The following is a 223,933-nucleotide window of genomic DNA, read 5'->3' on the forward strand; positions in this document are numbered from 1 at the left end:
GGCTCCTGTACAGCACAGTGTTCAAGTGCTTCCTAACTCTTGGTAAATTTATTCTCAGTTGCAAAGTTGCTTCCACCATTTTAGAGAAGAAGCTAAGCTTCTCAGACACTCTGAGATCAGATGTTAAGTCTGTGACAGAGGCAGGTGAATGAACTGCATTATTTGAGTTGAATTCCCTTGCATTCAGCAAAAACAATCACCTTTTTCCTCCAATACACTTCCTCTTTGCTTTCTCTAATTCATTCAACTTTTGCAGCGTGTGACGTAGGGGATTATTGGTACCAGTCACTCCTGACACACCACAGAACTGATACAATTAATATGACAGGGGCACTCTGCTCCTCAGGTAAACTCCCTACTTTTAACTCATTTGTTTTTAATATCTCAAGGGACACCTTGATCCTGTAGTAAGCCAAACAATTCCTAAAAGAGACGAATACTATCAAGTCCTGTAGACTGATAGGCATCCCAGCCTCACCTTCGCATGTTAGATGGAAAGTGGGGACGGAGAGGGAAGAGGAGTGTAACTTGAGCTGAAAATTCAAAGGTACGCTGTGACTGGCTTTAGACACTAAAGGTAATCTGGAATAGGAATATAACTTGTTCTTTTGCAGAGCTGAATTACTGTATGCTGTATTGCTGATACTCAGTTATTAGGTGAGAGCACTAATCTTCCATAGAACACATTAATTTAAACAACAGATGAGTTAATGCAGCATAAAAGGAAGAGCGGAACTTTGATTTTTACTTTAGTAACTTTGATGACAGAGAATCCTATTGACAGGCTGTTGAAGTACTGCTGATTCAAGCTTAAATAATCACCCTGCTGGGAACATTTTCCTTTTTCAGCCATATGAGAGTATATCCTGTTTTGTCTTGGCAGGAAGAGCAATGTGATATCTTTACTGAGCCTAAGGTCATTTAAATAAGTTTTTCCCCTCCTCACTTTGTTAATTTTGTATCATAAAAACTTAGGTTTATTTAATTCCCTAAGACAAACAATATTTAATATCTGTCTGACTTAATGGAAGTTTTATCTTGATGTAACAGCAAAATTGGGATCAAAACATGTGGTGCCAAAGTCATGCTTCCAAAATGTGTGTGAACATGGGCATGTATGTGTACTCCATGTATGACCCATTCTGAAAATCAGATACTATTGAGTATTCTGTATACTTACACCCCATGATCCAGTAGAAGTGCTGTCTCAAAAGCTGGCCCTAAAGGCAAAAATTTGGAGAAGCAAGAGTGTGAACATGTAAAGCTTATAAAACGTGGTGGAAAATCAATGCCAAACCAATTGATGGAATAAATCTAATTTTAAAAGGACCCAACAAGATTTTCATTGATGCTTTTAATTCTGTGGTGGTGCTTTTGATATTTAAATGGTATCTCTGCATTATTTGATTACTCCAACTATTCTTTTTCAAATGAAAATTGCATGTAGAAATCATTGCTCATTTTTATTTTTTGCAATGTGAATAAATAGATGTGATAAGTTAGAGGGAAGGTATTTCAAGAACAGGCAGAGCAGACTTGCATGCAGTTATATTCTGTAAAATTAGTTAGAAGTGAAAAAAGAGTAGATGTTTGCAATTGGTAGGAATTCTTTCTTGAACAGTGTGAAGTTTGTCTGTCTGCAGAATGCCAGATCAGAGCCTGTTGTTAATGCAGAAATACTGAACTGAATTCTCAGCAGCAATAACTGACCGTGCCAATTCTTGATTAGTAATGACTGGAAAAGAGAGCTCCTGTCTTGTGGAAATTCCAGGAATAATCTAGGACAGGACTTCCTTGCCTGACTGGCATGCTAGATAGTTAACCTGCCTCATTTCCATTATTAATTTTGAAGGATCAGTGTGCTGCTATGGAACAGTGCGATTTTGGGAAATGGCAGTTTTAAATAAAACTCTCTTTAGCAAGCTCTTGACTCTTAAATATGGCTTTTAAAGTATTAACTTCAGAAGACCAATAATGCTTGTTCAACAAGGCTATGTTCAACCTCCTCTGGGAAACGCAGTCACCATCAGAGGGGGAGGTGCCGGTTATACCGGGTAAAATATATGTATCAGTAAGGCCCCAGGTAAGTTCTATATGCATGACAACTAAGGTGTGAAAACGTTTTCGTAGTCTTTGTTATAGACTAGTCATAGTCTTTTGTCATCAGGTCTTACTCAACACAAAATATCAGGGGATATTTTATGCCTATCCAACCATTTCTGCGGGCGACATTGAATTTTTATGACCCTTCCACTTTTGTTTATCTTTTTTGTAAGGCTGTGTCTCCCATACAAAAGCAGATGGTGTGCATTTAGAAAATTGCCCTTTTGTTTTATTACATTTTATTCTGCTAGTGGGATTGATGTTTGCTGTAAAAGCTTTTTTTAAGATCCATAAGTAAAGCAACATTGTACAATATAGATCCAACAGGTAATGATTAAAATATGGCACACTTGAAATTTTCTCTATGAAATTATGTTCTTTAGGGAAGAACCCACTATGTAACCATGTATTTTACAACTATTACAGTAAACTACAATATATATTATATATTGTACATGGTAAATACGATACTGCAGGGGCAGAGAAATATAATAGTTTTTCTTCTGTCCTCAAAAATAAGAGAAAACAAAGACTTACCAGGATAAGAGACCATTTTTTTTTCCCAGGCCAGTATAAAGCTTTCTTGTGAAAAGACTTATGAAATATTAAACTAACTTGAATTTTGCATAAAATATTAAATTAACTTTGCCGTGGCTTAAAGCCATTTCTTTGACAACAGAGAAGGATAATCAACTTAAAAGCCCTCAGGCCAATGGAAGTATAATACTGCCTGATACTATAAGGCAAATGCAGGATGTACTCCAAAATGACTGCTCAATAAATTGTACCTCTGGGTTGGAGGTACAATTCCAAAGCTACTGAGTAGGTAAAAAAATCCTCTCTCATGTAAGTAAATGACTTAAAATCTCAGTTGCAATATTTATTACTATCTTTTCCTGTCCAGGTAGTTAGGCTTTTTCCCCATGCATCCCCAGGAAAGCTAAATATGTCTGTGCAGCGGTGCTCCCTTGTTTGTGCTTCAGCCACGGGATTGGAAAAGCTTTCAGCGTTGTATCTGACAGTGTATTATTATGTGACTCTGCAGCTTCTTCTTTATTAATATGCTTCTGTTGAGCCATGTAGCTCCTTCCTTCAAAGAATTGCTATCAAGGACTGTCCCATCGCATGCAGCAAAATGCAGTGATTTCATTGCAGTTGAAGGACGGAAGATCCAGTGAGATTTGAGGCAAAAAAAAAATAGTGGCTCAGAAAGCAAGGCTGTGTGTGGCTGCGTGGGCTGTGTGGGCTGGGTGTGTGTGTGAGGGTGTGTGTGGGGGGTTTCTGGGGGGGTGTGTTGGTGTGTGTGGGGGGGTGGGGAGTGTGTGGGGGAGATGTGGGTGTGTGTGGGGTGTGTGTGTGAGAGGGTGTGTGTGGGGCGGGGTGTGTTGGGGGGGGGTGTGGGTGGGTGTATGAAGGAGAGGAAAAAGAACAAAAAATTTGCCTTGAGACAGGTAGCGTTTTGTAGGGGTTCCTGTTTGTACTAGAAGAAGTCTTCAGTATTTCTTATCTTGCAAGATCATTTCAGCTTCTGTATTAACAGAAGTAAAAAGGAAGAGACAATGTCATTTTTGACTGGGATATTGTAATTCGATGAATCACGGTAGTAATATGTCCTAGCCAAAGTTTTTGCAAACCTGATTGCCAGTATATGCAGTATGTTCGAATGAATCAGCTGTTTGATGCAGGTGAGAACAAATAAAAGGTATTTTTGACTGCGGTTGCATAAAGATACAGTTGCCATACTAATGCTTTTATGTGATTAAAGACAACAAAACTGGGCAGATAAGAGAGTTTCTTCACCGTAAGTATCAGAAGAGATCTCTTACTAGATTGCAGAAGTAGCTTAATGTTTATAAATCTCTTTTTTGAGTATGATGAGTGCATGTTGATCTGTGCAGGTCTGATCTGAATTGAGTTATCCTGACTTTGAGAATGACACATCATTTCTTTAATTCATTTTATCCCAGGCATCCAGTGTTTATGCATTTTACAACTTACCTTTAATCTAGCTAAACAAAAATCTGTCAGCACTAAGAGAGATCAGTGGTCTCTTACGTAGTTTAATTTATGAGTTCCAGTTTCATCATCAACCTTTTAAATTTTTTAATTCTTAGAGATATTGAAGGTTCATGATTCCTGTCAGGTTTAGCTCTGGTAGCTGCAGGAGTTAATCACATTTCAGTCTTATTGCATCTAAGTCTCACAGAGTTTATGGCTCTAAAGCTTCATCTTCCTGATTGTGGGCTTCTCTGCTGGGGTCCTTGCTTGGAAAGACCTGGAAGAGGAAGCCTCACATCCATGTGCCTGCTTTTCTCCTAGCAGGCCGATTAGCAAGCAGTAGACTGTGCAAACTAGTTGTATCTGAGATGATGGAAGAGGAAGCGGTCTCAGATCTACAAGATCAACAATAAGCTTGGATGGCTCTGGGAGGGCATACTTCAGGGTTGCTTTTACGGAGAGTATACCTTCTGGAAGGTTATTATTAATGAGCAGTGGTAAGACACTAAAAAGCCATTCAGGGAGCTACACATGGGGAGAGGAAATGCTGGTGGAATCATGTATCTTGGACCTGCAAGAGGGGAAGGAGAAGAGAATAAAATTGTGGTTAGCGAATAGAAGAATGGAGATTAGGAAAGGTGAAAAAAAAGGTATCACTGATCTTTAAAACAGCATGTGAGGACTGTCAGTGGAAGGTCTACCTTGTGCCTTGATCTTCTAGAAAAAAACAAGTAAGAAATCAAGTCACAACAACAGGCAGTAGCTCATTCTGGTTTCTTGTTGGTTTCTGAACCATGAGCAGCCATAGAAGCGGAGGAGACACTTCCCCCAGCCTCAGAAGTGGTGGTACCAACTTAACAGAGGAAACATTCCACATAAGTCTGTCAGAGCTGAAGATGTCACCTGAGCTAGAGAATGCCATTTCTTTTATATGCTCTTTGAAAACCATTATCTGATGTGAGAACTGAGAGGGGTAGCGTACTTTTGTTCCAAACATACAAAAAAAGCAGCATGTCGCAGGGGACGCTTGTTGTGTGCAGTGTTCTCTTTATATTATTATGGATAAGTTCAGATTTAAACCCTGGAAGATGAAAACAAAGGTTGTTTTGAGGGTTCCATTGATCTTAAAATATCATTTTAATCATTATGAATATCGTTTTTTAACAATTTATTCAGTTATTCCTTTTAACATAACTTCAGATCTGTTGGTACCCTCCTTCTTGCTAGCTTTTGATTGCTTTGAAAGTTGTAGTAAGCTGTGGTTATAGGCTACGAGACCTGGTTGTTCCTGAAGGAGTATCTCATGATTTTTATCCATGGATGGTGTTTTCTTTTTGCCAGTAATGATTATCTGAGGAAGTGATGTCATGCTGAAAGTACCTGCTTCTACAACTTCTAAGATGCTGCAAATCAGATTGAAGGTGAAAAATGTTGCTTTCATAGTCCTATGGTAGAATTAGTAGATGGCACCCTTTTGTGCTAAGATGAATGCTTGCAGTAGCATTCAATTTTTTATCACTGCAGTTTGGCAGGGTTGATCTTTTACCCAATGCACAGATCTCAAATTGTCTGTCCAGCACATGAAAACACAGTATTTAACCTGCTTTCACTTGTATAACACTGTGGTCATTGCTAAGCCTTTGATAAAGTATCTGTGTTATTGGTACAAGAAGGTTTCCTGTGTTAAACTAGAACGGGGGAGATGCTACCTAGCTGTCTTGAGTAATCTATTAAAATATAAATACATTGTCTGTGATTCTGGCATCAGATAAATACCCAGTTCAAATAATAAAGATGCTTGGAGTAGAAAATACTGTCCATGCGAATAGGTTATGCACGTGTGATATTTATGTGTCGCTGAATTATTTCAGTGGTTATCGCTGGGGACTGGGAAGGTAAATAATGCAGTATTAATGTACTGAGCTGTGTCAGGGATACATGCGCTCCCCTGTAGATGTCCTTGGCTGGTCAGTTTTGCAGATGGCAGCTCTCGCACCATAACTTCTGATCTATGGTTTGGAGTTACATCCGTGTGGTTAGGGGAGTTGCTGCTTAGCTCAATGGTTCTAATCTTCCTGTTAACTTCTCCTCTAATGGGACAGCACATACTATGTGAATGCAAATACTAGGATGGGACTTCTAACTGTGGCTGGTGCAGATTGTCTGCAAGCATGATCTATTTCTATCTATATCAAATTTATGCTGTTTTCTAGAAACTTATCATAGAATCATAGAATATCTGGAATTGGAAGGGACCCATAAGGATCATCGAATTCAACTTGTCTTTGGGAGAACAGATTAGTTACGTGGATAAGAATATTTGTTCAGAAAGTGGAGGATTTCATTTAGGAAAATAATACCAAATATCTTCTTGGGGTTTTTTTAGTAAAATTAAGAGCCACATTTTAGGTTGTTTTTGTGATATTTTGCCCCTTCATGAGTTTCCAGAATTACAGGAAGAATTAACTGTCCAAATGTACTCTACAACTTTATTGATATAAATTTATTTTATTATTAATAATTAGTTTGGTAATACATGATTTGGTAGTGGAAGGTACCTCTTCAAAAATCATGCTTTCACACTTTTTTTAATGAAAAAGATTCTTCTTTTCTGTCTCGTCACTGTGTCTTACATCATCAGAATGTAAAACACAGACTGTCTTTGCTGTTTGTTCTGGCCAATTTTGGCCTTGAAATCTGTGAAATAGAAACTTGAATTAATTTTTAAGACAGCTTACGGGTTGTCTTTGTATTTTAACATTAGTAGAATAGCTGTCATATTTTGTTAGAAAAACCCCATCACAAAAACACTTTGCTAAAAGTCACAAATGAGAGATTAGGGAGTGAAATGGGGTAGTTGTGTGCAAATGAACAGATTCTTACTCAGGGAGAGGTAGAGTCATAAAAACTACCAATTGTAGTGGATGAAATAAAAATATATCCTCTCTGGAGTGACCAGAGAAAGGCAGCGTGCACAGAAATGCCCGAACACTTTCAGAAATTTGTTTTTCATTCCCTTTCCTTTGCAAAAGAGTTGGCAGTAGCTAGTAGGTTACCTTGACTGCATGTTTGTCTTAGGCAGAAATGTTCTGGAAGAAACCAGCAGTCATTTGGAGGGGTAGTATGTTAACAGCCTGACCAAGAAATACACCCTCTCACTGTTAGTCTGCTTACTGTCATATTAAAAACCCAGCTTAATAAGCTCCATTTCGGAGTTCTTGTTAAGCTCTCGAGAACAGTCCAAGGAGGTGGCCTGTCCTTCCACAGTCTGTTCTGGCTCATATGTGTTGATGAAATTCTGGTGCACTGGAGTTAAAAAATCAGTCCTCAGATGGCTAGTTGACCTGCTTGGATTACAAAGAGATGGTCCCCAGAGCTTTCTTGCTCCTCTGTGTTCTCTTTGTATTCTGCTCTTTATAGCCGTGCTTTTTTCATGTCTTCAGAAGTCAAGTGTAGCGTTCAGAAACTTTCAGCCTTGGAATTCTTCACTTTTTGTGTAATAATTCTGTCTCCATTCCTGAAGATGTGATAAAGAAGTGGAGCATGATGGCATATACAAATGAGTGAAAGATGTTGCGTTGTTTGTTTGTTTTTTTTTTTTAAAATGTGAATTCTTCATTTCCTTTTAAACAGCTGTTAAGACAAAGAGGGTTTTCCATCTTTGGTAGTTCTCTTCCCACATGATTTTCTACAGATTTTAGAACTGCAATATGCCTGTGTAACAAGGCTAGATCTGCTAACATGGACAGATTTTAGTCCGGAGAGAATGAATTCTAAAGACAACACAAAAAACTTCTTAATTTTTCAAAAGAAAACTCATGTACCTGATGACATGAATAGGTCTGACATTCATCACTGAAACTCAGATGACTGTTGGGGATCCTTGCTAGTTCTATATGGGATAGTGTTTTGTGGAATATGAGCAACAGGAAGCAAATTGTTTTATAGGTACAGAATATGTAGATATAGAACAGCATCAGATGGCTTGATATTTTTTATATTGTTGTTTGCACCCCCCTAGAGGTGGGTGACTTTGTAGATTTAATAATCAATTTATCAGTTCATTCAGTTTCCTTCTTTTTCAGGGTTGAGTCATTTGCTATGCAGTTACGATGAACTAAAGAAAAAGGCTTCTATACACTGAATAGTACTAAAAAAGGATGAGCTCATGAACTTTATTTTCATTCTTTAGGGTGGCAGATCAATCAGAAATGTATGCTGCAGAAGAACAATATGGCAAAAAATGTATTGAAAAGAGGAAAATGGAGACAGTTTATTGCTGGTGAAGGTCTCCAGCTTAAGTTAACATATCTGTTCCAGTCACTGTACTCTACAGAAAGCTGTCCGTCTTTCCCAATACACAGCGAATGGAGAATAGGTGTCCTGGTTTTATTACCCAAAGGTGTTTTGATGGCTGTGTTCCATATAAGGCAAAGAGAACTAAGTTTCTTCCTTATATCCAGACAGAGGTAAGATTAGACACAGAGAAAAAAGGTTAGTTGAAACAAATTGCACGTTTATAATTATTGAGGATAATATACTAATTATATACTTCTGTTGAGAGATTAAAATTTTATTTTATATCCAGAATCCTAATTCAAAATAACAAAAAGTACATCAGCCTGTATACGACAACAACAACAAAAGTGTCTAATTGCATATATTTGGTTCTTAAACATCTACCTTAGTGTCAGTCAGATATGTTTCTCAAATTAAGAAGCATAGCTCATTAAAAGAAAATAAACTGGAATGTTTCTGTGCAGCTAGCTTAACATTAATGATGTGCACAAGAGAAAAACATCACCTTACATTTTGTGTGTGCAATTATGAAGAAGGTAGACACTTCCCTGCAATATTTTGCTTTCACACAGTTGGTCTGTCTTTTCTTTTCCTCATGTTTGGAAGGCTCCTAATTTTATTAAATACAGAGCAGACTCGGTTCCCTTTGCAAGTGAGAATGACTGAAAGACCTCAGTGCTTCACCGGGCACGTTCAGCTTCTGAAGAGTCAGGGTGAAAGCCACTTTATCTAGTTACTGATTTCAGTGGAGCGAAGAGAAGAGGGAAAATTAAAATGACAACTTGCTATGTATAGTTTGCTGTGTGTATTTCCATGCTATTTGGCACTGCTTTTCTTATTAGATTTGTGAGGTGTTTTCAGAAGCTTTTTCCACATGTACATGAAGCTGCTTATCTGTTACTTTGCTGCTAGAGGGACTTCTGTCAGGTTAGATCTTGTTTGGGTTCTAAACCGGGGTCTCTGATGAAACCCAGATTTCTTGCCTTTCTTGGGAGCTATGAAGCCAAGGAGACATGTCTGATCCCACAGTAAGTGCATTCCTTCAGCCAATGGCGAAAAGTGTGACAACTGAGGACAACGCCTGATACTTAACTTGTCTTTTGAAGTGTCTGGGTGACTGGGCTTTGTTTTTGCTCATCATTGTCACTCATTGCAATTGTCTTCTAATGTCTTACAGAACAGGAGCAAACGCCTGGAGAAAGTCCATGTTGTTCTTGGGAATAAATCCTGTGATTTGGATTCGCTCATTTCTACTCTGGCCTATGCCTACTTTCTAGACAAGGTAATGGAAAAAATGGACCGAGTGGTCTTAACTCATTTGTTCCAGGTTGTTACAGACATCTTATTGTTAAGTCAATTAAAACATACTGTAAAAACATTATTCTGGACAATGAATTTGTTATAATCAGAGGTGAGGTTTTTAAATAGAAAAAATCTACATGTCTTTCCATACAAAAATTAGTGAGTGGGTATTAGGTGGCTTATTCAATAGCAGCAAAATATCACCCCTGTACATCATGCTTTCTCCTTTTTCCTTCCTAGTTTTCCCGGTGATTTCTGTAGGAGGCAAACAGAGACAGAAGAACAAGAAAAAAAAGCAAAAGATGTTTTTTAAAAAATGAAGTAAAAGGGGAAAAAACAAACAGAAAATTCAGACTGTTTCTAATTGCTCACTCTATTAAAACATCTTCCTAATAAAAAACAGGTCTTACTTCATGCAACTCTGACCAATGTACACCTACATTACAGGTCAGTCCTCCTGACGTTCTTTGCTTACCCGTGTTGAACATACCAAGAAGAGATTTTAGCTTCTTCACAGAGACAAGATTTATATTGGAGGAGCTGAATATCCCGGAGTCATTCCATATCTTCCGAGATGAAATCAATTTGCACCAGCTGAATGCTGAAGGGAAATTGTCTTTAACACTTGTAAACAGCAACATGCTGACAAGGTATTGCATTGTATGTACAACAAGATGGCTTATGCGGGTTTGAGCTGTTTTAAAAATTATGTTTTACATTTTTTTTGCATTAATATTGGTATTGCTATGTTAACACAGGCAAAAAAAAAAGGAATTTAAAATATATTTTGTCTCCCATTATGTCCAATAAATGTAACAAACTAAATAGTCATTTTTCCATCACTTTTACTGGAACTCCCTTTTTTAAGGATCTTGTATTTTCACAACTTAGATTAGATATTTTAATTTGGTTTAAATAGTCTGGAAGTTTCCTGTGAGCAGTAAATAAAAGATCAGATTTTTCTCCTGCTTCTTTGTTAGCTTTCACTATAAAGGCATGAAGACTCTCACATTGATTGGGAGATGGCCAGCACGCTTGCGTATGTGCTGTTAGGATGGCTGCTAGATTATTGCAGTCCTTACAAACAACAGCATTTTTCTCAAAATGTTCTCAGTGCCAGAGGCTCAGAGTTGCTCTGTGGAAGACCGTAGCCCACATACCCATCCTTAAGAGGGAATATTTACAAGCCCATAGTGAATCTTTTACAGGGAGCCTCTTTACAGTGGTCTGCCTGTCTTGCCCAGAGTGAAGGATGCTGTTTACTTCCAACGCTCTTTAGAACTTCATTTAAGATAAGAAACATCCTGTTGTGCTATGGCCCCATCTACTCTGAGGGGTTTGTAGATTAGAGTAAAAGTAGGGAAAATCTGGAATGAGAAATACGCGTAAATCTCATAGCTATTGATTCTTTAACTGCAGTCAGCTCAGTACATGATTCACTTTTTGAAAGTAAAAATTATCCATAAGATTCGCTTTTTGTTTATTATTGTCCCTTCCTGTGTTTCTTCCTTCTAAAGAATTATAATCAGCATTTTATATCATTAAATATAGTTTGGCTTTGTTATTGCTATTTTAAGCAGAAACTTAAAGTGTCTAAATGCAAAAAAAAAAAATCTTTTGTAAGATCTTTCAAAATATTCAATGGGCAAAATCCCAAATCTCCCTTATATGAAGAGTGATGTTTTCAGTGCATGTAGAAATATTTTTTTCAAATTATTAATTTTTAACAATTTTGATAATGGAAATGTAAACATTTAAGTCTTAGTACTTAGTGATGTGTCAAGCAATAAAACCACTGTCAACACTTTATTAAAAAAATTACAGTTTTAGGACTTCATTGTGACATTCTTTGGCTTTGTAACAGACTTCAAGTAGCAATAACAATAGTGTTATAGTCCAGAGTTAAAAAAAAAATTTTTGCACTGTTTTACTGGGTTGTCTAAGCAGCTAGAAAGAAAAATATATATAATTTTTGAATTTGCTTGATAGTGAGGATAAAAGTTTGGAATCGGCTGTTGTCAAAGTCATCAATCCAGATGAGCAATGTGACGGCAGCCTGGAGTTACAAGCATCTTCTTCCTCTTTAGTAGTAAAAGAGATTCTTCAAGAGGCACCAGAGTTAATCACTCAGCAACTGGCTTATCTCCTCAGAGGTGAGAGATTACTCTTTATATTAAATACTGAAAGGTTTAATGGAGTGTTTCTGAATCTGCTCATGCAGAAAGAGTGTGATCCATTCTTTGGTTAACAATCCCTTTAAAGACCACGGGAAGCTTCATAAAAGAAGCAGGGAGTAAAGAGTTTGTTAAAGAGTAACATTATATTGAATATTAAAAATGTGCATTTAAAAATAGGCATGAGAGGTCTTTGCTGTATCACTAGACAAGAATATTAAATGGAGCTGTCGACACACCAGCTGGGTAGCTGGAAAAGCTGTGCAGTTTGTCGATTCCAGGGGCTGTGCAGTGCCGCCAGTTCGGCTCTGCCTGCCTGTGGACAACAATATGGATTGGAATCTAATATTTACACGTTAAAGCTTCTCCCGATGGCGGTACCTTTTTATAGAGTGATGCTTTAACGGCACGATGCGAAACTTTTACTGTTCAAAAATGCTGTAACCAAATCTTCATTGCGCTCTCCTTTTCTTTTGTATCGTATGCCCAGTAGAGTACGAAGGATGGGGCTTCAACTCTCCGAAGTATTTTCATTTCTGTCTTCATAGTTCATCGTTCGTATTAGTTTCCTCAGTTTATTTGCTGCAGCAGAACTGGAAATAAAACTGGGGCTGAAGAGAACTGATTGCTGCTTTTAAGTTATTTACTGAATTTTAGTAGTGTTTAATAAATTTTAAAGGTTTTAGGTTTTAATTGATGTGCAAGTGTTAAATGCCCTTTTAAGAAATTAATGCATGTTCAATGAGGATTATGAAAACTTGCCTACACTTAGATTTCAGAAGCTACTGGAGTCTTGGCTTGTCATTGTACTTATCACTGTGATAACTAATGTGATAAACATGTTATGAGAAATTACAAAAGGTCATTTTTATTTTTTTTTATGTTTCCATAGAAGAAGCTTTAACAGCAACACAGCATTCAGCCTGCTCTTTTAGTATCTTTCCATGCTAATACGCTCTAGTAAACCTGCCATGAAATATTCTTGTAAGCTCCAAATTTCTGTTGAGTAGCTATCCAGGAATCTAGGCAAATGAACAAGCATAATAATTGATTTTGGAGGCAGAACGAAAAAAGGCTTTTGGGGATCTCTCAGGATACCTGTTTGGTGGTGGAGAGAGTCGGGAGGCAGTGCACTAAATAATGAACAAGAACATGTTCAAGTGCTATCCATGGTTGTAAGTGTCTGCATGTTTTGGCTCTCTAGTCTGTATCCAAATTAAAAGAAAGTGCTTTTACTAGAGAAATATTGGAAGTGTTTGCATTAGAGATAACACTTCCAGTTTTGAGGGAGATAGTAGCTAAAATTTTTTTAAGGGTGAGTAACTTCATTTTAATTCTTGTGTTTGATAGCGCCTGTTTGAGGAACTTAGTGGATATAGGAGTCCCCGCATACCTTCTCTTGCATGGTATGAGAAGTGATTGACAAAGCCTAAACAACAAAACACAGCTGCACTTGTGACTTGATACTTTTTTGTTTCTTCCAGTTTGTACTTATAGAAGGCTAATACCATGAGTTCCTCTTGTGGATCTCTAAAATAGAAAAGGTTTTCGGTACTTAAGAACCTTCCGTTGGAAATTCAGAAAAGTCAGTGAATGCCATTACTGTTTTTGATAAGATAAAAAAAAAAATTCCTAGATATAAATATATGTAGATGGCAGATCAAACTACAAGCAGTCTGAAAATAAAAAATGAAATACAACCTACCCAAGTTTCGCTTTTGTGTTTCTCTGTATATATTGTGGCCTTTTGTCAAAGTCCTTGCCCATGAAGTATAGCTTTTAAAATTCATCTCACTTGTGAGCAGAGGAAATAAAGGGACCACACACCATGTTGTGGAAGGAGGGGTGGCTGCTTCATTGAATGCGTGTGTAGAGGCTTGCGGGGCGGCCCCCCTCTCTGGTGGCACTGCATGGGCGTAGAGCCAATGAAAAGGTCCTACTGGGTTTTTCCCACTTTGTTATGTTACTTCCAATGTAAATCTATGTATTGTTAGTGCGTATAAATTTTGGGGGAAGTTCAGAACAGAAGGCCAAAGTGGAAGTCAAAGTGCTAAGAATCAGGATTTTATTTTCATAAAACAGCTGAGAGATCCTAACATCTGAGCCTCTGAGCTGGGAACTCATCTTTCATTTTCTGGCTTTCCGGTGAGTATTTTGCTAGAAGACTTGTAAGATAATAGAAAATTATCGCATAGTGGCTGTGACAGCTTCCTTTGTTGCCTCTTTTTCAAACTTCTTTTTTCTCACAGTTTGTTAGCAATTTTTTTTTATTTTAATAACAAAGGCAGATGTTTATAACCTGCCATATTTCAACTTCGAACAAACTTCACCTTCTCTTCTGTGGTTAAAAAAAAAAAAGTCGAGAGAAAGGACTTTTCCGGTGAAACTGAGCACTATTGATTTAGGCAGTTTAATATTTAAGGACTTTTTTTCAGCTGAATGCTTTCCTGGTATCTTTGTCTCCCCGTCAGACAAGCTATAAGTTAATTCTACCCTTGGGCTTTGAATAGAGCCTGCTTGGAGAGTCAGAGCGTTGTACAGCCATATTTGCCTTAAGTTAGAGCTTGTGCTGAGCCTGGATTTGTGCCAGAAGCAAACAATTATAGAACCTGCCAGAGTCTTGGGCCTGTATTATTTTATTTCCCCAGAGATGTTTACAAGGGGACTGTTGCCAAACTCAAGATCCATTAAACTGCTGAATCATTACATTTTCTGTTGCAGCCAGCTGGCAAGGATGTGATTCCAAGCACTCACTGTCAGGTACCTTGGGTCAATGCACTCTCAAAAATGCCTCCTTATGTTTATTTGTATAAGGCCTTGAAGGATGACACAAGGTGCAGGCTGCAACATGTAAATAGAGACAGATTTACAGCAAGAGCATCAACAATTTTTTTTTAATATGAATCTGCTTTTGCTAGTTATGAGCTGCACAGCTGAGGTCTTTTCGTGCCTTGTTGGGGCAGTCTGACTTTCAGTAGAGAAGATTAGTTTGTTATTCTAGCCACCCAGACAAATGTTAAGAAATGCCCTTTTAAGGACTTTGGGAATGATGCCGATTTTTTATTTTGTTCTGTCTTGTACATCGATCGGATGATTCACATGTTCCCTAATTGGTGCATCCTTCATATATATGCCAGAAAGAAAGCAGCATTTTGAACTGCAACAAATGCTGCACTTATTTGGACTGATACTTTTGTTTTTATGTATGGAAACAGTTTTCTTCCTTTCCCCCCCTCCTCCCCCCCCAATTACATTTTATTCCAGCTTTGTGGCTTTCCTGTTAATTACAATAAAGACTGCTTGCTTGGATCCATTTTACAGTTTTGGTTTGTGGGTTTTTTTGAGGGTGGGTTGTGTTGAAGTATACTTTCCATGAGGGACTGTTGTTTTTCCTCTTTTCCCTGTCCTTTTCCCCTTTTCCAGGTCATGGAACAAAACCTCGACAGGAGAAATGCCTATATTTTCATTGTACTGTTTCTCTCAGCCATAAACTTATAATTCAGGAGATGCTTGTGCTGTTCTTAATGTTTTCCCAAAACGACTTCTGCCTTCATTAGATCATGTTTAATATTAATGCACAGCAATTGCTCTTGGCAAAACTAGTGCTCCACTTCCAAACTGCTTTGCAAAAAAGAATAAAATGCACATTTTTTTTAAGAGTCCTAGCCTATTTTCTAGTGACCTCTCCTTCAGAAAAAAATATCTGTAATGTAGTGTGATGTACACAAGAAATAATATTGAATCTTGTATTACCTATTATATATTTCTTTTTACTGTGCTTGTCAGCAGACAGAGCAGCCTCCATTATGCTTTCGGAAACCCTGGGGGAGTTGCACCAGCACTCAGTAAAATCTGCAGGAGATTTCTGAGCCCATGTATCTCTTTTACAGCAGGTACTTAGAAGAGAGCACATGACTAAATGGACTACTGACCTTTGGCCAAGCAAAATTTCCTTGAGTGAACTGTTTTTCTAAACTACCTGGAATCTTAACCCTCACAGGGATGCTGAGGATGCCGGGGAGAGAAGACGTGTGCCGTTCTTTCCTGCTGATGAGCATAGTATTGAAGAAATAAATGTTGATCTTAGGGCTTGCTGACACCCTATTAATTTGAGAAGAATCCTTTTCTTGCTTTCATCCTAGTAGAAAAGTTAGCAATTGCAAGCACTACAGTATTGCTGTGGCAAGTGGGGAAAATAGCCCTTTAAGAACCTTTCTAAGATGTCTGCCTATGATGAGGCATTTTTTCAGGCTGACTGCATTTCATTCTTGTATTGAGTGAATACCCAAAATTAAGTGAAATCCCAAAATTTCTAAGTTTGCTTTGCTCTTTGAAGATGTCACCCCTGATCAAAACACGCGAAGGGGTTGATCCTGAGTTTGAGATGAACTGAGCAGTGAAAGGCAAAGGCTTCCTGTTAGATGCTGCAGTATAATGCATGTCTAAACAGATTCTGATTTTACAACTTTACAGTAATGTCTGTGTCCTGCCAAAGGTGAGATCAAATCCAAGATGGCCTTACCGTTGAAGAAACCGAGAATTTGTCACACATGGGAAAGCAAGAGACAAATGCACACTGGTACCTGTGGAAATGCACGGTAGTCCGCCATTGTATGTCCTAGGCAATCTTTCCATCCCTTTTGATTGGGGAATGGATAAATAATGTAGAAGTTTCCTTTCACCAATCCATGTGTTCAGGAGAATTAAGCTACTTGTATCGGCATGAGCAACGCTGCTGCAACACTATAGTCTTGCTGCTGCAACACATAGCTTTGGTGTGAAAGAAATCCATGTATTATTTTAGCAAACAGATACTTATGATGATTTTTGGTGCTGCATAGCTGCAGTGGTTCATGCACTTTTAAAATCACAGCCAGATACTGACCTGGCTGCTAGAGCCTGTCTTGGCGTAACCACAACTTTCTGCTGCCATTTCTCTTAATTCCTGCAGCTGGAGAAATATGAGACTCTTCCTCTTCTTTGTTCAACTCCTTTCCTGACTTGCCTCCCAATACACTTTTGCTTGGCTCTAGAAGGGCTAGGCTACATCGCCCTGGAGCTAGTCTGTTAAATTTAGTGGTCCAGCCCTGAACTGCCTGTGCCGGATGGGAACATTACCTGCTTGAAATGCTGACATAGAAAAAAGGTTAATCAAATAATCTATTTCATTTTATTGTAGTAGTTTGGGAATTGTTTCTGTGAGAAACAGGAAAAAATACGTTTCCTTAAATTCTGAGACTCAGAAACTATCTTCATTTGGCTGTTTCTGTGTGGTTGAACTTCTACTATGTTTTAGGAAGGACATAGTTCTGCAGTTGTCTTCTAGCTTAGTTGAAGTCCAGCATTGACTGGATAAAAACTGTGGTGTAGTTATTGCTCAATTCACAATCAATCCTGTAATTAGGCTGGAATGATTTGTCGTATATAGAGCTAAAATGAATTGGAAGTTGCTGACCTGACACGGAACCCACTCGGTAGTAGTTTTTTCTGTAGGCAGACAACGAAGCTCACGTCATGTTGACTTCAGAACTGATGAGCTTGTTTGGATATACAACTCACACCTCTCGTTTTACTGCATTTTCCAGTATGTTTGTGTTAAGATTTTCTCTTCTTGGTCTTCCCCAAATACTCTCCCTGCCAAAGCACAAACAGCTGTGGTAGAAGTTTGACACATTGTGTGTCTGAGGACCTATGCAGATAGGCAGGCTTCCTAGCTCATCCTAGTGCTGCTGGGAGGCTGTACGGGATATGCTACAGCCTCCCTCCAGTAGGTAATTGTATGATGAATTTGAGCATGCACTGTAGATCCAATGTTTTCTGCTGGAGTCTCCATTTCCTTTGTGTGTGCATGAGCAATTTCCCTGTCTGCTCCTGAAGGAAGGAAAAAAGGATGCTGAAAAAGCAGACAATTGCTATTGCTAAAATAATTCATGCAACCTGGTCCCTGAGCTGCCGTTTATCCAGGTGCAGCTCTGTGCTGACTGGAAGTGTGCTCTGGGCTGTCTAACTCATTCTGGTCACCCCTCTTCCCAAGGTATGGACAACAATATGTGGCACAGGCACTGTTATCTGGTTAGAGGTGGGAACAACGAAGGGATATTGTGAGATGAATTATCCTGGAGGCTGCTGATTGAGAAACTTGCTTCATATAAAAGGGACTGAAAAATAGGCTTTGCTAATATATATAGATACCTTGTGTGCTTCGTATATCAGTTATTTACCTGTAGACATCTGAAATCTGCTTGCTGTGGAGCCATGTTCTGTGTGCCTAAATTTACAAATGTCAATCTGGGTGAGCATACGTGATTTTTATGCAGTCTGTAGTTCTTTAATATTTTTAATACTATCAAATAGGGCAGGAGCATTGTCTTAAAGTGGTGGTAAGACTGACAAAGAAAGGGATGCTGAGAATTAAAAGATTATTGGCAGTTACAATATCTGTTACAGAAACACAGAATGGAATTCCATGTATGTGAATTTCCAGAAATTAATATCTGATGGGGAACAGCTTTTGGCTTGTTAAGCATTACTTATTATTTAATCCACACAGGATTTGTCTAATAAGGAGGTGTGTACTTAACATGGCAAAATTGTTTTGTGTTGCAAGTGCTTTATGGTTTTTGAAGAAATGCTTTTCGTTATTTTATGTGATGACAGTGTAGGAGAAAAATGGATACGTACCTGATGTTTGGGTCCTAGTCAGTCTAGTGAGATTGAGGATGGCTGTGTCCAAATTTTTCTTTTTCTCTCTTAGCTCTGTGCTAAAGCCTAAACGTTTTGGCTTACAATAACTATCTTATACTATTTTGTACTGATTTGCTCATTGACCTAGCATGATGCAATGCAATCATACACTTTTTGAAATCCCTCTGCACAGTACAGTAATAAATAATTTCAGTGCTGAGGTATAAGATTTTATTATCCTTAATTTAGTGTGAATAATTGGAAGTGAAGGCTATCTTTGGGTATATTAATAAATGAGATCCCAGTCTCCAGGGAATGAAAGCATGACTTTAAACCTTGAATCATGAGGAATGTCTCACATCCAGCATGGAATATATGCACTACGTAGTTGTCTGAAAAGACATCAAACTCACCTCTGTATTGTAAAAGCATACCAATTATGGTGAAGTTTTTTATTGGATTGTGTTTCTCTTAAATTTTAAAATTGAATGCATCATTTTGTTTGGCTGAATGTGCTATGCTTTTTTGGTATGTTCATTGACGAGGAATTAGCCGGAGTCAGTTATACCAAAATGACCAATGACTTTTAAGATCATCTAGTCCAACCCCCTGCCACTTGCAGGGACATCTTTCACTAGATCAGGTTGCTTGAAGCCCCATCCAGCCTGACTTTGAGCACTTCCAGGGATGGGGACCCACAACTTCTCTGGGCAACCTGCTCCAGTGCCTCACCACTCTCATCACAAAGAATTTCTTCCTTATGTCCGTTGTAGCAGTTCATTGACACGTCTGTAGAAGGAAGGTTGGCAATGTGGATTGACTGTTTCCAAGCGTACCAAGACTTGGTCTAATGCTTAGAGAGAGGAACAAGCCCTGGTGTCCCACTGCTTGCTAGTGGCCATGCTGCAGAGCTGTGTTAGACGTACAGAAGCGTGCTGCACACCGTGGCAGCGCTGGGACCAGCCAGTTAGCTGTAGCATGGGCCCTGACAAGCCACTCAGGTCAGATTTCAGAAACTGCTTTCCTGTTAGGAGGATATTTTTGTGTGAAAAGCATTAATTCAGTGAACTCGTCAGTGGAAACAAGAAGGAAAGGGCTTGGATGGCGATACAGTAAACATTCTTGTTTCTGTAGTACCTCTTTGCTGTTTACAGGGGGCATTGATTTTTGTCTCTCAATGTTTCAGGAAGCATTCTCTTCAACTGCATGTCTTTGGAGGCTGACAGAATTACAGAGCAGCAGGAGAAAGTACTGTCAATCTTGGAGGAAAAGTTTCCAGACCTTCCCCCACGAGAGGAAATTATCTCGGTTCTCCAGGAGACTCAGTTTAACCCACAAGGTAGTGCAACTTGCTTCTATTTTTCAGACCTTTTACAAATTTAGTTATGTAACTGTATCAGAATATATCGGCTCGTTGTATGTGGTGAAAATAGTTGCAGCATGCTGTCTTCATTGAGAGTTACATGTGTTATATTTAATTTTAAATTAAGTGGCTTACATTCTGAATCATGGAATTGTGATTTTTGTTGAGGAACTACTGAACTCCTAAATAATCTCGTATTGCTTTAACAGATAAAGTAAACATCAATTTATTTCATTTATTGCTTTTACAAGTGTACACTAGTCAAGAATTTGCGTTGATGAAGTATAGGGGCATAATCAATGTGTCAGCCCACGTGCAGAAATTGTGCTGCCATTGCCTACATGGTGTGGGAGTGGATTTTATCTTCCGAACCTTCCCAGATTTATGGAGGGCTGTGTACAGGTGAAGTGAATTTGACTTCAGACCAAGATTAAGGAAGCAGTGGGAAAATTGCAATTCTTTCCTTTCCTTCTGCTAGAACTAGCTCAACACACTTGTCATTTTTTTCAGTGATCAAAAGTGGGAATGTCTGAACGCAAAATTTGGTAGCAGGCTTTTGAAGGGAGGTTCTAAAAGCCTGAAGAAAATTGTTGCAATAACTCTCACATTTTTTACTCTCTGTTAAATGGCATTTGCTACCAAGTTGTTACAAAAGAGTGAGTATTGAATTACTGAGATATTTCTTTGTTAGATATATCAGGTATGCACAGAGTCCATGCAGACTCATCGTCTTTTTTAACCGTTCTCTATCCGCCCATCTGCAGAATCCTCCCATCTGAATTCAGACTGTCAGCCTGAGACGGCTGCCCTAGCTGCTAGTTAAGGACAGAATTTGAGGTGCTGCCTCCTTTGCTCTTTCTTTCAGTGAGGTCACAAGCTAAATTAGTTCAGGGCTGTAAATCTTCACATAGTTCCCTGAAGTTCCTCCAGACATTAGTCAAGGAGTCATAGTTCAGAAATGAACTGAATGCAGCCTGGATTGGAGAGACCCAGGTGGCTTTTGTGGAGCTCAGTTCTTCGTTCTGCCAGGTGCCTGGGAAGATGGTTTAGTAACGTTTGTCATGTACTTGGCCCATGAAGTTTACTCTAATACCAAACGCAAAACTTGGACAAGTAGATATAACGGATTCAGTCTGCATGGCATTGGTTGCCGATCATTTTTATATGCCACATGAGGAGAGTAATGTCATACACACCCTTTTTTTGTCTCGTAGCCGCTCTTTGCTGTGTATTACGAGGTACATATTTAGCACTGCATATATTCATGTGGCGTTTGTATTAGTAAGGTGCTGTTGAGTTTCTGAAGTCCTTTGAAGACTCTAACCTCTGCTGAATATTTTATCTTATGTACCTGTTATTTCAGGCAGTATTAGGGCAATTCAGCAAAGAAGTTCTCAGTTTCATGCAGAAATAATGATTTATTGGCCCGAATTCATGAATTTGTTGTTTGAGGCACAGTGGGCTGTAGCCCACCAGAAAGTCTACAGGCTACTTGTAAATATTTTTAAAAGAGCAGACACATAAATATAATAAATATGTGAACATTAGCCAGTTCATCTTGTCATTGGATTGAATGCAGTAGCTGGACTCTATATGGGAACAGTAATGAGAGCATTCATTTCTTTGGCTTAAGTTGGTATTTGGCTGCCTCTTAAAAATCAGTCATGCGAACACATTTTGGATGTTATGCTGCTAAGCTTTAAAAGTCTGTGGACATTTTAGTTGCCACCCTGCACTGAAGTAAGTGGCTCGCAGCTTTCTTTATATAGACGTTTGGCTATTATATCTGTATTTTTGATTGTGTGATATGACCATGTTCCTATACATGATACATATTTATTTAGAGAATCTTCTCAGCATTTTAGACAGACATGTCCCATTAAAGAAACTTAGTCATGGATTTTCAATACATTGTACCTAAACATATCAACATGTTTGGTTGCAGTCTGAAGCAATTCCAATTTTACATTGTTGTTTCTGATGATAATATGTACTTTTGCTTCTGTGGTACATAAACATCTAGTTGGTTCATTCACCATTTGATGTACATAAGAAAAACCCATTGTGTTGGTATCAATTTGTGAGGAAGGTCAGAAAGGTTGAATGACTTTTTACAGAATATCTTAAATGCTTTGCTTCTGAATATTTTATAAATACCATAGTATTCCACATGTGCTTTTCAATATATTACTCATTCCAAAAGTGTTTCATATTAGTGATTTCATATTAGACCATAGGAATGCTCTCTCTCTACATTTATCGTCATCTGGAATTCAGTTTGCTTAAAAAATTTGAGTGTTCACACAACTTCATTGCAGGAGACTTAATTCTTCATTGTTTGCTTCCCCCCATCCCTTTAAATCTCTTCCTTGCTTAAAAAATCCCTCTCGAAACATTAAGCATTGAAATATTAAATGTTGGTTTTCATTTTTTCATAGGATGTCCTAAAATACAGAAGGCTCAGCGTTAAGGTCTAAGCTGTGTTTTTAATTTATGTTGCTGTATCTGGTCAGCTGTAGATACTTGTATGTATTGAAATTCCTTTCTGTTCTCAAACAGGTGTAAGTATTGAGGAGGTTATGCTGAAGGATATCAAGGAGATTTCAGATGGAGAAATCAAAGTAGCAATTAGCACTGTGTACATGACACTGGAGGTAAGGAAACCTAAACAACGTAGTTGGTAAACAGCCCTATTGCATAGGAGACGGTTCTTTAACAAAAATTTTGAGCCTGTTATTTTCTCAAGATTATATATGAGCAGAATTTTCAGTGATTTAATTAACTTTGAGGGAAGCAGTAGCTGTTTGTAGTCTGACTTACATTGTTATGCATCTGATTATTCCTTCCTGTTAGCCTGTACCATGGTGTGTTAAAACAATGGCATCAGCAAATCGCAGCCTTTGGGTGAATTGAAGGTGTGAGCTTTTCTGTCTATCTACTTCAGTAGGTAGTTACTAACTAGGACTTTGTCCTGCCTTTCACTTACAGTATGGCATACAACTTATAAAGCCACTCCAACTCTCTCGCAGCTTTTTTAGAGGAGGGCCTATTCTTTTATGCTTTCTATAAACCTACCTTGAAACTGTGTAATGAAGTGTGTCCATCGCCACATTGCCTAAAAGAAAATATTGGTAGAAACAAAAGGACCTCAATAGGGCAGAAGTTCCTAGAATTTTGATCTTTTGGATCAAAACTGTAGGTTTGTCTTTATGAGTATCCCTGAGACAGCCTGAAAGTGGCTGCTTGGATTTTCTTTTTTGACTAGTCCCAAACATTCTGTAATTGCTTAGGGAAAACTCTTGCGTAGTATGTTCTGTACCCTTATTTCAAATGATTTGTGTTATGCATGTCAATAGCTATTCACCTTGACCTGAAGTAGATATAAATGTTACTGGCTATTATGTAAAAATATTAATTAAAAAATATTAATATTTAGATCACTGAACAAGTATGACATGGCAGTATTACTTCTGATGGAAGTTTGCATACTGATTAAAAATAAAAATAATTAGATTGAAGAAAATCTCAACAACAAAGAGACACTTTTACATAGTATATATTTGCAATTTACCATCTCACCATTTGCCTGAAGGTCACCCATACAAAAGTATTTGACATGCTGTTGTGGTTTGACCCGGCAGGCAGCTAAACACCACACAGCTGTTCGCTTACTCCACTTCCACAGTGGGATGGGGGAAAGGTTTAAAAAAAAAAAAGGTAAAACTCATGGACTGAGATGAAGACAACTTAACAGGACAGAAAAGAAAAGGAAAATAATGATAAAAGAATATACAAAACAAGTGATGCACCATGCAATTGCTCACCACCTGCTGACCAATGCCCAGCCAGTTCCTGAGCAGCGGACCCCCGGCCAGCTTTTCCCCTAGTTTATATGCTGAGCCTGACGTCATATGGTATGGAATGTCCCTTTGGTCAGTTGGGGTCAGCTGTCCCAACTGTGTCCCCTCCCAACGTCTTGTGCACCCCCAGCCTGCTCGCTGGTGGGGTGGGGTGAGAAGCAGAAAAGGCCTTGACTCTGGGTAGCTCAGCAGTAACTAAAACATCAGTGTGTTATCAACATTATTCTCATCCTAAATCCGAAACACAGCACTATACCAGCTACTAGAAAGAAAATTAACTTTATCCCAGCCGAAACCAGGACACATGCAAAAGAAGTTGTCATCTTCTACTTTTGCATTTTACTTGAATCAAAACTTTATTTTACTTCAAATGGCACTAAAAAAAAAATGACTTGAATAGTTCTTCCCTGTGTACATCCTATGAGACTTCTTACAACATGTCTTTTGTGATGCATTTTACAAAAAATAAGGTGCTTCTGTGGTTGAAGAAGTTTGTGGTGCAATCCAGCTAATAATTATCCACAGATTTCTGCTTGTGTACTAAAATATACAAAGCAAATTGGGTAGCAAAGCTTCAAGAAATGAAGCAGAATCTGTTAGTTTCTTGGTTAGTTTCTCAGTGTCAAGCAATCTTTACCAGCCACCAAACCTGCACTGCTTCGTGAACCATAATTTTGCTCCTGAAAATTATGCCAAGGTCGGGAGAAAAGGCGATGGGGAAAGAGTATTTTAAGATAAATCCCCAAAAAAGGAAATGGGATTTTAAAAAATTCTTAATAAAATGTTCCTCTTCTTTTCATTTAAATCCTTCTCTTTTATTCTGTCAGTTTCAGTGAGTGGTGGACACACAGGGCTAGTAATTAGGAGCTAGCTTTAGCATTACATTTTCTTTTTATTTATTTTCCTTTTAATCTTGTTTAATAGACTGTGTAGAATGCAGGCCTTGCACTCCACAGATCTAAGCTCCAGCTAAATGTGGCTGAGCTCATCTTTACTACTCTACATATTCAAATTAATCATAACCTAAAACTTGTCTTCCTTTTGGCCGCAACTCACAAATTGAATTTGGCAAGAGTAGGTTTTCGTAGTCCTAAAAGCAGGCAAATTTTCAAAATTTTTTCAGTGATTGTGTAACATTTGATGCTGACATACTTTGTTAAAGGAATGTCAAGATCTGGTGGTCAAGCAATAAATGTTTCATAATTGTTTTTCTTCGGACATACCTAGTAGCCATCATGGAAGAAAAAGGAGATTCAGTTGCCTGTAAAAAGAACAAACTGATTAGTGTTTTACTGGTTTTTAATCCCAATCTGTTAAGTAATTTTATTACTAGCACTTTTGATGGTGTTTTTCTGGAAGTTACAGGTATCTCTTTCCATTTTTTGCTCTCTGTTGTTCTGCTGTGAATAGTTTCCTTCAGAAAGAGCTAATTTTTCAGGGGTGTAACTAGTTACAATGTTTACAAAGTCACACTTTTCACAGTTGGGGTGGAGATCAGTTTTGCATTTCCTGCATTTTTGCCCTTTGTTCAAACATTTTCTGAACTCCCTGATTTACAGTGCTTGACCAGCACAAGACCATTTTTACTTACTCTTATTAGAGCCAGGGATGATACGGTCTGTGTGATGGTAAGGGAGATAGCTTGTAAAAACATTCTGCACTAGTTACTTCACCCAGTATCAGAAACATAACACATATAAGGGAATTACAGACAAAACTGTCCTGACCTGTCTGTCTATTCAGTTTAGAATTCTGTTACACAAACTTTAATGACTTCAGGATTTTCTCAGCAGTAATAATGCTGAGTAATAATTTGTTATTCATCTTCAGACATTACCTGATAAAACATTAAGGGAACATGAAGAGCAGGCTTGGCTTTGCTGCAGGTGTTGAATCTCTAATGTGTTTGCTTCTTCAGAAATCTCACAAGGTCAAGATTTTTTTTTTTAAATCAACAGGTATGTAAAAGTATCTTTCATTAAAGTGCTTTCTATAGGCTTGATTATTTGCCTTGGGTCAATGGTTTACCTTGTAGGCGATACTGCTAAGAACAAAGATGATGATTATACGATTATAGTTGTGTAGAGTAAGCTGTTCACAACCATGCATTCCCTGCTGCGTGTATCATGAAGAGTGAAAGTGTTGCAGCTCAACACTCAAGTTCTGATTTCAGTCAGAGTTTCACAATAGTAAAGACAGAGATTAGGAAGTCTGATATTCTAACAAATGTCACAACTCAGTAGCACATGATTCTAAGTCATGTGATTCTAAGCCCTCCTTATTTCTGTTTTTATGGCAAGTTTTACAGATCTTTACTGCAAGCAGATTCTGAAATAATTCTCTGTTCTTGAGAGGGTGGATGCTCCTTTTAGCAAAGTCTTGATCTGGAGCTAAGTTCCTTTCCCTTCTCTACTGCTAATTTCCTATGTTAAATAAATAAATAGTTTCCTCAGTTTCCCCTCTGTAAATGAGGATATTAATCTTTTATTTCATAAATGTGCCATGAATTTAAATTAATTGAAGCTTGTGTTAGATATGTTACTATAAACCCTATTTTATTAGTATTGATACAGATTTCCTAGTATCTGTGGGAACGTTTTCTAAGTTCTGTACTTTATAAGGAATGGAATGATGGTAACTAATAAGTCATCAGTTGTAAGTTAATACTATTGCATAGCAGTACTCAGACATGTATGACACATGCAGGTACATTCCAGTTTCTCATAAAGACAGACATGAATGCAAAAATAGTAGCGCAGTGGATCTCAGTGCTTTATTTGTATGTACCTACTGATAATCAATCAACAGTGTGTGATTTACATCCCGTGTCTGCTGGCTTTCTTGTTGTCAACTGACTGAGTTTTAAGTGTCTTGATAAAAGCGAATCTTTCAGGTATTAAAGGAATAGACAGTGTTGTCATTAGTGATAAAAGCAGGGAAGGCATTTTGAGTGCCGGTGTTTAGGTTTCTGAAAGAGTCTATATGCGGCTTTGAGATAACTGCCTTTGGATCTGGGCTTCCTGGATTTAGGTGGCATTAAAGCTGTAAGTTGAAATCAGACCTGTGTCTCTAATGACTGGCTGCCAGAGCGTATGCTACTTGGATTTCACATGCAGAGCAGCATTTTTTCAAGAGAGTGACAAACGAAAAGTGACAGTGCCCACATCACAGTTATTTTTGTTGCCTTTGCCGGAAAGTTTCCCCAAGTCATAATAATGATTACTCATAGGATATTGTAGCAAAGTGGAGTGCATGCGTTACAGTTAATTTCTGTTACATTATGTTATACCCTGAGAGTATATTTTGCTTGTTCTCTGCTGGAATTCTCTTGGAAATGAGAAATATCTTCTCAATGTGACTTTCTGTGAAAGTCATTTTTTTCCTGAGAAAGGAATACTTCCTTTGTAAACTGAACTCTGTTCTCTGCTTTCTTAAGTGTAGTGCACCAGAAGAACAATCCAGGTTTCATGAGTGTCATTTAGATGAAATGGCTCATGATGTTGTAGCTTAATAACGTGTTTGTTGGACTAAGTCCTTAGTCTTTTGATTCATGAAAATGCTAACTGCTCACAGAACTTGCAGTAACTTAGGAAGATAGATAGAAAATCAAGTTTCTCCAGGGAGAAGCAGGGCAGTCAGTTGAAAACTGACTGAAAATTGTCTGCTGACTGAAAACTGAAAATTGCCTGCTGTTGGCTGCTACAGACAGGGGAACACGTGCGTTCTGAAGGCTGACCGATCTGTTGAGGTTCTTGTTCATGTTTCTGGCCATGCTATCTGAATACTTCATAAAGACAGTTTCCAGGCTGTAGAGGTTGTATAATCTTTTAGTATCGTAAGGTTGGAGCCACCTCTATGGGGGTGCCAACCAAGAGGTTTAGAGAAAACATCAGAGCCTCAGTGGAGGCTGCTGTCACCAGTGTTGTTGCCCCAGGAAAGTGACCTGCAAGTTCATGCCAGCACAGTGAGCTCAACTAACCTTAGGTAGCATCTAGTAGTCCAAATGAGTTGGGGATGGTACCAAGGGAAAGTTCTGGCTCTTGCAGCAACTTTCCTCTTTGTCCTCTGTGTGTCAGAGAAACTCACAGTGGTTGTTCCAGCAACTGTAACTTAGGAAATTTAGAAATATTTGGGTGCACAGTGGATCTGCTTCCTAATGAATAAATAGCCTGATCCTAATGAATAAATAGGTTTAATTTTCAGGCTGTTTTGTAGTAGTAGTATGACATGCAACTGTGTTACTAATTTGGACAATTTTATTTGTGTATTATGAAAAGTGATGCTTTTAATATTTCTGTAAAGCAAATCTAGAATCTCTGTCTCAGCTGGAGCTGTCAAACAAGTGCTAGGTAGACTATTGCACACGGTTAAGTGAAATTACAACATGTTAGAACTTTTGTTGTCTGTCTGTAATGATTGGACCATGGTTATGTATTTGGGAACTTTTTTCTTGCAGTATAAATATAAACATATTTTAAATGGCATCAGATTGGTCCATGAATTTGTTTTTAATGCTAAAAACAAAACAAGAAGAAAATCCCAAGTAAACATGTTAACATTTAATCTTCCAGTAATGGAATTGGAAGCAAAATTCGCAGCAACTTACAATAGCAATGCTGTTCAGAGATATTTTTCTGATGCCTGTTGTGAGAAGTTAGGGTATGTAAAATAAATGATGTATGGAGCTGTAGGAATGCGACTTTTGCAGACTACCTTATGTCTAAGGAACATTAAACATAGGGTTCTCGTTTAGCAAATAAATAACCATTCATTTCAATGGCTGCATAGTCTGGACTTTTGTGCATATTTTTGCAAAGATGAGAAGAGGCCATTAGGGATTTAATATAAAATAAATCGCCAAGGGGTCTTCTTGTAGTCCTAGTCTTTCTGCCACATGGTGTGTCACTAATGTGCATAAATGGGCTTAAATGAATTTGTTATCTGTATTACATTTGCAGTATGTATATATTTATATATTATTTTTTAATTGTGTTTAAAAATAAAACATTAAATACATCATTTCTGAGAGTTGAAAACATACCATTTGTAAATAAATCAACTTTAATTAAGGTCTTAAAATGTCAGTGTGTGAGATCTGCCTGTAGGAAAATGTATAACATATATAGTACACAAAGCTTGAACATACTTTCGTTTGCTTTTTTAGAAGTATTAGGAGGGTTAAGTCATCACCTTATAGGACTGAGTAATGCAGCCAAGCATGCATTAACGTAAATACCGTACTAATGTTTAATGTCAGACTGCTGTGTTCTGGAGGAGGGTAGCTCTTCTGTTGATGCCTCGGGTCAGCTGAAGTACCCCAGTTGTAATGAGTACGATCCAAGGTGTGGAGAGCTGAGGCAGACCTGATGAATTCTCTGTTGTGGTTAGTTACTCGTCTCTAAAGGTATGAAAAAGTGCTTCCTAATTAACGATGTGAAATCAAATGGCAGCAAAACCAACATTGATTACAGTGATTATCAGGATTCCTTATAGTTTTAAAATCAAGACCAGATCCCTTCCAGAAGATGATGCGAGGGTGATATGAGCTAAAGTTCCCCTACTCAGTGAAATGTTTCTGCGTGAAGTCATGTAGGATGTCGGGCAAGGTATTCATTACAGTCCCTTACGATGTGAGAAAAATGTAAACTTGTAAAACTGGCCAAGACCATTGTATTTATCAGTTAGTCCAATTCATCCTGTGCTTAAATCATTAAATAATGATTTATTCAACTGTCATTTTTGCAAGGTGTATTTGATTATCTTATTCCATACTGCTGTCATAAGTCGTAGTAAACCAGAAGTACTTGCAGTATCTTTTTAAGAATGCACGAGGTATACAGTGATATCCGGTCTGCAATGGTGTGTATGTAGGATTTCAGTTTATTTGAGTGTCTGAAGAAATTGAGTAGACTTCATCTGTTATTTGTGTGACATCGGGTCTAAATTTGGCCCATGCTATTGTTTATGATTTTGCCTTTACTGGTTTTGTTCAATCTTGGTTCAAAAGTTAATAAACAAAGTAAAATAACTATAGGAATTATTAAAGGAATAAGCATAAACATCAGATTAATCTACTAACATTACAGTAAAAATGTGCTTGTGTTTACAAGTACATTGTTCAAGAAGATAAACTGTATTTTCTTTTGTATCATTTATGAAATGTGTTTAAATAAATTAAGATAGTTTCTTGATGAAATATAGCTGTATAATATGCACTATCTCTCAGCTAAATAAAATGCTGTCATCTACAGTATCATTATTGGATTGCATTCCTGACTTCTACAAAGCTGACTAATTTATCATTTGTGTACTCTTCTAGTTTTTGTCAGTAGCATCTCAGCTCAGCTGCTCATGGGGCATAGACATTGACAGCGGGAGGTGCTGTTTTGAGAAATGTTCAGCATATAAAGAGTTTTTTCTATGAAATACAATACACTTTTTAAAAATTTTAGTGTAAAACTAATTTGGACATTTAATATTTTAAGATCTGGCCATAATGCATGAGATTATAGAAACTGATAATAGTTAGGGATAACAACAATATGAATATTACAGAAAAGTTACATTTTATTTGCTGCTATTATTATATATTTATTTGCTGCTATTTTTTCTTTGCTATTGTGTGGGAAACAACTTGATTAGCACATTAAACTGTCAATCCAAGATTATAATATAATTCCAGCTATAAATAAAAAGACTTCTTTTGGGTTTGCTAGTGTTAGTGTTGCATTACTACAGAAGACGGCAATACTGGCCACAGGAAGTGATAGATACAGGGTATTTCTAAGCAAATGTCTGTCTTGGTGACTGCTTTTGTGTTTTTTCATTTAGAAATTAAAAAAAACCCCACACATTTAAAATCGTGCAATATTTATTTAGAATAGTGATATTTTGATGCAGAAAACCAACAAAATATGTCTGCTGTGTCTTGAAATACTCATTTTGTTCCATCCGTTTGGCAAAGCGTGTACCTAAAACACCTTCTGAACTGGAATGTAAGTGCACGCTTAACGCTTGTAAACATTACAATAGCCTGTGTTTTTAGCATGTGCCCTTGAATTTTATACCTTCTTCTACATATCAGGAGCCTAGTCCTGAAGCTATCAGTTATTTTAAGGTGTAAGAACATTTTGGAATTTTGAATTAGTCAAATCAAGTGCTCTGTAAGATTTTTTGGCATTTATGTTCTCTGGTTAGATGATGACAGGGAAGAAGATCCTTCTTTCGACTCTGTGCAACTGGGTACACTCTCAAGCTTACTTGAAGTCAAGTGTTCTGTCTGGCTGAAAACTTCAAGTTTATTTAATTTTATGTACTTTTCAATATATTTCATTTATAATACAGGGATCAAAAAAAACCCACAAAATTACTCAAGTTGAAACCCTTCAGCCCCTATTTGAATATGCAAATTCAGAGTAGGTAAGAACATCAGCTGTAATTCTACCAAAGAATGCAGTTTTTCTTCCTCTCTTTCTAGGAGACAGATAAAAGTTTTTCTCAGAAAGATCACCGCTTCTATACTCACAATTATTCACAGCTTCTTCACCTCTCTAACAAAATGTAGTTTTCATCATAAAGCTGCTGCATGAATGTTATTCACCAAAAAATATAATTTCTTCTGCAACTCCATAGCTAGATTGCTTGTGTAAATTTTATTCTTTGTATGTAAGTGAATACAGGTTAAGTCTAACCTGCAGACTCTTTGACTCTACAGAAACCGACATTCAGAACTCCTGTGTATATTGCAAGTATTGCAACATCTTACTTTTTGACCATTTTTTCCTTCTCTGTATAGACTTGATAAATCAAGTATTGAATGAAAATTCCTTCAAGGTAATTTTGCACTGCTTTGGAGATAGAGACTTATATTATTTTTCTCCATAAGGAATGCTATGTATGAATATATTCTTTTTAGTCCTGAAATTGCCTCATTTCTGAAATAATTGCAATATCTTTAACCAAAGTTGCTAAGTACAGATTGAATTTATTGAATATGATAAAAAGAGTAGGAAGTGTTAAAGGTCTTAGATAGGTTTTTAGCATTTCTTTTTTTTTCCTATTTGCTTTTTATTTTTTTTTACATTATTCTATCTGAAGAATAAATCTCAGTAATTTGAGTTTCATAACTTTCTCCATATTTGTGATTTGTAGTTAATAACAAAATCATGCTTTGACTGAAAACTTAGCTGTGGAGAGATTTTCCTTTCTCATGCTAGCATAATTCTTGTGGTTTTATACAAAGCCACAGAGTTCTCATTACTGTTTAGATAAAAAAGTTAGCACAGGGTACTTTCTTCAGCTGTGATTATGTAACTCTCAATGCATCAGAATTTCTTATGCATATCGGACGGCTCTCTTCCAGGATTCTTATAGTCCCCTTTCCTTCTGAACATGAGATAAACACAGCACTTAACGCTGATATAAAACAGGAAGAGGTTTATTGGGGCCACTAAGTTTATGCCAAATGAAAACTATGGCAGCTGATTATTTTATCTTCCCCAAATAAGAAAAATCACAGTATTTGCATTGTAGAGATGGGGAATTCAGGCGTATATACAACCCTTTCACACTTGGGAGAATGTTATCGTCAGTTCTGCAAGAAAGAAGTAATGAATCTGAATACGGGTTGCATGGTTCTTTGGCTCAGGTGAAACAGGACTATAGAGTTAGTAGTAAAATCAAAGAGAGGACCTGGCAGAATTGTCTGTCTTCATTGCCAGATGATTTTTCTTCTTCCTTTGCATGAACAACGAAACCAGTTGAAGAAAATCTCTCCTACCCTGGATTCTACCTTTGCCAACAAAAGCTATTACTTGGTATCTATTTATTGCTAGTTCTGGTTGTTTTTACAGAAGGACAAGTCTCACTACTAGATATTCTGTAGCCTGACTGCGTTTCAGCATTTCTGTCTTGCTGTTGTTCATGCCTTTTTCTTAGTCACATTTCCAATGAATTTTCATAAAACATGTCTCTCCCTCCCTCCTCCCTCTCCTGGGGGTGGGGGGGGAAGAAAAAAAAAAAAAAGATGTAGACTTACAGAAACAGAAAGGTAAGAGTAAACAGATTCCACAGGGAATCTTCTTGCAGTCCAATTTTCTTTTTTTCCCCCACTGCAAGATTGCCAGAGAGATATAGTCAGCAATCTGTGCCTGATTCCACACGCAGAATTTGATTTTTTTTAGGCTTCATGGATGCCAGACATCTGTGTACGCTAATTCATTCTCTGAGTGTTTGTCACACACTAGAAAGGAAAAATGTTGGAATAGATTAATTTTGTACCCACAATAGGAACTGTTAGGTCAACATTTCGGTTGGTAGAAGACCCTGGATTTACACTAGCTGTGGATTCTTTTAGCTGAAGAAGGATTTGGGGATGAGTATGAATAAATGGCAATTGTACAACCAAGAACTCCTGCAATTGTTTTAAAACCAAAAATCTTAACTGAGCACTGAGTTAAGCACTGTTTTTTGTCAGATTTCATCACATACTGAATCATATTTTACTGAAAATGTATTGTTTTGGTCTAAAAAGTTTGTCATCCTTTCTTCCCTATATAAATAGGATTAGCAGGCTTGTTTCTTAGTATTTGCTCTTAAACAAGACTTTCTAAATAAAGGGACTAGAGATAATTCAGAAACAAAAAAGTGATTTTCCTTTCACATCTCTCAGTTGAGTATTTGCCATATGGGTTGCTCAGCATCACACTCTCAGCAGGTCTAATTTATGGTAAACACACAGTGAGTGAACAGAAAAAAAAAGCAATGAAAATATTAATATTCTCCCCACACCCCAGTTTTTTAAACTGAACTAAGCATATTCAGGTTCAGCCCATATAGTTGTGGCATTTAGTTGAGTATGTATCTATTTGCCACTCTGCTGGGAGTTCGTGAAGACTGAAATGCTGCGCTTTTCTTGCCAGGAGACTGATTTGCTGGAGCTTGCATGGCAGTGTGTAAATTATACCTTCCCTGCTCCGATCTGGCACGCCGCCAGGCCCCCCAGGGCTGTGCTCTCTCCATGAAGGGCAGTTGGTGAACACATTGCTGCTCTCGCTGTGGCGTGGGGAGCTTTAGCTTTTCCCTAGGCCTCCACAGGAGGATCACCGACTGAGTGAATGTGTTGATGCTCTGGTCCACTGCTAGGATTTGGAACAGGCAAAGAAAGAGATATAAAATTAATAATGGTATGGATTTTTCTCGAGGCTCACGACCATGGAAATCCACAACATCGATATTTTGAAACCCTTCCATCTCCCATGGGTTCCTGGGGCTTTCTCTTACTGTTGCATATGTGCTTTCTTTCTCTCTGTGGGTTACCTTCTCCCTCTAGAGACTTCGCTGCCACTACCGTCCTTCAAGGACTCTTTAGAACTTGGCCAACCCCACTCCTTAGCCTGCCTCTGTGGAAAATCACTGGAGAGCAACACAAAGTACTAAGCATGTATCAGCAACCCAAGTGAGCACTCTTTCATCACTGCTTCCAGCTCAAGGAATGATTTTTTTCACAGGAGGGTCTGCACCGCTATATTTAAAAAAAAAAAACAAAACAGACACCTGTTTTACAGTTAGGAGCAGGCACATTTGAGCAAAAGAAACTCCATTGCATAAACAGATGCATTGTTCTGAAAATAGAAATTGCTGCCATTACACACTTGATATTGTAATTCCAAACAGGAGATTGCTACAAAAGAAAATGCTTCAAAAAAGCCATGGTTTGAGTCCTGCCCTCTGCCTTATGGTTGTACAATAGACCTTGGTAATGCACTTTCCTTTCCGTCTGGATACTTTCTGTTCCAGCAACAAACCTGCATATCCCCATTCCAGATCTGAGGATTCAGCCAAATAATTGAGCACTGTGCATGGTTCAGATTTAGAAGAAAGTGCAATAGTCTTGCATTGAACAATCATCATAAAATTTCCTTTGGGCAACATTTTTTCTAAGTCTCTTCAAGAGGAAATACTTAATTTACAACACCTGCAGGTATTTAGTTCAAATAAATACAGAACTCTTTCTTTGGATCCTGCTAAATGTTTTTCTCAGTGTGATCTCCACAGGTTGGCAGTAAGATTCACAGGTTGCGTATTTAAATTGTATATTAGTATTTGCAGTTGTGTTTGGTTTCCCCTTGTTCAGTCTTTTGAACAGGGGTTAACTGGCAGAGCCAGTTTTGTTTTTCTGCTTATTATTGGGTATTTTATACTCTTCTAGTGTGCTGCATCTTGTTGATCTTCTCCATGAAGTAATCTGTAAATACTTGTAGATGAATAAATAGAAAATATTGGTTGTTTTATCATCTAGTATGAATTCTTCCTTCATGTATATCATTAGCCTAATTGTTTACAGTGTTCCAGTCAGTTACACTTACATAGATCCTCTGAGGTAATGGAATTGTGTTTTGTAGTATAAACCAATATTTACTCAGAAGTCAAACCTCAGCCTCACTTCCCGTGGACTTCTAGTACTATCAGTGTAGCAGTAAAATATAAAGTGAGATTTTCAAGATGCCTGTGTGGACAGATCCATGAAAGCAGTCACTTTACTAATTCCTATTTATGCATTTAAATTTCTGTGAATAACAGGCAGCTGAAGTCAGGTGCCACTGGTGAATTTTTGGACTCTGTGGATTTTATGCTTCAACCATTTTAGAAAAAAGTTAATTTACAGTGTCTTCTGTCAAGTGGAAATGGTTGGGAGGTTAAAGTAAATTAAGTGATGAGGGATCCTTTGTGTACTGTACACTCAGTCATGTGAACTCACATTCGGAACACATTTAAAGTGGCATTGAATTTGGCTATATTTTTGATCCATTATTAAAGACTCAAAAAACAAGCATATTTTCAAATGGTGTTCTGCACAGTCAGTGATGTATCTGTGCTTGATGCCACTATTCTTCCCAAAATGTGATAATAATGTTATCTGTTAACATAAAAACAAAGTTTGACTCCACAGAAACAGCTGGAAATGGATAACCACAATATGCTTAAATCTCTTAGGAACACACTGTTTGACATATACTCCTAAAAGTTCCTCATATTTAGGAATTCTTTTAAGCGAAATACTTGTCCTGAGTCTCAGCTGGTGTGCATGGAGGAATATTCATTTCCCAGTGGTACACGGAATTTGATTTTTTTACCTTTTTTATATATATTTAATGGATTGAAACACTTTGAAGAAAAAAACCCCATACCCCTAATCTAATTCAAAGGGGTTTTATGGTTCTGATTCCAGCCTTTTCTCATGTTTTATGTATAGGTAAATCAGAAGGTTATGTCTTGTCCAAGCTAGCAGGGAGCAGAAACAGTCCTTCTCTGTGACATCCAGGAAGATGATCAGTCAGGCAATGACAAATGGATGTTTACTGGGTGGATGCTGCAGGTGATTTGAAAAGGGATTGTCTACAGCTTGGCAAGAGGGTCGTGCTAACAGCAGTACGTGCTAAAACTTATTATTTTGTAGTTACAAGAGAGGGGTATGTGAACCTCGTAAGATATGCTGGGTATTTCATCCCTGCAACTCCATTATAGTTTAAAATTTTAAAGCGTGGTTATTATGTTGCAGTCTTCTGTGCATTGAGTCAGGCGAAGTTTCTGCAGTAGAATTGGGTGGTGGAAGCAACTGAAAGAAAGGAGCTTTCAGGGATTTGATGTCTGGTGAGAAAGGACATACCAAGAGTCAGAGAAGAGGTACGAAATGATGGCAGAAGAGGAAAGTGAGCTACTATGGCACAGAACATAAAGGCCTAAACCAGTATGAGGTGTGATATAAACCAACTTGAAGCTTCACCGACTTGTGGGCTTCAAGACTGTGCCATAGGATTGTTCTTAGAGATGAGGCCACTAGTTTGTGGCACTGCATGCCACATAAAAGTGTGGCATACATTTATGTGCGTATATATATATGCACTACGTATATGTGAGGAACATGTGAGTTGTCTGAAATATGTGCTACCTGCTGTGTAACATGAAATTTTTGCTACATGGAAAATGAATTAGGCTCACTCTGTTTTATCTTTAATTACCCATTTTCTTTATTTTAATGCAATTTGGTGCTCATTTCTGTCTGTGAGGGTGCATCTAGATTCCTGACTCAGATCCTGAGAAATAAATTTCTAACTTTCTGAAATTCAGACTTGTTCTGAGAGAATAGCTTGCCAAAGTTTCTTGTTTCAAAGAAATGGAGAGAGGCCAGAGTCTCTGCTGACATAACTGTTACCAACCAGGAATGTCGTTTCTCTCTTAAGTTTGACCATGCACAAGCAGTAAAACTGACTCAGTTACCCTTGGTAGTAAAATCCTTTTCCAGAACAGCTTATTCTGTGTATGATTTCGCTTAAACTTTGCTATTGACAATGCAGATTTCAGAGCTGGAAGAAGTATTTGTGGTGAAAGTCAACTGAAAGAAAGGGGCTGTCAGGTGCAGAGTGAATTAACATTGTCCAAAGGATATTCTAGAGGTAAGATACAGTCCAGTTTCCATTGAGGGAAAGTACAATTGTAAGCAGATGAGTAGCAATGCTGTTATATCATAGACATAGCCTAAGACAGCACCTTGAATGGTACCTACAATAAAATATTTTACTGTTTGGGCAAAGCAAAATGAAGATCAAGATGTTATGGTATGTGGAAATAAATGCATAATTCAAAGAAAACTAGAGACAAAAATCTCATGCAGATACAGAAGATACCTCATATTAGGTCTTAGTTAATAGTGTTTCATAATCACAGACAATAAAGGTGAAGCTCTTCACAGAAGTATAAGTGATTTAGTTACAATGGGCAAATGCAGATTTTAACAGAAAAGAGCTTATTTTGAGTCAGAAGATAGAAGCTTTGTTTTCCTGAAGAAAAAATTGCATTAGTTTTGCAGTATCTGTATAATGCTGGTTTTCTTGGTAGTTTTAAAGACACCACACTGGTAAAGCTTTAAAAAAAGGATCTCCTGACCTCGTGAAAAAGTTCGTTATTTGGAATGTTAAATGCAATTATATTGACATATGGTGATAATGTGATAAAGCGTAAGGGTTAAAGGTTGAAGGAACCATGGCTTGGCAATTAGCAATGTAAATGAAACATTCATTATCCAGCATGCTGAGAAGTTGATGAACTGTACAATAAATCTGAGCCCAAGTCACTACTGAGATAACTCATTTCAGACATAACGGTATTTATTAGGATCCTGGACATTGTTTTGCATTCTCTGATGAAATATCTTGCTATGTAGAAATATTTTATTCATTAATTTATGTGAAATAAGTCAATACTAAAAATTCATAAGGCCCTAAGCAATTCTCCAAATAATATAGAATAAAAAAGAGAGAAACATGAAAGACATTGAAACTCATCCTATCTGGAAAGATGTTTGATTAGATATATTGGTATCTCTTCAATGCATTGGTATTGGTATTTCTCCAATGTAAATTGTCTCCAGTTACTTATATTAACTCATTTGAAACCATTTTTCATCTTACGAGACACAATTGAAATCAGAATCTCATCTAGTAAGTAGAGAACCAGTTATTCAATGTTGTAAGTTCCATTTATACATAAAAGAGGGTATTTTTTGGTGAGAACACAGGATGTAGACTTGTTCGAGAGATGATGCAGAACATGTTTACTCAGTATTTATAAGTTCCATGAAGATCAGGACTGAGTGTTATCAGGCATTATTACAGTTAACTGTACTTGTGTCTTTCTCAGAATAATGCTCAGTACCAATAAAACCACAGCTAAATTTATTAACTTGATGATAGCAGTGGTAGATTACCTCCCATTCATTAGACAGTTCTATGAACAGCTTAGGAGGAGTTCCTAATAATAAAATAAATAGTGCATAACTTGTTCAGTAAGAATAACTAAAGAGAAGTTAACAGAAACCAAGAGACACAAATATGCACTAGCTTTCTTGTCAGTGAGACAAAAGAATTTTACATTCAAGTGATTGGTGGAAACAGAGTATACATTTGGTTTGTGTTAAAAAATATTGAAGTTGTTTGTTCCTTTTAAAGGCTACCAATTTATTATGATCATAGCAAATGATACATTATATTTTCTGCTCCAGCTTTGCATCCATTTGCCATTGTTAGAAATTTTGCATTACATTTTATTTTACATAGATTTCCCACTGTGGAATAGACAAATTTCTTACTATTGAGACAAAATATTTGAGTAGCTGTGTATTAATAACATCATCTTATGTAGTTTTCATGCTAGTTCTGTGAAATTTTATTCTTATGGATCATTATGAATCCTGAAAGATCACATAATGATTTATGAATTGAGCTAAAAAACCTCAGTACTCCCTTAATCTCCTCCTCTATGAGTATCTGATGTACAAAATTCTCACTTCACTCATCAGTGTCAGCGAGACATGCAGTGCTTGTTCAGTAATACAAGGAAATATAATGTACTGTTCAGAAAAAGAGTTTAATAATATGTATTCTATATGGAAGAGATAGCATTCCGGTATATATAGTATGGTATATTTGCATACCATTCTGTACTACACTGAAAGTACAAGAAACAACGCAAGGAAAACTCTAAAGAGCGTTGGCTCCCCCTTCCCCCCCCCCCCCCCATTTACTGTACAGAAAACTATTCAGAGAGTAAGTTTACATGGTACATATTGAACTGCTGAAAATTGCTTTCGAGTAGGCATCTGTCAAATACTTTGTATCTTCAGTTTCTTTTTAGAATCTCTAGTTTTGTCATTTGATTGAAAGTTCCTTGGGTCAGCGTGGTACACAAGGTGGAGGATGCAGAATATGTCGGAGATCTTATGGGAAGCCTGTAACAGCGGCAAGAATTAAATTTAGTACTCTGAGTTCTTTAAATAGCAATTTAAACTTAAAAAGTCTTCTAACCTTCTTGGAGTAGTTGAGATGGCTGAGTATTATATATGTCCCCAAAATAGGTTGCAACACAGCTTTAATTGCAGGAAATACTTGGTTTCTGCTGTGGTTGTGTCAGAGCATGGCTGTACTTTAAAACCTAAATTGTGGGAACTTAATGGTGGGTGAAGCACATCAGCCAGAATCCTTACTATAAAGACAGACATCTACATAGCTTTTACTTCTGTGGTTATTGCTATACTTTTCTATAACAGTGATATCAGGAGAGTTTGAGGCATTAAACTCTGAAGTATATAACAGGTCATCCTTTACCCAAACTTTTTAAATTAAAAATGACCACAAATAAGTTAATATGTTCTGTTGTTTATCTTTCCTTTTAGAATATTTCACTGTAACATCCCTAATCTAAATAAACTTGCTGACCCACAACTTATTTGTGCTATTTGGATAAACAGTGTTTTTCTGAATTTCAGTATTTGTAAAGTCTTAATTTCCTGACTACTTACTGATTGGCTGTACTGGATCAACTTGAACTGAAAGGCGTAAGCTGTAGTGTATATGTGTGTTTATATACTTAAAAATATATTATTTTGACAATGTATATATGCACACAGACACTGAAATGTGAAATATTCAGTATATATACAGTTTATATACAGGTTATATATATATAAAATATTCAGTACATATACAGCACAAAATACATATACATTAGATTTGTTTAAACAAGTTTATTTCCACAAGCAGCTCTAACAGTAAATAAAAGTTTAGACCTCAAGTCTGAGTGTTGCCTTTAATAATTTTTAGGTGTTTTCTTTAAGACTATGCTTTCAGTTTCTCACTGTTCTTTGAAAAGCTATTAGACCTTTAAAAGAAAGCTTCATGGAGAAGATTGGTCATCTTTCATCTCCCATCCCAGCCTTCTTTTAGATTTCTTAAGCTTTCTTTGCCATGTTTTGAGCTGAGCTTGAAATTTCCTTTTGGCCAAAGGTGGAAAATCCACCAATCATTGTGGTGTCATGACAACCCAAAAGAAGTAAGCCAGAAGACTATATAGTCTATATATAAACTTTCGTAATTCTAATGTAGAGACCACTTATGATGATATCTTAGAATATGTCTAACTTACTGCAAAGTTCTTGAACAAACCTTCTGGAGACATCATGGATGAGATGAAGGAAAAAAAAGGCATTGGGAAACTTTTTGCATACTAACATGAAGGTACCTACACATACATTGTGCACTTTCCAGACAAGTTAAGGCAAATGTTCTTTTTTATGGCATCCAACAAAATTAAATAATACTGTGACATATGGGTAAGTTCTTGAAGCTCAAATCCGAGCAGTTTCTCAGAGTTCCAAAACTAACAGATAAATAATTTTTCTTTTATATATTTGTGAATTTCTTGGTTAAAACCAATGGAAGATATTTAGTGGCATGTATATAGGCATGAGGTCCTCATGTAAGATAGGAGGGTCCACCTGTAAACAGCAAAAATATCAGCCTTGAATCAGTATTTTTTTCTTATGTTTTTCTGGATAGACTGCTCCAAAGTATCACTGCTTGTTCTCAAGCAGTATCTCCCATCAAGCTAGGCTCTTTCCAGTATGATGCTAGTGAGTTACTAGTAACCAGTAAGAGTCAAGCTTTTGTCTATTTTTTTATGCCAGCTGGTTTATAAATGTCAGTTGTGGGTTTTGCAGTCTAATCTCATAGGTGGATTTTTTTACGACTAACTCTTCTATAGCTAGTTAAAGATAGAAAGTACTTGTATTTTACTTGATCACATTTAGATTGTGCTTTCTAATTGCTTTCCTCTTATCAGCTGCAAGGCCAGAACTAGATCTGACCATAACTTTCTTGGCAAACATGGGGGCAAACAAAAGGCCCTAGACCATGTGTCTTGGGAGAAACAATATTTTTGTTAACTTTTTAGTACTTCTTCTGGCATGAAAACTTCTGCTAATAGCTTTGCTTTGCAGAATGGATGTGAAAAAGCAGGGTAAGCCAAATAGCAGTGGTAAGTGATGGTACGGTATTGAAAGGACTAGGAAGAGAAGGCGGTAGCTCTCCGTGTAAAACTCCATGAATGCCAAGGCACTCCATGAAAAAAATGTAAAGATTCTTCTGTTAGTAAGTTTCCTGCTTACTTGAGATGGCTAAGTGCTTATCAGACCACATTGATTAGCAAGCACAGAGATAGAACGTGAATATACAGAGCCTGGCTGGAGTTGACATTTACTATAAGGTAACTACCCAGGAGAACATTTATGGTGTGGGTGAAAGGTGCCTTTTGTAAGCTGGCTACCTAACACTACGCACAAACAGTACCCATTTAACAGCTTGTTTATTCATATCCTGCTTACTGCATAGCAACTCCCCTGTTCTTGCATTGTGGAACTGGCAGTCTTGGCTGAGAATTTTAGTAATAGCTTTCTTCTGTGGAAAATTGGAGCCATCTACTGTCCAAAGAGAGCATTGTTTAAAGTGGTGTGTGATTTTTCTGTCTTGTCCTATATCCTCAAAAATTCTCTAGTGTTTGATGTTAGTAGGATATTTGCTAGCCAAATCAGTTAAGTCTAGCTGTTTCTGGAAAAAACTTGTCCATTAGTACATATACTAAAAGGCATTTATCCAGACTTCAGCATTAACTGTTATTCAAAAATTTATATTACATAGGCAGCTTGAGAATCAGGAAAAAAGCTGGAGTAACAGCCATCTGCAAGTGTGCAACTTCTAAAAAACTCATTCAATAAAATTAACAATTTTTCTGCTCAGTTCATAGTTAGCTTCCATTCCTAGTTATCCTCTCAATACTTTAAAAAAAAAATCTCATTTGGTAAAGTGCATTTCAATTCCGAACATGACTCAATGGAAAAAGCATGCCAGGGTCCTGGTTTCCTATTTTTTTGTGGTTTTGAATCTAATAGATATCCAAAAGTATTTGATCATACATTAAAAAACATAAAACAAACAAACAAAAACCCTCCAAAACCCAAACAAACAAAAAAAACCCCAAACCTGGAAAAAGTCATACTTTTTTGTTTTTATCTCTGGCAGGTCTTCCAGCTCAGATCAAACTTTGGAAGCCTGTTGAGATCTTTTTCCTCTAATGCTTCTCCACCACTTCTGAAGGCCACATTGTGCCATTGTCTGTGGCCCAGTTGTCCCAGTTATGCCCTTGTGACACCTAGCACTGTGTTTCAAAGTCTTAAACAGATGCAGCTACATGGAACTAAACAAATAATCATGTCAGTTTGAGACATAAAATAGGCTATAATCCAGGCAGCTGTTTCTTAGTTGCAATGAGCTATTCAAGAGTAGGAAACGAGAAGAAACATGTAAAACACTTATTTGCTGTTAAAGTCAAAAGATACACACTAATTAGTTTAGCTTGTAAGGTTCCCCATCATTTTCATTGCTGTGGTAGTTGCTCGTGTCCTATACACATATACAAACACACCCAATGCAAATAAGACAGCATTTATGTGTAGGTTGAACCAAATGATTATAAATGAATTGAGGGATGTCTCCTGGGATTGGACATAAAGGTCTTGTCAACTGAAAATTTTATAAACAAACAGCTGTTGGGAAAATACCATTATGCTGTAATAGCTGCTATTAAAATCCATTAGCAATCTTGATGGCCTGTTTGAATTTGATGCATCATTTGCTCTGATAGCATTTCTTTCTAAAGAATTTTGTAAAATAGATGTAGATTATGAAAGACAGTAGTAATAGACTAGGAGATTAACACTGATTACATGTTTTACTTCCATGTGCCAATCAAGCTTTGAAGAATGCTGTGTATCCTCCAGTTTAAATGTCAGCAGACAAAACAGGAACACATTAACCCGAACAGCTGCAAAGCTTTCCCCGTCACCATGGGAGAAATACACAGCTCTGCAGAGATGAAGTATTTCCAGGTTAAAAACCATGTTTCAGGCAACAAAATAAATCTCCAGTGTTTTCTAAGAGTTTGTGCGTTCTCCTAATTGATGCCAAACTGTCATTCTCCTCCTGCTTACAGATCCAGATACCACAGTGGATACCAGCTGCCATAGGGGTAGGCATGGCCTGTAGATCATGCTGCTACCAAAATTAGTCAGACTTCTAATGAGATTTTGAAAAATCTGTACGCCAAGAACTATCTGAAAACTCTTCTCTTTTAGGAACAGCTCAAGTATCAGTGTTATATCTAAACCGTCCCTTCAGAAACAGGTATGAAAACGCACGGAGTGGAGTGTGTATGTGCCTGTAGACAGAGGTAGGGAAGCACTTCACTTGTTCATGGATGCTGCAAGGGCACCATCTGGTGGGTGAACAACAAAAAAGGACTAAAGCTGACGGAGCGATCAGATCTAAACGTGTTTCAATCGACTTCTCGTCTGCTCCCTTTTTTTGTAATACTCATACTCAGATAATACAATGCTTGTTATTGTATATACTTTGTTTCCTATTTCTTCCTGTACCTGGTGTTTTTCAATGTTCTATTCAATGAACTCAGCATAACAGACAATTCTTTATAACTATTATTCTGGTATAAACTCGCATGCCAATTTTATGGATACCCTCTTTCCCCCCTCTCCTTCTACCTGTTCTCAGTTTCTTTGCCATATCCTCTTTCTCCTTTCTGATATTTGCAAGCAGCTTTTTGCTAAAAGGACTGGCAAAGGATGCCATGTCTTCTACTATTTCCTCTCATCACTCCTCCTCTCCTTCCTGGTGGAAGTACAGTGGTGGAGATAAACCACACCTTGTAAGAACGTTGTTTTGCTGAAGTATACAGCAGAGACATGGTCAGTTCCTTTTGCAAGAGGAAGGAATAGAAGGGTTCATGCTTTAGTGTAAGGAGAGGTAAGTCAGTGCCTTTATGTCCTTCTCGCTCTGGACCATTCTGTCTTATTTTCTTTTGCAGATTTGGGGTTTAAAATTTTCTTTTTGTGGAGGATTATGGTGCAAGTATCTTCATCAAAAGAGCTTCCACTGTTTATTCTGGTGTTCTCTTAACAGAGTTGCAAGAGGCTAAAATTAGAGCAATATAGTAGTTGCACCATTTAACATGCAAATTGTTAAAAGAGCCTTTACTTTACTACTTCTCAGCTACTGCATGGTTGTGATAATATATTATGCATTCCACTATATACCTCTCTCTAGCACTCAGCAATAGATGGTTTTGCAATGCACAGTATAGTGGAGGTAAAGCCCTTGTTTCATTCCATATGGATTTTTTTCATGGTTTGAAAGAAGACTGGATGCTACTTAGAGCCCCAGCTTTCTCATTTACATGTTAACGTTTTTAATAATATTTTCAGAAAATAAATGAGGCCCTGAATTTAAAGACATCAGTTTCACAGAGGTTGAAGTGAAAGCATTCTAAAAATGAGCCAGCAGGATAGAAAGCCTTAATTATGGGCCTAATTAATAAGGTGCTCATGCACACATTTTTTGCTTCCATGAATTACTTCAGTTCCGTGAATTTGGTAAGATTTGAATATATTTTAAGTACATTTTATCTGTAAGTGTATTAGCAGTTTGACCACCCTACCACCCTATCTATACTTCATTTACTTCAATGTTCAGACAATACAAATTCAACATTTAAAGCCGTCTATTAAAAACCTTCGTTTTGAAACCTGAAATTATCAGCAGGCTACATGAAGTCAATGGGTAGCAAAACAAAATTTAGTAAATAAGCTGCTTGCTTTGTTAGATGAAATTTTGCTTTGACATTGCTGAGAATTTCTTTCCTTACTGTGTTAGAAAGATGCTTCAGTGACAATGCTTGACTGCATTCATGAAGCAGAGGGTAAACAAATGTTTTTAAGGCATTACAGCTATGCATGGCATGCCTGTGGCAAACTCAGATATGTGCTGTTAACTTGCTATATATTTATTTTGTTGTTAATTTTTGAGTTTGTTATTTATTGGGTTTATATTTAAATATATTTATTTACTTTATTAATAGTCTTACTATACAATTTACCTGACAGATTAGGCTTGGCTCAAGATTTAAGTGCTTGGAAGAAAGCTGTAATGGCATGAGGAGAGTCAGTTGTGCTAGCTGGAGTCACTAGTGCACAGGGTGGAATTGCCAACCATTGGTAAAGCCCATTTTAAACTTGGGTTAGGCTGCAGAGGCAGTACCGACCTAACGTGATCAGCACCAACGAAAGTTTTTGGAAACTAATTGGCCTCGCTCCTGAACATATTGCAAAATTATGATTTTGCATGCCACTCTTCCTGTACCGTTAAAACTTAGAGCAGTTTCTTGTTTACCAACCCCAACAAAATCCCTGTATTATTGTTCTTTAGCGCAAAAAAAAAAGATTTTTTTTTTCTTTTGACATATTCTTCGTCATAATTTCTTTTAAACATTGAGGATTCCATGTAAGTATCAAGTAAAATTAGAACCGTATTAAATGTATTCCAGCTGCTTTGGGCCCTGAGGGCCGATGGTTGTTAAACTAGATTTACGTGCCAGTGTCAGCAGAGCAGTGGTCCTGTGCCTCAGAGTGGTTAACTCCGAGTTGGATTCAGGGTACTGTCTTGCTTTGCATCTCATTTTTCTCTTTTACTTGCCTAGAGAGAGAGCAAAGCACAACTTTCTGAAGCATACAACCTGAATAAAGCACATATGCTGGAGAACTCAATCCTGCCTTACACACAGCTCCTATTTCGTTCTCTGAAACTCGAACCATTTCAATGGTGAAAGCCGCTTAGGTACTGTAAGTGTAAAACAGAGACAAGGGTACCACAGCTGAACTTCTGCCCGGTGTAACCAAGTGCGTGTCCCCTAACAGGCATCTGCAAAGAACTTTGTTTTAGCCTGTTTTTGCTGGTGTTGGTAATGACTCCTTCTATCTCTTCTGAAGGAACTGACTGTTTAACAAATGAGTTGCTAAAGGCATTTTGCTTGCATAACTGTAAGTGCTTATTAGAAGAATCCTTAGGAAAACTTAAGTGAATTACAAGAAACTGAATTGCTACTTTTATTTGTGAGAAGACTGGGATTTTTTTGGTGGCAAAGTTCAGCGTACGGTATTTGATCATATCTGTCCAATTTCTAGTTCCTGTTCAGAAACTGCCAGTGCAGATGAGACTAAAGCCAGTTCCACTGAAAACACGTTGATCCCTGTTTGTTTGTGTGACTTGGGGGAAGATGTGTAGCTTCTTCAGCAGAGAGATGAACTGAATAAATAGAAAATTACTTACTCTTTTGTCTCCAGTTGTATTCCAGATGAGGGTTACTCCATATCGACAAGGCAGCATGGGCGGCCAAGCAAAGTGCCAGTGATTTAGCATACAATGCAAAACTGACTTAATCTAAATAATTCAAAATGCATTTCCAAAATTTTTACATACTTAGCAGAGAACTTTTACTTCCTGGAAGGGCATTTTGCTAAACTTGAGTGCCTGAGAAACAGTGTGAATGTTGTCTGTGTAGGAGAATACTTACATGTACCTTAGTGGCATGTGCCAAATCCTTTGAAGTCAGCGAGAGACTTTCCATTAAGTTCTAGTTCATGTGATTCTGAATTGGCCTATTCGTTCAGGCTTGCAGAGAATTATTACCTAAAGGTAATAATTACTATTTGTATTTTTTAATATGCAGAGACCCCGGTTAGAGTGGGGCATTTCAAAGCCATGGATCTGTGCTGCTGAAAGGAAAACATTTATTATGAACCAAAGGAGAAAAGTATAATAAAGACTGAGGTACGATCAAAGAGCATTTTGCCTCAACAGGAAACTGTAATTGCAATTAGAGAGATTTGGGGCATTAGGAAAAAAACTATAAAAAGCTAAAACTACATTCTTTAAGTGGCATCAGTGGTTCTTGCCGAGAATTCAGTTGTAATGGGAAGGAGAATGAGAAATTGGAAATGGGAACTGAGGGTTCCCATGACATGTAATAGGGAAAATAAAAAATAATGTAAGTCAAGAATTTGCAGCACTGGAGGAAGAAAACTTGTAGGAAAAAATAGTATTTTGGACTCTAGAGAATGAATGGAAGAAATACAGTTTTTGAGAAAAATGATTTCCAATCAGAGACCAAGAGAGGAAACAAACAGCTCATTTAGAAAGGCAGAAAAAGAGGTAGCTAGATGAAACAGAAGGTTTCACTGATTACTAAAATTTGATGAAACAATCCAAAACTGACACATTAACAACTTAGAATATATTAAAAGTGATAGATCTGAATCCTGCACAAATGGTTCTTTTGATTTATAATCAGGTGATCATTGTCAAAGCAGGATTTTTAATGGGGAAAAGAGGTTTGGATCCTGCACAAATCTGGATGCCTGATGGGCCTGTATCGATAACAGTGGCCCATTTTTTTTTAATTCTAGATCAATTGTCTTGCAAAATCATTTGCCCATCTATGTAAATAGAGTGAAACAGCTTTAACAATTAAGTAACTGTGGTTTATTCCTGTAGTGAGATTGTGAGGTGCTTACTTAAATTAGCAAAGTAAATGTGATGGGGAAAAAAAAAGGTAAAAAAAAAAAGTCAGCAACTTGGGATTTAAAATTACCATTTAACCTTTAAACAACAAAGAGATTTAAGGGATTATGAATTACTAAAAATTTTGGTAACTGAAACAGGAAACGGAGAAGTGTGAGTGCATCTGCATGGCTGCATTGCTGTGTGAGGAACTCTCAGATTGAAAGACAGTATTACCTAGCAGATTTTGTTGTTTTTTTAGCTGATGAACTAATCATTTCACATTAAATACCGTTCCCTTTTAGAAGGAATTAATGCTGAGAGATAATGTTGTCCCACTAAATATTTTCAAAGTTTCTTCTCCTTCTTTTGAATGCTTTAATTGCAAGTTTTTGAGTTCCATTCAAAAGATTTTTACTGTTTTTACAGTCTACATTAGCGTTAAAAACATTGGTATTTTGTTACTAAGTAGAAGTTGCACCGGATGATTTGTTCCGAGTGCCACGCTGGAGGAAGAACTGCAGGTTTCGTTCTACTTCCTATACACAAATGAGTTTTCCCTCTCAGCATAGTGGTGTTAAGGAACAGGGACGCTGGTGGAGGCACGGCGCAGTGGAACTCTGCTAGGCCATATCCCGACAACATCAGGTGGAGATGTTCTCTGGCTGCTCTCTTTGGGCTGCAGTAGAAGTCTGGCAGCATTTTTCTCCTTTACCAAAGAGGGGACAGGGTTGGCTTCCATTGTGTCGGGGGGGGGGGGAGTGCCTTCAGGACTAACTTAGCTACATTATTTCTAAATATGCTTTTAGCTGAAGACTGATGATTTATTAGCTTGAGTGAAACTAATTTTCAAAGATTAGGAGAAAGTTATTTCCTGTTACAGACACGGGGCGTATGTGTGATACGTACAATATAGAAGGTACAAATGTATATATAATTTTTCAGACTGTCTGCCTGTGATGGTATCCATTTACAATGTTGCTAGCTTCTTACTATTGAAAGTGTTTTTAATGGTACATCTAGTCTTGCTTTCTCCAAACAAAAGAAGTGTTCCTGGAAGTGGGAGAGAAAGCACTGTTTCATCCCTCTATAGTGACAGCACTAAAGAGATACAGCACTACATGTTTATGGCAAAATGGCAATAGTATACTGTTGGATAGTATAGTATATTGTTGTGATGAAGCAAGTTTCCATTTCCAATTTAAGTGCAAGCATTAAAAGTGCACATAAGAATAGCTCACCATCCTGCCTTGGCATTTTGTTTTTTTCCTTGATTGTATCTTCAGGAAGAATTAACATTTTGATACAACATTTGTTCGTGGATTTGCAGTGGTTAAATCAATAGTTAATGAGGTTCGTCGTATAATTTGAGCTTGTAGTTTGTTTATGCTAGACCAACTTTATCCATACTCCAAACAAATTATCTCTTATAATCACCAGCCTGAAGATAAATCTCTAAATGTTTTTCTGATGATAGTGCTGTGGTTGGCAGGTGTTAGAAGTGCCTCCCAGGGACAAAGATTGAAGATGGGCTTGTTCTCACAAATCCTTCAGGCGAGGTTGTTTAGCTTTCTATCCTGTCATCTGCAGAGGAGCCTTGTATGGTGCCCTGCTAATGAAATCTAATAGGCAAAGGTCATATATCTTTATGAAGAAAAATGCAAAGCTGGTGAGTGATAAATGTGCTTCGTGGGGTTCAATGGACGATGCTTAGCAATAAAATCCATGTTTAAATAGTGTTTCAAATGGCTTGGCATATCTCTGTTTCTTGTGCCTTAACTACTTTTTATAACAATTCTCATTACTCGTGATGGGATTAGATAAATACAAAAATAGTTGAATATGCATGCAAAGTTGTCTATGTAATTAAAGAAATAGGTGGGGACTTTAAGTGGGTAATTATTTTTCAGTATTCATAGCATAATGAATAAGATGGCTCACATAAAAGTACATGGCAGTATTATGTTTAAATTTGGAAGCTCTATTGACTAGCAATAGAAGCATACTAGCTAGTGTGAAGATGTGAAGATTTAGGTAGATTCTAGCATCAGTTGTAAATCAAAAATGCCTTTGTCAAATGTCAAAATACAAAAAAAAAAAAGGGGATAAAATTGCAGATAGAACTTCTAAAGAATGCAAGTCAGTGCCTTTAAGAATTTGCTAATCTGAAGTTAGAAGGAATTAAATAAACCAGATATTGTTGAATCACTGCTGTTTTTTGAGAAGTTACCAGTTCATTTGCTATAGTTATACTGCTGAGCTAAAAGACAGTTCAATAAATCAACTCAGGCTTGATGGATTCTACAAACCATTGCAATGAGTGTGTGGAAGAGGAAAGAAATCTCTTAGTATTCCCTCTTTGACAAGAGGGTATGCAAAGAGCCTGAATGGATGAATGGTTGATTAATTTTGCCAGAAATTTTCTTGACAGCCAGAAATGTGTTTTTGCGTTACCATGTTTGCATGGGAATTATTTTGTAAGGTATGAATTATTACTTATAAACTTACACCTGAGACTTAGCTGGCTAAAATAGACAGCTCCTGGTCAGTATATGTATGGTTGTGATCTTTCTTATGTTTTAATTCATCACTCTGGCAAGTCAGCCTTTTGCTTGTTACCACTTGCTAATCAGTCAACAGTGAAATCAAATATTGTATGTGATTAAATGAACCTTGTAACTGAAGTGATAGGTTGTGTCTTTTTCAGTATTTTTTAATTGATTTACAAGTTATGGAAAAATCAGATGGAAGTCCTTAACCCAGGATCAAAAAGCAGAATAATATAAAGGAGAATAAAAAAGTGTATCATATGCTATGTCCACGTGACCTATTGATTAGTAAGACACAAAAATAGTGTCTCTTTTTCTCCTCTAAGTTTCTGAGGTAAATAATGTATTAGATTGTATATGCTATACTGTACTCTAGTATGGAGATTTTTCCTTTTCATTTTGTCCATATTTTGTGCATATTTTGTACAGGTGATATTTGCTTATAAATGTGGTGCATAAGCAGGTCACTGGATTCCTTTACTTTGAGGCTTTGGATACTCATACCTTTGGTTTCAAAATAAGAGACTTTCCTTTCCGTGCAGTTCGCTCCAGAAAAATATGTACATACTTTCTTCAGCCTTTAAAATGAGCTGGAGGGAGTACATTTTAACATAGGGCAAGTACATTTGCCTGTAGTTCCTTACTTGCAGCAAAAGTCGAACGGTTAGGATTGCAAGTTTTCTAGTTTGTCCCTTTAATTATTCTACAGAGGCAGAGTTTTAAAGACACACTTGAAAAAGGAGGTGGCATTTAAACTTGAAAATCACATCTATATGTTCTGCTGCATTTTTTATTTTTAACAACTCCAAACTACTTATCCCTCAACTGCCAAAAATGCTGAAAAATGGCTGCTTTATCTTTATCAGTCATGATTTCCTTATTACAGAAAACATCCATTAACAATGAGACAAATTACAAGCGCTTTGAATTTCTTCCCTTTAAGATGGAAATAAGTAAGTGCTTTCACCTTTATCTCACTAGACTAGGTGATGTACATCCTTTCTTTGATTCCCGTGCCACTGCGAAGCCTTTTTTCTTCTAGATTTTGTGGTCACAGCCATCTAATATTATCATGTTGTTCCAGTGCACACCACAACGGTACGCACACCATTACCTATGTTTGGTTTTGTCTGTAGGCTGTGCGCTTAATGTTTATCTCATGCAGTAGCAGCAGCGCCTTAACAGGACTTCATCTCCAGCCCTTCTGATCTATTACATTCTGTGAGTGTATGTGCACAGACCCCACTGGCACCGGAGAGCATTTTTGGCTGCTGTGTTTCAGGCGGTTAGTTGTACACCTCAGCAGTCAGGGGAGGCTGCCTTGCTTATGCGTCAGAATTTGCGTTCCTTCAGGTGGGTGGCAGTGGTGGCCGCTGAAGGCAGGTATTCCAGCCGGAGGAAGAATGTTCTCAGCTACATGGGCCATTATGATATCCTTATGTTACATGGATATCATAATGTCTCTTAAGATACACGGAGACTGTAGCCCAGCTGCTAAATTCGAAGTTGTCTCAGCTAGGTCTGAAAATGTGGAATAATGGAACTGAAGTTTGGCTGTTTACCTGAGCAACTTTTCTTTTTTTTTAGCTTTTATGAATGAATCAAGACTTTCCAGTCTTTCCTGGAAGTCGTGTGCTGTGCTAAATACATATAAAACATGGACATCTTCACAAGTTCTAGTTAAACACAGATTAAAATGGACAAGTCTGAATTTGAACACACAGAATTTGTACTCATATCAAGTGCAAGTAAAACTTGTTTAGCTGTAATCTCAATTCATAATGAATGGATCATTGTTAAGGCGCACTGTCATAAAATGTACTAGTGCTGTAGAAAAGGCACTGTTTCCAGTGTGAAGCTGGCTAAACACACTTTCATTGAACAAAGCATGATAATTTCTTTTATTATAGATGAATCCTTCTTTCTTCTTTGCTCTATTTTTTTTAGTTATTCTGTATTTAATGAAAATAATAGACTGTAAAAACACAGCCATCACCTATAGTAAGGGGAGTGAGATCAGTGCTAAACGGGCATTCATCACTTTATTCTATATGCAGTGTTTCACAATGCTATAGAATTTTCTGTTTAGATTTCCTTCTAAGTTAAGCTTGGGATGCCTAAAGTTAAACATAAGCTGTGACTGGGATCTCTATAGAGCAGAGTAGCACAATGCCCGTTCTCCTGCTCTTCAGTTTAGGGCCTAATACCTATTTCTTGTTGGAAACTTTGCAACACAAAGAAAGCAGAATTAGCTGCTATTTTTGCTCTTTTCAGAAGACTGATAACTATTGGTACAGCAGAGCTGCTATTTGGTAGATTGAAATGCACAACAGAGAAATGCAATCTTTCTTTACAGAAAAGGTGGTGAATTTTGTATACAGTGTTTTCACCAGTGGTGTGGATACAAAAAAAAGGTAAAATAGTGAATATACTTGTCTGTGTTTCTGGAGTCTTGTAAACACCGTACTGTTTATACTGGTTTTTTCCATTTTTAGTGACCTTACCTGAAAACTTTTATAAAAAATTGAGTTTTTTTCTGTGTTTTTTGCCTTTTTTTTTAAAAGGAGGGGGCTTCTAGTAATTAGCTGGATTTACGACAAATGGCACACAGACTGTTAGCTCTGCATGTGTGCCATAACATTGGTGTTTACCCTATTATATTGCAATTTAAGTATGTCATAAAGTTTTATCAGTGATCACATAGAAATAAACTGGAATGGAGAAGTACTGACCATGAAATATTAAGAGAATACTGTGTGAAGCAGTATGTATCGACTTCTGTATTGTGATAATTGCTTTGGTTTTGAAAATTTTAATGGGATACAGTGATATTCCTCATTTATATTTTGTGATGGTTGGGTATTTTTAGCAAATGAGTTGTCAGCAGAAAGGCTTCATTAGACCCATCAGGGTATCTGCCCATGAATAACGAATCCCAAACTGTACTGACAGTTTCCTTGAGCCAAAATGATGGAGCACCTCTGACAAAAGCCATATTGTGCTCTCCATGTGAGGAGTGTGAAGAACAAAAGAGACAGTTTGTTCTTAATTTGGTCAGGTTAATATTGACACAGTTAGCTTAGAAGAATCAGAAGTGTGTGTAATGTACATTTACAGTGATCACTTGGGTAATTGGCTGTTGGCTTCATGAATCAAAAAGTGTTGCTAGAGATGGAGAAGTTACAAATCCTCTTCGGATATTTCTTTGAGATTTTTATTCTTTTAAAGGATCATCCATGTTTGTAGACATGTTAATTATTCAATTAAAAAAAAGAGATTTCTATAAGAAAATCGAGTTTCAGAGAAAGAAGTTCCACAACAATATATAACCTACATAAAATGGTACTTCTCAACAGAAATGCATAATAACTGAACAGGTCACGTTCAAAAATCCTTCAAAAGTCTGTGGATTTCTTAAACTTTCTCATTCTATTTACCCAGATGATAAAAAAATATTTGTCATTTCAGAATGTGCACCATGTTGTAATGTTGTAGCATTGTATAAACTATTTATACGCATTAGGCAAAACAAATGCACAGTTTTATTACAAATGCTGAGACAGTAAATTTCTCCAGTATCCATATTGCTGTTAACTATGCATTTGCGCAGTTAACAGCATTTGCAAAATATATTTATTACTAGATTCTATTTATTTCAAGTGTATTACATTTCAAGTATACTTACAGTCCATTTTTTTTGTTATAGGTTACTTAGAGGGCATTATGACAACCAATAATATTTACATATGCTGTTTACCTGGTGTACACTTTATTAATCCATATTTAAGCCACCACATGCTAATAAAGTAAGGAAAAGTAGTGTAAGAATGAATAGCTGATTGACCTTTGTCACTTTGGCTGTATTTTCTAGTATACTGATTCATCAACAGCATATTTTACAGTACTTGTAATTAATTTGGGATGTAGCAGCTTAACTGTTGAAATGATTAGCATTTTTTCATTTCTCAAGGAAATGTTTTATTTTCTATTAGCATTTACAATACATGCAACATTCTGGTTGTTTACTTAGGTCAGCAAATTTGTGGAAGAGTCCGTATGTCTACCATGTCTTTCAATATATAGTCTTGGGAAATTTATAAGAGCTTCTTGTTTGCAACTGTCTTTATTTATTTGAATGTTTGAATGCTTGTGAAGGGAGTATCTGAATTGTGGTGTTGGTACTAGTTTAAAAGAGTAAACTTTATGGATGTTTGGGGGGAAGGATGGAATTAAACTAAGTTTTAGAAAAAATTATTCCTTAAATTAGTAATATTTATTAACATTAATAAAATTGCCTTTGCTTATTTTAAAATTAATAATTAATTTTATGTTTTGATTAATAGTCCAGTCAACCAAAAAAATTTATGAGGTAGAGTCATGATGCTGTAAGACATGTAATCTGATCTTGCTTTTATTCAATAGCTTAGTCAACAGCATTTTCCAGCAAATTTACTCTTTGACCTATTCTTTTAATGAGGTCTGTTTGCCTTGTGTTTCATTTCTGGATGCACTTAGTGAAATAACAACTTATGAGAAACATTTATTGTTGGTTATTAAAATGACTGTTTATGGGAAAATTGAGTAACTTACGTTGTCAGGAATTACTTGAATATTAATTGTTGCTTAGTAATAGTAATGCGAGAAGCTTGTATCTTACTCTTCATGCCACAGAATGAATATGGTCTTGGGTTTTATATCTTTGCTGAATAATGACTTTTTGTCAGAGAGTTTTCTCATTGACAGGCTATGGGGCAAAGTAATAAATGGGATGTGATCAGTGTCATTTTGCTTGACTTGGTCTGTGTTCTGACATGCCTTAATGACTTCCTCAGTGTTATTGTTGATTGGATGTCACTGTAAAACATCTCTTGCCCTCTTGCACTTTTAGATCCACAAATAAGTTGCATGTTTTCTTTAGAGATGTTTTCTTTCAATGTGGCGTATGGTGCTGGCACACCTAAACCCATTCCCGTGCTGCTCTGAGCAGTCTCTCAGCAGTTGATAGGGTTTTGCACCAGGCGGCGCTGGTCAATTATGATCCCAGTAAGAAAAGCATGCAAACTCAGTGAGGTGTCTTTTAAAATGCTGTTTATTAAAGCTAATATTATAAGGAGAAAACACTATAGATGATCCTACATCCCTTTAGGTGGTGGGAACCCTGAGGGGTGTAGCATTGAATGAGCCTCCAATCCATGCACAGCATGCTGGAGACACCCTGTTCATAGAAGAGATTTCCACCTTTTGGTCATTTTAGCTATTACATGATTTTCTTATAAGGAAACAACTCCATTCCTCATTTCTGCTGTCAAACAGAAAGGATGTTGATATGAGAACTTGTTGCTGCACTTTTAGATAAAGGCAAGGACGCACAGGTGACGTAATTGCTAGTACCAAGTGGATGCTGCCTGCAGTTAGCTGGCCGAGTTGATTCCGCACCCAAGGAATATGTGTAGGACAACACAGCCCAAAGGCCAAGCACAGAGAAAAAAACCTGTAGTACATAACTGATCTCCGTCTGCAGCTTGTACCCCATGGAGAGGGACAGGTAGCCTGCTCAGAGTTAATCTTTGTGTTTCTCTCAGTCATCAATATGCTGAGAACCTCAAGAAGAAAAAATACAGGCTCTGAATAATAGTAAGTTTGAAAGCATGGAAGAAATGGAGAGAACCTCAAGTAGCTGGATCAGGTAATTACGTAGGTAGTGCAGATCCATTATTGTTTATATTAATGTGGCCCAGCGTGAAGCTCTCCAGTCCAATTGCTGCACCAGGGATACATACTTGGCAACTTCCCCGCTTACAGCAGCAGGCTACTGGATCACTTGCCGCTATACCAATTCCTCAGTGTTGCTCTTAATCATATGACACAAGTTAGCAAAAAACAGGACACAAGGCAAATTCAGGTTTTAGCACCTTCAGGGGCTTTACCATGGCCATTTACATCTTTAGTTCCTGCTCTGACTGGTAGAACTGACTTTTCATTGTAAGGCATTTGGTGCCACACCCTTGCTGTGGTAACCATTCCTGCCAACAAATAGCTGCTAGCATGTGAATGTTGTATATTGTTCTATTCCATTCATAGTCTTGCTCTATGATGCTCTAGTGGTCCTTGGCCTTAAACTCTAGAAATATGCCTCCGATTGTCCTGCATGCACTTATTGACTCTCCAGTTGGCCATGGTTGTGACAGGGGAGTTCTCCCTTGCCATGTAGGCAGGTTAAGAGGTTCCTCCTTCAAAATACTGCAGAAAGCAGGACTTGTGGCACTCCCCAACCTACCACTTTGTGAGTGCCAAATGCGGGCTGAGATGACGGCAGATATTATTCAATGTCACTTCCATGAGGCTTGAAGTGATTTTAACAGAAAATTTCTAATTCCTTGCATTTTCAGCTGATATAAGCAATATAGAAGATAAAGCATCACGAGGCTTGAAGGCTGAACATTTTTTAGAATGATCATTTATTTACCTTATGTACAGTCATAAAACACCTTCCAGACCAGATCCTTGATTGGTCCATGTCCTTCCCTGTGACCTCCCGATCTTCTTGAATTGGCTGTGAGTGAGTAACTGAGATAACTTATCAGGGATTTTCAATGGTTTTGAATCTGCTCTAGTTCAAATTTTTTATTCGAATAGATTTTAGTAATTCCAACTGCAGTTAGGAATGGGATAACTGAAGTAACTTTTCCATGCTTAAGCACATTTTGGTACTTTTTCTAATATACCCAATACTTGAGTCTTCAGAAAAATGTTGCTGGTTTGGACGTTCAGACTTTACTTGCCATAATTCCTCACCATAACCCCCTATTCAGATTTTGTATCTGAATGTCCACCAGTAAACTGACAGCTGACTTTTGTTTGTGCGTTAATCTGCGTGAATTTCACATAGAAGTCATTTTTATGTGCTATGCGAACATCAAAGTGGAACTTCATCTCTAATCTTGGAAAAAAATCCACTTCCAAAGCATTTGACAAACAGATTTTTTTGTTTTAAGTTTAACTTACAGGGAGGGAGACGCATTTTGTGGACACATTTGAGTAGATTAATAAATAGTATTTGTATATATGTAACCAAAACAGTAATTTATCAGGTAGGAGACAGATGCAGGGAAATAACTTGCCAATCTGCCTATACTGTTGTGTTGTGTTGATGATGAACTGCTGTTTATTCAGGGCCAGTGTAGCTTGGCAGCATCAGAAGAACTATTAGCTAGAAGACGACAAAAAATAATCTCAAATACAAATAGCAGAAACATAAAGGAGAAAATAAAATCTCTAAGAGTTTGTTCACTGGCAGTTACCAGAACTGAGGACTGAAGAGAGACATTTATACTTTATGCATTATGTCCCCAGGTGAGAAAGAAGGATGTATGGTTTGTGTTGCAAAATCTAGATAGTTCAACATTGGGCTAGTCAAAGTACAAATGAGAATAGGAAGGACAAATGTTTACCTCCTGTGTATTTGGTGTGGGGTGTGTGTGAAAAGAAGCATTTTTTTGCCACAAAGAGATTTTGAAACTAGTTTGCCTTACTCTGTCCTTATTTTGGGGGGTTATTGTTTTGAAGAATTGCACAGAATTCAAAGAGCAGGAATAAAGGAATCTAAAGGAATAATTCATGGTAAAATTGTATACAATCATGTAACATCATAATGGATACATATAAAGGGCTGCAAAATTAGCACATACAATTTACTTCCGAGTGCCTGATTTTGCACCTCAATACTATTATTTTAACATCTATTATTTTAAATGAAATACTGACATGACAAATTTCATAAAATATTTTTATTTTTCTAACAAAAAAGTGTTTTTATTCAAGAAAAAGCAGTAGCCCAACCCAATAGCAGTAGCAAGCAACCTTTCAAAAGCAAATAGTAGGAACAAGTAAGAATTCTGTTTCAGCAGCAGTTTCAAGAAGGCAAAACCTACATTTAGTATTTTAGCGTTCTTCAGAAATAGAAGTCCGTTACTGTGTTGTGAGACCGGTTCTTGTTTTTTTTAAGCACATAGCTGTTTTGACAAATGGAATGGAATTCTGTTGCCAGTTACAGACGCTGATGCTTATTAACGTTTCTGGCTATTTTCACCACAGATTTGGACAGAAAGAGCAAGGAAAAGATGCTGATATTTCTTCTACTTTCTTACCATATTTCAGGACTGCGTGTTACACAGGAGTCTCGTTGGTGATCTGAAAGCATTCATAGATAAATATGGGTTTGATGTACTTGTCATTTTGGCCAACTGTTTGTCAGATGAGAAGCAAACAAAACGACAAATAGCAGTATACTCGGAAAACTTAGAGCTAGGCAATCAAGTAAGTACCTGGAAAAAGAATCAAATAATGTCTTTCCTGAAAAAAATGTTTTTTTAAAGTAGTATATACCAAAGTGTTGAATAATTAAGTGGGGTCAAAAGTAACAGCAGTTGGCTGGCAACTGAGTAGCTATTTGAAATGGCCCCATTATTTATATAATGCAAAATGAAAGACTGTGATATTTATGATTGTTTCAGGCCAGCCTAATACAAAAAGTGTATGGTTACAAGAAATACAGAAGGGGACAAGATTTTTTCAATTTAGCTAAAACAGAATGATCTTTTTTTTTACTAGTTTTGGCTTGGTTTTTTATTGTGATCTACACAAATGAGTCTTTGGCAGTGAGGGATAAGCAAACACGTTATAAATGGTAATGACCAGAACTCATCTATGTGTATGTTATCGCTAAAGAATTTAAGCTCTGAAATGAAGCCAAATTTCATTTCTTCATTATTGTTCATTTATCCAAAGCCAAGGGCTGTCCATTTTTTTTGAATGTATTTGTCCCCAAATGGAAGAAATCATCTCAGTGGTAACTTTTTGAACTTTCTTCTCAGTCTTAAAAACTTCTGATTTTAGGGACAGGTGGCTAAATGACTCTATTGCTTTCAAGGTCAATATAAATGTATTTATTTTATGAATCTAATTATCACATTCTAGAAATACTTTTCTCATGTACCCTTACATATTTTACCCAGATTTCTTAAGGCAACGACTAAACTTTTATTTGGATTTTCTTTTACTAATGAAAAGTGAACTTGAAAGTCAAATGGTATAATTTCAAGTAAATATTCTGGCCAATTATATAATAAGTATTTTGTACTGCTCTTCTATTTTAATACTTCGTCTATTTACGGATCATAATAAGGCTGTTCCAGCGAAATGGCCAAGAAACAGATTAATAGGAATAGATAGATATGGCTGTGTTACATGATGAAGTAGTCAATATGTGCCTTTATGCCCATGATTGCAATAGCTTTTGAAACATCCTATTTTTCAACAGATCTGCTGTGAATTAGAAGAATGTCAGAATCCTTGTTTGGAGCTGGATCCTCTAGAATGTGGATGTGACCAAATTCTCATTTATCATCAAGAAAATTCTTTGGTGACCTGTGATCAAATTTTTCTTCTAGTTAAGGAAGTTATAAATAGAAGACAACCAGAAATGGTATCAAACAGTAGAACTTCTTCTACTGAAGCTGTTGCTGGAAGTGCTCCACTTTCACAAGGATCTTCTGGTATTATGGAGTTATATGGTTCTGATGTAGAACCACAGCCCAGTTCTGCCAATTTTATAGAAAATCCTCAAGATCTAAATGGATCTATGCAAGCCCACATTGATGTTAATGTAGACCTTGTGAGTCCAGACAGCGGATTGGCTACTATTAGAAGCAGCCGGTCTTCCAAGGAGAGTTCTGTTTTCCTTAGTGATGATAGCCCTGTTGCAGAAGGTGCTGCTTCCCATCACAGTCTTCTGCCTGGCTTTGATTCCTATAGCCCTATTCCTGAAGGAGCAATAGCCGAAGAACAAAAACCTCAGTCTAGAGACAACAGCGATAACTTTGATCTTTTCAATTTTGATCTGGCACCTGTGGTTACAGCTCCATCCGAGTCATCTTCTCGTTCTGTTGATTGTTCCCCAGCAGACGACTATTTCCTTAATAGTGATTCATCAGAAGGACAACAACTCACTGTGCAGAAAGAACTTGATGAGGCAAACCTGCTAGAAAATGATACAGCAAATTATTCAACTGACTTACTTATCACAACAAATGAGGAAAACAATTTAGCTGAATTTGATGAGAATCCAGGCGAAATGTGTGAGAAAACGTCAAGTTTGATCAATTTAGTTGAAGGTGATTCTTCTTTACCAGAAATGTTGAAATCTGCTGATTCAAGAATTCCACCAACTCCTATGAACAGTCTTGTAGAAACTTCACCATTAGATAATGGGCAGCCTTTATTTTTCCCGCAAGATGTCATAAAAAAAATTAATCAAATAGATAATACAAATTATTCTCAGTCTCGTGTTAGATATGGGAGCTGGTGGGATGGCTTTGACCTAGAATCCAGAAATGCTGATACATGGAGTTCAAGTGAGCAGGGATCTGTATTTCAGAGCCCTGTCTTATGGAAAGATTGTAAAGAAAGTCCCTTGCTACGAGAACATACCGATAGAAGAGCCTCAGATTCTGTATTCCTCCAAAAACAGCCAAAGCAAGTGGAATACATGAAAGCAGGTCTGTGGGATAATCAGTTTAAACAAGATAATTGGAACCATGAGAATCAAGAGAAAAACAGTGAACATTCACGTTTGCAAACTGCTTCTTTAGAGGAGACAAAGCAAGAACCGGAGAGCTTTACTGACCCATGGAAGGTCAGTCAGCCGACACCTATGATGTCAGATGCATGGTGTAGTGGTGAAGGGAAAGGTAGTCAGCTAGCGGGAGACTCTTACAAAGTCTGGACTAAGTTTGATGCAGGAGATATTGCTAGATCCTCAGAAAATGTATGGAACATGCCCAGACTGGATAGAGAAAAAAAATCAGTGAATATTCCTGAGGAATGGGCCATATCAAAAAATAGTTTATCAGATTCTTCAGAAATCACAGTGGACAATGAGACTGAAAATCCACCTATCCAGGTATCGCCAGAAGCCTGGAATAAAGAAAGATATTATTCAGTAGAAGAATATGGAAAATCTGAAAATACAAATCCCGTTTTCAACAATATGCAAAATAACGCCAAGCTGCAAACAGAGGAAAAAACTGTATTTGGTGACCCTAAACATAGACCAAAACAATTTGAAAATATAGAGACCTGGAATATGTATGATAAAAACATCAGGAAAGAAGTAACAGGAGTAGTGGTGCCATGGGAGGATACCTTCTTGTATAAACACTCAGATCTTAGTTCATCAAACATAGGTGAAGATTTAGTTGTGTCTCCACCAGACACCAATTATTCAACATCTGATTCATATATATCACCTACGTATGTGGAAGACGAAAGAGAAAATGAGGACAAAGATTTTGACAAAGAAACAGTTATTGATAAATTGATAAACCCAAATTTGGCTGAGCCAAAAGTACTTGAGAAAGCATATAAGGAACCATTATCTCCTAGAAACATGCCTTTTTCAAGCGCCGGAAACACAGACATCTGGAACACTCCCCTAAATAATGTCACCCAGTTACAAGAAAGAAACTCTGAAATTACTGCTCTTTCTGCCTCTGCTAAACCTTTCCTTAATTCAGAACAAACAGCTAATCAATGTTTTTCAACTGAGATACATACCAGAGAGAATAACTTTTCTGTATCTGAAAACAGAAGACTAACACCGCTATACAATCAAACAGTCAATGACTTATCACCACCACGGAACGAATTAAATACTGGACAGACTGCTGTTGAAAATGTAGAAACAGGGAGCAGTGTTCCTGTAGAAGACACAGAGACATCTACGCCAACTTCAGACACTGGGAATGATTTGGATCTGAAAATAGGTGACTTACAGAGTGAGATACTGAGTGAGAAGACAGCACAAAACACTGCTGGTGTTGGTGAAAAGCTGGATAGCCAGGATTCAGCGCAGCAGCTGAACTCATGGAGTTTACGGAGTGAGCAGGGTTGTGAGGAAGGCTGGGACAATGCCATTGTCATCTCTCAGGAAGGAAAAGAGGAATATAAGAGAACAGATGAGACAAGTGGACAGCAAATGATTAGTGACATTTGTAATAAACCAGTGCAAGAGGACAGCGAATCTTCATGTAACGCAGATTCCGACGGAAACAGGTCAACAATAGAAGTTCCCAGCTCCCCAGAAAAAATGAGGAATAGTGTTAGTTTGGAAGTGTTAGTCACAGAGAATGAGTCATTTTCCAATCAAAGTAATCCACTTAGTCAGGAAGAGAGGAAAGACTTGTCACGGAATAATGTAGAATCTTCTTCAAGTGCTTCTGAGGAAGGCAGAAATTATGAATCTTTTGATGACTCCAGACCACAAAATTACAATTACAGTGAAACATCACAGCTGCTTTCTGAGAAAGCTGAAAAGGAGACTACAGTGACAGGGGACGCAACAAGTCCTGAGATGGAAAGTATCTCTGAAAGTTCTGATAAGCATAGTGATAATCCTGAAAATAATTCTTCTAAAATGCCTGGAAGCTCAGGCATCTGGAATGACTCTGGAAAGAGTGGTTGTCACCTAGCCACATCAATTCCTTTGATGAATGAGCCACAAGAAGCACTGGGGGAAGCAAAAGAGGGCTTACATGAAGTGGTTTCTAACCACCCAGGCATCTGTAATTCTGAGTTAGTATCTTTCAAAAATAGCTCAGAACTGAACAGCACTCATGAAAAGTCTTTCATAGATGAGTTTAAAAAGAGTCCTTCTTCTGGATATGTCAGTGTTCCTGACATTACAGATATGTCTGTGGTGGAAAAATCATTTTCACATGAAATAGGTTCTGGGAGAAATGAAAACTCTGAAAATTTAGAACCTGCTAATAATCTTTGCGGAGAGCCATGTGTAATGCTTAATGACAGTTTTCCCCAAACTGCTTGGAATTCACAGCCATGTGAAGATTTGCAGTCTCCTGGAACAAGTCCTGAGGCAAGTGAAGTCCTTGAAATGGCCAACACCACAAGTAGCCTTTCAAAGGATATACAGATCAAAAGTTATTTGGAAGAAGATAATGTGTGGAGTGATTCAATAAATGATTATGCACACTCAAGTGGAACAAGTCCTGATTTAAGTGATGCATCTGTGAATGTGTGGGGAGACCTTCCAGTTGCCAGTCATCACAAAAGAAGTAGGGATATGTGGGATATTAAAAATAATAAAAACCTTGAAGATGCTTGTAAAAGCAATGAATTTGGGAATGAATGTGAAGAAGGACTTGAAAAAAGCGCTGAACAGAACAAAGTTCCTAAAAGCCTAGATTTTTGGAATGCCCATGTAGATGATGATACTGTATCTTCTTTATCAAGTCCTGACATAAATGAGGATTCAGAGAATTCAGAGGTATGTCCAGAAGTGATTCATGAAGATTCCACGTATGAAAACAAACAGCACAAAGCTTCTGAAATTGGAGAGGATTATGCTCGATCCAATGCAACAAGTCCTGAAGCAAATGAAGACAATTTAGATGCAAAAACTAAGGTGGGAGAGGAGGTCCAGGTGGGCATCTTCAATGAAAATCCTGAAACAATTAAAGCTGCGAAAGTATTGCAGGAGGACTTCACTACCATGGAGCATAATGAGACTTCTGAATATTTAGGTCTCTGGGAAACACTTCAGAAAAAAGCTCAAGTGAGTATTTTCAGTGAAGAAATAGGTAGCGGAGAAGGCTCATATTTGTCTCAAATGAACGAGCGTACTACACCGACTTTTGCTGTTAGTCATAAAGAAGAGTATTCTTCAAAAGCTGTAGATATGTGGAGTATGTCATTGGAAGCTGATTTAAGAAGTGATTCAAAATCCACAGTAGGAACATTTGGTTTTCCAGATGACAACTCAGAATGGTGGAATTCACAACCTTGTGAAGAAAAGCAAGTGGAAGATCAGTATTCTGTTTCAAGTCACTCTGCAACAAACCAGTTAACAAATAGTAAGGAGGACTCCTGGGGATCACCTTCAGAAGATGAAGAAGAACTAACAGAAGCACATTTCACTAATGCAAGTAGCGATGGAAATCAGCCTCCCGCCCTGTACTGTCATGAAAAAGAAAATGAAAGGCTGGTACATCCTATGAGTATTCCTGATAGTAAAATAAACCAAGAGACTGTACAGTTCAAACAATTTGACCCTTTCGTACTGGATAAAGAAGAAAGGGGCTTGAAAGAGCAGTTGTTTCCTACAGATGAGGAAAATCAACTGACTCCACAGAATCCTTTTTCAGATGAGGAGCAAGGTGTGCCAAATACATCAGTTCAAGAAATCACTGTACTGGATCTACCAAAAGACAATGAGGGAAATGCAAGTCTCATTCCTCAAGAACAACAGCAGGACACCTGTGAAAGATTAGAAGTGCACAACTCCCTGCCAGGTGCTGCTTTCACTGTGGAAGACTTATCCTTTGAAATGACAGAGAAGTCAAGTCCAGGGTGGAGTATATTAGTTCCCCAGGCTGCACTTATCCCAGATATTTTACAGGATAACACACAAGAAAGTGATCAGCTGTTTTCAGTGGAACCTGACCTGTGCACTAATGCTGAGCAGACTGTCTCTTTGAAATCAGATGGTGAAAATCCTGATATATTAAGTCACTGTGCCCAAGACAATAGTTCAGAGGCATCAAGCAGTCCTGACGTGTGCCAGGAGTATGAAGCTAAGCATGCCTTTATCCCATCTTCTCAGATTGGGGTGGAGCCTGAAGACAGAGATAGTCAGCCGGTTCATGCATGGTCAAATATGAGTAAAGAGGCAGATTTTGATTCAAAGTGTCAGTTAGTAATGCAGAAGGTAGAGACACAGTCTGAAAGTGGTAGCCCCCAGGACTATGATCAGGGAAAGACCAATGAATCCTATCAGCTAATCTCTTCTAATACTCAGGAGCCTCCTGAGTTTGCAATTTTGGAAGAATATGGTCTAGAAAATAAACTTGTTACTGACCCAATTGAATCGGCTGAAATTACTGATGAAGTTTTAGAAGTGACGTCCTTAGATCTGAAGGACACATTCCATGAAAGTTTTATTCCTGCAAGCCACCAAGGAACACCAACTGATACAGCTCAGACAACGACCTCCCAAATGCATTTGGTTCCCGTGGATTTCACTCTACTTGATAGGGGAGAACAAAGCTTAAAAGAAATTAGTGCCTTGATTGAAGTTGGAAAATATTCTGATATTGACCATACAGCAATAACTGTTGATGAGCTAGACATGTCAGAAGAATGTGTGGATGAATCTGAGACAGGGTTAGAATATAACGTCAGGAACACAGTGGTGACTAATGTCCCGGCAAGCACATGTGGTGGAAGGAACATACTGGCAGCAGTAGGCAGTGAAGCAGCAGAAGGAGAGTCAAAAGATAAACGGATATTCTTTCCCAAATCCTTTCTGCCTGGTGGTAATGAATCTGATTCAAATGATCAACTGGTTGATGGCATAGTGAAAGAATCTGAAGATGTAATTGAAAATGATGTTCCTGTGTTTAAGGAAATGCCCAGCGACCAATCACCAGTGGTGTGTACTCCACCGTCCTATGGATCTTTTGATGGTGAACGCTCTGGCAGCAGAGAGTGTGCAAAGGATGAGCTCTGGTTACAGCAGCCATTTTGTGACAGCGTTTCTCTGAAAAAACCTTTACCACTGCCAACTCCTTCAGAAGGTGCAGAAGGCATCCTAATGACCAAAGACAGCAGCGTTAAAGATCAGTTGCCTGACACATCCACAGAGCGCCTTCAGGAAAATCACACGTCAGTACCTTCACTCTCCAAGTCTGAAGTAACTCTAGGAACTTCTGAGATTTCGACAGGAAAATCTGAAGCAGAAACAACTGATCTCGACTCACCGCCAGGTGGAGATAAAAGATCACCCGATGGTAAGAAAACCTGCTTTCCAGAGCAAGTTCATAGGGCAAGGCAAGAAGGAAATGTCTGGAGTGTTGCTGCTGAATGATGAGGCTTTGAGCGAAGTTTGAAGTTTGTGTGTCTCCCTGACGTACAAAACTCTGTACTTTGGGAAGACCTCTAGCATCACCCTTCTACACAGATCTAAAGCTTTTAAACATTGAAATAGGAACATTATTTCTGTTGTTTGTACAGGGCCTAGCATACGGGACACTGAGTCATTTCCCCCTTAGGAATGATTACAGTGTTAATGTATAATCTGTATAATGATCATGATGATGTTATAAAATTCAAGTACACATTAACAGAGCAGAGCAAACTGAGAAGAGCTTTATCTCACTATACTGATTTAAAGAAATCATGGTGACTGAAATAGTAATTAAAAAACTAAAAGGAGTTTCTCTTTGTCTGCTTTTTTAGAAGCTGGGACTGAATCCCTACTTTGTAGGGAGATTAAGCCGATAAAGTCCTCTGAGAGCCCTGAACTGGAAAGTACAGAGACTGAGGAAGATGTGAGGATGCAGGTGCACCAAGATCCAGCTTCACTGGAGATGGATTACATCCTTGTTACTGAGGAAGAAAATATACCTTCAACGAAGGATACCCTTGAAAGAAATGAAAGTGATTTTGCATTTCAAGAAGCTCACGTAGCAGAACAAACGGAATCTCATGAAGGCTTTTCACCGAGCTCCTTGGATACCTTTCAGCCGATCTCCATTACAAATGAAAGGGAAGATCACTCTGTTTGTGGGACTGAATGGGACTCTGTTCACTTAGAAGAGAAAAGTTCTTCTGTTGTGCCTCAAAAACTGGATGATGAAAGGAGATCACAGGAAAGCTGTGGGCAAGATGAGGGCTGGATTATATTGGGCCAAAATGAAGTCAGTGACATATCACCTGAAGAAATTTCTGCCAAGTCAGAGATGCCAAAACCAGGGTCTGGACATTCTGGCGAAGAACCAGCAGCTGTTGTAGCACACGAATCGGTTCTTGACACTCAGGCAGAATTTCAAGCAGAAACTCCCCTTCAGAAATCTTTTGAATATGAGGGCTGTTCTCCTTCGGACAGGCTGGCTACAGAGGATGAGAGTTCAGGCATCACAGGAACGTATGTGTTGCAGGCGGTTGGTGGTGATGGTGCACGGGAAGCAAATTCTCAACAGAGACTCAGAAATAACGTAGCAACAGAACAAGAAATGAAGGAGGAAATGGTGCTTCTCAACAGTGAAAGGGAACTGAGTCAAAAATCAGGGTAAGGCAAAACCAACCTGTTTCCTTTCAAGAGTCTTCTGTTCACTTGTTATCGATGTTATTGAAGTGTATGATGTTATGAATAGATGGCAGGACTTTCAAGTCTGAAGTACTAATTATATTCACATGATTTAAGTATCGCTATATTCCTCCCTTTGTAAAAAGAGAGTCTTGGTTCTTGGTTGCTTGAGAGAGTCAAATTAGGATTGTTTTGCAATGCAGGAAGCTTGTAAGGCCACTTCCTGCAGAAATAAGTCCGTCTTCCTTCTATGAAGTCCCACGGACTTCATATTCTACCTTTAAATCTGAAACAGATGTGGCCAGGGAACTCAGGCCAAAGCCAGGTACTGATGGTATTGCCAGTCCAGATGCAATGCCAGTGATGAGATTATGGAGAGATCGAAGTGAAGTACTGTCTCTGCCTAATGCAAAACTGCTGGGAAGGAAGATAGGAGGGAGTCGAGGCCCAGGGTCAGAAAAAGGTGCTGCTTATAGGGGAAAGAAAAGGATGATGGAAAATTATGGTCTTTGTGGTTATTTCCAAGCTGTAGTCAGGTCAGAGCAGCATTTCTGTCTGTTCAGCCTGGACTGGCAGTTGAGGCAGTTCAAGTATATTCGCACCTGCCTTTGGGTGGAAGTGCAGCCTCTGTGCTGACAGCGTCACTACTGCCTGCTGTCCCTCTGCTCTGTCACCAGATGGAGAGGGAGATGACCCTCTTGACTGCGTTTACTGTAGTGTATTGGAGAGGGTGCTTCTGTGGTTGACTCCTCATCTTTTACAACCAGGAGGTTGTAACTGCTACAGCGGACTTCCAGGGTAGCCCCAGAGATCCAAGTGTGGAAGTCTGACCTCATTTCTCCTGGGCATCTGCGACTGACATGCTGCAGTTTTACAAAGAGGAACCTGGCATTGCGGTTATTCTTGTGAAATTCTTGTGAACAGTAAAAGAAACTTCCCAGTACAAATTAAACTAGGGGGTGTAACTTCTTTGTACTTGTTATTCCTTTCGAACTGCATTTCCACAAAAGAACATACGTGGTATGAAACGTGTGGAAACATATTGTTTGTGTGAAATGCAAGACTGATTTTTTTACTTTTTTCCAAGTTTCTCCCAACCAGTTGTCAGTTCAGTGTAGAATACACCTCACATTCACAACTTCTATTATCAGGTTTTAATTGGCTTGCAATTTATTTTAGACTTTATTTTTTGAAATTTTCACTAACAATTTTGCAATTTTAGCAGTAGACTTTTTTTTCCTTAGAGGTGGCATGCCTGTGTATGACAGTATAACCCTGATAACAGCATGTACAAATAATCTGTGATAGAAAAGCACAGCTTTTTGCTAACCCCCTCCCCACCCCAAACAGTTCACATTTTATTAAGATTTCAGGAATGAATAGTTCAATAGCTGTGATTTATCTTCCCCCAGACTTGTTAAAATACCTCCCCTCTAAACATTTTCACACATTTTTCAAGGAGTGTATCATTACCACAAGATCAGACACTATTATAGCTGAGCTCTTTTTAATATACAGCAAGTGCTGGCTTCATCCTAAGCAAAAACCGCAGTCTCAGAAACTCTGAAATATAATGGTGTTACTTGCAGGCTTAAACTTAAGCACCTATATAGGACTTCAGGTTTTCTTGACAGACAAGATTCTGAGTAGTATATAGAGCATACTTTGCCCTCACACACTGCCCCTGGCTGAAATCGCTTCAGTCTAACTAGACAAACAGAACTGCGGAGAATATGAGATGAGGGGGGCTCTGTTTCTGTAGGGCAGTGACAACTTTTATTAATGCAGGTTAGCATTTACTGCCCTCAAGAAAAAGGCAAATCTTCAGAAGGGTTAGCAGAAGATGAGCACTCCCCAGTTCTGGATGGTCTGAAGTAAACCAAATGTGTGCTTGACCTTGAAACTATCAAAAGTAGAGCTGGCTGGCACAACATTTCTGTTGCACCCAATCCTCCAAGCTTCCAACTTCCATTCCAGAAGGAAAATTAGAAATTTTGAAATTTTCTGCAAAAGAGAAATCTGGAAGAAGCAAACCAAGCAAAATCCCCAAGAAGCTGTTTTGAATTCACATTAGAGTGTGGAAGGGCGGCTTGGGATTTGCGGATCTAGGCAAAATAGACGTCCTTTGACTTTGAGGTGGTTTGCTTGTTAGGATTAGTCCACACCCTGGAAGTCATCTTCCTCCATTACCTCTGCAGGGTTTCACTGGGAGTTCCTCAAAACCAACTAATTTCAATGAATAAAGCTGGTTTTTGACAAACTAGTAATTTCTAGTGAGAATCTTTAAATCAGAAAATGCTTACCACCTCTACTCACAATAAACGGTGGATGGAAAAAAGGAAGGGTTGTTTAGAGGAACTGGCTGGTTGCAGGCTTGCAAATCTGATATGAACAAATCAGCTGTCAACTCCTAAGTCTCCCATAAAGCATTTTAAATTAAAAGCAGCCAGATTAAGTCACACTGATTAATTAAATGCAGGCAGCATCCCAGGGTTTGACTTGCCATGCTTACATGCCCATGATGTTCTTAGAGAGGAAGACAAAACAGGTCTAGGTATCTGATTTTAAATGATTTTTATAAATTAGCCCAGTGGAGTTGAGATAACTTTGAAGCAGTAAGATTCTTTGTTAGACACCTCAGGAAAAGAATCTGATTTTTGAACTTACACTGGCACTAGAAAAATCATTCCTATTGCCATGGATTTATAGGGGTTTTTAACATCTTATTGCTATGAATTGTTAGATCCACTTTGAGAAGAACTCTGCTGTTCTTTAGGAATTTCTGTAAGTCTCCAAAGTAAAAACTTGAATCTTGTAACAATAGCAGTTTACATTGGTGTTTCAGATGTAGTACACTCATTATTTTTAGAGCTTAGTATATTCTCTTAGACTGATTCCCACATTAAAGTCCAAAATTGGACCATGTTAATGTAAGAGTGTTTTCAGTGAAAACTTAAATGCATGATGGAATATGGTGTATCCTGCAAGGAAAGGATACAGTAGTTCTTGGTATAGAATATATATATGGTCACCATAGCTTCCACTATAGGTTTTTTTCTTATGAGACTCAGAAGTTAATACTTGTTTAATATCAAATGCCTTTTCAGTGGATAGCAGTGGCTATTTCTGTCCTTAACACTAGTGATGCTGAAGCCCAGAGAAGTAAAGAAAAGCAAGGACGTTATTCAGCATCCGCATTAACAATTATTTATGGAAGCATGGAACCAGTAAAATCTACTTTCCTTTGGGTTTCTGTTTTGTTGTTAGACTTTTTGATGACAAGGTGTGAAATATAACGGAAGTTTTTTCCACCATTAATGTTATTTAAAATATTGCTCTTGTGTGAGGTTTTCATATCTAATAGAGATTGCTTTTACAGTGCTATTTTCCCCTCAGTTTCCCCTGTGCTTGGTAGCTGATGTTCAATAAACTTGTAATTAGCTTATGTCTTTGGTCAGTTAAATAACGACTTCGGACTTGTTAGGGGATAGCAGAGACACATGCAGATATCCGTACGCGTACCCACAGCATGATCACAGAGGTCTGGATTCCTTTGAAACCAAAGCGACACACAAAAAATACTATGGTAGAGAGGATAAAACACATAGGGGAATAATTATTTCTAGGCTATATGTTAATTTCATTAAACTTCTTACATAAACAGCTGAAGAAACAGCAACTGACATGGTAAAAGTGTGTAATTAGAAAAGCTTTGCAATGCCTTGTGTTGACAGTTTTATAAACACAAGTTCCTTCTTAAAATATATTTCAGTGTGCAGCTTGTAAGTCTGAAATTAACTGTCCTTCTTGGCCAACGAAGTTTAAACCCATGTGATGCAGCAGAACTGCCAGCCTATGGGAGGTTAGCACAGAAACACTGGTGTCATCACATAAGAGAAGAAACTAAGGCTTTTTCTCTTGTTCTTACTGCAGTAGAGTTTCTGGAAGGCCTGACGGTGCTAGTCATCAGGCTCTGAGTCTGCCAAAGATTTACATCTTTGAAGTCGTCTTTGGTAGAACTGAACTGAGTATCAGTCTAAGTAACTGATACTCAGCTCTCAGCAGTGTCCTTCTGCCTGCATTCTTGTACTTCTGAAAGGCCATAATTTTGACTCAGGAAAGTTTCTTGGATGCTTCACTAAATGTGACTCTTGCCTTGACTGAATAGTCTATTTCCTAGCTTATGCTTAATTAAGCCTGCTTGGTAGCAGAAAATTAAGCAACCTTAATCTGAAGGTCCGTCTGGATAGCTGTGTCCTGAGCACGGATTACATTCTCTGCTCATTTTTTTTGTTTTGTCAAATAACTTTGCTTTATGCAATTAAGTTTGCATTCTGGACCTGTAACGCCCGTCTCTGTGATAATGCTTTTAGAAGTGGCTCTTGAATCCGGAGCATTCTCTAGCGCAGCCTTTGCTTCCCGCAAGGGAGCTTTCCGTGTGGCCTGCTGGTTGTTGTTTCATATACAATGAAACATATATGTTTCATTGGCAGGGTATAGAAATTAGGTTCCTTATTTTCAGGTATGTACTTCACCTTCATATATTTATGTATGGCACAAACACAGTAGAGAATAAAGAAGAATAAAGAAATTCATCGTTTGTACTCAGATGATGGGGATATCCCCACTAATGGACAATTGAATTGGTAGTCCAAAGTTTATGGAGTTTACTCAGTAACTGCCTTCTAAGCCCCTTTCTGAATCTACAATTTATTCACATGTCCCTGTTTAGAAAAAACTGAAGTTAATGCTTGCATACTGTGCTGAAGTATGTTCCTTTAGTAGTGCAATAAGGGTCAGTAAAGGATGCAGTTTGCATCATTTTCTGCTCTCATCCAGAAAGTGTCTGTCACTTTGTCTAAGAAAATTGACTGCTTTGTAGAAGAGGGAATTAAAATTTTGAAACAGAAAGCATAAACAAAAATGAGAATGAAAAAGTGGATTAAAATCTTGATGTCTGCTGGTCACTGTCCCCTTCATCCCAACGTCAAGCATAATAACGCTCCAGGCTGTTCAGGTGGGTTTCAAGAAAGTCTGTTCTTTCTCTCCTGACTTCTATCCTGTCTTGTTTTTCTTCTGCAAGAAAAAGCAGCAGCAGGAAGAGAAGAAAAGTATGAGGATGCTTGCTAGCATTAACACACTGAATAAAAGATGTAAACCTGTCTCAGTAATATACAAACACCAGAAATAATAAACCCTAGAGGTTTCTTTGGCCTCATAAAAAAGTACAAGAAGATTTGATAGCATGTTATTAATGTCAGTCTTTCCAGAAAGAAAATCGCTTTTTATACAGCTTGCCATATGTGAGCAGCCAAGAGTGACTACGTTTAAAAAGAAAGAATTCGTGGAGCACTGTGTGAATGTTGGGTAGGCAGGATAACATACTTCACGGCTACTGCTGCTGTGGCTGGAGGTGTGGCAGCCGTAAAATTTATGAAGACTGGAGGTCTCTTTCTTCCTGCTAGAAGCTGTCCTACCTTACAGAGCTGTATGAAGCTCGGTGGTGACACAGTGGTTGGGAGGCAGAGGGAGAGCACTGCAGATGACTATGCTAGCTTTTACCTGCCAGCACACCCCTCAGGGTGTGTCAGTCGTTGTGTATACCAGATAATTCTTGCTCTTACCTTTGCTGTAGGGAAGGATTATCCTTTTCCCTAGTAGAAAGAGTTAGAAAGAGCTGAGAGAAATACTACATGAAGTGATGTATTGACCTGAGGAATAAGTAGTAGTGAGAGCAGTAGAGTTAAGGACACTGATGTTTGGAAAGTTTGGGGGAGAGCTTGGAAAACTGACGGCAAAACTGAGCAGAAGAAAATTTCCTTTGAACAACTGCCAAGATTTATTTAACCCACTAGAGTAAGGCTTCCACAAAAGAAAGCTTCGTTTCTCTTTCTGATAGCATGTTCTCAAAGAAGCAGGAATCAGTCTTTTCTGCTCACTTGTATAGTGACTTTTTGGAAAAGATAGTTCTTCCACTGCCTCTCTCCAAAATACCTCTCTGTGACCATTGCTGTACTGCTGGCTATTAAAATTGCCCAGTACTGTAAGCAATCCAGTAAATTTTTAATAGAGAAGCCTGTTTTCATCACATTGCCTGTGGTTGACAATGAATAAAAATAATTAAATATAATGAAAGAAAAATCTGTGACTATTTCGAGATTAATAAGAGTTCTGAGACTATGCTACTATCTCTGTGATTTAGCCAAAGGCACATCATATATCTCAAAGCCATTAATGGTTCAAGTCAAATATCAATGTCCAGTGAATACTGAACTGAAATACTGACAGAATGGAACCAGGGAAAAAACTCTCATTGACTCCAGTGGACCAAGGGTTTCACCCAGTATTTTCTCAAGAAGTCTGATCTATCCCCCCAAAGCTAGGAGAAGGCAACGAATTAGGGAGCCCAGATTTGCTTCCTGCTTTAATGAGCAAAGCAGGCTGCTACATATAGGAAGGCTAAAGGATTGAAAAATTATTGTAAGTTTAAGAGCCCACATTCTGCAAAGTAACCTTTATTTCCCTTTGGATGCCTCTGTTTCCTTTTTTTGTTGCATACCCATGGGGCTGTCATCTTTCACTCCTGTCAAGATTGTTTATTAATTGGCCAGATTTGCTGGAAAGCAATTCCAGGCACTCTGGGGACCAGGCATGCTGCTTCAGTGGTGCTTCCAGCTCCTGCTGAAATACAAGGTTATGGACTTGAAATGGGAATTGAACTCAGGTCTCCCACTTGGCAGCGCAAAGCGTGACAATTGACTAAACGCAAGAAGCATGCTTTAAAGGTTAAAAACAAACAAAGGAGGAAAGGAGCAACAGCTGAGAAGGTTGCTTGTAGGGGAGTCCATGTAAATGAAAGTTAATGCCTTGTAACAAAAGTAAAAAAGTTAATTGAAACTAAACAAAATGTTTAGATTAGCATGAGCAAGAACTCTTTAAGATTGCTGGCTCAGAACTTGACTTTCAATGTTCATCAGAGTTTAGGATGGGAAAGTATATAATTAATGTATTTTACATTATTATGTATCATACCATTATAATCATTATAGTAACATACATTATGTATTAGAAGCTTTATGTTATATATTAGCCTTTGTGAACATGTTGCTTCTGTGAAAATAGAAGAATCGCTGGGACAAATACAGAGCAGGGAACTTTCCAACAACATAAATATAAATTCATTAAAACATTTTAAAAAAAATTTTATAGTAATCTATTTCAATGTCAGTGAATCTCACTGCTAACCTTTTTTATTGATGGAAGTAACAACATATGCTGTTCATGCATGGGCTTTAGTAACACACTTTCTTTCCCTCTACTTGTCATGCCTATAAAGTCATGACAACCATTTTTTTTGTTTTCAGTTTTGGGTTGATACAGTATTTTCCATCACCATCTGGAGGTTGAAAATTAATTAAAACTAAAAACCCAGTTTTCCATTGCAGAGCCAGCTGTTAAACAATAGCAGCAGCCAATATGGTGATAATCCCATTTTTGTCAAAACAGCATTAATATTTACATGCCAAATACAAAGTACTTTATAAAAACCTTTTAACAAGAAGAGAACAATACTTCAGAGACTGAAAAACAATTTTAAAAGGAAAAAAGACCCTACTTAGTATTATTCACTTGCGGTCCTGAAATTTTACTTAAATTGTGAAATTGGGCTGATAGAGCCACTTTCTTAAAGCAAGAAGACCTGGACTATGTTAGTACAGTTTAGCGGTCTCATGAAAAACTCCCCCACTATTCAAAACCCCATGTTTTTTTAAGCTAATTCACTATATAGTTTATTCCAATCAATGTGATCAATGACATTTGATTTCAGCCTAAAGCATTAATGAGCGTTGAAACTTAACCCTGTTGACGCAGACCAGACTTTGACATTGAGCCCCAGTGGGCTTAGTGGGTCCCAGCAGAGCGTCCTAAAATCTCAGAAACGTCGTGTGTCATTCTGAGCCTGGAGGATCAAAGCCATAGCTTCTGCCACATTACTAATTTCATAGTTTCATCGTAATCGTGCTACTAATGACTTCTATTGTACATAAATACTTTAGAGCTCTGTTTCCTGGATACAGCTTCTGGGTGTCTGGACTTTTGATTTCAAATGAATTAAAGATTGTCCAGTTGAAAAAGTGCTAAAAAATACCTCCATCATTGGAAATTTTATGTAGAGCTAGCTGACAGTAGCATCGAAGATCACATGTCTGCAGCAGTGTCCTCTTTAGAAATGTATTTTCATATTGGTGATGATTTGTAAATTTTTTTAAATGCTTGGTGTTGGTCTGTTGTTCTTTAAAATAGCAGCTGGGGACTGATCTCTCAGGAGATCTGCAGCAGATGATGAGAACTTTCTCTGTAGGATTACTAATACCATGAAGAACAAGATGGGAGCCACTGAATTTTTATTTACACTGTGCTTTAGGTGTGCATGGAGCTGTACTGACAAATGAAAATGGGGTTAGGCTTCTATTTGTTTTTGACTGCTTATGGCCTAGCAATTTGATGTGAAAGCATCTCCAGTTCTCATGTAACTCATCTTCAAGGAGGAGCTGCACAATGTGAAGGGAGAAACTGGCTGAAGGTTAGGCTGTTCTAGGGCCTGTTGCCTTCCTATTTTATCCCCACAGGTTTGCAAGGGAATAGTATTGAAAGCTGTTTTGCATTTGGAAAGAAACCTGGAGTTTCTAGGGACCCTACCCCCAACAGGCTTTTATAAAAGGAGACTTTGGGACTGCACTGCATGTCCTTCCTTCAAGCGTAGAAAGACAGACAGTCAAGAGCACTGGCCGTGAGCATTACTTCTTGGTGCTTGTACAGTTTGCATTTCCAGAATTCACCCTGCCTTCTGAACTGGTGGTTCTTTAGTTTTTTTTTTTTAATTTGCATCTGCATTCCCATAGCTGAATTGCAAATCGAACAAATTATGTAAAGCATGTTTGAATATGCATGTGCTCTATAACCATCGATGCAAACAGAAATGAGGGCTGAGACGGGTTGAATCCATAAGAACTTTGTCATGCAGTCTCTCATCACAAGCTTTCCTCGGGCTCTGAAATGAAACAGCGGGGAGCTTTTCACTACTGCCAGCTGACTCGCTGTATCAAAGTTTGCTGACGCTCCAACAAAGCTCCACAGGGAATGTAAAAAAAAAAAATAATTTTCACGGCTGAAGCACAGCTCTGCATTCATTTAAGCGCTCCTTTAACCAAAGCCCGGTAGCTGCTGGTTCGCACAGCCGGCTATCTGAAGGCAGGTGATCACCCTTATTTAGCAGTACCACTAGCCACGTGACAAGAAAATGGTGGAGGATCTGTATTCCTAGTAAACTGCTACAGAAAGAGGGATGCTGAAGTACAGCAGTAAAGCATCTTTATTATTTTCCCAGTAAAAAGGCCTCTTCAAGTCTTTAGAAGGTAAGCGTCTCTTCACTCCGAGAGACTGATAATGCAGAAGGTTTTCTGATTAACGGCTCTATTGTTGCAGTTACTTTAGACAGAAGAAGGGGAAATGTTTGTCAGCGTGATGCAAAGCACCCAGGACCTCATTACTGAAAACCAGGCAAACGTATTTTAATTCTGTTGCAGCTCTTTATGAGAGATGCTTACATCAGTTTAATGGGATGTCTTTTGTCTGAGCGCAGGCACGGTATTTGTAATTAGGAAACAAAACTTCACTGCACAGTCACCTAGATTATTTTCAGCTTGTTTGCCTAGCTCTGAGGATGCGGTAGGAAAAAAAGGAGCCAACGTTGGGCATTGTCAACGGATAACTTGCTTTTAAGACTGCTTAATTACTGCCATAGCAATTGTTTGTGATAGCTCTCATTGTAGACTACTTGACAATGGTATTGTTTTCAGTTTTTTTGCTATCAACTGAAGCATATGATTTTTGAGTTTTTTGCGATGTCCTCTTAAAATGTTGCAGTGAACAGAATATGTAATCTTGGAAGGTTAACCGATCAAGGATGCAGCGATAATCTCAGTGGTAAGAAGACTGAAAAATTACAGCAAAAGTTGGTTTGTACAGGCAGTATTTTTGTTTAAATTTAATTATAGGAGCTTGATTCAGCTCCATTCAGTTCTTTGCTTTTCTGTCTGTGATGAAGGAATGAAAATATTCTTCAGTTTTAAGTGTGGTAAGCAAACAAATGATAGTGATGTACAGGAGGCACTGAAAATGTATAGAATGTCTATATATTAGCTACTTAGAGCAACACTGAAAGGAAATGTATGCAGGCTTTATAGGCGTATTTAGCCAGAATCGTTCTAAGCAAGTGGGGGGCAGGCAGAGATGTCATTTCTGGACTTATCTTTATTAATACTCTGGGGAAGCAGAGCTGTGTTGAGAAAGGGGGGATGCACACATCTCTAGCAGCACTGTCAGGAGGCATTAAGGCAACTGTGAGGGGGGAACAACACACACCAGTCCTTACTCTGCCAAAACACTTTTTTCCCAGGGCTGCTGTGTTCTTCTCACTACTCTCACCCATGCCCTCCACTGCTATCTCTTGTGGGGCAGGAGAGTACAAAGGTCTAAAATAGCACTTTTATTCCTTTCTTTGATGAGTCTGGCTGTTACTGGGCCCTGCATAAATCTGGACAATATTATAGAAAATTCGTGTAGTTAGAGACAAGTCCAGCTTTTGCATAAGTTCACTACTTTAAAAACTTAGATCCTACAAGCAGCCTATTGTGGTTTTGTGGCAGTATTCAGCAGTAACAGGAGAGCAATGTTATTTAACAGCTTGTAATCTATCTGTAGAAAAAGGCAGAGGAAAAAAAAATCAATCTTTGAGCCATAGTCTTTGGTCAGGCAAAAGATGCAGCTCTCAAACTTACCAAGAAATAATGTATAGGTGAGAATATGATTTTTTCAGCACCTGTGAATATTGATAAAGCTGTTTTTAACACTGTAGTGTCCTCAGGACTGGAGACGCTTCCTATCAGGCCCTGTACAAATATCCAGAAAAATACGGTGCCACCGCAACAACAAATGAGGCCAAGGCAGAGAGGAGGATGAGAGTGAGAGACCAGTTGCTTGACAGATTTCTTAGTTTATCTACTTGTTTTTGCTTTGAACACTGAAGGAAATGGCTTAGCTGTTATGGGATTTTATGAATTAACTTGTTCAGATATTTCTAATTAGTTCTTAGCATGTCCTGTAGATTGCAGTCTTTTCTAGCCATTGCAGTTGTGAAAAATTGACACCAGCAGATCAGACTTCCTTATCTCAGGCTACCAGAGAAAAGCTGGCTGTGCTCTACAAGAACAAGATCACTCTCTTTAGCAGAAAACACGGGCAGCAAACAGCTGTCTGATGGACAGCAGCCCAGCAGGATAGACTTTTGCCTGCTTGTTTAAAGCAGTAGAGCATATAGCTAACCTTGGCCTTGTATTTCCCAAGCTATAATGTGTGAGGAGTGCCATGGGGGGAAGGAGGAGCCCTGTTTTCTCACCTCGTTCTTGAACGTTACTTCTTCAGTCTAGCATCTCCTGTCGCTCTGGGTCTTTCACAGCATTTTGGCTATGTCTGACATTCTCCTCTCTCCCACACTTAGGTTGGTTTTTATCTTCCTACTGCTTGTGTGGCCAGTGACAGTGTGACAGAGTTCTGCTTCTGAAGATAACTGGTGGCTTTCTGTGTCTCCTATCTCCCTTTGCACATGCCTTTTTGGACCTGCCTGCTGCAGGGTCTGACAATCTTTACCACTCTGAACACCTCCTGCCAGTGCAAGCAGGCTGCAGGACTGCCTTGTTCGATGCTTCAGTTCTGTTGCTCTACTGCTTCAGTAGAGCTTATGTGCCTTGATTAGGTGTCTCCTCTGGGTCATGGTTGGGCTTTTCCTGCATTTTTCCCAAGTTGCAAATCACCCAATGTGGATGGGAACTTTTCAGTTACCAATTTACACCCATTAGGGTATTTCCATTTTAATCTGCCGGTTAAAATTCCTGCTCCACATTCTGCATTGTCACTTACATTCCCTTGCTATCTATTACGTCTCTGACAACTGCAGCTTTAAGAAAGACTGAAGTTCAACATCAACGTCTTTTTAGAGCCTTTTCTTTAGCTCAGTCATAGCCAAGATAGGGAAAACATAGCTGTTTTAGTTATTTGTAGGTTTTGGTGCAGTAGGTAAGATATGAATCTAAATTATAATAACATTGAACATCGTAAGTTGTGAAATCATAGTTACATTAACATGGAAAAGATGGAAAGATGGAAATTTGGCAGCACAGTGACACAGAAGTGAGAAGAAAAGAGAAAATGAATAAATTCACAAGATTTAAGGTATTGAAGGAATAGAGGTTGTTTGGGAAGAATAAGGAATGAAGTCATAAATAGGACCAGAAAAAAAGCATTATGAGAGGAGGAAAAGATAGAAGTCATACAGTATAAAAAAAAAGTTGCCATGTATCTTTTCCTGTCTATCAGCATTTTATAAATTGTGCAACGGCTGAACTTGAAATCAAAGGAGTGCTAGAAAAATTCTAATGCTTTAATGAACAGATTGATAAAAGTGCTACGAATCTGTACATCTTGATGTTGTGAGTTGTTATGATTAGCAGCTCTGAAAATCCTCTCTAAACACATTTTATCACGCGAGCAAGACAGATTTCAGCTGTTGTAAGATGCTTTGTTAAAAGGTTTGATTCCAGCTACTATAGTATGGTAACATCATCATTGTCCATGTCAGCATTCATACACACAGAGAAACGAATCCATTAAGCAATGCAAAAAGTTGATAGTATTACAGAAAAGCCAAGTAGAAAACAGGAAATAGCTACTGAAGTTCAGAAGCTAGCTCAGTTGCAGAACTAGTGGTTATTACTAATGGTTAAGAGCAGTCTGAGGCATTTTAGCTTGTCTTCATTTGGAAGCAAATGTGCTTGATAAGGTGTAGACTGTAATAATAGTTGGAGGGGAGTTCTTACAACTCCACTGGAGAATCTCAGTAAGGCGTAAAATGTAAAACTTCCTAAAGATTTTCTGCTTCTGATCCTGCAACATCTACCTCGTTAACTACTCTCAAAGCATTAGCATACTTCCTGAAAGTGCAGATGGCTGCACTGGGTATAAGGTGCACGCTGCTTTTTCAAGTGCTGTTCGTGTGCCAATTGCATCATTTGGAGCCACGGGTATTCTGATGAATGGTCTTGACAGCACAGTATGGCAGGAAAATTGTCACTGTGAACCGCACATGCTGGAAAGAAAACTGGTCTTAAAGTGAGGAAAACTAAAACTGTGTTTTCTCAAGGAATAATTAATTGCTCGATGAAAGTGGAAGGTGGGAATCAGGTCCCAGATCTGTGATTAGGCCTGACATTTTAATAACTTTTTAGAAAAACAATTTTCAAACAAAATGTATTTTCAGGTTATACTTAAGGATCTTTTCCATCAGATTGATTTAACTCGTTTTCTCTGCTGGAATTACCTTGTTACAGTGCATTTGTAGTGTTTGTTCAATAGTGGTTGTTGATTAACAGATCGTCTAGATGTTATTTGTAGAATATTAACAACATTTATTAAGAGCAGAGACATCAGATAAGTTTAAACAAGCCTTCTAAATGCTACTACTGCTCTGAACCTGCATAGCTCCTTGCCAGACCTTGTGATCTTCCAACATAGATGGAGGAGCAGCCATCACACAGGCTCCTCAACTTGGTGTTGTTAATTCTGGTAATTTTCCACTGGCTCAGTAAAGATTAAGCAGCTTTGAGGTAGGCACGTAACAGAGGGCAAGGCCATGTGGTGGTATGTGAATGCAATGCCAAAGCAGAGCAATAGATGTCAAGTGGCATGTTATTTCTACCTTAGAATTTGTAACTATCTACCTGCTTTTGCACACAATATGTTGACTTAAGAGAATATTATTAAAATGGTAATATTAGGAAATGCCTAGCAGGTTCTACACTCCACTGTAAGAGGCATAGTTGGAGACAGCGCTATTTCATGGGTACAGTCAGATAACACTGCCCTAAAGAATTGTCTCCTGTCCGTTTCCGTGCCATGAAGTTGTTATCTGGTGTGGGGCAGGTCACTAGGAGTCAGCAGCTGCTTGAACCGCACATGTCCTTCTCCTCTGACCCCTGTTTTGTTCGTTTTCTGGATGCCAAAGTGAAGCTGCTGGGGTCTGACTATACCAGTCTTTTTCAGTGGCAGCTAATCATAAGGATCAGTAGTGGCATATAGAAGATGTTATAAAATGCTACATATTCAGAAAAAAAACCAAAGGTTATTAGGCATCACATCTCAGAAACTCACAATTAATGGACACTCTCAAAGTTAGTTTCTCTGTTTCTCTTCTGTAATAGTGAATAATTCTTATCTTTAACTCATAAAGCTATTGTCCAAGATACCTTAAATAACGTTTGGAAATGCCCCATACTCAGGTGATTAGCAGCTCTGAAAAGCCCCAGAAAGGACTGATTGTCCTGTCTCTAGAGCAGTGTTTGAATGGTGCGTGGCTAATAATACTTGGGGATGCAGAAGGGACAAGATAAGGTATTAAATAGTTCATTGTGTTGCACTGTCTTTCCTGTAGCATCCTATGACCTACTGGTGACAAACCTCTAGGAAGAGACTTTTGGGGACTCTGGGATCTGCTACAGGCAGCATCAGCCTGGCTTGCATTCCTAAGACCCCATTTCAACAAGACATCTAGGTTTGGGACTTAAATCCGATTTCCCTCATTCTATATTGAGATGCCTTTTTATTTCATGTGGCTGGAAGTCACAGATAATTGAAGAAGCCTGGAGCCCTGGATTCCTTCCAAAAGCCTTCCTCATCCATGGGCATATGCATAAATAGCCTAGTGAATCCCATTATCACTCATCTATTTTACTTAGATTTGTCCCTCCATGACGCCCTGCATCCCTCCCTGTCTTTGCCTGCTTCTCTTGCGCTGTGACACAGGGAGGGAGCGGGCGAGGAGTCAGGACAGACAGCCTGTGGCTGCCTAGCAGCAGGGAAGGCAGCGGCATGTGCTTACGAATAGCAGCTTTTATTTTTTAACAGTCTTAAACCGATAAGAGCAGACAGGAGACCCTACTACTATGAGTGGCTACCTGGAAAAAACTGAGGCTTACAGTACAGATTTAAGAAGAGGAACAAGGAAAAAGATGGCTAGATAAACAGATTACTAAACACTAAAGGAGACTAGGAAACATTTTCATAAAGAATGGTTAACAAAATTGTTCAGTGGCCCAAAGCGAGACTTATAACATGTTTTCAGTTAACACACTGAAATGCAAAAAATGTAAATCTTCTGGCTAGAATACAGGATTTTCCTACAGAAAGAATATTACCTCTTACAGACATGCCTAACTTTTTCATCCAACTTCGATGCTGAAAATGAAGTTAAAAATCAGCACATGGAACACATCAAGTAACAGTATAATCAGTAAAAGCAGCTTTAAATCTGAAGAGTGAAGTGTGAAGAACTAGGAAGTTATGACTTTTACTAATGTTTAGCAATGGATTATTCTGTGGCTGTCGAGAAAGTAAGTGACTTTTTTTGTAAAATGGGAATATCAGCATGTGTTTATCTACGCTGCAGCAGGATGACAATGATTAGTTAACATTTGTACAGATGTTTGATTAATAAAGCTTTTGGCTCAAACAAAGCACCACAGATGATAATTTTTTTGGGTTTGCATCCCGAGATAGGAATAAAAGTCTCATGTTATGCATAAATCCCAGTGCTCAGTCTATAGATTTTTCCTGAACTAATTTGTGATCAAGAGCTACCAAATAAATAGCAACAGAAACACAGTTAATTTAGTATACTAACATATGGTTGCTAAATGCGGCTCTCAAGAGGTTATAAAATCAATCCATTTTTACAAGTCACCTGTATATAGTATGATGATTTTACACAGCTGTGAGTAAAAGTAATGACTTTTTTCTAGTCTCAGATATCCTGGAGTGGATTCCTTCCAATATGCTCATTTTCTTGGTATGTGGATGTAGTTGAAGCATAGTCTCTGACTGATATTGACTGAATCCTGCACAGTGTGTGTCACTTTGATTTGTTGCATACTCCGCTACAGTTTAGGGATCATTAATTCTGCTGAACCTAAAAAATTCACACTGCAGTCTCCTTTATCTCTGAATAGGCAACTCTAGAAATTTTTGTTTGTTGTCTGGAAGTTTTGTAGCAAAGGACTAGTTTTAGGAAGTAATTTTGGGGGTTGTTTTTAGTGGGTGCATTTGCTAATGGGTTTCTTCTTCTCTTAGTGCACAATCCAGTTGGGTTTTTTGGGACTAATGTTCCTGGCTTCTTTCTCTGTTTCTTTCTGTGTATTTTCATCAGAATTTCTTCAGGCTAAAGCCCGTATTTTGTCAGGTTTTATTTTTCAAATTTCTATACTAATGCTTTATTTCCTATAGCATCTCCTTTTGGCTATAGACACAGTTGATATTCAAGCATGTCCAACAGTTCTTTGATTTTGCTTGCAGAACACTTCCATCTTACAGGAATGTAAGATCCCCCATCTTACAGGGATGAAAAGCATCAAAACGCAAACACAGGCACATTAAATTAGGATTTGTTATTAGTCCATTAGCATTAAAGGTCTCTGAAATAACACATCTCAGTTATAATGTAGTTTATGGAGTGGCATCTGTAACCAGAAGAAGCGTCCTCTATTTAAAACAAAGGACGGAATGACTATATTCTGTCTTTTCTGAGCACTCCAAGAAAGAGTAATGATTTCAGAAAGTAGATACTTGCTGTTATTTTAAAAGATACTACTGTAGCAAGTGTCTGGGAAATTCTAATCTCTAGCTTTTTCTGAACAGAAATGGAACAGCAATTACAAGCCACAAGCGTGGAGCACACATATATAACATATGAAAGAAAGGGAAAGATGTTTTATTGGGATATAAATGCAGAACAGCAAAACAGTTTCTGTTCTAAAAATGGAATAATGTGTCAAGTGTTTAATCGTGGTAAGAGAATGGGTTTTGCTCTTCTTTTATATGAGGTGAGGTGAATGTTGGAGTAGCTACAGAGATGGACGATAGCAAAATGCCCCTTGTAAGTCAGCTATCTGGTGAGATATTTTGGCTTTAAATTTAAATAAATTTCTCTAGCACAGAGTTGTAAATTGAAGAGGAATATAGCAATTAAGAAAACACTTTGTGTCAACTCTTCCTTGACGTAAATTCCGATTTGTGGAGTGCTTAAAGATTTGCTTTAGGCTCCACTTCTGAGGCTTTTTATTGCTTCTGAGTATGGAAGAACAGCATTCTCGTTTTGTCCGAAAGAGGTTAGACATCCTCCAGGTGGAGCAATCAAAATGCTGTGAGAGCCATCAGGAGGTTGCCTCTGGCAGCGGAAAGGCCAGAGATGGGCTTACACAAGGTACGGTGTCCCCTGGCCTTGGCCTGGCAAAACCCTTAACCCTCCTTAGTCATAAGGGCGCTTTCAGATGGAGCCGCGCTGAGAGTCAGTGGACGGGCGTTACTGGATAAACGCCAAGGGCGTTTTCATGCCTTCCAAGGAAAATACTGTACTGTCATGTCCAGTCCCTCAAGTTCTCGTTTCTCCTTTCCTGGTTTCTGTGCCTGCGTAAGGGCGGTGTTACAGGGTGGGGACGGGAGGGGTTCAAAGGAAAAGTACTTTGTGCTGCCTGTGTTCTGCAAAAGCGACTCAGGGAGGAACTTAAGTTCTCTTACCTTGTTTTTGTACCTAAAATTTTACAATTCATGTGTTCTTCCTCAAAACAGCTCGATTTTTCACTGCAAACCAGTGAGACAGTGGGCTATAAGCAGGACTATTATTTCATCCAAGACCAGGGTGTACCTGCGTAATGCGTGGCATTTGAGAATATGAAAAAAGCCAGATGCCTAGTTTCTGAATAACCTTTTCATTGTACTTCATCTCCCCTCCTCCCATTTAGGTTCCAAAACAAGCATGTATTAATATGAGTTGAGGTGATTTCATCCATGTCATTGCTTTTACTAATCATGCTTTGAAACTTTATAAAAACCTTCAACATCTTGTGAAAATTTAAGTGTAAAAGTATTTCTGTGTATAGAGGAAACAGCATGGAAGAAACATGATTTACTTATCTAGGAAAAGTGTTTGGCGGTTGTGGGCTCCACTTCAGATTAAACTTTTGCATTTGTGTGTACAGAAGCCTGGAAAATGTCCGGCTGGTGGGCAAGTTGGAGTGGAGGGATTCACTTTAGAAAGGTGATGGTCACTGTTGGATCAACGTTGCTCTCTTTTGCAGATTGTAGGTCTTCATTCAGAGCTACCCATTGGAGAGATTATTTGTTTTAGACTAAAGAAATTAGCTTCTTGATATGTAATAGCTGCAGAGCAGCTTGGGAAACTGGTGATATATCACATGTGACACAAGGGTGAGGCAACACAGCCCATGGGGTTTATGACATATTGCTGTGAATATTCAGAGCTGCTCTTTCCAAAATAGCAGAATGCTGCTGTACCTAGAAAAGCCAGGAAGGATAACTTTTATTCTGGGAAATACTGATTTGAGAGGGCACTAAGAATTATTTAAAGATTATTAATTTATTGAGCTGTAAGAATGTCTGAACCAAAAGGAGCAAGGAAAGGATCTCAGCCTCCAGCCTCTGTCTTCTCCTTTCATAAAAATTTGGTATCTGTCTCTGATCCACCTTGAGAAACAGGGGGGTTTTAGCTACTTCTGAACAAGTATGTAGACCTGAATTATCAAACCAAATATGCAGTAACTTGATTCCCAGTGCAGCTGATCCTTGAATGACTGGTCTGTGTACCACATAAAAGAAGACATTTATGACACAAAAAGCTTCTTCGAGTGACCTCTGTTCTGAGTTGAAAGATCCTTTTTTTTAATCAATCCAGTAAATCATACCTGATTAGAATGGAGCTTTGTAAAGTAACTGAATTTACTTCTTCAATAAGGAGCATTCATTGAAAGGAAAAAAAAAAAAAGTGTTTTCTTTTTCTAATACCTTTGGCCACATCATCCATGGCATCAGTTGCACCTGTATGGAAGGCAAGGAATTTTGTAAGCCAGAATTTTGTAAGTATGTGAAGTAGTCTGCGAGAAAGGAAGAGGAAGTTACTTAATTTAAGTTTCTGGAGTCCATCTCCATTACTAGGGTTCCTTCTGAGATCTTTTGAGAGCTTGTGCACAGCCAGAAATTACTCTGCAAGGTGTTGAGCTGCTTAGCATAGCATGCTCTCAAAATCCATCAGAATATGGGGAGCTATGTCTGTAGAAAACAAACTTGGTCCATATCTTGCTCATTCTCACACTGATGGGGAGTCTGGAGCCGTATGTTGAGGTACAATGTCACAGAAGCCGTGCTCTGTGACTGGCTTTCTAAACCCACCATCTTTGAAAGATGCCTGTTTTGCCTATTAATTTATGACTGAAATATTAGCTATGGCTTTTAAAATATATGAACTTTCACTGAACGTAGAGTATGTATGTACGGCAAGGAGTCTTTAATCTGTTTGGGTAAAGCAGAAGGGATCTGGAAAAATATAACTAACTCCAGAGTCAGACTTTCTCTTCTCCAAAAAGCCTGTTGACTGTTTATTTGACAGTAAATGAGAACCTGACACAATTTAAAAAAAAAAAAAAAAAGAAAAAAAGAAGAGGAAACCTAATCTCAGCCAAAAAATTTCTGAAAGGTGATACCATCTTTTATGTGATTGAAAATATGATGGATAACCTTGTGTCAGCAATGCTTTTGGTAACTGGGCTTGAACTGGATTTTAACCGCCTGCCTTGTCCCAGATCTTTCAGGACTGCAGAGTCTTGCTTCCCAAATCAAATATCCCAATATGAACAATATGGATTATTGACATTAAAAACACTGTGCCATCAAAATAAAGTTAGAGATTCTCAGACAAATTCTGTTGCTGTTTACTTGTAATCCTTAAGTGAGGGCTATTTTTGAGTATATTGCCTGTGGCAATAGCTGTGTTTCAGTAGAAATTCAAACAAAAAAATGTGAAACACATTTATCTTTCAATCCCCTAGAAATGAACCATTCTTGTAAACACAACTGTAACATAAAATTCTGGTTTAACTTAGCTGTACTGGTCCCACTGAAAGCAGAAAAACATTTGAATTTTATGTTGTGAAAGTGTAAGAGATTCTAGAGAAAGCAGCAATGCCAGCTCCAAGTACATACGCATTTTTAAAAAAACGATAAACACAACACAGGGAGAAAAGCAGTCCTGAGACAATCCTAGAAATGTCATGACTTAGGATAATTCTGCCCCAGGCATTGCAAAAATTTTAGGCAACTCTCAAAATTCTGAATTAATCACTTGTGGGAAATTGCTTTTTTCAGATGATAATTGTCACTTGCTGTAGGGATAGAATATATAAAACTCAGTCATGCTCTTGTCATACAGAGGAGATGATGATCTTCATTCTGCTCAAACATTTTTACAGGCTTACTGCAGAGAATACTGTCTCTTTTTAATAGAGGAAGCCTGAAAATTCACTCTCCTCCTGTAGCTTACTCTTCACACAACTTGAAAGAAGAGTGTTTCCATTCAAACAATTTCCTGCAGTGATTTCTGAAGCTTCTTCAGTAAGGAATTGTCATTTGGTGTGATAAAGCTGTAAGAGATTTATTATAAATGAATAGTTTATATGTTAGTATCAAAACCCTGTTCTGTCCAGCCAAACTATATACCCTTGAGTACCCATAAGTCATCATCTGAGTAGTCCTGAGCTGCTTTAATCTGAGAACTTGTCACAGTTTTATATTTGGAAAGATTAATAAAGCCCCAAATGAAATCTTAATCTGAATTTAAAATGGATTAGAAGTATTCATCGTCTCTCCACACTGTTTCCACCACTATGGTTTCTTACCTTATCTGGCTGTTACTTATAGCACTTCGTTAGAATTCAGATTTGTCTCTGCTAAGTTCAGATGAATAAATTAGACTTCGTTACACATATTTTACTATGAATTGAACAGACACCAGAAAAAGCCAAAGACTCTAATGACTTATTTACATTTTGTAAGTAAATTGTGATGGTATTCTGTGTATCAGCTTTCTGTACAGCTTCTGAACACAGATGATGCTACAGAGCAGAAAAAAAGGAAATGGTACATTACAGACAATTTGTGCCATTCATTTTATTCATGAGCAGGATACTTTGATGAAATTTCTTTACTGTTCTATTGTGTATCCAAAGAGAAAGAATATTTCAAGCCTTAATTGACAGTAATTAAATATATTCCAGAATTGGCGTATTTTGTAGAAATCATTAAGCAGTTAATCTCTGTATTTGTGAAAGATGTACTCTACAGTATGTGGGGATTAATCTAGTAAAATTAGCAAGATTACTATGTGTCTGCTTTTATTGAACGACAAGGCCTGGTCATGAGTTGAGCAGCACAAACATGCTTGACCCTAGCTTTATATTGTCTGTATTCTCTGTGACCTCATGGGAAAAGTGGGAGTCACTAGTTTGCCTGTCTCTATTGGGAATTTGATAGTACGGGGCTTGAGGTAACAATCTTCCGCAACTTTAAGCACAGTGAAGCCTTTGGCTCACTTATAGGCAGGCCTACATGTACACGTTTATATATAATCTATATGAAATTAACAAGAAATCACACAAACTATACTCATACTCTGATGCAGTGATTGGCCAGAAGAGTCTTGTCTGCACACAGTAAAATAATGAGGGTAGTCCTCATGGGGAAAGCAAGGGTAGGCAGAAACTCCAGGAGTGACAAGCCAAGCCTATTCAGACCTGTTCAGCTGAATCATTCAGAACAGAGCTAGCTGATGCTGTAGCAGGGAAAAATACCTTCTTTGATCTCATCATAGCTCTGTTAATCAAAGTGTAAAAATTGTTTGTTCTTCAGCTTTTATGAAAAAAAGACATTATTTTTTAAAAATAAAGAGTTTGGAACAGGAATATAGAAAAAAATGCTATAATTATTTTGATAAAATAAATGAAGTTATTTCTGATACATACATTTTTAGTGCAAATAGTTTGGAAGCTGTCAAGAGTGTCCAAAAATGTAAAATGTTGCTTCCTGTCCACAGTTGAACCATCCTCCTAGCAAGCATTTTGTAAAATACTTGAATAGAAAATAGACATGAAAACAGTTTAAGTCAATTTGCTTTAAACATTCAAACACCTTTGTTATTATTTTCACCACTTAATGCCTTTTACTTGTCCTATGTAGGTATGCTAAATGTGATTTCTTAGTATCTTCCTAAAAATTGGGTCTAGGTAGGATACTTTGCAACATTTTAGTCTTTGAAAATCTGTGATGTAGTTTTGGTTCTCAGTTTTGTGCTTTCTGTACTCTTTCAATGCAGGACATCAACTGTTTCAGTATTGCAAAATGATTGATTTGGGTCAGAATTGCTCTAAAGTATAAATGATATAAAAAGAATGAAAAAACCCACTCATGGTATCATTTTTGCTGTATGGTAACTGTATGTACAGCAATAGAATATACTGTTATAGAACTCTTAACTATGGCATGCAGTTTGCAAAGAGTAACTGAAGGTCTCTGCAACAATGCATCTGGTTTGCCAGATGACAAAAGACCAATTCTTATATATAAAATGAGAAACATTGCTGTTTGCCAGCCTGTTGCTATTCAGTGCTATGTCTTGATCCAAGTAAAAGTGGCTATGTGAGACCTATATTCTCCAAAGGCTCTACAGACGTGTGCCTAAGAACAACACAGTAGAATTATAACAGCTGTGTTCATTTCTCCCTTACATCAGTTTGTGATCAGACTTCTGAACTGGCTGTGTTGAGGAAGATTTCAGTTCTGTATGAGATCACATGAGCTCTATGGATAGCAATGTCAGCCTGTGCATCTCTTTAAGATTTTGCTTTGTATTTTACCTCTCAGGTTGGTACAAGAGGATGTGGGAATGGACCTCCCCTTTGCTGAGGGTGTACTAAGCCCCAGTTCTACGGAGATGAGACCCGGTGAGAGAAGCTCTTACTCATTTTCTTAATTATATCTTATTCCTGTGGCATTTAATTATGCAGCGAGAAGGATGTTTCTGTGCTGGTAAAGAATCAGTTCAGTGTTAAAAAGAAAAAGTGTTAAGTTAGCTTAATTTAGTCAATTTTCTTCTTCACTTGAGAAATGATAATTGTAGTGTACCATTTTCTCTTGTGCATTGTTGTCATCACTCGTTTAATCCTTGTAAAGTTTAAGTAGTCTCTATTATTTATCTTGTATTTGACTACTGTCTAAGTGAACTAAGTTAGCATTAGAATACTTCCGACAGAACAGCTTGAAATGTGCCACACAATGCAGTGGCAAGGGGCGAAGCCATACCTAGCTTTTGTCTTGTTGGAGACTACTTTTATTTAAGACTGATTAAAAGACGCAGAGGTATTTTTGTTTCTGTTACTGTACTGAATAAGGTATTGTATAGTTAAAACTAAAGACATAGCTACTTGCAAATCAGCACCATTCGAATAACACCAAGTGCATAAGAAAACAAATATTTACAGGGGATTTTCACTCATACGATTTTTTTCCAGGATTCAGCAATGTCTTGGTTCATAACTCAAATGATTTGTATATTGCTCTTTAAATTCTTAAACATTGTGGGTCAGAGCATGTCCAAGGCTTGATTTTTGTCTGATGATTGCAAAAAAGTGAATCTGGATTTTGCATAATTTAAGACCTCCTAGCTACATCTGCCATTCCTGTAGATGCTTGTTTTATTTCTTTGAACATTAATGTTGATATTTGTGTTTTATGTCAGGTACTCTTAAATGGCTTGGTATTACTAAAATTGATCTGTCCCAGTGTGTTTGAAGGTGATTCTTAAGTATCTGGGAGATTAATTTTATCCAGAGGAGATAAAGTTCTTTTTTTCTTCCTCTTTTTTCAGAACCTCCCAATTCTCTTGACCTTAATGGTTCCCATCCCAGAAGGATAAAGCTCACTGCTCCAAATATCAATCTTTCTTTGGACCAGAGTGAAGGGTCTGTACTTTCCGATGATAATTTGGATACGCCAGATGAAATTGACATAAATGTAGATGATCTTGACACTCCTGATGAAGCAGACTCTTTTGAATACACTGGACAAGGTAATGTTCTAGATTGTAAATGTAGAATTCATCTCTCTTTTTTTACTGCTTACATGATCAGTCTCACGTCTGTCAGGCTGTGAATATGGTTAAAGCATTTGAGAGTTAATGCTAAGTGTCCAGCTATTTTTACTGTCTGCTATTTTTTAACCTTCCTTCCCCTGTGTAAAGTAATACATTTCTACTTTGCAGAGTGCAGAAAGACAAAGTTCGGCTGATCAAATAAAATAAGACGACCTACCTAGAGAGAATCAAATTCCAAATCCTGCCTTTGTCCAGTACCATAGGACTTGTCTGACAAGAGTTGTTCAAGAGGGAGAAAGCAGTTGCTTTCTGTTGTAGAGAACGCTGTAGCTAACTGCACCTTTGTGCAGCTCTGGCCAGGTCTAGATTACAGTTACATCAGTAGTACTTAGGGATATAACCTTGTGCAAAACGTGCTGGCCGACATAAGCTGCACCAAAGAGCTTGCAGTGTATAAATGAAGTAGATACAGCGTGGTGAGAGACGTCTTTTGTTAGTGAGAAAGGTCTTTTTTTATTCCCATGTGGTTGGAAAGCTGAGACTTGGAAGGTATGTGCATGGCATGATAAAGCTAGCTCTGATGGAACAAGAGAATTACGCGTTCCACCAATTTTAATATGCTTTCTCAGCAGGGCTAATTGTACAGTATAGATACACCCTGAAGTGTGCAATGGATACTTCACTCTGCCTTTGCATATTAATGATTTTCTCTGATGTGGTGTAAAAGTGTTTTACACTCTCTTACTCTACTTACCCTCATGATGTATGAAATAGGGTGTTAACGCTCATTCCTTGCTAGTACTTAAGAACCATGTAAGAACTGTATTCACTAATGTAAGTACGTAAAGATCATAAGCTATTTGAGCGGAAAATGAGTGTGACCATTTTATAATCTACAACAGAAAGAAACTTCAAAAATGGATCAATTTAAACTGAATTTTCCCTTGCATTTAAATTCTCTATTGCTAGTGAGGTCACTGTAATTTAACAAGTGTGTGCTTTCTTGAGTGTACAAGAACAGTTGCATCACTTTAAGTGATATTGTCAAAGAGGCATTACTGTGTACTCAATCATGCATGAGCATCTCTAATGTCACTTCTCATTAGAAGGCTGATTTCCTTACGGATAGATGCAGAGCATAGCGATGAGTTGATTGATGGTTAGAATATTTTGTAACAAAGGTTAAAACTAAAACAGACACACACACACACACACACACCCCCACACATACACACACCAGAGCGGTGTGTGCTTGCAGTTTTAGACTGTTGTGACCACTGTGTGAGAGCAAAAATCTTTGTCTGCAGTGGAACAGATTTTGCCTTTAAGCCCTCAAGTAAATAAATTCAACTCCAGTGATTTTGGTGGCAGTTGTATTTATGGCAAGCATTTCTCCCCAGCTTTTTTTGCTGCTTTCTAAATGTGATGATTCATTCAATTGCTGAAGTTGGACCATTTTCCCTGAACTCCTAAGTGAAGAAGAACTCAAGGTGCCTGTGTTTTTGGTGACAGTTTTACAATTGTGTGGTTTGATTTTAGACATACTTAATTGGCAAAATGTCCTCCGCTTAGGTGAGCCAGGAACAGAGAGTAGAAAAGGAAAAAAAATCACATTTTATCAAAATAAGCCAGCAATAAAACAAGTAGGCTATATATTACATGAATCTGATAGCTAAGCGTATAGTCATAAGAACTAGTGCAGAATGGTTTATTTGCATGGCAAATAGCCTCTGTTATCTTTGTACTTCTGCCACTCTACTGTTAACCAGTATGCGCTCTGCTGTTACCAGCACTCATCATCTCCCACAGATCAGTGTCTCTAGACTGTTGTGCCAAACCCAGGGAAGTAAATACTGAGACTGTAGAGAACAGTGATTTTTAGCTTGTCATGCTCAGACTGCTGAAAGTCCATTTGAATTATAAAATGCAACTGAGAAAAGCAAGACTGTTGTCATGATTCAAGGGTCCACCTCATCGCTGGAAAACTGATGACTCTGTACTACAACAAATACTGAAACCCATTTGTTTAAAATAATGATGAAGAATCATCATTACAACTGCAATGTGCCAGAAAATAGATGAGAAACACTAAAGTACTTGTCCTAAACTAGCACCTGACTTGTTTAGGGATTGGTCGATCATCAGTTTCACAGGGTTTTTTTTGTCACTAATACCTTACATTTAAACATTCTCTTCCAGAACCTGTTCTTCTTTCTGAAATGAGCTTTTTATGATTATTACATTAGATGACATAAAAATTGCATTTCTGAAAACTGTATGTGCATATAGGTGAAGGCCTCCCTCTAAATCAGCATTATTTGGAAAGTAAAAGAGTGTTTATTATTTTGTCTGTGTTGTGGTTTAACCTGGCAGGCAGCCAAACACCATACAGCTGCTCGCATACTCCCCTCCCCGTAGTGGGCTGGGGAGAGAATCGGCAGAGTAGGAGAAAACTTGTGGGTTGAGATAAAGACAGTTTAATAGAACAGAAAGGGAAGGGGAAAATAACAATAATAACAATAATAAGAATAATAATAACAATAACAATAATAATAAAAAAAATAATAGTGATAGAATATACAGAATGAGTGATGCACAATGCAATTGCCCACCACCTGCGCTGACCGATAACCAAGTAGCGATCGCTACTTCCTGGAACACGCCTACCCTTCATATACTGAGCATGACGTCACATGGTATGGAATACCCCGTTGGCCAGCTGGGCCGGCTGTCCCAGCTGTGCTCCCTCCCAGCCTCTTGAGCACTTGGCAGAGCATGGAAGCTGAAAGTCCTTGACCAGTAGGGTACTTAGCAACAACTAAAAACATCAATGTGTTATCAACATTCTTCTCATACTAAATCCAAAACACAGCATTAGGAAGAAATTTAACTCTATCCCAGCCAAAACCAGGACAGTCTGCAAATGTTTATTTCCTTTCTGAATTACACACTGGTGCATTTTTCTCTGCAAAATCAACACTCCAGGCAGTAAAGCATAGCCACTTCGTCAGGAAGAGGCAATCTAGTATCCAAAAAAAATTCATTCAGCCAGCTCCAGCATCGTAAGTTTTACCAGGTTCTCTTTTCATTGTTTTTCATCATTTGCAGTTTCACGAACAACAACAACAAAAAATTAAACCCCAAATACAATTTCAGTGTTAGTCTGCCAGTTACCTAGCCCAGTCTCTTTTCACAAAAGCTGTTTTGCCGGCTACAGTTCTCTCCCCCAGCCATGCTCTTTCTACCCTCCGAGGAACCAGCTGACAGAAAGTTTTCCTATGCTCTTCTGATAATCCCATCTATCTTTTCTGAAAGCACCTGAGCTGCGTAACAGCGTCCTATGGGGACCCTATATCCTTAAAGGAATGGACCTGTGATGGCCTGTCAAAGTTTGCATAGCTTGGCTGTGTGCATGTAGTTTTCATATTGTTTCCCATGGTACCTTCACAAAATTAACATCAAACAAAATAACGTTAAGATATCTAGGTTTGGAGGGAGCGAGGTTACGCATTTTGTAAGCTTGTTCCCAAAGTCAGGGAATATGTGATATTTCAAAACTGAATGCTAAGTATATTATTAAGCATCATAAGCATTGTACCCTGAGAAGGCATGAATACATACTTCAATTCCACAATATATAATCTACTGAGCAGCAACTGCTAAACCAATTTGAAATAGTATACTTGAAAAAAATCACCTTTTGCAGTCTGTTCTTGTTCCCAACCTTAGACCTCCTCAAACTCCCTTTATTTGCAGTTCCTAAGGAGAAAAGGCTTAGGTAGTCACATTATATGTGCATGTGTATGTATTTCTTGATCTTCTATCCCTGTTTCCACCATTAATACAATTTTACTCGAATATTTCTTTAACTCATCGGCTGCTTAGGCAGTGAGGTAGGAGGTGAAATATTACTGTTTTCTTGCAAGATTCCAGCAGGTAGGAATTAGGTAAAGAAAAGAATTGGTGATAGACTCAGCTTTTGTTGCACATGGGAGAATCTACCTCAGAGAGAGGAACCTTGTGCCAGTATTGTTCCCTAATAATACCTTGTATTGGGAACAGAAAATACAAGACAGGCAGCAGTAGAAATTCAGACTTCATTCATCCTACTGTAACAACAAATGTGTGCTCAACCTAATATATATTTTTTTAAAAAGTTCAAAGCTTTTTTTTGTGTTTTGAGGAACTTTATATTCCTAACAAATTTGGTGGAACTATTGATAGTTTTTAATGCCGAAATCAGTTTTACAAATTAATAGTCAGTACATGTATGTGTATGTGCCTGTAGTTTCTATGTGTGTAGATATATGTGGTATATACACAGTATACTATCTTATTCCTGATTTCATGAAGATAACTGGTTTCATTCTTATGATAAACTAGTGTGTTTTAAGGATCATATACTTCCATTTGTGTGAATAGTTCAAGAAGCAGCATTAATCAGAGGGGCATCCAAAGATATCCCAATACATAGAAAAGTTTGAGGACTTCTATGAAACATTGTGTTCTTTACTTCTTCTTGTCAAGTAAAATCACTTCTTTTAGTTTATTCTTAACTCTCATAGATCTCTTCGGTATTTTCAAATAAGATGTCTGATCAGCTTTTTATGTACCCACATGTATGACTGTCGTGGTTTAACCTGCCAGGCAGCCAAATACCACGCAGCCGCTCACTCACTCCCCCCGCCCCCCAATGGGACGGGGAGAGAATCGGAAGGGTAAGAGTGAGAAAAACTCATGGGTTGAGATAAAGACAGTTTAATAGAACAGAAAAGAGAGAATAATGATAATAAATAATGATAGAATATACAAAATGAGTGATGCACAATGCAATTGCTCACCACCCGCGCTGACCGATAACCAAGTAGCGATCGGTACTTCCTGGATCACGCCTACCCTTCATATACTGAGCATGACGTCACATGGTATGGAATACCCCATTGGCCAGCTGGGCTGGCTGTCCTGATTATGTTCCCTCCCATCTTGTGTACCTAGCTCAGTCAGTAGGCACGGGAGCTGTCCTTGGACTAGGAGGGCACTTAGCAACAACTGAAAACATCAGTGTGTTATCAACATTCTCCTCGTACTAAATCCAAAACACAGCACTAGGAAGAAATTTAACCCTATCCCAGCCGAAACCAGGACAGTATCCACCCCTTATTCCATATCATTTACGTTATGCTTAGGTCTCACATTTTTCGATACCTTTCAATTAATCATCACTATCTTTTTTATATATATACATATATAATACATATACATACATATATACATATAATACATATACATACATATATACACATAAATATATATATAAATGTCCATTGAGTTCTTTTAGTCCACAACTTTGGGCTCCATCTGTCACAACAGTCTTTCAGGGCCAGAAGGATGGTGTGTGGTGTTGGGCTGTTGCATCCTGAAGCCAGTTCTCATTTCGGTACTGCTGCACTCGTTCAGTTCTATCATCGTTGCACTTTGCTCGGTTTCATCGGAGTTAGTTCGTTCTTCATTAATCTGGGTGATTTTCACTGCTATACCATTGATAGCAACCATAGAAATAATGATATACAATATCATATAACAATTGACATTATAAAATTCAGTTCATTGGCTATTTTCACCCAAAATCAAATCCCCTTGAGGTACACACCGGACTTGCCCATCCTTTCGCATCACCCACCAAGTGCACCCAGGTCCTTGAGCAAAAGCAATCCCACGGATGGGTTTTCCCTTGCCAGAGGCAGGAGTAACCCAGACTGTCTTCCCCAGCATATTTCTTATGTGCACGACAGGGACTTTATCTCCATCTACAGTACGTAAGAGTCTTGATTGGGCAGGGCCAGCTCGAGTGACAGACCCCCTAGTGTTGACTAACCAGGTGGCCTTTGCTAAATGTGTGTCCCAATGCTTGAATGTCCCACCGCCCATTGCCCTCAGTGTTGTCTTTAGCAGCCCGTTGTATCGTTCGATTTTCCCGGAGGCTGGTGCATGGTAGGGGATGTGATAGACCCACTCAATGCCATGCTCTTTGGCCCAGGTGTCTATGAGGGTGTTTCGGAAATGAGTCCCGTTGTCTGACTCAATTCTTTCTGGGGTGCCATGTCGCCATAGGACTTGCTTTTCAAGGCCCAGGATGGTGTTCCGGGCAGTGGCATGGGGCACAGGGTATGTTTCTAGCCAGCCGGTGGTTGCTTCCACCATGGTGAGCACATAGCGCTTGCCGTGGCGGGTTTGTGGGAGTGTGATATAATCAATCTGCCAGGCCTCCCCATATTTGTATTTCAACCATCGTCCCCCATACCAAAGAGGCTTTACTCGCTTGGCTTGTTTGATTGTAGCGCACGTTTCACATTCATGGATAACCTGTGCAATAGCATCCATGGTTAAGTCCACCCCTCGATCACGAGCCCATCTGTATGTTGCATCTCTTCCTTGATGGCCTGACGCGTCATGGGCCCACCGAGCTATAAATAATTCACCCTTATGTTGCCAGTCCAGATCCACCTGAGCCACTTCAATCTTAGCAGCCTGATCCACCTGCTGGTTGTTTTGATGTTCTTCACTGGCCCGACTCTTGGGTACGTGAGCATCTACGTGACGTACTTTTACAACCAGGTTCTCTACTCGGGCAGCAATATCTTGCCACAATGCGGCAGCCCAGATGGGTTTACCTCTGCGCTGCCAGTTGTTCTGCTTCCACTGCTGCAACCACCCCCACAGGGCATTTGCCACCATCCATGAGTCAGTATAGAGATAAAGTACTGGCCATTTTTCTCGTTCAGCAATATCCAAGGCCAGCTGGATGGCTTTCACCTCTGCAAACTGGCTCGATTCACCTTCTCCTTCAGCAGTTTCTGCAACTTGGCGTATAGGACTCCATACAGCAGCTTTCCATCTCCGATGTTTTCCCACAAGGCGACAGGACCCATCAGTGAACAGGGCATATTGCTTCTCGTTTTCTGGTAGTTTATTATACAGTGGGGCTTCTTCAGCACGTATCACCTCCTCCTCTGTGGTTATGCCAAAGTCTTTGCCTTCTGGCCAGTTCGTGATCACCTCCAAGATTCCTGGGCGACTAGGGTTTCCTATTCGGGCCCATTGTGTGATCAGTGTGACCCACTTACTCCACGTAGCATCGGTTGCATGATGTGTGGAGGGGACCCTCCCTTTGAACATCCAGCCCAGCACCGGCAGTCGGGGTGCCAGGAGGAGCTGTGCTTCAGTGCCAACCACTTCCGAAGCAGCTCGAATCCCTTCATATGCTGCCAATATCTCCTTCTCAGTTGGAGTGTAGCGGGCCTCGGATCCTCTGTATCCCCGACTCCAGAACCCTAAGGGTCGACCTCGAGTCTCCCCTGGTGCTTTCTGCCAGAGGCTCCAGGTAGGGCCGTTCTCCCCGGCTGCGGTGTAGAGCACATTCTTCACATCTTGTTCTGCCCGGACTGGCCCAAGCGCTACTGCATGAACTATCTCCTGTTTAATTTGTTCAAAGGCTTGTTGTTGCTCAGGGCCCCATCTGAAGTCGTTCTTCTTCCTGGTCACTTGATAGAGGGGGCTTACGATCTGACTGTAATTTGGAATATGCATTCTCCAAAAACCCACAACGCCTAAGAAAGCTTGTGTTTCCCTTTTGCTAGTTGGTGGGGACATGGCTGTTATTTTGTTGATCACATCCATTGGGATCTGACGACGTCCATCTTGCCATTTTATTCCTAAAAACTGGATCTCCTGTGCAGGTCCCTTGACCTTACTTTGTTTTATGGCAAAACCGGCTTTCAGAAGGATTTGAATTATTCTCTCCCCTTTCTCAAAAACTTCTTCTGCTGTGTTGCCCCACACGATGATGTCGTCAATGTATTGCAGGTGTTCTGGAGCCTCACCCTGTTCCAGTGCGGTGTGGATCAGTCCATGGCAAATGGTAGGGCTGTGTTTCCACCCCTGGGGCAGTCGGTTCCAGGTGTACTGGACGCCCCTCCAAGTGAAAGCAAACTGTGGCCTGCACTCTGCTGCCAAAGGGATGGAGAAGAAGGCATTAGCAATGTCAATGGTGGCGTACCACTTGGCTGCCTTCGACTCCAGTTTGTATTGAAGTTCTAGCATGTCCGGCACGGCAGCACTCAGTGGCGGCGTGACTTCGTTCAGGCCACGGTAGTCTACTGTTAGTCTCCACTCTCCATTAGACTTTCGCACTGGCCATATGGGACTGTTGAAGGGTGAGCGAGTCTTGCTGATCACTCCTTGGCTCTCCAGTCGACGAATCAGCTCATGGATGGGGATCAGGGAATCTCGGTTGGTGCGGTATTGTCGCCGATGCACTGTTGTGGTAGCGATTGGTACCTGTTGTTCTTCAACCCTCAACAACCCCACAACATAAGAGTCCTCTGAGAGACCTGGCAAGGTGGACAGCTGTTTAATTTCCTCCGTCTCCAGGGCAGCTATACCAAAAGCCCACCGATACCCTTCTGGGTCCTTAAAATACCCTTTCCTGAGGTAGTCTATGCCAAGGATGCACGGAGCCTCTGGGCCAGTCACAATGGGGTGCTTCTGCCACTCATTCCCGGTTAGGCTCACTTCGGCCTCCAACACAGTTAACTCTTGGGATCCCCCTGTCACCCCAGAAATACAGATGGGTTCTGCCCCTTTATAGTTTGATGGCATTAGGGTGCACTGTGCACCAGTGTCTACGAGAGCCTTATACTCCTGTGGCTCTGATGTGCCAGGCCATCGAATCCACACAGTCCAGTAAACCCGGTTGTCCCTTTCCTCCACCTGGCCGGAGGCAGGGCCCCTCTAGTTCTGGTCATAGTATCCGCTTCTCACTTCTTGCAAACGTGAGTCAAGAATTCCTTCATTACAGTCCAAAGTAAGATCAGCCCTTCTACTCTGTCTGGGGAACTGTTCACTGGAAACTGGACCGTCGTGAGACAGGGTTTTCCTGAAAACTGGAGCAGCATTTTTCCTGGGAGAACCCCCTTGTGGGATTGTTTTTCCTTGCAACTCACGTACACATGCCTCTAGGGTCAAGGTAGGTTTTCCATCCCACTGCCTCATGTCCTCTCCGTGGTCACGCAGGTAAAACCACAGGGTGCCCCGTGGTGTGTACTTTCGATATCCTCTCTCTTGAGGAGTAAAACGCTGACTCCTAATGGCTGAGATACTGCTCCGTACAGGTGGAGAATAGGACCTATTGTCTTTGAGTTGCTGGACCTCTCGGGACAGCTTCTCTACAGCCGAGACAAGGGAGGAGGAGATAGTTTCTTCAAAATCCCGAAGTCTGCTAACCACCTCATCCACCGTTGGTGCTTCTTCCTCTTTCCAGCACAGTACTGCCAACGAACTGGCATACGATGCTGGTGCGCTCCGTACCAACTTCCGCCACATGGGTCGCGTGCACTGGACGTCATCTGGATCTTTGGGCGTTTGGTCGTCGTTCAGGTCACTATAAACCACCTCCAGCACGCCTAATTCTCTCAGGTACTGGATACCTCTCTCCATAGTGGTCCATTTGCCTAGGCGATATATAACATCTTCCTTGAAGGGATACCTTTCCTTCACGCCTGACAGCAATTGCCTCCAGAGGCTGAGGACCTGTGTCCCTTTTCCAATTGCTTTGTCAATGCCTCCTTCCCTAGCAAGGGATCCCAGCTGTTTGGCCTCCTTCCCCTCCAATTCCAGGCTACTGGCCCCATTATCCCAGCATCGGAGCAGCCAGGTAACAATATGCTCGCCTGGACGACGGCTGAAATCTTTCCGCATATCTCGCAGCTCACTCAGGGATAGGGATCGGGTGGTTTCCGTCTCGTTTATGAGTTCTTCCTCTTCCTCCTCCCCTCCTCGTGATGGCCCTGGTCTTTCATCATCCCTTTCTAAACGACCTGATCTCCGCTTCCAAGATTTCCTCTTCTGTACAGGGGCAACGGATACCAGCAAGGGTTGGTCCTCTGGTTCAGCTGTAGTGCCTGTTGCTGGGGTTTGGGTAGCTGCAGTGCTTGTCATGGGGGTTGGAGTAACTGTAGTGCCTGTTGCCGGAGCTTGAGTGGCTGCAGTGCCGGTCGCAGGGGTTGGAGAAGCTACGGTGACTGTTGCCGGGGTTTGAGTAGCCACAGGGGTTGTCATGGGGGTTGGAGTAGCCGCAGTGCCTGTCGTGGGGTTTTGAGTAGCCACCGTGTCTGTAGCCGCCCCCGAGACTCGCCGCTCCGCCCGCCCTGATGAGGCACTGCTGCTTGCCCTCCCTCTTTTCTTGTTCCTGAGGGTTGATCTCTGGACAGTATTCCTGAATAGTTGTTTAACCCTAAACAAGGCCTGAACCACATTCAGGAGACATAGCAATATGAACATGCTTGTTTGAGCATCCCAAGGATATTCAAAATTCTCAGGGAATATTGTGGACATCTTTGTGAAGAGGATAGAAGAAAAAGGAGTTTCTGACGATATGGAAGGGAAGATGAACAAGTGGGAGAGAGTGTCCCATCCCGTCTTCCCCTTAAATTCATTCTCCGAGGAGAAACAAGTGCAATTACCAATAATTTCTAAGAGGTGGTTCCCGAGGTACAGAAATGACGGCAGTGCCGAGTACAGATACCAGATTAGACTTACGACCAATGATTTTATCACCTCATAAAACAGCAACAAAATGATAATCTTGGCCCCGTTCCGAATAATGATAAACAGCACAAAAGGGAACATATACTGCAAGCAAGGTATTACATGACCCAACATTGAGAGCCAGCCCCACAACTTTGACAGCCAATACATCAACATTGTGACCAATCAATATAATGGATGCTTATAACAATTTTGCCTTAACACACTTTGGTCAGATCTATCGTTATCTCAACCCTTCGAGCCCCACGTTGGGCGCCAAAAAAGGACTGTCGTGGTTTAACCTGGCAGGCAGCCAAATACCACGCAGCCGCTCACTCACTCCCCCCGCCCCCCAATGGGACGGGGAGAGAATCGGAAGGGTAAGAGTGAGAAAAACTCGTGGGTTGAGATAAAGACAGTTTAATAGAACAGAAAAGAGAGAATAATGATAATAAATAATGATAGAATATACAAAATGAGTGATGCACAATGCAATTGCTCACCACCCGCGCTGACCGATAACCAAGTAGCGATCGGTACTTCCTGGATCACGCCTACCCTTCATATACTGAGCATGACGTCACATGGTATGGAATAGCCCATTGGCCAGCTGGGCTGGCTGTCCTGATTATGTTCCCTCCCACCTTGTGTACCTAGCTCAGTCAGTAGGCACGGGAGCTGTCCTTGGACTAGGAGGGCACTTAGCAACAACTGAAAACATCAGTGTGTTATCAACATTCTCCTCGTACTAAATCCAAAACACAGCACTAGGAAGAAATTTAACCCTATCCCAGCCGAAACCAGGACAATGTCATTATGTATCTCACTATAACTTTATTCACTGTTAACTTATTGACTTACATGATCAAATTCTGCTCTTACTTATGACTGCAGAGCCAGAATAATACTTTAAAAAGAACAGTTGATTTTATTTGTTTACTTCAAATGTGAAATCCATAAAATGTACAGTATCTTTACTATGAAAATAAATTAATAATATGCACACAGTCACAAGGCAAAGGTGCTTCAGCAAGAATAATATTACAAAAGAGGGATCTTTTTTTCCCACAGAAAAAAATGGTATGTTGTAACAATAACTAAAGAAGGAAATTAAATAATTCCAGCTGTGGACAGAATCACTTTTCATGTCACTTTCTCTGTAACCAGCCATTAAGTTTGAAAAACTGGAATGCAGTTAGGTTTGTTGTTAAGAGCCACCTTGTCAATGTGCAATGGAAATGTAGATTTTGTTAATTACTTCACAGCTTTTCTGAGATACCTGAGTATCCAGGTTGTGCTATGAGAGGTTGTGCTATGAGAGGTTGATAGTCTCTTATAGAGAGGTTGTGCTATGAGACTTCATAGTCTCTTGTCAGCCATGCAGTTTATTTATTGTGATCATTGTGTCTTTGGACTACATGTACCTCTTCTCTCATGGATGCTGGTATGAACAGGCCAGATTGCCTGCCTGCTCTTCACATCTGGGAGGGAACTGGTATTTAACCTGAACTGAAAGGCCCTGGGGGAGGCGAATACTGTGCTTATGCGAGGAGTCAGCATTATCTCATGACCGAAGCAGAGGACGATGGACGTTCTTCATATTTGCTGGTGCCAGATGTGAAGAGATTGGAGACAAACTGGGAAAAGGTTGAGAAGCTGTAGCTGTGTGGTAATTCCTCTCTAGGCAAGAAGTATCACTGTGTTCACTTTTAGTTCCCTGTTTTGCTTTTTACTATAGTTCTCATATCTGCAACAAGATTTTTAAAGACCTACAGTGCAGTATGTCTAGTGAGCAGCTGATCAGTTTTACTTAACTGGATGAAAAAATGCAAAAATCCCGTGGTGGTATTCTGCATAGTGATAATTGCTGCTGTTCTTTTTATGTTCATAATGATGAAAAATTTAAAAACGTGGAAACTTCTTATTTACTGACTGTTAGATGATCAAATTCTGCTCTTATTTATATCAATGCAGATCCAGGATAGTGCTGTAAAAATCCAGTTGGTTTCAGTCATCCATTTCAAATGTGTGTAATAGAGAAAATATTTAGCGCTTTTACAGGAAGATGTAATACATACAATTTTATTTTTCAGAAGAGCAGACTGCTACTAAGGATGCTTCCCAGGAGGAGTCTGAATCAATTCCAGAGTACACTGCTGAAGAGGAGCGAGAGGACAACAGGTTATGGAGAACGGTGGTTATTGGAGAACAAGAACAAAGAATTGATATGAAAGTCATTGAACCTTACAAAAAGGTCATTTCACATGGAGGTAGGAAAACCCTGAATGCATTTTTTAGATCAATGTAAAAAATTCATGCTTTATTGAGCATGATTTATTTCTATTTTAGTTCAGTTACCATACTGGCAAGGGGACCGAGAGTTTATTTTTCAGCCATGGCTGAAATCAACCCAGCCTTCAATTCAGTGTGGCACTAACTAATGAGTATTTTAAATACAAAGCAATTTCAGGAGAAACAAATAAATTGACATACATGTGTGAGTAACAGTGTGGTCATTGTAGGCTAAAACTGTCTTAGAGTAAGGAAAAAACTTTTGACCCACAGGAAAAAAAAATTAAAAACTTTGTGGATTATAGCAAAAACTTTTGCACAAGGAAGTATAGTGCTCTGTGATTTGCTGAATGATGTATGTGGGTACACAGATCTAAACAAGTAGAGTGGGAAAAGAAAAAAAATACAGTTTTCCCTGGGGCTTCCATTCATCTTGCTAAGCTCCTTATGTTATTTTTCTGCCATTTATAATTGTCAGCAGATAGCCTTTCACCAGCAACTGTTTTATGGGTTTTTTCACATAATTTGTTAATGATTATCAAATAGCATATCAAAGAAAACATTTAAAGTAGGAAAATTACCTCATGTGCTTGCTATATTGTCTCCTTTGCTCATCTGCTCCCTAACCTCCTCAGACAATTTGTAGTTCTGGTGTTACTACCACACTTCTGTATAAACTAGTTCAAATGGGTAAATATTGCTACAGATATTGAAGGAAGAAAATGAAACAAAGCTTTCTAAGTGCCTTTTCCTTGGTGTCTCAGGTTTAGATTATCTTTGGATTCTATATGTTCGGGGGACACTGTTTGCCAGCTGTTAAGTAAGGTATTAAGTAAGGATGAGTTGTTCTATTCCTGCAAAAACTGAGGCAGGTAACTTAGCATCTCAGAGGTAAGATCTGTGAGTTTATATGAGGATGCTTCTGTCACAGTGTTGCTGATCCATAACATGTAAAGGTTTTGTTTCCAGTATATTACCAGTATTGAATCTCTATCTGGTAAAAGTGACATAAATAAATTATGGTTAATTATATTACCTGAGGATGTGGTCCTTAAATTTGCACATTTACATTAGAAGCAGCTAAATGCTAGCCTAGAGATGTTCACAGTGGCCAGTGTGCAGAAGGTTTAGTCAGAATTAATAAAGACGTTTAAACCTCCAAGCATTTTTCCACTATAACACCACCATCAAAGATTTATGAATGTGATGACACCTCAGACACAGTTTAGCAAACAGACACAGATGGCATAATTTAGGAAACAAACATAAAATATTTTGAGGCCTTGCTAATGGTGTTTATTTATAGGTTTTTTGTATGCTGTAAACTAGTCTAGGTGCATTTGTGGTGAAAACTGTCACGTACAGTTCCTACTGGATGCTGATGTATACATTTATACCAGCTTTTATGAAAAATAAATACCGTCCATTTTAGTGAGTGAAGAAGTAGCTGCACTGCTTGACTGTTGAACACGGACTAGTTCCAGTGGCAGACATCTCTGATGGCAACTACGAAGTACATAATAATGCACAGTTATCAATGGGAGTCTAGGTCATTCAGCTTGGCTCTCAGTGTGAAATAATCAGGATTCAAATTTTACATGTCTGACATCTTGTTTTGTTAGATCACTGAAATCTAAGATAAGGAACATTACGTTTACTTTACTTTTGAATGGGTGCTGGTCAGTAACTTAGCCATTGTAAAAGAAACGGTGTGAGATGTAATGATAAGTTTCAGCCCACCACTGGCTAAATTGGAAATTTTCCCTGAAACCTAGCCATATCAAAGTGAGTTAAGGACTGGATTAAATTCTGTGTTTATGAAATGGCAGACTGAAGATGTGGAAACAAAATCATTTTGACGCATGGGTCATGGGAAAATTTTGGACAACTTGAACAGTTTCTACATTATGGCAGCTAGGCCTATTCTGTATGATGTTCCCTTGACAATACTTTAGTGTCTTTGGAGTGCTTTGGAAGGCCAGGGATCTTTCCTTTAACCTCAAGATTAAGAACAGATTCTGGCTAAAATTAGTGAATTGGAAGTCAGGTCAAGCATCGCTTGATTCAATGATCTACCGAACATTCCTCCCTGCCAAATGACAGATAACACCAAATGCAGAATCTAGATAGTAGCCACAAAATGGGAAAGGGGAGAGTAGACTGGGCAGTCTAGGTGTGAGATTGCCTTCCACATATGTTGATGGAGAAATGTCTTAGAGATCTGTCTCTTTGCATAGGCTGACTGAGAATTTGGGCAAATGGCTTTTACTGGCTTCTAGTCATGAATTAAAAAGCATTTCTCCCTTGGGTGAACATTCCTTGTCTACAAGCATGTGTAAGAAAAAGCGGTTTAGATTTATCTGTGGGTTTTGCTTCTGCGTGCTGTGCATCTGCACATAATCATTTTGCTTACATGAACTGCGAACTGTGCTGTGTAATTTCGTGGACACACCTGCCACAATGTGCTCTCGCTGCCAAACTCCTGAGCCAACTGAACAGATTGCTTTATGGCATCATGATGTAAATTGCCTGAAAGTCTTTTAAGGATTTTTAAATTTATGGAAGGAAGGAAATCTCCTCCCTGTTTGTAAAGCTGGGGGGGGAGGAATTACTGCTTTATTCCATAGTGATTTAGCTGAGGGATGAGCTAGGATGGATAGGTGAAATGAGTACTGTCTCTTTGAAAGTATGTGGGTCTGTTGAGAAGATGGAAACATAACAGAGGGTAGTATTAAGTGATGAGTGTGGGAGGTGGAGTTCTTTTCTCTTTGTTTCTTTTGAGATGACTGGTATATTCCTTCATGTCAAACTCTTAAAAGGTGAAGGTGCTGAAGACAGGACTGGAGTTTCTTCACCCTTTCTGTGTACATCCTTTCTAAAGAAAGCAATGCTACTCTTTGAATGACATCTTCACTGGGACACCAAAGTCAATCACCCATATCTATATCTATAGAAATGCTGTTCATGTTTACTGGATCCTAACATGAGTTGGAGCTATGACACACCATGCCATGTCACATGGTTTAAAGTGGTTATATCCACATTGCCCTTTGGCTTGAACTCAAACCTGTTGTGTGGTTTGACCCCAGCTGGCCACTAAGCACGACACAGTCGCTCGCTCACCCCCCCACGGTGGGATGGGGGAGAGAATCAGAAGGGTAAAAGTGAGAAAACTCATGGGTTGAGATAAAGACAGTTTAATAGGTAAAGCCAAAGCTGCGCACACAAGCAAAGCAAAACAAGGAATTAATTCACTACTTCCCATCGGCAGGCAGGTGTTCAGCCATCTCCAGGAAAGCAGGGCTCCATCATGCGTAACGGTGACTTGGGAGGACAAACGCCATCACTTCGAACGTCCCCCCCTCCTTCTTTGCCCAGCCTTATATGCTGAGCATGATGACGTCATATGGTATGGAATAGCCCATTGGCCAGCTGGGCCAGCCGTCCCTCCCAGCACGCCGTGCACCTGGCAGGGCACGGGAAGATGAAAAGTCCTTGACTAGTGTAAACATTACATAACAACAACTAAAACATCAGTGTGTTATCAGCATTATTCTCATACTACATCCAAAACACAGTTAATAGGAAGAAAATCAACTCCATCCCAGCTGAAACCAGGACAAACCCTAATCCTGAGCTCTTCTGCCTGTCCATGTCCTCCAACAGGATGGTGAGCAACACTGCACTGTGGGACTGGAGAAGACAGTCGACATATGCTGGGCTGTCGTTGTACAGTGGCTTCTCTGGTCTGGAAGCCCAGCTGTAGATTAGCTGGCCTTTGGCCTCTGGGAGCCAGAGAAAAAGCTACTTCACAGTGCTGGGAAGACAAGAGGTGCCAAGATCATGGAAGGATGGGTTTAAGGCTAAGGACAGAAAGCTTCCTGCAGCGTCCAAATGATTCTTCTGTGGACGAGATCTAGGCTAGCTAGCATTCTCAACTCGATGTTGGTGTTACCATCAACAATATCTATTATCATCTTATCAATGCATTACATATAGTCAAATCTACCAAATCAAATTCAGAAAGAAAAAAGTCCAACATAATCCTTCAGCAGGTTGCTTTGCCAAGCCTTGATTTGAAACAATGTGGCTCGAGGCAGAGGGCTTACTTCTGACGTGCACATTTTTCTCTGAAAGACTTATCCTTCTTTTGCTCCCCTTTGTAATTGGGGAAGCAGTGGTGGTTTTCTGTCCTTTAAGGAACAGCTGAGAGCCCTAAATGGGGAGCACCTCTGTGCATGTCCTTATGACTGGGATAGTGTTGAGATGAATCAGCTGTGGTTCCTCTTGGCATCGAAGACTTCATGGGCAAGTGCCTTGAAGCACCCATTTTGTCAGGGATTCTGGATTCTGTGAAGATCTCTACAAAGCCATGTAAGAAGTTACTTCCTTGACATAAACATCTTCTTATTTCAGCTAGTTGAGACTCAGCTTCGGTGTTGCATGAGAAAGGAGAAAACAAACCAGGCTCTCACTCTTCTCTGGTTAGCACATGCAGATTGTGTATTATCTCTGTCTTTCCATAGAGAATTTTGCTTTGCTTGGCTGGCTACAATGCAAGAAGTTCTATGAGCATTTGAGTTAGGCTTGGACACTGCTCTCTAGTATCCAAAAAGCACTGTAAAAATCTTAAAATCTCCGTATGAAAGGGTTGTATAGGTGCTGGTATTATCCTTTAATTTTGTCAGGAATATGTTCCTATCTCTGAGAGAGATTCAGGGTTTTCTCCACAAACATTATCATCTCTCCCTCATGCTTAGGTTCTCCTAGCTTCTTTTGAAAGGCTTTCAAGTCGTTCTCTAGTATATCCAGCTTTTATTTCTATGTGTCATTAGTGCTATCTACCTACAACCATTTCTACAGTATCTTTATAAATTGCATCCTGATTGCACATATCTTTTAAACAAAACTTTCAACTGAAAGTGCAGGAGTATTTTGTATTTATTATTAATAATATAGAAATCCGTAGCAGCTGCAAAGGATTGTGGAGAAGATTAACCAGCGTTAATCCATCATGAAAAAAAAAAATATCTTCTTTGGGTAACAAGCAACTGGACCCCAGAACGGTAATGCTGCAGCTTTGAGGGCTTACAGCTATCATTAGGCAGTGTGCAGCACAGAGAATGCCAGTATTGGGCAACCGGAGTGTCCAAGGGAAAAAAGTATTTTATACAAAACTTGCAGCAAAGGATTTAACTGATGCCCAGGAGCTTTTAAGATATAGTGGGGTGCAGTCATAATTGTAATATCTTGAGGCCATTGGAGCTGCACAAGCCAACTGAGATTGAAACATCATTCAAAAGATAACAAATGCAGGATATTTTCTTTAGCCCCTTGTTCCTCAGTCTAAGGTGAGCATTCAGCACGATTGCCATAGAGATGCAATGAACCAGGAGTTAAGGTAAGATTATATTACTTACGAGGGTTTTTTGCTGGTTCTATAAGAAGTTTACTAATAGTTGTGCTAAGTATGTTTTTCAGGAATTCAACATAACTGACTATCCAACTTCCTTGTCACTTGACGATAGTTCATACATTTTCAGTCTTCTTCAGCGGTAGACATAATAGCTCTATTCAAGGACTTTGAGATTTCTTTTTAAATTTATCATGTTAAGAGCCTTTGACAAAGATAAAAATGCCTTTTCGGTTTTTCCACAGGATACTATGGTGATGGTCTGAATGCTATCATTGTGTTTGCGGCATGCTTCTTGCCAGACAGCAGTCGAACTGATTACAACTATGTCATGGAAAATCTTTTCCTGTGAGTGATATGTGAGCAATGTGACAGGGTCTTTTGAGTTAGTACTCATAATAATGTGGTGAGAGATAACCTGTCTTTAATTAAGAGGTAATTTTGGTCATTAGACGGGGAGTGATCTGAATGACAAGGAAAGTAGCAGTTTTAGACAAACTGCTCAGTGGAGTATTGTTTTGGTATTCTTTACCTACTCACCCTCCCAAATTAAGGCGTATTTGTCAGGAGCAAATCTCACTGTAGTATCTCCCTAAATGTCAAGGAATGCAGTATCTTCAGCCTGGGCCTACAATCATTGCCCTGTTTCACTAGTGATTTCCAGAGAACAGTCAGCAGGGACTTAGGCCACCAGACTGGTTTTCACTGTTCATTGTTTATTATATATTATCATCATGTATCACTGTGTATCATATTTTTAATATATGCTGTGGCTGTGTTTAGGGGTCACAGGCCATTTTGTGACACTTATTTTAAAAATACAGGAAAAATGACAGTTGCTGACAGGAACAGCTCTATGTATTTTTCCGGACTCCATCTGCTTCTGATTCAGTTATAAGTGGCAGGGGCCAGTTGGGCAGGACACAAATTTGGCCACATGAACCCAAATTTATCACAGGAAAATTACTCCTAAGAGCAGCTTGGTTTGGCAGCCAAAAATTGTGAAGGCAGCACTCCCCTGAAGTGCCTCCAGCTTCTTCCGCTTACAGCTGTTAAAAAATCAATCATTCCAGCATTTTCTGTGCTAAAACCCAGTAAGTAATTTCTAAAGCCAGCAGAGGCCTGGCCTTCGCCATTTGCAGTTTGCAAGGCACCAAGAGCACAGACCCAGTCTCCTTAAAACTCCAGCCCTTGAAGATGCACGTGGTGACAGCCAGTGCCTTCAACATTGTGTCTGTGTGCGAAAAACGAGGCTGAGTGCATTAGTTCCAGGTCAGACCCAACTGCTGGCATTTGTCTGGTAGAGCCTCTCACCTACGGTAACTGATTTACACAACGCCCAGTGATTTAGAAGGGAGGAATTACTACAGTAGTTTTAACTTGGTAACTAGGGAACAAAGCTGAGAGTAACCGTGACTGACATTGAATAGTTGTTCTTTGACTTCACCCAAGACCCTCGTTCGTAGATAGAGCTGGTGGTAAATGGACTTTGCAGAGAAAGCCTTTTCAGGCCTTAAGAGGCTTTTCCACATCAGTTGAGGATATTGCCAAAGTCAATTTTATAACTTGCAGTCTTTTTCTGGGGTGGTAGCATAAGAGGGAGTTGGCTGTGAACCTGCAGCTTATTTTAAGGCTTATAGACTGTTGGTTCTCTGTAAGACAACAAGAACAGGGAAAGTCAGATCACCCCTGTCTTTCAGTTGTAGGCCTATTAATTGCATTGAAATAGAGGGAGTGCGACAGTTTACAACATACCCAATAACTGATATATTTAAAATTTTGTGAATTCTTTCCTGATGAATTATATAGGAGAGACCTGCAAATCACTAAATCTCTTTTCATTTTTATACAGCGTAGTTCTGATAGAAAGTTGTGTACTTGCAGTATATAAGCCACCTCTAGTTTCTGATTAACAACTGTCCTCAATTGTTCCTGAGTTTTGCAGTTACTTTCCGTTCTGGATTCCCTTCACATTTCCAATTACCTTGTTCCTATTTGTTACCTTGACTAATCCTGTAAAACTGCCTTTGAAGAGTTGGGTTTGAGCGAAAACTCTTGAGACAGCATCTTCTACAGCACTTCTTCTAGATGGTGCAGAACCACACAGAAAATTCTGCTGTTTCATTTGTGGCTGCCTGATGCAGTCTAGAGATTACAAGCTTTTTAAAAGAATCACAACTTGAAAAACTACACTTTGAAAATCAAAACCAGCACTTTTTGCTTTCAGAGTGAGTGAATTGTTCTAGTCAATGAGAAAAATTCTGTCCATCTTTTCAAATAATAAAGAAATTACCATTATTACCAAATAATAAGAAATTATCAGTTAGGTAAGGTTTGCAAGAGAGCTCAGCATCCCTAAAATGGCAAATGCTCTAATTCAATCCACAGTGAATAAGAGCTGTTGAGCGAAAGTATATGAGATAAGTGAGATTTGACTAAAAAACTAGCAGAGATTCCTTTTTGTCGTAATACTCCTCTTATTCCTGATGAGAAGTATGCATGATTGTTCTTATTACAACAGATTATTCATAATATTCACAACTCCCTTTGCACTTAGGCAAACATAGACTTTTTTCACACTGTCTGTGTTTCTATAAATGAAAGGCTTGTAGTGTTTTGAGAAGTACTTATACACACTTTTCTGTATGTTTCAGTGTCTAAATGCCTTTAAAGCACTAGATGTTGTGCCCTATGGGAAGGGCTAATTTCATAACCTGTCAAATAGTCAGTAGGTTCAGTAGGTTTTTGTGTCAGAATGTCCATACAATCCCTCGCTTTGATATTTCACTCTTAGACATGAGCCTTTACAAATGTTAGGCAAAAGCAGGGAATGCACAACTGCAAGGTGAGAAAGAGAGCAGTGAAAAGCATTGAGTGAGTAGTGATTTAGATGGGATTTATCAAATGCATGGAACTGGTCAGTTAATGGCTGCCTACTTTATGCCCAGGTAAAATATTACTCTCTTTGGTGAGAAGTAGATTTTAGATTCTTCTAAAGAAATTGCATCTTCAGGAATTTGAGGGTCAGATTAGACCACGAGTCATTCCCATACACCTGTGAAAGGGGCCATTATGCTCAGGGATAGAGCTGCCTTTTGTAGCGAGCACATTCAGGCATTCAGGTTTTTAAGGTGTGACTCGTGGTTTTTCACCGTAGTTTTTACATAGGCATGCCTTGCGGCTGGATAGTAGAGAGAACAATTTGAACGTTCCTGTGATGAACAACTCCCAAGTGAGGTAGGGACTACCAAGCGGAGCATCTGCATATATTGTCCCAGACAAGAATTTAAAGGTACCTTTTTATTTGACTGAGTACTGTGCTCTTCTAAGTAGGGTGAGTTTGGCCCCAAGAGCACTGTTCTGTTGTAATAGCATTGCCAAGCTGAGGAATTTAATGAGTGTTTGGAGTGTTTTGCTCACAAAATGAAGTGGTGCCATGGAGTGCTCTCTCCCATCAGAAGGCAGGTTGATGGACATGTTTTATTAGCCTTGAGATTCAAAGTGTTTGTAGTCACAGACTCAGTAGCAGTGTTGCGAGGATCATAAGAATTATAGACGAAGTATCTTCTCCTGGCCCTTGTTATTTTTGCATTGAACAAACATGATGATAGAGAAGTTTCTCAACAGTTAATTTCAGAAGTTCTGGAACTTCACATAGTCCTGCCATGCTCTCCCTTGCAAAATCTCTTGATTTAAAGCCCTTTAAAGAAAAAGCAAAGTCACCTGTGAGATTTGAAAACTCACTATGAAACTGTATCTTTGTAAGGAAACCACATATTTTTGAAGATGCAGATAAGATTGTGGTTTTCTAGTTATACATCTACAGGTAGGATGGCGATCAGTGCTAAATGTTTGCTTTGGTTTAAAGGAAAAGAAAACACTGTTGTCATAAATTGCTTAGTCTGCCTTGATTTATTCCTAGTCGGCTGATTTAGTTTGGGCTTAAGTGGGTAACGTAAAGCATGTGCTCACTTACTTCTGTACTTTTATCAGCTATGTAATCAGTACCTTAGAGCTGATGGTAGCTGAAGACTATATGATTGTCTACTTGAATGGAGCAACACCAAGAAGGAGGATGCCTGGACTGGGTTGGATGAAAAAATGTTATCAGATGATTGATCGACGGTGAGTAGTATTTTCCTTTCTGATCCACAGCCATTATTTTAAACACTGTCCATTTCTGTTACTCCCCTGTATGACGGTGTTCACGGTATACGATCTTTCTGTATGTTTTGTGGTTTTTTGCTTTTTTAAGAAAGCACTTCTTTTTTACTTAGATTACGGAAGAATTTGAAATCGTTTATAATTGTTCATCCATCATGGTTTATCAGGACAATTCTGGCTGTGACACGACCTTTTATAAGGTATGTAGTGAACACCAGTAATTTTCTATGTCCCTAAGAATACAGAAGCACCCTAAATCATCAAACATGGCTGTTAATCTTTCACTGAAGAGTACTCATTTTACAGTTCATGTTAGGGTTTTGACAGTTGAAGTTGACTTTCCTAAAGTGAGTGGGAAAAAAAACATTATTTGTATGAGTATCTAGTTGCAGACATCATGGGCATGATATCATAAACCTGTATGTGTTTGCAGAACTGGGAATTCAGTCCCTTAAAATTATCTTTGTTCCAAGCCCAGCTAAAAGGCATGTAGAAAAGGGGTCTGCATGTAATGATAATCACCTCATAAAAAAAATCCTGCCGACAGGACAAGATTAAGCTACAATTCTGGGTTTAAAAAAAATTAGTTGCCGCTCATGCAAGAGGACTGCCAGCACCCTGAGCTGTTTGAATGCATAGGGGTTCCGATTCCAAAAAAGGTTTAATGCCACCAAAAATAATTCTTTGATTAGTAAAAAAGAAAAAAAGTTACAGACCCTGAAGACCTCACAAGTTGTTGAAGAAGATGGGCAAGTATGCAGTTGAAACCCTGAGATCAGGGAGAGCAGACTGACAGTGTGAGAAAGAGTTGCTTCAAGGAAGGGAAGAAGCATTGTCTACAGAAGCCACGCAGCGAATAACATATGTCGTCATGACAGACCTCAGAGAGGTCTGCTCCCAGGGCTGCAGATGAGGACACTGGAGGTGTCTGTCACAGGGTGCTCTGTCCTGACAGGGGATGGGGAAGCACGTGACTCCTCCCATTGCTGGCAGAGTGTCGTAACGGTGCTTCCTCTTTCAGATGTGGCATCTTTAATACCAATTAGAAAGTGACAATTAAAAATTCCAGAGTAACAGGGAAACAATACTTGGAATTATCAACAGTAATGATGGGGATTCACTGAGTTGCATCTGAGATATTTCTCTTGGCATCATATTTTAAAATTTAAAAAAATCAAATATGCCACGTCTGTTTCAATTAATTAGTCATTTATTCAGAATAACTGTACTAAGCAGCAGTGACTACAGGTTTTGCATTGCCAAACAGGAGAAAAGGTTCGTTCTAAATTGTTTGGCAAAGCAAATTAGCGGTACAAAGCTAGACACAATAGAGACCAGTTAAAACTCTCAATTTCAGCCAAGTAGATTGAGTCTCTGTGCAAGAAGAAAGTGAAGTGCAAATGGGAGCTGAAAAAAGGTGGGCAGGACACATGGCCAATGTGATTTTTGTGGAAGATGACATAGGATATTTGAACCTTCACCGAGGACAGAAGAGCACTATGAGAAAGCTGAGTAAAAAACTCCAGGAGGCATGAAAAGAGAGAGTCAATTCTGTAACAAGCAATGTAAGGAGATAGAAACTTGATTAGACTGAAGGCCAGTGGCTGTAGATTGGTTTGCTAGCCCCAAGCTGTTCACCAAACCACTGACATGCACAGTGGGAGTTTTAGAGTAAGAAATGAATTTGTCCCAAGGCAAGCAGAGATTTCAATGAGATAGCTAAACATGAGCAACATATTTTTAATTCTGTTTCAGCTGAGATGAGGGACAAAACAGTAGGAATCAAGAAACTGAAAGACAACACAATGGCAAGGGACAGTCAAGTTACTGAGGGTACGCTACAGTCAGGTGTACCTAAAAAACTGGCAAGGTCATTAAGTGCACTCTGGGCCTCATCTTGACTGACAAACACTAAACAGTTGTCTGAATACACAGGATGAAAGAACTAGTGATTGCAAAGGTAGATCCTATATACTCTTTGCGGACCAGATATTCACACTAGAGGTCGTCTTAGATGTGTTAGGTAAGAAATTAGATTTCTAATAAAACAAATATCTGTGAAAGATATTTGGCATTTGATGGAAATACTTAAATAATAGGAAGTTTACCACTCTTGGCAGCATGCCTGCCCTAAAGTCTGAAAGAAGCAAGGACTTCTTACTTCGGTCATGTATTTGGGATGCCCATACACAGACTCCCACATGAAGCAATTACTCAGCAATCAATCACTCTGGTGGAATTAGAGGACCGAGGAGAACCCTCAAGTGGAAAAATTAACCCTTGGAAGATTTTTTTTTCGCCCCTCGTCCCAGTCTTTAGAAGTTTCTGATTGGCTTGCAGCTTGCCAAGTTACTTCAGCTGGCAGTTCAGATGATGCAGACTATGATTAACATTTTGGATAAGATGCTAAGGATTATCCTTATGTTACTGTGGCTTTGACTGGACAATTGTGAGTGATTCATGCATCTTAAAACGTGACCATTGGCCTGCTCCAGTGTCACTGGTGCCTGGTGATGCTAATCTGGTACAGAGACAAATGAAAATGGATGAGCTTAAACAACTATTCACAATACCTGCATGTATTCCTGTTTCAGTTGTCTCATTTTACCTTATTAGGAAGATATGTATGGGGAGGGGAGGGGCAGTAACCTTCTGCTCAGAGCTATTTCAGAGGCTTCATGTTGTCTGGTCATACCCCCAAATCAGCAGTAAATAGTAAGAATATGTCTGTTTTTCATGGCCTACACTTAAGAACATCTACGGTCAATGTGCATTTGTCACTATTACTGATGTTAAAAGACTTATCTAAATACAACCAGAGCTAAATTTGGAAAATTGCTTTATGAGCCAAATGAGAGAGAGAAAGATTTCTCATAAGCTGATACATATCAAATAATTCAGGTTAGACAAGTGAATAGCCTTATTTAAGTCTGTTTTCTGAACAAGTTAGCCTTTTTCCGAGTGATCGTTTCTCAAACACAATAAATGATCACATAGCACAGCTGAAATAAACAAGGGAAGTATTTCCTCATAAGAAGGCCCTGCAGTAAGAGTAGACATGCACATATACAATCAGATCTGTACTCATCTAAACAAATGAGGAAGTTCCGTTTTATTATGTTTGATTGAGAATCAGTGTCAAATATAAAGGCTAATTCATCACAATCACTTGATGTTAATTCATCATGACCACATTAAGTGAATGCTTTCCATGTCTTTTTACATGTAAGTATGCTGTAGGGGATTTGATTCTTTTCAGAATTTTAATACATCTCCTTCGAACTGTAAACTAATTGCATTGCCTAGTATGTAGGCATTACAATTTATAATGTTGTCCTAAATACTGTGATTCAGCCTAAGGAAGAAACAGCAACAGACCTAGACTTGATTTCAGCCTCACTAGGACTCAGGTATGCTCATGATGAGCTGAATTCTGTAACTGAAATATGAATAACAAAATGCTTGATTATTTAATACATTAAGTACATGCCTTCTTTATTTTTTTAATACATCGTAAAAGATTTTTGGGGGAAAATCAATTAACATGTTGTTTCTGTGTTTCAGTTCTAAGTTCAGCAGTAAGATACAGTACGTCAACACGTTGGCAGAGCTTCGTGAGATGATTCCAATGGAATACGTGCACATACCAGACAGTATTGTCAAGTAAGTGAAGTACAGTAAGCATTTACTTGTTCTGATGGAAACTATTTCCACAAACTAATAATAGTGTTTCAGAGTCTGAAAGAAAAACAGAAAGCCTCTTCCTGGTATTGTTACAAATGCTTATGTGTTGTTCCACAAAAATTCCTCTGTCAAACTCAGAAGCAGAAAAACACTGTAATGGAAACACAAAACGTAATAAATATATACTCCGAGGGGAACCAACATTTATAGGAGGAGGAAGATTTGTGCTGGATCAAATGATACTGCTGGTAAAATGAAGAAAAACTTTCAGGCTCAGAGTCCCTTCATCAACCCGATGACTACATGATCCAAAACTAGAACAGACTGTTCACTCACTAATTGCAACCCAGAAAGAAAATAGGAAAAAAGTTTAGCGCTTCCACAGGTATCACCTATGCTATATTTTTTCCATAACTTTTACCACTATTTAAAAGTGTTTTTAAGTTTTAGTCATACAGAGCTTTGAACTGAAACAATAATTCAAAGATAGCCTGTTCAATAGAAAACCACTGAAAGTCCATAGGTTCACCATTCCTTATCTTACTGATTTTCAGTACTGAAAGACAGTGTTTCAGTTCTTGCTTCTTATGTGTAAAGGTTTTTTAAATGCAGGTATTTCTAAAGGAAAGATATCGATTAAAAAATTGTAGGAAGTTGATTTGAATGGCTCACCTAATCTGGCTTTTTTTCAGACCTGAAAACAACAAACTGAATTGGTATACCAAGACTGAAAACCTTGGAAATCAATCACGGTTTTCATGTGGGTCATTATTAAAAAGATACACTGTTCAGGAATGCTTTTTTATTATTATTCTTTTTATCAGTTGTCCTAGGTTTTGAACAGGTGAACATTCTGTTCTAGAAAGTATTTTGATGAGTAAATACACAAGTATGATTGTCTTTTCCTTATGGTTTGTCAGTGACTAGGTATGAAGAACACTTCTTTTGGAGCTGTCATAGATTTCTTCAAGCCGGGCAGGAGTTTTTACACTTGCCTCACAGAAGTTGTGAAAGCAGCATAATTTCCTTCATTGAGCTGGTGGTTGTTCTGATAATTGTGATGTAATTCCAGAGAGCAAGTGGGAAGCTCAGTTCTTGCAGTGGCACTTGTAAAAATAGTAAAGTACAGTCGTGAAGTCAGGGATCATAGGGATTTTCACTCAGATTTATTTGCTACTGTAACTTCGTTAGAGGTGGAGTGATGCTAAGAATGTGGAGCACAGAGGTCGGTTGGTCACCTGGTAAAGAGATGTTTTAACATCTCCAAAATTTTTTCATCCTCCCTCCATCCTTTCCTCCTTCCCTCCCTTCCTTTTTTGATTCCTGTAAACATTTTGATTTCTTATAGTTCCCCTTGATACAGACTTAACCTGATACCTCAGTGTGTTTCTTTCTCTGCTTCCTTGCTGTGTTTTACTGTTACCCTGTCTGTAGCAGTACACACACGTGTGTTACACACGTCTTTTCTTCCCTGTAGACTCAAAACTGTTTGGAAGGTCAGTTCACCTCTCAGACCAAAGGTGAATGGTCACAGGTGGAATGATCACAGCACCAGTACCAAAGAAACTTTAGGACTTAGAGCTTAAGTAGGCAGGAAACTGCCTACTTCATGTCATTAGCAGCCAGATGAGAGGTCATGATTTTGCTGAAGAAAAAAATCGAAAGGTGACATGTGTGCCCATTGGCGGCAAGTGTTTTCAGGATGTTGTGGTATGAAGATTAAGTGGGTGTGTGCATTCAAGGCACTGTGAGCGGTTATTCCCATGCCACAGGGAGAAGAGCAGTGTTCAGCTGATACCTTCCCTTCTGCTGCAAATTGAGAAAGATTCCTGTAGCAAAACAAAATAAAATTCAGCTTTCGGCTTCATAATTGCTCCACTGGCAAGAACAGAAATACCACCTATGATCATGAGGAATCCCACCTGTAGAAAGTACATAGGATTTGGGTTGTGTGGTTGTTCGGTAGTTTTTACTGAAGTGGGATACAAAGTGCCTGTTGTATCATATGAACTCGTACATCTTTTCTCTTCCTTCACCCTCTCTTACCTTGTAAGGTATGATGAAGAGAAGTGTATTAAGAGAAGAATGAGGTAAAACTTGCTTTCTAGCCCATGCTGCTGCTCATAATGGAGTGAATCTGTGTGACAGCCTTTCACCTGCAGGCGACCTCAACAGCTGAATGAGAGAGGACTTGCAATGATGTGGAATCTTACTTTCCCCTTCAAGCTGTTGAGATCAGCCTCCCTCGCAAATAAAACTTACTCAGCTGTAAATGTCCTTGACTTGGCCTAGGCTGCAGCGAGTGTAATACTGATAGAGCAACTGAATGCTTTCAGCTCTGTCCACTGGGCATGCCTCAGACCCCTGCTGCTTTTATGTTTCTGCCTCCAAATGAGCTAAATAAGGAGTTATTTAATTAAAGCTGGATTGAGCACAGGGATAAATGGTATCATACTGAACTGAAGAGCTTTAGGGTCAGTGCATAATACTGGGTGCCTATTTTAGAAGCATGTACTGTATTTGTTCTTTGCTCTGCTGTTGCTCCGCTTCTCTCTTATGCTCTGCTTGCTTCTTTGTTTCTCTATATCAATAACTTTTACTCATGCAGACTGGATGAAGAGCTGAGGGAAACTTCAGAAACAGCTAAGTAAGATAGCTTTCAGCTGGTTGCTGGCATTATATTTACTTGTTTCACAGGAATAGATTGAATGCAGTAGTACATTATGTGTTTGCTACAGCAATCAGCTCATCATTTCAATTACTGTGTAAGTTGCCACATTTGTGAATTGACTTCCCCTCTCACTATAAGCAGCCTGCGTTTGTACCATTGATTCTCAGTAGGGAATAAACACACCCTTGCACTATAAAAAACATTTTTGCTATTTTTTGATGATTGTTTCTATAGTTATGGGGAAGACTGAAATAATTTTTTACTCCATTAAAATGGTTCATTAAACATTTTCTACCCTTCACCTATTATGTCAAAGGATTCATAAAGTTTTTAGGAGGTCGTTCTTTTTAAAAATTATTTTTTACAATTTACTAGGTTAGGGATAGCTGTTGCACCTCATTCTCAGTTAAGGTAGGTAGGTAACTTTTCCTGTCTTTCCAGTTGGTTGGATAGGCCGGTGGATTAATACTTGGTAATATTGTATTGTATTGTCTATAGTCACTTATGGTCAGATACTTTAAGCTCGTAACTCTGTGCTTTGACTTTAACATACTGAGGCAGCATAGTGTAAAGTACCATAGAAATCCTTAACTGGAAGGACACGATCCTTGACTCACTAAGCAAAGTTTAGAAAGTAGCCAGTGCACTTTTTTCATGTGTGTATTATACACAAGATTCCGGAGAAGGGAGCTGTGTCTGTCGGTTCTAGTATGACATTTTCCCTGCGTTTTTTGTAACCAAAGATTTTGAGGTTTTGAAGTTTCTTTTCAGTCTTCTTCCTTTAGCTTGTGCACTTCAGAATTTTCACCTTACCGCTTCTTCTTTGTTGTATTTTTTCTAAAGTTTCTTCTAGTGTAGTACACATTTTCCCCCGGTTCTCCTGAGATTAGCTTTTAAAACGACCATAGAAAAATACCCAAAACACTGGCCACTGCTTTTTGATTCTAGCAGTTAGACTGCCTCAGAAGCAATAAATTCACATAGTAGTTATCTGATACCACCTGAATATTTTGTTAAACAAAAGAAAAGAGGCCTGCCCAACCTTGAAATGGAACCTCTATGCCTTCTCTTCAAACATTTTCAAATGCATTGTGGTATATGACAATGAAAACTTGGTGGAAGAAAGCTGCTTTTTTGTTACTGCTTTCATTTAAAAGAGTGCAGGCTGCAGTACAGCAAGTGAAAGGGGAACTAAATATACATATGAGGCATCACTGATTATTGTTATTGTTGGATGTATGAAGTCACTGTAGTGCATTTCCCTTCCCCAACTTAAAGAAATAGCTTAAAATTTTGTTGCTCAAACTAATTTGTGTGGCAGGCACTAAGTTTACTACATTCCTATCAATAACATTTGTGTGTTTGTGCCGTCAAAGATACTCACTACAGTTAGCTATTACATCCCCCAAATGTGATGTCATATTTAAAAAGAGAAAGAAACAAACACAGAAGAAATGCTTACTACTACCTCTTTTTCCTTGTACCCAGAACTAGCTGCCTCTCAAATGATCCAGAAATGACTTCAGTGGAGCAGGAGTAAGGATTTATGCCTAATACTGTCATTACATTTAACATTATTTTACAACCACACTGCTAGGAACTGAGGCTGGGTAGACTCCATAAAGCTTTTTGGAAACCTAAATGCTTTTATAGTTATTTTCAGGAACTTGATTCAACATGTGCAAGCAGAAAAAGCACCCAGGTTAGGATTTATTATATTTGCATTGTGGATGTGTTTAAAGTGTCCTCGACCATTTCCAAGCAAAGACAGATAGAATTCTTAGCCTGAGGGTATTCAGGTTAAGTTATGTGAAAAACAGATAGAAAAAGTGCAACATGATCAGAGTGAAGATGGTGGCATGCATTATCCTCAATTAAAAGTAAAGTGGTAAACTTGCCATTCTCATTCAGAGATTAAGAAGTCTTATATTTTACTGTGATTTCTGCGTCATGCTCTTGATGTCTTCCTTCTCTTTGCCTTTTGTGCTTCTCAGCTTCTTTTGTAGTTATTTCCCTGATTAAATCTCCAGTATCTTTATGCCTCTTCCTTTCAAAGCGGGACTGGTTCCCTTGGAAATGGGAATGTGTCAGTCCTCTGGCATGCTGTTTCTCCGTCTGATACCATAACTGAAGCATGCGAATGGAAAACCCTGTGCACCAGTGAGGGTGTCTGTAGCGGTAGTGTGTCACACAAGCACTAACCGTTCCGTTGCTAGAATAGTATGTCAGGAGGACTAGCCGTTGCAGCAGCGTGTGTATTCCTGGCTGGTGTGTAGAGGGGAGGAGGGACTGGGGCCTTTGCAATCCCCACCCATTTGACTGGTATGTAGAAAGCCACTGGTGTCTCACACTGGAATATTGTTCAGGAAATAGCATATAGTAAACCTGACTCCTCAGCAAAAGATTCCATCAATAACATGAATATTAATAAGCAGACAAATAATTAGAAGTACATGTAGCAAACATGCATAAACAAAATGGAGCTTTTCTTTTCACTTTTTTAAAATAAAATTGTACTGTAGCAAACTATCACAGTATCATACATAGCTAAATTCCTAGAGCAGTTGACATAAAATCCCTGAGCATCTTTTTTTTTTCCTCAGACACTGTTTATTCTGTAGTGAGTCAATATGAGAACTGTTTTTTTAAAGTATAATAACAGAAAATAAATAACATGTTAAAGACTATTTATTTATGATTTTGGTCTTTTTGTGGCTTGAACAATATTCCTGTTTTTCTCAAAAGAGAAGCTGGGCAGCAAAAAGCAATATGAGAAGAGAATTTGTATTTAGCTTAAATAAATGTAGTTGAGGCCAAATTAATGCTAATTCCTGCTATTTATTTTCTCTGCATAAATATGAATCTGTCTTCAGAAGTGGTAATAATTTTCCTGTGGTCATATCACTCATTTCTGGTGTCATTTCCTCAGGAAATAGGATTTCCCATGTAAATGCCTCCACAGCAATTTTACACAGACTTTTCTTCTTTATGCTTTCTGCTGAAACCTCTCTGGAGTCTGCCCAGCTCTTAGTTTGCTTCTGTTGTCTTTTTCATATTTATTCCAAAGGCTTTTGTCTATTGCTGTGCTCTCTTATGTTGTATTTTGTTCAACTTCTTGCACTTCTCATGACTTTAAAAAAAAAAAATTCACTATGAAATAATTCACAGTGAAAGAACCCTGTGTGTTCTGTAACAGTTCATAAATATTGAGGGTGCTTTAAATAGCATTCTTATTCTAAGAATGCTTCTGAAGTACTTGAAGACATGCGCTTTGCACTAAATGGCAAAACTGTACTCTTAGAAACATTTTTAGTAGCACTCATGTCTTGCCACACTGTGATGTCATTCCACCAGCTGATCTTTCCACCTCTGGTGTCTACTTTAGGTTGGAATTGCCAGGAGTGTAGTTATTAATTTCAATAAAACAGTAACAGTTCTTATTAAGGTGTGTCTTTTCCATATATAATAGATAGGATGTGTGTAAATTATTTGACACCAATGCATTTAAGTAAATGAGAGATGAGGATGCTCAACACTTTGCGGGAAGTCAGGATTGGGGAAATGACTAGCCATGTGTTTCATAGAACTGATTTCTTTTTTTTGTTGTTCTTTTGTGTTTGTTTTTTTGCCTTTAATATACAGCATTGACATGACCCTGAAATAAAAAGCATCGTTGCCAGGCATTTGAAGAAGAGGGTTCACTTGGATTTTCATCACCCAGACACCCATGGCCATGGTGTACAATAGGCAGTTTGAGTTAATTTTGTTTGGATTATGATTTTTCCATGTCATTCAGCAATTCAAGAAGACCAAAAGGGCCAATCCTGTTGCCACGGAAACAGCAGAATTTTGGGCCTGGTTATTTGTGTTGTTTTCAAAAATAGAGTTTTCATTAGGAAAGCTGTATCATCTAGCATTGGCTTCTATGTGTGTGTGCAATTTCTGTTTAAAAGGATACTGTTTTACCAACAGTGTGCCTCATGAACAAGTCAATGAGGATGTGGATTTTTGTTTCATTTTTGTCTTAAGCATACTAATGTTTATGCATAGCTGAACAGAATAGTTATTGTTACAATAAATGTTAGCTTGGTTGTGTCACAGAGCAGCAGCAACTTTATTGTTTAAAAATAATTCTAGAAATCATGCAGGACTTTCTTGAATTTGTCTGTTTCTTGCTGTCTGAAAATGTTCCTTTAACCCTAATGACTTTTTCATTCCGTCACAGAAAAGACTGATATACTAAAAAAAAAATAATTAGTCATCAAACAGACTTCCCAGAGGACACATGAGTAACTGAAATTAATTTTATTGTAATAATTTAGTTTAGTATCTTTATTTTGGGGATAGTTTTTATAGAAGCAGCTAATCCTGTAAATGATTGTCGTATATTCTAAAAGCCTTGGAGCATTAATTCGTTGTTGTTGTTGTTTTCTAAATCTGTTTTTCCAGAACTTTTTTTTTAAGTTATGAGTCTTTAAATGGCATCCTAACTCCAATTGTAAAGGCTATTAACGCTATGAAGATGAAACAAACACTTAGTATTTTCTTCTAAGAACTGAGGGTTAAATGTATAAATTTACAGCTGGGAGTCCCACTGATTTGTTAGGAATAAATGTCAAAGTATTATTCAGAGTGTATCTAATACAAAAAAAAAAAAGTATTACAATGCGGTTTATTGTCTGTCAGAGAAACACAGCAGTAAAAACATGAAAAGGAAAAAAACCCTAAGCATTTCTTGTTTGCTGCTGTCCTGTGTACCGGCACGAAAAACACTGCAGTAAGTCCTCATATCCACTGGAAAATAACTGCAGTCTCTCAGACCATTCTTTTGCAAGAGAGTGCAAATTAATTGTCGAGTGAATTCTGCTTGTCTGCTTTAAAAAAGGCAAGAGTCAAGAATATGACTAATGCTTTCTCTTCCCCTAATGAACACACGCATGCACTTTCCAAACCTGCTGACTCACCTGCCTTTTGGGATGTTCTAACAGCAGTAGTAGTGTTACACACTCTCTGAGATATTATTCTTATCTTCACGAGATTCTCATATGCCCTAGAATTACATCTGTGGATTCTCTGCTTTGTCTGTAAATGAGATAATTTGCACCTTCGTTTTATGTGTGCACTAACTCCAGTCCTGCTTCAGTCCAGAATTATTAATGAAAGAGAAGACAAGCAAAAGTTTTCTTGGGGAGTAAACTTCAAGCAAAAGGCAGGATAGCATGAGCCTTGATTTTTCAGTAGGATCTAAACTGAGAGTGAAAATTTTATTTCATCCTTCATTTAAAAGATTGATATTTTTGTTCTGTGGTTTGCACATTTCCATCTCTGTCCATTTGTATCTTGTATTTGCAAGGTAGTCTGCAGGCAAGGAAGCAAGCATCCATCATTGTGTGCACAGTTGTTCAGCGACTGTAATGAAGATCGGCAAAGACAAGAACTTGCCAAATGCTTTCTTATCTGCCAGCATCAAAACTGAAATATCTGCAGTCCTTGCTCTGTGCTGACAGGTGGTGCGTTGCATCTCTGTCATACTAGCTAGCCTGCTTTTCACATCGTTCTGTCAGTTCCTGTTAATTTTCACAGAGGAAGGGCCTAATCCTGCTGACCATTGTTGCTGCTCTATAACCTTGCCCTGAATTAGGATTTGGTAGTTTCCACCTTTTCTCAGATATTTGAATCTTGGCGTGTGTCTGCCTTATAAAAGTGCTGTCACTTAGTATATTGGGGATAATGTTTTATGTACAGAATAATATTTGTATTACCTTCCAGATGCTAGTTGAGCTTCACCTAGATCTAAACTATTAAAAGCATTTAATAGCATGAAGTCACATGTTCTGTAGACCTGTAGTTTAAGCCACCTAGGATGAGCCAGTTGACTTGTGTTATGCTATAGGTGAGAGAAGTGTTCGCTAAGAGAGAAGTTCACCACAGAGCAGAGGTTCAGCACGAATCTTCATGCACTGTTTGAGACCTAAGTGGGGTATAAGAGATTTGTGGTCTTAGTGGTGGATGTCAGCTCAGAGCTGAGTTTAATTCTAAAGGCTTTGTGTGAGATTACTAAACAGCAAAGCTATACATGAATTAATATGATTAATGTGGGCGGACTAATAGTGGCACCCTGAGACAGAAGGAATTTGTTTAAACCAAATATCACATTAAAACAAAACGTGGTATCAATGTGATGGTGCAAAAATGATTGCAAGATCAAGGTGTGGTTATCTTTGCTTATTAATATATTTTGAAAAGTTTTTTAATGTTATGATATGGCAATTCTATATTATACTAACAATAATATATCAATATTAATAAATCAGTAGTTTGTTGAAAGAGGAATATAGTACGTATAATTGCACAAATATAATCTTTTGTATATGGATTTTTTCTACTGTGTATCAGAGTGCTCAGATCAAATATAAATTAATAGTTGCAAATTTTTTTTGTTAAAAGACCTATGCTGACTTAAATTATAGATTAAGCAATACAAGGATATCTAATATCATTGTATGCGTATATATACATATGAATCAGAAATAAAGAACTGCAACCCACCACTGGAAGTATTTCCTTTCAGCTCCAAGTTTTTTTTCTTTTTTCCCTGGGTGCATGGTGACACTTGACCGTTTCAAATCACAGTTCTTTGCATAGTTACAAATATTTTTTTCTTTCCATTCCCTACGTGTCCTTCCAAAAATTGAAACTCAGTCAGTTCTGTGTCTCTTGATGTTACTCTCCACCTCCATGTATTCAAATCCTTGGTTTGCTGGTACTAGCAATATTGTTCCTGAAAGAAAGCAGGAAGATCTTTTCAAATTGCTCTCTAATTTGTGTGTATGCTGTTTTCTAAAAATCAAATGCATAGGTAGTCTCACTCCATCTCATATGGTAGGCAGAAAACAGAAGCTACGGGGCAGAAACAGATTGACTGTGAAACCACCCTGGGCAGTTTAACCACCTTATTGACTGCAGTGAAGGAAGGAGTCAGAGCTGGTGGATGTTCCGTCCTCTCACCTACCTGGTACCATGTGCCCACACCTGTCGCAATCTACGTCTACGTCAAATGGGTCAATTTGTACGGCCACTACTTTAAGTAAACCTGGCTGACTTTTGGACAGCTAACCTGGAGCATTGGCCAGTGAGGCACCAAATGTGAGCTAAAAGGGGATAACCCATGGCTGCTTAATTGCCACCCACATGGAAGCAACTCTGTCCCAAGGTGTAAAAGTACTTGAAGATTCTTCAAGTGTAAGTACAAATACAGAGTTGGGAAATAGTCCCATATTGTTATGAGTCCCATGATAGTTCGGAAGTTATTGGATTAAATGAAAATCTCATCTTTTAAATCAATTTGAAAAGTTAGAATGGTTTGCTTTGGAAGGGACCTTTAAAGATCATCTAGCTCACCCCTCTCTCTAGTCCTCTTGAGTGATCAGACATTTAAGATGTGAAATGTAAATGCTTCTAAAGAAAGCAAATAAAAGACTTACTTCCTTACCATTTTCTCTGAAATAAGTGTGTGGTGGATGGTTTTTTTTAGATCCACCTGATTTTGGTGTGTCTTTTCTACCCTCTGAAGTCTTTGGGCTGGTAAAATTGCATCCTCTAAGATTTAAACTTGTTAGTGTTGAAGGCTTGTGACAGTGCCAACAGTGTATTTTGTTAGAAATACAAAATCTACAAACACGGATTTTCAGGTTTGTGGTATAATCTTCTGTAGTTTTTGAGTGTTAGAAGTGCCCCTCAATTTCCTACTAGTGCCACTAGTGGGAATAAAAGACAGGTCTCAGATTGTGTTAGCTGTGTAGCCATATATAGTTATTTCCAAAGACGAGAGGGGTGTCCCTGTATTACCTGGCACAGATGAAGCCAACGGAGCAAGCAAGCGTCAGGAAATTCGCTGTTCTACTCTTCATTCACTGTCCCTTTCCTCCAGTCACGCAATCCCTCTAGCACCCTGTTCCCATTGCAAAATAAGCTACCCTGCAGGCAGATGGTGATAACTAACTAAATGTTTACAAAGCTTTAAAACAAGGGCCTAAGTTCATGAGGGAGCTCATACTCATAAACCCCTCAAATGTATGGGGAACTTACCGAGGGCTTTAGAGCACTGTGTTGTTACTGTAAGTATTTTTTTTTTCCTAATCCTTTCTTTGATGCAGGCTTGCCCTTTAGCATAGCTTTTCCCCACTGTGGCCTTACTTTCTGTGCATCAGCACTCGAGCTAGGCAGAGGTAAACATTTATGACTTAGGTGTTGGAGCTTGTTCTAGTTTCTAAACAACAGCTACTGGTCTGCCATCCAGCTGATTAATCTTTCCTGATTCCTGTGATGTTTGTATTTCATTTTCATGTCTTGCCATGTGCCAAATACCACCGTCTATTCATTTTAACCAGTAGCTTTGTGCAAGTGAAAAAAAAAAACACCAAAAAATCCTTTATTGAAAAAAGCATTTCACTTTCCAGGTCTGCAATTAGGAAAAAATCATGAAATTGCAGTCATGGCTTATAGCATAATTTAACTTTCATTTAAAAATTGTTTCTTGGTAGAAGGCAAGTTCTAGTGAAGAACAAATTATTACCTACAGACCTATAGAACAAATTATTACCTATTTTACTTGTAGATGCTGGTCTGTATGATTAGCTGCCTGTGCTCTGGGGAAAGTCAGAGAATGGCACTGTGAAGTTAAGATGTTGGCTGTTCCTGTTTGCACTGTTTTGGTTTACAGTTCTGCGATTTTTGCCTTGACAAATGCTCAACTACTACTGAATACAAACTCTGCCCCAAATAAATTACTTTGCAAAGTCTCTTTAAAAATCATGTGCTTGGTTCTTACAGAAAGATCCACCCATTTAAGAAGAAATGATCACTTGCTGCTTGCACAGAGTGACTTCTCTCAGCAGTCCCTCTAGTGACTCTCTGGGTTTGTCCATTCAGCGGGAGCAGTGGAGTTGACTGGGCTGAGCGCTGCCAAATTTGAGAACCTGAAACGAAATGCAGCCTGAGCCTGCCACTTCTTTTTTCTTCTTCTTTGCTTTCCTCAACTTAAGATAACCTTATTCAATGCAGCTTTGTGGAAGTAAGGCAGAACACCTCTCAAGGCTCATAGTACATAACAGTACCTTCAAATGTGCGGACTATTATGGGCTTTTTGCTGTATCTTTGCTGGCTGTTCCTGTAGCAACAATTATTGTTAAGAGAAAACACAGATGACTGATTCTACAAGTACACTTGCAATCTCCTAATTTTTCTCCATTATGGAAAATCCAGTGTCCTGGTCTTCTAGGCAAGACAGGAATAACAAGGCAAAATTATAAGATTTTTTTAAAGAATTGAATACTATTATCAGATTTCATCTCTTTTTGAAGAAAGAAGTTCAAACAGTCATTTCATAAATTTTATTAGAAAAAAATAATTTCATGTGCTAAAGCATGCATACATTAGGATTGTTAGCAAGGTGTTTGTTGGCTTCAGTGGACTAAGATTTTGGTCTTAAATTCAGAATTATGTTAGGCGTGAGAATGCACTGTACTGAGTTATCACTATAATTTGCATCATATTTGGATTATAAAGTTAGAAGGAATGACATTTGAAGCCTATATTTCTGTATCATGAACAAGTAATTTGAATCCAGCGCAGCACTGTTTCTGAATGATTTTTAAATGCTTTGAGACAACAGACCAACAGACTCATGTCCCTGCCCTAACATTAGCTAGTCACCTATGAACAGTCTTGGAAGTAAATGACAACTCCAGAGAACGAGGTTCCTTTTGTGTTTGAGACAACCAACTGTGACCTCAGCGGTGGGCTGCTGCAGAAAAAACAGTGCACTGTGTCTCTCATTCGGTGTCTAGCCTGTCAGAAAATCTATTGATTGTCAAGCCACACGGCTGTTCAAAGGAATTAAATTCAGGTAAAGAAATAAAAAGTGTAAGCTTGCTTCCCAACATTATCTGTTTAGCCAAGTCACAACTTACTACAAAAATAGAAGCAGTTAAAAGAAAATTCAAATCAGAAATGTCAGAACCTTATCTTCTTGCCTCTCTGTTATGTACTTCAATAGGCAGCAAACAAAGCAGCCTCCAGCAACAGCAGGAAAATAATCCACAGAGTACTTCCCATACCGCTCCCTGAGGACTGATATGTAAAGCAGACTCCCTCCGTGAGAGAGTGACTCAGAAAATGAAGTGCTGGCTTTATATGACAGACCTGGGTTAAGCCATCAAGACTAAAACTTCATCTCTGTCTTCATGCCTTTGAAGTATGAGTAACGTTGCATTAAACAGTCAACCTAAAGAACACAGATAATATTAATGCGAGAATTGGTCTTTATAAAAGAAAAAAAAAAGGCAAAGGAACACAGCTAAAATTATCAGTCTGGGAAAGGAAAAGTATGGGAAAGAAGGGCAGGTCGGGGAAATGACCAGGGGGAAGATGATGTTACAGACATCTTTCTGCTTGGAGCTCCAGCCTTCTTCCAAATTCTGATTCTCCTTGGGGAGAGCTTCTGAAACACAGCAGGCTCTGTTCGCCTGGAGCCTTGACTCAAAAGAAGTGCAAGTCAGCTCTGTTCCAAATGTTCTTTTTCCCTCATTTAAAGAAATGATGGAATCCCTGGAGACAAGTACCTTAATCTGGCTTTCACTCAATGTAGAATAAAACCCTCTCAGCCCTTGTGTAGACAGCACAGAAGAGGAAGCTGGAAAAAATGGGAAACGTTGCAGGAAACAAATTAAATATAGAAAGAACAAGATGCAATAGGGGGGCATATGGAAAAGAGTGTTTCATAGACAAAAATAGCTGCAGGAGAGAAATGACAGAATAGGAGATGAACTGTGCCAAAGGGGATAAAAGAGACCAGAAATGCAAGGTAAAAAAAATAAATGCTAATTGCCTCAGAAGAGAATTGCTGTGTTATTTAATGGGTCAATAGCAGTGCTTGGTGGAGAAGCTGCCATCTTCTGAGGGTGTCTTGGTGGTGTATGATGGTATAGATGTATACAGCAATAAAAGATCTCAAGTTATTAATCCACTTCCTACCCCATCACCCCTGGAAGAAAATCAGTGTGAGGAAAGCAAGTGGATTTAACACGCTGCATATTTTGGGAGTAAGCACCAAAATTAGTGAGACCTTGCTGATCCACTAAAGCTGGTCTGATAGTCTTTAACTAGAAGAGTTGGTTTTGGTGGTTTTTACGGAATTCCATCACTGATATGACCATACTTCCTGAACACACACCATTCCCAGAACCCAGTCCACCAGCAAAGTAACACTATTCAGGTGGTCACTGTACGCCCAGGAGGAAAAATTGATAGGTCCTGGCTGCTGCTCTTTTCTCTGAAAACAATTTTCTTTGGAAAAATTTCCTTTCAAATAATATTTTCTTCAGTTTTCAGTAGTCGTGGATTTGGAATCTCTGTTCTGTCTGTCAGCCTGGAAGTATCTGTAAGAAGTGTCTCTAATTCACAGCTGCTATTGGATGGAGAACTTTCTGCTTTTCTTATTCATCTCACAGATGTTGTGGGTTAACCCTGATGGGCGGCTAAGCCCCCTATAGCCGCTCACTTGCTCCCCGCAACAGGATGGGGAAGAAATTTGGAAGGGTAGAAGTGAGAAAACTCATGGGTTGAGAGAAAGACAGTTTAGTAGACAAAGCCAAAGCTGTACGTGCAAGCAAAGCAAAACAAGGAATTCATTCACTACTTCCCGTTGGCAGGCAGGTGTTCAGCCATCTCCAGGAAAGCAGGGCTCCATCACACGTAATGGTTACTTGGGAAGACAAAATGCCATAACTCTCAATGTCCCCTCCTTCCTCCTCCTTCTCCCCAGCTTTTATTGCTGAGCATGACATCATATGGTATGAAATAACCCCCTGGTCAGTTGGGGTCAGCTGTCCTGGCTGTGTCCCCTCCCAACTTCTTGTGCACCCCCAGCCTACTCGCCGGTGGGGTGGGGTGAGAAGCAGAAAAGGCCTTGACTCTCTGTAAGCACTGCTCAGCAATAGCTAAAACATTGGTGTGCTATCAACGTTGTTTTGGTCGCAAATCCAAAGTAGCTGCTATGAAGAAAATTAGCCCTATCCCAGCCAATACTAGTACACCAGAAGATCAAACCCAAGCTGCTGTTAGTAAGCATAATTTTGGCCTACCAAACCTGACTTCAGGCATCTTAGGTTAAAGTGTTCTGCCTTATATGGAGCAGTGATCAGCTAGATCTAAATGCTATTGGTGTTGGTAGACATCTTCAGTTCATGGGAGGATTGTCAGGCAGGTTCAGTACCTTCTGCAGAGTGCTTTTTCAATTGCTGGAATTGTGAAGTGAGTGAAAATGGATGAGACTAGTGACATGAACCCACCCAGGCAATGTTGTCACCAATTCAGTTAACTCATTTGGAGGTCTCTTCTAACAAGTCCTGGAAAGAAAAAGGCACTCCATTTTTTTTCCCCCAAAGCCAAATCAGTCAGGGACAAAGCAGGGTAAAGTGCCCTCAGAATCACTCTCCTGAGGCTGTCTAGACACTCTTTTCATTTTCCTCTGTAGTTTCAGCTGCTGCACTGCCTACAAAGCTGGTACTCCGTTCCCCTCTCTTGTGAGCGGAAACCATGAGCACAGGAAAGAGAGCGGGATGAGATCAAGAGTGGGGCTTTTTTTGTGAATGCTGAACAGAATCATGAAGAGATACTCTGTTTCTCACCCCTAATTGCTTACTCTTGATTTTTGTCTCTGGTTTGTTTAGCCCGATAAGTTCTTTTTCTGTTTATTCTGACTACTCCGTATTAGGTGTTGTTACTTCTGTGTAATGATTCACTAGCACTTCTTCCATTGATATGCTTCCTAACTTTACCCCAACTTCAAACGAATAATTACTACTGATGAAAGGCTTAGTCTTTTCATGTTTCTAATTAAAACAGCACTATTTTGTTGATTGCCTTCTCTTGAAGTAGGAATGTGGTGCAATGGGAATCTCAAGGAGAGCACAAGAAGGTTCTTCACGACCTTTATTGACCTGAAGCTCCTGACTAGCTCACTGTGAAACAGAGGGTGGCGACAACTCACCTAGGTGAGCAGATACGATGTGATGCATCAGGCATATATATATATACACACACATGTATGTATAGATGCATAAATATATGAGCAAAGCCGGAGTTGAAAAAGATTATATGCATTCAAGCTTTTATGTTGCATTCAAACTTCAAGGAAACATCTGCAGCTGTTGCTCTGCTGCCTGATACTGTGCTGGATGTTAAGTTAGCTGTTCCAGGGATACAACAGTTAAAGGATCAACTGGTCTAAACTGCTTTCATGTACAACAAATGAATTGTTTTCTAGTGTGGAGATAGCATCAGTGAGTTGAAAGGCTTATCCTTTGATATTACAGTGTCAAATCATGTCATGAGGAAATGGGTAACATCAAGCTTTTGACATCTTAATATCATTCAGATTTTCCAGAGTGTGTCCCTATTTATTTTCCTGAAAAAAAGATGTGATCTGCGTATAATTCTGACTCCTAGCCCCTACTGTGAGTTATCAGGGCTTGCCTTCTTTGCAAAATTAATTCAAGCATTAAACTTTTATGTTATTCCAGCGTGATCTGTATCCATATGTACAACCTTCTTCTTAGGAGTAGTAATACCACTCTCTACAAGGGGCCCGAGAATGGGCTAGTTAAACCTTAGGTCAGCACAATTTACCAGGTGCTAACAGCATGGCCCCAAGGTGCAGCTGCAGGATAGAACAACTGCCATGACATGAATTCTCCAGTGTCTTCCCACAAGTCTTTTCCCTTCTGTCCAAAAGGGCAGACATCTTCTTCCAGAATGCCTTGGTAAAGGATCCAGCATCTGCCTCTGTGTACGGCAGGGCTTATAATTTGGGGATTTATTACAGGAAGTCCAAACACTCCTGACAGGAAAGTGCAATGCAAACACAGACTTGCTCTCTGGCTGCTCTTGCTTGAGCTGAGCTATCTCAGTTGAGGTCTGCCAGAAGAGCATACCCTTGACCATCCTTACGCGCAACAGGATAAAACTATAGATTTCTTTAGGTACACTGCAAAAATGCAGATTCTGTGGTTTTAGTTCTAACTTTGTTTCCGTGGCAATTCACTATCTGGAAACAAGCATCTCACTGCTACTTGCCGTCTCCTTTTTTTCCCTTTTTCCTTCTTAGTGTGAATTGTAGGCAGATTTTGTAAATGAAGGGGAAAAAAATCTCTCGAGGGGCTGCCTGTTTTAGTTTCTTTGCACTTCCACATATCCACGTCTGATGTCTATGAGGTGCCCAGCTGGTCCCAGCACCTTCCTCTTTCCCACAGGAGGGGCAGCACGGAGGCCACCCAGCTTCTGCAAGTGCCCCCATGCTGCCCCCATGATTTCCAGGGGACTCTTATCATGGAGGCCACAAGGAACCCACCTCATATACTGGCAACTGGTTCAACCAACTTGACCTTTCATGCCAATAATCCATGCAGCATACGTGGATTGAGCAGATGTGTAAGAGCCCCTCAGAGTTAATGGTGAGGGGAATCGAGAGAATATTCCTTCAAATTTTCCTCAGGCTCTTCTGCCCTTCCGCATGCTCACATACTCCTGAACCCTACTGGGTGGCCTCCTAATCCAGAAGGTAAGCTGCGGCCTGTCACCCTGGGCAGGAACATCATGCTGTCATTATTATTTCCATCCCTTCAGAATTTTATTAAACCATGTATTTTAGCTAAACTCATTCTCAGCCTGTCTTTCCAAAATTGGGTATGTTGTACTTAATATTGGGGAGGACCCAAGGTGTATGTGAGGGATGTTCCCTGCATACATGAGAATTAAGAATATTTAAATAGGTAAAATAAAGTATAATGACTAATAGCTGTGCTACTACATATGTTCTTTCAGTTATCATTATATACTATTGATAGGAAAAAAACCCCAACAACTTGTTTAAGGGGTTTTTTTGCCCTTTTGGGACCTCAATAAACCAAGTTTTGAGACTATTCCTCTTTGTACAGAATAGTTAAGTCCTAAATGATGGGAAGAACTGGTGTCTCAGTTTTGGAGCTGGCCCACTGATCTGGTCTCCCTATGAGTTTCTGGTTGGTAAGGTTTATGACCAAACAGAATAGCTCTTCATCCAGTAGCTGCTCAGCTGAAGACAAATAGAGGTGTGCAAGTGTGTGAGAGAGAAAATCTTGAGTAATGTTGTGCTGCTCTAACCCAGGACTTTGTTTTTGTAAATTGCTGAGTCAGCGATGTGCCTGGACATTTTGTCTCCATTAAAGAAATGCAAATAAGGAAGTAAACACAGGTAGCCTCAACAACACTTGATAGAGAGGAAAAAGGAGAAGAGAGCAAACAAGTCTAATTGCTTGATAAAGAAGGTGCAAACCAGAAAATGTTTTTAATGGATTTGGGAAAGAAAACCCCAGATTATTTAAACATCCTCCATGAGTTCAATATTCAATATGAATAATTTTGAACTTCTGTGAGTCTCCAGTGTTTTTTTAATTTTTATTAAACTCCAAGAAGCTGAACAGAGTTTGACTGCACATTCCTTTGAACATGCAGAAGTTACAGGTGCCTGTTCAGTGCCTCGGCTTGGGAAACACAAGTGTTTGAATGTAGTGTAGCTGTGGTCATCAGCAGACAGATTTCTCAGCTGTTCCAAGCTCACTCAAGAATTAGAAACTGGGCGTGTGGGGGGAATCCAAAATATGAATTAGTCATTTGGTAATCCAGATTGCAAAGCTGAGATTTTCTCAAGTGTATTAAAAAGAAAAATGAAAACCTGACCACGTGTATCTGCTGGTAGCTTCTTCATGTAGAGCCAGATCACAGTTTAAAAGTAAATACATATATTAAAGAAATCAGTTTTTTTCTATTCTAAGTAAGAATTGGCCCTCAAGACCCCGCAGTGGCTCAGAGAGCCAGAAGCCTCCCTTACTCTGCTCACAACTTACAGGCAACAAATAACACCTTCCCCTCGCCACTGCTTCGTGTAAACCAGGCTTAGGCTATTTCTGCTTCCCAGGGTAGCCTGTGGAGAGGCTGTTGCTCAGAGTAAACATTTTATCTGAGCACCTTCTTTACCAGCTGCCAGATCCGCTCCTGCCTCTGGCTGTACACTGTCCGGCTGCCGCCCTCCCACCGCACACCCCTCCCTGAGCTCTCCTCTAGCCTTCTGGATTACCCTTCTTTTCTCCGGTGTTCTTGCATTTCTGGGAGTGTATGTAATTGTAACTATTTGCATAATGACTAATAGCTGTGCTACTACATATGTTCTTTCAGTTATCATTATATACTATTGATAGGAAAAAAACCCCAACAACTTGTTTAAGGGTTTTTTTTTGCCCTTTTGGGACCTCAATAAACCAAGTTTTGAGACTATTCCTCTTTGTACAGAATAGTTAAGTCCTAAATGGTAAAAAAACCTAGTGTGTAGTGCCGGTACACTTACACACCTGCATTCTCTGGCTATTCTATTAACAATGCAATAGTAAGCTGTAACCATAGTAAAATCTAAGAAAGACTGTTTTTACCTATTATTGTGATGCTCCTTAAGGAGAAAACTACTACCAGATGGAAACTAGTTCTGGACTGGTCTGGATGATACAGGATTAGTCTGCTACCTGATGAAAGTATTATTGCAATACTTAATTATAAGGCTTTCTTACACACCTTCTTTTGAAACATTACCCAGTGTCTATCAACTCTTGTATTTAGGTCAGGAAATAGTTTTAATAAAACTAACCAAGCTCCTCTCAGCTTGCAATTTTGCTGAACTGTATTTCTGTCTGGGACAAGCAGGACATTATGAGGTGGGGAAAATACAGCGAGTAACAAATCTGTGGTCGCTACTGGCAACACTGTTGAATTCAGAGTATTTATGGGCTCAATTTCTACAGCTGTATAAATCCCCCAGGAAAAGTCTGGTTACAAATTTTTCTGCCCTTCCCCAATAAGACCTTTTTTAGTTTCAGACCTCTCACATCTTGACACTGGCTACATCGTTTTCCAATTATTCTATGCATTACCTTCACATTTGCTTTCTTACCCTTCCTATTAAATGACCTTTCATGGTTTTTTCACTTCTGTTCTGGGGAGAGGAAGACTTGGGGAAATAGGCCCCAAACCCGTTGGCAGTACTCAGCCTGTGAAGACCTCAATGTTTGATAAACATTAGGTGTATTATTCTTAAAAGATCTTCATGTGGTAAGTAGGTCTGTAGCTATTCTAAGTGAAAAGTGTATTTAAAGTAGTGCTATAGCATATGGAATTGGACAGCTTAAGCCAGGACCTTACAAACAGGGCTGTGCAAAGATCTTACAAGACCGTACAAGCCAGAAAGCCTGTTCCCTTGCCTGGGTTTCAGATCTTCAGGAGGATGGACTTATCCTCCTCTTTTCCTTAAGGTATCACTCCAACAAAGTGGGAGAGAAAGTTCAGGTAGAAAATAAAGCTAAGCAATGGAAGGATGCATTTAAAAAAAAGCTTATCGTTTTTCTTAACAATATGCTTATTCATATGCTCTACCAAGTTTATAAGCAGCAGTTCTGGCTGTACCTGCCTTTGGTGCTCCCCAGCACAACACCATGTTCCAATCCTGAACACATACTTGCCCTCATTGCTCACACCTAGGAGCAAAGTTGAATTGAGTAACACAACCCTGTGCTTAGCACCAGATCAAATGTAGTCTGGATAAACAAACTGTATTTCAAGTTGCTTTCTAATTTGAGTACTTATTTTGGTGTCTTTTAAAGAAAAAATTGCTTAACTGGAACACTGCACTCAGACTCCTTTAGCTAAAAGGTGAATCATATTATTTTTATGTTTTCCTTCTAGTCCCACTGCAATCCCCTAACAGTTTACTCATTATTTTTATTATTAATTCTCCATTTCAAAGATGGAGGTGAGCCATCTATTATTACTGTTATTATGCAAAGTTAACATGCCCCAAAGTGTTTTGCTAGTATTTCTACTAGGTGGAGAGTACCCTGATAAGTAGTAAATGTTAGTATGCGGATACTCATCTTGACAAAAACTTTCCAGAATGAGTCAATGCAAATGTGTGCAGCTAAAAACAACCAGCTAACCTCTCCCATTTCCTAAAATGTGAACACTTACATTGGTGAGCAAAAGCTGCCTGTATGAATGCTTTGAAGCTTTGCTTCACGTAATACATTGATTACATTTGTAGTTCTGCTTCTTTCTTTTTTGTGACTTTGACCAAATAATGAATGAAATTTAATTTGTGAGCACACTGGTCATGAATTTAATTTCAATAGTGCTGAAATGGTCAGCTAACACCTTTTGAAGGTTCCTAAATACCAGTGAATGCAAGTGAAAATTTAAATGTATCTGTATGGATTTTGGTGTATGATTTTCAGAAAGTTTTATCTGTGCTTTTGTTTTTTGGTGTGAACAGGGGCTAACATCAGTAGTGTCAAAACCAAATTACACAATCCAGTTTGGCGTTTCTTTGCAGTCACAGGACATTTCTTTTGTAAGTACTAACCAGTGTAAAAAGGGCCACGCAGATTTTCTAAGGGAAAGTGCCATGTGTTGGCAAAGTATTAATATCCTCACATTATGATGTACTATAAATTTGTTTTCAAAAATCAGCAATATTTTAAAAGGCACATGCACTGGCTTAGAGGCTGTGGCAGGAGGGTGAGCCCACTGAGTGCGGCTCGTTAGCATAAAGGCAACCTCAGCTGGCTTACTTATCTCAGTACCTGCCTCTAGACATCCTTGGCATGCATATATTTCCACACACGTGAGCCAGTTTTTCTCTTCAGAGACTTACTGTCTTCTGTTTGCTGTTCTGTTCATCAAATTTGGAAAGTATTTCTTCAAACTGGCAGACATAATTACTTTTGAAATCCTCTTTCATTGTCCTCACATCAAATCAGTATACAATATTAATCACAGACTAGCTGAAGCTTTTACTTCAGAATAGGAGTAACTACTACTTAATAAGGGAGTTCAGTTCTGCTGAGAGTGCCTAATATTCATTTGGCTGCATATCAGTTTCAGCCACTGCAGTCTCAAGCTGTGAATAAAGGCCTCATTCACTCAAATGGTCTTATTTATTAGCCTCTTAAAAGTTTCCACGAGTATGTGCTCAGGACTTTTCAACAGAACTGTTCTTTTTCTCCAGTTTTACTCCTGTTTCCATTCATTTACAGAGGAGGAAAGTCTGTGTCATTGTAGTCAGGCCTATATAACTATTTTGCTTTGAATCCTCATTCCCAGATTAAAGTGAACAGAGGTGACTTTAGGGCCAAATCATAGTCACTTGGGCCACCCTTTACATTCAGTGAATTCCCTTCGGATGGATGCAGAAGTCAGCCGGCTGGACTAGAGTCTCAGACTTGGAAGAGCCAGGGTACTTACAAATGTTAAACATATTTGAAAGGAGAGGTGTAGAAGCTGATCTATTCCCTGAGAACAGACAAGAAACAATAATGAGAATTCCCTGCTCAACGGGATAAGCATTTCCTGAGGGTTCTCCGCTCTAATTCGGGCGGCTTGCTGTGAAGAGTGTGGTGCTTCCAAGATAAGGTTGTTTTACATCCTGAGGGGATGGGGCATGGAGAACTTTTATTCCACCAAAGACAAAGAAGAAAATAAAGTTGATTAAATGGTATTTCCTCCATCCAAACAGTAGTCCCTATCAATTTGGCTCACCTGTTTCCTTGAAGGGTTCGCAATCACAGCATGTGGCACATGTTTGCGATGCTGCACCCAGAATGGCCTAGCATGACACTGTGCTGGAAATAAATACAGACGGATGACTCTGATGGGATGCCAATATTATTAAAAAGGATACAGTTGCTATCCATCTTTTCTTTGACTAATCCCTTACAGGGGAAATAGTCCATAATAAAGCTGTATTTTTCCTTTGGAGAGTTACAGTTCATTGACAATAGACCTGACAAAATAATGGGCAGCCTAGGGCTTAGACCTAAAAGTAAAATAAGGTACCCAGGAAAGCATCTGCAGAGACACAGGTTCAATTTTTAAGAAGCCTAAGACACAAAGTTTCAAATCTAGATACAGAAAACTCCAGCGACTCCATGGTGTCAGCGAGTAACTCAGAGAACTGGGACGTTCATGATACGTCCCCATCCTTGAAGAGCGCAATGCCTCTTATGTACTGTAGTTGTGACAGAAATAGTTGCCATTTGCTATAAACAAGCGTATTTGAAACCAGTATTGTCATATGTTCTGTTGTGTGCAATTAATTTTAAAGCCCATTTGCAGCTTGCTGGATGGTACTCTGATTACAAGCTGGCTTAGAACAGTATTTGATTTCACACTTAGGTTCAGTTTTATTCCCTTTTGGGCACCCTGCTGCTGCTCCGATCCTCAGCTCTGCTGATGTCTGTGACTTTCCTGCTGTTGCCGGCATCACTGGTGCCGCTGCTCTCGCTACCCCTCCGGCGTGCCTGGCATTGCCGCCCCTGCCGAGGATGGAGCGGGAAGAGACATGGCAATGGCAGCAGGAGTGTCGGGACAAGCCTCAGAGCAGGCAGGTTTGTGCCATGGCCCTGCAGCTTTCCGGGCAGCTGGAGAGGGTTAGATAACCAGGGGTCATTTGATGGTTTTGTGGCTGTCTGCTGAAGTGACATCTTACAGTGCTACTGTTGGGTGACCATTTGGGGTGTGGGTTGGATTTTTTTTCCTTTTGTGTACAGAATAAGAGCCAGCTTGTAATCAGGACAATAAAGTAACTCACAGTGGTTTGAAATCTAACACCTGGCCACATGCAAGTATCCTGTTGTTATTCTGCAGTCAGCATGTTTAGCAGCATTCAGAAACAGTGACTGAAGTGCCTAACTAAGGAGTGAAATGACCTGTTAGAGCAGGCCAGCACTGAGATTGAGTTTATCATTAAAGCAAATTCATTGTCCATAGAAATATATAGCTGAGTAATTTTAGACTGAAAAAAATTATTCTAGAAAGATAGGGTGCTCTGTAAGAAATTAAAGCTAAAAATGTTTAACTATGTATACACATTTCCTTAGCATTTCTCCATTGCTCTCAAGAAAATTAAATGTAAATGTTGGTTAATAAGTCTAAAAAGCTACTACATCCCTTTTAAAGCCAGGGAAGTTAAAGCAAATACACTGACCCTTCCAGTACTGGTAGAACATCTGTGGAACTGGAATTTCCTGATGACTCTTGGCTTGTATCAAACCGAAACTTACCGAACAGGTTTTGTTTCTTTTTCAAAACCTTATCTGGCATAACAATTACTCTAAACTTTTAAAAGATTTTTTTTTTTAATGTAAATTAATTCTTGGCTTTCTTTTCTGACCTCTACTCTCCTATGAGCCTTAAACATGCTTTATGCTGTGTGGACTGAACTAGTAACCAAATGTCCAGCCAAGAAAAACAATTGTATTTTGGCTTTCATTAAAGAGGTTAAATGCAGGAATTTGTTTGGACAGGTCCTTTTCTGCATATGGGTAAATCAGGAGTGTAGTTGTACATCAGGGCTTGCTGCAGAGGTAGTTTCCATTTAAAATGAAACCACCAAGAGAAAAAAAAAAAAAATCAAAGAAATTAGCATGGGATTGATTTCAAGAGAGACAGATCTGAGATAAATTTTGTAAAGTGCTAAATGAAAGTCAGACACCTCAAGGAAAACTTATATAGATGGGAAGTAAGTATTTCGTGATATAAAGCTCTTTTTGACCACTGCTTTATCAAGACCTTTTTTATACTACAAAGAAATTTTCCTGACCTACCGATGATGAAATTCCTGATGCAAAAATTAATGAAAGAATTAAGAACAAAGCAAGAAGAATTTATCTCTGATTTGGTTTAGTTAATAAACTTCCGCATCATGATTGCCCTTGGTTTTTTTTATTTTTAATTTACTTGGTTCCATAATATTCATATTTATTTTCTGCCATCATGTTCAGTTCTGTCTTTTTTTTTTTTTCTTCTGTATGAGTAATTCTCCCTGTCTATGGATGGAGCAAACCCTGGAGAATACAAAGCACTGCTACCCAGCTGGAGCTAGCCAAGGTATTGATCTCATTCCCTGTAGGATACATCTGCAGGTGTCTTTCTTTACCCAGGATTTATAAACAAGATTGGGATTACCTAATGTACCTGCACAGGAGACGAGGTGAATCCTTACTCTGTTCAGTCTGCTCCTGTGAGTGCGAGATTCAGCGTTGAGCCTAGAAGGTCTTTGAACAAGTCATCAGTCATCATAACAAATTACAAGTGGGTAATATACATGACACGAATTATAGGCACCAAACTTCCCAAAGGTATTGCAACTGCTGACACGACTTCCCATCGTTTATTACCAGATGGAGAGAGAAAGGGAGCTGGAAATAAGCAAACGTACAACTCTGTGAAAAATGAAATTAAGCCATGTAATGTTCTCTGCGGCTGCCAGTCTGTCCTTGGAAAGACAAGCAGGAAGATGCAAAGCTGAAGACTGGGTGAAGCAAGTGGAGTTAAAATTAGCCCTAGAGTAGCATCTAGGAGACCAGGCTGGCATAAAGTCCTCTTTTGCACCACTAGAGCCAAGCACTGTGACTTTTGGAGCCAAGATGCCACTTTTTGGCATCTCAGGTGGCCTCAACAGTCCTGATGAGGTGACGGGTGAAATGGTGTCCGAGACCAATTTGTTCCAGACAGCTTGTTCCTGCGTTCAGAACAAGGCTAATAAACAGATGACTGGAGAAATGTGAAGGGAAAACACGTTTGACTGAATTAGGTGGCACTTGTTGATAAGCAAACTAGCGAAAAGGGACTTGACATGCTGGTGGGTTTGGGACCCTGTTTCTTCAGAGGACTGTCAGTTTAACCTTGAATAAGATCCACTAAATGACGGTCACATGTAAAGCAGGATTCAGGCACTGTGTTGTTGGATAAGCCCCAAAATGCAATCTGTTTCTTTCCACAACCCAGTCTCAAAAATAAAACTCGCTACTCAGTTGCTACCTAAAAATACCTGAGCCCAAGCTGCTCAATACCTATCTGTTGCCTGAGTCCAGCTGGGGTCCATATTCAGGGGAGACAAATAAATCCCTAGGGATGGAGCTAAAGGAGATTTTCTTTTGCATTGTTGCAGCTGGACCCCCTTAATACGCAAGCTTCAATGTCTGCTCTGTGAAGAGGATATTCACCTACAAATGTCCTTGTTAGGCTTTGAGCATTCAACTTCATATGTCCTCTTCCCTGGAAAGTGTCTTCACCATTGGGAGAAGCTTAGGCACAGGACTGCTCTTCTGTCAGTCTTGCATGTGAAATCGGGTATTGCATGTGAAATTAAAAGCAGTGCAGGGTGCATGGGGGCAAGGTTTTCTCTTCTTCCTGTTATTTTATTCTTTCCAGGCTTTCTTAACAAACAGTGTGACCATCTCTGGCATTTGAAAAATTATGTCTTCTACAGTGTAATGGAACCTCTCTTTATCGCCAAGACATCGTGCCTTTTTAAAAATTTTTTGTGTTTACGCAGGCATGCATCTAACTAAACACAAACATACATTGCTGTACTTCTCTTCCATCCCTCTGTCATGAAGATAGTAGTGCTATTTAATGGTTTAATTTGTAATGACAGTTTAAATAAAAAGTTTTCATCTAAAAGTGCATGATGTTTTAAAATTAACTGCATAAAAGTCTACACTGAATGAAGGCATAAAACTAGACTTACTGTTTTTAAGTATCTAGAGACAATAATGTACTATTGTATTTTTAAATGCCCAACTTTTAATTTTTATAAATGGCTGACATTGCAAACATTGTGCATGTCCACGTGTGATGCTACCTGCTCCTGGAAGGATTGGGACAAAGATAAAATGGAGGAATTTAAGAAAAATTTAGTGGTGACAGAATAGCGAGATGGGGGCAGCTGGCTACTGGTAGCTAAAAGGCTTCTGTTTAAAGATGGTCTGGCAGTGTTAGACACACCTTACTGGGCTCAGTTGAAGTCAGTCAGCCAGTTAACACCTTCTCTAAAGAATTGTTCTGCGGGTTTTAACGTTTCCTTAATTGTGGTGACAGGACTAAGAATAAATATTGTGCTATTTTTGCAGCAATGCTACTGCTAAAGATGAGCAGCCTAGCTGAAGAAAAGTAGCATTTTGATACATAAAATAAAATACGTGTTTGCTGGTTTAGCTTGCCAGCAGTAGCTGGCTGTAACCAATCCCTCCTGTCAACTTTTTCCATTTCTGGTGAATAAAAATTATTTTAACACTTTCATTAATTCTCAAGACATCTAGAGGCTCACAAAATCAAATTAGGCAGGTGATAGATTAAAAAATAAACTTTATTTAAACCAAAATTGTTCAGCAGTAAACTAACTAGAAATGAGGCTCATCAAAATCATTCAACACTCCGACAACATCAGTAAGCCAGAGGTTCAGGATGGTGTACGAGGAATTAACACCGCACGGCCGGCTTTAGAAATGAGGATCCAAACTGTGCACAATCACTCACCTGTAAGATGAGGGCTCTCAACCTCGAGGAGTTTCCTTGGGCACATCCTGACCCAAGGGGAGAGTCCCCAGCTGCAGAGGAGGACCGGCTCAACTTGCTCTCTGGTGGGGCTCCATTTATACCCTAGTGGAATCTGACCTGTGGTCAACTCAATTGGCTGAGGGCCTTACCTTTCTTACTCCTCGCCCGGGGTGTATACGTGACCGTAATTACTGACCAAAGTGTGTACGTGATGGTCGGCACTCGCCACCGTAAAGGTGCAAAAGTAGGGGCACGAAAAGTAAGGACGCAGCGGTCCTGATGCCCCCGGTCTTTTATGAGGGCAGGTGCACCTGCCACACTAGGATTCTCTGATTTTTAAATCTGACAAGGTATGTGCCCTTTTGAGAGTGGAGGTGGGGGAAATCAATCTTAACTGTCACACAGAGGGTAACTCAGCATCAAGGCAGAAAAAATGTGAAGCGCCTTGTTCACCCGACCCGGTGCCGTCCTGCCTCAGTCGAGCTGCAGGACGCGCAATATGTCCCCTGTTCCCTCTGCCCTTCAGGTGCCCCCCGGGGCAAGGCCACTGTGTTCTTCTCCAGTGCTCACTGGCCCTGAGTGGCCACCGCCAATCTTGTGTGCAGCCCCAAAAGGCCATTGTGCTGGGGAGCAGCACCCTCATCCAAAGCCACCTGAGACTAAATCTGCAGGGCTGGCAATATCAGGAAGGCTGGGGCAGTGTTGCCCATCACCACAACTCTCCCTCAGCCCTGCTTTGCTATGACAGGGTGCATTTTCTTATCTATACATGATAGAAAGGGATTTTGAGCCCCAGACCTCCTGCATTGATTCAGGTCTTTGTTGATGCTGGGGTTGTGCTCTTGTAATTCATTAACCTTGGGTCGACATCTGGAAATCACCCGGATGCTGAGGATACATAGAATAAGATGGTTTTCTTGCAGTATAAGCACATAATGTAGTTTGATCTCCATTTAGTGCGTATGAAGTGTCTGGAATATATTCTAATACTAATTGTAGTGACTATACTACTCATGACAAAAATGTCTGGATGACAGTATCTCATAAATCACCATAGTAAGCAGGGTGTGGGCTCCCAAAGGAAGAAAAGCAGTCTTAGCTGTCTGAGAGTAAGAAATCTAAAAAATCTATTTTGCTTTTAGGCCTAAAGAACAGCCTACACAGATTGGATGAAAATGTGTCTTGTAGTGGGTGCTAGATGGCTTCCTGTTATGATTTAAGGAAGGCTGTGGATGTATTGTGAGAAAACACTAGGATATGACTGCATACAGGGGCAAGAGATATATCTCATTGTTTAAGATGATTGATGTATAATGTTTAACTTCCTTTCTTTCAACTTTCAGATGGACATGAGCGTCCTGATCTGCACTGTTCTGCTTGTGGAGTTATCTTAGACTTCATTGTTTAGTAAAAGCCAGTGTGGATGGCCTTGTTTCAGAATAATATTTGCATTGTTCCTATTTAAGTCAAGAATTAGATGAAAAAAAGGCATTATTACGTTGAACTGGTTTTCCACAAGGCAGAGATTTTCCCAAATAGTTGTTCCATTTTAGGTAAGGTAGAAATTTAGCTTTCCAGAGAGGAAAAGCCCTAAAGTCTCTGTGAAAGGGTTTTATTTCCACTTACTGTCAAATCTTCTGGCACTGCCTGATGTCATTCATACTGAATGCATACGTACTGCTTTGCAGGTGGGAGGAGATTATGTCAGTTGTTCTTGGGACAATAGTATAAAGGTTTTAGCTTTATTATGCTTTAGTTTTATTACTAGGTGCTGTTTTAACTCCTTAGAGTGATACTCATTTAAGCTTCTGGTTTTGCTCCGGAAGGTGCTGATCCATTGCCATCCCAGTAAGAAAAGTGCTCAGAGCCTGTGAGCTCATCACTCAAAATGCTATTTATTAGAGCTTACACAGTAAGAAGAGAAAAGCATAGGTAGTCTTATGTCCCTTTAGGTGCTGGGAGCCCCAGGCATCGAACAGGACTCTGATCCATGCGCAAGACGCCTTGCATGGCAAAGGGAGCAAGTGAGTCACCCCTGTCAGTCATTCAAGCTGTTATAGAATTTCCTAGCAAGATAGCAACTCTATTCATCATTCCTACTGTCAAAAAGGAAAGACGTTCTCCAGAGAACTTGTTGCACTGTTAAAGACAAGGTTTTATCACCAGCGCTGAGTGGGAGCTGCCCACAGGCTCCTCCGGCACCATGCATAGGCTGCGGTGGAGGAAGGCGGGCGGCACACGGCACGGCACAGCCTGAAGGCCACGCTGGGCATGCAGCACCTGCCCAGGTTAGCTGCGGTGTGGGTCACTGGCTTCTAAATTTACAGTGGTCCCCCAGTCAGGATCACTACAGCTTCTGTTGCCATTAACTTGTAGTTTTCCACAAGTAAAACTTTAAGTCATTTATAATACTTCAGCACAGTTGTGGTGGACAGGACTTCTTAAAATGTCAAAACTTCGTTACAACAATTTCTTCCACCATCTCCTGCCATTTTACTTTTATTACCCTTTGCCAATTTTTCTGTTCCTCCCTCTCTGCTCTCTCTTCTCTCATCAGCCTTGCTGTTTTCCTGTTTTACTCCCATTTTTCTAGTTCTAATCTATTTTATTCCACACTATTTTCCCATTCTATTTTTGTCAGTATAACACAATATATTCTTCGTCTCACTTGCCTTTTAGTGCATTGCCCTGTGATTTTTGTGTTATAGGTTCTTTGGAGAAGATGGTCTGTCTTCCTATTTGTTTACATTTGTTTACTTGCCACAGTAGGGCATTTGGATAAAGTTACAATGAAATCAATTACCCTGTGATGTTTTGCTGCCTTTCATTTCCTCTGGATAAGTTAATATTTAACTCTAGTAAAAGCTATACTGTGGCTGATCTTTTTTTTTTCCTCTCTTTTCTCTTTTTTTTCCTCCCAGTATGTGTCCACTGAGTATGTGTTCACTGCCAGGACTTCAGAAAAAGTTAATGGATCCATGCCATTTTCTTTTCTATACTACTGTATTCCCAGGGTTTACATGGGCTTCCCTAGCCACTTCACTTCTTCACATCTAACACTGAATGCTCTGTCCCTTCTTACTATATCTCCCTACTATGTGAAAAAAGGAAGTGTTTGTACTAAGCAGAGTCTCATCACTGGTTCTGCTTTTCACAGCTCATTTTTAAGACTTTTTTTTTTTATTCTAAGTTAATTTCAATTTGCCTAGAAGTCACTGTGCTTTCTAAACCTCTGCTGATGTTCTTTGTCTGAAAAAATGTACTGTGTGAACCCTCTTCCAAAGCACTGTAGAGCACTGAAATTGCATCACGGAGCCTCAAATCTGCCCAGCAGCTGGACTCCTTATGGCAGGAATAATGTGATCAAATGTGGGCTGTGCAGCTCTGAAGCCAGGATTTGCATGTTGAACTGCAGCACTGGAATTGATTCAGTAAGACAAAAATGCCAATGGCCTCTTGAAATATACTTAAATATTATTTGACAGTGTTTTATCCAACAGCCTTTTCTGCAGATTGCCATTTAACGCTCAGGCTGACATTTTATTCTACCTGCCATTTTTTTAATAAAGGCAGAGAATCTTCTACCTGGTAATAGACGAGATGTTTAAAAGGCAGGGTAGTGAGGGTTTTTGTTCTCCAGCTGAGGTTCATTTGTGTAAGCATTTTGAGGTTGATAAACTTTTCTTTCCGAAACTATGCAGAGTCCAGGCTACTGTAACTTGCATTGCTTTGTTGTGTTTTCCTGACTTCTCCTGCCTGGCATTTTTCACTTGTCAGTTCTTGAGACTTACCATCAGTCTGAGCCACCCTCCCAGTCTGGTGGTGTGCCTCTGATATGGATTGGTTTGTACCATAACCTCAAAGAAAGACACAAGAAACCTGACATCAGACCAATGGGGCGATACTTCCTCCTTTGGAGTTAGGAAGTGCGAATAGCGTGCAATATCTGCACAGAGATCTGCAGACATCAGTGAAGATGTACACATTGGGCTGCATTTACAGACAGCATTTAAAGTGTTTTTCCAGAGGGGTGCTGAAAGTATGATTCCCTATTCTGGGCTTAAGTGCCAGGTTCCATGGAGAGCATGAACAACCGGCACAGGGAGTTACCAGCTGCATGGGGCTGGCCAAGGAGATACTATGGAGAAGGGTTTGTCTTTAACCCACTTGTCTCTATCAAGCTGGTGACTTCTTTAGAGAAGAGACCAAATTCCTGTGTAGACAGAGACATGTATTTCCTATTCTTTTAAAAAACACAGGGTGTGCTGTTCTTCTAAGACAGAGGGGAGGGGAAGGGAAGGAAAGCTTTCTGAGTGTGCCTACAGCAGTATGGCTTTGTGCAGACTTGAAAATTAACTAGGCACTGAGTTAAGCAGCATGGGCCAGGCCAGGTGGAAGGAGACATGTAGATTTACATGTTTAGGTAAAGCATGAAAGATCAAAGATAAGAATACAATGGAAAGAAGATGCCTCTAACTTCAGGTACAGTGAGGCAGGGACGTAATTTTGGACATAACTATCCAAGTTCCCACACTGGGTGCTTTCAGTTCTTTTTGAAAATTGGCCAACACTAGCAGCTTGAAATACGAATTGTATCACAGTCGTTTACTGCAGTTTAGGCAATACCAAATATGGGAAAGAAAATTGGAGCCTGTGTTGTTAATGTAAAAAAACCATTTCATGGTCACTTTTTGTTGCTGATATTTTTCCTTCCATTACCTTTGCCAACAAATGACACAGAGCACTCAGCAGAAAGTGAAATCATTTTGGTGGAATTATTTTTCCTTCTTTTTTCCAGCAATTAAAGAGAGTAGCACTTAAGAAACATTAACTAAATATTATCTTCTGCCAAAAATCATTTATACTACTGTAACCCCGATGCCTATATATAAAGAATAATACTTCCATTGGTATATTCCAATGTACCAATTCTCAGCCAAGCTTTTGCATGGAATAATTAGACTACATATTAGGTATCAAGTTCCCATCAAAGGCCTGCATAATGTGGTTTCTCAGTACCACTCCTGTCCAAAGAGATGACAAGCTACACAAACACACATGCATCTAGCCTTTTTTACAGTAGTTTTTACAAGTATTACACAAGCCCAGACCTACAGACCGTCTTAGGCACGAGAGAGCACACATGAAAATAATCACACAATTTTTGCTTTCCTACAGATTTGCTTTCCTACAGTTCATCATTATAGCTACCTTTACAACAATCTTTAAATGGCCAAAAAGCCAAATACCTCCTTAAAGCAGCACACAGGAGAAGATTGACCTGATTGTGCTGACTGCTCTTTGTGTCCAAAGAGGGACTTGTACAAGCACAGACTGATTTTCCTTCTAACTGCACTCCAAGAAAAAGTGGGGATACAACCATCCCACTGTTGTATCATACAAATGGATTAGTTTGTGGCTTCATTTGAGGATGTGAGAAGAGCCAAATGGTGGTCACAACAGTACCAGAAAGTACTAAGTGTCTTCATTATTTCCCAGCTTTTTTTTTTTTTTTAATCATTATTCCCAGCTTCATCTGGACTAATTGATCCTCTGAAATACAACTGCCAGTAATGGGTAGATACATTTACATTACATGTAGTAAGCAGCCTCCCCACCTCAGAGTGTAATTCTGTCATAAATGTAACCAAATATTTGACCAAATTTAATCCCAGACAGAGTGGCAGTATTCTTGTGAGAAGAATACTAAGTTAAAAATTACAGAACAGGTGAAAAAAGTGAACAATGTGCTGGGGCTTTGTGGGGACTGCTATTTGTGGGGGTGACAAAAAGGATGTGTGCAACATCGGAAAACGAGTTACACATTATTCAAAACATTCAGTTCATAAGAAATGGGTTATCTGACTCTGGAAATATTTTTCTTCAGCTCTCATTCCTTTGGAGTGGTTTTGTAACTGTGTAACTGCTGGAGGAATATAGAAAAGCAGTTATATGGGCTGGTGACCCCAAGGCAGGCTCAGCTGTGGGGTCAGACACGGTTGGTTAGGACTTTATGTGGCCAGGGCTTGAAATCCCCCAAGAACAGAGATGGCACAGCCTCTCCAGGCAGCCTGTCCCTGTACTTAGTTATTCTGCCATGGAAATTCCCCATCCCCACTTTCTCTAGCTGGAAACTCTCCTGTTTCCATTTATGGCCACCATTGGCAAAAAGCCTGGCCCCTGGCAACCTCCTCGTAGTTAGAGCGGGCACCTCAAAGCTGCCCTTTTCCAGTCCAGCTCTTGCTGCCTCTCCTCACAGTGTCTGCTGAAGCCTTGCTCATGTACATCCAGACCAACAACATCTACTACTCTCCCCTCGTCCACAAATCCAGTCATCTTATCACTGACAACCATCCAGCGGGTCAGGCATCATTTAGCTTTGGTTAATCCTTGCTGACTATTCCCAGTCCCCATCTTCTCCCTTGTGTGCTGGTACATGCCCAAGAGGTCTTGCTCCATCCATGATTTTCCTAGGGACCAAAAATGAGGCCAACCAGCCTGTAGTTCCCCAGATTGTTCCATTTGCCCTTATCTGAAGACGGGTGCAATATTTGCTTTGCTTTGGTCGTTGGCAGCCTCCTTCAGTCTCCATGACCTGTCAGAACTGAAGGAGAGCAGCCTTGCAAGCATGTCGGATAGGTCCCTCAGCACCCTTGGGTGCAGCCCAACTGGCCTCAGGGGCGCAGATAGGTTGAGGGCTCACTTGAAAGCCACCAAGTACTGCAGCCTCTGTCATTAAAGCACAGCCCTCCATCCAGCAGCTGTTTAACCTCCACTGGCTAAAAGCAACTGGTGACTAGTGCTGAACCACTAACTATAGCATTTCAGACAGAGCTATGTGAAATATTTTGATATGTTGTCATTCTGTTCCACTGTGACTGTCACTTTCCAGTGTTTTCTGCTCTTAAGATACTTCTAATTTTTTGAGAGGCTGTTCCAGTCTGTGTCATTCATCTTCAGGTGATGAAAGGTAGCCTTGTGGAGGATTTTCGCTCTCATTTAAAAAATTTCCATGTGACTATTTTTAATGCTAGAAAGATGCTTAGGTGGTGGAAATTTCTCATAGTTTCATGCAAATTAACTGATGTACACAGATTACACACCTGAGCTGCCAGTCTAGCAGATTTAATAATTTCTAAGTGTTCTTCAGGCTACTAGTAAAAATGCAACCTTCAAAGGTCAAGAAGCTATATTGACTGCAGATTTTGATACATTCACAGGTAAAAGAAATATAACTTCAAAAATACACAAAACCCTAGTGGTATATAATTCAATACTGTTTTAGTTAGACCTGAAAAATATTGAGCTTGTGTGGGCTTTGAGGTTTTTGCGACTATATGCCCATGAAGATAGATTAGAGATATTTAGGAATGACTCCTCTTTCCCAGAGTATTTATTTTAAGAATTCTGATGAAAACTGAACTTGACAGTTGCAGCTGAGGATTTCATTTAAAAGAAAACCCTGGATCTTTTTGATTATTCTCTGCCAAATAAATGGCAGCCATGCAAAAGCAATTATTCTTAAGAGAGTTTCAGATTCTGAATTTACTAAAAAATGAAGCTAAGAAATAGCTACCAAATTGAGAAACTAAGTCAACCCTTACATACAAGATTTAATCCATTCTCTAGGTCCCACTTTCTCTTCACTAATTGCTCCCCTTCCACAGAGGTATTGAAGCCTGGAGCTATGCTGAAATATGGAAGAAATTATTCTGCTCATCCTTCCCCTAAATAAATAGATAAATGAGGTAGGCCTCTCAGTTATACAACAGCACAGAAATGACTGTACTCAATTTAAAACATTTCTGTTTGACTGTTCTTTATGAAAAGTCCTGTGGAACCTGAGAGATATATATTTTAAGTGTTGTGTTAAATAGTGAAAACTATTTCTAAGTGATGGAATTTAACCTACATTCATGACTCAAATTTCTATTTTATCCTGAATCAGTCCATTACGCTTACACTTAAGAAAATGTAGCAAAATTGTAAATGTGATGTATGTGATAGTTCTTACTTTGAATTGGAATTCAAAAAGGACAAAAGTGTGTGTTTGCAAATTTTACTGATTAGGAAGTACCTAGAAAGATTTCAGCTGCTGAGAGAAACCTCACTTATTTTCCCTGTATATCTGAATATATAATCATTTTATATATTTTAGAAAGATTTTCAGAGTCAGCATAGCCTGCAGAATAAAGCTGGGATTCTCCTGCCTAGTAAAAGTAGGACTTGCATAGTAAAAGGGGACTTGCACCATATTTTCAGTCTAGATATTGCTGGGACCTAGGGGATGGGAAGCTGGGGGGCAGGGAAGACAGCTTTCAGGACCAAAGCAATTAAGTACCCTTTCCCTGAGTAGGATCTGTAACCCCATCTGAAAACAGTTTTACTGAAACTTCACTTCTCCTTGTACCTTGGCCACCTGAAGTAATGTTTGGCAAGGTCTGTTGGAGTTTCTTTCAGATGTGCCCTCTCTTCCTAGCAGACCATGGCAGGAGGAGAAAAGGAGGCAGGGACTGTGAACCAAGGAGGCAAGGGTGGGAAAAGTCTTGTTTGCCCAAGAAAGCCCATGAGACTGGAGATACTGAGGAAGAGACCTTCTTTTTCTCTGTGCCCTCAGCTGCAGTGGGTAAGCAGGCAGAAAACGTTAAAAAGCAGCAAAGGCAAAATGTTTTGACTAGTTCCTGTGAAAACAAAATTAAGTTTCTCTCTGGACCTTCTGGTTTTGGTCATTTGAAGAGAACAAGAGCTCTCCAAAGGTCAGTTGCCCTAGGGAGCGGGGCTGTTATCTCAATTACCAAACATCCTGTTTGCTGAGTTTCCTGGCATGGCAGCAATTCAAATTAAATTTAGTGGGGAGGGAGGGAGGAAGAGAGGGAGGGAAGAACATGTATGGTGCTTGTATTTTACTTTCTAGCAGAAGTCCTTAAAGAAGATGTACATGAGTTGTGTAGTCTGGATATTTATTTTTTCTGAACTCTTTACATTTCATTGCTGTGTGATTGTTGTTAAGGATTCATGTATCTCACAGCTGCTCAGTGCTACAGTGCCACATGCACAGAAGAAAGAATAAACGGTTTTGGTCTCACTGCCCCAAAGTAGATTCACCTGGGTTTGCTCTGGTGTAGAAGCAAATCCCCTCTGCAATTTGAGGCCCCTGTAGCAATAGGAATTGAATGCATCAGGATACAAAGGTTACAAGTGTGTGATATGTTACTTCTTAAGAGATCTCCTTGCTCTGCATGCCCAGCACAGACATGCTATGCAGGTAGCTAAAACAGCACTGCTTGGTCCAGAATAAATTACCTACTGGGCTCATTTGGCTCAAGAGCCCCATGCAGGCAGGAGGGCATCTGGCCTGGCCAGCGAGAGTTGGTGTGTTGTTAACAAAAGGTTTGCTGATTTTTGCAGAAGGACCTATCTGCCTTAAACTTGAAAAGGCACAGAGGATGGCTGGGATCGACTCAAAGTTAAAGGTAACAGCATTTCAACTCCTGCTTGTAGAGGAGGTATTACAACATCATCCTAATAATCTAGTGGTTCAAAGAGGTAATTAAGGTTTAACTGCCTGGTGCAAGCAGCATACTTAATTAACATCAGTCTGCTATTAAACGGGATTATGAGCATTATCTACAGACAGGTGATGTGCACTCTGCCAGTATGTTTTCCATACTAAACTCATTTCACATCAACACTGGGAAATCTATCTTTCCAGCATCACTAATGCAATGGTGCCAAAATATACTAAACACTCACCCGTAACTGTTGATGCTAAGCCACAACTTTCACTTTCCCTATTACACACCAGTTGGTAAAATATACTTTGAAGCCATATGGCCATTTCTGCTCCCCACCCCCATGTATAGCAAATGCAAGTTGGTTGAAAGGAAGAGAGATAAAGGGTTTTGATGTAGACAAACTAATTTCATTAAAGTTAGTGGAGACTTCAGTAACTAAGTATTTTCTGCTAAAGGGTTTCTGAAATACTGCTTGTTTAAATGAGAGAATGAAGGTAGGGTCAAGTCCCTGAAAAATAAAAAATTATGAAGATAGGTAAGATTAATATGATTTCATGGTGCAGAATAGTAGATCATTACTTGTATGTGACTAGATCTCCCAATAGGCCTAGGTTCCCAAATCCAGAGGAAATTAATTTTAAAAAGTATAGTTAGACCAGTGTCTGTCAGAAAAAGTTCTACCATCCTGTCTTGGAGGATGCGACATGGATTTTAACAGGTGACATCTGCTCAGGGCCCATTCTGACATGTTTTTCTTAGCTGAATTTTTTTCTATACAATCTTTTTTTTCTACACAACTTAGGTTTTTTTTTGGGAAAACAATATATTTTTAAATTCGTTGGTCTGACTTCAAGGATTTGGTTGTGTTCTTAACTTTTTCTTGTCAAGCTCTATTATGGCTATAGCAGACAGAAAAATTAAAGAGTACTGGCAGATCCTAGAAGACCCTAACTATGTATAAGACTCCAACAGCAAAGCTCAGTTTCAGAGCCACAGAATTTAAATGAGGACACTAAGCAAAATATTTCCCTGTCTGAAGATATTGCAACGTAAGGCAAGACAAATAAGAGAGACCATTATGCAGATACAAAGGATCTGCACGAGGTTAGTGGCTGACCCAGAAAAGAAAAAAAAAAAAAAAAAGGCAAGAGAAGAAAAAAACCCCAAACTGTTCTTTGTATGCAAAGAGTAAGAAACTGACTCATTTCATTTATAAAATAGAAAAACTTAGGATACATATGAGGAAAATAACTTGATAAATCAGATTAGTGTAGATTTTTGAAAACTGAGTAAGAATATCTGGAAAAAGTTGAGTGACTTGATTTGGAATAAAGAACATAACGTAAAGGGTATTGCCTTTTTATGTCTGCTGTCTAAGGCACCTGGAAGGCTCCTTGCCTGTCAAAAGCTGGTTACTGTTAATTTACCACACTGCAGTCTAGGGCAATTAGAAGCACAATTAAGGAAACTGATCTATTGGAAAGAAGAGAATTTGGAAACTATGGAAAGTGGTCTACTAGATTATTGAAATATTAAGATGAGGATGAATGGTACTGCTAACTGGAATTGGGAAGCCATTTTACATAATAGAATTTCCCATGTTTTAATTGACTGAAGAGGTGCTCAGTATAATATTAGCTCTTTTATATATTCTGTAAGTGACTAAAAAAATCCACCACTGTACTCAGAATTAATGGTTGAAGGGTTGATGTAATCATTAAGTTTTTAATTTTTAGCTATTCCTAACAAAAGCCCAGTATCGTCAGCACAGCATCAAATTAACTCGTTGCTGCAGTATCAGTGAAGCATCTTTCTTTCATGTTCACTCAAGCTAGTACTAGACTTTTGCTCCATTCCTCTAAACGTCTAGCAGAAAACTGAGACAAGTTTTGAAAAACCAACTGTATCCTGGTCCCAGCTGGGACAGGGTTAACTTTCTTCCCAGTAGCTTGGGGGGTGTGCTGTGTTTTGGGTTCGGTGTGAAAGGAGCGTTGATGGCCCATTGATGCTTTGGCTGTTGCTGGGTGGTGCTTGCACCGGGAGGGGGGAGCATAGCCGTGGACCCAGCTGGCCAATGGGGTATTCTATACCATGTGACGTCATGCTCAGTATAAAAACCAGGTGGGGGGGGGAGCCCCCCGTTTGTGACACGCGGTCGGCGTCGGTGAGCGGTTGTGTTGTGCATTGCCTGCTTTGTGTATTCTGTTATTGTTGTTGTTCTCATTGTTATTATTACTGTTCTACTTAGTTTTATTTCAATTATTAAACTGTTTTTATCTCAACCCGGGAGCTTTCCTACTTGTGCCCTCCCGATTCTCTCCCCCATCCCACCGGGGGGGGAGGTGATCGAGCGGCTGCGTGGCGTTTATTTTTGCTGGCTGGGGTTAAACCACGACAAACTGCTGATGTCAATAAGGGATATAATCTAGATTTTTTGAGTTTTATTGGTGCGACAAAGTTGCTTGATTCTAGGACGATGATTATTTTGGCTAACTTACTTGGCAGATTCAGTGAAATACTAATGTAAGTCAGATTGCTTTCTCTACCCATTGTAGCTGGCTATGGTGTCTTTTCTGTATGCATAGTTGCAATACCTTTAATTAATCTATCAATTTCCTTTGGCCCATTCAGTACTTGTTCAACAGATTAAGAGTTCTTTTCATGAAATTACCTTTCTAGACCATTTAAAATCTACTAGATGTCCTGGTTTCGGCTGGGATAGAGTTGATTTTCTTCATAGTGCTACGTTTTGGATTTGTGCTGGAAACAGTGTTGATAACACAGGGATGTTTTCGTTACTGCTGAGCAGTGCTTACACAGAGCCAAGGCCTTTTCTGCTTCTCACCCCACCCCACCAGCGAGCAGGCTGGGGGTGCACAAGACTTTGGGAGGGGACACGGCTGGGACAGCTGACCCCAACTGACCAAAGGGGTATTCCATACCATATGATGTCATGCTCAGCATATGAAGCTGGTGGAAGAAGAAGGAAGGGGGGTACGTTCGGAGTGATGGCGTTTGTCTTCCCAAGTCACCGTTACATGTGACGTATGATGGAGCCCTGCTTTCCTGGAGATGGCTGAACACCTGCCTGCCGATGGGAAGCAGTGAATGAATTCCTTGTTTTGCTTTGCTTGCATGCGTGGCTTTTGCTTTATTTATTAAACTGACCTTATCTCAACCCACGAGTTTTCTCACTTCTACCCTTCTGATTCTCTCCCCCATCCCACTGCGGGGGAGTGAGCGAGTAGCTGTGTGGGGCCTAATTGCCAGCTGGGGTTAAACCACAACACTAGATCAGGGCGTCTCTCCTACAAGTCAGTTTTAGGGAGGTGTTTAGGGTTTTTTTGTGATTCACTTTCCCCAGAAGAAAAAGAAATTCCTCCTTATCTTATGAAAAATGTATGCTAAACAGCAATGGTGTCCTATTTTTCCTTCTGTACAGAACAGAGCATACAGTGAGCGTACACAGGATCTCTCTTGACTCCATCCAAACAGTAACATTTGGAGCACCTGGGCAAGTAGCATTTTCACTGTCTGTCTACAATAGCAGTATCATTAACAACAGATACAGACAGGCATTCATTGTATTATATAAAAGAGTAAGTACAAAGCAGTCTGGAATAGGTAGGTAAAGGGATTGATGCTCCAGATGTCTAGCAGATTCCAACCAATTGAGTCGGCAGTCCATCCTGTGCAGAGAACTTCATTTTTCAGTCTATTTGAACTAGCAGTTCTGGTTTCATAGAAGCTATTCATGTAGCTTGTCTTTAGGTGGAAATTCTTAAAAACAAACAGCTTGCTTTCTGTTAAAAATATAACATGACTTCCTGGAATTTCCCAGTACTATATGCAATGAAGTTACACCTTGTTGTAGCTTGTGCAAAGGTGGTAGAGCACAACTGCCTATAAGAGCATTCTTGTAGAAGAGCCAAAGGGTGGGGAAGACAGGGCATTTCCCTCCATGCCTCAGCTCACAGGCTTTAATTACCTGTTTACGCATCATGTGAGAGTCTCTCAAAACTCCCTAAACAGCTTTCAGGTGGTTTTGAAGCCAGGGGCGGGAGGGATAGGGGGGTGGAGGTGGGGTGGAGTGGTGTGCAAGGAAGTTGGCAAGAATAGGCCTTATTTCAAATTAAATTGCTTGCCTCCCTAGCTGTTTGCATGATCAACAGTAAGCAGTCCATTATGTTAATGTCTAAGTATTAGCGCACACCTTAGGAGAAACTTCATGACAAACTACCTTTTTAAGAAATACATGCTGCCATCACAGCAACAGTTCAAGACAAAAAATTTAGTCTATTTTGCCATTTGCTAGTGCCTGTAATGAATTCCTCTGTCATTTCAGGAGTAAGATGAGACACCTGGCAGTAACTATGCATGACAAACCTGAATTGTTATGGCAAGAAATAATATCATCCTTCACGCATTCTGTTCTCTCATCACCATGCTTCTGTGCCTCATTGCAGCAGCTCAACTAAGCAGGCACCTAACCTGGAACAAAACTCATCCAGATTTCCTCCTTTCCCTCCACCAAAAGAAGCAAATAAATAAAAATCATCTGCACCAGCTAACCTAAACAAGCATAGACACATGAATGAATGAACATATATAAGGTAGGTAGGACTTGTCTCAGCTGCAGCTTCAGTTGTGTATGGCAATCTACAGTAAAAACATCTTAGGTCTTCATCATTAGGATTTTTTGGTGGTGCTTTTAGAAGGAGTTTAATTGTAGGAAGAGGCGATATAATTTAGAAAAATAACTTTATTTTTCCATACTCACTGTTAAAAGAATCTGGAATGCAAGTTGAGCTTGACAGAAAACAGAAACCAGCAGTTCCATCAGTGACATTTAGACACTACTGCAGTTCTTTGAAGTTTTTGAGAAACTTGAGTCATTTTGGATCCAAAAGCAAGACTCCCGATACAGTAAGCAGTGTAAAATTACAAGTCTAACTCATCAGGTACAAAACTGAAGTTTCCCTGAGAAGACGTAATTACAAACTAGTATATAAACTTTATATCACATTATCAGGGGGGTTTAAGAGTACAAAAGCAAGTTTTGGCTACAAAAATTTAAACAAAAGTCCTTAATACTCCATGCTGAAGATGAAATTTTCAGGAGGATTAAGAATTACATATTACAGAACTACAGCGATCAGATTTAAGTTAAATGATGACAGCTGGCTTTGGTATATTCCCTTTTGTATAGTTTTCAGATCAATTCCAATGTTATTTTCCTGAGATCTTCCAGTACTCAGTATAAAGTCTGTGCAGTCCTGCTGCTTTTTTCCTCCCCCCCTTCTTCATCTTTCCCTTCCACCTAGCATTACATTCATGGGAAAAAAAATGAGGAATAACCATGAAAAACATGCATTTTCCAAACCTTAAAACAAATAGTTTAGCCAAAGGAAGCCCCTTAATTACACCTTTTAGATAATAAATATTCCAAATAGTTGGCCTTCCAAAAATTGCTGTCTTCAATTTTGTACCCAAAGTTCCAAGCCTCAGTGTACAACACAAGGCATCCCCATCTTCACTTGAGATATGTCTTCTCTCCCCCTTGTCCACGGACAAGGCAGGGAGGGTGTCATCACCACCATATGAACATGGTGAAAACCATTACACGCATCATCAGCATCATATCATTGGTGTTACACGTTAAAGTACATAGCTGTATACTGTTTGTACCTATGTTTTGTAACAGGAGCATGCAGTATTTCAGTTCTTTTGCAGATACAAAGCTTTGTGTCGCAAATACTCTTCCAAACATTTCACTGCAAAAGGGTCAACATCAGTGTCAAACTTATTAGCAAAGAAGTGGTGGTTTCGTAGCATCCAGTTCAAGTCTCCTACCCCAAAAACACAGACAGAGCGAACGTGAACTCCACTGCATGGTGGGTAGGGTGCACCTTTGGACATGTCACCTTCAAAGTACTGCCACTTGACAAACCTGGCCAGTGCATTCATGTCAGAAACATCGTACTTGTCACTAGAAGAAACTGCACCCGGGACTTCAGGAATTCTCTGAATTGTTGCCCACAGGTACTCATCTGGGCTGTAAGTGTCTTTTGCCCACTCAATTAACTTAAGGATTTTGCTGCTTTCTAATACGTATTCTACAAATCTTCTGCTAACTACAAAATAGGCACTACCAGAAAAAATTGGAGTACTGAGAGGTGGTAGTTGTTTGTCTATATCCGTGTTCTTTATTTTACCATCAATAATCTCATGGTGTTTTTTCCACCTTACTTCTTTATAAACAGGCATTTTTTCAGTTTCCAAGCTGTTTTCACCTTTAAGGGCTTTTAATTTCTCTACTATTTCCTGGTTGGTCTTTATAGGAAAGTCCATGCCACAGAGGTTTATTAGGTATTTCCAGTTTGAACTTCTTCTGTGGAGATCTTTCATGCAGTTAATGTCTGCCTGCACCCTGCTCCATGAAGCATATACAACGCTTTCTAACTGGCTGGAAATAAAGACATTATCAAAACATGAGACTATTCCTTTCACAGCAGCAAAAAAAGATTCTGGAGACTTCTTGTCAACATGAATGCAGTAAAAGTTTTGCGGGGCATAGATTGATCTTAGAAGTCTATCAAGCATCTCAATTTTATGATAAACCACTATTGAGTAAGCAATTGGAAATTCTGCTTCTTCATTGCTGAGAGGTTCCATAATGTATCTCCTAGTCTTGGTGAAGGAGGCACAGTCTGCTGTCATGTTAATATAATCATTTGTTGTTAGTCTGGGGCGTTTCTTAAATGACACTGACAATGTCTCAAGCTTTACCTTTTGAATTTCTTCTACATCCCCCTCTATAATCTTGGTGCAGTTAACATTGCCAATAGGATCTTCTTTTGTCAGCTCTAGATGTCTCCGATTTAAGAAGTTTTGTTTCTGGTTGACTTTCACAACGGAAATTATTACTAAAACAAGAGTTAGACCCAAGAAAAGCCTGAAGCGCGAGTTGTGGCAAAACCGTAATTTCCTCTTCAACATTTCAAATACCAGGTAGCTTTGCAGGGCTAAAAAAATCGCCCTCTGCTCTGCTCATATCAGCTTCAACAACTTCAGAAAGAACACTTTGTGTTTCTCAGGCAGTTGGTGAGTTTATCAGGGAGATGGAAGGAAAAATCCTAAAATAAAATGAAATATGACTGTCATTCAAAGACTAAAAGGTTTCTTTAAAAAATTACTGGTTAATAATTACATTGTTATTTAGTGACAGTAAAAAGGTGAATAGTTCAGCCAAAAATATTCTGTTGAAAATTAGAAATTAATGAATAAAATTAGTTTATTTTTCTAGAAAAAGATTGGGAGAGGCAAAGAGTTTTCGTAAGACACTTTTCTGTAGTACTAAGACTACAAACTGAAGTTCAGTAAGAAAACAGAGCTGGTTCAGCTGCAGCTGACAAAATTAATGCCAGTAAGTCAGATACATTACGGGAGGCAAGTATTTGATGTTAATTCACGCTTCAGAGTTTGACAAGAATGTTTTATACTCACTTCAGCAGTGACATAGATTTCATTATAACTTACCACTCACTTCCTGGGTGCTAGTCATGCTTTATCTTCTCACTAGGAAAGCAGTTCCTGAAGCTTTTCAAGATTTTTATGTGAGATACAGCCTCTTCAACATCCTGCAGATGAGCTTAGAAATACCATCAGGAAAAAGCTGATGAGAAGGGGAGAAAGAAATTAGTATGGCGTAGCTCCTTAACTTTCAGAGTTGTGAGAACAGCTGTGACTGAATTGCTGAAGTACCTTTTTAAGGTAAAAGGCAATACTTATGGCCTATCTCTAAAGCTGATTTGTGTTAAGTCCCTGCAAATGCACAAATCTAAGAGCACAGCAGTGTTGTGTTAGCATCATTTAAACACACTTGTTCTTATGATTCAGCAATTGCTTTTATGTGGAAATATGCTGCAAGGCTGAGTTGCAACAAGATGTATAATATGCTGATCTTATTTTCATCTTTATTTCACAGGCACTACATCATTTTTGTTTGTTAGTCCTGTTTCCCCTTAAGCACCTTTTTTGTTTCACTACTCTGTGAAGGAATCACTGCGCAGTTATGCAGGTGCTACAGCTGCAGCTGTTGAGAAAACTGCAGTCTAGAACTGGATTAGAGAACTGGGTGTCTTTTTTTGGAAGTACTACTTCATGCAGGTAAACTGATCAACAGGATATCCTTAAACAATTTACATTTCCACTCAAATGCCATTTGTACTCACAAATATATTGCCTAATAATTCAGTGCAGGTTTGAATTTCAAGCCAAACTCTAATTGCAAAAGCCAGTACAGTTTATAGAGAATGTCTTCCAAAATTTTAATCTATAAGTTAAAAGGTTAATGGAATATTGAAGTATTTGAGAGATATACAGCTCCTTTCATTTTTACTACTTTCAAGAAAAATTTAGTGCCTCTGAATAACTTTCTGAACAGCTCTAAGAATAACTGCTACCCAAAAAAATGGTAAGAAAATTTAAGAAAAAGAACGTCTGGGTTTTGCTGTGGGCTGTTCAGTGTAAGATTTTTCTTTTTTTCCTCTATTTTCTTTAAGCTACCCCAGTATCGTTTTAGCTTTTAATTCTCAAACTGTGGCTTTTAACCTGCTACTTGCAAATCTCAGAACAGGCACATGTAAGAAATTGAGGCCTGGCATCACTGAGTTTTTTGGTAGTAATAATGCTGCCACCAGGATGCACTACACATTGGGTCCACCACTATGCCCACGGCATTGCAAACTGACTGGGAGAATTAATCCATGTGTAGTAGGTGGGCAGAAGGTGTGGATCACTGCACAAATGTCTAGCACAGCTATAAGGATCAGCAGTATTTTAAGGAAGGACTATAACCTGCCACCAGCAGGCAGAGACCACAAACTATTTGTGACTAACAGCATTATATAAACATCTTATTTACTATGAAGTGTACTTTTTTTTCAGAGTTACACCTGTAATTACTTTATCCTGCATTTCTAATTTATCTTAGGGAGGTGGACATTTGTTCCAAGTCTGTTTTAGGTGTATAGTGAAGTCAGACTGGAAGAACTAAAATTTTAACCCTTACGGTAAGTAGCCAGGTGAACTAGTGTGCAATTACAGGTGAAAGCATGGAGAGGTACCTTTTAAGTATCAGGTCTCACACTTTGAATTTGAATGAAAAATTTTAAAAAGGGAAATCCCACAATTACCACGTTTAGTTTGCAATGTGCATCAAACACAATGACATAATTTACAGCAAGTTTGAACATGCTTTATAACTTATCAGACACTTGCTTACTTGACATCCTGCTAGTTTTGACTAGTAGATGTGAGCCAATAAAAATAATATCCATCACATATGAAATTAACAAAGGAAGGATACTAGCTATGTGATAGTCTCCTTAATCTCTATCGAGTATATTTTTCCATAGGATGAAGCTTGTGATACTGGTTACCCTTAAATTAGTTTTCTGCCTACCAACTTAGAAATTAAGACTTTTCTAGAACTTAAAATGTACTTCAAACATACTTATATTTGTGAAGCTACAGCTGAGAGAAGGTAGAATCCTTCTTTCTTTAGGATGAGAGTTAGCACTACTATTTTATCTTCTCAGTTTTTATAGGAGCACTAGCATTGTAGAGTAACACAACACTTCAAGAGGATTGCCACTCCCTCCCTGTTCTTTACAATGCAGGGAAACAGAGCCTTAATCAAAAGCTACCATTGCAGTCTTCACCTTCTACGATTTCCAAAGAATAAAGCTTGCTAAGAAGTCTTTCCTGCTCCTGCTTTAGAATAAAACTTAGTTGAAAGCAGGATAAGAATCTCTTTCAGAAAGGCCTTGTACACCCAGCTGGGTGCAATTCCTCTGTTGTTTTGAGCTCAGAATAATCAGACCCTGCATTTCCATTATACCAAAATGAGAGATCTGCAAACATTTACACATTAACACGGCTCTTATCTTTAGGTGGAGGTTTTTCCTCACAAATTTTTCTCACTGACACACTGCTTCCTCTGAACAGTCTTAACAATAAGTTACTGTTTCTTTATGCTTGCAATTCTTTTTCTAAAAAGCCTTAAAACTTGATCATATCCCATTCTTCACAAAAGCTGACCTTTAAAGGATAAGGAAAGATTTGGCACCTTTAATCTGATAATATACCTGGTTTTTGTTTTATAAAGTTTTATGAGCCTAGAATACTCATTAACACAGCTTCAGACTGCATTCAGTAACGCTTTTAACACCTTTTTCTCAAGCTCTGCGTCGCTTTAGTGTACACACTAGAGAATGCGGTGTCAGAGACAGCACTTTGCACTGTGGGAGAGCAGGCGGGAGGTTTGCGCAGCCACAGATAAAAGACCTTCTGCTGCAGCAGCCTTGGTCTTGCTCGCAACTGAAGTTCAGTTGCAGAAGTTACGTACCTGACCCACTTCCTTCTTTTACTGCCTCCTCCTCAAGTCAGAGCGTGTATTTCTGATGGAGTAGTCATTAAAAGCAGAAACTTATAGCAGTTGCTGGTATTTGGAGGAGTTAGTACAAAGGTTGAGTTAGCTGCCTGCTTCCCTCTTTCCTGCCAGAATTATTCTTCATTGCTGTATACAGACTGTACGGTACAACTAAACACAAAATCAAGATAATTTCAATTTGATTTCTATTAGAGACTAGTGTTCTCCATTTAAATAGACCTTACGGAAAGAAGGATTACCATACCCAGTTTAAACCTCCATTTCTGGCAACCATTCTGTGTCAGAGGGCAAATCACTTGGATCATCTACCTCTTAGTTTATTCATCTGTGAAACAAGTACTCATTACCTGGCAGTTTGCTGGATGTCTTGGTAAAAGTCAGGTTCTGATTTAACTTCTATATTACTGTAAAGGTGCTACTGTACAGCTGATTTCATTAACAATGCTTTACCTGGTTACTATATAAACTTGTGTTAACCCTACGTGCTAAATTATTAAGCTGACCCATGCTACTGACTGAAACGAGTCAGCAATAGACTGCACGGATACTTCCGCCAAAGGAGCTGCAGGGGAATAACCTTCATCAAAGAAAGGCTGCGACCACGGACAGGAGGGAGCAGCACCCTCTGAGCCCCGCTCAGCATGTGCTTTTAGTTAAGTTTGGCTTCACCCATCCTTAAAAACAAACAGAAAATCCCACCAGAAACCTAAGTCTTCAGAGAAAAAAACAAACAAAACACTTCTACAAGATTATACCGCAGCTCGGAGGGAGACCAAAGTTCACGGGAGGTTTTACGCAGACAGGCTGGACTGGAGCTGCAGCTGTTAGCAAGGATCCTTACATCCACACCTCGGGGCTGGTCCTCAGGAGGAGGATGCTTGCGAGGCGCAGAGCCGGCAGGGCGCTGCTAGGCCAGCCCTGACGAAGGGTGCGCGCCTCAGCCTACGGAAACCAGCCTTTGGCCCAGCAGATCTCTTCGGCTGCAGTTTCACGGTGCGACTGGTCCGGTACCACGACGCGCTGCTGGCGGAAGGAGCAGCCCTGCTCCCGTCTCTGCGCGCCGCCCGTCGGGGTAGGACAGCAGATCCAACCAGCCGGCCTCGGGGGAGTCTCTGTGCTCAGCTCCCATGGCTGTCGGCAGGGCCCCAAGGGCACTGATAAGCCTTGACGGCTCCAACCAGCCCCCTCCGAGCTCCCCCATGGCCCCACTTCAGCCTCCCGGGGCTGTCAGCCCCTGCCCCCCCCACCCCCCCGCCCCGATGCCATAGCAGGGCCAGCTTCTAGCTCCCACAGCCTGGTCATGAGCGTTATGTTCATGTTATATGCATATGAGCATATATGAGTTATATGCATAACTCTACTAGCGCCATGATTATCCTGCGTATAACAACGCTTCACTCTGCAAGAAGTGGTTTCCCTGGAGCTATGAAGTAAACCTAATAGCACAAGTTATTTCGGTTGTAGTAGTTGGGCATGCTACATTCCTGTGGAATTACCTTTTTTCACCTTTCCTAAGACAGAATTCCAGGTTGATAAAGTCAGGTCTTTTCAAGTTTCAGGAGCTTATGAACCAAAGTAAGTGGAGAACTTTTGGATCATGTTGGAATCCAAACAAAAACCAGGAGGAGATTATTAGAAAAACAAAATTAAACGTTTTCTTAAGACTAGCGGTGGATTTTCCACTGTGGTAACAAATTTGGAGAGCAGGATTTTGCTCAGTAAATCACCATATTCTCAACAGAGCAGACTATAAATCTTCAGCTTGTATGTTCCCCAGTGCATTTTGCTTCAGTTAGAAAAAAGAACAGATTTGGCAAAGGTATTCATCGTTTTTTTTAAGCAACTTTTGGCTCTTCTGGCCTCAGGAAAGAAGTATTACCTAGACAATTAAGATTCGTAGGAAAAAAATGACGCTGATTACTGATGTTTACTATAAGCAGAGTAGAGAATCACAGAGGAGAGAAAATAAAAGTAGTATCTTCTTTTGTATACATGTACTTTCAAAAGCATGTACCATTGTAACTAAGCTCCAACTTCAGCTACAAATACTGCATTATTTTTCACAAGAATTTTCAAGTTGAAGTCAGTAGACTGAAAGTCTCTTACTACCATTTCTGACTCTCTCGTTCTTGCCAGCTCTGAGGTCGCCCACCTCATATTCCATTAAAAAAGAAATTTAAAATTGCAGACTCCAAAACGGCCATTCCCTCCTGCTGCCACTCCTCCTCTTTCCCACAAAGAAATCTACTTTTCTGAGCACCACTGAAAGGAGGCAATGTGCCAGAGCATAACTGAGCCTCCTGTCAGACTTCTGAGTCCTCCCACCCAACCTGGGTCACAGAAAACTATTTACAACCTTCTAAACAGCTTTGCTGTTCTGAAAAAAAGGAGGTTTCTTCAGGGTTTTCCCAGTTCTAGGAAGTTTAACAGAGGGGAAAAAAAAAAGCCACACCCCAGGACTGCAACACCTCAGGAGCATCGGATGTCCCCTGAACGGTGTGCTCGCTAACAGATTGCACCCCAACCCAGCAGCCCCGAGCCCGACAGCCTGGCCTGGGCTCACCTGCACGTACCGCCGCGGGAGAAGGCACAGGGAGGAAGGGAAGACAGACAGACAGAAAGGGGAAGGAAAAAAAGAGGGAGAAAGGGGAGAAGGAAAGAAAAGGAAGAAAAAGAAAGGGGACATGTAAAGAAGAGAGGAGGGGAGAAAAGAGGAGAGGAGAGGAAAAAGGAAAAAAGGAGGAAAGGGGGGGAAAAGAGAAAAGGGAAAAGAAAGAGAGGAAAGAAGAGAAAGGGAAGGGAAAAAAGAGAACGGAGGAGGGAGGAGAGAGAAAGAAGGGGGGAAGATAAACAGAGAAAGAGAAAGAAAAATAAAAGAAAGAGGGGAGAGGAAGAAAGGAAAGAGGGGAAGGAGAGAGAGGGGAAGAAAGTGAAGAGGAGCAGAAAGAGAGGAGGAGGAGAGAGGCACAGCAGCTGCTCCTCCCCTGCCCACCAGTGCAGCACCTGCCCGGCGATCCGCGGCTGAGGAGCGCTGCGCCGCTCCGCAGGGCGCGGAGGAGGCCCCGGGAAGAGCGATGCTCGCAGCCGGGCCCGAGCCGCCGCCCGCTCCGGGGCCGCGCCGCTCCCGGCCCGTCCGCAGCACCCACCTGCGGGGTCGCGGCCGCTCTCGCCCGGCGCGGCGCGGCTCGCTGTGTGGCGGCGCGGCGGGGAGGCGCCCCGCGGCAGGCAGGGCGCCCCGGCAGCGCGGAGCCGCACGTCCCCCGCCTGCGCGGCCCGGCGCTGGGCTGCCGGCCCCCGCCCGGCCCCGCGCCTCCCCGGCACCACCCACCCACCCACCGGCCCGGCCCGGCCCGACCCGTCGCTTCGCGGCGCCCGGCGCCGCTGGCCGCGTCCCGCCTCTGCTTCTCACTCCCGCCCGCCCCCTCCCTCACGCCGGCAGTGCGGAGCTGTCGCCAGCCCCTTTGGCAACTGCCCTTCCTCAGGCTCTTTTTCTTTTCTTAAGGCTCCCCCGGCAGTGCCGGTAACGTTGAAACCCGCGGAGGGCGGAGCGGGGGCAGCTCCCCTGCGGCTCGTGGCAGCAAAGGGCTTTCTCACGGCTCCCCAGGCCACCCCGGGGGACGGCCCGGCCCGGCGGAAGGGGGCAACATCCGCAGGGCACAGTCCAAAACGACCGTAAAGCCGCGGCGGCTGCGCGGCATGGCAGCCCGCCGTGGATGGCACCCCGGGGGCGAGGGGGACAGTGACTGCGACGGTGCTGCCCGGGCTGGGTTTGGCTGTGGCAGCCGCGCGTCTGTGAGCGGGGACCCAGCGGGGCCGCGGCTCCTGCGGATGCCGGTGTGCGGCGCCGGCTGGGCGCCCGTCCGGGCACCGGGCTGCCGGGCTGGCCGGAGCCCGCCTTTAGCGGACAGATGTGTTTCAAATGGGTCAGTGGGTGGAAAAATCGAGAGGTGGAAGAGGGGGGTGGGGTGGGAGGGGAGCAGAGCTGGCTGGGAAGTCGGGTACGAAACTTGCAGCGTTGAAAAGAAAAGCGTGCCTAGACAGAGTCTGAGGAAGACTTTGATTTGTTGAAGATTACTTTGTCCCATCAAATGTCTGCCCGACGATAAACATAGTCGACAGGGTTTGGAGAGCTGCGAAACATGAAGGTGGAGCTTAGGGGCAGGCAGCTTCTTAATATGTTATCAAAGTATTTAAAAAGAAAACAGAAAATTAAATTTCAAGGAAATAGGAAGTTCAAAGAAAGCATCTTCCTCGTTAAAAAACCCAAGTGCTGCAGCCTGCAGCAGCTTGAACAGTGCTTGCAGCATTCCCCAAGAATCCCTGCACATCAGCACTATCTGGAGTGCAGTATGATTTGGCAGATCGAGGCACGCCTAAGGTACTCTCCTGTCCTTTCCTCATCCCAGCTGTGAGCTCCCACTGGAGGTTCATGCATCTGCACAGTAAGCAGGATGAAAGCTAACAAGAAAATGAGAAGATTTGGTTTCAAGGCTGGTCACTAGCAGACACTGCCAGGAGAAGGGGCAAGTGCCTCCACATGTTGCCACTTGGATCAGATAGGTTACTTTGTGAGTGGACTGCAAGACCTCAAATCTGCATCATCATGTTGTCATGAAAATTTTCATTGTATATGTACCTTCTGGGTAGAGAAGTAGTGTATAACTACATACTAGCTTGGCAGTCCTCCCCTTTTCCTGACAAGTGGGGGGAAAAAGGGGTCTTTCTAGTGTGTCTATTATTTATGTGGCTGAACTTCTGGTGGAGCACTATACTAAAAAGGCCTTTCCTCTGTAAACCCAGTAGAGGTTGGTGACAGAAGTTTCCAAGAGGAGTGAGAAATTTTGGGGGGGAGGGGGCAAGATTTCCTGCTTGTTTTTCCCATGGAGAGTTTTACTTGGAGAGAAATGGTTTATGATTACAGCCCATGACTGTATCTTGTTGGTCTTGCATGTAAATTAGAACACTAAGTCACAGGTAGCTTAAATTTAGGTATTTGTTCTCTTGCTAAACTGTCTGCAAAGCATCGCAGTATTGCCATTGCAGTACAAGAAGCAGTAACAGTAGAGCTGAACCCCGAGTATTCTTGAGAAGAGAGTGAATTGGGTAAGCTTTGAGGGCAGATGTTTTCTTTCACTGTTTTTCATTCCCTCTTAATTACTTACACAGCTACAGATGCAAAGAAGTGTGTTGGATCAAAATAAGCAAAGCACCAGAGTTGATGTATATTGCTGCAGTAACAAAGTACGCTCTAACAACTACTTCCTGCAGAGAGGAAAAAAAAAGAAAAAGCATTAAAGTCATTACTGAAAGTAGTTATTTCAGGTAGATAGCTGAAGTTCAGAAGTCTGTTACTCTCTAACTTTTTCACGAGTAGAAAGTGGAGTTCTTTGTAGACTGACATGATTAGAGAGGTTGTGATCCTTGGCTGACCATGCTGGCAAAGACTCTTCATTTGTTTATTGCAGCGTTGTGAAATTTCAAGGACTGTGTTTCAGTAATGGTTCCTTTCATGGATAGTTTTTGTCAACTGATCCTGAAAGAAAATGGGTGAAGTGGGTTTGCACTTGGTTTTCACTCTTCTAACCTTGAGGCTGGAATATTAAGATGACAGAATCCACAAGCTGCCCTTCCTGCTATGTGACAGACCGGTGAGAAATGTGACTCTATGGCAGCTGTGAAACAAAATAAAGTAAAAAAGAAAAAAGAGACATCATTCACAATTTTGGAAGTACCTATAGAGGAATTAAATAAAATGATGGAAAAAGTGGAATTTAGAGACAAAATACAGACAAAAGTGAACAAAAAGCAAGTCACAAATATGGGAAATTTAAAATACAGAATTGATTTTGTTGTAAATCTTGACTGGTTTGCATGAAATCAATTTGTACGTGAATATTTGATAGCTGTGGTAAGACCAACAATCCCATGCAAACAAGGCATACAAACAACATAATTAAGAAAGTTTCAAGAACAGTTTTCTGTGCATGGCTAAACTTACATAGTTATGGTGCAGGAGAATACAGCTTAAATACTAGGAGGACATCTGTCTCATAGGTATGCTTGCTCTAAATTGATATTAGTATCTCATTTGTCATTTGACAGCTGCCTCCAGGCTTTTAGGCTTTTTCTTGGAAAACCTAAAGAATATAGAACATATTTAAAGACCTTAGTTTTTTTATGCTCTGTCAAAAGTCTGAGCTGCAAAGAATTTTTTAAACCTAATGCTTACTGCTCGTTCTTGTGTCTTCTCAATTTTACCAGTTTTAAGGAAGTAAAAGTTTCCTTTTTCTGAAAAGCCAGACAGTGGTCTAGCATTTTGTAATGTTAATAGCTTCTCTGCTAACCTTTTCAAAAGATCACTTGTCTGAGTTTTTGTGTCTAATAAGTGTAACTCCAACATCTGTTTCTTGTGATAGTTCAGACCTAACATTAGGAAGATGCTAGATCCTAATATCTAACCTCAGGTAGACAGAGGATCCTAACCCCAGTTTTAAATCCTGCTAGGGCTTGAAGGTTTCTTAATGTGGAGACTGTGCCTTTACTACATTAGCCTTCTCTAAGGAAAGAGTTGCTACAATCCAGAAATTTGTATTATCTTTTCTGTAAGCATCCCTAGTAACATTTCCCTTTGTTGTAAAGTTTATGAGACTTAACGTTCTTGCCTAGATTCCCCACACTGCTTGCTCTGTGCCTAACTAGGGAAGAAAATAATTCTAATCTTCATAGTTTGCAGATGAACTCTTGAAAGCTGAGCCTCAGCATAAGTCAGAGGTGGGGTGCCAGAAGTGCAAACACTGGGTGCAGGGGAAAAAAAAGGTCTGAAGAAGATGATCACCAAAATCACTTTAACACAAAATGTTGTCTGCCAGAAGGAAGACACCCCACCCCATTTAAGAAAATATATCTGAAGCACATTGTAGCATACTTCTCTTTGGAACCCAGTGTCTTCTGATATGGGTGAGTATTAATTTGTAGGGATGAACATGGCTTATGCCTAAAGTTAATAACAGAAGGTCATGTTTTCTTCCTCAGAATATGTGTAATACATATTAGAAACACTCTTTCATTTTACCCTTTGCGTGTTTACACAAAATCGTCATACTTTTTGAGATGCAAATTTTTCAGGTAAGTTTTAAATGAGTTTAATATGAATAAACTATGTCAGTACTGCGTGACCAAGGCCCTCCTGGGACAAACTTCTTCCAAGACACTGGCTGGCAGCTAGTACTAATTATAGAATTGAAAATAGAGCGGAGTGGATTGCAGCCTTGAGTTGCCAAAATTAACTGTAAAACATATACTGGGTAAAGTAGGGGCCTCTCACTGTAGCACTGTGGGGGGTTTGACCTTGGCTTGCTGCCAGATGCCTACCCAGCCGCTCTGTTACTCTGCCTCCTCAGGGACAGGACAGGGGGGAGAAAATAAAATGGAAAAACTCATGGGCTGGCATAAGGACAGGGAGATTGGTTACCAATTACCATCATGGTCAAAACAGACTCAACTTGGGAAAGATTACTTTAATTTATTGCCAGTTAAAAATAGAGTACAGTGGTGAGAAACAAAGACAAAACTAAAACCACCTTCCCCCTAGCCCCTCTGGCTTCTTCTCAGGCTCAACTTCACTCCTTCATTTCTGACTTTTCTACTTCCTCCCCCCTAAGCAGCACAGGGGGATGAGGAATGGGGTTTGTGGTCAGTCCAGAACAGCTCCTCTCTGCCACTCCTTCCTTCTCACACTCTTCCCCTGCTCCAGCATGAGTCCCTCCATGGGAGACAGTCCTTCACAAACTCCTCCCGTGTGGGTCCTTCCCACAGGATACAGTCTTTCAGGAACAGATTGCTCCAGCGTGGGTTCCTCCCCGGGGCTGCAGCTCCTGCCAGAGCCTGCTCCCGCGTGGGCTCTCCACCAGCTGCAGCTTCCCTTAGGGCACATCCACCTACTGTGGCATGGGGTCTTTCACGGGCTGCAGGTGGATATCTGCTCCATTGTGGTCATCCGTGGGCTGCAGGGGGACAACCTGCTCCACCATGGTCTTCCCCAGAGGCTGCAGGGGAGTCTCTGCTCCGGCATCTGGAGCATCTCCTCCCCTCCTTCTTCAATGACCTTGGTGGCTGCAGGGCTGTTTCTCCCATGTTTTTCTCACTCTTCTCTCTCACAGCTGCCATGCAGCATTTTTTACCCTTTTTAAAATATGTTATCACAGAGGTGCCACCAGTGTCACTGACGGACCTAGCTTTGGGCAGCAGTGGGTCCATCTTGGAGCCATCTGGAACCAGCTGTGTCCAGCCTGAGGCATCCCCTGGCCTCTTCTCCCAAAGGCCACCTCTGCAGCGCCCCCCACCCCTGTGACCTTGCCAAGTAAACCCAATAGAACCACTTAGGTTATTTTTTGTTACTCTGATCCAGTTAGAAAGCGTGACCTGCTGACTGCACTGAAAAGGTGAGAAGCAGGCCCGGCGTTAACATGTCTGCCGAGGGAATGAATGACTCCTTCTCTTGCTGGCTGCTTTGGCAGGAGTGATGGAAGATCAGTCTGGTGTGGCTGGGCAAAGCCAGTATTTTAGCCATAAGGAGAATCAGTCAAACTCCTTCTAAGACACTAACAAATTAGACAAACTTCAACCTTTCAAACTTTTCCAAATTTTATTTGTGAAAAGTATCAATTGTCTTAGGAAGTCCCCTCTCCCAAAGTAAAAATAAATCAATACCAATATTGTGTATAGAAATATAAATAAATACATACATACATGTATATATATGTACATACATGCAGACATATCCATATGTCTATATATACACCAGGAATTCTGAACTAATGTCTGAGCTGGTTTCATTTCTCCTCTACACTTGTGAAACATTTCACGAATTTCAGAGCCTGGTCTCACAATTGCTTTAAGGTGATCTAAGTGCAGGCTTCTTCTGAAAGGACTGTAGGCTGTGTATCTGCAATGCTCTGCTCAAGCCCGCCCTTTGATTTTCTATCATCTATTGACTACTTCATAGCCTAACTTTTCCATTTAAGTTCATTTCATTTCTCCTTCCTCCCTTTGTTGAAAGTGGTCTGTATCAATAGAGGAACAATTCCACAATAAACTGTTTTATGGTTTCTCGTGTTCATGTTTTGTTAGAGAAACATGTATTTTCTTTCCACTATAAATGGTTAAACTCATGTGATCCTATATCACATGAGCAGCATCTTTGACTTAGTTATAATATTTTTAGAACAACAGTGTTTTGCTGTCGGTTGTCACATAAACTGGTAGTCTGGTACTAAGCTTCCTACTTGCGTTTTGCTGGCGTTGCTGACTTCAGGGTTGTCGGTATAACATAAATAGCTAATACTGTTTCATGCTATATTGTCTAGTATTGCTACAGTAGACAGGAGGAAAAAAGAACTCAGTATCAACACTTTTTTTTCTGGCATATCCAAACAAATTAATGCCAGCTTAGGACCATGAACCAAAGTTCCTTTAGATGTTATTTATATGTACAGCATTAGCCTCTCGTCTTTACTTTGTTCCTTCTTTATCATCAAGCTTTCAACATCTACTCATAATTTCCCCATATTACTTTCTTTGTGACATTTTGTCTAATTTCTGTAAAATAGGCAGTACTTTTGTTATTTCTGAATTTTCTTTCAGTTGCACTTTCACTGCACATTATCTATTATTGTGGGTTCCTTTTTTATAGCAGGGTTGCTCTATTAGCTGGGACCAGCTGAAAATTTTTCAAGAGGTAAGCTATTTTTTACCAAAATTTGCTCTGCTAGAAACAGAGCAAATGTCCTGCTCTGTCCCTCTGGGCAGTTAGTCTCTCTGTACAACACCTTCATAAAAGTACCCTATATGTGATTCCCGAGAAATAGAAGTATGAGGTCTGAACACATGAATCTTCCAGTACTCCCATGGGAGTTCTTTTCTATTATGTCAGCTGTGAATAAAACTTATAGACTAGTACTTCCCATTATTGGACTAGGTGCTCCATTGCCTAAGGAAATCATAATCTATGCATTTCCAAGTGTTGAGAATTGTTAGGATTAATAGCTTTGCTTAGCACTTGAAGCTAAAGTACTTGAAGCCCTTAGGCTGCAAGAGCTGTCCGAGAGTAAACTTTTTGATAAAGCTAACCACAGTTTTGCAACCACGAAACTAGCTGAAACCAGCAGATGCAAGCAGAATGAAGAAGATAAGGACCAAGGAAGCAATTCCGAGAGAATGTGGTACCTTCAGAAGAAGGCCAGCCCAGTGACCAAGAAAACCAATAAGAAATCAAGAGACCACTGACCAGAATTGAGTGATCCGACTTGGGGATTGGGTAATGGATGGTACGTTCATGGGAAATCTGTCTGTAAGGGTATAATTGGGGTGCATGGTCTGCAATGGTGGTCCCTCCTTGGAGGCACCCAGCTCAAGCTGCTCTGCATGTCCGATAAATAAACCACTTATTTACTCAGCAGATTGGCAACTCATCTTCTTTATGCAGGAACCTAGGGCCAAGGCCCGTTGAGGTGGCATCCGCATAATTCCTAACATGGACTAGGTGGTGACTGCATAATTCCTGCAACACAAGATTGTCTTTAACTTGCCATGTTTAGTACACATGTATCTATAACAAGAATTGTCCCCTGGTATATGATCTGATTATTGCCTGTTTGTGACTTTACTGTAAGATTAGACATCACATAATCATATAAATTGCACATCACCATAAATCAAATGGTTTTATTCATATTACTAGATACAAATGCCTGTTGAACAGTTCCTAGAATCAGTACTGTTGTACTGTAGGGTAAGAGTGTACTTTCATTTTTATTAGGAATTTCATCTTTGTCCACAGGCTTTCGTAGATGCCTTAAGTTCTTGGAAATGTAGCAATTTCATCAAAAGGATGGATACTGCTGAGATGTGTATTTTATTGCACACTTTATACAGTCTTTCACAGCGCCTTTTCCAAACTCATCCTATTGATTTTGCAGACTTAAGTTTCCAAATTTGTCTTGTTTCTTTATGTTCCCAAGAGCTAGTGGTTTGGTCACGTAGTCCATTATTGTTCTGCCCTGGAGGGTGAATGTGGAGTCCTAATTACAGGCTAGTCAATTTACATTCTGCAATTCACCACTCTCTCTTTTATTCTAAGTTTAAATCTGGGTTCTATGTAAACATTTTGTTTAGGTTTGAGTGTCTCATGGCTGTCACAGGTAAATGTTGAACAAGAGGTTCCCTAAGACTTTAAGACTGCCTATAAAATTGAGGTCTCTTGTAAGAACTTTGTAATTTTCCTCTTCATACCTGATACCTTTTAACAGTTTCATACTTTCTAGGTCTAGAATACTTAGTACCTTTCCTTAGTACAGTCTGATAAATGTATAGTTTCACTCATGTATCAATTATTAAAGTAATCTCGAATATCTGGGCCAAAACAACTTTCTTCTCGTATTTGTTTTCAGCAGCTCCATTGAGTCAAAAAGACTCCATTGTCCTGCTCAAAGGTTCCTGACTCAAATATCTTCATTTAATCCATGTATTTGACATTCTATTTACTCTTAATATTGTTTGATCTGTCAGTTGGCTGCTCTCTGTACGATGGTGTTTAAACCAGCATTGGAAATCAATGGACTTAGTTTTAATTTACGTATAAACCATCCAGTAATCTGGGACAGCACTTTCTTCCCCACGTTGTCTAAAGTAAGGAAAATGAAGATTATAAGCAAGGGTGATGCTAAAAATCTCTGTTCAAGCAGAGACCAACAAGCTGTAACGATATAAATTGATACAACAGAGAAAATCATTCAAGGAAATCACTGTTCTTTCAAGAATCTGAAGTGAAAAAGCTGTTGTGTGAGAAGATCTATAGTCTGTTATTTTCTAGCACCAAGCCAGAAAAGGAATAAGAAATAAACAGAGGTTATCTCAATCTGAGAAACTGCACTTAAGTAAATACAAAGAAGCCTATCTAATAATGCAGCTTGAAGCCATGCCTTTGCAAAAATGTGTTTCTAATGCAAACCAAGAAGAAAGAGTACCTGATGTCTACATTTTCTGGTATCTGTAGTTTCTGAACTAAATAAAGAAGGCAATTATTTCTTCAGTGAAGTGCTTTGAGGTTTACTGATTAAATGTTCTGCATAGATGTAGATGTTGCATTGCTGCAGTAATTGACATGACTGTACAAACCTTTTGCAACCTTTGCTTCCTGCAGGCACCTTCTGTGTAATATCTCAAGATATGTTCAAGACAATTTATGGCCTGAGCCCAAAACATGTAAATATTCACTTAAAGCTCAGAGTGAAGTCCAGTGTTGACAGTTTTGTTTCCTTGGCATACTGCTGCAACTTTCTCTATAAAGAAGTTTAATGTATTGATAGAGCATTCTGGGAAACTGGCCTGGTGTTCTCACAGAAATAAAGAATCAACCACTTGTCATTCATCCTGTTTCTCTTGTCTCCTGTACATGCATGGTAATAGCTATGTTCAAAGCAAAGTCAAAAAGAAAACAAAAATCCTCATTCCTACCACAGCAAAATATTGCATTGCACATTCTACTTGTGAAGAGGCATAAAATGAAGTCGTAGATGTTAATCATACCAGTTAATGCTGAACACACTGAGGTTCTGCTAATGAAGCAAGATCACATTAGAGAACCTTTTATGTATCAGACGTGATTCTTCAGAAATTGATTCAGGACTAAAAGTTGATTGAATAAAAATCATACATATATAATGTCAACTAATGCACAGGAAATAATTACCTTAACTTTGGAATTTATGAATAAAAATCATTTCGCTTTTATACTAATTTAGAATTGAATATAATCTGTATTCCCGGCAAACATATACACGGTCAACTAGCCCACATAGGTAAAACTGATGGGGTTTCATTATACTGTGAAGAAGTAAAGTACAGAGTGAAGCTGTCCTGTAATTTATTTTTATTTAAACCATTATAATTCAATTGATTTCAAAAAATCTACTGAATATTTAAACTGAGGTATCTGAAATCAGAATTTGGCTGGATGTTTAAGCAATCTATTAGATCAAGGTGTTAGAGATATTCATTGGCCAAAATTTTGTTTTTAATCATTTAATGTGTTCTAATATTTATTGAGAAATGGTCATAAATCCTTTGGAGTCCTTCAGGTGTTTTTGGGCAAGTGAGGCTGCTGTGAATGTGCTCACGATCTGACATTTTATGAATTTATCAAAAACTACAGATAGGGAAGCTCTCTGATACAAATATATTTAGCAGAAGTACTTGCCAAGAAAATGGAGGATACCTTTTAATTAATTGTCAAATTTAGTAATATTTCAAGGACTGAAATGGAAGGCCCTTCAACTCCATATTGACATTCTCTTTGTTTAAATGTAGTGTTGACATTCACTCAAAAACTAGCCAACTGGCATAAACAAGTTGATACAAACTTGGCAGCATTTTTGAGTGCTCAGATAAACAATTGTCTTTGTTAGCCTTTTCTCTATTAATTCACTAATCCATGCCCTTGGAACTAGTCTGTAAGAAAGCTACAATAAAAGCAGATAGAGAAGTTGATCAAATTCCTACACAGAAAGGTCAGAATGACAGAGGTACTGATCTTCCTTCAACTTCCATGTTCACCTCTATGCATTTTCCACCTGGCTGCAGGAAGGGAGATACCAAGTGTAATAATGTCATTCACATTGAGAAAAACTTGCACACCTGAGTGTTCTCACTGAATTGGGTGAGGCCTCAAACTGTGAATCTGAACCTTACGCATGCAAAGTCTCAGCCCAATGTGGTAATTAATAAGGTCTTGGGCTTATGTGTTACTGAAATGAAACTAGATACAGTGAAACCAACTAGGCCATGAAGTCACATTTGTCCTTTATCTATGAGCATTGTCCTCAGATTGTTTGTTTGTTTGCTTGTTTGTTTCTTTGTTTCTACATTTGACCTTTTGGAGGATTATGAGTTGCCTTCTGAGGCGTGATGTGGAGAGTGAGCTGCCAGGAACAGGGCAGTGCAGTGAACCAAAAGGCTACAAAAAGCATAACTGCAGTTGGTGTTGGTATGTGTTATTTCACAGCTTCTTAAAGATTTTTCAGACTATATCGAACTTCTGAGTCATTTGGTATTAAGTTCCTCCAAAAGGCAACAGGTTTAGAAACTTATATTCTAGTAACAGGCCTACTATGGGCAGTAAAAATTTATTATATTTAGCATGAAAACAAAAGCGTAATTCAAAATAGATGTTTGTACAGATTCTCTTCCATGGCTTGATTTCTCCTTGAAAGAAAAAGAAAATGCCAGTTTGCTCAGTTTTTTTATATTCTCTAGCATCAGACAAAACAGTTTGAATGCTTTTGTGCCACCTCCTTACTTATCTCTAGAGACAGTTAATGACTATTGAAGTCACTTGCCTGATGTGAGAAAATACCGATCTGAAAACCAAACAGACTATTTCTTCTCTTCTGTTAAAGAAGGAAATGGAAGATTATTCAAACCACCCCAGAATACGCTGCCCTTTTTCACTCACAAGTAAATCTTTTGCAATACCCCAGAATATCTGTTCCATGTTCGTACATTCTAGTTGCCAAATACAAGTACAAGGTTGCCAAAATTCATGATGGCATATACTAATCTCTGATTTATATTTTAGGCACAAAGGACTATATGAATCTCTTTGTTAAACCTATCTGATACCACACTGATGATGGCTGTAAAAAACCCTGAGTTTGTGGGGATAATTAGTTCTGTAAGGTAGAGCAGGCTCTACAGAATCTTCTGCTCAACCTGTTTTATAGCATAAATTATGGGTTCCCACTGCTATTTCTTTGCCAAGGTAAATAGTGTGGGGCAAAATGAGCAATCCAAGTGCAGGGGGTAGTGATATTAGTAATGTAGAAAAGCTGGTTAGAACATCTCCACATGAATCTAGTACTGAGTTAGATAGGCTGTTTTGAACCTCTGCAGCTCAGGATACCTTTGAGAAAGCAAGTGGAATAAGAGATGTTCTAAAACCACCCGAGGTTTTTTTTTTTTTTTGGGGGGGGGGAGGGGAGAAGTGATTTTTAATTATAACTCCCAATGAGCAAAACAGTCATTGTTTTCATTTCTGATGGATGTAGCTTAACTGGGAGAACTGAGGGAGAAGCACACAGTGCTTCCACAATGTAATTAATTTAGCAACAAACATACCAGCTGCATTATTCAGACCATGCAAGCCTTGCTACTCTTAGGACAAAACAAAATGACTGGGCAGCTTGGAGAGCAGCTCTGTCAGACCTCACATAGGGCAGGTGAGTTAGCTTCCCATATTACTACCAGCAGTCACTTTCCATCATCCACCGAGGAACTCACTGGAAACCAGCAGGTCTCATCTGATGTGGAAGGCAGAGCAAGCATCATGCTGGAAGGAGCCCTGTGAGACAAATCGGGGATGCAAAAGTGGATGGAATAAGGCTGATACCCCAGTTACAAAAAGCTATTTAATACAAACTTCAAAGTAAGGATATAACCTACTAGACACCATGCTTGAGCCAAAGAACATGTTCTCCTCATTTGCAGCCCTGTGTGTGGCATCTCCCACGTCACCAGATCCAACTCTGGCACATGCATCATTGCCATTTTTGCAGTGGTATTAACACAATAGGTTGCACGGTGCTGAGTAAAAAGTCAAAGAAACTGGAGAGAAAGGAGAAAGAAAATATAGTGAAAGGGTTTGAACTTCAAAGAAGTTGGAAGGAGTTACATGAGGAAGTGAATCTGATTTAACAGTTTGATTCTAAGTATTGCAGTAGGGCTACTTTCTTCTTTAACACCTTGCTTACTGATATGGATGATAATTCTTTATTACACAATGCACACCCTAAATGCATGATGGGCTGCAAAAAAAGAGCAGGAAACACATGAATAGAATAAGAGTTATTTGTTAGCAGCCCTGACCCTAGGAACAGCCTTTTACCCTTTCATTTTTGGTGTGAAGATAGCAATTAGATAGCACATATTAGAGTTGTGCTTGGTTTGACATTGGCGTAGGGTATGATTTAGGAAGAACTAAGCAGAAAAAAATGCCTTTTGCTTATCGTTTCTAAATATTGCTTTTCTTAAGAATTTGCCTATCTATGGGGGAAGAGCTAGCTTTGGAGGAAATGCAGCTTGATTTTGCCCTTCATTATTTAAATCCATACATGGTTAATAGAAAGCAGTTTTACGCTTCGTCTAGTTTATTAGAGTGTTCGTGTTTATGGAATTAGTATTGCTGTTGTCTGTGCTGTGTAATCACTGGAAGGAAATAATTTTGAAGGAATTGCTTGAGATAGGGCCACAATTTTTTCTTCCTCTTTTAACTTTAGGGCTTTATTCCCCCCCCCAGCCCCCAGCCCCCAAACAAAAGAAATCAGAAACTGGTCTTGTATTACTTCTGGGTTTCTTCTTTGTACATGTCTTTCGTATTCATAGCTTTGGTTTGACTCTGCAGATGGGTAGGGCAGTGCCAGGCCAGGTTTACTGGCAAGGGCAAGTAAATGCGGTCTGCCCATAGTGAGGCAACTTTTGGGAGACTGATGTGGAGTAACCCTTCTGTCCACAGCACAGACAGGTCTGGCACAGACTGCTTGCAGGAGTACTGGGATTGTGTGCACAGCAATTGGAATGTAGCCCAAAAACTAAGAGTGGAAATTATGGCTAACACAGTCCCGTGTTGTTGTGCAAATATTTCCTGTGTTAAGAAAACACGAGGCTGCAGTCAAATAGCATGCATGGAGAAGGGTCTCTTTGCAGTGGCAGGCACAAGCAATGATTAGGACTCTTTCTTCAATAGGCAGCAGAAAAAAGATCACTAAATAAAAGAGTGGTTGCCTTATATCGATGGCAGTGCTGTCACAAATGCAGGCATGCCCTGCACGTGTTTGGAACCAGCATCCCATATTGGTGATGGCAGGAGTATTATAAACTCCAGGTTCCTTTTAACACTGAGAAATTTTCACCAGAATCTTTCTTGTTTGCCCAGCCATTGCTTAGTGTGTGAACAAGGCTGTGACAGCAAGCCCAGCGAAGGAAAGAAGAAAACGATCTTAAAAACTGATAATTAGCATGCAAGGAAAAACATTGCAGCCATTTCCTTCATTACTCCTCCCTGCAATGTCAGTCACTAGGACAATCATTTTCATCTTCTGCTTTTTCTGATGCTATTCTATAGGTGAAAAAACCTTCTCCCTTGTAGCTTGAAAATTAAAAAGCTTCTTCAGCTTTCCATAAAGAGAATAGAGGTGAGGGCCTATGCAGGGTATTCCTGAACAGAAAAAAGCAAATCTACCACTAGGGCAATACATCTCTTGTGGTTTTGAGAGGGTACTCTTCTTCCCAGCACTTCTAAATACAACTTCCATCGATGAGTCCAGTGGTCACTGGTTCAATTTTTTATTCTTTATGTCATTGTGAAACCAATTCTTGCAGTAAAGACAGGCAGTTTTGACAAACTGGCTTACTTTCTTTTGTAAAGTGTTCCCAAACTTGTGAAGTCTCATAAGCATCAAATATCTGCTCCTTTTATCTCTGTACTCATTCCTGCTTAGGCTTATGCCCTTCTAACGGGCTTTTCCCTCTGAGAGATTGCCCCTTTCTGTAAGCCTTTAGCACTTTTGCCTTCTATTCTTCCCCATGAAAAGTGGGAATTAAGAGCCAAGTAGTACTTAAGTTTTAGGTCAGAAAATGTTTTGGTATCTCATTTTTTTGCTTTACAACTCAGAAACAGAAATTATTCAGATTCACCAAAATCTGAAATGAAGTTATTTCTGGTTTTTGTTACATTTAATGAGCTGAAAAATCCATTGCCCATCCTGTTGTTTGTGGCTTTCTTAATAGATCTCAGTTAACTATCTCCTGTAACACATTATTACTGCTTACATGCCATTTCTGCAGGAATACTGATCAGAAATAGCTTGACACTAACCTCCAAATTGCCTAACATCTATTCATCTGCAAGGCATTGGACAACTCATGACAATACAGTAAACATCTTCTATCTACTTCACTGAGATCCCCAGTCTTGTTCTTCTACGTTTCATTGTGGGATTCCTGGTAGCAATCCATGTTGATTGTTGAGAAATGCAAGCTATTTTGGAACATAGACTCTCAAACATATGAAAACCTTATTTAATTATCTTCAAGGGTGGAAGCTGCCTGAGATGCCCTGCCCTGTACTACTTTTCTTTGTACCAAAGCCTCTGTGGGTAGGATTCTCCTGCAGATTGCGCCAAACCATTAATCAGGTTGTGTTGTATCTTTCATTTTGGAGCAGATTAGAAATCTAAATGAAAGGTTTTAATTGCTTTTATAATATGTGATAGACTGGTCACAAACATTTTGGTCTGGGTCAGCTGTGGCTACAAAAAATATGGTGATATACACCTGACATTCAGATGGTCATTATTATGATTCAGCCTAATCAGGAGTGGTTAGATCCCAGTTATTTAATCTGAGACATCTATTCAACTCTTTTTGGAAAATGGGCAAATAGGGAGAGCTGCAAAATGCATTTAAAGGCTCTTTGCAAAAAAAAAGCTTGGGTTCTTCAGCAGTTTTAGAGAAATTTAGAGAATTTTAAGCACTAATCATGAAGTATGTCCACATGGCACAATATAATGCTATACAGAGACAAGTGAAAGCAGTTAAACTAGTTGAAAGCAGTGCTGTGCATTTTTCAAGAAGCCAGTTGAGGCTTCAGTGTGGAGAAAAGTCACTAGAAAGAGAAATAGTGATTCAAAAGCTGAGGGAATTTTTGAACATATGGATATAAGCTTTCAAGAAGCATCAAGCTGTACACCTTTATGTCACATTTCTGCAATATCTGAATTGCACCAGTAAGTAATCAAACAAGCTTTGTCTCTCACACATCGTTTAGTAACACACAAATGGCAGTTGCTAGAATTTTCTGCAATTACCAGAAGCTGTTCAGTAGATAATATCAGCTAAGCCTTACCACGCAGACATTGATAGTACCTGTTGCTTCACTGTAATCTAACACAGTCTTGCTAGTGAGCACATGAATCTGCAGTTATTTCTTCTGACCAGAAGAACGTGGTCTTTTCAAATAGAACAAAACTTCAGACTGTTAAAAAAAAACCCAAACCTTCCGTGGTTTGCTATTCCAGACTAAAATACAGAAAAAATACTTTCAAAGCAGGTATGTTTATTAGACATTCTTGCAAGAGTGTTTTGTATATATCTCTGTACTCTGATTTCATCACCTGGTTTCAGCCCACTAAAAGTAAGGTGTGCCAGCGTGTCCTTGGATTGAACTCCTGAATCAATGAGAGTTTTGTCACGCTGGGAATGGAAACTTCCAAGGAGCTGGTTAAAATGCTACTAGTTTTACTACATGGCACCCTTTTCTCTGAGTCACCTCCTGAATATTTCACCAAGCCTGGTGTAAGCAGAATTTCCAGCTTGGCTAGGAGAGCCCTAGAATATCCCAGTATCCAGCAGATTTTTTTTTTGCTATTTTTCCATCTTACATGGAGGAAACAGGATATTCCTGCTCCCACCTTAAGCCATGCCTAGGAATGCACCCTTTTGCAGCATGGCAGCAGGAGACAGGGATTCTGGCACAGGGTTGTGATGTGATACAAGTCATATGTTTTACTGTGAAACAAGATGAACAGAGTATGTCCTGCATTGCATTAAACGTTGGTTAGTATGATGAGTCCACAAGGCTTATATTCAGTCAGGTAACCTGACATGGGCCCTACACAGATGACATGACACATGCTCTGTTTTCTTTATTCTGGTTTCTATGGCTGTACATATATGCCAGAAAAATATTTTAAAACTTTTTACTAACAAGAATAGCTGTAGATAAAGCAGCATAAGCAGGGAGCAGAAGTTCCTTCCTAGCTGCCTGAAATAGCACCTGATTTTTCTCATTGCAGGTATGAGCTATTAAACTGTTCTTCTCTTGGCTGACAATGCTAGTAGACATGCTTATCACTAAAATTTGATGATACTTTTGGAAGAAACATGTCTACTAACTCTACTAAATTTTAGTACAGGTAACTAAATTCTACTCGTTCAAGATCCACCTCTCCAATATGAACTAGGTACACTTACTAAAAAAAGAAAAACATGTTTAGCATGAAGGATGGCTTAAGTTTTAGATGGATCACAGCAACCCATCATGGTGACTGGTAGAAATTACTAACATTACAACTATTTGACAGAAAGAGATAGAAGTCATCAGTCAGACTTCTGTGAAATTACCTAACCACGTAGTTCTTAAACAGATACTTCCTTGACTTACTATTTCTCAAGGTCTTCTCTGTAACTGAGAAGATTGTAAACATTATGCCCAGACGCTGAAGAAGAAGGCATTGCATGCCATCTTGTGGATATAACAAGAACATCAACATTTATTCTGAAAAGATTTATCTATGAGAAAAAAAAAAGGGAAGAACACAAATCTTTATCTCCTTAAATACCTATTATAACCCGATGCATAATTCATTACTATCTGGAAGAAACATATTCTGGAAAATACAATTTGCTTTGTTTTGTTTCTTGCTGTTCAGCTGAAATAAACAATTCTAATGGCCATGGGGTCACATTGACAACTGTTAATGGTCTGTCATTAGTTAAGCAACTATGTAACAACTTCGGGATTTGGACTTAATATCCAAGATACTTCCATTATGAAGTATCGCTGAAAACGCTTTTTGTAACATTATTCTCCATATACTGGGAGGCAGCAGAATAGAATATATGCAGTAGTAGCATACTTAGGACATCTTTCTCTTCCACGTTTCCTTCTTACGTATATACTACCACCACTCTGTTGCTCAGCTACAGCTACGTGCATAATGATTCTGTAAGTCAGTCAAAGCTACTCAAACTGAAGTAATGAATTTAAATGTTAGCATGAAAATTATCTGAGAAGAGAAAAAAGAAAAAAGAAGAGGGTAAGTCAGAGGCAGAATCACTTTTTAAAATAATTTTGGCCTTCTTATATAAAATAGTTTGTGTCCACAGCTTCCATGAACTGGTAGCATTCAGTGTCTTATAGTATGACGTATAAGTCAATTTCTCAGGACAGCTCCCAGTTTAAAAGTTATTTACCTGAAATGCAATTGGATATAAGCACAAGTCATACATGTTTACACTGCTTTTCCCCATTAAAAAAATAGCTAACAGAATTAGAGGTCAGTCCTGAAATATTTTCATAGCTTATATCACACTGGTAAAATTAGCAACTGTGTTCTGAAAGGGCGAAAGATTGGAGATTCACTTCCAAGGACTTCGGTGGTATTTCTAGATATAGATATGTGTTTATACACAAATATCCTTATGTGCAGCATAGCAGTGCTGAATGAGACCCTAGAACTCAAATGGCATATACACCACTGATACAAACAGCCTGTCTGCTGGCAGGCTGCCTGCTCTGTACTTTAGATGGGTCACGGACATTCTTCATACTTAATACTACTATTTTGAACTCCTGCAAGCCTAATTTATTGGAGCTGGATCAGGGCCATAGAAAAGAGCATTACTCACATAAAGACATTAAAGAGATTTATCAACACAGCTACAACATGAAGAGCAACTGGAAACAGGAAGTGAAGGAAGGGAAATGCTGAGTTACCCTTCACTTTCCTTTAAGTATATAGAGTGAATACAGGATTAGCATTTCTGTCTTGAAGTTTTTTCCCAAAGGAAATCCCTGCACCACCAGGGGTAATGACAGAAAAGAAGTGAGCACGACATCAAATCAGAAGGGAATAAAAATGCTTTTTTTTTAAAGTAAGCAACTACAGTTCTTGCTATCATGTAACAAAAAGATCCATTCTCAGAGTTTTCCCAAATGTCTGCTGTGCTCTGAAGCATTTGTTGTTTTCTGAAAGAAAGGGTAAAACCAGAGTTGCCAAGGAAGAAACGACCATTATTTCTACGCATGGGCGCAGAGTGTAAGATGTAGCTTTTTAGGTGAGAGGGCAAGATGTGGCAACTGTCGGTCACCCTGAGTAGCTGTTGCTGAACAGACACAGCTGTCGCTGTTTAGTTTTCTGCATGAAAACTTCTGGACTGGCCAGATCCAGTCACTCCCCGAGGACGGAGCCTAACGACGCCTGTGTCTAACGGACATCCCCCTGAGCTCGACAGCCGACAACGGCTCGCCCTGAGCACTGCTGCCTGCCCGCCTCCGGAGACACCCCTTGGTTGGGCTCCCAAAACGAAAGACCCGCTTCACACCGCCCAGACTTTCCTTCCCCCGTGCCCCCGCGGGCGGCCTGCCCCGGGCAGCACGGCGCTCGGCCTCCGGGCGCCGGTCCTGCGCGACACGCCCACCCCGCCCCGCCTACCACAGCCCGCGGGCGGGCGGCGACCCTCCGGGGGGCCCAAGACCACGCTGCCGCCTGTGACACGGGGGCAGGAGCGTTTATCAACGAGCCCGTTTCACACCCCGCGCGGGGTGCGGAGACCCCCAGCCGGGCCTAGTGGGGACGCCGCCGCCGCCGCCACCGCCACCACACGCCGCACCAGCGGCCTCTGGCAGCCGGGCCCAGGCGCTGCGCTGCGCTGCCCGCGAAGCGACGCGACGCGACGCGACGCGACGCGAGTGGAGAGAAGAGGGGAGGGAGCGGCGCCCCGTCCCTCCGAGCAGGCCTCCAGCCGCCAGCGCGACTGAACCACCGCGCCCGGGCCGCAGCTACGGGGCAGACTGAGCATGCGCAGACCCCCGCTGCCCATGGGGAGGGGTGGAAGTGGCGGTGTGGGCAAGTCCATTCTTGAGGGGAGGCAGGTGCCTCTTAGAGAGTTGTATGTATTGACAACTGGAACTCTCCACCTGATTGCTCCCCTCTTTTTGGTAGCGCCTAGAGCAAGGCTGTGGAGAGCGCTGCGCGCGGGTGCAGGCGGTTTCGTGAGCGTCGGGGTGGGAGCTGCAGGCGGCTGTCGCCGGCGTCTCGTGCCCGCCTCAACGGCCGCCGACGCCCGCCGGCCGCCATGAGGCACCTGCCCTACTTCTGCCGCGGGGAGGTGGTGAAGGGCTTCGGCAGAGGCTCCAAGGAGCTGGGCATCCCCACCGGTGAGCGTGGTGCGCAGGGGTTGGGGGCGGCGCGGCGCCTCTTAGCCCGGCGGGGTGCAGTGACGCCTCCCGTGGAGGCCACCGTCGAGGTGCTCGCCGCGGCCCGGCCGTGGCCGCCCCTCGCGGGGCTCTCCGTCTGCGCCGCGCCTTGTCCCGGCACCGCAGGGTTGCTGAGGTGCACCCGCCGGTGAGGCCGGTGTCGGGCCCGGGGGGTCTGTCGGCAGCCGGTACCGCTCCGGCCGCCTGAGCGGAGACGCGCCGTGCTCCCGGGAGGCACGGCCGCCGCCGCGCTGTGCCGTCTGGCGCCCCTGACGGGGAGTGGAGGTGCGGGAGCCCGGTTGCTGGTGCTTGAGCTTGCCTGAACTCGGGAGACGCCCAGCCGGCCCGCACAATCGCGCTGTTGGCGTGACCTGCCCTCTGCGTAAATAGGCTTGGCTTGTTCCGTGTTACCGTTTTTCTGACTTTTTTTTTTAATTCTATATTGCTTAGAGTCTTGTACCCTCTTATGTGTTATTTCCCCCCCTTCTGTTAAGCTGTTTCTTTCAGTTTTCTTTTTGTTCGTTTAATCATCTAATGATCGTCATGACGTACAGGATGTAGATAAGTGATCACATGCACGGTGTTGTGGTGTGGCAGCTTGGAGAATATCCGTTCACATAAACCTCAGATTAGAACAAGAAAGGGAGCTGGCATTGGGAATAGCTGTAAGGAAGGAAGTTCAAGGAGAATAATGCAGAGGTAAAAAAACAGAGCAGGTGGGCTTGGTCTACAAAGAAATATATTTTCCTATTGCTCATCTCTATTTCGATTGTCTAAATACAGATAGGTGTGTAATTCAAGTGAATTTTGGCCTGTCTTAAACAGACACTGAAGTCAACAGTCATGTTGCACCACTCCTAGCAAACAAGGAAACTTTGTAAGATGAATCTTGAGGTGCTGGATTTCTGAGAACAGCTGTTAATAATTTTGCCTTTTTCTCTTGATTGTGTATAAATGGTGTATTGGTATCAGGGAATAATGGAGGGAAGTTGTTACTGTTTGTGAGCTTTGATAAAAATTCAGTAACCATAAATTCTTTCAAATCAGCTTGATGTCTTGCATGAAGAGATCTACTCACGTGGGAAGTAGAAGTAGGATAGTAATTTTGAAAGAAAGTTAGGTTCAGCCAGAAGGGAATTTATTTTACTGTAGATATGTAGTTTTCAAAGAAAATCCCAGAAATCCACAGACACCTCTGAAAGGCAACTTGCACAAAATTGACAGGTTAGTAAATCATAATTTCATTTATTTCTACATATTTTATTTCATAGGTACTTATTTTACTAACAAGTAAATAGTTCTGAGATGCTATTTTATAGTGCAGAAGAAACTTGATTTTTTTCCTCATCTTTCACCATATTAAAGCTGTACCATTTATCCTAACAGTGAAATGCATTCCGACTGGATAGATTACATGTTTGTTAATTATTACCGCAGAAGAGAATGTGTATAACTATAAAATATTGTATGCATAAGAGATATGATAACTCTGGTATTACCACAGGGACTGAATTTTATGAAGCCGTTTTGTATTTTATACTTTGCCAAATGGCATGTTGCATCATTCTCATCATCATCAGTGTTATGTTTGTACATAGTATGTAGGCCGAGTTTGGCATTTAAGTGTTTGAAGATTCTGTTATGTCCTTGACTTACACAAAGTCACTCACACTTTACACTTTCTAAAATTTTTGCAGCTAACTTTTCTGAGCAAGTAGTTGAAAGCTTTCCATCTGATATCTCCACTGGTATATACTATGGATGGGCCTGTGTTGGAAATGGAGATGTGCATAAAATGGTTTTGAGCATAGGATGGAATCCTTTCTATAGGAATATTAAGAAATCAGTGGTAAGAATTTTGCTTTGTGTGGGATTTTTATTATAATAAATGAGCCAGATGTTGAATTTTAATAAGATAAGCAGAATTTGATTGGTAAATGAGGTCAGGAAATTCTGTTTGCTCTTGGAAATGTATTTGGTATCCATAACATATGTTTGTATTCTGAAAAGAAAATACTCTCAGTAACCAGAGAGTATGCAGCTGTAGGTGAATAAAGTTTATTTTCTTCTTTCTGTTCCGTCATTACTTAAATACTTCCATTATAAAAATTTAACAGTGTTTCTGAAATGGTGATTGCTTATGGCGCTGATAGCTAATTAAACATAAGCTTGATAGATGCATTGAATTTACTGGTTATGAAAGCCCTAGCATGAGCTGGAACATACTAATCTATTGTTGTCTGCAATCTATCTACGTTTCAAATAAGAGATGGTGGGGTGTCTTAATTTATAATGATTTTCTATTAATTCTTCTGTTAAATCATGGAATCCATACATGTGGTGCTGTGGCTTGATATACAGAATAAATACACAAAGGTACATAATAATAGGATGTAGGAGTTCGGTTAAAATCCTGACCTGTGACAGCTGTGTTTTTCGTGCTGTCAGGTGTGGGTGCCTTCCTGAGTCTTGCAGAGCTCTGTTTTAATTGTTGAAAACACTTTTATTTGCGTATGAATCTCTGCTTCTAAGGTTCTAAGTGTTTGAAGATTCCGAGATCTGCTTGTCTTATGCAAATATACACTTTTAAAAATTTTTGCAGGTAACTTTTCTGAGCAAGTAGTCAAAAGCTTTCCATCTGATATATCTGCTGGTATATGCTATGGATGAGCCTATGTTGGAGACAGAGATGTGCATACAATCTTACGCATTTTGAGCGTAAGATGGAACGCTGTCTCAGCCTTCGCTCCTGCTTTAATTTTATTGTTGAGCTCCCATGTCAGCTGGTATAAAAGCTCTCCTTAAGCCAAATCAATCAAAATCTTCAGAGTTATTTGGACGCATCAACTTAATAATGAAACATTAAGCTTTGTTTGTGACTTGCTGCCTTGGAAATCTTACCTCTGAGAAGCAGTGAAGCATTTCTGCTGAGTAATGGCTTTCTTTTCTTTTTTTTTTTGGCTATCAGAATACTCTTAAGTGAGTAATTTTTCTTAAATTCCATGCAAAGTACAAGTCTCCTTCCTAACATAAGCAAAAGCCCTAGCCTTTTAATCTTTTGCATTATACATGCTAAACTGAATGTCTCTTTTATTGGCATGTGTTGGGGAGAATTTGAATGGGGGATATTAGCTGTACATTTACAGTGAGGGAAATAAACTCAAAGTTCATCATACATGCAAACTTATTTCTCTTCCTTTAGGAAACGCACATTATCCACACGTTCAAAGAAGACTTCTATGGAGAAATTCTTAGTATAGTCATAATTGGATATATTCGACCGGAAAAAAACTTTGATTCCTTAGGTCAGTATTGCAGGTCTCCCTCAAACTAGTCTTTTATTTGTCTTATTCTTGCAAGTATGGTGTCTTCACTGTCTCTCTTTTCATAATGAGATGTTTTATCTGTTAACTTTTGAAATTTCAGTAAAATGTTTTCATAAGCTAAATGTACAAACTGGTTTAATTAAAAAAACATTGGAAGATGTGGGAGTATGTTTTTGTATCACACTAAAAAATTGTGTTGTGTCACTTGTCTGAGGAGTAATTTTAAAATCGTGGGCTTGTCATAAGAACGTCAGCCTAGTCTGATAATTTCTTTTTAAAATGCAGATCTGTTAGAATTGAAACAGTTAATGAAACTTGGTTGATCTTTTGCTAAAATCTCTTTTGGAACAAGGAGAGGTTAGTGCTTATAATGGTGAAAAATGCACTCTGACATGTTTTTTTTTAAAAAAAAAAAGGCATTTTAAACCCGAAGAATTTTGCCTTTCAAACCTTGTGGCAATAGTTATATTCTACTTCTGTGGTGTTCTGTTCACTTGCTATTGTGCGTTCAGAATTCAAACCAACTTTTAAATATCCCTATTCTTATCTTTTTCAGAGGCGCTCATTTCAGCAATTCAGGAAGACATTGAAGAAGCAAAAAGACAGCTGGATTTGCCAGAACATCTTAAACTCAAAGAAGATAACTTCTTTCATCTGCCAGAAGGCAAAATAGCGAACAACCACTGAGCAAACTCATGCTGCTTTTCTTTTCTTTTTTTTTTTTTCCCCCCCTCCCCTGTCATGGAGCTTTTTAGGTAACTGAGGTTGGAACCAACCATACAAGATGGTTTGCATTTCCTTGTGTTAATTCATCATTAACCCAGTCATGCAAAAGGAGTAGAAAGCTGTTTTAGGTTCTTACAGATTGTAATTGTATCTTAAAGTTACCAGTTGTTCAGAGATCTGAGCACATGCGGAACATGACCAAAGTTAATTGTGACCTCTTCTGACTCTTAAGTAGTTTACTTAAGTGAAGAATGTCTGTTTTTAACATACAGAATGTTATTCCAACATCTTTTCCCAGTTTTATGTTATTCTTACATCTGGATTTTAGCTAGTAACTTGGAAAATTTTGCGATTGATTGAGTCAGAAATTTCCTCTGGTGCGGGAAGCCAATGATTAGATAACGATAACAAGACTAATTCTCTGTAGTTCTTATTTTTTATATGCTATACAGCTGTTGTGGTTGAAGCTGTCATTTTTATTGAAATTATTTATTTTAACTTTATTTGAAATGGAGGAAATCACTGTTGCTCATTGAGTTACTGGAATCTGCGATATACTTCCTCATAGTTGACTGTACATATGACAACACGTGACCTGTGTAGTTTACTTGTGAGGAAGTGTTTCAATGAAATTCAGGAAATGAATGACAGTGTGAAAGTTGATAAACTTTAAAGGTTCAGGCACAAAAGATGCAGAAACAGTATAATGAGACTTCTGCTCATTGGGCCTTCAGGGAAAAGAGGTAATGAAAGGCAACTTTGCATTTTATCTGCTGCTGGCATTTGTCATAGGAAAATGGGGAGAACCTTCGGTAATGCACTACACGGCAATGGAATTGCTGACTTGAAGATTGATGATAGTGTAAGGCATAGGAAAATCTCATCAACTCTCTGCACCAGGTGCAGGTAAGAGCTAAGGTTTTGGCTGACCAAATAGATCAGTACACAGATGAAAGCCTTTGGGGATTCATGGAATAATGTATCAACACTATAGTGGGTATTAGTTATTTATTACAAGTAATTGCAGCTATTCCTACTCTGAAATGAAAGGATAGGTAAATGGAGGGGGTACGGTCAAAATTGACAGTAATATGGAAAATACTTCTTGTATTGCAATGTAAGTATGTAATGTGTGATTCCAAATCTACTTTTTTTTTTCCTCTGATAATTTTTTCTATCCCCTACTTGGTGAGTGGAACTAGGTAAGCTGCAGTGACTTTGTCATGTTCATAATCTTTTGACGTCGGCTTGTGATGTGGCTGGAACATTTTCTAAAATTGAAAATGGTTCTGTGGATATGTCTCAACTGTAGTTCTGTGTTTGAACTACCATGTACAACTTGGAACGCACAATTTTATGAATTTACTCCTCGTCCTACCCTATTTGAATCCTGCTTTTCACTCTAGAGTTTAAGGGAATTTTAACAAGGTGGTTGTTTGGGTCTTTGTGGCAGATGCTGTCATGATGTTAGTTCCACTTCATATTGTTTTAACTTTCGGTGAATATCATGTGATATTATTAGGGGAGAGGTCTTGAGCAAATTGAGGACTCATGTTTGCTCTGTAGGACTTCAGAAGAAACTTGATTTCATTTAAATGAATTGTTCACCAGTGCTGTTGATAGCAGAGACAGATGGAATACAGAATTGGGGGAGAGGGATGGTCATCAGCAGTTAGATATACTTTCTTTTAAAGGCGAACAAAATAGTTTAGTGGACTTCTACTATATAATGTGCTGGAAACTGTATTTCTAAAAAGTCTGTAAAATAATTGTCTTGCAAGAGTGACAGTTGGATTTTTTTGCATTTTAAAATGAAGGGATGAAGGGAGAATTTTTTTTTTTTGCAAAGATTTGAGGCGTTCTTGAGATGTAATAATGTCAAAATCTTGTATTTTACTTCTTTTTTTTAAAGAATAAACAAAAGACTAGTCAACTGAATATATTGTCAAGAATATATTTAAAGAATAGATTGTTGTTCATCACGGTACTGTAGCTAAACACATGTAGCTGCCTTTAAAATTTTTTTTTGCCAGTAATTTCATGTGTCTGTTGTGGAAACCATGGTGCCTTAAGCTGGTTGTCTGAATGATACTTCTCTGTATCTGCTAATAAAAGTTGCTATCAAATCCAATTCACTGTTTGGTTATAGAACCACTGTACTATTGCTAGAGAACAGTGGCAAAGGGAAAACTTGAAAAACTGTTAGTTTGCTCTCAAATCTTAGCTGAGGTGTGATGTATGGATACACTGAACTAATAAACTGCTCTTCCTATGTTTACCTTCAAATTAGAGAAAATGTTACTACATTCATTTGGCTGAGTGAACCTCTCCACATTATTTAAGAGAAAATGTTATGTGTCAACTGTTTAAGCTCAATACATATTTCCTAGTGCAGTATAAACTTTATGAAGGGTTATATTTTTGTATTATGTACAAATAACTATTTATTTCAATTGATGTTGCTGCACTGTACCATTAATAAAGGAGCTGTCGCAGATGTCGTCCTTCTTGTCACAGGTTTCCTTTCCTTTGCCATGCCTAGCAATGTTAGTTGTCTCAATCTTACGCAAAGCTTTGTGGGCTTGACTGCCTAAAAAGCTAAACTGACAGAAGAGAGTAGTGAGATGTCATTCAACCTTCCTAGTGTGTCTGAAAACTGGCCCCACTCTGGGGACTTCTGTGCTTTATTCAGAACTTACGGGAGGTACAGCCTGAAATGTGTGAATTGATTTGTCTGTGCACTTTCTTTCAAAACTTTTTTAAAAAAACTGCCTGTTTCTTTTAGAATTCGGATGGAAGAAGTTGCATTCTTCTCCTATGTTCTGCTTGAACTGTTAAACATTCATCTAGGTCAGGGCAAAGACTTTGCTGCTGCTGCTGAAGGAGAGTCAAACCTGTATCTTAAAACACATTATTGTGGCACTGGTCTCTTTTGGGAAAAAGTTCCTCTCATACTTTCAGTCTCGGCAACTGTTTATAAGTAGCCCTTTAAATAACCTCTACCTAGCATCGCTGAAGTTACATCAAGAAAGAATGTCATATCCTGTTGTATTAATCCCAAATAAAATAAAAATCAATCTTTGGAAACAATCTGCAAACAGAAATTACAATCTCTTTTTGCCCTAAATCTATGCCAAAGTATTGCTGTCATTTATAATAGTGTCCTGGTACAGTTGCATTTTAATAGTTCCTGAAGGTGGCTTCTTTCTAGTTATTTCCACAATTTTAAGTATTATTATGTCATAATTAGTGATATGCACTATCCTATATATCCACTGTCGAAAACAGTTTTTATATGTTACAGTATGATACAGTCTGAGCCTGGTGTAGTAGAGTGGCACCTGCTCGCTATCCTCTGATGCTGTGGAGAGAATAGGATGCTGTTTCCAAGAGGAATAATGCTGCTCGGTTCAGAATTAGTTACAGTATAACTTAGGTAAAAGAAACTGAATACATAAATGTGTCACAGAACAAAGCAGACAGTCTCTCAAAGTTAGCTCTGAAAAATACTTGACTATATTCAAAGCAACAGACATCACAGGGGGTTTTTTGTTTGTTTTTTTTCACCTTGAAGATATGTTTTGTGGCCTTTTGCTTTTTAAATTGTGTTGCTAGTTGTTGATCTACTCTTTTCACAGATTAGTAACTGTGTGAGGCTTTTTTGCATCTGGAATGAAAGGAAAAAAGGTTTTGGTTTTGACTGTTTTACAAGTTGTTTTTTTTTTTTTAATTTCACTTCATGGAGGGCCATTTCCTACTGTCTTTTTCTAAGCTGTTTTTAAAATTAACCTCCTTCAATTTTTTAAATTCATTAAGTTTGACAAATTCATTATTATACCACACTCTTAAATTTAAGAGGTGTTGTAATAAAGGAAAATATAAATGTTGTCCAGGGATTTACTAGGGCTCATTTGAAATGAGGAGCAGTCCAGAACTGTGCCTTAGTGAATCATGTGCTCACTGCAGATTCAGCTTAGTATTGTAAATTTCAGCATAGTGCTCCAAAACCTAATCCAGCTCTGTAATCCCAACAGATTACAAACAGGAAGAGCTGGGACATACGTGAATTTAGGGGACTCAGTGTAGAAAGGTATTCACATGGAGGTTTTGTACTAGCCAGCCACAGAATACTGTTACCCTGTACCTAAGAGGTCAAACTCTGAGTAGGAAGGGAAGCAAAATAAAAGTTTGGGAAGAAGTTGCACAAAATAGCTCTCCTCAATGCTATCACCTAACCATTTCCCTCCAACAGGGTGGCTCTGATATGTGTCAAGTGGAGCTTTTATGCATGCAGAAAACGAAGACCTTGGTTATGCTTGGCACAGACTTTATTCAACATGTTACTCAGCTCCAAAATGTCAAGGAGATTGTGCATTGTACTTCATGCACAGGAAGGCTGCCAGGAAGGTTGTGGGTCTCGGCATTCAATTCTGTATTTTGATCCAAGCAGCCATAGCAACAGGAAAATAGATGTCTGGTGAAAGAGCAATTACGAGACAGTAGGCTATTCATTTTACTGAAAATCAAAAAATAGAATAAAACCAAAGTGGGGTGCAGATTGAGCTTGGCACTTCAGCAGTTTCAAATAAATATGATTTTTAGAAGCTGGTGGATTGGCTGGCAGTATCTGTTAGCCCCATGCAGCAAATCACTACACTTTGTTGTTCTGCCTGTTATTGCAAAGTAGTTTAAAATGTTGACATTTCAAATGAAAGACAGGAAAGGAAATGTTTTGAGTAAAAGGAGAAGAGAGAACTGTAGACATACTGAGCCTCTTACCACTAGAGGAAATGGTGGGCTTTTTATTAAGAAGAAAGGCACTGAGTAGAAAAGTGGGTATGAGCATAACATGGCACAGGGACAGAAGGAAGAATAATAATAAAAATAGTAGTAATTATTATTACTGATAACTGCAAATCTAAATGAGCTAGCTGTGCCATGGCTATCTTGGTGACGGCTGCTAGGTCCATATGGCTAGGAGACAGTCTGTAACAATGTGAGTCACTTCCACATCTGACCCTACCTGCAGCTCACAATGTCCTAAAGGCTCTGTGTTTAAAAAAAATCTGTCTGTTCTCTGTCAGAACAACTGACAATGGTCCAGGGACAGCACAGCGGATCAAAACGTGGCTGTCTAACAGTAGGACACACAGCAACAACATGGTTAGTCATTTTTTTACCAGCCCTAGTTGTGAATATTAGTTGCAGATGGTATTGAAAGCCTCTAGTATTGCAATGCACATTGGCAAGTGGTAAAAGATTAATCAGGAGCAGATGTAGTAGGAGATAAGGAGTTTTCCCCCTTATCGCTATTCTGGCTACAGCATGTCTGCCCTGAACAGGGTCCCAGAGTGTTCAGAGGGTCCAGTCACAGGCCACAGGGTCCTTCGTATAATGCACATTACAGAAGAAAGCTGCACACTGTCAGGGTGAATGTGGGATGTGAAAGCCCAGGCTGAAGGCCAGAGCCTCTGTGAACACGAGCAAATGTGCGAAGGGTTAGCTGCTGCAGCCCGTACCGCACAGCCCAACAAGTAATTGAGGATCTGAAGGGAAAAATGAGGAATGGCAAATGACTTTAGGAGGGGTAAAGCTCTCTTTGTCTATTAGCTATACAAAAAATTCAATAGTTGTATTTGGTAGGCTTCATTCTCCTTTTGGTCTTCGTTTAAGGAAATAAAATGAGGCAGACATTTATTGTGAAAAGGCTCTTTATAGCCTTAACCAATTTTGTCCATAGGACCATTCTTCTCCCTAAGCTGATTACCCAGCTTTTTTATTTTCTCACCAACTCCACTTTCCCCTGGCACCCACAGCTAATTGTGGTGCTGGTGTGGGCTTTAAGGGCAAGCAAACCAGATGTTTGCCTCTGCCAGTGAGATCAGAGGCAGGAAAAGAATGGATCGGGACAGTTACAGCTTGAGGTCACTTCCAGTGAGCAACAGAGCATCCAGGAGCTAGCCTGGCACTGCCATGGGGTCACCCAATAGTGGAGTCACCTCCAAGCAGAAGTACCGGAGCAGAAGAGCCAGAAGATGCTAGCTGGAGAGGGAAGGTGTGGTAAGGGGGGAAGGACAGGCAGCAACTCAGGTCCCTCAGATTGGAAACAGTCATTGGATACAGGTGCAGCTTATTTGCCTGGCCATTGGTGAGGATGTCTGGTTGAAGAGCTGGTGGCAAATTGCCCTGAGAGGTGGAAATCAGGATCTCCAGAAAGGGCTGGCATTAGGGAAGGTGTCTAGCATGCAGAAGCCCAACCTCTCTCCTCCCCATTCTGCTATGCTACATTTTCCATTTCCTGTCCCTGAAGGAGGTGAAAGTCTTTTCAGCCAAACCCACCAGCCAGTCAGGTGGTGGGGAGGAAAACCAGTGGCTATAGAAGGCCAGTAACCTGACCGATTTCAAGGTCTCCTGCTTTACAGATAACACTGCAAATACAATACAAGATTGGTGAATCCTGGAAATAAGGGTGTTAGCAAAATGTTTGCTGCCTACCCTAGGGGGAAAAAAAAAAAGCGCCAGTGGTACTCAGTGCGGTCTGTCCCGTTAACTCGTTCAGCTGTTTGAACTCAAACCAAGTGTGTGCGGGGGACTGCGCCCTGTTCCTCCCTCCTCTGGGGGTGGCAGGGAAAGCCCCAGCCCTCCATGCTGCCTGCACCGGGCAGGGGGCAGGGGGCAGGGGGCAGGGTCTGGTGCCGGCCTCAGGGCTGGGGCTCTTTGCAATGAGGTTCACGCTGCTGGCAAGGCAGGTGTCAGATTCATTGAGCATTTAGGCTGAAAGGAGATTTCATGAAGAAAGTCTTGACTAGCCTCTGTTCTTTGCACTATCTGTGTATTAATTATGTATTTAGGTATAGATTAGTAGCACAGTTTAGGGAATGAAGAACAAAAGTTGCAAAGACTTTTAAAATGTCTTTGTTATTTTCCTGTAAGTTTCATCCTTCTTGGGGAGAATGAGCATTTTGTTCTGCTTTTCTTAGCCCTTTTCAGTGTAAGGATGTGGATATCTCGCAAAGCTTCCTGCAGTGGCAAGGTCCTATGAGTTTAGATCCTTTCTGACATACTGTCTATACTGGCTTTTTTCCCTGCTGAAGATCCATTTTCTACAGGTCGGGTTACAACGTGCTGCTCAAGCAGCCTAGTCTGTCTAAATGCCCCTGGGGGTAGAGGGCAGTCCAAGTCTCTCTCTCAAGCCTCTAGATGTGCCTAACCATACTAGCACACAAGCATTTTTAGCCTGCTTGTACAAGTAACCCTCAAAGTAACTTGCTGGTGATCTTTGCTCACTCTTGTGAGATGCAGAAATTCACTGTCACCAGATTTTGAGAGACTATTCCCTTGCTTCATATTTTTTCATGGCTCTATTATTGAACAAATCCTTACGGAGTATCCTTCTCGGTGTCGTCTGTAAGAATATAAGGAATACTCTGGAAAAGCTAGATGTTTTGTCTTAATTTTACTGAATTGAGCAGTATTCACGTTTTCCATTCTCCTACCCCCACTGCCCTGTAAGATTTTTCCCCTTTTAGAGACTAGTCATCATTCAACATGTTGAATAATTGATGGTATATTGCACAGCCATATAGTTTTAAGTAATATTTTTCTCTTCACCTCTAAAACCTTGGCTGAAGTAAAGACCCCTCTTTCTGATGTCTGCCTGCAGTTGGACATCCTCCGTTCTGTTGTCAGTTGCTTCTAAAAACTTCAGAAATTGTCAAGTCTGAATTCTGATTTTCCCATTGAAACTGTCTATGGACTACATATGCAGTATATACAAATTCTCATTTCTCTTCTTTGCATCCAGCTACCTTACCTTGGCTTATGTTTTGTTTCATTTCCGGGTTGTTTTAAGTGCTGTAATTTAACACTGGTTATGTGTGTGAAGAAATAAGCCAAAAATATTACTGAACTATGTGTTGAAAGGGACCTTGATCCTGATGAGAGAGTTGTTGTAATATAAAAAATAAATAGCAATAAGATCAGGTTAAACGGAGAAGAGGTTAACTACTACTGAAGAATGCAGTTTCAAAAACATCTAAAGCCTTGCAAGTAAAAATAAAGATCTTTTTAAAAGTGAAGTACTTCCCCCGCTCCATTTAATCTTTGCTCCTTTAGCAACATTTGTTGTTTTCTGTAATATTTGCCAGTCACTCCCAGAGGGGAATGTACACAAGCAATTGGGCTTCTGATATTTGACATGAGTGACAACCTTTAACTTTACAGTCAGATATAAATGCTTAAATGCCTATTGCCTACAGAAGGAGTGGAATTAAACTTTCCTTTATTTAAAAGAAAAAAAATTTTTTTTGCATGTCAAAAAGTTCCCAGAATGGACAGGTGTGATGCAAAAGATTTTCCTACAAAAACCTGGGCAGGGTTTTTCCAGTAATGTAGCCAGAGCTTTCCCAAGAACAGCCTTGTGAAGTTGCCAAGAACATTGGTCATGAAAAGACAAAATGTTTATCCTTGGGCTTTGAACCAATGCTAAATGAAAACAGCAAATGACTGGGTTTAGCCATAGAAAGATCTTTCACTTGTCGGTTAAAACTTTACTCGGATAGTATGACAAGTTATGTTGCATAATGCTGCAGGAGAACCAATGACAAAGTTGCCTGCCTTCATGGGAAGATTGCCAGCTTGGAGGCTTCATCCCTCTGTTCTGGTGTGTCATTGTTCCTTGTGTAAGAACAAGTCTCAAATAAGGACAAATAAGTTCATGGCTTGTTGTTGAACTATTTCCTTGTATTTCTTTCTGCTCCAATGGCTACCATGCTGTAGTTGAGGATCCTATAAGCCTCTGTTTAAAATTTTCAGGCTGTAGCTCTTCTAGCTGCAAATGAAACATGCAAGTATATGTCATGTGTGTATGATGTTGTGTGATTCTGAAGTAATTATGAAACCATGGATCAATGTGTAAACTAACCATATTGTAAAAATAGGGCACTGACTGTGGAAAAAACTGTATTATTACACAGTTCTGGATTTTTGAAGGCAAAAATGTATGACCTTGTCAGACCTACTGAGCTGTTTTTATCATTGTGTGTATATTCTTCCTTGGTTTGTTTTTTTTTTTTGTTTTTTTTTTTTTCCCCCAAACCAAAAAACCTTCTGTTTAAAACTCCTATTCAGGCCAGGCTCTGACTCAACATCACATTGATTCTTGCTTACTTATCAGAATGAGTGACAACTTCGACATACATCCAACTCAGTCTCCCCTATTCCTTTCTAGAAACTGAGAAACTGATCACACCATGCCATTTCTTGAGCTAAGGTTTACTGCAGCTCTGAAGCTACCGTAGTGCTCTGCCCATTCAGTCTATTCCAGCACTAAAAAAATTGAAAGTCCTTGGAAAACTTAGGTACAAAAATTGAAAACTGCTAGAGGATTTGTTATGGGGGAGACAGCAGCACCCTTCCAAAAGGTCACAGACATCTCATTACTGCAAGGCCTAGGTGGTTTGGCCTGATGGCATTATAACTGATTTTTTTTATACCTTCTTTTTTTGCAGATATCTCTCTGTAAAACACACAAAACACAGATAGCCTAATTTAATGCAATCCTGAACAGGAAAAATTAAGTTCCCAGTCCAAAATTCTGCCCAGACTTCCTGTGCTAATCTCATTTCAGACGTAACGTACCTTAAATCAGTACTGTTTCCTCAGCTATGAATTTCTCTGGACTTTGCTGGGGTATAGCATGGTCTGAGTGTAGGTATTTCCATTGTAAATTGTAGGATTGTTTGCGATTTTTTTTTTCTATGCAGGAAAATATCTTACAGGACCTGATTCCAATTTCATACCAGTGTGAATGTCAGCCGGTTACAATGCAATTCAGTGCAGCTGAACCGGAGTTATTGGTGTGAGAATAACACTATTGATAGACATTGGATTAAAAACAATAGGCTTATGGATTAGGTGTAAAATGACCTAAATGTAAACTTCTGGGAAAGCTCCTTTCCAGCTCTGCTCTCTTCTCTTGAGAGCCTATGAAAATCAGCCTTCTAAATTAACACACCTGAGTTAGAGGCCTATGTTTCGGTGCTATGAATATCCCCCAAATTAGCTGATTGCTAGCCTCAGTGTCCATATTCACGCCTGTGCCAAATTCCATAGCTGTGCAAAGCTACATGACTCCTGTCATGTAATTCATCAGTGTTGTGACTCCGGCAGTTATGATTTTGAATGGAAGACAATGAAGGAAAGACTATTCCACTGATTTACATACAATTTTCTGTGTTTATGGGAATCATCTGGTTAAACATAGACTATCTGTGTAACCAATGGTCTTGTTGACATAACATGTGTTTTCTCACTTTCTTGCCCTGGTTTTGTTTGCAATAATCATCGATTGCCTCTTCACTCGACTCTGCAAGCTAGTGCCAAAGTCTGTACAGCCACTTCTCCAGCAGCTGAATCAAGGTCTTGCTGCACAGTGCTAGGAGGGTCCTGTCTTGTGCTTGGGCACTCCATTAACCAGAAACCAGTGCCTTTATGGATAATTTTTTTTTGTCTTCTCCCTATACCTTCTAGGCTGTTGCTGCAAGACTCCACTCCTGATAGACATATATTTACTTCAAAGACTTAACACAGCCAGCTCTTATTTTCGCTGGATGAAATTTTGGTGCCCAAATGCCCACTTGGGCTTAGAAAAAAAAATTTTTGTTAAAAGAATAGTTGTCTGAAGACTGAGGTAGGGATGTAAACGCCCTAGGATCATGAATGCAGTAATATTATTATGGCACTGAAGTGCACAGTCCATCTCTTTATTTACTGAATATTCATTAAAATATTGTTACAAACCGATAACTGTGCTCTTCAAAAATCTCAGAGCAGAGGCACAAGTAAGTGGTACAAATACTGTCTCCGTGTAAAGCATTGTGTGGGGACAGTAAATCAGTTTATCAAGCGGTGTTATAAAACACTAGATTGGGTGTTATGATTAGTTTGTAATGAGAAAATTTGTTCTAAACAAGTCTAGATATTTGAGAGAATTGGTGGTTCCTATGTTTTTAAATAACACAAGAGGCTGGACAGCGAGTCCTGTATAATACATAAAGCCTGCAGCCATACTGTGATTCTGTAATTCCATACATAACTGGGGAATATCATCAGCAATGCATCTCAGCTGTGCTGTAGTTCAAGCAATACCAGTTAGTTACTTGGGTTCTTCTCAGATTTAATCTTCATGTAGTAGTCACTTGCAGGGGGAGGGAAATATATATGTTAAAAAAAAAAGGGGGGGAACGGAAAGTATTATAGGAGTTAGCTATGTTAACAGACGTAATTCCTCATAATTGGAAGATTTTAATATATAATCCTTTTTGTATCCTTGGTTAAAAATATTTCTTCGATTCCACATCGAAGCCTGTGGTACAGTAACATCATCAGCACTCCTGATGTATCCAAAGTGGGCACCCTCGTCCACGAGTAAAGAAGTACTTCTGGGTAATACAATTTCTGTTAACCTCTCTGTCTCGGATGCTGCAACAAATGCAGTGAACAGGACCTCCTCAGAGATCTCAGCTCTGCTAAAGACTGAGTAGTTTTGGAAGACATCGATGAACCATATTTCTGTGCATTTTGCTCTAATGTAATTTCATATCTGAATTCATACTCAATAGTAAGTTGGGGGGAAAACCAGAGCATTCGTTTGTACGTGTTGGGGGAAAAAGCGCTATATAAAATGTCACGCACATGAACTCTTTCTGCTCTACAAAAGCTGAAAGAGGAACCTCCACCCTCAGTGATGTTTCTTTCTGCAAACACTCTGGAGTCAGTTGTAGTTGCATGTGTACAAATACAAACGGATTTATCCTGGCATATTACAGACAAAACTGGTATGTAAAATGTTTGCATGGCAAAATTGATATACACTGAGACAGAGGTTACTCAAAACTCATTGCATTAAACCTCCTTTTCATTCATCCATCTATCTCTGACCTTCTCTGGGTGACCTCTAGATTACAATGACACTTAATTCTAATTTCTTGAAATGAGAAGATCCCATGACTTGTTTACTTCTAGACCTGCAACGTGACTTTACACTGGACAGAAAACTTTTCAAAGTTAGAACGCCTAAAAACCAGCAGGAGCTGTAAACAGAAATAAGGCTCAACCCTGTCTGTTTTTATTTTTTTAAATCTTTGATAAAACTCTTATTAAATCCAGATTAAGTGAGCTGCACCCAAGAGTTAGCTTTTACTACATTTGATGCTGGATATTTCTCTCACTGATTAACATTGGGCTTTGTTCTGGTATGATTTTCCGGTTGGGCTGCACTTGTTGGATTTTATAGAGTAGTAACATTTTTAGGGAAGCATGACATTATCCCAGTGTCTGTGTAACTGTGATGTTTGAAAGGAATGAATCATAGTTAATAACCAAGTCAACCGTGCAGTAAGAATGATACATTGGTTGCCTCAGAGAACTCTAAGAAAGTGAAAGTCCCCACCACAAATTGGGTTCTCCTTAATCCCCTAAAAAATCCTTAAATAATGTCCCTAAATAGTTATTCTTGTCCTCTTGCTATCCCTTCACATAATTCTGGTATTACCGTAGATACTTAAAATTGTTTTTATTTATCAACATTTTCACAGTTTGAAGTGGCGAAATAGAAAACTGTGATTCTATTGATAGTACACCAGGGTCTTCACATAAAAATCTTTTGAAAGATTTGAATGGCTTCTGAAAATCAAATAAGGAAGGAAAAGTCAGCTGTTGGAGGAGGAAGTTATTTTAGGAAAATTCAAGTAAAGTGAATGTGACAAATCCTATTAATATACATATGTATTAAGTGACTGGATAAGAACTGGAATCCAGGTCTCCCAAGTCACACCCAGGATCCTGCCCATCGATAACTCTGCCAAGACAATGCAGCAAGCATTGAACTGGTAAATATGAAATGTATTTCTTGCAAGGCTCTGTTTATCTGCCATCCTCACACAGAGGAGTGTGAGGAAATTGTCTCATCTTACTAATATAGCCCAAAACCCCATGAAATTTTCGTTCTTTTAATCTTTTTTCTTTCAGTTTCTCCTTCTCTGCTGATGCAAAATAGACTTGTCTCCCTTTTTCAATGGTGCTGCAAGCTACCATTTGTGTTACTTGACAGGAAAGTACATAAACATAACTTTGACATAAACTCCGTGAGAAATAAAAATTTCAGCATAACATGTTTTAGAGACTGTGACCGATAATGTCAGAAAGCTGTAATCTTGGGTTTTCTGATATGTTTTGTTATTGTACGAACTTCTAAACTGTGACTTTACTAATCTGGTTTTACAGAAACACAGAAGGCCACTCTGACGTTCCTAAGGTTTTCCAAAATCTTAATGGGCTGCAAATTTAAAGGGAAGCAGGTGCTACTGTTCCAGAGAGTTAAAATAGACTAATGTTTCCTTTCCATTACATCATACATGCTCTTTAAAGGGTCACTTGGAAAAAATAAATATATTTGTAGTAAGAAGTGTGCAGGCACTTGAAAAATTTAAATGCAACATAAATACAGAAAAATGAAAATTGCTTTACAAAACGTAAAAGAATCTAGCTATCAATGTCTGGGAATCAAACAACATGTAGCTGTTACCAACTGAAAGATGAAAGTCCACTTTGACAGAAGGTAGAAGCTAACTGTTAAAACATCCATGGAACACCTGTATTATGAAGGAAGAACCCCTACAGATACTGAATACAGAGCACGTATTTTTTGTGGCATAAAGCCAACATTCTGTACTTTACAAATTTTATGAGATTTTTTTACCTTTTCTGCTAGGATCAAAAGGTTATTCATTCACTCATAAAGGAGCTTGAAATGTGTACTGCTGCTTTCTGGGTTTTACCCATCGGTTTAGAGGATGAATGTTGGTCCCCCCACTAACAAGAAACATCCACTCTTGTTTAGACTATGTGCACAACATGTTGTAATAGAATTGAGCCTGGGATAAGTGAATGACTGGGTGTATGAAGAGACACAATAAATATAAGAAAATAGTTTCTGAGTATTACAGGAGTGAACCAGAAGGATTAATACAATTCACCAGCTGCACTTCTAAAATAATCTTGACTGCCATACTGTAGGTCAAAAAACTGTAGGAGCCAGCTTTCCATATGACTGCAGCTTTTATTTTCCTGCAAATGAAAGGTCTTCTAAAAATCCATTGTTAGCCAAAATGACACACATTGGTACAAGAAAATACAGCTGAAACAGCAGTGGCACATAGGAAATGAGGGTCACCCACACCTAAATAGCTATCTGATGTTCTCTGTTGTGTCCCCATAGACACTCATGTCCTTAAGCCTCTTCAGGTATTGTGTATATACGTATACACACACACACACATATACGTGCATGTATATAAAAGCGGAGAGACAGCCTATCTGGCCACCTACTGCATTAAACAAAACACAATTCAGATAATGAAGAGTGGAACTAAAGAACTAAAACTCTCGTTCTAGTTAATTCCATCGATTTCCACAGCAGATATATGAGACTGTTCTGTGATTTGGGTTTTTAGAATAGAAAAATCATCTAAGCAGCATAAAATCAGCTCTTCTGTTTTGTCATAATTTTGAAATGAGAGGGTTTAGTTTTGTTCAAAACTGTAGAAACTCAGTTGAGTTTGGCCTATGTGCATCTTGGAATAGGAAGGAGGCAGGGTCACTGGGCACTCTAGCGCACACGCTACAATTCGTAGCGTGCTTTGCCTTTCTCCAAATCATAGTGAAAATAATACCAATTCCTTTGAGAAAGGCCCTTTTACCTTCAACAGGTGATTCACACATAGCCTTCATTCCAGCCAAAAAGAGGAAGAAAAAGTTTTCCACTCTATGAAGAACATCTCCACATCTGGTGGCAGAAATATTAATGGGATAAAGTAGACTTGAAAGTGGATCAAGAAGAACTGAAACAACATTCTTCTGGAATGGGCAACTACACGCACATGTCCTGTCATACTACCTTTCTTATTTTAAACACATAGCTTTTAAGCACTTCAGTTAGCATTTTAGCTAATGTTTCTTTACGTGTGCCTTTTCATGTAGCATAAACAATACAAGTACTTACTATATTTTATGAGAGTCATTCAAATAGTTTTAATGCTGTCCAATAACCTACACATCCGGACATTCTTAAACATTCTTAAAAATCCCCTATTGTTAAGCTCACAAAGATATATCTTTGTGGCTTCAAATACCTTATTTCAAGTAAACATCTAAGTCAGAATTGATTTTTAGCAAATCAGTAAGAACATCCTGCCTGCTTTTTGAGTATATTTAGCTGCCTGAAGCGTAATGTACCTTGTAGTTTATCGCATTATAAATTAATAACTAAGAAGTAATGTTACGGCAGTCCAAAACACATTTCATAGCGGAACTCTTATAATTCATTTTTAGATGTCATAAAGTAGTAATTAACTAGATTTGTCACTTCCAATGCAATACTGTTCTGCAATGCTTTCTGACATGCTGTTCAATCAGGTTTCAGGAGTGTTAACTTTGCCTTAGTGATAAACACGTACTAGTATTCAGCTCTCTAACGTATGTTTTAACCTATATTCAGTATTCATACATAAACAGTGGTATTTTTGTCTTCAAAATGGGTTTCAAGGCTGAAATTTTCATTAAGAAGTGCAATTTTATACTCATCTCCCATAATCAGCAAATAGAAGTACCCACTCCTGTGGGTCTCTTATGAAAGTTCTTCCCTTGACCTCCATTTGTTTTGAAGTGCTCATACTTCAAGATGGTGAAGAAGCCGGTGAAACTGAACCATGCAGTGGGAATTAAAAGCAGAAGAATATCTGTAGCCCGAAAAATTCTTCTTCCTAAGAAGAGCTCAGTTCATAAGTGGACGAATGTGAGGTCTGTGCACTTTGCCCACACACGTGGGAGCACAATGCAACTACCAGGTAGCAAGGCAAGGATTTATTTTTTTCTGTATGGTGGGCTTTTTTAGTTATATAAGCACTGATAAATGCTGCTGTTTCCTTTATGGGTAGGATAAACATTACAAAGTAAACAAAAACAACATGGAAATAAATCCTTTGGCCCTGTATCACCGTAAGAGTCACTGGCACTGTGAATGCAGTAGAATGACTCTGGGCTGCTCTAATAGAAGTCCTGTCTGATAAATCCTGTCAGATTTAGGTCCCAAGAAAACAGGTGCCTGTATATAGTTATATTATAACTTGTTTCAAATGTGGTACATAGAATTTCATGCACTTTTTGGTCTTTTTCCTCGAAGACTGTACCTATTAAAGATTTTACTTAGTTTGTTTAAAGCACTGACTCTTGGTAACCTGTCAGATGGTACAAAAGTCTGAAGAATGCATGCCTGCTGATCTAGCTCAGGAAAATAGGTAAGAGAATTCACATGCTGCTCAGGGCTGGAGTGCTTGGGAGAGGAGGACATCCACCAAACTCAGACGAAAGGAAAACACTCTGTGTCGGTTTGGGGCGGTTACCACTCAGGCATCTCCCCAGCATTCACACTCGGACAGTGTCCTACTGACAGGGGCTCAGAAGGGCCTCAATAAACCCATGGAGGTTCCTGACCAAGAGGCAACTGCAGAGCCCAGGCCCCAGCAGCGATGCTGATCCCAAGGTGAAGCTGTTCCCATGTACTAAGTGACACAAGGGGTCAAGACAAACACGTGGCCCCTCGCTCCCCCTGCAGTGACTGTCTCAGGTGCCCACAGCCCAGCTGCTCAGGATCTCACCAGCAGCCCAGGACAGTCCCCACTTCTGCCTGATTCTTGTCTTGTCTTGGTTGCCACCTGTCTTGCCAGCTGGGACCCCTGTGTTAAAGTACAGCAGCCTGACCAGCCCTGTGTTGGGCCTTGTCACCATGGATTTTTGGCTGGTGACAAGTGGGAGAGAGGAAGGTGCAGAGGTGGGAACTCTTTGCCCTGTGGTGGACAGAGCAGCACTCCCATGGGCTGCCCTGATCTCTCAGCTCCCGTTGGGAGAGCTCAGCTGGCTTGGCCCCCTGCTCCATGGGTGCAGCACTGACCTCCCCCCAACCCCGGGCTGCCACACTCTTCTCTCATTTTCAGCTATTTCTCTGATGAAGCAGGTGTCTTGCTATGATTGATGCCACTGAGACCAGCAAGGCAGGTGGGGACAGCTGGGCTCCCGTGGGTCCCGCATGGGGTTACTGGGAGAGCATGCCCTTCCCCCAGGTTGGAGGGGATGTCACTGCTCAATGTCAGGGACTTCTTCTCCATGTGCCCTGGAGAATTCAGCAGTGCCCTCTGTCACACAGGCTTGGGGGTCCAGGTGAGTCATCTGCAGTCCCTGGAGGATGTCCCTCTGCCTGGGACCGCTGCAGAGTCATCCCAGGACTTCCTGGGGTTGCTGCAGTTTCTCTCTCCATACCATAAAAGAAGGGTGTTTCACCATTTTGTGTCTCACCCCTCCAAACTTCAGGCTCTGCGGCTGGGCTGCAGCCACAGTGGCTCCTTGTTCTGTGTCCCCTGCAGTGGTCATCTGGAGCCACAAATGTGACCCCAATGATGAGGTCCTGCTTCCTGCTCAGCAGCCAAGTGCAGTGAAAGGGAATGGATATTTTTTTGCTTTCCACTTCAGGTCACCCTGCTATCGTTGAGACGGACATCACTTCAGCTCTCAGGAGCATGTCAATCAGCAATTGCCAGCCTGCACTCCCCACATCGGCAGAAGGGAGGAGGAGGTAGGTAGGCAGACAGCAGGATAACGTACTCAGTTGCTCAGCCGTTTCCTTTGATCCTTTCCTTTGCAAAATGAAATAAGGAGAAAAGAAAGGGCTCAGACATCAGTGGAGACTTGCCCAAAGTGCAATAAACAGTACTCAAGCCACACAGAGCCTATAGTCTAGCAGCACACAAGAGGACAACACCCTCAATAACCAAATTTCAAAAGAAAAAGCAGGGCTTGCAGTGCCTATTGGGTGCCCTAATGTGTTTGGCCAGTTTGTCCAAAGTCCAAGCTTTGTGGAGAATAACTTTCTTAATAGCTCTGCAATTCAGAACAACCACAAAAATTTCCCACCATATTATGGATTTGGATTTTAAAACTGTGGGAGGAGAAATCTCAGCCAGAGAGCTGAGCCCATGTGGTCATGAACTGTGAATGCAAGATTCTTGTCTTCCTGTTAGAAATATCATACCTTTGTGTAACAAAGAAACTGCCCCTGCTCCGAAAGCTTCCTATGCAAACTCATGAGCAGTCCATGGGCCCCTGAACCAGAGGAGTGGTATTTGGTCTGCAGGAGTAACCACAGAACTGGTGGAAATGCAGGGATGAACAAAGAACAAAGCAAAGTGATGTAACTACCAAATTAGAGAAAGTATCTGGGCACTGAAGGTATCAGATAAACTGATCTTTGCCTGGTTGTGAAGGCCTCCAAGGCCCATTTTTTGAAGACATTGGGCAGAGATAAAAATCCTCATCTACGAATCCGCCATGGTGTTATGCAGCTCAGCTTCCCATTGCCAGCTGATGTCCCCCAGCTGATGGCCCTTACAAAGCTGAATGAGACAACACCTGCAGACCTTGACTATGGGTGACTATCCCCTCCAGCACCCTCACACCTGTGATGAATTCAGTGGCAAGACAGGGGTGCAGCATCTTCCCTGGTCGGCTCAGTGTTCACAGGAAAGTGAACAGACGTGCTGAGCAGGTCCTCATGACTGGAAATGCCAAGGGTGCCCAGGGCAGATCCAGAACTTCCATCTCTGAACTTCCATAAGCAATGTTCTCCTCAGTGTGACCAGCACCCATGCAAATGGTGTCAACCATGATGTGACATTCATTTGCTTGTCCTCAGACCTCCCACAAGGACATGGTATATGCTCTAGGACATCTGCAAAAGGTTGGATGGCTTTTTTGGTGTGGTGGCATTTACCTGTTGCCTGATATCTATATGCCTTATACAGCTGGAACAGAAAATTGTTGAGAAAGTGTCAGGGACTGATGAGCCTCACTGTCCCTGCCCAACTCCCCGGGGCCTCCCCCTTGCCCCTGCTCCAGGACCCCATTTCTGCCCCCGAGGGCCATCAGTCTCTGCCCCAGCGATGCCGCAGCAGGGTTGGTCTTCAGCTCCCCACAGCCCCACAGGGCAAAAGTTTATAAAGGAGAGATATGATAATCCATATCGGGATATAGAATGGGTATAGGCAAGTTATATTGACGCTATGGCAATCTGGTCATAGTGTGAGAGGTGAAAAAATCAAGTCAGGATTACACCGGTTACTCAGAAGTTGCCTGCAGACAGCAGTAGACAGGTTAAGAGACAAACAAGGTAAAATCTCTAGCTGAGGAAGAAAACTTACCCAAAGCAATGTAACCTATAATACCAGAAATAGTCAACTGGAAGCACAAAATAAGTTTTTAGAAAGTAAATTATAACCCCATATCATTGCCAAAGCTCTGCAGCAATGGCAACAACTGTTCCAAACTGACAAAATGGCCCAGTAAAGTTCATGACTGCTATGTATGAAATTGTTTGAGATAAATACATGGTATGATTCGGACCCCGATCCCCCACCCGCTGAACACCCTGTGATACCCAACCCCCCCATTCCCTGAGCACCCTGTGGTACACTCCTTGACTCAGAGGGTGACAAGGTTGAGGGAGTAGCACCAGGTAAGTACAACAGAAGAGCCTGATGCACTGCCAGGACAGCAGCTGCCCCCTGCTACTATTACTGCCTGTGGTTGCACTTCTCAAGAATTAACTGATTTACAGACTCGATTTGCCATGAAATCTGGAGAAACCTATGTCCACATGAATAGTTTATTGAATTGTGCAGCAGGATGGGCTTGTACCTCACCCGCTAGTGACAGAGGAGGTAAAGATGGATGTCTTTGGGAGAATGCTAGCAAATTAGAAAAGGCAATATTAAAACTTGCCATCTTAGATTTGCTAAAAAGAGCAATATAAGTCGGTGGTGGACAAACTGCTCTGAATAACGCATGGTAGCAAGGCGCCACCGGAGGTGGACTACATCCCGTCGTAGAGGAGGCGGCCCCAAAATCTAAACCATCAGCACTGCCGACCGTAGCAGCTGTGTGTGGGTGCCGACACCCGGTGGCCAGGAGCCCTGCAGCAGGTGTTGGCCATATCGTCATGAGATGACGGTCCAAAAGCGCCACCTAAAGCCCGATCATCCAAACCCAGGAACGGTCTGACACTCACCCTCCCGCCCGTCCCCGCCGCAGCACCACCACAGGAAAGCCGTGGGCGAGCCAAAAAAAGCAAACAATTTCTGACCGCTGTCAACGAGGCAGGAAGCCGGAAAAGCTGAGATAAATGCTTAAAGCAGTCGCAGCTGCAGGGTCTTTCCATAGCTACTCTCACACAATTAGCGGGAGAAAAGTTGCCAGTGCAAAATATCCAGGAGCCCCAGCCAGCAGCTGCCTCAGCCCTGCTCCTCCCGGTCCCCACCTCGAGGAGAGGTGGCAGCCATCCCAGCAGGCCGCCGCCATCCGAGTCCAGAAACATTGGTCAGTGACAAGTTCTCCACTGCCTTCTTAAGAGATGCTGGAGCCCAAATCTCTATGATTCATAAGGACAGGTATGAAGGAAGAGCCCCCCTTAAATGAAGCAAAGACTTAGTAATAGGAGCGAATGGCAAAACAGTCACATACCCCATGGTTAAGACTAAATTATTTCTGCCAAATGTCAGAATGGTGAAACCTCAGATCCTGTTACGTACCACGATTATCCTGGGGATAAACACCCTCAGAGGGCAGACATGGATAGACAGCTAGGGAAAATGGGAAATTGGATCACCACCTGAGCACCTTAAGATGAACCAAAAGGAAGCTCACTCCTGTTTGCTCCAGCTTGCCCCATCTCTGTTTGAAAGCAAACCACATGTGTCCCGCAATACATGTTACCAGTAGTATTTGTCTTGTGTCTGAACTGATCCAACAACTAGAATGATGGGGAATAATAGAAAAGAGATATTCATCATATGATACTCTGGTGTGGCCAGCCAAGCAACCTGATGCTACTTGGCCATTACCTACTGATTGCTGAGCAAGATCTTAACCATTAACAATTAGTACAACAGGGCATAGATGTAATTACCAAACACCTCTCAACTCTAGGGATAGAGGTCCCAGACAAAAAAGGACAGGGTCCTCGTCAAGAAGTAGTGTTCGTAAGAGCTAGGTATAGTAGGAGGAAGAAAACATAATTCTTCAACTGGTTTTGAGTGAGATTCAGCACCTGCTTCCACCTAACAATAAAGCAGAATTAGGAGCAGCAGTAGGTACTCTGGGTTTTTGGTGCTCTCATATTCCAGGATTTAGTATAATAGCCAGATCCTTACTTGTTCTTTTAAAGTAAAATACCATTTGGCAGTGGCTTCCAAAACATCAGAAAGCCCTAAACATGGAAAAAGATGATCAGTCTCTAGGACCTACACACCCTTCCCCCCCCCTTTCTACTGGGGGAGTAGTGTGAAGCACTTCAGAGTGAAGCTGCACTGTGTTTCTTTGTTTGTTTACTTGTTTCTTTATTTCTCAATATCAGAATCTGTAATTAAAGGTTTCTTAATTGGCCATACATTAAAGAAAGTAAAATTCCCTGACTCAGAACTGTTTTGTTGCCTGCGACACCAATCATTTAATTAAAATTAATACAGTCCAAAAAGCCTCTGAGGAGTGGTTAGGAAGGTGTTTAGGACTTAAGGGGAGTTCAAATCTGTTTTAACACACAGGTGAATGGGCATGGCCTGTAACACATACTCTAGCCAAACAAATACTAAGTATACTCACACAAGTTTTGCTAAACTGTGGCTTGATGTGGCCCACGGCCAACAACGTCCTAACCTGAGAAAAGGGAAAGTATTGCACAAAGCTGGCACACAGATTACACAGTCCCTTTGCAGAGAACTGCCAAGGGATGGCAGCATATCCTGATGGGTAATGAGCAGCTTGGAACATGTACATCCAGCCTGAAGTGCCACAGCACCATGGCCAGTAACAAGATTAAATTAGCAGTTTGCTACTCTCCCATTGTCTCAACAAATACAATCTGATAATGGACTCCTTTTTGAAAATAAAGAAGTACATGAATAGTGTTTATCAAGATGGGTATAATAGACTCTCCATCTACCATATCAACCAGAGAGTAAAGGTTTGTAGAAAGACACAATGATCTGTTAATCCAATAAAGATTCATAATCAAAATCTCCCAAGTGGGGAAAATTCTTGTGGACAATTTCATTTGAACAATCACCAAATACTCAGAGGAAGCACCCTTAATTGAGCATTTGAATTGTCAATAACCTACCCAACCCCATGACACCAACGTCAATCTACCCGGAGGTCAGGAGATGAAATGGTAGATATCCACGCTGCCCTAGGAACCCATTGGGTTACCTTATTGTGCAACCAGGGAAAGGGAGTATGGAAAGCTTTGAATAAATGTAAAGGGAAAGAATTAATAAGAGCTGAGGCTTGGATAAACTCCAAGACTGAGATTTGTTTTCTATCATTACAGAAATCAATATGAAATGGCAGACACAGAAAAAAATCAAAATGGGAAGGGGAATGCCAATATTCCAGACTAGCAGACAGCCTCACAACATACCCACCATCTCCTCCTCCTCCTGTACTTGTTTTTAGCTTTCTGGGACTTCTTCATTTATTAATAGGGAAAGTCACGTCTACACCTTACCCTGATGTTCCACCTATTACTCAGACCCAAGACCAATAGCTAACTGGACCCCAACCCTATGCACTGAACATATCCAACAGTACTATTGAGAGGAGACTTCTATACTTATATCCCAAATTCATTTGATAGAAAAATCAAGACAGTATCAGACATCCCTATAGTGTGCTCTGGTGCATCTGCTTTAATACAAGTGATTGGCCTGGAGCCTCTCCATGAGGAAAACACCACCACAGTATCCACATGCCAGATACCTCAGGAAACATTTTCTTCTACTATCAAATCTCTGCCTGCCTTGGAACCAGTTAGCATCTAATTGTAGAAGATGAGAAATGCTGCAGAATTTTTAACAAATCAATCCAAATTGTTTTCATCTGGGACATACATTCATAATATAACAGAGGGACTACAAATAGCTTTCACTCTACTTTTACATGGTATAACCGGAAGCCCAGTTGTGGAACAGGCCACCATCCCTTACCCTATGCTATCTGGAATCTTTTGAGTGGTTTCTCTAAAGTTCTTGATAAAATCCCCATTCTGATGTTAAGTCAAGACAAGGGATTACGGTACAGAAATGGAGGACACTTGTGCTTCTGGATTTCTGCAAATCCCACAGCTAGTAAATCCCCTCCTTTGGGAATGGGAGGACCATCCTCCAGATCTTTTGTACTCTTTCCCTCAGTTTAGAGAGATATGTAACCACTGTATGGGAAACAAACATAACTAAAATATACTCAAGATGCAAATTCAATTTTACTGGCTTGGGAAAATTTATTGTCATTGCTACCTTGAGGGTAGGTCAGGGAACTGTTGGAACTCTTTGGGGATCAATATGAACAGCTGGAGCAACCCTGAAAGCTGCATATCTTGAAGCTGTCTGGAATAAGTTAACCAGGCTATGACAAAACCACAAAAAGACAAGTGACCACTAAAGTTGCCTATCATGAAAATCATGTTAAAACTCTCAGAGTAACTATTCAGCCTTTGCAACAAATTAAAAATATCCTAGCAGCTGTAACAAACAGCTGTAACAACACTGCCTCTGCCGTTGCATGTAGTGTAATGCAATTTTTTGCTGTTTCACAATAGAAGTGATCAGCATTTTTTGTTAAAACTGAAAGCTCTGCAGTTTCATCAAATTAATATTCTGAATGATGTCCTGAATGTGAATCCCTGTTTACAAAAGTTATTTTATCTGATATTACTTCTCCCCATTGTGGGGACTTCTGCACATGCTCAGTACCCCAAGAAGGACTAGTACACCCTCTTTATGAGTGTGTACCGGTCGCCTTAGTCTTGAGAAACTACTTTTGGTCTCCTCAGAGTTTAGCTTATTGGCTAATCAAAGGACATTTGTCCTGGATCACTGACAGTACCAACAGTGGGGACAAAATGAATGGATGGGCCCCGGATGAAACATCTTTCTAGATTCCCGTTAGTTACACCCAGATATTGTGGGGAAGTATATATGGGATACTGTTGTTGCTGGATGTACATGTGTAGCTGCCACCACAGGACCAGACTAGGGCTAGCCCAAACAAACATCCCTGAAATGCTTCAAGTAGCACCAGTTCTCCCAGATCAGTTGTTTCACTCTCTACATTTGTTCCTGTTGGAGCGCATTACTAGCTGTTGTAGACATCAGAAAGGACCTTCATTTTCAGCTGATGTTATCGTGAATCAAGAAACCAAGGGCAAGATAACTCCTTCCACAGTCCTCTAAATTAAATTTGCAACCAAGTCAACTAATTGCTTTTTAGAATTTTATTTTGAAATCATCAGTTTAAAAAGAACAGATCATAATCTTTCAGTTGTCTTTGCAGAGAACAATATATTTAACTTTACCTTGAAGTTTTATAAGCAACCATAGTGATTTTCAGGCAGTATCTAGACCAGCACCTATATAATCTAAGACAAGCTACACATTGTTCTCCTGAGTTACTGCAACATACACTTCCTAAAGGAAAGTAAAATAATGTTTTTGAGGTCTTGAGATGCAGCCTAGACATTATGGAATTATCATTTACACCAGCTATAATTCATCAGAACACCTGAAACTACTGCAAAACTCTTGGATGGGATAAAGTGCCATGGGTTTGTCTATTAGGAAATAAATCAATCATCTCTTACCAAAAGTAACAACTATATAGGGCAGAATTTAGCTCCCACTGACCAAGCCTTTTCTTTCCTTTTTATTGAACAGTTTTGTGGAATGTGGGAATACTTTATACAGTGAGGTTTCTAAAAAATAAATGAACATTACCATCTGTGATGTCTCTTAACTTGGCATGTGAACCTTCCAAGGCAGCCTAAACTTACCACTTGCATGACTAGTCCTGAGCTCCAGCTGGTAATCAGAAGTTAAGTCTTTGCAGGTTGCTAGGGGTTGTACAGTTTTTTTAGCCTTTTAATGATGAGACGAGCATTATACTAAACATGTCAAACTGAAATATGGCAACTTAGTTTTTGGCTTTCCTGTAGTAGTGTCATATCAGACAAAATTTTCTTTTTAATATTAAAAATCTACACACCTCTTTTTAAGTGATACACAAGAAGCTCAAGAAAATTTTAAAATGAAGTCTCAGTTTTGTCTCCAAAATTATATGTCCAGGTATAAAAATAAAATCCAGTTTAAAAAAGCTTTCCACTGTCTTGAAAAGTAACTGGAGCTCTGTTTTTCCCTATGTGTTTTTATATCTTTGAGAGAGCAGAGGCCTCTGAAGTCCACCGCTACAGTGAGTTTAGGTTATTTATCATTTGTTATCATTGCTAGCACAAGTAAAGGATTTGTATGATAAGGAGCTCTAGAAAGACTTTGAATCTTTACCTGGATGCTGCCACAGTTTAAGGATACATCCTCCCTATGCTGGTCTCCCCGCTGCCACCTCTGCTTTCTACTAGGTGCTTATTGCATGTTATGTGAGAAAGCGGGGGGGGTAGGGGTGGAGGGGGTGGTGGTATGTGTAGAGCAAAGTAGCGTCTTAACTTAACTTAACTTAACTTGACTTAACTTAAACTTCAGTACCCCTTTCATCCAGTGACAAACAGTGTAAAAGGAGGAGGAGAATCACGCCCTGCCAGCATACCTCCGAGGTTTCCTCAGTCTCTAGTGGAGATGACACAGCTGGAGAACCATCTTTCAGATCAGAACAAGACTGTTCATAAAAAGAATTATTATTTTCTGAAGCCACAAAAAATCAAACCACACACACAAAATGGTGCTAAAACACGCCTGACCTAAAGACCTACAGACTTACAGCAAAAAAACCCTCACTTGATTGAGGAAAAATCCCTGCGTCCACACAGTTTATATTTCAGCTTCTGACTCCTCTTCACGAGGAGTCTCAGGAGTCAGGAGTGAACACAATCTTCCACAGGCAGTAGTTGCAGGTAAGCAATGACAGAGTGCATTGCAAATATGCAAATGTTAAGTCACATAGAAAAGAGGGACATTTAAGAAAGTTAACGATCCAGCAACGCAATAATCTGACTAGTAGCGAGGGGGAGATAGAGTGAAGCAGTACGGCAAAACAAAGCCAAGTTCTCTGAAGTCACAGGTTTCGTATCTTGAAGAATTTACTATGTTCCAGTTCATTGCCTGATCTTTCTCATCCCTTTAATTTTGTTAAACTTCTGATATTTTAGAGCAACTGGTGAGATAAAAATCTCTATGAAAATGAGAAATAAGTACACATACTCTGAAAGGGCTTAGATTTTCTAATTTAGACTTTGACTACAGGAAAGGATAGTAAGCATGAACAGAAATTAAATAGCTCTTGCAAGAATCTTGTATTCTGATGCCTATAATAATATTTTCCACAATACTTGGAAAGATGTTACTGCTTTTCCCGAGCTGAGCACAATTGGTTTAACAGACCAACAGGATCTTGCTGGAAAGCTTCTGCACTGAAATCTGTTCCCTGGAATTAAGCAGGGCTGAAATCCCCTGGTAAAATTCCAGCCTACATATGTGTCCTGGGAAACTAATAAAGCCAATTCAATGCTGCTTAAGCACATGCAATTCCATTGGGCTTTTTATGGCAACAGTGAACATATGCATGTCAAACAGCACAAGAAAAATAGGACAGGGGAACTGCTGCCCTAGGCTCATAGGGAAAAAAGCTTGACTCCACTGAAGATACATCACAAATTATGACTGTTAACTAGTACAAAACCCAATAAAATAGGACAATAAAAAAGATGCATTTTTGTCTTCAGCATTATATAGGAGCAGAAGGAAAGCAACATCTAGGGGTCATTCCAAGACCAAAGTCTACTCTGTGGATGCTAGCAGAAATTTCCCTGGGGACTCAAAGATAGTCAAAGGATGATATATTAGCATCATAGCATAAATTCTCCACACACTGTATAATACCAAAACATTCTTCCAGAGTTCAGACACCATGATACTGCAAGGAGAGTGAAAGCTGAACATTTCTCCCTTTGAACTCCATTGTTAGACTGTGAAGGAGTAGTACTTTTTCTGCATTACATGGCATCTCAAAAAGTCTGCTGAAGTGAGGGAGCCAACACCTCTCTCTTAAAACTTGTCTGAGCAAAATAAAGCCACAGCACCAGAACTGCTTACGGGCTGGATTCCAAACTCATAACCAACCCCTGGACCACTTCTCTGTAGGGAAACAAAAGAAAAGAAGCAGCAATCCCAAATTATTTTCTCTCACTTCTACATCAAAGAAAGCAAGCAGGTGAACGTCATCTCAAGACTTAGTTTAGTGTGTCACCCACACTACAATGTTCTCTGAAAGTCTATTGCCTAACGTTTGTAGAGCCACTCAGAAGCAAGCAAGTAAGGCATAGCAGCTTGATCAGGGAACAGTATATTTCAACAGATGCTTCTTTCTAGATTTCTAGAGATAATTAAAGCCATTAGAATGCACTGAAGATTCTGTTGGAAATTATGAAGAGTAAATAAATGTATATTTCTCTACTACTTGTGACTGGGATAAAGGATAGGGCCACATACTGGATACCAGGAAAAAAGGGGAAAAAAAAAAGAACTGAACAATTATGCACTAAGTGAGAACTGCCCATGAACGAATGACAGAAGGATCCTGGGTGGAGGGAAATCACATAGAAGACATGATGATCATGACTATCTCTTATTTTAGCTTATTGCACAGCTGAACTATTAGCTATATTCTCATGTAGGCAGTACTTAACCATTTTGGAGTTGGAGTTGTAGTACTGAAATTCAGATGGACCCACACCTAAGAACATACAGCAGGAACACAAAAGCTTTAATGCCAAAAAATTCTCTCTAGCTGAATGTGAAAAGGCACAAGTTTCCTCATCTGAGATGCATCTATTCCTTTGTTCCAACAAGGAATTTTTACCTTCTTTACTTTTTTTTTTTTTTGAGAGAATTGAAAAACATACTGTTTATTATATGAAAAAAAAAAAAATTCCATGACCGTTTCAAGAATTTCTACCCTATCTAGCAGAATAAAGGATAAAAAGAAGGATTGTGCTACCAAAAAATTCTGAAAGCCCTTTTCCCCTCCCAGCGATGGCCATTCAGTTTCATGCAGAATTATCAAAACATCACCAATCTAGTCAAAACCAGTCTTTGTTGTGGCGATGGCCATTCAGTTTCATGCAGAATTATCAAAACTTCACCAATCTAGTCAAAACCAGTCTTTGTTGTGGCGATGGCCATTCAGTTTCATGCAGAATTATCAAAACTTCACCAATCTAGTCAAAACCAGTCTTTGTTGTGGCATTCTCCAGGCTCTGTGACACAGTCAGCTGCATCACAGTCTCACCCTCCCGTATGCAGGCCGGTGGGGGCTTTGGCTGATTTGGGTCCAGGCACAGGGACATACTGTTTATTCTTCCCCTAAGCAGGAAATGTGCCCAGTCCCGTTTCTCTTCTGCGACAGGCAGAGGTGGCTCTTACCCTGGTAGCATGGAGTCCGTCACTGGCACAGCTTAATAAACCCCTGCAATGTTGTTTTTAGATGCTTTCATTATTTTTGACAGGAATCAGGAGACAGTGCCAGGACAGAAATTCTATCGAAGTCTTTTCCATCCTGATGAATTAGTCATACACGTAGCTTTTAATGCGTGTATTCAGCATGATGGTTGTTTCTCGTATTCTTCTGAATATGTGTACTCAATGTCTATTCAGAGTTCTGTGTACCCATCTAGGGCAGCGCAATGAGCTGTTTTCCAGGTCTGGAAGAAGCAGCCTGGCTGAAATAAGGCCCTCCAGCATACCAAGGCCATGGCCTCTGCTCACCATGAACACAAGAGGGTGCTGGTTACTTTATGGAGATTTGCTTTTGGAAATACTGTGTCCCAGTTTTGGAATGGGAAATCTGAACTATGAGCTGAGGACTGAAGAGACATGATAAGGCTAAACAGGTTGCATGAAATCTCGAGCAAGTGGATCAAATAAGCTTCCTTAACAGTGTTGAAGTTACAGATGGACGTTATGCCTTTACTGTTTGCATCCCTCTTCCTTCTTTTTTTACTGTGTTGAAAGAGAGTAGTATTATAAACCAATGCAGTATCATTGTGGCATTGTAGCATCATTGTGGCAGGATCTGAACATTTGGATAAAGTTGCTACAGATTTCTCCTGGGTGATGCTTCTGCAAAGCCATTGCAGCTCAAAAATAATGCCGGAGACCCTTCATGCCTCCAGAATTGTGCATGAGCTTTTCTACTCCCTTTGGGCCTGGTTTGTTACCTCATTATGAGAGGTAACACCCAGGCAGAGCTGATGAATCTACCGATGAATTCTTGCATCCTGTTTTATAAACGCAGCAGAAGCAGGAAGCGATGGAGTATGCCTGGTATGTGTGTGTATTTGTTGGGGATATTTTGGCAACTGGTACAGAAATGGCCCTATCAACTTGCTGCATCATGTATATTATGCCTGCAAAGTAGGATATCTGCATAGATGAGCAGCCGGCAGCCCTGATTAGCAGATCCCAGCAATAGTGACTTCAGTAAACCTGGTATACTGCCCAAAGAGGTACTCCTGAAACCAAATTTAGTTGAGATACACAGTTTGGAAAGAACAGTAGGAATCTGAAGATGGACATGAGGTGGACATGGACTTGTGCTCTTGATGATAATTTCTTATGAACTATAGGAATTTATTAGTAACTGTTTTGATGATAAAACAGAGATAAGGTAAGAAACATTCAATTTGTTCACAGAAATTGTAGCTATCCCTTCTAAGGAAGAGATATTTATTTGCATTTATGGTCTATTTTTATGTTCATTATGGTTCATGAAAGATTGATTTTGACATGCAGAAGCTAACTGAGGAAGGGCTACAAAACCCATCAGATTTCATGACAAACCGTCAGTTAGGGGAATCAGAATGGATCTAGCAGCCCAAGAGAGGTGAGGTTGCAGAGCTCCATGTCCCCAGGTCCAGCTGCTACTGAGGCTGAGTATGTGTTCCCAGCAGACACATGCACACAGAGCATGTGTATACAACACGTATATATTTACACATGGCCAACCACACAGATAACACAAACACACAGAGCACTCACATGAACACTAACAGTGCCAACGGCCTCATCCTGCTCCTCATAGCAAAACCAGCAATATGTTATTCATAATAGGGACAATGGCAACAAGAGAAGAGGTTTAGCTGTTCCATGTGAGGAACCAGAAGGAAGGGCCAAAATTACATAGTGAAACTTGCTACAAGGTGTCCCAACTTGGCCAAGTGTGACACGTTTCCATAATGTGGAGGCCATGGCGGCTTGCAGAGGCAGACTGTAGCCCTGCAGGCTGGGTCAGCACCCTGTGCGCTCATGGCCATCCTGGCCCCAGCTCCCCAAACCCTGCCATGGGAATCAAGCAAGGGTATGGGACTTCAGGAGTCACATATGGCTAACACTCACTGCGTACCCAGGGGAAGAATGAACCACTCAGCTGTGGCCACCTCCAGGCTCTCAGGAGTGGCCCCAGACTGGGTTTCCCTTGTATGGAGAGCAATGACCAGAGCCCCCATGACCTACTTTCTCTTCAGGAGTGGTTTTTTGAGTGACCATCACTGGTAATGATTCGGTGTTGTAATTTACTTTCTAAGTTTTAGTATTTAGTTTGTGCTTCCAGTTGACTGTTTCTGGTTTTATAGGTTAGATTGCTTTGGGTAAAACTTTCTTTCTCACCTCCTAGCAAAGAGATTTTACCTTTTTCTTCTCTTAACCTGTTTATCAAGTAAGCAAGGTAATCCTGACTTGCCCTTTCCTTTCTTCAATTTATTCTGATTTTCCCACCTTTTAAACCTGACCAAATTGCTGTAGCGTCAATTCAGTTTTCCTCTACACATTCAGTAACCCTAGCATAGGGAGACCTCATCGTGCTTTACAACTACCTGAAGGGAGGTTGTAGCGAGGTGGGTGTTGGTCTCTTCTGCCAAGTAACTAGCGATAGGACAAGAGGAAATGGCCTCAAGTTGCGCCAAGGGAGGTTTAGATTGGACATCAGGAAAAACTTCTTTACTGAAAGAGTAGTTAAACATTGGAACAGGCTGCCCAGGGAAGTGGATGAGTCACCATCCCTGGAAGTATTTAAAAGACATGTAGATGAGGTGCTTAGGGACATGGTGTAGTGGGCATGGTGGTGTTGGGTTGACGGTTGGACTCAAAGATCTTAGAGGTCTTTTCCAACCTTAATGATTCTATGATTCTAGGATTCTATGATTCTATAGATCGGTCTGGCTTTAGAAATGTTTACTTTGTATGATTTTAATTTGTATTGAAGGGAATTTAATTGTTATCAATGGATTCTGTACAGTATTATTATTTAATGTTTTTTAAAAAGTTCTCTTTTATCCAATTTTTCAGGCTAACCTTTCTCATTTTTAAGTCTCTGTGAAAAGATTTCACAAATTGTCCGGTTTTACAAAGTTTTAAAGATTTAAGAGGTGATGTGACATAATAAAACTATCTCAAGGCTGTGTCACAAATACCTTTGACTTTACATGCATTGTTA

At 39.8% G+C, this 223,933-nt stretch overlaps 3 protein-coding genes across 10 annotated transcripts; 2 read left to right on the forward strand and 1 right to left on the reverse strand.

Moving 5' to 3' along the window:
• Positions 1-9,583: 9,583 nt before the first annotated feature.
• On the forward strand, positions 9,584-127,294 carry PRUNE2 (prune homolog 2 with BCH domain). 7 transcript variants are annotated; one of them, XM_075136511.1, is made up of 20 exons: positions 9,584-9,682; positions 10,150-10,352; positions 11,692-11,855; positions 19,747-19,899; positions 22,483-22,577; positions 58,783-58,941; positions 59,945-66,488; positions 66,937-67,529; positions 67,638-67,768; positions 90,659-90,738; positions 91,662-91,862; positions 104,564-104,740; positions 110,421-110,523; positions 114,169-114,300; positions 114,453-114,539; positions 117,904-118,002; positions 120,078-120,113; positions 120,632-120,670; positions 122,183-122,230; positions 124,337-127,294. In XM_075136511.1, exons 2-20 carry the CDS (start codon positions 10,342-10,344, stop codon positions 124,356-124,358), a joined length of 8,874 nt encoding a protein of 2,957 aa, XP_074992612.1. In that variant the 5' UTR covers positions 9,584-9,682; positions 10,150-10,341; the 3' UTR covers positions 124,359-127,294. The 7 variants fall into 7 exon arrangements, with proteins under 7 accessions (XP_074992612.1, XP_074992610.1, XP_074992611.1 ...); XM_075136509.1 differs by having other exon boundaries at positions 66,937-67,768; XM_075136510.1 differs by lacking the exon at positions 120,632-120,670 and having other exon boundaries at positions 19,747-19,902; positions 66,937-67,768.
• A 32,136-nt stretch (positions 127,295-159,430) lies between these two features.
• On the reverse strand, positions 159,431-168,401 carry GCNT1 (glucosaminyl (N-acetyl) transferase 1). The gene is made up of 3 exons (XM_075136286.1): positions 168,289-168,401; positions 162,226-162,361; positions 159,431-161,822 (listed from the first exon to the last, which is right to left on the reverse strand). Exon 3 carries the CDS (start codon positions 161,683-161,685, stop codon positions 160,405-160,407), a length of 1,281 nt encoding a protein of 426 aa, XP_074992387.1. The 5' UTR covers positions 161,686-161,822; positions 162,226-162,361; positions 168,289-168,401; the 3' UTR covers positions 159,431-160,404.
• Positions 168,402-187,474: 19,073 nt separating this feature from the next.
• Positions 187,475-195,373, forward strand: RFK (riboflavin kinase). 2 transcript variants are annotated; one of them, XM_075138273.1, is made up of 4 exons: positions 187,475-188,192; positions 189,929-190,080; positions 191,434-191,536; positions 192,114-195,373. In XM_075138273.1, the coding sequence occupies exons 1-4, from the start codon at positions 188,111-188,113 to the stop codon at positions 192,242-192,244; spliced, it is 468 nt and encodes a 155-aa protein (XP_074994374.1). In that variant the 5' UTR covers positions 187,475-188,110; the 3' UTR covers positions 192,245-195,373. The 2 variants fall into 2 exon arrangements, 1 of the variants encoding a protein (XP_074994374.1); XR_012671072.1 differs by lacking the exon at positions 189,929-190,080 and having other exon boundaries at positions 187,483-188,192.
• Positions 195,374-223,933: the final 28,560 nt, after the last annotated feature.

This window comes from Calonectris borealis, chromosome Z (genome assembly GCF_964195595.1).
Source record: "Calonectris borealis chromosome Z, bCalBor7.hap1.2, whole genome shotgun sequence".
Taxonomy (NCBI): domain Eukaryota; kingdom Metazoa; phylum Chordata; class Aves; order Procellariiformes; family Procellariidae; genus Calonectris; species Calonectris borealis.

What these genes read in the sequence shown, in the direction of transcription:
- PRUNE2 (XM_075136509.1), top strand. An exon ending in GTCATGGAAAATCTTTTCCT is followed by an intron (nt 110,524 to 114,168) that starts GTGAGTGATATG and finishes TACTTTTATCAG; the next exon opens with CTATGTAATCAGTACCTTAG. An exon ending in TGTATTAAGAGAAGAATGAG is followed by an intron (nt 120,114 to 120,631) that starts GTAAAACTTGCT and finishes TTACTCATGCAG; the next exon opens with ACTGGATGAAGAGCTGAGGG.
- GCNT1 (XM_075136286.1), bottom strand. Translation starts at nt 161,685, where the DNA reads ATGTTGAAGAGGAAATTACGGTTTTGCCACAACTCGCGCTTCAGGCTT.
- RFK (XM_075138273.1), top strand. Translation starts at nt 188,111, where the DNA reads ATGAGGCACCTGCCCTACTTCTGCCGCGGGGAGGTGGTGAAGGGCTTC. An exon ending in GGAGCTGGGCATCCCCACCG is followed by an intron (nt 188,193 to 189,928) that starts GTGAGCGTGGTG and finishes AAATTTTTGCAG; the next exon opens with CTAACTTTTCTGAGCAAGTA. An exon ending in GGAATATTAAGAAATCAGTG is followed by an intron (nt 190,081 to 191,433) that starts GTAAGAATTTTG and finishes CTCTTCCTTTAG; the next exon opens with GAAACGCACATTATCCACAC.